This window comes from Chiloscyllium punctatum, chromosome 46 (genome assembly GCF_047496795.1).
Source record: "Chiloscyllium punctatum isolate Juve2018m chromosome 46, sChiPun1.3, whole genome shotgun sequence".
Lineage (NCBI taxonomy): Eukaryota > Metazoa > Chordata > Chondrichthyes > Orectolobiformes > Hemiscylliidae > Chiloscyllium > Chiloscyllium punctatum.
In genome coordinates, this window is record NC_092784.1 from 35,831,346 (window position 1) to 36,119,703 (window position 288,358).

Here is a 288,358-nt window from a genome sequence, read left to right on the forward strand (position 1 = left end):
GGAAAGATGTGGAAGCTTTGGAGAGGGTGCAGAGAAGATTTACCAGGATGTTGCCTGGAATGGAGAGTAGGTCGTACGAGGATAGGTTGAGAGTTCTCGGCCTTTTCTCGTTGGAACGGCGAAGAATGAGGGGTGACTTGATAGAGGTTTATAAGATGATCAGAGGAATAGATAGAGTAGACAGTCAGAAACTTTTTCCCCGGGTACAACAGAGTGTTACAAGGGGACATAAATTTAAGGTGAAGGGTGGAAGGTATAGGGGAGATGTCAGGGGTGGGTTCTTTACCCAGAGAGTGGTGGGGGCATGGAATGCGCTGCCCGTGGGAGTGGTAGAGTCAGAATCATTGGCGACCTTTAAGCGGCATTTGGATAGGTACATGGATGGGTGCTTAATCTAGGTTAGAAGTTCGGCACAACATCGTGGGCCGAAGGGCCTGTTCTGTGCTGTATTGTTCTATGTTCTATGTTCTATGTTCTATGATGGGGACAGTTTGGGTATGGATATGTCTGTCAATGTATGACACTGGGGTACAAAACTAAAAGGGACAGGTCCTTGTCACTGTCTAACAGTAGGGTACATTAATCATTTGGACAGGATAAACATTGGGGGACAGCACTTGTGTGGATAAGTCTGTCAGTTATGACATCGGGGTTCTGGACTAGTGGGGACAGGGCTGTAACTGTATAATACTCTGGTACAGTAATTGTGTGGGCAGATTTATCACTATATAACACTGGGGGTACAGTACTGGTGTGGACAGGTCTGCCATTATATGACACTGGGGTAGAGTTATGGTGGGGACAGGTCTGGCACTGTATAACCCAAGTACAGTACTAGTGTGGATAGGTCTGCTGTTGTCTAACACTGGGGTACAATACTGGTGGGGATAGGGTTGTCACTATATAACACTGGGGTACAGTACTGGTTCGGATAGGTCTGCCATTGTATAACACTGGGGTACAGTACCGGTGGGGACAGATCTGTCACTGAAAAACACAAATTGTTTTTGCCCATCCAGTATGAGTGCCTCTTCTTGGATGATGACACTTCAGTGGGGAACTGCAGATCAGGAACTATAGGAAAGAGGGGGGCTGGTTTCTTCAGTCTCTGTCTATGCTGCTCCCCTACTCCCCGTTACAACAAGGCGAACAGTGACCTAAGGCAGAGGCCAACCACATCAATTCAGCTCACTGGGCAGTCAGCAACCAATATATAATTCTGTTCTTTTATGACAATTAATTCACTTTTAATAATAAATCAGAATAAAGGTCATAGCAATTGGTTCTAACCCACTTCAGGCCAGAGGCTGAAACAAGATGAAAGAACATATTTATAATATACACTGCCATTTAATTTAACATCACTACTTTCAGTTATTCCAATTTAGCAAATGAGAACACCAATTGCAGTCTTATTGGCCTCACCCTGGAGAGTAAGCAGCAACAGGTACAGTATTTTGCATAATTAACATGGTCATTAATTAATATTCCCCTCGTTTTGCCGTCAATTTGCAGTGGACGTGGATTTCCCAGGGTCGCATGGCTGCTTTATCAAAGTTACAAGCACACAGCTCAAGCAATACTCTTTGGCCCTTTACAATGTCGGAAGAGCCAACTAGTTGACTCCTCCCTGCCTACTGCCCACCCCCAGGACCTGGAACACATTTCCTTTCAAAGCGTCTACAACAAAAGTTATCTTTACATTTGTTTCCCGGCAGCCTGCATTACAGTTTACAGCTCACTGCGTAGAAACATTTCTTCCTCCTTGCCCAACCAGTTCGTTCTTCTGTGATTTTTGATCTTTGTGGCGTCTTTGATGACCTGTCTGCCAGTGGAAACTGTTTCTCCTACATTGGATTGTGAGCTCCTAACGCTGGCTGATGTCCCAGTGCAGTTCACCAGGTGTGCTTCAGCATTGAATGGTGCCATCTTTCAGGCTGCATCTCTGGTTGCTCCTTCAGCTAAATGTCAAAGTCATGGGGAGGCAATAGCTAAGTGGTATATCGTTGGACTGTTAATCCAAAAACCCAAGTAATGTTCTGAGGACGTAGGTTTGAACTATGCCACAGGAGATGGTGAAAGTTGATTACAGAAGAGCAATCTGGAATAAAGGTTCTAATGATGACCATAAAGTTATTTTTGATTGTTGGGAAAAATCTATCTGGTTCACTAATAACCTTTCAGAAAGGAAACTGCCATCCTTTTCTGATCTGTGACTCCAGACCTGCAGCAATATGGTTGACTCTTAACTGCCTTCTGGGCAATTAGGGATGGGCGATGCTGTAAACCAATGAATGAATAAAAAAGAATCCCAGGCATGTCAGGAGCTGGGAGGTAACGAGACAAGTTTTCCCTGGTGCCCTAGGCCAATATAGATTCCCTTAACAAATGCTGAGGTTATGCTCCTAGTGGTCTCGAGTATGTTTTTGGATGCTTGCTGTGCCAAATTGCTGACTGCACTTTCTACATCACAACTGTGAGTGTCCCTCAACCGAATGTTATTTGGCCATAAACCACTTTGAAAATTCCAGAGAATATGAAAGGAGCGATATGAATGCAAGCCATTCACTGCCAAGAAAAATTAGACCCAGTCATTTCATTGTTTGTCTGATGAACCTTTTTTCTCTACAATGCAGAAAGGTCACAAGGAATGCATCCTATCAGGTGAGCCCAACCCAAAGCTGTGGGTGTGGAGGGGTTAGGAGAATTTGCCTTCCGTCTCCCTGGGGGCAATATCAGCCAGAGTGTCTGTACTTAACTACTGTTACTAAATAAAAACATTCTCTACTGGACTAAGCACCTTGGGTCAGAAATGGTTCAATTGTAATGCCTCAGCAATTGAATTGCCCATGCCTGAGACATGGAATGATGGTGGATGACTCTAACACTACACCAACAGTTCACTAGGATAAGATGTAGCAGATTTAAAACAAAGATGAGAAGAAATTACTTCTCTCAAAGGATCAAGAATCTGTGAAATCCACTACCCCAGAGGATACTAGGAAATTGAGTAAATTTAAGGAGGAGATAGTCAGGGTTTTATTCAGTAACAGATTGAAAGTTTTGGAGAGTGAGCAGGAAAGTGGAGTTGAGACTGAGATGAGATCAGCCATGGTCATATTAAGTGGTGAAGCAGGCTCGAGGGGCTGAATGGCTCATTCCTGTTCTTAATTCTTCATGCTTCATGGCGAAGAGGAAGATATATGTTGAAGGTTTGGATGGAGGCCTTCAAGATTAATGAGGCTGACGATAAGGTAAATAGTAAGAGATTAATCAGAAAGAAAGACCCAAAGGGATCTTTCTTCCAGTCAGAGCGAACATTTAGAATTTCAGAAACCAGATAATAACATAAGAGATAGTAGCATGAGGAAGGACACCACTTCCTCGTACAGATGAGGAAGGACACCACTTGGACTGGGAAAACACATCCATCCAAGGACTAGCCAAACAGAGATACACACAAGAATTCCAAGAAGTATGGCATTCCAAGCGGAACTCTTTCAACAAACACATCGAATTAGACCCCATTTGCCACAAATGGGGGAGAAAAATAAAACAGGAAATAACATCACCATAGGAGATGATGTCACTACAGAAAATGGGATCACCAACCCAAGGAAACCTAAACACATAAATAGAAAGCAGGTTATGACACCAGTGCTTCACTGGAGGCTCACTGATGATGTTACCTAGTATGGTGACAAAACTTCTGAAAAAGAACCTTCTAACTTAGCAAGTAAGCTTGCATCTCTTCAGCCCATCATTCAACAAGGTCATGTTTGACCTTTGACCTTAATTCCACTTTCTCACATTATCCCGATATGCCTTAATTACTCTAACATTTTAAAAACTGTCAATCTCAGTCTTGAACATACACAATGATGGAAAAGTAACAACTCTGTATGACCGTGAATCCCAATGATTCACAAACCTCTGAGTGAAGAACTTTGTCCTCATCTCATTCCTAAAAGAATCAGCCCCTCATTGTCCACTTACAGAATCACAGAATTGTTACAGCACAATAGGAGTCCATTTGGCCAATCCTGCCTGCACTGGGAATCTATCTGTATACCTGTTTGTAGCCCCCTGGTGTCCTTCTCACAGCTTACATTCCGATCCAGTTTTGTACAAACCTGGATATATTATCTGAATCTTCATCTACACAGCCAGTCCAGATTAAAAATAGATGAGGTCCCACCATTAACATCTAAGTCAGTGCACTCATAATCAGCTGCCAATTTAAACATCTTCACTTCCTGGAATGTGGGCACTGCTGCATCCCCAGTTGCATGCAAGAAAGTGATGGTGAGCTGCTTCTTTGAGAGACTGTGGACATGGTGTATGTGGACAGGAGAAAGTGAGGACTGTGGATGCTGGAGATCATAGTTGAGAGTGTGGTGCTGAAAAGGCACAGCCATTCAGGCAGCATCTGAGGAGCAGGAAGATCAATGTTTCGGGCATAAGCCCTTCATCAGGATTGAGGCTTGTGGGTTTGGGTTGAGAGATAAATAGGAGGGGGTAGGTTTGGGGGGAAGTAGCTGGGAAAGCGATAGGTAAATGAAGGTGAGGGAGAAGGTGATAGGTCAGAGGGAGCAGTGATGGACGGGTCTGGAGAGCGGGGGCAAGTAGGAAGCTTGGGACTGGGATAACATGGGGTGAGGGGAAATGAGGAAGTTGTTGAAATCCACATTTATCCCGTGTGGTTGCAGGGTCCCAAGGTGGAACATGAGGCATTCCTCCTCCAGGCATCAGGTGGTAATGGTTTGACTGTGGAAGAGGCCCAGGATCTGTATGTCTTTGACAGAGTGGAACAGGGAGTTGAAGTGTTCAACCACAGGGCATTGGTGTTGGTGGGTGCAGGTATCCCAGAGATGTTCTCTGAAATGATCTGCAAGAAGGCGTCCTGTCTCCCTGATGTAGAACAGACCACACCGGGTGCAACAGATGCAGTAGATGACTTGGTATAGGTGCAGGTGAATTTCTGATGGATGTAGAAGGATCCCTTGGGGAGTGGTATGGGCGCAGGTTTTGCACTTCCTGCGGTGGTAGGGAAAGGTGCCAGGAGTAAGATGTGGCTGGTGGGGGACGTGGACCTGATGAGGGAGTCACAGAGGGAATGATCATTTTGGAACGCTGATAGGGGTGGGGAGGGAAATATATCTCTGGTGTTGGGGATATACATCTCTGGAAATATATATCTGGTGTATGTGGATGTTCAGTGCTGTGAGGAGGGAGTACCAGGATTCTTACCCAGTGGCACTGAAGGAACTGAGATATATTTCCAAGTCTGGATGATGAGTGGCTTGGATGGGAACATGAAGGGGGTGCTGTTCCCATGTTTCTGCTGCCTTGCCCTTCTAGATGGAACAGGTCAAGGTCTAGGAAGTTTATGAAGAAACTTTGAAAAGTTTGACACAGTGCACCATGTAGATGGTATTCACTGTGTCTCAGTGCCAGAAGTAGTTGCTTTCTCCTAGATGGTGTCAAGCTTCTTGTATGTTTTTTGGAGCTACAATCATAGAATCACAGAATCCCTACTGTGTGGAAGCAGCCAATCAGCCTATCGAGTCCACAACCACCCTCTGAAGAGCATCCGACCCAGACCCATCCCTATAATCTTATCATCCTGTATTTCCCATGGCTAGTCCACCTAGCCTGCATATCCCAGGACATTATGAATAATTTATCATGGTAATCCTTCTTATTGTGGACAGAGTATGCCTTGGCAGGTTTATACATTGTATTGTAGCTATCCTGAAACAACTTAATAACAGCAGGAAATTCCCTTGCCCATATTTTACCTGATGCCAGAGACATTATGAGACTTGACATCAATGATGAGGACACCCAGGGGTATTCCTTTCTATGACTGAGCCACCACCACTGCTTGGGTGTGTCTTACCACTGAGCAGGAACAATGGTGTTGGAGCCTGGGATCTTGGTTGTAAAGCATGTTTTGGTGAATATGACTGTATTTTCTTGGCTACTCTCCCTCCAAATTTGGCTCAGAATTTAAACAGGTCTGGCCTACGTGTGGCTCCACAGCAATGCGGTTGACTTTTGAATGCTCCTTGAAGTGGCCTGGCAAGCTTTTCCATTCTATGACAATAAAGGGGTGGGAAACAAAAGCTGGTTTTGCCAGGTATGCTGTTGCCCCATGGAATATGAAAGAAAAAGGAAGATGATTGTGGTGAAATTTGGTTGATTTGGCAACGCGCACCCCAACCCCCCCCCCCCCCCCCCCCCCCCCCCACCCCCACATTTCATACCTGACTGTCATTAGCCTCAACATTAAGTGATTGAGTGGGGACTTGCAAACTTTCGTCTCCATGTGGGAGCAGGGGTCAAAGAGATGAAGGGGGAGACTGAATGGAAAATAAAATGCACAGGGTTCCCCTGGGTCAGAAAATGCCTCCAAAAACAGTATCCTGTGTGTAATCAGCTCCCAGAGACACTTTCCAATGTCAAACCAATTCACACCCTGAGCAATCTGTCTGCTGTGGCTTTGATCAAATCTTCTCATTTCATTTTGACAATTACTTACTAAGTGCCCTGATATTTAATAAGTCAATTAGTCCCAAATAGCTGCCCCTGAGCACTAACACAATAAGCCCCTTCCTTCAGCAGCTTGCTAACGTGTGTGTATCTCTGCACCTCCGCCTGCTCCTCATATCAAATACCAAATGATACATGACATTTCCAAACAGCACATTTATTATCTGCTTAAAAAGGCACATCCTGAATTTCAATCCACGTCTCCAGCGAGAGGCAGCTTTTTATGCACTGTCAGGCGCACTAGAACCACTCTATAAAGATGCAAATAGATGTGGTGGTGCAGGGAGCTCACTGCAATCTTCTGACATTCACACGAGTGATGAAGAGGCTTCACATGCAAGAGTCAAGTAGCAACAGCAGCCGACTGAGAGGATTTTATCTCTCTCTCTCTCTCCTTGCCTGAATGCTGCGCTGAATTAATTTGTGGCATCCCGGTCTCCTGACAGCCCCCTGCACTAATGTGTGCATTGAATGTACATAATAGGGAGCAGTTCATATGGACTCGGCTATAAGATCACAGCCTCTCTGTGTATATGTTTTTTTGAATCATAGAATCCTTACAGTGTGGAAACAGACACAGGGTCCACACTGACTCTCTGAAGGGTAACACAGCCAGACCATTTCCCCAACCTTATTACACTACATTTACCCTGACTAATGCACCTAACGTACACATCCCCGAACACTACGGGCAATTTAGTATGGCCAATCTACGTAACCTGCACAGCTTTGGATTGTGGGAGGAAACCAAAGCACTAGGAGGAAACCCACTCAGACACAGAGAGAATGTGCAAACTCCACACAGAGAGTCACCCGAGGTTGGAATTGAACCCGGATCCCTGGTGCTGAGCCACCGCCACCCTAAATATTTTAATCTAATGGATCTGATACTCATGGGATCATTTCAGATGCCTCACAGCTGGTGATATTGCGCTTTATATTTGAGGGGAAGCTTTGCTGTTTGACTCTGGTAGGCAGTGCACGCAAAGGTCTGAGAACTCAGCTACATTGTTACAACAAAGCACATCGGATATTCAGTGCACAACAACCTTGATTAAACTGAATAGTCGAACTTGACATATCTGCTTTCACTACACACTGACTAGTTATTTCCGCACACTGACCAATTATTCCACTACACAGACCAGTTATTCCTGTGTAAAGACCAGTTATTCTGATAGATTGACCAGTTAATTCTACACCACTGGCCTGTTTTTCAACACGTTGACCAATTTACTCATACAATGACCATGGAAGCAGGACCAGGCCAATCAGACCATCAAATCCTTCTTTCTTGTTCAGTTAAATCATGGTACATTGTTATCACTTTCCTGTGCTATCTCTATATTCCCTGGTGCCAGTATTTAGAAATTGTACCTTTCTGATTTCAATATGCTCAAAGACTGAACCTCCACAGTCGCAATTTGTAGAGAATTCCTAAGATTCACAGCCCTTGGAATTAGTGCACGCTTCCACAATTAAGTCCTAAATGGCCTGCATCTTATTCTGCACAGGGAGCAGTCCTTCTACTGAATGACAAGTTTCCTTGACACACTGATAGATGCTCTGTACAAACTGACCAGTTTTTTATCATGTTTAAGGGATGTGGGTGTAGCTGGCTGGCCAGCTTTTATTGCTCATTCCTAATTGGCCTTGGAAGGTGCTACTGGGCTGCCTTCTTGAACTGCTGCAGTCCATGTACTGTGAGTTGACCACAATGCGATTTGGGAGAGAATTCCTGGATTTTGATCCAGCAACAGTGAAGGAACAGTGATATATTTACAAGTCAGGTTAGTGAGGGGCACTTACAGGTGCTGGTGTTCCCATGTGTCTGCTGTCCTTGTTCTTCTAAACGAAAGTGGTCATGAGTTTGGAAGGTGCTGCCTGAAGATCTCTGGTGGATTTCTCCAGTGCATCTTGTAGATAGTACACACTGCTGCTACAGAACATCGATGATGGAGGGAGTGGATGTTTATGGAAATAGTGCCAATCAAGCTGCTTTGTTCTGGATGGTGATAGAATCATAGAGATCTACAACACAAAAAAGGCCCTTCAGCACATCATGTCCATGCTGGTAAGAAGCACATTTTGTTCTGAAGTAGGTCTATGCAAAATTGGAAAATGGGGGTGGGGGGGAGCATTGTGTGGTCCCTTTAAAAGATGGCCTTTTTTATTCAGTGCTGAGAGTTAAAATGGATGTCTGGCAGCAGCTTGAGTTTGCTATCGCACAGAGCACCCAAATTGAAACCTGTTGTAGCAAAAGGCAAGCAGCATTTTTTATCAAGACAAAAGTCTTTTTAAATTTAGATAATCAATTTGAACCAGGCCCTTAGCTACCAAAATCCTATTAAATTTAAATCTGATGGCTTTGACAACCTAGGACCAATCCTATTGTAAGAAATTGATATGTCATCAAGGGTATAAAAGATGAGGGCATTTGGAAAATTGGGAGAAATTTAAATGCCATCTGCTGAGAGATAACAGCATACCATCTAAAGTCCTAACAGAAGAATCTATGGAGAAAACATTCTTGACAGAAGAATCAGTGGAGAAGACACAGAACATTTCAGAAGACATGTAACCTGGCTATAATTTCAAGAAAATAAATTCTATTGTTTTGCTAAATATGTTGGATTTGTATTTATTGGAACAGCAAACAATTAGAATCTTGCGTTATTCAGGAATAGTTAGTACTTAGAGGGGAATTGTTCAGTCAGTTAATAGTTTGGTTAATTTATTCACTGTTAAGAGTTAGATACATAAAGTGTTACTTGTGGATTGTAGAGTGAGCGTCAGGGATTTATTTTACTTAACGACTAGACATTGCTGAAAAAACAGATTGTACACTATTTAACAGATTATAGGGCGAGCCCCTATTATAGGGCATCACCTTTGGATGATTCAGCTGTGGGTCTTGGGGGGTGGGGGGAGGGGGGGGGTCAACTTCCACACTCTATCAGATTGTGGGCTCACACAGGGGTCTGGACTTCTTGCAACATTGTTCTAATCCCATTTTCCAGCACATGTCCTATTGTGTGGTATGCCTTGTGTCAAACTTCTTAAGTGTTGTTGGAGCTGATTATCCAGGCAAGTAGACAATATTCCATAACACTTCAAACTTGTGCCTTGTAGATGGTGGACAGGCTTTGGGGAGACAGGAGATGAGTTACTTGCTGTAGGATTCCTAGCCATTTACCTGCTCTTGTAGTCACTGTGTTTATATGAGTATCCATTTTACTTTTTGGTCAATGGCAGCCCTAGGATGTTGATTTTTGGGTTTCAGTGGTAATTCCATTGGATATGAAGGGACAGGAGTTAAATTGCTTCTTTTTGAAAGTGGCCATAATCTGGAACATGGTTCATGTAAAGTTGATTGTCTCTTGTCACCCCAGACATGGATTTTGTCCAGATCTTGTTGCATTTGAACATAGAACAGTACAGCACTGTACAGGCGCTCGATGTTGTAGAGTCATAGAGATATACAGCATGGAAACAGACCCTTCGGTCCAACCCGTCCATGCCGACCACATATCCCAACCCAATCTAGTCCCACCTGCCAGCGCCTGGCCCATATCCCTCCAAACCCTTCCTAATCATATACCAATCCAAATGCCTCTTAAATGTTGCAATTGTACCAGCCTCCACCACATCCTCTGGCAGCTCATTCCATACACGTACCACCCTCTGCATGAAAACGTTGCCCCTTAGGTCTCTTTTATATCTTTCCCCTCTCACCCTAAAGCTATGCCCTCTAGTTCTGGACTCCCCGACCCCAGGGAAAAGATTTTGTCTATTTATCCTATCCATGCCCCTCATAATTTTGTAAATCTCTATAAGGTCTCAGCCTCCGACACTCCAGGGAAAACAGCCACAGCCTGTTCAGCCTCTCCCTACAGCTCAGATCCTCCAACCCTGGTAACATCCTTGTAAATCTTTTCTGAACCCTTTCAAGTTTCACAACATCTTTCTGATAGAAGGAGACCAGAATTGCATGCAATATTCCAACAGTGCTCTAACCAATGTCCTGTACAGCTGCAACATGAACTCCCAACTCCTGTATTCAATACTCTGACCAATAAAGGAAAACATACCAAACACCTTCTTCACTATCCTATCTACCTGCAACTCTAATTTCAAGGAGCTATGAACCTGCACTCCAAGGTCTCTTTGTTCAGCAACACTCCCTAGGACCTTCCCATTAAGTGTATAAGTCCTGCTAAGATTTGCTTTCACAAAATGCAGCACCTCGCATTTATCTGAATTAAACTCCATCTGCCACTTCTCAGCCCATTGGCCCATCTGGTCCAGATCCTGTTGTAATCTGAGGTAACCCTCTTCGCTTCCAACTACACCTCCAATTTTGGTGTCATCTGCAAACTTACTAACTGTACCTCTTATGCTCGCATCCAAATCATTTATGTAAATGACAAACAGTAGAGGACCCAGCACCGATCCTTGTGGCACTCCACTGGTCACAGGCCTCCAGTCTGAAAAACAACCCTCAACCACCACCAAAGGTCTTCTACCTTTGAGCCAATTCTGTATCCAAATGGCTAGTTCTCCCTGTATTCCATGAGGTCTAACCTTGCTAATCAGTCTTCCATGGGGAACCTTGTCAAACGCCTTACTGAAGTCCATATACATCACATCTACTGCTCTGCCCTCATCAATCTTCTTTGTTACTTCGTCAAAAAACTCAATCGAGTTTGTGAGACATGATTTCCTATGCACAAAGCCATGTTGACTATACCGAATCAGTCTTTGCCTTTCCAAATACATGTACATCCTGTCCGTCAGGATTCCCTCCAACAACTTGCCCACCACCGAGGTCAGGCTCACCGGTCTGTAGTTCCCTGGCTTGTGCTGCCCTTTTATCCTACTCTAAGATCAGACAAACCTACATACCCTTCAATCCTCCATGTGCTTATCCAAGAGTTGCTTAAATGCCCCTGATGTGTCTGACTCTATTACCACTGCTGGCACTGAATTCCACACACCCACCACTGTCTGTGTAAAGAACCTGTCTTTGACATCTCCCCTAAACCTTCCTCTAATTATCTTAAAATTATGCTCCCTCATGATAGACTTTTCCGCCAATGGAAAAAGTGTCTGGCTATCCACTCTATTTATGCCTATTTTCATCCTGTACACCTCTCTTAAGTCACCTCTCAACCTTCTTTGCTCCAATGAGAAAAGCCCCAGCTCTCTTAACCCTTTCTTCATTAGACAAACCCTCCAGTCCAGACAGCATCCTGGTAAATCTCCTCTCACCCTCTCTAAAGCTTCCACATCTTTCCTATAATGAGACGACCAGAACTGAATACAATATTCCAAGTGTACTTTAACCAGGGCTCCATAGAGCTGCAGCATAATCTCGCAGCTCTTAAACTCTATCCCCTGCTAATGAAAGCCAACACTCCATACACCTTCTTAACAACCCTATCAATCGAGTTGGCAATTTTGATGGATCTATGAACATGGACCCCAAGATCCCTCTTTTCTTCCACACTGCCAAGAATCCTGTCTTTAACTCTGCATTCAAATTTGACCTTCCAAAGTGAATCATTTCTAACTTCCCCAGGTTGAACTCCATTTATCACTTATCCGCCCTTAATGTGTCTGACTCTATTACCACTACTGCACACCCACCACTGTCTGTGTAAAGAACCTACCTTTGACATCTCCCCTAAATTTTCCTCTAATTATCTTAAAATTACACTCCCTCATCATAGACATTTCCACTTATCTGTATCCTGTCAGTCCCGTTGCAACCTACAACAGCCCTCCACACTATCCACAGCACCATCAACCTACATGTCATCAGCAAACTTACAAATCCACCCTTCCACTTACTCATCCAAGTCATTTATAAACATCACAAAGAGCAGAGGTCCCAGAACCGATCCCTGTGAACCCCACTGGTCACTGAGTGCCAGGCAATACTTTCCATCTACCACCACCCTCTGTTTTCTATGGGCCAGCCAATTCTGTATCCAGACAAATTTCCCTGTATCCCATGCCTCCTTACTGTCTGTATGTGCCCGACCATGGGGAGCCTTATCAAACACCTTGCTAAAATCCATGTATATCACATCCACTGCTCTACCTTCATCAATGTGTTTTGTCACATTGTCAAAGAATTCAATAAGGTTTGTGAGACATGACCTGCCTCTCATAAAGGCATGCTGACTATTTCTAATCAAACTATGGTTTTCCAAGTAATCATAAATCCTGTCTCTCAGAATCCTCTCCAATACTTTGCCCACCACTGACATAAAGACTGACTGGTCTGTAATTCCCAGGATTATCCCTATTCCCTTTCTTGAACAAGGGAATAACATTTACCACCCTCCAAACATCTGGCACTAGTCCAGTGGACAGTGAGGATGCAAAGATTATCACCAAAGGTGCAGCAACATCTTCCCTCCCTTCCTGTTGTAAAATTGGTCTGGCATAGGGGGTTTGTCTATACTTATGTTTTCAGTACATCCTCCTTCCTAACATTAACCTGTTCCAGCATATCAGCCTATTTCACGTTGTCCTCACAAACATCAAAGTCTCTGTCAGTAGTGAATACTGAAGCAAACTATTCATTAAGGACGTGCCGTACTTCCTCCAACTCCAGGCTCAAATTCACTTCACTATCCCTGATTGGCCTACCCTTGCCCTGGAACATCCTCTTGTTCCTTTCATCAGTGTAGAATACTTTAGGGTTTTCCTTAGTCCTATCCACTAAAGCTTTCTCATGTTCCCTTCTAGTTCTCCTAAGTCAGTTCCTTCCTGGCTACCTTGTAACCCTCTAAAGTCCTCTAAAGATGGGCTGCTTCAGTATCTGAGGACTTGCAAACGGGACTGAACATTGTACAATGATCAGCAAACATCTCAATTTCTGACCTTATGATGGAGGGCAGGTCATTAGTGAAGCAGTGAAGATAGTTGGGCCAAAAACTTTACCCAAAGGAACAGGGCTGTTTAATGTAGTGGTAGCATCCCTACATCTGAGCCAGAGGGTCTGGGCTGAAATTCCACCTGCTCCAGAAGTGTGTCCTAATATTTCTGAACATGATTTCAAAAAACTACCCTAAGGAATACAAAGATGTCAGGAAACTAGGATGTCTGATGTTATGACATGGCAGTAGACCCTTCTACTAGAGTCATAGAGTAATAGAGATGTACAGCATGGAAACAGACCCTTCGGTCCAATTCGTCCATGCCGACCAGATATCCCAACCCAATTAAGTCCCACCTGACAGCACCCAGCCTCTATCCCTCCAAACCCTTCCTATTCATATACCCATCCAAATGCCTTTTAAATGTTGCAAATGTACTAGCTTCCGCCACTTCCTCTGGCAGCTCATTCCATACACCTACCACCCTCTGCATGAAAAAGTTGCCCCGTAGGTCTCTTTTATATCTTTCCCCTCTCACCCAAAACCTATGGCCTCTAGTTCTGGACTCCCCTACCCCAGGGAAAAGACTTTGCCTATTTACCCTATCCATGCCCCTCATAATTTTGTAAATCTCTATAAGGTCACCCCTCAGTCTCTGACGCTCCAGGAAAAACAGCCCCAGCCTGTTCAGCCTCTCTCTATAGGTCAATTCCTCCAACCCTGGCAACATCCTTGTAAATCTCTTCTGAACCCTTTCAAGTTTCACAACATCTTTCCGATAGGAAGGAGACCAGAATTGCACGCAATATTCCAACAGTGGCCTAACCAATGTCCTGTACATGACCTCCCAACTCCTGTACTCAATACTCTGACCAATAAAGGAAAGTATACCAAATGCCTTCTTCACTATCCTAATCTTCTAATCTCTGATTTTGTTATGGCATTGACATTCCAATAGTCCACACAAAATAGTTGAGTCCTGTCATGATCGGCGAATTCCACTCGCTCTGATTCAGTTCGATGATATCTTCGTTGAACATCACATCCACTTTCTTCTGGATTTGTGTAACTGTGAAAGATTAAGCCTGTACAAGTGTTGTTTTATTGGAACAGCATTCCCTACTTCACTTAATGCACAATAGCATTAGTCTTCCCCATTCTATTCTTGCATATGTCCTCATACTGCTGCAACAAACCTTTCCACTGTATTCTTCGCTCTTGAGACAAATAGTTCGCTAAACTATACCACTCCTCAGGGCCTTCCTCATTGTTTACCATGTTTTGAGGTGCATCAATATCCATGACACCTGGATTTAATTCCTCACTCTGCAGGGCAGTAACTGACTAGGTAAAAACAAGGACTGCAGATGTAGGAAACCAGATTAGAGTGGTGCTGGAAAAGCACAGCAGGTCAGGCAGCATCCGAGGAGCTGGAAAATCGATGTTTCGGGCAAAAACCCTTCATCAGGAATAGAGGCAGGGTACCTGCAGAGTGGAGAGATAAATGAGAGAGGGGGTTGGGGTGCTCCCGCCAGGAAGTTGAGCAACTCATCAACTTCACCAACACATTCCACCCTGACCTTAAATTCACCTGGACCATCTCTGACACCTCCCTCCCCTTCCTGGACCTTTCCATCTCCATTAATGACGACTGACTTGACACTGACATTTTTTACAAACCTACCGACTCCCACAGCTACTTGGATTATACCTCTTCCCAACCTACCTCCTGCAAAAATGCCATCCAAATGCCATCGTATTCCCAATTTCTCCACCTCCGCCATTTTGGCTCCCAGGAGGACCAGTTCCACCACAGGACACACCAGATGGCCTCCTTCTTTAGAGACTGCAATTTCCCTTCCCACATGGTTAAAGATGTCCTCCAACGCATCTCATCCACATCCCGCCCCTCCACCCTCAAACCCCACCCCTCCAACAAGGACAGAACCCCCCTGGTGCTCACCTTCCACCCTACCAACCTTCACATAAACCACATCATCCAATGACATTTCCGCCACCTCCAAACAGACCCCACCACCAGGGATATATTTCCCTCCCCATCCATTTCCGCTTTACGCAAAGACTGTTCCCTCTGTGACTACCTGGTCAGGTCCACGCCCCCCAACAACCCACCCTCCCTTCCTGGTACCCTCCCCTGCCACCGCAGAAATTGCAAAACCTGCGCCCACACCTCCTCCCTCACCTCTGTCCAAGGCCCAAAAGGAGCCTTCCACATCCATCAAAGTTTTACCTGCACATCCACCAATATCATTTATTGTATCCGTTGCTCCTGATGCGGTCTCCTCTACATTGGGGAGACTGGGCGCCTCCTAGCAAAGCGCTTTAGGGAACATCTCCGGGACACCCGCACCAATCTACCACACCGCCCTGTTTATTTCAACTCTGCAGTCACCCTGCCTGTATTCCTGATGAAGGGCTTTTGCCCGAAACATTTTCCTGCTCCTCGAATGCTGCCTGACCTGCTATGCTTTACCAGCACCACTTTAATCTAGACCCAGGGCAGTAACTGACACCTGTTTCTCCAGTTCCTTCTCGCTATTATGATAAGGTTTCAACATATTCAAATGACATACCCAATGCAGTTTTTTTTCCTATTCAGCATCTTTACACGATCATTTATCTGAATCAACTTTTTCTCAATTTGATTGGGACCACTAAACTACTGGTAACAATACTAATATATCATGCCCACAGGAAAACATCTGAATTTCAGAGTGTTATCTACCACCTGCTTCATTCTTTGCTGTGCCTTCTTCAGGTGCTGTTTAACTAACCTACCTACCCGATTTAACCTCTCCCTCACCTCCGACACCTAACCCTTGTGTGAGATTTCTGACTTTGGTCCTGACAATTTCTCTTTAATCAATTTCAAGGGGCCTCTCACTTCATGTCTGAATATTAACTCAAAAGGAGTAAACTGAGATTAGATTAAAATAGATTACCTACAGTATGGAAACAGGCCTTTTGGCCCAACAAGTCCACACCGACCCTTTGAAGAGTAACCCACCCAGACCCATTCCCCTACCCTATATATACCCCTGACTAATGCACCTAACACTATGAGCAATTTAGCATGGCCAAATCACCTAATCTGTACATCTTTAGACTGTGGGAGGAAACCAGAGCACCTGGAGGAAACTCCTGCAGACACAGTGAAAATGTGCAAATTCCACACAGCCAGTCACCTGAGGCAGGAATTGAACCTGGGTACCTGGCACTGTGAGGCATCATTGCTAACCACTGAGCTATTGAGCTGCCCCAGTGGGGCATCTCCAATGGCAAACAATGGGATTACTTTATCTCAATCATTCGGGTAATCCTGACAGTACACTCTTAATATGGTCTTCAGGGTCTAATGCCACCTCCCTGGCATTTAGGATGATACACACTGGATTTAAAGTCCTGTATACCTAAGCTATCCTTAACCTCCTGAAACAACCTAGCAATAAAATTAGACCTTAGTCCGACTGAATTGCTCTGGGCAGCCCATACTACATGAAGAAAGCTACTAACTCCTCTGCCACCCTCTTTGCCTTAATGGAATTGCCTCCAGAAATCTGGTAAATCCATTACGGTTTGCAAGTACTGGTTCCCACTTTTAGTTTTATGGAGGGGACCTGCGCAATCAGTCATAACCCGCGTGAAAGGTTCTTCAAATGTGGGAATTGGCAACAAAGGTGTTGGTTTTATTACGGCCTGTGGCTGACCTACCATGGGGTGGGGGAGTCCAGAACGAGAGGGCACAGGTTTAGGGTGAGAGGGGAAATATATAAAAGAGACTGAAGAGGCAACTTTTTCACTCAGAGGGTGGTACATGTATGGAATGAGCTGCCAGAGGAAGTGGTGGAGGCTAGTAAAATTGCAACATTTAAAAGCCATCTGGATGGGTATATGAATAAGAAGGGTTTGGAAGGATATGGGCTGGGTGCTGGCAGGTAGGACCAGATTGGGTTGGGACAGCTGGTCAGCATGGATGAGTTGGACCGAAGGGTCTGTTTTCGTGCTGTACATCTCTATGATTCTATGACTTTAAATGTTTTCGTACCTTAGCCTGAGTCTCCCCGTACACATAGGTGACCTCCTACTGGTAGTTCATGTGCTACCTATAACACTTCCTGTCTGTATGCTACCGGCAACATAATCTGGTGCACTTCTGCTCCTTTCTCTTCTGCACTAACCTGCCATGGTCTCCATTTTTATTTTAGGATTCTAACTTTAAGTTAATAACTCTGAAGAATATTCGCTGACTCCTTTTCTGAGTATGCATCAACATATATATATCAACATTAATTGTGTTGTCTTTCTGTTGTAAATCCATTAGCCTTTCAGAGCTAAACACTTCTGTCTGACCCTCTGCCTGTTCAGGTTTTTCTGCACCATTACGTCAAACAGGGTGTCCGCTAACTGAACCTCAACTCCTTCATCTTTTCTCTTTTGTTTTTGCTTCATGTTGTGACTTGTGATAGTGGAATCTTGTTACTACACAGTCTGGAAAAACTCCAGGGTATTTTTCTTTTAACTCCTCAGTTACCTGGTCTCCCTTGGGATTCTCTCACCTTGGATCCTGCTAAATCGTGCCCAAAAATAAACTGTATTTCTGGAACTGACACTCTGTCAATCACTCCCTCTGTTAGTTCCCCAGTCCTGAGTTGGCCACCAACCTGATCTTACTTAGGGGAATGCTAAATTTATGTCCATCTATCCCACTAATTACCACTTTCTCGGGTAACAGGTCGGAAAGAGTACAAATACCTTCATATCTTACAACTAGTTTGATCTTGTACCTCTCAAAATTATAACTTCTTTCCCTTCTCCTCTTGCTCTTTCTGAGTAAACTTTACCCACAAAGGCAAGTTCTTTTTAGAGATCAGGTACTAACTTCATACCCAATCCCTGCATAGGCTGTACACACTCGTGCAACTCCTTGAATTTTCTTGCAGTTTCCTTTACTACTTTCATTCCCACAATCTTGGGCTTCTTTTATAACCTGTGGCAAACAATTACCAATGTTCTCTCCTCTTTGTTTTGCAGTGTAGGATCTCCCCTTCTCCCAGCTTCTATCCCTCACAGGATGAAATTCTTGCTGGAAGCTAAACTTTGGCTTATGCACCAATGTATAGTCATCTGCTATCTCTGCTGCTCTTGAACTTTCGGTTCATCCATATGAATTCTTATTATCCTCCAGCAGAATAATCTCTCTTATAGTTTCATAGGCCTTATCTATTTTTAAGGCCTTCACCCATCTCACTAGCTCGGCCTACTAGCTTAAACTGAACAAGCATTACCCACAAGCCATCAGACCGCTCCAGCTGCCTAGCCAATTTTTCAAATGAAATAAAGAAGGCTTCATCATCTGTTATGGACCAGGCCAGATCCCTCAAAACATTTCAAGAAGGTAGCCCCAACTCTAACTTCAGATGTTTTAAGCAGATGTGAAGTGGGTATTCCAGGAGAGAACCAGCTGATCAAACCACTTAGTTTTAAACAAAACAGAATTTATTTACAAGATTACTGAATGAAACACAAAGAACAGAAAACAGAATACCAAATAACCTAACCTATCTGAAAAATTAACAGACTATCCCATCTTAATGATGCCTTTCCAGATACTTGCACAATTACATTCCATTTCAGTCTGTTGTACTCCCACCAACGAATACCTCCGCTTCTCATTTGAGTCTCAACAATGCGTCTGCAATCACATTTTCTCGTCTTGCCACATGCACAATTTTCCAATTGAATGGGTGTAACAACAAGCTCCTTCTAAATAGTCTGGAATTTTTGTACTTAAAATTTCTCAATAAACTTCAATGGGTTATGATCAGTCTATATGATTGTCTCAAATATGTTAATGGCAACATAAACATAATGGCAACATAAATGCTGTAATGCCAACACCAAGCTCAAAGTCTCCTTCTCAACTGCCGAATATTTCTGCTGATGAATGTTCAACTTCCTGGAGAAATACTTGGTAGGTCTTTCTATCTTCTTGTCATCGTCTTGCAAGAGGACAGCACCGACACCCACATCACTCATATCGACAGCCGCCCTGAATGGCTTTAAGTAATTAGGTGTGGCTAATACTGGGGCAGTGGTTCACACAGCTTTCAGGCTGTCAAATGCCTTCTGATAGTCCACTGTCATCAAAACTTCTTGCCTTTCATTAGCAAATCAGTGAGTGGAGCACCCACATTGCTAAAATTTGGTATAAATTTTCAAAAACCCAGGAACTAGTCATTTTATCGATGAACATTGAACATAGTAAAGTACAGCACAGAACAGACCCTTTGGGCCCACAATATTGTGCCGAAGTTTAACGTGATTAGATTACATTAGATTCCCTACAGTGTGGAAACAGACCCTTCAGCCCAACAAGTCCACACCGACCCTCCGAAGAGTAACCCACCCAGTCCCATTTCCCTCTGACTAATGTACCTCATACTACAGGCAATTTAGCATGGCCAATTTACCTGACCAGCACATCTTTGGACTGTGGGAGGAAACCGGAGCACCCGGAGGAAACCCACGCAGACACAGGGAGAACATGCAAACTCCACACAGACAGTTGCCCGAGGCTGGAATCAAACCTGGGATCCTGGTGTTGTGAGACAGCAATGCTAACCACTGAGCCACCGTGCTGCCCCAATTGTAAAATGTAATAACTTAACCTACGCACCTCTCAGCTCACTGCTACCCATGTGCATGTCCAGCAGTCACTTAAATGTCCCCAATGACTCTGCTTCCACCATCACTACTGGCAACACTTTCCATGCATTCACAACATAAAGAACCTACCTCTGATGTCTCCCTGCCCTGGGGAAAAGTCTCCGGTTATTGACTCTAGCTTGTATCCCTCGATCAGGTCTCCTCTCTTCCTCCTTCTTGCCAGAGAGAAAAGTCAGAGTTTATTCAACCTTTCTTCATAAGATAAGCCCTCCAGTCCAGACAGCATCCTGGTAAACCTTCTTTGCACCCTCTCCAAAGCCTCTGTATCTTTCTTATATTAGGGCAACCAGAACTGAACACAATATTCCAAATGTGGCCTCACCAGGGACTTGTAGAGCTGTAGCAAAACCTCACGGCTCTTAAACTCGATCCCCCTGTTAATGAAAGCCAAAACACTATATGCTTTCTTAACATCCCCATCCACTTGGGTGGCAACTTTGAGGGATCTATGTTGTTGCACCCCCAGATCCCTCTGTTCCTCCACACTGCCAAGAATCCTGTATCTAATCCTATGTTCAGCATTCGAGTTCAACCTTCCAAAATGCATTACTTAAATGCATGCACTTATCCAGGTTGAACTCCATCTGCCATTTCTCAGCCCAGCTCTGCATCCTGTCTATGTCGCGCTGCAGCCTGCAGTAGCATTCTATATTATCAATGACACCTCCAATCTTTGTGTCATCTGCAAATTTACTAACCTCAACCTCCTCATCTAAGTCATTTATAAAAACTACAAAGAGCAGAGGCCCAAGAACAGAGTCCCTGCGGGATCCCACTCAACACTGTCCTCCAGGCAGAATATTTTCCATCTACAACCACTCTCTGCCTTCTGTTAGCCAGCCCATTCTGAATCCAGATAGCCAAATCTCCCTGTATCCCATACTTCCTGACTTTATGAATGAGCCTACCATGGAGAACCATATCAAACAACCTTCATTGACCTATCTTGACACCTCCTCAAAGAACTCAATAAGATTTGTAAGGCATGACCTGCCCCTCACAAAGCCAGACTGACTGCCTTTAATCACACTATGCTTTGCCAAATAGTCATAAATCCCATCCCTCAGAATTCTTCCCAAAACTTTGCTGACCACAGATGTAAGACTGACTGGTCTGTAATTGCTTGGGATTTCCCTATTACCCTTCTTGAAAAGAGGAACAACATTTGCCTCCTTCCAATCCTCTGGTATGACTCCTGTGGAGAGTGAGGAGGCAAATATCCTCGCCAGCGGCTTAGCAACCTCCTTTCTAGGTTCCTGGAGCAGCCCTGGATAAATCTGGTCTGGCCCTGGGAACTAATCAATCTTAATGTTTTCCAAAATTTCCAGCACATCAACTTCATCAATCTTGATCTGGTCAAGATTGTATCCCAGCTCCTCAAAGTTCTCATTCACAACAAAGTCCCTTTCCTTGGTGAAAACCAAAGCAAGAAACTCATTTAGCACTTCCCCTATCTGCTCAGATTCCACGCACAAGTTCCCTCTGCTATCCCTGATCGGCCCTACCTTCTCCCTGATCATTCTCTTATTTCTCATGTACGAGTAAAATGCCTTTGGGTTCTCCCTAATCCTTCTTGCCAAGCCTTTTTTGTGCCCCCTGCTGGCTCTCCTCAGTCCATCTCTGAGCTCCTTTCTAGCAAGTCTGTAATCCTCCAAAGCTGTGCTAGGTCCTTCCTTCCTCCACCTTAGGTCAGCTGCCTTCTTCCTTTGACGAGAAGCTCCTCCGTTCTTGTCATCCAAAGTTCCTTACTTTTACCCCTTCTTACCTGTCTCAGAGGAACAAATTTGTGCATCACTCGCAACAACTGCTTCTGAAATAGTCTCCACATGTCTGCTGTGCCCTTTCTGTGGAAAAATTGCTCCCTGTCTGTACTTCCCAACTCCTGTCTGATAGCATCATAATTTCCTTTTCTCCAATTAAATATTTTCCCTCGGTTACTGCTCCGTTCACTCTCCAAGGCTATGCTAAATGTGAGGCGGTTGTGATTACTTTCACCAAAGTGCTCTCCCACCGCGAGATCTGACACCTGTCCTGGCTCATTGCCGAGCATCAAATCCAAAATGGCCTCTCCCCTTGTTGGTCTGTCTACATAGTGAATAAGGAAACCCTCCTGAACACACCTGACAAAAATGGCTCCATCCAAACCATCTGCACTTAGAAGGTTCCAGTCGATATTGGGAAAGTTAAAATCACCCATAACAACAACTCTGCTACATCTGCATTTTTCCAGAATCTGCCCATGTATGAGTTCTTCAATCTTGCTACTGCTATTAGGTGGTCTGTAGAAAATCCCCAATGCAGTGGCTGTTTCCTTGCTGTTTCTAACTTCCACCCATACTGACTCAGTAGACAAACCTTCCTCAACAACCTCTGGCACGAGGTCCGGCTCTGAGACTCAGAAGGGAAAGGGGGAGAGGAGGAGAGCGTTAGTTATAGGAGACTCTATAGTTAGAGGGACGGACAGGCGGTTCTGTGGACATGGGCGAGACTCTCGGATGGTTTGTTGCCTCCCGAGCGCCAGGGTCCGAGACGTCTCGGACCGTGTCTTCAAAATCCTTAAGGGTGAGGGTGTGCAGCCAGAAGTTGTGGTGCACGTTGGCACCAACGACATAGGTAGGAAGAGGGGTGGGGAGTCATTCAGGAGCTCAGGGAGTTAGGCTGGAAGCTAAAAGCTAGGACGGACAGAGTCGTCATCTCTGGGTTGTTGCCGGTGCCACGTGACAGTGAGGCAAGGAATAGGGAGAGAGTGCAGTTGAACACGTGGCTGCAAGGATGGTGTAGGAGGGAGGGCTTCAGGTATTTGGACAATTGGACTGCATTCTGGGGAAGGTGGGACCTGTACAAGCAGAACAGGTTGCATCTGAACCAGAAGGTCACCAATATCCTGGGAGGTAGGTTTGCTAGCACTCTTCGGGGGGGTTTAAACTAATTTGGCAGGGGGATGGGATCCGGACTTGTAGTCCAGCAAGTAGGCTAGCTGTGTGTCAGGATGTCCAAGACTGTAGGGAGGCTGTGGAGAAGGTAGCACTGACAGGGACTACTTGCGGACACAGAGATGGGTTCAAGTGTGTATACTTCAACGCAAGGAGTATCAGAAATAAGGTGGGTGAACTTAAGGCATGGATCGGTACCTGGGACTACGATGTTGTGGCCATCACGGAAGCGTGGATAGAAGAGGGACAGGAATGGCTGTTGGAGGTTCCTGGTTACAGATGTTTCAGTAAGATTAGGGAGGGTGGTAAAAAAGGAGGGGGGGGGTTGGCATTGCTAATTAGAAATGGTATAACGGCTGCAGAAAGGCAGTTCATGGGGGATCTGCCTTTGGAGGTAGTATGGGCTGAAGTCAGAAATAGGAAAGGTGCAGTCACCTTGTTGGGTGTTTACTATAGGCCCCCAATAGCAGCAGAGTTGTGGAGAAACAGATTGCGAAACAGATTTTGGAAAGGTGCAGAGCCACAGGGTAGTAGTCATGGGCGACTTCAACTTCCCAAATATTGATTGGAAGCTCTTTAGATCAAGTAGATTGGATGGGGCGATGTTTGTGCAGTGTGTCCAGGAAGCTTTTCTAACTCAGTATGTAGATTGTCCAACCAGACGGGAAGCCATATTGGATTTGGTACTTGGTAACGAACCGGGACAAGTGATAGGCTTGTTAGTGGGTGAACATTTTGGTGATGGTGACCACAATTCTGTGACTTTCACCTTGGTTATGGAGAGAGATAGGTGCGTGCAACAGGGTAGGTTTTACAATTGGGGGAAGGGTAAATACGCTGCTGTAAGACAGGATCTGAGGAGCATAAGTTGGGAGCATAGGCTGTCAGGGAAGGATGTCGTGGAAATGTGGAACTTTTTCAAGGAACAGATACGAACTGTCCTTGATATGTATGTACCTGTCAGGCAGGAAAGAGATGATCGTGTGAGGGAACCTTGGTTGACGAGGGAGGTTGAATGTCTTGTAAAGAGGAAGAAGGAAGCTTACATAAGGTTGAGGAAAGAAGATTAAGACAGAGCATTGGAGGGATACAGGATAACCAGAAGGGAGCTGAAGAAAGGGATTAGGAGAGCTAAGAGAGGGCATGAAAAATCTTTGGCGGGTAGGATCAAGGATAACCCCAAGGCATTTTATGCGTTTGTGAGAAACATGAGAATGACGAGAACGAGGGTAGGTCCGATCAAGGACAGTAGTGGGAGACTGTTTATTGAGTTGGAAGAGATAGGAGAGGTCTTCAATGAGTACTTTTCTTCAGTATTTACAAATGAGAGGGACCGTATTGTTGAAGAGGAGAGTGAGTAACGAACTGGTAAGCTAGAAGAGATACTTGTTGGGAAGGAAGATGTGTTGGGCAATTTGAAAAACTTGAGGATAGACAAGTCCCCTGGGCCTGACAGGATATATCCTAGGTTTATGTGGGAAGCAAGAGAGGAAATTGCATAGCCGTTGGCGATGATCTTTTCGTCTTCACTATCAACGGGGGTAGTACCAGGGGACTGGAAAGTGGTGAAAGTTGTGCCCCTGTTCAAAAAATGGAATAGGGATAACCCCGGGAATTACAGGCCAGTCAGTCTTACTTCGGTGGTAGGGAAAGTAATGGAAAGGGTACTGAGGGTTTGGATTTATGAGTATCTGGAAAGACACTGCTTGATTAGGGATTTGTGAGGGGTAGGTCTTGCCTTACAAGTCTTAGTGAATTCTTTGAGGAGGTGACCAAGCATGTGGATGAGGGTAGAGCAGTGGATGTAGTGTACGTGGATTTTAGTAAGGCATTTGATAAGGTTCCCCATGGTAGGCTTTTGCAGAAAGTCAGGAGGCATGGGATAGTGGGAAACTTGGCCAGTTGGATAGAAAACTGGCTAACCGGTCGAAGTCAGAGAGTGGTGGTAGATGGTAAATATTCAGCCTGGAGCCCAGTTACAAGTGGAGTTCCGCAGGGATCAGTTCTGGGTCCTCTGCTGTTTGTAATTTTTATTAATGACTTGGATGAGGGAGTCGAAGGGTGGGTCAGTAAATTAGCAGATGATACGAAGATTGGTGGAGTTGTGGATAGTGAGGAAGGCTGTTGTCGGCTGCAAAGGGACTTAGGTATGATGCAGAGCTGGGCTGAGGAGTGGCAGATGGAGTTCAACCCTGTCAAGTGTGAGGTTGTCCATTTTGGAAGGACAAATAAGAATGTGGAATACAGGGTTAATGGTAGGGTTCTTAGTAAGGTGGAGGAGCAGAGGGATCTTGGGGTCTATGTTCATAGATCTTTGAAAGTTGCCACTCAGGTGGATAGAGCTTGTAAGAAGGCCAATGGTGTATTAGTGTTCATTAGCAGAGGGATTGAATTCAAGAGTCGTGAAGTGATGTTGCAGCTATACAGGACCTTGGTTAGGCCACATTTGGAGTACTGTGTGCAGTTCTGGTCGCCTCACTTTAGGAAAGATGTGGAAGCTTTGGAGAGGGTGCAGAGAAGATTTACCAGGATGTTGCCTGGAATGGAGAATAGGTCGTACGAGGATAGGTTGAGAGTACTAGGCCTTTTCTCATTGGAACGGCAAAGGATGATGGGTGACTTGATAGAGGTCTATAAGATGATCAGGGGAATAGATAGAGTAGATAGTCAGAGACTTTTCTCTCGGGTACAACAGAGTGTTACAAGGGGACATAAATTTAAAGTGAAGGGTGGAAGGTATAGGGGGAATGTCAGGGGTAGGTTCTTTACCCAGAGAGTGGTGGGGGCATGGAATGCGCTGCCTGTGGGAGTGGCAGAGTCAGAATCATTGGTGACCTTTAAGCGGCAATTGGATAGGTACATGGATGGGTGCTTAAGCTAGGACAAATGTTCGGCACAACATCGTGGGCCGAAGGGCCTGTTCTGTGCTGTATTGTTCTATGTTCTATGTTCTATGTTTCTGTAGCTGGTATGGGAAACTCCCCAATTACCTTTGTTTTTGCATCCCATGAGGCCATTTGTCCGTGTCCAATAACATGACCCAGGAAGGTGACTTGGGCCTTGGCAAATTCACTTTTAGCCAGGTTTATCACCAAGCCTGCCTTCCAAAGTCGATCAAACAGGTATGATAAATGTTGTGAATGTTCCTTCCATGAGTGACTAGAAATCATCAGGTCATCGGTATAAATGACACACTTATGTAATCTGGCAATGACCTTATTAGTTATTCTCTGAAATATAGCTGGCACATTTTTCATGCCAAATGGCATGACTTTAAATTGATACAGTCCATTCGCCATTATGAAAGTCGAAATTGCCTTTTCTCTTTCTGAGCTAGATATCTGCCAGCATCCTGTGAGCAAGTCCAACTTAGAAATTTAAGTTGCTTGTCCTACCTTCTCAACAGTCTTCCAACCGCAGAATTGATTATGCATCAGTTTTTGTAACAGCATTGACTTTGCGATAGTCCACACATAACCAATGGGTACCATCTGGTGTTGGCATCATTACTATGGGTGAGTTCCAGTCACTGTAACTCACTTTGATTATGTGTCTAGGAGTATGCGTTCAATCTCCTTTTGAACTTATAAGGATGTTACTTAATCAAAGCAGCATTCCTATGTCTACATCGTGTATAATTTGTTAAAAATCACACAACACCAGGTTATTCAGAGGAATCTCAATTATCTGAATATCAATTTTCCAATTATCTGATTATCTGAAGGGGATATCATGGTCCCGATAGAAACACTATGTCAAAGAGTTGTTTCAACCCTGATCGGATCTTCTGTTTACAGGTACAATGATTAAAAACGAACTCGGCTCACTGAAATGCTGCCGAGAACAGTCCTGGACAATCCAGGCACTGTCTCCAAATGACTGACCTCCTGCCCTTGCTCTCTCTCTCTCTCTCTCTCTTCTATCACACTTTCCCTGGAGTTCTACCCAGGAGTGTATCCTAAACCCACCCATCCCCAGATAATCTCTCTAATATTGTCCTGTACAGGGCACAGGGCAGAGGTGGAAACTGTCAAAATGGTGTGTGTGTGTGTGTGTGTGTGTGTGTGTTTGTGTTCGCGCTATTTGGAGACTTACTAGTGGTGTACAGTCTGGCTGTTCCGGAGGGAGGGGGTGTGCAGGTCGGACAGGGGTCAGATGGTGGGTGGGGATGGACGAGGGTGCTGGGTTGGGGCGGGGTGGGACAGACAGGGATGGGAGCAGGCGGGGAAGAGGGGTGGGAGCCGACGGGCTGGGGCAGGCAGGGAGGTGGGGTAGGAGCGGACGGGGCTGGGTGCAGGTGGGGGGAGCAGGGTGGGAGCGGACAGGGCTGGGGTGCGGGGTTTTAGGGGGGCTGGCAGGGGGTGGAGTCTTATGCACAGTGTGCTTTTGCCTAGTTTCCTGAACGGGGACCAGACTTCACAGAAAACTCCAAACCCCAGAGGAAATCAGTTAACTGAATAATCAATTATCCAAACAAAAAAGTGCCCACCCATGTCTTTCGGATAATCGAGATTCCTCCATAGTCCAACAAGTTTATTTGGAAGCACTAGCTTTCTGAGCATTGCTCCTTCATCAGGTGGTTGTGAGCAGCGCTCCAAAAGCTAGTGCTTCCAAATAAACCTGTTGGACTATAACTTGGTGTTGTGTGTTTTTTAACTTTTTTCACCCCAGTCCAACACCAGCATCTCCAAATCATGAATAATTAGGTTAGTACTTCCCAGCTTATTTTCACATATCTTCCCATGTGATAGCATTAACTCTTTCAGGTCATTTCGATTTTCCTCTGGAAGGTAACTCTATAACTTATCCCAATTTTTGACAACTTCCTCATTGTCCAATTCAGTTTGAGAAATGTCCAGTTCAGAATCCTCTGAACTTGGTTCTTCCCTCTGTGTTGTAATCAATTCTCCTCTTGCTTTCCTTCCCTGTCAAAATACCTTTTGAGCCTATTCACATGACACATGAGATTTCTTTCTGTCTGGAGTCCCTATCAAGTAGTTCATCTCACTCAATTTCCTTTGAACTTGATAAGGTCCTTGCTTTTAAAGGTTCTACTTTCACTGGAAGTAACAATAATACCTTATCCCCAATAGGAAAATTGCAAATTTTTGATTTCTTGTCTGCGTCCTATTTCACTGTATGCTGTGATACTTTTAAATGCTGTCAAGCCATCACAATTTATTTAATTGTTCCCTAAATTTTGACACATTGTCTAATTATGTGGTCCCTGAATTCTGACTTACCAATTTTTCCTTAATCAATTTTAACGGTCCTCTCACTTCATGCCCCAAAAACAAATGCAAATGGGCTGAATTTGGTTGATTCATTTGGTGCATCTCTGATCACAAAAAGCACAAACAGAATTCCCTTATCCTAAACATCTGGATAGTCTTGACTATGAGCCCTCAACATGGTCTTCAATGTCCGAAGACACCTTTATAGTCCTCCCTGCGATTCTGAATGGTACACAGTAGATTTGAATTGTTTTATTCCTAAGCTGTCCATAACTCCTTTGAATAATTTTGATGTGAAGTTTGACCTTTGATCTGACTGAATCTCTGTCGGTAGTCCATATGTAGTGAAAAATTTGAGTAATTCCTCTGCAATCCTTTTAGCTGCTCTACTGTGTAATGGAATGGCCTCTGGAAATCTAGTTGACCCATCCACATACGGATTCCCACTTTTTGTTTGAGGTAGGAGACCCACATAATCAGTTAAGACTCTTGTAAAAGGTTCCTCAAATGCAGGAATATGTACTTAAGGTGTGGGTTTTATTACTGTCTTTGGTTTTCCAATTACCTGACATGTATGACATTTCTGGCAAAATTCAACTACATCCTTGTGCAGTCTAGGCCAGTAAAAATGCTTTTTGTACTTTAACTTGGGTTATCTCACTCCTAAATAAGCCCCTGTTGGTAGCTCATGCACCACTGGCAACACCTCCTTTCCATACCCCACTGACAATATGATTTGATGAACTCCCGTCCATTTTTCATCTGCCTGAATACGTGATGGTCTCTATTTCCTCATTAAGACATCATTTTTAAGGTAATAATGCTCAAGGATGCATTTGAACTCCTTTTCTGTGTTTGCTTTTTGATACAACTGTGTTAAGTTTTCATCTTTCTGCTGTAACTCAGTCAATTTGTTTAGGCTAAAGATGTCTGCATTGTTATCAATCTGTTCCTGCTTTGTCTCAACCATCTGATCAAAAAGGATGTCTGCTAATGCCACTTCAACGTTCTAACTGTATCTTTGATCCTTCCTGTTTCAGCTGGTGACCTCGTTACGCACAGTCAGGAAAAATTCCAGAATATGTCTCCTGCAATAGTTCAGCTGTCTGAGTTTCTACTGACTTTTCAACCACAGAAGGCAGCACACCTACCCGTGAGTCAGCTATATCATTAGCAAGGACAAATTGTATTCCTTGAGCTGCGGGTTTGTCCTGTACTCCTACCACAATTTTTCCACTCTTCTCTGAATACTCTAATCTCAATTTACATAATTTAGTGCCTTTTGTCTCACCATGAATTCCTGTTACTCGTACCTTTTCTGACAATAGATCTTCAGAGGTGCATATCTCCTCATCTTTCAGCATCACAGACTGAGACGATCTTGTGTCTCTTAATATTGTAACCTCTTTACCTGCCGCTCCTGGCCTCTGCGAGTAAACTTTACATTCACAGGTTTAAGAAGATCTGGCACTTTCTCCTTAACCAACCTCTGACCAGCTTGTACATTCTGGTGTTGCATTCTAACTTCCACTGTGCTTTATGTCACCACTCCAACAAAATTCACTGGCTTATCCCGTTTTCCTTTCGCCTACTCCCTGACTGTTTTCTTACACACTGACTGTGCACCTAAACACTGATCAGTCCCGTACACACTGACTGTTCCTTACACACTGAATATTCCCTTACACACTGATCAGTTCCTTACATTTTGACTTTTCCCTCGACACATTGGCCAGTGTCCTACACATGAATTGTTCCCTTACACACTGACTACTCCCCGAGACACACTGACTAGTCCCCTACACACTCACCAGTACCCAACACACTGACCAGTTGCCTGCATACCGAGGAGTCCCTTACACACTACCATTCAACTACTCTCTGATTGTTCCCTTACACACTGACTGTTTCCCTGGACACTGACTGCTCCCCTACAGATTGACCATTCCCCTGCATACTGACTGTACCCCTACACTCCTCCTGTTCCCCTACACACTCACCAGTGCCCTACACACTGACAGTTCCTCTACACTCCAACTGTCTCCTTACACACTCACAGTCTCTTACGCATTGACTGTTCTCCTATGCACTGACTGCTGCCCCACACACCAACTGTTCCCCTACATGCTCACCAGTCTCTTAGACATTGACTGTTCTCCTACACACTGACTGTTCATCTACATGCCAGCTATTCCACCTGCACAATGACTAGTTCCCTAAACACTGGCTGTTCCCCTATACACTGAGCAGTCCACTACTCACTGACTGTTCCCCTACTCACTGACTGTTCCCCTACACACTGAATGCTCCCCAACACACTGATCAGTCCCCTGTAATCTTACTGTCCCCCTGCTCACTGGTTGTCACTAACACCCTGACAATTCCTCTACATGCTGACTGTTCCCCTGCACACTGACCAGTCCTCTACACATTGACTATTTTTTACACAAGTCTACACGCAATGACCACTCCATACACATTAACTGTTCTCCAGTCACACTGACCAGTCCCCTACACCACTACATACTTACTGTTCCCTGCACAGTGAACATTGCCTACACATTGACTATTTTCCAGGCAATGACCAGTCCTGTACAGACTGTCTGTTCCCTTACACACTGATCACACCTATACACATTGACAGTTTTTCCTACACACTGACTGTTCCCTGACACACTGGCTGTTCCCCTACATGCGGACTGTCTGTTGCCCAACACATTAACTATCCCCGACGCACTGATCAGTCCTCTACACACTGACTATTCCCAAACATGTTGACTGTTTCCCTTCACACTGAATGCTCCCCAACACACTGACCAGTCCCCTATAAACTGACTGTTCTGTCTATACACTGACGGGACCCCTGCACACCAACAGACTGTTGTCTCTACTCACTGACTCTTCCCCTAGAAACTGACTGTTTTCTACATAATAATCAGTCCACTACACAATGTCTCTTCCCCTACACACTGACCACGCCCATACACATTGTGTGTTCCCCTGACACACTGACCAGTCCCTTACACACTGACTCTTGTCTGATACACTGGCTGTTCCTACACACTGACCAGTTCCCTACATACTGACTCATCCCCTATGCAATGGCTATTCCCCTACACACTGACCAGTCACTGAAACACACTGTTCCCCTATTCACTGTCTGTTGCCCTACACACTGACCAATCCCCTAAACACTGACTATTGCCCTACACACTGACCAGTTCTCTTCATATTAACTATTCCTCTACACAGTGCCTGTCACTCTACACACTGAATGCTCCCCAACACACTGACCAGTCCCCTACAAATTGACTGTTCTGTCCACACATTAATGGGACCCCTACACACCAACTGTTCCCTTACACAGTAACTGTTCCCTCTTCACACTGACTGCTCCCCCTACACATTGACCAGTCCTCTACACACTGATCTTTCCCCTACATGCTGAGAAGATCCCTACACACTGACTCTTCCCATACACACTGAATGCTCCCCAACACACTGACCAGTCCGCTATAAACTGACTGTTCCATCTACATACTGAGTAGTCCCTTAGACACTAACACGTCACCCACACACTGACTGTTCACCTACACACTGAACAGTGGCTTCCGCACTGAACAGTCACCTACACCCTGACTGTTCTCCTCCATATTGAATGTTCCCCTCCACATTCACTACACACTGACAGTTCCCTTACACACTGATAGTTTACCTATACACTGACTGTTCCCCTAATCACTGACTATTCACCAACACATTCTCTAGTCCCGACACATTGACTGTTCCACTACTCACCGAATGCTCCCCCTTCACACTGACAAGTTCCCTGCACACTTACTGTTCCTCTACACATTGACTGCTCCCCCTACACACTGACTGCTCTCGACACACCCACTGTTGCCCTATACACTGACCAGTTACCTAGACACTGACTGTTCTCCTGCATACTGGCTGTTACTCTACACAATGACTGTTGCCCCTACACACTAATTGTTCCACTACACACTGACCAGTCCTCTACTCACTGATTATTCCCCTACATACTGACTCTTCACCTTCACATTGACCATTTTCCTATGCACTGACTGTTCCCCTACACATAGACAACTCCCCTATGCACTGACCATTCTGTTACACACTGACCACCTGCTACACATTGACTGTTCCCCCTACACACTGACAAATCCCCAATACACTGGCCATTCCCTGCACACTGACTGTTCTTCTACTCACCCAACTGTTGCCCAACACACTGACCATTTATCTGGACACTGACTGTTCCCCTGTGCATTGGCTGTTCCTCTATACAATGATGGCTGCCCCTACACACTGATTGTTCCACTAAAAACCGACGAGTCTTCTACTCACTGAATTTTCCCTTACATGATTGTTCCCTCCACACTGGCCAATCCCCATCACACTGACCAGAACTTGACACTGACTCTTCCTTTACGTACCAACGATTCCTGTATGTACTGATCAGTCAACTACTCTGTGACTATTCCTTTGCACACTGACTGGAAATCTAAACACTGACCAGTCTGGTACACACTGACTGTTCCTTACACACTGAATGTTCTCTTACACACTGACCAGTCCCTTACACATTGAGCTTTCCATTTAAACATTCATCAGTGTCCTACACACCAACTGTTCCCTTACACACAGACATTTCCCTTTCACTCTCACTGTTTCTCTACACACTGACCATTCCTCTACACACTGACCACTCTCCTACACACTCACTGTCCACATACAAACTGACCACTTCCCTAAATATTAGCTGCTTACTTACACACTGATCACTCCTCTACACACTGACTGTTCTCTACACAATGACCAGTCTCCAACACACTGACAGTTCCCCTACACACTGACCACCTCCTACATATTAACAATTCCCACTACACACTGATAAGTCCCCTACACACTCACCATTTCCCTCTTGACTGAGCTGTCCCCTACACACTGACCATTCCCCTACAGACAGAGCAGACCCCTGCGCACTGACAGTTCCCCTACACACCAACTGTTCCCTACACACTAGCTGCTCCATTGCACACTAGCCAGAGTCCTACACACTGACTGTTAACTTATACACTGACTGCACCCTTAAACACTGACTGTTGCCCTGCACACCGACCAATCCCCTGTATATTGACTGTTCCCAACACACTGACTGTTCCCTTGCACGCTGACCAGTCCACTATACACTGACTAGTCCCCTGAAAACTGACTGTTCCCATACATACTGAATGTTCCCCTCACACTGACCAATCCTTACACACTGACTAGTTCCCTGCAAACTGACTGCTCCCTTACTCACTGACTGTAACCCTGAATGCTGACCAATCTGCTAAAATCCAACTGTTCCCACTACAAACTGGATGTTCCCCTACACACTGACCAGTACCCTATACACTGACAGTTCTGTCTGTACATTGACCAGTGTCAAACATACCAGCTGTTTCCTTACAAAATTGACTGTTCCCCCGCTCACTGACCACTCCCTTACACACTGCTCCCCTACTCTTAACAGTCCCCTACACACTGGCATTTCCCTGCACACTAACAATTCCCTTATACACTGACTGCTCCCTTACACACTGACTGTTATCCCTAAACATAGAACATTCCAGCACAGTACAGGCCCTTCGGCCCTCGATGTTGCAATGACCTGTGGAACCAATCTGAAGCCCATCTAACCTACATTATTCCATTCTCGTCCATATGCCTATCCAATGACCATTTAACTGCCCTTAAATTTGGCGAGTCTACTACTGTTGCAGGCAGTGATTTCTACACCCATACTACTCTCTGAGTAAAGAAACTACTTCTGACATCTGTCCTATATCTATTGCCCCTTAATTTAAAGCTATGTCCCCTCATGCCTGCCATCACCATCTGAGGAAAAAGGCTCTCACTGTCCAACTTAGCTAATCCTCTGTTTATTTTATCTGTCTCAATTAAGTCACCTCTCGAACTTTTTCTAACGAAAACGGCTGCAAGTCCTTCAGCCCTTGCTCATAAGATCTTTCCTCCATACCAGACAATATCCTAGTATATCTCCTCTGAACCCTTTCCAAAGCTTCCATATCCTTCCTATAATGCTGTGACCAGAACTGTATGTATTACTCCATGTGTGGCCGTACTAAAGTTTTGTACAGCTGCAGCATGACCTCATAGTTCCGAAACTCAATCCCTCTACCTATAAAAACTAACACAGCGTACGCCTTCTTAACAACCCAATCAACCTGGGAGGCAACTTTCAAACATCTATGTACCTGGACACTGAGACCTCTCCGCTTATCAACACTACCAAGGATCTTACCATGAGTCCAATACTCTGCATTCCTGTTACTCCTTCCAAAGTGAATCACCTCACACTTTTCCACATTAAACTCCATTAAACACAGACCAGTCCTCTGCACACTGACCTTTGCCATACAGGCTGACCACTTCCTTAGACACTGGGAGTTCCCTTACACATTGAACAATCCCCTACACACTCACTATTCCCCTGCAATCTGTCTGCTCCCCCATCCATGCACTGATCAGTCCCTTACACACTGACTATTCACCTACACACTGACTGTTCCACAACACACTCTCCAGTCCCTTACACACTGAATGTTCTCCTACACAGCAATTGCTCCTCCTTCACACTATTCTCCTACAAACTGACTGCTCCACTACACATTGACTGTTCCCCAACAGACTCTCCAGTCCCTTACACACTGACTGTTCCACTACACTGACCAGTTCTCTACACATTTACTATTCCACGACATGCCACCTGTTCCCCCTACACATCGACTATTCTCGTACACACTGGCTGTTCATTTATACTGTTGCCTTACATAAGGATCAGTTAATTAGACACTGGTTGGTCCCCTATGCATTGACTGTTCCTTCCACACCCACTGCTGCCCTCCACACTGACCAGTTCACCTACACACTGACTGTTCCTCTACACACCTACTGCTGCCCCTACCCATCAATTGTTTTACGACATGCTGACCATGTATTATTTCCCTAGATACTGACTGTTCTCCCACACACTGGCAGTTATGTCTACACACTGACCAGTCCCATACACACTGACTGTTCCTGGCACATCAAATGTTCCCTTACACACTGATCAGTTCCCTGCATTCTGAACTTTTCCCTCGATGCATTGGCCAGTGTCCTACACATGAATTGTTCCCTTACACACTGACTGCTCCCCTACACATGGACCAGTCCCCTACACACTCACCAGTCCCTTACACACTGACCAATGCTCTACACACTGACTTGTTGCCCACATACCGAGGTGTCCCTTACACACTGACCATTCAACTACTTTCTGATTATTCCCTTATACACTAACTGTGAAACTAAACACTGACCAGTCCGGTACACACCAACTGTTCCTTACACACTGAATATTCCCTTAACACTGACTAGTCCCATACACAGTGACTTTTCCCTCTATACATTGACCAGAGTCCTTCACACCCACTGATCCCTTACACAGGTCAGGCAGCATCTGAGGGGCAGGAGAGTCGATGTTTCAGAATGATGAGGTCATGCTGCAGCTGTACAAAACTCTGGTGTGGCCGCACTTGGTGTATTACGTACAGCTCTGGTCACTGCATTATAGGAAGGATGTGGAAGCTTTGGAAAGGGTTCAGAGGAGATTTACTGGGATGTTGCCTGGTATGGAAGGAAGGTCTTACAAGGAAAGGTTGAAGGATTTGAGAAGAAGATTGAGAGGTGACTTAATTAAGACACATAAGATAATCAGAGGGTTATTGAGATCCTTTTTTGTAGGATGGTGATGGCTAGCATGAGGGGGCATAGCCTTAAATTGAGGGATGATAGATATAGGACAGATGTCAGAGGTTGTTTCTTTACTCAGAGTAATAGGGATGTGGAACGCACTGCCTGCAACAGTACTAGACTTGCCAACTTTAAGGGCATTTAGATGGTCATTGGATAGGTAAATGGACGAGAATGGAATGGTGTAGGTTAGATGGGCTTCAGTTGGCTCTATAGATCAGCACAACATTGAGGGCCGAAGGGCCTGTACTGCACTGTAATGTTCTATGTTCTATGTTCCTCTGTACACTGACCAGTCCTTTGCACACTGACCAATCTCCTGCAAACTGATTGTTCCTCTACACACTGAATGCTCCTCACACTGACCAGTCCCTTACACACTGACCAGTTTCCTGTATAATGACTGTTCCCTTCCACATTGACTGTAACCTGAAATGCTGACCAATCTGCTGAACACCAACTGTTCCCTTACACACTGAATGTTCCCCTACACACAGACTATTCCCTCTACACATTGACCAATGTCCAACACACTAGCTGTTCCCTTACACATTGACTGTTCCCCTGCTCACTGACGACTCCCTTATATACTGACCAGTCCCCTGTATACTGACTGTTCCCCTACATTTAACAGTCCCCTGTACACTGGCAGTTCCCTGCACACTGACTGTTCCCCTACACATTGACTGTTCTCCCTAAACACTGACTGTTACCGTACACACTGACCACTTCCCTGGACACTGAGAGTTCCCTTACACATTGAACAATCCCCTGCACACTGACAAAGATTGGTGGAATAGCAGAAAGCATAAGGGACTGTCAAAGAATACAGGAAGATATAGATAGACTGGAGAGTTGGGATGAAAAGTGGCAGATGGATTTCAATCCAGACAAATGTGAGGTGATGCATTTAGGCAAGATGAATTCTAGAGTGAATTATACAATGAACGGAGGAACCTTGAGAGTGCAGGTCCATCGTACCTTAAAAGTTGCTGCACAGGTGGATAGAGTGGTCAAGAAGGCATATAGTATGCTTGCCTGCATTGGACGAGGTATTGAGTATAAGAGCTGGCAAGTCATGTTAAAATTATACAAGACATTGGTTTGGCCACATTTAGGATACTGTGTACAGTTCTGGTCGCCACATTACCAAAAGGATGTGGACACTTTATAGAGGGTGCAGAGAAGGTTTACGAGGATGTTGCCTGGTATGGAAGGTGCTAGCTATGAAGAGAGGTTGAGTAGGTTAGGATTGTTTTCATTAGAAAAAAGGAGATTGAAGGGGGACCTGATTGAGGTTTACAAAACCATGAAGGGTATAGACAGGGTGGATAGAGACAAGCTTTTTCCCAGGGCGAAAGATTCAATAACGAGAGGTCGTGCTTTCAAGGTGAGGGGTGGAAAGTTTAAGGGGGATACACGTGGCAAGTGTTTCACACAGAGGGTGATGGGCGTCTGGAACGCGTTGCCAGCAGAGGTGGTAGAGACAGGCACGGTAGAATCATTTAAGATGCATCTGGACAGAAGTATGAGAAGATGGGGAGCAGAGGGATACAGATGGTTAGGAATTGGGTGACAGGCTTAGACAGTAGATTTGGATCGGCTCAGGCTTGAAGGGCCGAAGGGCCTGTTCCTGGGCTTTAAATATTTTTTGTTCTTTGTTCCCCTGCACACTGCCTGCTCCCCATGCACTGACCTGTCCCTTATACACTTACTGCTACCTTATGCCCTGACTGTTCCCTTTCACACTGACTGTACCCCTACACAGCAATTGCTCCCCCTTCACACTGACTGTTTCACACACTGCCTGTTCCCCTAATCACTGACTATTTCCAAACACACTCTCCAGTCCCTTACACACTGACTGTTACCCTACACATCGACTGTTCCTCTACACATTGACAGTTCCTCCTACACACAGTCTTTTCCTATACACACTAACTGTTCCCCCAAATGCTGACTGTTCTCCCTACACACTGAATTCTCCTGTACACACCGACTGTTCCTCTACACACCCATTGTTGCCATACACCCTGACACACTGACTGTTGCCCCTGCACACTGATTGTTCCACTACATGCTGACCAATCCTCTACTCACTGATTACTCCCCTACAAGCTGACTGTTCCCGACACACTGACCTATCCCATACACACTGAAGTTCCCCTTACACACTGACATGTCCCCTAAACAAAAACTGTTCCCTTACAAACTGACTGTTCCCTCTACACACTGACTGCAAACCTAAACACTGACCAGTCCTGTACACACTGACTGTTCCTCCTGATACGCTGATCAGTTCCCTGCACTCTGACTCTTCCCTTGACACATTGACCAGTGTCCGACACACGAATTGTTCCCTTACACACTGACTGCTCCACTATTTTTGGACTAGTCCACTACACACTGACCAGTGCTCCACACACGACTCATTGCCCATGTACCAAGGAGTCCCTTATACACTGACCATTCAACTACTCTCTGATATTTCCCTTATACACTAACTGTGAAACTAAACACTGACCAGCCTGGGATTCACTGACTGTTCGTTGCACACTGAATGTTCCCTTGCACATGACCAGTCTCCTAAACAGTGACTTTTCCCTCTACACACTGATCAATCCCCTAGATATTGACTATTCCCCTGCATACTGATTGAACCCCGACACTCCTAGAGTTCCCCTACAAATGACCAATGCCCTACACACTGACAGTTCCCCTACACACTGGCATTTTCTTTACACACTAACTGTTTCCACCTACACACTGACCATTCCCCTGCACACTGACCAGTCTCCTACAAATTCACTGTTCCCATACACACTGACTCCTTCCCTACACAATAGACAATAGACAATAGATGCAGGAGTAGGCCATTCAGCCCTTCGAGCCTGCACCGCCATTCAATATGATCATGGCTGATCATTCCCAATCAGTATCCTGTTCCAGCCTTATCTCCATACCCCTTGACTCCACTATCTTTAAGAGCTCTATCCAATTCTTTCTTAAATGAATCCAGAGACTGGGCCTCCACTGCCCTCTGGGGCAGAGCATTCCACACAGCCACCACTCTCTGGGTGAAGTAGTTTCTCCTCATCTCTGTCCTAAATGGTCTACCCTGTATTTTTAAGTTGTGTCCTCTGGTTTGGCACTCCCCCATCAGCGGAAATATGTTTCCTCCTGCCAGAGTGTCCAATCCTTTCATAATCCTATACATTTCAATCAGATCCCCTCTGAGTCTTCTAAACTCAAGGGTATACAAGCCCAGTCGCTTCAGTCTTTCAGTGTAAGGCAATCCTGCCATTCCAGGAATTGACCTCGTGAACCTACACTGCACTCCCTCAATAGCCAGAATGTCTTTCCTCAAATTTGGAGACCAGAACTGTACACAGTACTCCAGGTGTGGTCTCACCAGGGCCCTGTACAGCTGCAGAAGCACCTCTTTGCTTCTATACTCAGTTCCTCTTGTTATGAAGGCCAGCATGCTATTAGCCTTCTTCACGACCTGCTGTACGTGCATGCTTGCCTTCATTGACTGGTGGACAAGAAAACCCAGATCTCTCTGAACAGCCCCTTTACCTAATTTGATACCATTGAGGTAGTAATCTGCCTTCCTGTTCTTGCCACCAAAGTGGATAACCAGACATTTATCCACATTAAACTGCATCTGCCATGCATCTGCCCACTCACCTAACTTGTCCAGGTCACCCTGTAATCTCCTAACATCCTCATCACATTTCACCCTACCACCCAGCTAATAGCAAATTTGCTAATGTTATTGCTGATACCATCTTCTATATCATTTACATATATTGTAAAAAGCTGCGGTCCCAGCACGGATCCCTGCGGTACCCCACTGGTCACTGCCTGCCATTCCGAAATGGAGCCGTTAATCACTACCCTTTGTTTCCTATTAGCCAACCAATTCTCTATCCAATCTAGTACTTTGCCCCTAATACCGTGCGCCCTAATTTTACTCACTAACCTCTTGTGTGGGACTTTATCAAAAGCTTTCTGAAAGTCCAGGTACACTACATCCACTGGATCTCCCTCGTCCATCTTCCGAGTTACATCCTCAAAAAATTCAAAATAGTCAAGCATGATTTCCCCTTCATAAATCCATGCTGACTCTGTCCTATCCTGTTACTATTATCCAGATGTGCCGTAATTTCATCCTTTATAATAGACTCCAGCATCTTTCCCACCACTGAGGTCAGATTAACTGGTCTATAATTTCCTGCTTTCTCCCGCCCACCCTTCTTAAAAAGTGGCACAACATTAGCCGCCCTCCAATCCTCAGGAACCGACCCCGATTCTATTGAACTCTGGAAAATAATCACCAGCGCATCCCCAATTCCCGAGCCACCTCCTTCAGTACCCTGGGATGCAGGCCATCAGGTCCCGGAGACTTATCAACCTTCAGACCTAACAGTCTCTCCAACACCAAATCCTGGCAAATATAAATTCCCTTAAGTTCAGGTCCTTCAGCCACTGTTACCTCAGGGAGATTGCTTGTGTCTTCCCCAGTGAACACAGATCTGAAGTACCCATTTAATTCCTCTGCCATTTCTTTGTTCCCAGTAATATATTCCCCTGTTTCTGTCTTCAAGGGCCCAATTTTTGTCCTAACCATTTTTTTGCCTTGGACATACCTAAAAAAGCTTTTACTATCCTCCTTTATATTCTTGGCCAGTTTACCTTCGTACCTCATTTTTTCTCTGCGTATTTCCTTCTTACTAATCCTCTGTTGTTCTTTAAAAGCTTCCCAGTCCTCAGTTTTCCCACTTATCTTCGCTAAGTTATACTTTTTCTCTTTTAACTTTATATGTTTCTTTACTTCCCTCGTCAGCCAGGCCCCCCATGTCTCCTCCTGGGATCTTTCTTCCTTTTGGGAATGAACTGATCCTGCAACTTCTGCATTATACACAGAAATATCCGCCATTGTTCCTCCACGGTCTTCCCTGTTAAGGTATTGCACCATTGAACTTTGGCCAGTTGCTCCCTCATAGCTCCATATTTCCCTTTATTCAACTGAAATATTGTCACTTCCAATTGTACCCACTCCCTCTCAAATTGCAGATTGAAGCTTATTGTACTATGGTCACTACTTCCCAATGGCTCCTTCACTTCGAGGTCACTGACCAATTCTGGTTCGTTACACAATACCAGATCCAGAATCGCCTTCTCCCTGGTTGGCTCCAGCACCAGCTGCTCTAAAAATCCATCTCTGAGGCACTCCACAAAGTCTCTTTCTTGAGGCCCGATACCATCCTGATTCTCCAAGTCTACCTGCATGTTAAAATCCCCCATAACAACTGTAGTAACATCTTTGCGACAAGCCAATTTCAGCTCCTGATTCAACTTACATCCGACATCCAGACTACTGTTTGGGGGCCTGTAGATTACTCACATGAGGGTCTTTTTACCCTTAGTGTTTCGAAGCTCTATCCACACTGACTCTACATCCCCTGACTCTAGGTCCCCCCGCGCAAGGGACTGAATATCCTCCCTTACCAACAAGGCCACCCCACCCCCTCTGCCCGTCAGTCTGTCCTTACGATAGCACGTGTAGCCTTGAATATTCATTTCCCAGGCCTTGTCCCCATGAAGCCACGTCTCAGTTATCCCCACAATATCGTATCTGCCAATTTCCAAAAGAGCCTCAAGCTCATCCACCTTGTGTCTAATGCTTCGTGCATTCATATATAGAATTTTTAATTTGTTACTGCTCTCACCCTTCCCCTCAACCCTTATTTCACTCAACTTTACAGCATAATGCCGTTTCCAGTTTTCTGCCTCCTTGATACAGTTGTCTTTCTTGACTTCTCTTGTTCCAACTACCCCTTCAATTTCCTTTTTAAACATCCAGCTTGTCCCCTCCCCCCAGCTACTTAGTTTAAATGTAGCGGTGTTGCAGCAGAAAACCTGCCTGCCAGAATGCTGATCCCTGATCTATTAAGGTGCAAGCCGTCTCTCTTGTAGAATTTATGGTTACCATAAAATATACCCCAGTGATCCAAGAACTTGAAACCTTGCTTCCTGCACCAGTTCCCCAACCACACGTTCAAGTCCATTATCTCCCGGTTTCTGACCACACTAGCCCGAGGAACTGGAAGCAAACTGGAGATAACCACCTTGGACGTCCTGCTTTTTAGCCTTCTTCCTAGTTCTTCGAAGTCTCACTGTAGTATGTTCCTCCTCTTCTTCCCGACATCATTTGTGCCGACGTGTACCACCACCTCGGGCTCTTCACCCTCATCCTTGAGGATGTCCTGCACTCTGTCCGTGATGTCTTTCACACCACCCTTAAATCCCGTCTGCTGCCACAAAAACCCCGGTCAGTTCCTCTCACGATGGAGTCCCCTATTACCACGGCTCTGTGCGATGTCCGACTCTTCCGCTCTGCTTCTGCGGCAACTTTTGATTGACAAACATGGCCGCCTTGCGAACTGGCAGTGTCATCAGACTCTACTGGATCCAAAAGCTTCAACTTGTTCCTGACAGGTACTTCTCCCGGCGTCTCTTGCACCTGTCTCCTCTCTGCCTTCCTCATCGTCTGCACTCTTCTGCTCTCTTTTGGCATGATTGGTGTAATAACATCACTGAAGGTCTTGTCCAGAAAGATCTCGTTCTCTCGGATGAGCCTAAGGTCTTCGAGTTCTTTCGTCAGTGCTGCAATATGTTCGGTCAATTGCTGAATGTGCTCACACTTTCCACACATATACGAGCCAGACACACCAGAGTCGTTGACCTGCCACATCAAACACGTAGCGCACTGAACCAGCTGAGCAGTCATGCCTTCACCCTCTTCAACTGTGGCGTAATCTCTTTACTCAACATCCTTATCAAGATTCCTGAGCTGAAGCCTCACTCTTCGATCTAAACTTCCTTAGACCCTCTTCCTATGGACTCTTAATTAAGGTTAGAGGAGGAGGGAGGGAGGGAGACCCTACTTTGTAGGACCTGGGGTTTAGAACACACCCACTCAAATAACAATCACTTACCTTCCCGACCGGCTTTGCGCTCCGTCTGAACTTCCGCCCCAGCTCCCGCCGCTCTCTGCTGCGAAATTGCTACACATTGGCTGTTCCCCCACACATTGGCCATTTCCCGGCACACTGACTGTTCCCCGACACACAGACCACTCCCCTATGTACTGACCATTCCGTTACACACTGACCACCTGCTACACATTGACTGTGCCCTGGCTGCTTCCTTGCAACTCTGACCAGAGTCCTACATACTAACTGTTAACTTATGCACTGAATGTACCCGTACATACTGGCTGTTCTCCTACACCCCAACAGTTTCCCTACAAACTCACCACTCCCTTATACATTGATTGTTGTCCGACACAATGACTGTTCACCTACACTCCAACTGTTCCACTTACACAATGACCAGTTTCCTAAACAGTGACTGTTCCCCTACACATTGAATGTTCCTCTCCAAACCAACTGTTGTCCTTCACACCAATTACTCTCCTACATACTCACTAATCCCTTATACATTGACTGTTCTCCTACACACTATCTGTTCCTTTACACACCCACTGTTACCTACACACTGACCAGTTACCTAAACATTGACTGTTCCCTATGCACTTACTGTTCTTATACACACCGAATGTTGCCCTTACACAATGATTGTTCCACTACACACTGACCAATCCTCAACTCACTGATTATTCCTCTACATACTGATTGTTCCCTACACACCCACCAATCCCCGACAGTGACGTTTACTTCTACACATAGACCAGTGTCCTAACTCTTCACTTACACACTGATTGTTCCCCTACACACTGACTGTTCCCTTACACACTGGCTGTTCCCTGTACATACTGATCATTCCACAACAGGCTGACTGTTACACACGGACCTGTCCCCAACGTGCTGACTATTCCCTCTACACACTGACCATTCCCTTACACACTGGCTGTTCCCTATGCATACTGATCATTCCATGACAGGCTGACTGTTACTCCTACGCACTCACCAATCCCTGACACACTGACCAGTGCCCTATACACAGAGTCCTCCCCACACACTGACAAATTCCTTACACACTGTCAAATCAACTACTCACTGACTGTTCTCTTACACACAGACAGTAAACCTAAACACTGACCAGTCCTGTTAAACACTGACTGTTCCTTACACACTGAATATTCCCTTAAACACTGACCCCTACACACTGACTTTTGCCTCGATACATTGTCCAGCGTCCTACACACTGACTGCTCCCCTACACACTGAACAGTGCTCCACACATTGAGTCTTCCCCCATATACCTAGACACTGACAGGACCCCTATACACGGACTGTTTCCCTTCACTGTGACAATCCCCTACATACTGACCGTTCCTCTACACATAACTGTTCCCCTGCACACTGACCAGTTCCCTACACATTAACTGTTTCCCTACACACTGACAGTTCCCCTTCACTGTGACAATCCCCTACACACTGACCATTCCTCTACACATAACTGTTCCCCTACGCATTGACCAGTTCCCTCATCATTACCCAGTTACCTACACACTGACCACTTCCCCACACACTGAGCAGTTCCCTACAAACTGACCACATTGCATGCTCCCCTATACACGATTCACACTGAGCAATTTTGCCTCTGCATTTGCTGTTTTTCTACTTTCTGAACATCCTTGATTGTCTTTTGAAGCTACAGTCATCTTTCTCCACAGTCTTTCTCTCAGCCAAGAATTAGCCTTCAATTAGTCAACAAATACCTTTTAGCCACATTTAAATACCTTAACCCAGACAGCAATGCCCTTCAGCCTCCAATGAACAGCCTTCCCCCAGTCTATACACCAATCGGCACTGCTTAGGCATTACGTCCTCTCTGATTATTTGACATGCTGATCTTTCTCTGGCATTGACCTTCCTGTCATGTTGTTGGTTTGTTGTGAAGGCTGAGCTCAGGAACTGTTCCAGAAACACACAGTTGAACCCAGGTGTGAGTAAACTGTCAGATCAGAGGTGCTGGGAGCTGCAGGTAATTCAGTCAGTACATCATCTCGACAACTGAACTACACGTGAAGAGGTTTGGATAACCCTCAGTAAATTGCTATTGGCTGTTTCATCAATCAGGTCTTTATCCTCTATCTCCTCAATATATCAAAGCTGACAATACAAGTAACGCTGATTGGTGGGAGCAGGTAGTCAGTCCCACACAAACTGAACATTAGTCCAACAGCCCATGGCATCCACAGAACTACTCAGCAGGTTGGAGAGGAGTTTCCCAGCCAACTTTTTCCTTATTGGGTCTTCAAATTCCTCTGCTTAACAACAGACAGTACCTCAGCCAGTTAGATCACACCATCGCTATCATATTTATTTTGAGGTGAGATATAGAACAGATGTCAGAGTAGTTTCTTTACTCAGAGAGTAGGAGGGGCGTGAAATTCACTGCCTGCAACAGTAGTAGACTCGCCACCTTTAAGGGCATTTAAATGGTCATTGGATGGGCATATGGACAAGGATGGAATAGTGTACGTTAGATGGGCTTCAGATTGGTTTCACAGGTTGGCGTAACATCGAGGGCCGAAGGGCCTGTACTGTGCTGTAGTATTTTATGTTCTATGAAATGAGTGTCTAACCTAATATACATGTTATTAATAAAAGTGGCCACTTGCACCTTCATGAACCTATCTCAGCTGATCCACTGGTTAAGCCTTCATTACCATGAGACTCCTGGCAGGTCTCCCACCTTGTACCCTCTGTAAAACCTGAGCCATCTGTCTTAACTAATGCTATGCACCATACTGCTCTCATCTTTCCCCCATGGTTCCTAGTTCACAGAATCATATAATCCCTACAGTGCGGACAGAAGCCAATCAGCCCATTGAGGCTGTACTAGCCTTCCAAAGAGCATCCCAAACAGCCCCAACTGCAAAAATGATCCCAAGCTTCCGGTTGCCTGCTCCTTCAACACACCGCCATGTTCCCTGGCCAACATCTCTGTCTCAGGCTTGCTGCAGTGCTCCAGCAAAACTCAATGCAAGTTGGAAGAACAGCATCTCACTTTCCACTTGGGGTCCCTGCAGCCTTCTGGACTCAAAAACTTTAGGGTTTGGATTCCTTCTTCCTATGTCCTTACTCTAACCCCCACACACCAGGCCTTGACATCACATGGGCTTTTACCTCCAACAACCCATTGTCAAACACAAATTATTCCCATGAGCAACTAATTGTTCTCCCAGTCTGACCTTTACCCACTCATTTGTCTGCCCAACTATTTGTCTCCCCCTAGCCCCACCATCACCACCCTATTTATCTCTCAGCCCCTTCCCCTTCCACATTCCTGATGAAGGGCTTATGCCTGAAACATTGACTCTCTTGCTCCTCGGATGTTGTCTGACGTGTTGTGCTTTTTCCAGCACCACACTTTCCAACTCTCTCTCTGAGCTCCATCGCCATATATCGTTTACTCCTCCCCGACCTCACCTTCAGCAGATATGCCAAGCTTTTTCGAACCACAATTGGTTTTGAAGAAGGGTCACGCAACCCAAAAAGTTAACTCCATTTCTCTCCCTTCACAGAAACCGCAAGACCTGATGAGTTTTCCAGCAATTTTTGTTTTGGTTTTTAGTTTTAAACATCTCGTCCTTGTTTCCAAATCAATCCTTGGCTTCAACTCCACCATCTCTGCAATTTAAATCCATCCGCAAACCAATGAGGAGAGGAGAGGATTTTGGGAGAGGGGAAGTGTGGGCTTACAAAGCAAGATGGTATGGCAGTAATACAGAGCAGCTATTTGGAAAACGATACCAAGAGTGAAACAGGAAGGGAACAGGAGCAGGAGTATATAAACATAGCAAAACAATAATAAATTGAGTCAAAGAGGAACAAAATAGCAAAAACACAAAATTAGCCATTCTGTACTTGAAGGTGTATGACATTCAGAATCAAATAAATAGATCCACAGCATAAATACAGGTTAATGGACACAGTCATTGCAGAAACATGCTTATAAAGAGATCAAAACTAGGAGCTAAGTATTCAGTGATATGTGACCTTTCAAAAGGCCAGGCAGGAAGGAAAGAGCAGTTGTTGGTTTGGATAAATTAAGTAAGATCGGAAGAAATGACCTTGAATGTATGTGTATGGAGTTCAGAGATAAAAAGGGAGAGACGACACTGGTAAGATTTGTCCATAGGCTCCCCCTCAGTAGCTATATGCTGGCTCAGGGCAGCATGTGGCTCAGTGGTTCGCACTGCTGCTTCACAGTGCCAGGGACCCCTGGTTCAATTTCAGCCTCAGGTGACTGTCTGTGTGGAATTTGAATATTCTCCCTGTGTCTGTGTGGGTTTCCTCCTGGTGTTCCGATTTCCTCCCACAATCCAACGATGTACGTTAGGTGAATTGGCCATGCTAAATTGCCCATAATGTTCAGCGATATGTAAGTTAGGTGCATTCTGTGAGAATAAGAAAGACTCATAGTTGGTGTGTTGCCTCCCAGGTGGCAGGATTCATGATGTCTCTGATCATGTTTTTGGGATCCTTGAGGGGGAGGGGGAGCAGCCCCAAGTTGTGGACCACTTGGACACCGGTGACATAGGTAGGAAGAGAGATGGAGATTTAAGACAGAAATTCAGGAAGCTTACAGCTAGAACAAACAGAATTGTTATCTCTGGTTTGTTGCCCATGCTATGTGCTAGCAAGGCCAGGAATAGAGAGAGAGAGAGAGAGAAAGAGAGGAGTTGAACACGTGGCTACATGGATGGCGCAGGAGCGAGGATTTTGGATTACTGAATAATTGAGAACTTTCGGTAGGTAGGACCTCTACAAACAGGATGGTCTTCACCTGAACCAGAGGATACCAATATCCTGGGAGGGAATTTGCTACTGCTCTTCGGGTGGGTTTAAACTAATTCAGCTGGGGGATGGGAACTGAAATTGTAGTTCGAGTATACAGGAGGTTGAGAGTAGTGAAGTCAGAACTAAGATTTCAAGATTGTAAGAAGGCACCAGCAAGCAAATAGTTGGCTTGAAGTACATCTATTTCAACACCAGGAGCATCTGGAAGGTGGGTGAACTTGCAGCATGGATTGGTATCTGGAATTTTGATGTTGTGGCCATTTCAGAGACATGGATAGAGCAGGGACAGGAATTGTTACTGCAGGTTCAGGATTTAGATGTTTCAGTGAATACAGAGAAGATGGTAAAGGAGAGGGTGGTGTGGCACTGTTAGTCAAGGACACTATTGCGTTTGCAGAAAAGACGTTTGAGGACTCATCTACTGAGGTAGTATGGGCTAGGTTAGGGACAGGAAAGGACAAGTCACCCTTGTTGGGAGTTTTCTGTCAGCCTCCAAATAATTCCAGAGATGTCGAGGATAGGATAGCAAAAATGATTCTCAATAGGAACGAGAGTAACAGGGTAATTGTTATGGGGGACTTTAACTATCCAAATATTGACTGGGAATACTGTAGTTCAAGTACTTTAGATTAGATTAGATTCCCTACAGTGTGGAAACAGGCCATTAGGCCCAACCAGTCCACACTGACCCTCCGAAGAGTAACCCACCCAGATCCATTTTCCTCTGACTAATGCACTATGTGCAATTTAGCATGGCCAATTCACCTGACTTGCACATCTTTGGACTGTGGGAGGAAACCGGAGCACCCGAAGGAAACCTACACAGACGCAGGGAGAATGTGCAAACTTCAAACAGACAGTCGCCCAGGCAGGAATCAAACCTGGGACCCTAATGCCGTGAGGTAGCAATGCTAACCACTGAGCCACTGTGCCGCCCCAAAGGACACACAGGAGCGTCCCTGGCTGGGCTCGAACCACCAACCTTTTGGCTAACAGCTGAAAAATGGGTCAGTTTTTGTCCGATATGTGTAGGACGGTTTCCTGACACTGTATGCAGACAAGCTAACAAAGGGTGAGGCCACATTAGATTTGGTACTGGATAATGAAACTGGCCAGGTGTGAGATTTGAAGATAGGTGAGCATTTTGGTGATATTGACCACAATTCAGTTATGTTTACCTCAGAGATGAAAAAAGGGATAGGTATATACCGCAGGGCAAGAGTTTTAGCTGGGACAAAGGCAATTATGATGCAATTAGGCAAGACTTAGGATGCATAGGACAGGGAAGGAAAGTGCAGGGGATGGGCCCAACTGAAATGTGGAGCTTATTGAAGGACCGGCTACTGCCGGTCCTTGATAAGTATGCACCTGTCAGGCAGGGAGGAAGTTGTCGAGTACAGAAGCTGTGGTTTACGAAGGAAGTTGAATCTCTTGTCAAGAGGAAGAAGAAGGCTTATGTTCGGATGAGATGTGATGGCTCAGTTAGGGCACTTGAGAGTTACACGTTAGCCAGAAAAGACCTAAAGAGAGAGCTAAGATCCAGGAGGGGATATGAGAAGTTGCTGGCAGATAGGATCGAGGAAAACCCTTAGGTATATCAGGAATAAAAGAATGACAAGAGTAAGTTTAGGACCAATCAAGCGTAGTAGTTGGAAGTTAGGTGGAGTCAGAGGAGATAGGGGAAGCACTAAATGAAGATTTTTTGTCAGTATTCACACTAGAAAAAAACAATGTGGTTGAGGAGAATACTAAGGTACAGACTACTAGACTGAATGGGATTGAGGTGCATAAGGACGAGGTGTTAGCAATTCTGGAAAGTGTAAAAATAGATAGGTCCCCTGGGCTGGATGGGATTTATCCTGGGATTCTCTGGGAAGCCAGGGCAGAGATTGCTGAGCCTTTGCCTTTCATCTTTATGTCATTATTGTCAACAGGAATAGTGCCAGAAGACTAGAGGATAGTAAATGTTGTTCCCTTGTTCAAGAAGGGGAGTGGAGACAACCCTGGAAATTATAGACCTGTGAGTCTTGCTTCAGTTGTGGGCAAAGTGTTGGAAAGGGTTATAAGAGATAGGATTTATAATCATCCAGACAGGAATAAGTTGATAGGGATAGTCAACACAGTTTTGTGAAGGTGAGGTCATGCCTCACAAACCTTATTGAGTTCTTTGAGAAGGTGACTAAACACGCGGATGAGGGTAAAGCCATTGTTATGGTGTATATGGATTTCAGTAAGGCGTTTGATAAGGTTCCCATTGATAGGCTATTGCACAAAACACAGAGGCATGGGATGAGCAGTTTGGATCAGAAATTGGCTAGCTGAAAGAAGACAGAAGGGGGTGGTTGATGGGAAATATTCATCCCAGAGTTCAGTTACTCGTAGGGTACAGCAAGGATCAGTTTTAGGTCCACTGCTGTTTGTCATTTTTATAAAAAATCTGGATGAGGACATAAAAGGATGGGTTAGTAAATTTGCAGATGACCCTAAGGTTGGTAGAGTTGTGGATAGTGATGAAGAATGTTGTAGTTTACAGAGAGACATAGATAAACTGCAGAGCTGGGCTGACAGGTGACAAATGGAGTTTAATGCAAAAAAGTGTGAGGTGATTCACTTTGGAAGGAGTAACAGGAATGCAGAGTATTGGATCCATGGTAAGTGTTGATGAGCAGAGAGGTCTCGGTGTCCATGTACATAGCTGCTTCAAAGTTGCCACCCAGGTTGATCGGGTTGTTAAGAAGGCATTCGCTATGTTAGCTTTTATTGGTAGAGGGATTGAGTTTCCGAACCATGAGGTCATATGCAGCTGTACAAAATTCTGATGCAGCCACATGTGGAGTATTGCATACAGTTCTGGTCACAGCATTATGGGAAGGATATGGAAGCTTTGGAAAGAGATTTAGGAGACTTACTCAGATGTTACCTGGTATGGAGGGAATGTCTTATGAGCAAAGGCTCAGGGACTTGAGGCTCTTTTCATTAGAGAGAAGGTTGAGATGTGACTCCGTTGAGACATATAAGATAATCAGCAAGTTAGGTAGAATGGACAGTGAGAGCCTTTTTCCTCAGATGACAATGGCTACCATGAGGGGGCATAGCTTTAAATTGAGGGGTGATAGATATAGGACAGACGTCAGAGGTAGTTTCTTTACTCAGAGAGTAGTAAGGGCATGGAATGCACTGCCTGCCACAGTAGTAGATGTGCCAACATTATGGGCATTAAATGGTCATTAGACAGGCATATGGATGAGAATGGAATACTGTAGATGAGGTGGGCTTCAGATTAGTTTCACAGGCCAGTGCAAAATTGTGCTGTAATGGCCTATGTTTTATTAGTCAGGGACAAATGTACAGTATTAAGGTAGGGCAATGAGTCTGGGTGGGTTAAGCTTCAGAGGGTGTGGACTTGTCAGGCTAAATGGCTTGTTTCCACAATGTAGGAAATCTATGAAATCAGGAGATAATGAGAACATGTAATAAACGCAGTACAAGTCATCATGGGTGACTTTAATCTTCATGTTGATTAGGATAGTCAGATTGCCAGAGGAAGCCATGAGGAAGAATTCATAAAATGCACTCGAGCCAGTTTCCTAGGACACCCAGAGATCAGGCTATTTTGGATCTGGTGATGTACAATGAGGCAGACTTAATAAAAGATGTCAGAGTAAAGAATCCGCTAGGGAACAGTGGCCATAATATGGTAGAATTTAGCATTCAGTTTGAGAGGGAAGAACCTGGGACAGAACTAATAGTATTAAACTTAAATAAATATAATTACAAAGGAATGGGGTGAGCTGGCTGTAGTGGACTGGGAAAGGAGTTTTGTAGCAGAGATTGTTGAGGAGCAATCGCAGATGTTTAAGGAAATAGCAGGTATTAGTGAACACAAATGGAATACTGGTGTTTACTTCAAAGAGAATGGACTATAAGAGTAGGGAGGATTTGCTAAAACTGCACAAGGCACTAGCCAGATCACGGATGGAATATTGTGAATAGTTTTTGAGTCATTATTTAAGGAAAGACACAGGCATTGATGGCAGTCCAGAGAAGGTTCACGAGGCTGACACCAGCCATTGAGGCCTGCCTTATGAGGAGAGGTTGAATAGATTGGACCTGCACTCATTGTAAGTAAAAGAATGACAGTAACCTTCTTGAAACACGCAAGATTCTGAGAGGACTTGACAGGGTAGATCCAGAAAGGTTATTTTCCCTTGTGGGAGAGTCTCAGACCAGGGAGCATCATGTCAGAATAAAGGGTCGCACATTTAAAGCAAATGTAAGAAAGAATTCCTTCTCTCAGAAGGTAGCAAATCTGTGTGATTCTTTACCACAGAGTGTTGTCAAGGCTGGGTCATTGAGTGTATTCAAGGCTGAAATAAGCAGATTTTTAATCAGTATGGTAATCAAGGATTAAAGGAAAAAGGCAGAGAAGTGGTGTTGACGATTATCAGATCAGCCATGATTACATTGAATAACCGCTATATTCAATGGGCTGAATGGCTTGGCTCTGCTCTTTAGACTTCCACTTTTAATCTTCGAGGAACTCCCTCCCTAATGGCATAGTGGATCGACCTATAGCATATGGACTGCAGCAGTTCAGGAGGGCAGCTCACCACCACCTTCTCAGGGTTAATTAGGGATGGGCAATATATTCTAGCTCAACCAGCACTGCTCACATTCTGTGAATGCATGGCTATTTGAAAACTCTGCAGTCCTATCGTTTGACCTCCTGCACTTTCCCCATTTTAATTGTTCCATCATCAGTGTCCATGTCTTCAGTTGCCATGGGCCTAAGATTTTGAATTCCTTTGCCAAACCTCTCCAATTGCTTGCTTCTTTTAGGAACGCCTTCCATCTCTTGAATATCTCTTTCTAACTTAATGTCATACCTGTTTATAATCCTCCTGTGATATCCATCGAGATGCTATTGATTCATTTTGAGGATAAAATGTTATGGTGTGTTTGATGATCAGAAAAATCGCTACTTGCTCAGAACTGTATCTTATTCATAAATACGGACTTCAGCATTGACTACTGCACAAATGGCCACCCTGCTAACTGACTCGACTTGCTGTGACCTTCAGTAAGAGATGCCAGACTCATTTTGTTCCCTCTCACAATTCTTGTGTAGTTTTGGCTGAACATGTATTTCCAGCACAGAGGTTAAAGCACGGTGTACTTCATTCCACACTCCAGAAACTGAGAGATTAAGCACCTACAGTTGCCTGGAGTTGGCCTCCATCAGTACAATCTGTCCAGCTGCCATGAATAGATCCTTCACAGCAAGCAACAAACTACTCCTGACCATGACAGTAATCTATTTCCAATATCAAGAAATTGTTGGGATCACTGCGTGTGCAACTGCAAGTTGGACACCAGAAATGAATGAATATTAAAGGCAGGATATTGAATCATTTATTTGGGTCAATGTTTATAGGAGAAGAAGTAGTCAGTATGCCAGATATTCCAAGGAAAGTAACAATGAAATGTTAACTGGGACTTGTGAAAATTAATGTAATATTGCCGTGAAGTAACTAGACAAACCTTCAGCAGACTCAGCTACAGGTTGTATTCATTTATTCAAGAGTTCACTAGATTCAAGTCCCAGGTTCATATACCATGACTTAATTTTAATTTTGACAATTACATCACTTGTCAAAAAATATCCTGGTGTCTGTTTCTTAGTTTCTGTGGGACAGACATGAGGCATTGCTTTTTTATTCATCCAAAACCTCCCATATCTCAATGAATATGGAGTCATACATCACAGAAGTAGACGCTTCAGTGCAACCAGTCCATGCTAACCATGTTCCAAACTAAACTAGTCCCACCTGCCTGTGTTTGGGCCATATTCCTCTAAACCTTTCTTATTTATGAACTTATCCTAATGTCTCTCTGTTCTACAACACTCCCAAAGTCCTAATATTAACTGTATAAGTTCTGAGCTTAATTGTGTTTCCAAAATGACTCACATTTATCCAAACTAAATTTCATCTGTTGCTTCTCAGCCTATTGACCCAGTGATCATGATCTCTTTGTCCACTACACCACCAATTTTGGTTTCAACCTTACTAACCATGCCTCCTATATTCTCATCCATATCATTTCTAATTGTGGTCTGATCCACCTTCTGGTCCTTACTAAATACTCCCTGTGTTCTCTAGCCTAGCTGTCTGCTCTTAAAGAATGTCTCCGTACATTTGCTGTTCTTCAGCTCTGCTCCTATTTTATTCAAACTAAAAACATTTCTATCTGAAACTATTTAACTCTTTTAGCCTCCTTTTTGGTCCTTGGCCTAGCCCAAGGTAGCTGAATGAATATTCAGCTTTTCCCCTTCACCTTTTCCCCTTCACCTTTTCCCCTTCCATCCTGTCAGCCATAGAGACTGGCTGGTTATCAAGCTCAGGCTTGGAAAGATACAGGCAGTCCCCAGGATATGAATGGGTTCCATTCTTGAGTCTGTTCACAAGTTAATGTGCATGCAAGTTGGTAAACAATGCAGGACAATCTACAACAGCCATTCATAAGTACAGGAAATGCTTATATGTCAGGCCTTTAAAATTATACTCTGTATGGGATCTTCTTCATAAGTAAAGACTTTGCAAGTTAGACGTTCGTAACTCAAATCAGTCCTGCAAAATGGGCCCCTGCTTTGTGTCTAAATCCTGCTTTCCCGAAATCCCATAGTCTCTGCTATTTGCTTCTGGATTAGTGGTGCTCGAAGAGCACAGCAGTTCAGGCAGCATCCAAGGAGCTTCGAAATCAACGTTTCAGGCATAAGGCCTTCATCAGGAATTGCTGTATGTTCTTATTTGTTAAGTAGATTACTTTAGAAGGGATATTATTAAACTAGAAAGAGTGCAGAAAAGATTTATTTGGATGCTACCTGGGCTGGAAGGTTTGAGTTATAAGGAGAGGTTGGAAAGGCTGGGGTTTTCTTCCCTGGAGCATAGGAGATTGAAGGGTAACCTTAAACAGATTTATAAAATCATAAGGGGTGTAGATAAGGTAGATAGCCAACAACTGTTTCCCATGCTAATAAAGTCTAAAACAGGGACAGAGGTTTAAGGTGAGAGGGGAGAGATACAAAAGGGGCAATTCTTTCATGCAGAGAGTAGTGGGTGTCTGGAACAGGCTGCCAGAAGTAATGGTGGAAACTAATACAATTTTGTCATTTAAGAAACATTTGGAGAGGTATATGGATGGGATAGGTTTAGAGGAATATGGAGCAAATGCAGGCAAATGGGACTGCATTAATTTTGAAAACTGGGCAGCACAAACATGTTAGGCCAAAGGGTCTGTTTCTATGTTGTAAACCTCCATGACTCTGAACCTATATAACCAACACCAACTGGCTGATACCATAGGAATTGGACCCGATATTTGGGTGTACCTGTACATTCAATCCCTAATGCCAAAGATTTTTCACTAAGTGGTGTTATCTATTTGTTTAATATTATCGGCCAATGCCATCGTAGCATAAAGTCCCAACTCCTGTACACAATGCTTTGACCAAGTGTGCCAAATGCCTTCTTTCCCACCTTGTCTAACTGTGGTATCACTTTCAATGAACTATGCAGTCGCACCACTAATATTCGACAACACTTCTCAGCGCCCAACCATTAACGGTGGAAATCCTGCCCTGGTTTGTCTTACCAAAAAACCTTGCATTTATCTGAATTAAACTCCATCTGCCATTCCTCAATCCATTGATCCAGTTGGACAAGATCCCATTGTACTCTTCAATAACCTCCTTCACTGTCCACTACACCATCAATTTTGATGCCATCCACAAACAGAAGCCTTCTGGTTCCCTCAAATCCCTGTCACTGGGTCTGCTTGAGATGGCAGTGAATGGAAATTCAATTAATGACTTTCAAAAGGGAAAGAAATCTTATAGAACTATGGAGAAGTAGTAGTGCATGGAACTTGCAAGAGAGTTCAGTATATTCTGAATCTGCCTTCTAGACTAATTGATAGAGATTGATGCTATGATTAGTTCACAACCCCACAATTATTATAATTATATGACTACAAGTATGATAGAATATGAATTGGAAGGACCTGACTCTTCTTCCATCTAGAAACTCTTATATTCCTTGGACAGCTAAATGTAGTGAGAGCAGAAAAAAAAACTCTCCCTCAGCGCAACAGAATAATTAATACTTTAATACCTATGTCAGCACAATCAGCTTCCTTTGGAATGCTTACTCTATTTGAGAATCACTTTGGCTCAACACTGACACTTTCAGCCTATGGTTTTGATGGTTGCTCTTCAGCCCTCAGCAAGGATGTTAACACCCAATCCGGGCTTCTATTTCAGCACTGAGAGAGTACTGCACTGCTACAGGCACTTTCTCTTACATGCAAAACTAAACCAAGACTATGCCTTTATCTTCCAAAGACTGACAAGTTGATTATCTACCTCACTGCTGCTTGTTCAAAATTTCTGCATACAATATGAATAGGAAGTACTGAAGAAACACAGTAGGTCTGGCAACATCTATAGAAAGAGGAACAGAGTTAACCTCCTGAGTCCAGTATGACACTCCTTCCAACTTCTTTGTTTCCAAAGCAGTCATACTGTTGATGTCAAGTATGTTAACAAAGAAGTGCTAGTGTCTACAATTAGTGATGGGGTGTCTTAACACATGGCAAATTTCCAGTTAATCAAAAGTAGACAATATGGATTTGTAATCTGTCGGACATTCTGGACAAATTTGAAATCGTTGAAGAGGTGGTTAATTTACTGGGCAGGGGGACATCTATGTCAATGCTCCCCCAGATACTTTTTCTGCTTCCTCTGAGGTCTGTGCAGGGCAAAGTCTTCTGAAAGAGGAAGCCAAACTGTCAGAATGTCAATTGGCACACACAAAATCGCTGACCCATGTGGGTAAGAGGAAGCATTGGTCTCTGGATGCTTTTATATGGACTTCTGGAAGGCATTTGATAGAATTGTTCAGAACAGGCTGTAAGCTGAAGGTGTACGTTGTAGAATTATACAGGAAAATCTCTGATCTGCTTAGGAAGTTGATTGAATGGTGGAAGGCAGAGAGTTGGGATAATTAGCAGGAGCTTACTGCTGGTATTGCACAGGGTTTGTGTTGGGGCTTCAGCTGGTTTTGTATCTGTTAAAGACTTAGATGACAGGCCAAAGAGCAACATATCCAATGTATATGAAAACATGGAGTTCTAAGGAAATGTCAAGAGGTTAAGTAAACAGCAGAAGTGTGGGAATTGAAAAGCAATAAAGGCATATGGACTGAAGAAAAGTTGATTGGAGTAATTGCTAATTGTGTGCAATGGTGGAAATAAACAAAGACAAAAGGGTTCATTTACAAAATATCATTAAAATGTCATGGACAGATACAGAATAGAATCAAAAAGGCTAATAAAATGTTGAGTTTGATATCTAGAGTACTAGAATAAAGACACAATGTCAGAAATAAGAGCAGGAGTAGACCATTCAGCCCCTCGAATTTGCTCTGCTCGTCTTGGTTGGTCCTCTGCCTCAACTCAATGTTCCTACCCAATCCCCGTGCCCTGAGAGAGACTAGGTGATCACAGCCTTAAATAGAGTCATAGAGTTCTACAGCATAGAGACAGGTCCTTTGGCTCAAACTGGTCCATGCTGACTAAAATACCCACCTACACTAACACCATTTCCTTGCACTTGGCCCACATTCTTCTAAGCCTTTCCTATCCATGTATTTGTCCAAAAGCCTTCAATGTTGTTTATGCACCTGCCCAACGAATTCCTCTGGCAGCTCATTCCATATGCATACCACCCTCTGTGTAAAAAGGTTGTCCCTCAGATTCCCTTTTAATCTTTCCTCTTTGACCTGAAATTGATACCCTCTCATCCACAATCCCTCAACCCTGGGAAAAAAACTGAGTGCATTCACCCTATCCATGCTTCTCATGATCTTACAGTTCCAGGCTGGTACCTGTGCCTTTGTGACCACCTAAGAATTCACCTACAGCCTGTCTTCACTCCACGTGTTTCATCCAACTCTGCCCCGCATTCTGCCAATACGCAGATTCGGACTCCACCTTCACTTCTGGCTCCACCAACTCTGCAATCAAGACGAGGACTCCATTTCCCAGGGTTACCCTGGACCCGACTGCCGATCTGCAGCCAGCCAGCACACCAGTTCTCCTTCTTCACCTATCCACCCCCACCATGCACCTTACCCCTCCACTTCTCCTTCTCCGCCTTATCCCCCCCCCCAGCATTCCTCCCCACTCCACTCCCCAATTCACCCCCCTTCCCAATCTCCTTTCTCTCCCACGCTTAATCATTCCCACCACACCCAACCCTCACCCACCCCACCACTGAGCCTTGCCACATATGCACCACCTCGCTGGCCCCCTCAAGCTTGAGCTCTCTAAGGCCATATGGTCCGTCCTCATGTAAAGGGCTCACATCGTGCCCCCCCCCGTCCCCACCTCAACAAATTCTGGAGTCACTACAACGTGGAGCTCTTCTTCTGCCACCTCCACCTCTGTGTTTTCTTCTTCAACAAAAACTCCCAACCATACTTGGACCCCTTCTCCCATCTCCAAACTTCCTTTTCCACATAGACACCACCCCCCACCCTGCCATCCTCCTACCCTCCCTAGGCCTCTTCATTGCTAAGCGCTGTCGTGACATCAGCCGCCTCAATTTCTCCACTCTACCACCCACTCCAACCTCACCCCTTCTAAACATGCAGCATTCCACTCTCTCCACGTTTCACCATCAAACCTGCTGACAAAGACTGCAGAGTGGACCTCAATGTTGCAAAGGTCGAATGCTAGCTCTCTGACACCACATCCTACCTCCCCTGGACCATGACCCCACCATGGCCCATCAGACCAAAATCACTCTCACTTTCTGTGACCTCATTGCCTCTACCACCTCCAACCTCACAGTCCCCCAGCCCTGCACTGCCCGGTTCTACCTGCTCCCCAAGATCCACAAGCCCAACCAACCCATTGTCTCCACTTTCTCCTGTCCACTGAACACATTTCTTCCTATTTCGACTCCATCCTCTCCCCCTTGGTCCAGACACTTCACACCTATATACGTGACACTAACCACACCTGCCACCTCTTCAGTAAACTCCTGTTGCCCGGCCCACAGCACTTTGTTTTTACCATAGATGTGTAGTCCTGATACACATCCATACAACACAAGGATAGCATTCAGGCCCTCAGTTTCTTCCTCTCTGATAGACCCATCCAATCCTCCTCCACTAATGCCCACCACTGCCTCACAGAGCTAGTCCTCACCTTTAACTCTACCTATTTCCAGAGGGTGGCCATGAGCACTCAGGCCCCTGCCTCTTTGTTGGCTACGTCAAACAGACCCTCTTCAGTATCTGCACAGGCATTATGCCCCAACCCTTCCGCTATTATATCGATGGGCAAATTGGCATCAGTGCTGCATCCTGCACCTAGGATGAACTGGCGCAGTTCATCGCCTTCACCCACAACTTCTACCCCACCCTTAAGTTCACTTGGTCTATCTCAAAAACCTCCCTCCCCTCTCTTGACCTCTTTGTTTCCATCTCCAGTGACAGTCTACAGATGGAGTTTACTATAAATCCACAGACTTCCATAACTACCTGGACTATACCTCCTCCCACCCACTATCCTGCAAGACCTCTATCCCATTTTGCCAATTCCTCCACCTCCAATGTATATGCTTGGATGAGGAGACATTCCACTCCCAAGCAGCCCAAATGTCCACCTATTTGAACAACGTGCGTTACCCTCTCTAATATTCCAGGTAGCCCCACCACAATACCTCGATTCCCTGCTCCACTTCTCTAAACCCTCCTCCCCCATCCAAACATAATAAAGACAGGATCCCTGTTGTCCTCACATACCACCCCACCAGTCTGCGCATCCAATGTGTTATCCTTAAACACTTCCGCCAGCTCCAATTAGACCCCACCACCAAGAACATCTTACCCTCCACACCCCTCTCTGCCTTCCGCAAGGACCATTTCAATTGCCAATCCTTGGCTTGCACCACCCCCCCCACCAACCCCACCACCCAGCCCCCACTCCCACCCCCCCCCCCCACCCCCAAACCCCCTGGTACCTTCCCCTGCAACTTTAAAAGATGCAAAACCTGCCAGCACACCAACCCCCTCACCAGAGCCCCAAACAATCCTTCCAGGTGAGGCAGAGTTCACCTGCCTCTTCCCCAACCGAGTTTACTCTATCCAGTGCTCTCGATGTGGTCTTCTGTACATTGGTGAGACCAAACATAAACTCTGGGTATGTTTCGCCGAGTATCTCAGCTGGACCTGCATCTCCCAGTCACCAACTTTGTTAATTCCCTCTTTCAGGCATGAACATACTTGGCCTCCTCCATTGCCACAGCAAATCAGACTGCAAATTGGAGGAACAACACCTCATGTTCCGCCCTGGACAGCCTAATGCCCAGAGGACTCAACATTGAGTTCTCCAATTTCAAATAGCCTCCCTTCCCATTCCCTGATTCCCTTCCCAGCCACACACCCCCCTCCATTCCTCTGACCAAACTTTCCTTCCAGGTACCAAACAGATTCATTCCTCCCATCGACCAACCAGATCGTACCCTCTACCTATGCTCAGTGATCCCAACTTGGCACTCTGCCCATGTCCCCACCCAAAACTTTCCCCCACACCACCCCTTTATCTGCAGCTTCCTCCCACACTCACCCCCAGTCTTGAAGAATGGTTACACCCAAAACATTAACTTCTCCACTTCCTGATGCTGCCTGGCTTGCTGTGTTCTTCCAGCCTCCTGGTTGTCTCTCATGATTTTATTCACTTATATAAGGTCCACCTTGAATGTCCTACGCTCTAAAGAAAAAAGTCCTAACTTGTCCAGCCTCTCCCTATAACTCAGACCCTTGAGTCCTGGCAACATCCTTGTAAATTTCTTTTGCACTCTTTCCAGTTTAATAACATCCTTCCTTCCAAAGCAAGGTGACCAGAACTGAACAAAATACTCTAAGTGTAGCCTCACCAACATCCTGTACAACTGTAACATAAATTCTTAACTTCTATACTTAATGCTCTCACTGATAAAGGCCAGTGTGCCAAAAGCCTTCTTCACTGCCCTGTCTACCTGCGACTCCACTTTCAGGAAACTATGAACTCCAAGGTCTTTCTGTTCCACTACACTCCTTAAGGCCCTACCATTCACCATGAAACTCCTACCTTGTTTTGACATTCAAAAAGGCAAAACCTCACACTTATCTATAGTAAAATTTATTTGTCACTTCTTGGTCCATTTCCCCACCTGATCGAGGTCCTGCTGCAATTTCTGATAACCTTCTTCACAGTCCACAATTCCACCTATTTTAGTGTCATCTGCAAACTTACTAATCATGCTTTGTACATTGTCATCCAAATCATTGATATAGATGACAAACAACAATGGGCCCAGCACTCCACTAGTCACAGGCCTCCAGTCCGACAGGCATCCTTCCACTACCTTTTGCTTCCTACCATCAAGCCAATTGTGTATTCCCCTGGATTCCATGTGATGCATTCACTGCCTTCATCAACCTTCCTGGTCACAAATGGGGCAGCACAGTGGCTCAGTGATGGGGCGGCACAGTGGCTCAGTGGTTAGCACTGCTGCCTTACAGCACTAGGGTCCCAGGTTCAATTCCAGCCTCGGGCAACGGTCTGTGTGGAGTTTGCACATTCTCTCCGTGTTTGCATGGGCTTGCTCTGGTTTCCTCCCACAGTCCAAAGATGTACAGCTTAGGTAAATTGGCCATGTTAAATTGCCCATAATGTTAGGTGCATTAGTCAGAGGGGAAATGGATCTGGGTGGGTTACTCTTCGGAGGGTCGATGTGGACTGGTTGGGCCGAAGGGCCTGTTTCTACACTGTAAGAAATCTAAATCTAATCCAAATTTGTGAGCATGATCTCCCATGCACAAAGCTGTGCTTGACTGTTTCTAATGTATGCTGTGACCTGTAGAGATACAGAGAGAAGCTCAGAGGTTCAAAGCATTCCGAGTGAAGGAATTTCTCCTCATCTCAGTCTTAAACATTCAGTTCCTTCCCCTAAAACTTTGCAACTAAACACTTGTCTTTCTCCTTCATTACTTCATGGGGTGTGTCTATGTTACCCCCTTCCAAAAAAAAGACAACAGTCTGACCCACAGCTTATCAGAGCCTGGCATATAGCTTTCTGGCACACCCCTACTGGAGTTAAAACAGAAAAGTGGCCAATGTCCTGAAGGTCCTGAGCAAAGGCACAGTGCATCTATTGCAGTGTGAAAACTGGCCTGTTGCCTGTTTTGCAGTCAAAGGGAGACACCATTTCAGTCACCAAAATGAATATGTGACGACAGTGTGCAATTATTCGGTGTTTGATTAGACCAGTCTGTTTACTATTGATGCGCACTGTGCTTGATTGGCTAGGCTTGGGTGTAGACTCGTAAATGTAAGAAAAGGTGTCAGAAAACTTGGAAATTTGGAGTGGACACCGTCAAGCTCTGTGACAGAAATCTGTTACAGGCATAACAATTTAGTATATTCCTGACATATAAAATACTGACCAATTCAAGATTTTGGCCTCAACTAAGGGCGGAGTGTTGACAAGAAAACTGGCCATCCTCTTTGAGTGTGAAATGTTTAACACTGGCTGAATAAGGAAGCTGAGCTTTGTTTTAACATTGACCTGCCGACTGAGCAAGGTTAAAGACAGACACCAAAGTGATTTTATACCTTAGGGGATCTTAAAAGAGGAACAGTTTCTCCTTGGTTTTAATTTAACCCAAATTCACCAAGGGAAATGGATGACACTGATTAGAATCTCTTTACTGAGCAGATTGTCACATGGGACGAGAGAAAATTTATAGCACAGAAACTTACACCACTTGGCTTATCATTTTCGGCTTCGAGAAGTTAAATGCATTTGCTGCCGAAACCCGACACCAATTAGAATACTGGGATGGGAACAGGTTGGTCGTCAGGGTGGTAGACGTGACAAAACAGGAAAACACAAAAGGTAAAAACAAAAATAGCATGAAAAGGAATCGAGTTGCAGCTTGAAAGGCTTGTTAAAGGTCAGGAGACAAACATCTGAACCTGAACAAACCGTCGAAATATGTGGCAAAGGAACCAGCAGTGGACAGAATTCTAAGCAATTCGATGCAATTACTGGACTTCTGCAACCAGGATAATGTATATCCCTGCAGCTAATGTAAAATACCTCATGGGACCTCGAAGGACAGCAGCTTTCAAACCGATTGCATAAGTCACCCATCTCAGGGGGCACTGTTCTTGGACAAGCCTCATTTTTCACATCCTGTGGCCCATTCCTGCATCCACGAGTCAGTCAATCTCAGAGTGGATGAATAATGCTTTGCAGATACCGATTCCGAGGGGGAGTTACAGTTGCGTTTGGAAGAGAGCCTTGGCCAATCAGCACATAGGCTTCAACCCTGTGAGTAGGTCGACTCGATGTCGGGCCCATTTACGGATCTCTGGGCTACAGGCTCATTCCCTCAGCAAGAGGCCCATTCAACAGGGAAAGCCCTTGTGCTGTTCCTGCATATGAATACAATGAAAGCCCTTGTGCTGCTCCCTCATGTGAACACCATTTATAAAGAAATTATTGGAGTTGGGTGAAAAGCAGGTTAACAACAGCATTTGCTGAGCAATATTTGTATTCATTCGATTCCATTCAAATTAATTTAACTGAACATGAACTTTACATCTCTAGCTGGCTAAATTAAAACTGTCAAACTATCCACCGGATACTATGGTGTCACTATCAAGAAGATACTGCCTGTGACCATTCTGTAATCGCTCAATATTGGCATTGGGCTTCCTGAAATCTCTCTTCCCATCAACAAGGTTTCATCGAAATTTACAGCATGGAAGGAGACCACTTGGCTCATTATGCCTGCACCGTTGAAAAGTTACCATAGAGCCTTATCCCCTCTGTCCAGCTTTTGATCTGCAGATCTACAGGACACAGCACTTCATCTCCAGCTACTGTCTACATGGCCAGAGGATTTCTGCCTCTACCACCCTTTCAAGCAGTGAGCTCCAGATTCCCACCACTGTTTATTCTAAGGGGAATAGTGGTGATAACACAAAACAGTTGATTCCTCAATGAGGGTTGGAAGTGAATGAAGTTGGGCATCAGACCAGATGGGAGCCCCAAACTTCGGAGGTATTCCGGATTCGGATGGGTACATGAGTAGGGAAGGTCTAGAAGGAGCTGGGCCAAATGCTGGCAAATGGGACTATGTTAGTTTGACATATCTGGTCAGCATAAATTAGTTGGACCGAAAGGTCTGTTTCCATGCTATGCAAGTCTACGACTCTGTGACTCTATTTGACGCTGGGAATTAAAGAGAAACATTAGCTGGTGGTCTATCTTGTGAAGATGTTTCCAGTTCCCTGACTATAGAACATAGAAGAATACAGCACAGTACAGGCCCTTTGGCCTTCGATGTTGCACCGATCCAAGCCCACCTAACCTACACTAGCCCACTATCCTCCATATGCCTCTCCAATGCCCATTTAAATGCCCATAAAGAGGGAGAGTCCATCACTGCTACTGGCAGGGCATTCCATGAACTCACGACTCGCTGAGTAAAGAATCTACCCCTAACATCTGTCCTATACCAACCTCCCCTTAATTTAAAGCTATGCCCCCTCGTAATAGCTGACTCCATACGTGGAAAAAGGTTCTCATGGTCAACCCTATCTAAACCCCTAATCATCTTGTACACCTCTATCAAGTCACCCCTAAACCTTCTTTTCTCCAATGAAAACAGCCCCAAGTGCCTCAACCTTTCCTCATACGATCTTCCTACCATACCAGGCAACATCCTTCCTATAGTATGGTGACCAAAACTGCACACAATACTCCAGATGCGGCCGCACCAGAGTCTTATACAACTGCAACATGACCTCAGGACTCCGGAACTCAATTCCTCTACTAATAAAAGCCAGTACGCCATATGCCTTCTTCACCGCACTATTTACCTGGGTGGCAACTTTCAGAGATCTGTGTACATGGACACCAAGATCCTTCTGCTCATCCATACTACCAAGTATCCGACCATTAGCCCAGTACCCCATCTTTTTGTTACTCATACCAAAGTGAATCACCTCACACTTAGCTACATTGAACTCCATTTGCCACCTTTCTGCCCAGCTTATCTGCAGCTTATCTATATCCCGCTGTAACTTGACACATCCTTCCTCACTGTCAACAACTCCACCGACTTTCGTATCATTCGCAAACTTGCTCACCCAACCTTCTAGCCCCTCCTCCAGGTCATTTATAAAAAAGGAACAGAAATGGTCCCAAAACAGATCCTTGTGGAATACCGCGAGTAACTGCACTCCAAGATAAACCTTTACCATCAACTACTACCCTCTGTCTTCTTCCATCCAGCCAATTCCTAATCCAAACTTCCAACTCACCCTCAATGCCATACCTCCGTATTTTTTGCAGTAGCGTGGGGAGCCTTATCAAACACCTTACCAAAATCCATATACACCACATCTACCGCTTTACCCTCATCCACCTCCTTAGTCACCTTCTCAAAGAATTCAATAAGGTTTGTGAGGCACGACCTGCCCTTCACAAAACCATGCTGACTATCCTTGATCACATTATTCCTATCCAGATGTTCATAAATCCTATCCCTTACAATTCTCTCTAAGACTATGCCCACAACAGAAGTGAGACTCACCGGCCTATAGTTACTAGGGTTATCCCTAAGGGAACCACATTTGCTATCCTCCAGTCTTCTGGCACTATTCCTGTAGACAATGAGGACATAAAAATCAAGGCCAATGGCTCTGCAATCTCCTCCCTTGCTTCCCAGAGAATCCTAGGATAAATGCCATCAGGCCCAGGGGACTTATCTATTTTCACCCTTTCCAGAATTTCCAACACCTCTTCCCTACATATCTCAAAGCCGTCCATTCTAATTAATTGTGACTCAGTATTCACATCGGCAACAATGTCCTGTTCCTGAGTGAATACTGACGAAAAGTATTCATTCAGAGTATCCCCAATCTCTTCAGCCTCCACACGCAACTTCCCACTACTATCCTTGACTGGACCTATTCCTACCTTAGTCATTCTTTTATTCCTGACAGAAAGCCTTTGGGTTTTCCCTAATCCTACCAACTAAGGACTTTCATGTCCCCTCCTTGCTGCTCTAAGCTCTCTCTTCAGATCCTTCCTGCTACCTTATAACTCTCAATCACCCCAATTGAACCTTCACACCTCATCTTTACATAGGCCGCCCTCTTCCATTTAACAAGGGATTCCAATTCCTTATTAAACCACGGCTCCCTCACACGACCCTTTCCTCCCTGCCTGACAGGTACATACTTATCAAGGACACTCAATAGTTGCTCCTTGAACAAGCTCCACATATCAATTGCGCCCTTGCCTTGAAGCCTACTTTTCCAAGCCACACATCCTAAGTCATGCCTCAACGCATCATAATTTCCCTGCCCCCAGCTATAACTCTTGCCCTGCAATGCACACTTATCCCTCTCCATCACTAGAATAAAAGTCACCGAATTGTGGTCACTTCCCCAAAGTGCTCACCTACCTCCAATTCTAACATCTACCCTGGTTCGTTACCCAGAACCAAATCCAGTATGGCCTCACCTCTTGTTGGCCTGTCTACATATTGTGTCAGGAAACCCTCCTGCACACATTGGACAAACACAGACCCATCTAACGAACTCGAGCTATAGCTTTCCCAGTCAATATCAGGAAAGTTAAAGTCCCCCATAACAACCACCCTATTACTTTCACTCTTCTCCTGAATCATCCTCGCAATCCTTTCTTCTACATCTCTCGGACTATTAGGAGGCCTGTAGAAAACTCCTAACAGGGTGACCTCACCTTTCCTATTCCTAACCTCAGCCCAAACTACCTCAGATGGCGAGTCTTCATCCATCGTCCTTTCCACCGCTGTAATACTATCTTTGACAAGCAATGCCACACCTAACCTCAGCCCAAACTACCTCTTTTACCCCCACCTCTGACCCTACTAAAACATTTAAACCCTGGAACCTGCAACAGCCAATCCTGTCCCTGTTCTACCCATGTCTTCGTAATAGCCACAACATCGAAGTTCCAGGTACCAACCCAGTATACCTCAGTATCACCCCAAAATTTGCAAGATATTGGTTATTGCCTTATGTCTCACAGCTAATGTTTACCATTCCTTGAAGGGACATGCTCCTGCTATTATCACAGCATCATGGCATGGGATCTGACCGTATAAAGATCTCAGGCTTCATCCTACTGAGTCCACTCACAGCATGACAGGCTGAGGAAATGCCCTAACATTTAGAAACAAATTGCTCAGTTCTGGTCCAGACATAAAGAGTCTGTGTGATTGGACTATAGGGAGATACCAGGACTGCTTCATAGAGAGACATCAGGATTGTTGTATAGGGAGACACCAGGATTGTTCTATAGGAAGATATTAGAATTGTACTATGGGGAGATACCAGAATTATTCTATAGGGAGATGCCAGGATTGTTCTATAGGATGATACTAGGGTTGTACTATAGGGAGATACTAGGATTATTCTACCAAGGTCTTTCTATCAGGAGATATGGTGAATGTTCTGCCGGGAGATACCAAGAATGTTCTATAAGAAGATACCAGCGCTGTTGTATAGGGAGATACTAGGATTATTCTACAGGAAGATACCAGGGACGTTTTGTTAGGAGTTACCAGAGTTGTTCTATAGAAAGATACCAGAATGTTCTATAGGGAGATAACAAGATTGTTCTACACGGAGATACTAGGATTGTACTGAAGGGAGGTGCTAGGATTGTTCTACAGGGAGATACCAGGAGGGATAATAATAGTCAATTGATCCTTCATTGCTATATTACCAAGTTATGTTCTTATTTATTAGGAGCTGATATAGGTGTCAGACTTTGCTGAAGATACAGAAGCCTATGACTGCCTATGATAGCAGTTCATGAGTGAAACTGAGTTTCACAGATAGCTCCCATTTGTTAACCCACACATGCAAAAAGAAAGTGGAGAGAACATAGACAGATCTTAAAAGATTCTTAATTGGGATGTGGATTTCACTGGTTGGGCCAGCATTTACTGCATGTCCCTAGTTGCCCTTAAGAAGATGGTGATGAGCTGCCTTCTCGAACTGCTGCAGTCCATGTGCAATTGCTAGACACACAATGCCTGTAGGGAAGGAATTCCAGGGTTTTGACCCAGTGACAGTGAAAGAACAGCAATATATTTCCAAGTCAAGATGATGTGTGGCTTGGAGGAGAACTTGCAGGAGGTGCTCCCATGTACCTGCTGACCTTGTCCTTCTAGATGGAAATGTTTGGAAGGTTCTGTCTAAGGATTTTGGATGAATTTCTGCAATACATTTGGCAATGCAGCTACTAAGCATTGGTGGTGGAGGAAGTGGATGCTTCTTTCTTATAATTAGAATTAAAATTCCTACAGTGGGGAAACAGGCCCGTCGGCCCAACAAGCCCACACCAACCCTCAGAAGAGTGACCACCCGGACCCATTCCCCTACCCTATATTTGCCCCCCGACTAATGCACGTAGCCCACACATTCCTGAACACTATGGGCAATTTAGCAAGGCCAATTCACCTAAACTGCACATCTTTGGATTATGGGAAGAAACTGGAGCACCCTGAGGAAACCCACACAGACACAGGGAGAATGTGCAAACTCCCACAGACAGTCAACCGAGGCTGGAGTCGAACCGGATGCCTGGTGCTATGAGGCAGCAGTGCTAACCACTGAGCCGCTGTGTCGCTGGAGGATTTAGTGCCAGTCAAGCAGCTGCTTTGTCTTGGATAGTGACAAGCTTCTTGAGTGTGGTTGGAGCTGTACCCATTGAGGTAAGTGGCAAGTATTCCATCACACTCCTGACTTGTGCCTTGTAGATGGTGGACATCTTTAGGGAGTCAAGACTCTTTTCTAGCTTCTGACCTGCATTTACAGCTACTGTGTTTATGTGGTGAATCCAGTTTAGTTTCTGAACAATGTAGACAGTAACACCCAGGATGTAGACAGACAGATATTGCCATTATAGGGTCCCAGTAACTTTCTTAATTTGAATGGCAGAATGATTTCACTTTACTGAGCAATGCATGGGGGATTTAACTGAATCGTCAAACAAAGAGGTAGCACATTTGATTGGCAGTTCAAATGGCCACTCCTTGACTCAGGTTTGAATAGAGGCCAAATCTTTGATTTGCAGTCCTACTGAAAGGGACTAAATTTGACCCAGTGGTAATCAGAGAGTTGGGAAACTCCATGTTTCCAGTCATTTTGATAGTGAGGGATTCAGCTACATAAATGCCATTGAATGTCAAGGGATGATGTTTAGATTATCTGTTATTGGTGATAGTCATAACTTGGCATTTGTGTGAGCAAAGAACAAAAAACAAAGAAAATTACAGCACAGTCCTCCAAGCCTTCACCGATTCAAATCCTCTATCTAAACTTGTCACCTATTTTCTAAGGATCTGTATCTCTGCTCCCATCTGTCTAGATATATTTTAAATGACGCTATCATGCCCACCTCTCCCACCTCTGCTAGCAACATGTTCCAAGCACCCACCACCCACTGCATAAAAAACTTTCCATGCATATCTCCCTTAAACTTTTCGTGTCTCACTTTGAACTTGTGACCCCTTAGTAATTGAGTCCTTCACTCTGGGAAAAAGCTTGCTATCCACCCTGTGTATATCTCTCATGATTTTGTAGACCTCAGTCAGGTCCCCCCCCCTCAATGTTTGTCTTTCTAATGAAAATAATTCTAATCTACTTAACCTCTCTTCATAGCTAGCACTCTCCATACCAGTCAACATCCTGGTGACCTCCTCTGCCCCCTCTCCAAAGCATCCAGATCCTTTTGGTAATGTGGTGACCAGAACTGTACGCAGTACAGAAGAACCTCAATTATCCAGCATTCGATGATCCGAATATCAGATTATCCTGCAAGATGGCAAACTCCCAATGTTTGGCTAAACTATATTATGTGGCATTCGATTATCTGGAATTCGATTAACCGAACAAAGTACTCCCCGCCCGTGTTCTTCGGATAATCGGGGTTCCTCTGTATTCCAAATGTGGCCGAATCAAAGTGTTATACAACTGTAACATGACCTGTCAACTCTTGTACTCAATACCTCATCCGATGAAGGAAAGCATGCCGTATGCCTTCTTGACCACTCTATTGACCTGTGTTGACACCTTCAGGGTACAATGGACCTGCACACTCAGATCACTCTGTACATCAATTTTCCCGAGGACCTTTTCATATACTGTATAGATCGCTCTTGAATTTGATCTTCCAAAATGCATCACCTTGCATTTGCCCCGTTTAAACTCCATCTGCCATTTCTCTACCCAAATCTCCAATCTATCTATATTCTTCTGTATTCTCTGACAGTCCCCTTCACTCTCTGCTATTCCACTAATCTTAGTGACACGAATGTTACTTGCCACTTGCCAGCCTAAGCCTGGATATTGTCCAGATCTTGTTGCATTTGAACATGAATTGCTTCAATGTCTGAAGAAATGCAAATGGTGCTGAATGTTGAGCAATCATTGGTGAATATCCTCATGTTTGTTGGAGGGAAGATGGTTGGGTCTCGCACACTACCCTAAAGCACTCCTGCAGAGAAGTCCTGGAGCTGAAAGGACTGACCTCCAATAGCCATGATCATCTTCCACTGTACCAAGTATGACTCAAATGAAGGGAAGCAAGCTTCATCACAGCTTTCTAAAGGAAAGTGGGTAAATATTTATCAAATACCTGTTTAAAGGGTGTCAGGAAAGGATGGCAAATTTTTCACATACGCTGAGAGAAGTTTCAGAATGGGTACAGGGATAATGGGGCATGTGATTTGTTATGTGCTGTAAAACATGTTTTTTTGGTGTTACTGGGCATTTGAAATCTGATATTTCACGAGCGAGTCAGATTCCATGACTTGTGGTATTATTTTGATGTTGTTCTTGCCGCTGGTGTGTGCACATCAATTAAAATCACTCCCAAACAGGCCGATTTATGACTGACTGAGTCCCCTGATATTTACTGACAGCATGCAGCCCAATAATTGGGAGAACTATAAACAGAACTCTCAGGAATAAACACAGACAGCCTTTAGTTTCCTGTTTAAATCTCACATCCCAGCTGTTGAACAATTTACATGTCATTACATTTAGTATTAGATAAATGGGACCAAATCTGCTCTTAAAGGCTTCAGCTTATCACTGATTCCCCTTTCTCAGTAAATGCCATACTCACTTTCCAGAAACCGTTCCTCATTCCTGTAAACTGTTTTTCAAACAGGCTCAGGGTCCATGGATGTGAGGTGAAAATCCATCTGTCAATCAATATTACTGCTGGATTTAGCATCTTACTTAAGTTCTCAGCATACTGGAAAGTGAAGCTTCAAAGGATCTGGCCCTGAGCTCTAAGCCCTAGGCCACAAATGTTCTCAGGTTTCAACAGGCCAATCCCCAGACCTCAAGCGCCTGGCTCCAACTTTAAGGTTAGATACCTAACCTCCAAGGCTCATGTTTTAGACTATGGGCTTAAATTCCAGGCCCAATATCCAGGAATCAAGATTCAGGCTGTAGGCTCAAAGTTCAAACCTCAATCTACAGGGTTGAAGTTTCAGGTTGTAGGCCCAACCTACAGGCCTCAATCTCCAGGGTTCAAGTTTCAGATTATAAACTTAAATTCCAGGCCTCAATCTCCAGACTTCAAACTCCAGGTTAGCACTGCTGCCTCAGGTACCCGAATTCAATTCCAGCCTCGGGCAATTATCTGTGTGGAGTTTGGACATTCTCCCCATGTCTGTGTGGGTTTCCTCTGGGTGCTTTGGTTTCCTCCCACAGACCAAAGACATGCAGGTCAGGTGAATTGGCCATTCTAAACTGCCCATAGTATTCAGGGAGGTGTCAGTTAGGTGCATTAGTCAGGGGTAAATATAGAGTAATGGGGTAGTGGAATGGGTCTGGGTGGGATGCTCTTTGGAGGGTCAGTGTGACTTGTTGGGCCTAATAGCCTGTTTCCACACTGCAGGGATTCTGTGATGGTGATGAAGCTTTCCAGGGCCTATATTGCACTAATCAGGCCACAAATTCCAGATTTCTGGCCCCAGCTTCTAGTCTCCTCGCCACAAAGCTCAGGTCCCAGACCACCCAGAGGGAAAGAGAAACTATAATAATTGGAAAATATTCAGCCTGGAGTTCGGTTACTAGTGGTATGCCAAAAGATCTGTTTTGGGATCACTGCTGTTTGTCATTTTTATAAATGACTTAGACGCAGGCATAGGTGGATGGGTTAGTAAGTTTGCAGATGACACTAAAGTCGGTGGAGTAGTGGACAGTGTGGAAGAATATTACAGGTTGGAGGGGGACTTGGTTAAAATACAGAATTGGGCTGAGAGGTGGCAAATGGAGTTCAATGCAGTGAGGTGATTCACTTTGGAAAGAATAACAGGAAGGCAGAGCACAGGGTCAATGAAAACATTATTGGTAGTGTAAATGTGCAGAGGGATATTGGAGTCCATGTACATAGATCCCTAAGAGTTGCCACTCGGGTTGATAGTGCTATTAAGAAGGTGTATGGTGTGTTAGGTTTCATTGGTAGAGGGATTGAGTTCCAGAGCCATAATGTCATGCTGCAACTATACAAAACACTAGTGTGGCCACACTTAGAATATTGTAATTAGATTCTGTACAGTGTAGAAACAGGCCCTTCGGCCCAAGAAGTCCACACCGACCCTCTGAAGAGCAATCCACCCAGACCCATTCCCCCTGAATGATGCACCTAACACTATGGACAAATGATGCATTTTGAGTGGGAGCAGCGGCTGAGTAAAAATGAACCCAGAAGACTACAGCTAAGGTAAGACAGTTTGTTTTAAAATTACTTACCTGTAGCGGGCAGCGGTGTTTTTTTGTTCCTCTCTTCACAGAAAGAGCGGGAGCAGCAGGGGAAGTGACGTCTACCAGAGGGGCAGCCGGGAAGGAAAGCAGTGAGTATAAATACTCACCCTTCGACACCAACGGCCATTTGAGTGGGAGCAGCGGCTGAGTAAAAATGAATAATACTATAACTAACAAACAAAATGAACACAATTTTTAAACTCTAATTTTATTTCATAGTCTTGCTTCCAGGGAGTATAAGAGATAAATTGTCAGTTGCTGCAAACTCCAGGCTAATGCTGAAGAGTTGGCAACCGTAGAATCTCTACCCCAGAAATTCTGGTTTTGCAGAAAGATGGTGGCATCATGGTAATTTTATCCAGAAGCCTAGGCATGTGACCTGAGGAAATGGGTCCAAATTGCATCATGGCAGCTGGTAGCAATTTAATTCAACCAACAGAAGTATGGAAGGTCAATACACTCTCAGTAATGATGGTCATAACAACTAAAATCAATTGTCATAAATACCTACCTGTCCTTTCGAGAAGGAAATCTACCATCCTTACCTGATATGGCCCAAATGGGCTTGACTCTAATTCTGTGAAGTGTGAGGTGATGCACTTTAATAGAAAGAACATTGCAAGACAGTGTAAAATAGGAATCCCAATTCTAAATATAGCGCAGTAGCAAAGCGATCCAGTTGTATATGTGCATGGATCATTGAAGGACTCGGGGAGAGGGCAGTTAATAAAGCACACAGTATCCTCAGTTTTATGAACAGAGGTATAGAGTACAAGAGCAAGGAGGTGATATTGAATTTGTACAAGACACTTGTTAGACCTCAGCTGGAGTATTGTGTATAGCCATGGGGCCCACATTATAGGAAGGATGCGAACACATTGGAGAGAGTGCAGGAGTGATTTATAAGCAGGGTTCCAGGAATGAGAGACTTCAGTTATGAGGAAAGATTGAAGAAGTTGTGTGCAGTGATTGGGACCAGGTAGATCTCGCTGCATATGAGTTTCTTGACTGGGGTTGTTATTCTGGCCAATCAGGAAAGCCTTGGCTGACCAATATAACCAGGAGAACCTTTGAGGTTTTCAAAAAGAGGTGGAGGGAGTGGAGTGCTTTATTTCCCCCTCCACCTCTATTTTGATTTAGTCCCTGCCTTCCCCTTCCACTTTTTGATCACGCAGCATTGCCCTTTGATGAGCAGGGCACTGCTTCTCACTGGCAACTTTTGGGTGTTTCTTTTCTTCCTGGTGGTGGAATATGAATAACATTTACTGCACTCCTTTTTTCACTGTATCCGACATCTGCGCACACACGACATGGGTGCTGGGAAAAACAAGCACTGCCACTGTTAGGCAGTAGTGTGGGGGGTTTAAAATACATATATAACCAGGAGACTAGAATCTCCTTACTTGAGGACTGACTCTGAGCTGCCTGGTCACAACCAATGTGAACTGCTATTGGTTTCTATTTTTGGGGGAAAATCTGATTCCTGAACTGGCTGATCTACACAGCCAGTTTGTTAACTGGTATTCCTTTTTTACTGAGGACAGATTTCTGAATTGGCTGATCCCCATGGTCAATGTGTTTCAGGTTTAACTCAGTTCTCATTAGGGAACTGTTGTTTTACTAGCTGGTTTCAGCCTGTGTATTACTGTTTTCTTTTACTTTGAGAAAAGGACAATGCTGATTTTGTGGCAGGGCTTTTTCTTTCCCTTTTGCATGTGATTTCACTTCTTTTGGGGGTAGTCCCTGTGAGATAATGCACCTTTCCAGATGAAATGTTCCTCTATGGGTGGATGAGACCACTGTAAAGATTGTGCTGGGAGGTGAGCATTTGCTGCATGTTGAAGTGGACTCTGCCTATTGGAGTAGACCATCCCCTGTAAGTTACCTGCACCTTGTATTATAAACTGTATTCTGTGAATGGGCCGAGTCCTCTGTGGATAGACCAGGCCTCTATGGAGACTGAACATCTGTGTGTGCTTTGGGGTATGCATTTGCTGCTTTGAGGAGTGGACTGCACATTGGAGTAGACTCTGTCTTCGGTTGTGGACTGTGTTTCTGACAATCAACTCTGCATACCGGAATGGACTCTGTTTCTAGGAATTGACTCTGCATTCTGAAAATGGTCCGATTTCTTTTCCAATTACTTTTGGATGGAGATGTGTGGAAGGCTATGTTCTGATTGACAGTACAGGCGTTTAATACTTGGACAAATCAGCCGGGGTGCACAGCTGTTTACTTTGGATGGATTTGTTGGACTATGTTGGTATAAATACCTCATGAACTGTTAACAGGAGTTCGGCATTTATACCTGTAAAATGCCAGTACCGTCTTTCATGTTAACAGCTATTAATTACATTTGGTTGGGTCTGGAAATCATATGAATGAGACCACACCTGGAGTATTGTGTACAGTTCTGGTCTCCAAATTTGAGGAAAGACATTCTGGCTATTGAGGGAGTGCAGCGTAGGTTCACGAGGTCAATTCCTGGAATGGCAGGACTACCTTACTCTGAAAGACTGGAGCGACTGGGCTCGTATACCCTTGAGTTTAGAAGACTGAGAGGGGATCTGATTGAGAAATATAAGATGATGAAAGGATTGGACACTCTGGAGGCAGGAAACATGTTTCCGCTGATGGGTGAGTGCCGAAACAGAGGACACAGCTTAAAAATACGGGGTAGACCATTTAGGACAGAGATAAGGAGAAACTTCTTCACCCAGAGAGTGGTGGCTGTGTGGAATGCTCTGCCCCAGAAGGCAGTGGAGGCCCAGTCTCTGGATTCATTTAAGAAAGAGTTGGATAGAGCTCTCGAGGATAGTGGAATCAAGGGTTAATGGAGATAAGGCAGGAACAGGATACTGATTTAGGATGATCAGCCATGATCATATTGAATGGTGGTCCAGGCTCGAAGGGCAGAATGGCCTACTCCTGCACCTATTGTCTATTGTCTATTGAAAAGAAATGTTTATGATAATGGACTCTGTGTATCAGAAAGGACTCTGTTTGTTGGTAATTGACTCTGTCTTTTTGCTTGTTGGGTTGATCACCAGCACTGTTTTGTGTGTCCCTGGGTCTGGCAGACCTTACTGTGAGCTGGAGGTTCATAGTCATCCCAAACGCAGTCACCCCAAGAGCCAGAGGATGGGTAGGTCTTCCTGTGCATCGGTAGGTGGATAGCTGCCCCGAAAGCCAGAAGGTGGGTAGGCTACTCCGCGCCAGTCTCCCCGAGAGTCAGAAGGTGGGTAGACCGTTCTGAGTGCAGTCCTGAGAAAGAGTAATTGAGACGGGCTGTCCTAGAGTTGGTCGGAAGGTTTGTCAGAGCAGCCAAGAGACAGGAGAACCCTTGAGGATTTCAGGGAGAGGTGGGTTCTGCGGGGCGTGGAATGTTTTATTTCCCCCTCCGATTCTATTTTGATTTGACCCCTGCCCTCCCCTTCACTTTTTCAATCACTTAGGCATTGCCCTTTGATGAGCTGGCACTGGCCACAAGGGTTTTTCTTTTCTTCCTGGTGATGGAATATGAATAAGGTTTTATGCACTCATTTTTTTTCCCACTTAGTCCTACAGCTGCACACACACGACATGTGTGCTGTGAAAAATACCGCCACTATGAGGCGGTAGTGTGGGGATTATATATATATAACTGGGAGATTAGAATCTCCTCAGTTGAGGACTGACTCTGAGCTGGCTGGTCACAATATAGGTGATGGCACACTGGCCTCTGTGTAATTATTTTAATAGTGATGGGTGAAAACAGGATGTGCCTGAAAAGCATTCGCTTGCAACAGTCATCTTGGAGTTGGGATAAGCATTTCTGATAAAATACCTTTATTTGGAAAGCTTGACTCATTTGATCCCACTGTTGAAGACTGGGCCCAGTATGTGGAAAGAATGCAATACTTTTTCCAAGCAAATGACATTGGGGCAGATGAAAAGCAACAGGTAATCCTTCTAACTGTATGTGGAATGGCAGCATTTTCGATTATAAGGGCTTAACTTCCACAGAGGCACCAGACACTAAAACCTACCAAGAGTTGACAGAGTTGCTTAAGAAATATTATGATCCCAAACCTCCTCTAATCCTGACGACTGGCAGAGGTAAGTGATTTTGGGCTAGCTCTGAATGAGATGTGAGAAACAGTTGGTATGTTCATCTATGTTTATCTATCATAGTCACAGGATAAGGGCATTGATGGCGAGACCAGCATTTATTGCCTATCCCTAATTGCCCAGAAGGCAGTTAAGAATCAACCACATTGATGTGCGTCTTGGCCAGACCAGGTAAGGATGACAGTTTCCTAAAGGACATTGGTAAACCAATGGATTCATTGTCATCACTAGACCCTTAATCCCAGATATTTGTTGAATTCAAATTCCAACATCTGCCACGGCAGGATTTGTACACAGGTCCCCAGAACATCATCTGGGTCTCTGGATTATACCAGTCCAGCGATAATACCACTAGGTCATTTCCACCCCAATGTGGGATTAATGATGTAACCATGCAGATGGGCCTAATGGAACTTTAAACAGGCACTGCAGCTGGCCTTGTCATTAGAAAATGCAGCAAGTGGAGCATGAGAACTACAGGGCATCCCAGTGGAAGTGAACACCCTCACCTGTTCAACTGAGCTTGGTAAATATCACTTGTAGCCAATCGCGGAGCCTCATGCAGGGCATATCCTGAGTCTGAGGAACCGGACCTGGGGTACCCATATTACAAGAGAAGCTCCAAGTGAAAGATCAGGCCTACATCCTGGACTGAGAGGAGATTTGATTTGGATGGAAAAGATGGAGAGAAACAGTTCCCGCTCATAACATAAGCAAGGACAAGGCGACACAGATTTAAGGTGATGCAAATGATAGAAGGGTCATTTTCTTCACACACTGAGCAGATGGCGTATAGAATGCACTGTCTGGAAACGTGTTGGAGACACTCTCAATTCCAGCATTCAAGGGAGCATTGATGATGATTTGGACAGAAATAGTGTAAAGGGAAATGGAGAAAAGGCTCTTGGTATTAGAACAGGTGGGGGCACGATGCGCTGGATGTCCTCCTACTGAATGGTAACAATTATAAGATTCTGTGAACTGCTCTCAAGCAAGCTACTCCATTTCAGGACAATTAGGGAGGGGCAATAAATATTGCCCACCCTCCCCACAGCTGTGATTAGAGAATAAAAATGAAGGAAAAGCTGTGTTGGGATAGAGAGGGGAAGGGTCTGGAAGCTTAATGTGAAAACAAAAAAAAGAGTGGGGAAAATTAACAAATACCATCTGTGTAATATATAACGATACAGATCCAATCCTTGAAAATAAATCACTGATCACAGAGTTTATTGTACTTAGATTTGGGACCCACATACTCTGCAAGAGAACCATTTGGATTTCTTTTATGGGATTCCAATTTGAGTGAAGAAAGCTCAGACAGAATGCTGAGAGCACAGGATGGGGGTTAAACCTGACAACAAAATCAAACTGTCAAATCGCAAATTGTCAAACTCTCTGACACACACACACACACACACACGCACACTCTCTCTCTCTCTCTCTCTCTCTGTCCCCCCCACCCACCCACCCCCCACCTCTCTCTCTCTCTCTCTCTCTGTCTCTCTCTCTTTCACACACACTCTCTCAGCTAACTGAGTAGTTTAGGAACCTTGCTGTCTACACTTACATCTCCGGAATGTCAAGGCTCCAAATCGAGGCCCAGACAGGCTACGGAATTTGCCAGAAAAAAAAGACCTTGTCTGCTTCCATTCCCCTCTGAGACAAATTCCCCTCCCCCTCACCCCAGCCCCTTCCCTCTCAGACACAAACCATAATAGAACTGGAATTAAAAGGTCAGCCTGTCAGCCTTGGGAGACCAGGTGACTTCTACCAACTTTGTGATCTTTCACCCTGTTGAAAACAATCTGCCCTTTCTGTGACTTTCTGTCTTTTTTTTGACATTCCCCCTTAGAACAAGGAGAAATGAAAACTGAATCATTTGTTTTCCAGCTCAGACTTGCCAAACGAGTTGTTCCTCTTCTCTGTAAAGTTATACAGCAAAGGTAAGTATCGCAGAATTGTAATAGTGGAGTGGAATGGCCATTGAGCCCATTGCTAGCTCTCTAAGCATTTTACTTAGTGCCTACCCCCTGTCTTTCTCCCATAATTCTGCACATTTCTATTTAAAGAACCATCCAAATACCTCAACTAAACCTTCCTCCACTACATTTCCAAGCAGTGCATTCCACACCCTAACGACTCGCTCAGTGTAAAGTATTTTTTCTCATCTTGCAAAATATTTTAAATCTGTGCCTCTGGATCTCAATCCTTTTGCAAGTGGGAACAGTTTCTCTCTATCTGTTCTTTACAGACCCCTTCATGATTTTGAAAACTTCTCTCCAAGGAAAACAGTCCCAGCTCCTCCAATCTATTCGCATAATTTAAGTTTCTCAATCTTGGAGCCATCCTCATAAACCTCTTCTGCACTCTCTCCATTGTGTTCACATCTTTCCTCTACATGATGCCAGTGTTGGACTGTGTGGGACAAAAATCACATGACACCAGGTCATGGTCCAACAGGTTTCTTTGAAAACACAAGCTTTCGAATCTTCACTCCTTCTTCAGGTACTAGAGAGAGAGGGAGACCGTAGACACAGAATTTATGAGTAAAAGATCAAAGGGTCATACAACTGATGCAAACAAATTGAACACACCTAAGCTGGCTGTTAAGTGTTTAATCAATCAGTCAATGTGGCATTTTATAAATTCCTACTTTGGAATAAAACCAGTCTGACTCCAGGTTAAGACACGGACTCTAAACAAGGCCTCACACCTAAAATGCATTGTCTAACCTAAGGTGTTACCTCTTTTGTACTGATAAAATCTTAAGCTATCTCGAGGAGGTAACTTGAAAGAAATTTTGGGACTTTGGATGTTACTCAATCGGAGCCTATACCTCCATTCTAACTGATTAAAATTTAACAGCCATATTAGGTGTGTTCAATTCATTCGCATCAGGTATATGACCCTTCGATCTTTTACTTATAAATTCTGTGTCTAAGGTCTCTCTCTCTCACTAGCATCTGAAGCCGGAGTGACACTCCAAAAGTTTGTGTTTTCAAATAAACCTGTTGGACTATATCTCTGTTGTTGTGTGATTTTTGACCATCCTCTATATGATACTGTAAAGCTAATATCTTTTTTCCCTGTATTTTTGATTTGAAATTTAAAAAGAACGCCTTAAATCCAAGGGTTGTTGAGAGTTTTCTGAACTTTTTAAAAGCAAGTAACCTGACCCTCATTGTAAGTACTGTTTATACAGCTGCTTGTTCAAGCAGCTCCAAAAACTGTGTTTGCAGATGAGTTCGAGCCAAATGGAGCTTTGGCTGGCAACCCGTAACTGATTGGTCTATGGAACAGTGGCCAGTACTCAATATCAGTGGCCTTCTGGTTGCCAACTACAATGTGATTGGTTCCCAAGTAACTGAACATGTTGGGGTGTGAATGTTAGGGAGAAACCATTGGATCTCCACAGAAGCTGTCTCTGTTCTCTGCAGTAAACCCCATCCCCAATGTTAGCCTGAGAAAAGCTTCCCCTCAGCAGTTGCTGGTAAGCAATGGCTCTTAACCATTGAGCTAGAGATTTCACAACTGAGAACCCGGCACTTTCAAACTTCTGCAAGCAAGTGAAAGAATCTGGGGAAGGAGAATTGAGAAGCAAAGCTTCTGATCAGTGAAAGGATCTGTTAGTAATTCTTGTGAACATTATTATATTCAGGGACTATTAGACTGCCTTCCTTGTCTTTCCCTCTCCCCATAACACCCAGTTTTACTTTCCTGTCTATATTTGTCTGAATGATTTGATTAGATTTGATTTATTATTGTCACATGTCTCTAGGTACAGTGGAAGTTTTGTTTTGCGTGCAGTACAGGCAGATCATACTATATAAAGTGCATTTGAGTAATAGAAGAGAGTGAGAAACACAATGTTACAGCTCCAGAAAAGGTGCACAAAGATCGAGAGCAACAGTAAATTTAAAATTTGAGAGGTCCATTCAGAAGCCTGATAACAGCAGGGAAGAAGATGTTCTTGAACCTATTAGTACATGTGCTAAGCTTTTGTATCTTCTGCCAGAGGCAAAAGTTTGGAAGGTTAAAACCAGAGTGGGAAAGGTCTTTTCTGTTGGCTGCCTTCCTGACGCAGCAAGAAGTATGGATGAAGTCAATGTATAGATGATTGGCTTGCATCATGGACTTGTCTGTGTTCACGACTCTCTGTAATTTCTTGCAGTCTAAGGCAGAACAGTTGCCATACCATGCTGTAAAGCATCCGGGGCCTGCTGGGAAGGTCAACTGAAAGTTATGTAAACTTACCTTGTGAGTAGGTAGAGCGAATGCTGAGCAAGAGCAGACGCAGAACTGCTGAGTAAGTGAAGTAATATATTTGGGTAGTTGCTTTACCCAAAACACTAGTTAGAGTCATAGAGTCGTAGAGATGTATAGCATGGAAACAGACCCTTCGGTCCAACTCGTCCATGCTGACCAGATATCCCAACCCAGTCGAGTCCCACCTGCCAGCACCCAGCCCATATCCCTCCAAAACCTTCCTATTCATATAACCATCCAAATGCCTTTTAAATATTGCAATTGTACCAGCCTCCACCACTTCCTCTCGCAGCTCATTCCATACACGTACCACCCTCTGCGTGAAAAAGTTGCTTCCTAGGTCTCTCAACCTAAACCTATGCCCTCTAGTTCTGGACTCCCCAACCCCAGGGAAAAGACTTTGTCTATTTATCCTATCCATGCCCCTCATAACTTAGTAAACCTCTATAAGGTCACCCCTCAGCCTCCGATGCTCCAGGCAATACAGCCCCACCCAGTTCAGCCTTTCTCCATTGCTCAAATCCTCCAACCCTGGCAACATCCTTGTAAATCTTTTCTGAACCCTTTCAAGTTTCACAACATCCGTCCAATAGGAAGGAGACCAGAATTGCACGCAATATTCTAACAGTGGCCTAACCAATGTCCTGTACAGCCACAACATGACCTCCTAATTCCTGTACTCAATACTCTGACCACTAAAGGAAAGCATACCAAACGCCTTCTTCACTATCCTATCTACCTGCAACTCCACTTTCAAGGAGCTATGAACCTGCCTCCAAGGTCTCTTTGTTCAGCAACACTCCCTAGGACCTTACCATTAAGTGTATAAGTCCTGCTAAGATTTGCTTTCACAAAATGCAGCACCTCGCATTTTAGATTAGATTAGATTACTTACAGTGTGGAAACAGGCCCTTCGGCCCAACAAGTCCACACCGCCCTGCCGAAGCGCAACCCACCCATACCCCTACATCTACCCCTTACCTAACACTATGGGCAATTTTAGTATGGCCAATTCACCTGACCTGCACATCTTTGGACTGTGGGAGGAAACCGGAGCACCTGGAGGAAACCCACGCAGACACGGGGAGAATGTGCAAACTCCACACAGAGAGTCGCCTGAGGCGGGAATTGAACCCGGGTCTCTGGCGCTGTGAGGCAGCAGTGCTAACCACTGTGCCACCGTGCCGCCCATATCTGAATTAAACTCCATCTGCCACTTCTCAACCCATTGGCCCATCTGGTCCAGATCCTGTTGTAATCTGAGGTAACCCTCTTCGCTGTCCACCACACCTCTAATTTTGGTGTCATCTGCAAACTTACTAACTGTATCTCTTATGCTCAGATCCAAATCATTTATGTAAATGACAAAAAGTAGTAGACCCAGCACCGATCCTTGTGGCACTCCACTGGTCACAGGCCTCTAGTCTGAAAAACAAAACAACCCTCCACCACCACCTTCTGTCTTCTACCTTTCAGCCAGTTCTGTATCCAAATGGCTTGTTTCCCCTCTACCTTGTCTTACTTAGGTAGTGTTTCACAGCCAACCTCCCCATTTAAACAAAACAAAGGTTTTTTTTTAGATTACTTACAGTGTGGAAACAGGCCCTTTGGCCCTTTGACCAGCCAAAGCGCAATCCACCCAGACCCATTCCCCTACACCTAACACTACAGGCAATTTAGAATGGCCAATTCACCTAATCTGCACATTTTTGGATTGTGGGAGGAAACTGGAGCACCCGGAGGAAACCCACGCAGACAAGGGGGGAATGTGCAAACTGCACACAGATAGTTGTCCATGGTGGGAATTGAACTAGTGCTGTGAGGCAACAGTGCTAGCCACTGTGCCACCATGCCGCCCACGGTTTTGTATGCCGGATTGGTAAGGTAACTAGTTTTTTTTTACTTTTTATTTTTCAATAGTCTCTTTAAGAATTTAGAATAGTGGGAATGGAGGTTAGGGCATTTGAATGTTCCTCCTGCAGAATGTGGGAGGTAAGGGTCACCACGAGTGTCCCTGCTGATTGCATCTGCGGGAAGTGCACCCAAATCCAGCTCCTCGAAAACGTGTTAGGAAACTGCAGCTGGAGCTGGATGAACTTCAGATCATTTGGGAGGCTGAGGGGATTATTGAGAGGAGTTATAAGGAGGTAGTCACACATCAGTTACAAGAAGAAAACAGATGGGTTACAATGAAAGGATGGAAAGGGAACTGGTAGACAGTGCGGGATCCCCGGTGGCTGTTCCCTTCAATAATAAGCATACCGTTTTGGATACTTTTGGAGGGGACTACTTACCAGGGGTAAGCCATGGGGTACAGATCCCTGGCACAGAGTCTGTCCCTGTTGTTCAGAAGGGAGGGGGCAGAGGAGCAGAGCATTAATCTTTGAGGACTACAGTTAGGGGGACAGAGAGAAGGTTTTGTGGGAACAAGAGAGACTCAGAGACTCAGGTTGGTGTGTTGCCTCCCAGATGCCAGGGTTCGTGACATCTCTGATCGTTTTCATGGTCCACACAGGCACTAATCACATAGGTGATTAGAGATCTTAGAGATGGGGATTTATGGCAGAAAGTAGAGTTTTAAGGTCATAGGATTATACCAGCAGGCAGGAAGGTAGTTTGAAGTGTGTCTACTTCAATGCCAGGAGCACCTGGGATAAGGTGGGTGAACTTGCAGCCTGGGTCCTGGGACTGCATTGTTGTGGCCATTTTGGAGACATGGATAGAACAGGGACAGAAATGGTTGTTGCAGGTTCTGGGCTTTAGATGTAAGACCAGGGACGATGGTAAAAGAGGTGGAGGTGTGGCATTGTTTGTCAAGGACAGTATAATGGTGTCAGAAAGGACATTTGAGGACTCCTCTACTGAGGTAATACGGGCTGAGGTTAGAAACAGGAAAGAAGAGGTCACCCTGTTGAGAGTTTTCTATAGGCCTCTGAAAAGTTCCAGAGATGTAGAGGAAAGGATAGCAAAGATGATTCTGGATAGGAGTGAGAGTAACAGGGTAGTTGTTCTTTCGAAACATTGACTGAAAATGCAAGAGTTTGAGTACTTTAGATAGGTCAGTTCTTTTTCCAAAGTGTGCAGGAGGGTTTCCTGACATAATATGTAGACAGGGCAACAAGAGGAAAGGCCACATTGGTTTTAGTACTGGGTAAGGAACTAGGTGTTAGACTTGGAGGTAGATGAGCACTTTGGTGATAGTGATCACAAATTGGTTATGTTTACTTCAACGAGGGAAAGGAATAGGTATATATCACAGGGCAAGAGTTATTGCTGGGGAAAAGGCAATTATGATGCAATTAGGCAAGATTTAGGACGCATAGGCTGGGGAAGGAAACTGCAGAAGATGGACACGATTGAAATATGGAGCTCATTCAGGGACAGCTACTGCGTGTCTTTGATAAGTATGTACCTGTCAGGCAGGGAGGAAGTGGTCGAATGAGGGAGCCGTGGTTTACTAAAGAAGTTGAATCTCTTGTCAAGAGGAAGAAAAAGGCTTATGTAAGGATGAGACGTGAAGGCTCAGTTAGGGCACTTGAGATTTACAAGTTAGCCAGGAAAGACCTAAAGAGAGGGCTAGGAAGAGCCAGGAGGGGACATGAGAAGTAATTGGCAGATAGGATCAAGGAAATCCCTAAAATTTTCGATAGGCATATCAGGAATAAAGGAATGACTAGAGTAAGATTAGGACCCAAATCAAAGACAGTAGTGTGAAGTTGTGCATGGAGTCCGAAGAGATAGGAGAAGTGCAAAATGAATATTTTTCATCAGTATTCACCCTGGAAAAAGACAATGTTGTCAAGGAGAATACTGAGCTATAGGCTACTAGACCAGATAGGATTGTGGTTCACAAGTGGAGGTGTTAGCAATTCTGGAACATGTGAAAATAGTTAAGTCCTCTGGGCCAATTAGGATTAATCCTAGGATTCTCTGGGAAGCCAGGGAGGAGATTGCAGAGCCTTTGGCTTTGATCTTTCTGTTATCATTGTCTACAGGAATAGTGCCAAAAGACTGGAGGATAGCAAATGTTGTCCCCTTGTTCAAGAAGCAGAGTAGAGACAACCCTGTTAATTATTGACCAGTGAGCCTTACTTCAGTTGTGGGTAAAGTGTTAGAAAAGGTTATAAGAGATAGGATTTATAATCATCTGGAAAGGATCTGGAAACTTTATTGAGTTCTTTGAGAAGGTGACTAACAAGTGGATGAGGGTAAAGTGGATGAAGAAGCTTTGGAAAGGATGCAGAGGAGATTTACTATGATGTTGCCTGGTATGGAAAGAAAATCTTATGAGGAAAGCCTGAAGGACTTGAGGCTGTTTTCTTTAGAGAGAAGAAGGTTAAAAGGTGATTTAATAGAGACATACAAGATAATCAGAGGGTTAGATAGAGTGAACAGTGAGAGCTTTCTTCCTCGAATAGTGATGGCTAGCTCGAGGGGACACATCTTTAAATTGAGATGTGATAGACAGAGGACAGATGTCAGCAGTAGTTTTTTCACTCAGAGAGTGGTAAGGGTGTAGAATGCCCTGCCTCCAACAGTAGTAGATTCACCAACTATAAGGGCATTTAAATGGTCTTTGGATAAACACTTGGATGAAAATGGAATATTGTGGATTAGATGGGCTTCAGAACAGTTTCACAGGTCAGCACAACATTTAGGGCTGAAGGGCCTGTACTGCACTGTAATCTTCTATGTTCTATGTAATGATTTCTATGGTGCATCTATTAAAAATTGGTAAAAGTCTCTACAGACATGCTAAATTTCTTTAGCCTTCTGTGGAAGTAGAGATGTTGTTGTGTTTTCTTGACCATCGCATCAATGTGTGTGCAGGGGGAGTTCATAAAGAGGTTTTAATTAGTTGCTAAATACCAATGATACAGCTACCAATGCTAGCTGTATTTAAAAAATAGTGTTTCTTGCTAAGTATAGAAACTTGATCCATGCTTTTTACTGTCCAGGGTCTAAATTGGGGAATTCTGTGAACATTTTAAAATATCTTTAATATTTGTAATGACTCAATGAATGGTGGAACTTGGTTTCCAGAGCATTACCCTCTTAGGGCGTAACAACAGTCCAGCTGCGATCTAACAGGTGTACTGTATAAGTTCATCCTAACCTCCCTCCCTTTTGTACACTATACCCCTATTAATGAAGACTGGAACATGCTTTGATCGAACTGAACAATCTGGGAGAAATAGGCTACAGGGTTAGAACCTTTTATACCTGACCTGTCACTGCCAAAAGTTCAATGATTGGTTCAAATACTGGAGCATCATCTCTGATGGAGCACTGTAAAGCAGGAACTGTGTTCCCATCTTAGCTATGCTTCTGCCTTTTTTGTTAAGATTCAACCAATCAAAGTGCAGGCAGATCTTGGTGTCAGGGTGTCAATCTCTCCCTGATCTTATTGCTTCATCCCCCTCCCCCACACACTCCTCCCACCCCATGCCCCTCACCAAAAGCTCATTAGCCCGTGGCCTGAGTTTCAGACTTCTCTCAGTCGGCTCTCTCTATGTCTCTCTCTCTCTCTCTTTCTATCTCAATCTCCATCTCAATCCCATGTTGTGCGAGAGTTCCCTTCAGGGCGTAGTTAGCCTGCGATGAGCTTCTCTCTCCTATCATCAACCCCGAGTAATCAATAGGATTGTGTGTCTCTGTGGAGCATAAGCTACTATCCAGAGAGATAATTCAATAGAGACAGGACAATTACAACATTTATTGTGGCTTTTTTTTCTAACTTAGTAAAGGTTAGGGTCAGTAGGTGGTTTAGAAGCTGTCCTTTCATTTTCAGATGTTTTGAAAAATGGGAGTGAAGGCTCCTCTCAAACGATGTCAAATTAAGGACGTATTGGGAGATTTTTCACAAAATCAGCCAGTGGTATGGAACAGGAGGAGGTCATTCAGTCCAGTATACCCAAACCAGCTCATTAAATAAGCATCATTGCCTCATGCTGATTGGCCTGGCGAGATTGAATGCAGCCCATTGCTCATCCTTTGCTCCAGAAGGACGGAGAGGGGTAAGATCATTGCTGTTGTATCTTCACCACACTCAAAGTAAGCCACAGGTCTCAAAGTCACTGAGTAGGGTCTCATTCTTAGAAAGCAGGAACAGCAGTCAGCCATGTGAGCCTGCTCTGCCATTCAATGAGATCATGGTTGGCCATCCACTCACTGCTCTGTTCCCACTTTCTCCCTTTGATCCTTGATCTCTTTAGCTTGAAGGATTATATCTAACTGTTTCTTGAAAAATGTAATACTTTGTCCTCAACCTGCCTTTCTGTGGTATGGAATTTCAGAGGCTCACCACAGTCTGGATGAAGAAATTGCACATCTCTGTATTTGTCCCTCCCACCATTTTTAAATCCCATCTCAGCTCAGTATTCACAGAAGCAAGAAAATTCTACTCTTTCTGTTATATACTCTTTTCCACCTTCTTCTGTTGGGCATAGAATCATAGAGCTGTACAACACAGAAACAGACCCTTTGGTCCAACCAGCCCATGCCGACCAGATACATTTGGTTCTGCTACAACACTTGTTTCTTCAACATTGGCTTTAATGGGATTGAAGGATTTAGACTGTTTTTTTGTAGAACGCAAACTTTCCTTACTGTGTTGGCTATAATGTGATTCCAGCCCAATTAGCTTAAATGGCATGGCTATTACACAGTTTTCTCATAAAGCAAGATAGCATGAGAACGGAATTATCGCATTATATCAGAGCCGACCATATCCTAAATTAATCTAATCTTGTTTTGCAGCATTTGGCCAATATCCCACTAAACCCTTCTTATTCATTTACCCATCCAGATGCTTTTTAAATGTTGTAAATGTACCAGCCTCCACCACTTCTTCTGGCAGCTCATTGTATACATGCACCACCCTCTGCATGAAAAGGTTGCCGCTTAGATTCTTTTTAAATCTTTCCCCCTCATTTTAAACCTATGCCCTCTAGTTTTGGACCCCCCCTCCCCTGGGAAAAAGGCCTTGGCTATTCACCCAATCCCATGCCCCTCATGATTTTATGAACCTCTATAAGATTACTATTCAGCCTCCGACACACCAGGGAAAATAGACCCAAGCCTATTCAGCCTCTCTCTATAGCTCAAACCGTCCAACCTTTGCAAAGTCCTTGTAAATTTTTTCTGCACCCATTCAAGTTTAACAATGTATTTCCTGTAGCAGGGAAACCAGAATTTAAAACAGAAGATATAAAAGTTTGAATTCACGTACACACAAGTTCAAGAACAGCTTCTTCCCTGCTGTTATCAGACTTGCTAGCCACTGGAGAGGTCCTAGAGGATTGGCAAGTAGCTAATGTTGTTCCTCTGTTTTAGAAGCGAAATAGGGATAATACAAGACACTATGGATGGGTGAGTCTTACATTGGTGGTTGGGAAGCTATTAAAGAGAATTCTTAGGGAAAAGATGTACACACAATTGAAAAAGCATGGCTTAATTAGAGACAGTCAGTATGGCTTTGTACGGGGCAAGTCATGTTATACTAATTTGATTGAATTTTTCGAGGAGGTGACGAAGGTGATTGTTGAGAGTAGAGCAGTGAATGTTGTCTACATGGATTTTAGTAAAGCTTTTGAAAGGTCCCTCATGATAGGCTCATCTAGAAGATTAAGATGCATAGGTTCCATGGTGACTTAGCTGTGTGAATTCACAATTAGTCTGCTCATAGAAGGCAGAGGGTAGTGGTGAAAGTGTGTATTTCAGACTGGAAGTCCATGACTAGTGGGGTTTCACAGGGATCCATACTGGGACCTCTGCTGTCTGTGATGTATATAAATGATTTAGATGAAAGTACCGTTGGGTGGGTTAGTAAGTTACAGATAATACAAAGATTGGTGGAGTTGGTGTAAAAGGTTGTCAGTTGCAAATGTGAGTGGAAAAGTTATACAGGTAATGGTAGGAGTCTGAACAGCACTGATGTACAGAGGGATATTTGTGTTCAAGTCCATATCTCCCTGAAAGTGGCCATGCAAATAGATAGGGTGGTAAAGAAGGCATATGGCATGCTTGCCTTTATAAATCAGGGAATTGAGAACAAGAGTCAGGATGTCCGGTTGCAACTTTGTAAGACTTTGGTTGGACCACACTTAGGGTATTGCATTCATTTCTGGTCGCCACATTACAGGAAGGATGTGGAGGCTTTGGAAAGGCTGCAGAAGAGGTTTACCAGAATGCTGCCTGGATTTATAGGGTATGAGCTATAAGGAGAGGCTGGAAAAACTCAGGTTGTTTCCTCTTGAGTAGTGGAGGCTGAAGGGAGACTTGATAAAAGTTTTTAAAATTATGAGATGTATAGGTAGGTTTGGAAGTCAAAATCTTTTTTCCCAGAGTTGAAATGTCTAATACTAGGGGCACACATTTAAGGTGAGAGGGGCAAAGTTCAAAGGAGACATGAGGAGCAAGTTTTTTTACACAGAGAGTAGTAGGAGTCTGGAAGGTACTGCCAGGTGTGGTGTTGGAGGCACTTACAATAGGGCATATCAGGGATTTTTAGGTAAGCACATGAATATGTAAGGGATGGAGGGAAATCGACCAAGCGCAGGCAGAAGGGATTAGTTTCAGTTGTCTGTATATTCAGCACAAAATCATGGGCCGATTGACTCATTCCTGTTCTATGTTCTGTGTTCCATGTTTTAAATGGACATCTCAAATGTTAATTCTAATCTCTCTCTCTCTGTCTCTCCCTCCCTCTACACCTTCTCTGTGCCTCTAATACTATATTCTGTAACACTCTGTAGTGCCTCCCTGATGTACAATCTGCCTGTATAGTGCACAAAACAACTATATCTCGGTACATGTGACAATAATAAATCAAACTCAAATGTAGTTTATCCCATTTCTCTGATATCAGTCGCGATACAGTTGACAGCTGTTGCTCACTTCCACTTCAGGGGTTTGTCAGTTCAAAGGTCAATCCAGAAGGCACGACATCAGTCAGGTAGTACTGGGGGAGGGCTGCACTGTTGAAGGAGCCATCATTCAGATGAGATTTTAAATCTGATTTGAAGGGCCGAGTTCAGAGAGGAACTCAGAAAGTTCTACTTAGTGTCAAGAAGAAATAGAGCTATTCTTCCTCCTCTAGCTCTGAGAGACATTGGCTGTTTCACTAAAACCTGCTGTGCTATCACCTTTCCTCTTTACAACAATACATTTGAAAGAACCTGTTGGAATTTTGGATATCCTGAGGGCATATGAAAGAAGAAAGTCTTTTGTCCATTTGTGTGACGGAGGCGAGAGAGATGTTGCCTTGGATTTGCCTCAAATGAACATCATTAAAAGCAGCGAGCAGACAGCTCCCAGATTTCAATTATTCCCCAGTGATTCATGTTGGGCACAGTACGTGGTAGACAGAATTATTATTCTGTCTAACATTATTCCAAGGTCGAGCTGCAGCAGACAGTGGATCCTGCCTTTCAAGAGTGACACTGCAGTTCTGTTGGAACAACTACAGGTGAAGTGAGCATCGTTACAGTGTTCAAAACAAAATTGGTGAAAAAGCTCAGCAGACGTGGCAGTATCTGTGGAGAGAAAGCAGAGTTAATGTTTCAGGCCCAGTGACCTTTCATCAGAATTGAAGGTAGCTAGGAAAATGTTGGTTTCTATGCAGAAGATAGGATGGAGAAGGTGGTAAGGAATAAACAATACGTGGAGATACAACCCAAAGAGAGAGAACTGCTGAACAGATAAAGGAACGGGTGAAGGTCAGCCTGGGAGAATGAATGGCTACTAATGGGCTAACAATGTGCCATTTGTAATAGCAGACCATGTGATATCAAGGTTATGTGGGGGTTGGGGTAAAGACATGGAAGAAGGTGCCTCAGGCCCTAAAATTATTGAATTTAATATTGAGACCAAAAAGCTGTCGAGTTCCCAAGCAGAAAATGAGATATTGTTCTTCCAGGTTGCGCTGTGTTTTGCTGGAGCAATGCAGCAAGCCTGAGTCAGAGATATTGGCTAAGGAACAGGGAGGTGTGTTGAAGTGATAGGCAGTTGAAAGCTCAGGGTCTTTTCTGTGAATAGAACATAGGTGTTTTGCAAAGCGGTTGCCCAGTCTGAGTATCGTCTCCCCTAAGTAGAGGAAACCACATTGTTGGCAGCGAATTCAGTCAACTAGATTGGGTGAAGTGCAGGTTAAGTGCTGCTTCACCAGGAAGGTGTGTTTGGGCCTTGGGATACTGAGGAGGGAGGAGGTAAATGGGCAGATGTTACACTTTCTGCGGTTGCAGGGGAAGGTGCCATGGGACTATGAGGGGTTGTTGGGAGTGAAGGTGTGGACCAGAGTGTCCCAGAGGGAATGGCCCCTGCGGAAGGCTGATAGGGGAGGGGAGGAGAATATGAAGGGAATACAGGTCAACACTCAAGTGTATTGGAGGGGATTGAGTACAAGCAAAGCTGCCCACAGAAGGCTCCAGAATGCTCACAAAAATCCAATCAAGGGGCAACCAAAGATAAAAGGCCTCCCAGAAGCGGGAGAAATAGAATCTACAAGAAGCGGCTCCTCCTCCAATCATAGACCCTGTCCCTCCCATGAAGCATGCGCCACTAATCACAGACCCTGGTTCTCCCATGCCACCTTCTCAACGAATCATAGTTCCCACCTCTCCCACCCTGCCTGCTTCACCAATTCTAGATCCTGGTTCTCCCCCACCATCTGTTCCACCAATCACCAATCCTGTCTGTCCCACACTGTCTGCTCCTTCAATCTCAGGTTCCCATTCTGTCTTCTCCTCCAGATACAGACTCTATGATTGGAGAAGCAGCAGAGGGCAGAAGGGAAGAATTATTTTTGGTTGAAGTTAATGATTCTGAAGGGGTTAATATCAATGTGACATTGGCTCCACCCATTATGCTGAGGTCACAATCAGCCTGTGGATGAAGTTGAGTTCTACTATAGCTATCGGAGGAAGCAGATGTATCTGTACCAGCTCCTGAATGTCCACTCATTATACTAGTGATGTACTAGTTGGCCAAATGTAGTTGTACTTACTGCTATCGTTTAATAAGCCTTCCTGTTCTCCAAGGACAGTACATCTTCCATCGATACTCTATTGCTTTTTGTCATCCCCCTCTCATCACCAGAGAGGCCCAAAATAAAGCAGATACAGAGGAGGAATGGTGGCAGTGAACCACCTCAGACAACGCTTTTGTAAAGGTGGCAAATGCCACAGGGTACCAGGAGTGCTCCTCTGGAACAATACATCAAGGCTGATTGGATGAGCTGGAATAGTTACACAGCTGTCCATGGGAGTGGAGTAGCAGCTAATCAGCGAGATGACTGGCCTCTGGGTTGTAACCATGTGTCAGCCTTTGGGGTGGGTGGGGGGCAGGTGGAGAGGAGAGGGACAGAGGGCAGAGTCAGGATGTGGGGCAGGGGTCAGAGCTAAAGTGTTGGCTAGACCAGGACTGGAGGATGATCTGGTCTGGTCCCAGAGCCATTTAATGCATTAATGATGGCAAAGATTGCTCCCATAGCATTTCTGCGTCATGTCACTTTCTCCATCACTGGCCATATTTGCTGGGGTTTTTAACCATTCATATTACTCAACATATCAAGAGCTTTCTGTAAAGAGGAGGCAACAAATGTGGTGTGGATCTTAAATATAATTTTAAAATAAAGGCTCACAATATGATGTGGTCCATTACAGCATGGTGGTAATGTCCCTACCTCTGAGACAGGAGGCCTGGGTTCAGATTTCACCCATCCCAGGGATGTGCACGGGCTGATTAGAAAATATCTACATTTGATTTTTACAAGGTTTTCAGAAAGCTATCAACAAATTATATTTTCTAGTTATGGAAGTAATAGTTTTCTTTTATTCATTGGTGGGACGTGGGCATCGCTGGCTGGCCAGCATTGACAGCACATCCCTATTTGCCCTTGAGAAGGTGGTGGTGAGCTGCCTTCTTGAATCACTTGCTGTGGGTTGACCCACAATGCCAGCAGGGAGGGAATTCCAGGACTTTGACCCAACGACTATGAAGGAACAGTGGTATATTTCCAAGTCAGGGTGGTGAGTGGCTTGGAGGGGAGCTTGCATGTGGTGGCCTTGTCCTTCTAGATGGAAGTGCTCGTGGGTTTGGAAGGTGCTGTCTAAGGATCTTTGGTGATTTTCTGCAGTGCACCTTGTAGATACTACACACTGCTGCTACTGAGTGCTAGTGGTGGAGGGATTGAATATTTGTAGATGTGGTGCCAATCAAACAGGTTGCTTTGTCCTGGATGGTATCAAACTTCTTGAGTGTTGTTGGAGCTGCACCCTTCCAAGCAAGTGGGGAGTGTTCCATCACATTCCTGACTTGTGCTTTGTAGATGGTGGATAGACTTTGGTGTGTCAGGAGGTGAGTTACTTGCCGCAGTATCCCTAGTCTCTGACCTACTCTTCTAGCCACTGTGTTTATGTGGTGTGTCCAGTTGAGTTTTCGGTCAATGGTAACCCCTAGGATGTTGACAGTGGGGGATTCAGTGATGGTAATATTGTTGAATGTCAAGGGGAGGTGGTTGGAGTGTCTCCTATTGGTGATGGTCATTATCTGGCATTTGTGTGGCATGAATCTTACATGCCACCTGTCCAAATATTGTCCAGATCAAGTCACGAATGGTGCTGAACACTGTGCAGTCATTGGCAAACATCCCTACTTCTGACCTTAATGATAGAGGGATGGCCATTGATGAAGCAACTGAAGATTGTTGCACCTAGGACACTACCCTGAGGAACTCCTGCAGAGATGTTCTAGAGCTGAGATGATGGACCCTCCACAACCACAACCATCTTTCTTTGTGCCAGGTATGACTCTCACCAGCGTAGTGTTTGCCCCCTGATACCCATTGATTCCAGTTTTACCAGGGCTCATTGATGCCACACTCAGTCATATGCGGCCTTGATGTCAAGGACTGTCACTCTCACCTCACCTCTGGAATTGAGATCTTTTTTCCATGTTGGAAGAACCAAGGCTGTAATGAGATCAGGAGCTGAGAGTGACCATGGCGAAACCCAAACTGGGTGTCACTGAGCGGATTGTTGCTGAGCAGGTGATGCTTGATAGCACTGTTGCTGTCCCCTTCCATTACTTTACTGATGATAAAGAGTAGATTGATTGGGCGGTAACTGGCTGGGTTGGATTTGTCCTGCTTTTTATGTTCAGGATATATCTGGGCAATTTTCCACATTGCCGGGTAGATGCCAGTGTTGTAACTGTACTGGAAGAGCTTGGCTAGGGGAGCGGAAAGTTCTGGAGCACACGTCTTCAGTACTATTGCCAGAATGTTATCAGGGTCCATTGCCTTTGCAGTATTCAGTGCCTCCATATACTTGATATCACATAAAGTGAATCAAATTGGCTGGAGACTGGTATCTGTAATACTAGGGACCACTGGAGGAGCCCGAGATGGATCATCCACTTGGCACTTCTGACTGACAACTGTTGCGAATGTATCAGCCTTATCTTTTGCACTGATGTGCCCGGCCCCTCCATCATTGAGGATGGGGATATTTGTGGAGTCTCCTCCTCCAGTAAGGTGTTTAATTATCCACCACCATTCACGACTGGATGTGCATAGACTGCAAGATGAGACCTGATCTGTTGGCTTACTCTGTCTATCACTTGCTCTTTATGCCTTTTGACACGCGAGTAGTCCTGTTTGGTAGCTGGACCAGGTTGACAACTCATTTTTAGGTATACCTGGCGCTGCTCCTGGCATGTCCTCTGCACTCTCCATTGAACCAGGGTTGAACCTCTGACGTGATGGTAATGGTTGAGTGGGGGATATGCCAGGCCATGAGGTTGCAGATTGTGCTGGAGTACAGTTCTGCTGCTGTTGATGGCCCACAGTGTCTCATGGATGCCCAGTTTGAGTTGCTAGGTTGGTTCAAAGTCTGTCCCGTTTATCACTAGCACGTGATAGTGCCACACAACACGATGGAGGGTATTCTCAATGTGAAAGAGGGACATTGTCTCCATAAGGACAGTGCAGTGGTCACTTTTACCTATTCTGTCATGGACAGATTCTTCTGCAGCTGGCAGATTAGCTAGGATGAAGTCAAGTATGATGTTTTCCTGTTGTTGGTTCCTTCACCACCTGTCACAGACCCAGTCTAGCAGTTATATCTTTTAGGACCTGACCAACTCAAATAGTAGTGCTGCCGCTGAGCCACTCTTGGTGGTGGACATTGAAATCCCCCACCCAGAGTACAATTTGCACCCTTGCCACTCTCAATGCTTTCCTCCAAGTATGGTTCATCATGGAGGAGTACTGATTCATCAGCCGAAGGAGGACGGTATGTGGTAGCCCATGTTTAACCGGAAGCCATGAGACTACATGAGGTCCAGAGTCAATGTCAAGGATTCCCAGGGAGCCTCCCTTCCGACTGTGTGTGCCATCTCTGCTGGGTCTGTCCAGGGATGGTATGGTGGTGGTAGGGTGTTATCTGTAAGGTATAATTCCATGTGAATGACTATGTCAGGCTGTCGTTTGACTAGTCTGTGAGACAGCTTTCCCAATTTCGGCACTAGCTCACAAATGTTGATAAGGAGGACTTTGCAGGTCAACAGGGCTGTTTGTGTTTTCGCCATTTTTTTATGGTTCCAAGGTCAATGTCAGGTGGTCCATCTGGTTTCACTTTTTTGTTGTGACTTTCTAGTGATTGATACAACTGAATGGCCATTTCAGAGGACAACTGAGAGTCAACACAGATCTGTGGCTCTGGAGTTATATGTAGGCCATACCAGGTAAGGATGACAGATTTCCTTCCCTAAAGGGATATTAGCAAATAAGATGGGTTTTTCTGACAATTGACAATGGTTTCATGGTCATTAGTCGACTCTTAATTCCAGACTTTTTTTATTGAATTCAAATTCCATCATCTGCTATGGTGGGATTCGAATCCAGGTCCCAAGGACATTATTCTGAGTTTCTAGTTTAATAGTCGAGGGATAATACCACTAGGCTATTGTCTTGCCTGATTCCTGCAAAATCATTCATTAATATTGTATCTTTTTTGCATAAGCTTAACGTTTGATTGTTGAATGTCTAAAATAAATGGAGGCTTGTTTATGTCAAATTAATGAAAAGAATCTTATTACAGATTCCAAGTTTGAACAATATGGAATATATCCATGCATACTTTGGTATTTGTGCTTTCAGCCCATCTAAAGAACTCCCGCCCCCACACATCAACACCAAAAGAAGATGTTTTGCAATGATATTTCCTTAGAGAGAAGGTTGAGAGGTGATTTAACTGAGACCTATGAGATAATCAGAGGGTTAGATAGAGTGGATAGTGAGAGCCTTTTCCCTTGGATGGTGATGGCTAGCATGAGGGGATATAGCTTTCAATTAAGGGATGATAGATTTAGTGTGGATGTTAGAGGTAGTTTCTTTACTCAGAGTAGTATGGGTGTGGAATGGCCTGCCTGCAACAGTAGTAGACTCATCAACTTTAAGAACACTTAATTGGTCATTGGATACATACATGAATGATAACGGAATAATGTCAGTTAGATGGGCTTCAGATTGGTTTCCCAGGTTGGTGCAACATCGAGGGCTGAAGGGCCTGTACTGCACTGTAATGTTCTCTGTTCTCTGATATGATGGCATCACCCAATAAGGGAGCTGGTGAAAATGGAAGGGATGCCCCTGAAATCCAAAAAGTAGCATCCAAAAAGCAAAAATCCCCCTTTGAGAAAATCTGCAAGTCTTCTAATAAATGACCCTGATACAAAAATGATATTCTGACAGTGTTAATAGGATTCCTTTCCATTCCAGTGTGCAAGAAGCTCTACAAGGGAATACTCTCCTAGATGGGGGTGTCATTAGTTGCGCCAGCATTTGTTGCCTGGTCCTAGTTGCCCTTGAGAAGGTGGTGGTCAAATTCCTTCTTGAACCAGCTCACATATGCTGTCATGTGGAGGTGCGAGTGTTCGTCTGGGATGGACAAAGTCAGAAATCACACCACGCCAGGTTATAGTCCAACAGGTTTATTTGAAACGGCAAGCTTTTGGAGCACTTTATCAGGTGAAGGGTGTAAGTAGATCCACAATGCCCTTTGGGAGGGAATTCCAAGTCAAGAGCAGATAAAACTGAAAAAGGAAGGGAAGCATATGGACAAAAATGATCATGATATAATTTGGCATAAGATCATAATTAAGAAGGAATGGACCCTGTCAGGGATTGGAGAAAAACTGACTCTGAGAGACTAAGAATCGAATTGGAAGAAGCAAATTGAACAACATTATTGGTCAGCAATGATGGTTAACTGCTTTTGGTAACATTTAAAGCGATATTCATCAGAAATCAGGGAAAAGTAATGTGTTCTGCTTTAAAATAGTTAGAATCAATTAAATGCTAATGATGTCATGGCAATAATGGAAAAAATTGTGGGTGAGGGAAAGGACTTGCATACGGACAGCAGGGGGAAACATGTCAAGGGAAAATAAATATGAAGACATTAAGAAAATAGACAAAGATAAAATGTAGAATTAAATTAGCAAGAAACATAAAACAAAACAATAAAACATTCCACAGATGTATAAAGAATCTATTGTCACAAATGAATTTTAAAATAAAATAAAAATAAATCAATCAACATATAATGACTATCTTAAAAATACATTAAACAGCGCAACAGAGATAGCTGTAAGAATCACATGACTGAATTTAGCAGTAACCTTCCAGAAGCTTCTCAGAAGCTAACAGTCAGCACATCATTTGTCTCAAAGAAAGAACCCTACGATATAGAATTGCAAGTTACTCTAATCATGTTCGCTGATGTGTTGCTGTCTTTCCACCTAACCCCTGAAATTGACCACAAGCAGTTATTTGCCTGCATTGCAAATCTTTGCCTTGATGTTAACTTAGGCCCTTCCTCAAAGAAACTGGTCGCATGGCTGTGAGTATTGAACCCAATTGCCTTTTAGCCATATAATTTTGAAACAACAACCCATTCAGGGATCAGCACGACTCTGTACAATATCCATTGACAATACCAAAACCCCCTAACTCTGGGCTACAAAGGAAAACTGTAAAAAGACTATAACAATTTACTTTCTCCAAGTAATCAACTATTGTTCACCAAAACAATGAAGCAAAAAGTACATTTTACCAAAACGAGAACAAGAGACCTTGTAACTGCTGTAACTGCTGATTAGCTAATCAACTACCTATAAAGGAATTCCAGACTGCTAATTCCAGTTTTGGACCTTTGGACTCCATCTAAAGAGCAATGATACTAATGAATTGATATTTCTCTGTTGTTGCGGACTTATATCATTGTGAATTGAATAGTCTCTTTGTCATTTCAAATTTAATCTCTCCCTTTACATGTTTGTGTTATGAGCATGTTTATGGAATTTCATTGTATCTTAGAGTGTGTGAAACAAGCCCTACCCCGGTTTAAATTTTGTGTTGCTGTGCTCCTTACAAAGTCAGAGTTCACAAACAGAAGGGGTGCATAAATACTGTTTAAAGAAAGGAAAATTAAAATCCCAATCTTCTTATGGACAATTGGTGAAAATAAGCAAGGAGATCATGACAGGCAATGATAGCAGATTGCCAAAAAAAAAATAATTATTGTACGTTGATATAGAGTCATAGAGTCATAGAGCTGTACGGCATGGAAACAGACCCTTCGGTCCAACCCGTCTATGCCGACCAGATATCCCAACCCAAACTAGTCCCACCTGCCAGCACCCGGCCCATATCCCTCCAAACCCTTCCTATTCATATACCCATCTAAATGCCTCTTAAATGTTGCAATTGTACCAGCCTCCACCACTTCCTCTGACAGCTCATTCCATACACGTACCACCCTCTGTGTGAAAAAGTTGCTCTGAGGTCTCTTTTATATCTTTCCCCTCTCACCCTAAACCTATGCCCTCTAGTTCTGGACTGCCCAACCCCAGGGAAAAGACTTTGTTTTTTAATCCTATCTCTGCCCCTCATAATCTTGTAAACCTCTATAAGGTCACCCCTCAGCCTCCGACGCTCCAGGGAAAACAGTCCCAGTCTGTTCAGCCTCTCCCTGTAGCTCAGATCCTCCAACCTTGGCAACATCCTTGTCAATCTTTTCTGAACTCTTTCATGTTTCACGACATCTTTCCAATAGGAAGGAGACCAGAATTGCACACAATATTCCTACAGTGGCCTAACCAATGTCCTGGACAGCAGTAACATGACCTCCCAACTCCTGTACTCAATACTCTGACCAATAAAGGAAAGCATACCAAACACCTTTTTCACCATCCTATCTATCTGGATACAGCTATGAACCTGCACTCCAAGTTCTCTTTGTTCAGCAACACTCCCTAGGACCTTACTATTCAGTGTATAAGTCCTGCTAAGATTTGCTTTCCCAAAATGCAGTGCCTCGCATTTATCTGAATTAAATTCCATCTGCCACTTCTCAGCCCATTGGCCCATCTGGTCCAGATCCTGTTATAATCTGAGGTAACCCTCTTCGCTGTCCACTACACCTCCAATTTTGGTGTCATCTGCAAACTTACTAACTGTGCCTCTTATGCTCGCATCCAAATCATTTATGTAAATGACAAAAAGTAGAGGACCTAGCAGGGAAATTAATAAAGTGGTTGTGACTTCAGAAGATGAGATTAGAAATGATAGGACCATGTTTAAATTAAAGAGGAGAATTATTAACTAAACGAATCAAGCTGTAAGTGATTGAATCCCTAGTGCAGATGTACAGTGTAGAAGAGCCTGGGGAAGGGATTGCAGAGCTGTATTTCCAAGTATTTAATGGTTCACTGGTAAAAGCTGCATTGTAATGGGAGTTATAGATTTGCCAGTTTAATAGTAATGGGAATAATGGTGCAACTATTCTGACTGGCAGTGGAAACCCTAATCCCAACCCTGACTACAACAGAAAATACCCACATATCATTAGGTTACTTTTACGCTGGAAATTTCTGGACAGAGTCCTCCTGTTAGAACCAATCCAGGAATCCTCGATCCCAGTAGCAAATAAGATCATTGTAGGGGCTGAAACCCACTGTAAGTCCTCTTGAAGCCTGCAGGAAAAACTTACCCAAGGAGTGAGAGACTGCTGCCTTTTCTGATGTTCCCTCCCAAGTGGGAATGGGAAAGGTCAGCCTCAGCTCAGACACTAGTGAGCATGCTCCAATAGGCCCTGGATGCAGTCTTCCTTCTGAGACAGACGTAGTGGGCCAAACCACGATGCAGAAGTTCACACACAAACCTGTAAGCCTGTGCTTTACCACAGTACGCAGGGTCAGAGTGTCACAAACTTCAAGCTCAGTTAAAACCAAGGGCCTGTTTCACTCTTTGGATTCATAACATTCATACCACACAAATGCCAGGCAATGACCATCTCCAATAAGAATTTGGATAAATGTGAAGTACTGTATTTTGATAAGACAAACAAGGGCAAGATTTATGCAGTTAATTGTAGGGTTCTGGGTAGTATTAACAAACAGAGACACCTGGGGGTTCAAGTATATAGTTCATTAAAATTTATGTCATGTGCAGACAGGGTGGTAAAAAAGATATTTAGCATGCTTGGGATGTCATGTTGAGGTTGCACAGAACGTCGGTGAGGCATCTTCTGGACTATTGTGTCCAGTTCTGATCTCCCCGTTATAGGAAGAATATTATTAAGCTGGAGAGGTTCAGAAAAGATTGCTAGGATGGTGCTGGGAGTGAGCTGTGGGTTTCAGTTACAAGGAGGGGCTGGATAGTCTTAACCTTTATCCCTGGATCATAAGAGGTTGAGGGGTCACCTTTATGGAGGTTTATAAAATCATGAGGGGCATAGTTAAGGTGAATCGCAAAGGTTTTTTCCCCAGGGTAGGGGAGTCCAAAACTAGAGCATATAACCTTAAACAGAGAGGGAAGAGATTTAAAAGGGAGCTGAGGGCCTACGTTTTCACACAGAGTGTGGTTTGCATATGGAATGAACTGCCAGAGGAAGGGGTAGATGTAAGTACAGTTACAATATTTAGAAGACATCTCGACAGGTACATACTTATCCCTCAACCACTATCACTTAATAGTGGGATGAAGCTGCTCTTTTACCAAAGTTATGTTGTCCTTGGTTTTTTTTCAGGAGTTCGTAAACACACAGGTTATGAAATGTCTGGGCTTGGATGGGGTTTTAGGGTCAATATGATTATAGCTAACAGGCATTGCCTCAGGAAAAAGGCTTTCAAGTTAAAAAAAATCACTTGTACAATGAAAGGGAGTGGTTGGTTCTCCAGCTCAGCTTTTCTCTGGCTTCATTTGGTTTTGGTTTGGTCTGGCTATTCACTGAAAGCAGTCAGGCAGTTTTAAAAGCTGGGGAATGCAAAGAGGCAGGTCCAGGTTGACCCTCCTCTCTTTCTGACTTCTCTCCTGTAAGACCCTGTGGTTGGTTTTACCATTTGTGCCAAGGAGTGTTTATGGGTATTGTTGGAAGTATCTGGAACAGCATCATTAAGTTGGGATGATCTGCTGGATTTTTGGATAGAACATAGAACGGTGGCTCAGTGGTTAGCACTGCTGCCTCACCGCACCAGGGACCTGGGTTCAATTCCCGCCTCGGGCAACTGTCTGTGTGGAGTTTGCACGTTCTCCCTGTGTCTGCGTGGATTTCCTCTGGGTGCTCAAGTTTCCTCCCACAGTCTAACAATGTGCAGGTTAGGTGAATTGGCCATGCTAAATTGCCTGTTGTGTTAAGTGCATTAGTCAGAGGGCAATGAGTCTGGGTGGGTTGCTCTTCAGAGGGTTGGTGCGGACTTGTTGGGCCGAAGGGCCTGTTTCCACACTGCAGGGAATCTAATCTAATCAACATGGAACATAGAACATAACAGCACAGTGCAGACCTTTTGGCCCTCGATGTTGTGCCAACCTGTGGAACCAATCTGAAGCCGATCTAACCTACAGTATTCCATTCTTGTCCATATGTTTATCCAATGACCATTTTGCATTCCACACACCTACTCTTCTCTGAGTATAGAAACTACCTCTGACATCTGACCTATATCTATCACCCCTCAATTTAAATGTCCTCTCATGCTAGCCATTACCATCTGAGGAAAAACCTATGTAACCCCCTGATTATCTTATACATCTCAACTAAGTCATTTCTCAACATTCTTCTCTCTAACAGAAACAGCCTCAAGTCCCTCAGCCTTTTGTCTTAAGACCTTCCCTCCATATCAGGCAACATTCTAGTAAATCTCTTCTGAACCCATTCCAAAGCTTCCACATCCTTGCTATAATGTGGTGTCCAGAACCATACCCAAAACTCCAAATGTGACTACACCAGAGTTTTGTACAGCTGCAGCATGATCTCATGGTTCCAAAACTCAACCCCTCAACCAATAAAAGCTAACACACCATATGCCTTCTTAACAGCCCTATCAACCTGAATGGCACCTTTCCAGGATTAATGTACCTGGACTCCGAGATCTCTCTGCTCATCTGCGCTACCAAGAATCTTACCATTTGCCCAGTATTCTACATTCCTGTTACTCCTTCCAAAGGAAATCACCTCACACCTTTCCACATTAAACTCCATTTCCCACCTCTCAGCCCAGCTCTGCAGCTTATCTGTGTCTCTCTGTAACCTACAACATCCTTCGCCACTATCCACAATTCTACCAACCTTGGTAGAATTGCAAATATACTAACCCATCTTTCTATGCCCTCATCCAGGTCATTTATCAAAATGACAAACAACAGTGGACCCAAAACAAATCCTTGCGGTAACTAGTAACTGAACTCAAGGATGAATACTTCCTATCCACCACCTGTCTTCTTTCAGCTAGCCAATGTCTGATCCAAACCATTAAATTACCTGCAATCCCTTGCCTCCATATTTTGTGCAATAGCCCACTGTGGGGAACCTTATCAAACGCCTTACTGAAATCCATATCCACTAAATCAACTGCTTTACCCTCTTCCACCTGTTTGTCACCTTCTCAAAGAACTCAATAAGGTTTGTGAGGCATGACCTAACCTTCACAAAACTATGTTGACTATCCCTAATCAGCTTATTCCTTTCTAGATGATTATAACCCAATCTCTTATAAACCCTTTCCAACACTTTACCCACAACCGAAGTAAAGTAATTTCCAGGGTTGGCTCTACTCCACTTCTTGAACAAGAAGTGTTTTTTTTCCTGTCCAGGAGCAGCGAGAGACAGAGCGGAGGTGACGTTGGGGACCAGGAGGTTGCCGGGAAGGTAAGAACTTAGTATATATTTGAGCAGCAGCTAAATCTGAGATACAATGTGGGATATCTTCCTCCCACACCACCCTCCTCTAACTAGAAGAAAAAGACTCTGTAAGCTAAGGATATTTTTTCTTCTCTTTTATATACTTAAGTGCATTGTTTGGTATTGGTTGAGTAAAGGCTAAGCCTTAAAATGGCAGGGGACCTCAGGCCTGTGGCATGTGCCTCTTGCTTGATGTGGGAGCTCAGGGATGTGGTTGACGTCCCTGACTCTTACACTTGCAAGAAGTGTGTCCAGCTGCAGCTCCTGTTTGACTGCATGATGGCTCTGAAGCTGTGGATGAACTCACTGTGGAGATGCTGAAGAGGTCGTGGATAACATGTTTAGTGAATTGGTCACACTGCAGGTTAGAATTGCTAAGTGAGACAGTGAATGGGTGACCAAAAGGCGGTGAAAGAGCAGAAAGGCAGTGTAAGTGTCCCCTGTGGGGATACCGTTTTGGATACTGTTGGGGGAGATGCCTCATCAGGGGAGGGCAGCAGTTGCTTGGATCATGTCACCATGGCAGGCACTGCTATTCAGAAGGGTGGGAAAAAGACTCATAGGGCCATAGTCAAAGGGGATTCTATTGTAAGGGCAATAGATAGGCGGTTCTATGTCCGCAAACGAGACTCCCGGATGGTATGTTGCCTCACAGGTGCTCGAGTCAGGGAGGTCGCCAATCAGCTGCAGAGCATTCTGAAAGGGGAGGGTGTTATTGTGGTGCAATAATATAAGTAAAAATACGAGATGATGTCCTGCAAAGAGAAGACAGGAAGCTAGGAGAGAAGTTAAAAAGGAGGACCTTAAAGGTAATGATCTTGGGATTGCTATCAGTGGCACTAGCCAGGGTAGAATAGGCAGGATCAACACGTAGCTTGAGGGCTGGTGTAGGAGGGAGGGGTTCAAACTTTTGGGACATTGGGACTGGTTCTGGGGAAGTTGGGGCTATTACAAATTGGATGGTGTACACCTGAACCAGACTGGAACTAATGTCCTTGGGGGAGTTTTTGCTACTGTTGTTGGGGGAGGGTTTAAATTAATGTGGCATGGGGCTTGGAACCAGATGAGAAGACTAATAGACAGTGAGGTAGAAACTAGAGACTTGTAAGGATCATTAAGTTAGCATTACCTAGGCAGAGAGTAGGTAGAGAGCAGATGAACGCAAAGGAACTAGTGGTCTGAAGTGCAAATGCTTTAATGTAAGGAGTATCGTGGGTAAGGTAGATGAACTTAGGACTTGGGTTGGTGCCTGGGAGTATGACTTTATTGCAATCACAGAGACTTGTTTGAAGGAAGGACATGATTGGCAACTAAATGCTCTGGGATATAGATGCTTCTGACAAGACAGGGAGAGAAGTAAAAGGGGGGGAGGAGTTGCATTGACAGGGATAATATTGTAGCTGTGCTAAAGGAGGACACGATGGAGGGCTTGAGCAGTGAGGCATTATGGGAGAGCTGAGAAATAAGAAGGGTGCAGTTACATTGTTGGGGCTGTACTACAGGCCTCCCAACAGTGAGTGTGAGGTAGAAGAACAAATATGTAAACAGTTTATGAAAAGATGTAGAGGCACCAGGGTGGTGGTGATGGAAGATTTTAATTTTCCCAACATTGACTGGGATACACTCAGTGTCAGAGATCTGGATGGGGTAGAATTTGTAAGAAGCATCCAGGAGAGTTTTCTAGAGAAGTATGTCAATAGTCTGATGAGGGAAGGGGCCATATTGGACTTGGTACTAGGGAATGAGCTAGGATACGTGGTCGAAGTTGCAATGGGGGATTTCTTTGGGAATAGTAACTATAATTCTGTAAGTTTTAGAATACTCGTAGACAAAGATGAGAGTGGTCCTAAGGGAAGAGTACTAAACTGGGCCAAGGCCAATTCTACCAAAATTTGGTAGGAGCTGGGAAATATGGATTGGGGGCAACTATTTGAAGGGAAGTCCACATTTGAGATGTAGGAGGTTTTCAAAGACAGGTTGAAGATAGTGCAGGATAGACATGTCCCTTTGAAAACAAGGGATAGGAAAGGCAAGATTCGTGAACCGTGCATGACAGGACAAATCGTGCAACTAGCCAAGAGGAAAAAGGTCCTCTTAAGGTCCAGGCCATGAAAAACAGAAAGAGCCTTGGAGGAATTTCGGGAGAGTAGGACAAACATTAAACGAGGAATCAAGTAGGCGAAAAGGGGTCATGAAATAAACTTAGCAAGTAGAATTAAGGAGAATCCCAAGGCCTTTTATTCATATATAAGAAGCAAGAGGGTAACTAGAGAAAGGATTGGCCCACTAAAGGATATGGAAGGATGGTTGTGTGTCAAACCTGAGAAAATGGGTGAGATTCTCAATGATTACTTTGCATCAGTGTTCACTAAGGAGAGGGACATGATGAATGTTGAGATTAGAGATAGAAGTTTGTTTACTCTGAATCACATTGACATAAGGAGGGAGGATCTGTTGAGTAGGATATTAAGGTGAACAAATCCCCAGGACCGGATGGGATCTATCCCAGGTTGCTGAGGGAGGCGAGAGAGGAAATAGATGGGGCCCTGACAGATATCTTTGTAGCATCCTTAAACACAGGTGAAGTGCTGGAGGACAGGAGAGCTGCTAATGTTGTCCCCCTGTCCAAGTAGGGATACTCCAGGTAACTACGGACCAGTGAGCCTGACATCAATAGATTAGATTCCCACAGTCTGGAAACAAGCCCTTCAGCCCAACAAGTCCACACTGACCCTCCGAAGATTAACCCACTCAGACCCATTTCCCTCTAACTAATGCACCTAACACTATGGGTAATTTAGCATGGGCAATTTAGCATGGCCAATTTAGCATGGCCAATTCACCTGACTGGTACATCTTTGGACTGTGGGAGGAAACTGGAGCACCCGGAGGAAACCCACACAAACTCCACACAGACAGGTGCCCGAGGGTAGAATCAAACCTGAGCTCCTGGTGCTGTGAGGCAGCAGTACTAACCACTGACCCACCGTGCCTCCCAGTGGTGGGAAAGTTGCTGGGGAAAGTACTGAGGGATAGAAACTATTTACATTTGAAAAAGAATGGGCTTATCAGTGATAGGCAACATGGTTTTGTGCAGGGGAAATCATGCCTTACCAACTTAATAGAGTTCTTTGAGGAAGTGGCCAAGTTGATAGATGAAGGAAGGACTATTGATGTCATATACAGGACATTTGTGAGGCATTTGATAAGGTTCCCCATGGTAAACTAATGAAGAAAGTGAAATCACAAGGTGTGCAGGGTGTTCTAGCGAGGTGCACAAGGAACTGGTTGTGCAACAGGAGGGAGTTTCTCAAAATGTACAAACGTGACCAGTGGTGTTCCACAGGGATCAGTGCTGGGGCCACTGTTGTTTGTGATATACATAAATGATCTGGAAGAGGGCACTGTTGGTATGATCAGCAAGTTTGCAGATGAAACAAAGATTGGTGGAGTAGCAGAAAGCATAAGGGACTGTCAAAGAATACAGGAGCATATACATAGACTGGAGAGTTGGGTGGAGGACTGGCAGATGGAGTTCAATCCAGACAAATGTGAGTAAATGCATTTTGGGAAGTCTAATTCTAGAGCGAGCTATACTGTAAACAGAAGAGCCTTGGGAAAAGTTGATGAGCAAAGAGATCTTGAAGCTCAGGTCCATTGTACCCTGAAGGTGGCTGCACAGTTGGATAGCATGGTCAAGAAGGCATATGGTATGCTTGCCTTCATCAGACGGGGTATTGAGTATAAGAGCTGGCATGTTAAAATTGTACAAAACTTTGGTTTGGCCACATTTAGAATACTGTGTACAGTTCTGGTCACCACATTACCAAAAGTATTGGACGCTTTGGGGAGAGTGCAGAGAAGGTTTACAAGGATGTTGTCTGGTATGGAAGGTGCTAGCTATGAAGCGAGGTTGAGTAGGTTAGAAGTGTTTTCACTAGTAAAAAGGAGATTGAGGGGGGACCTGATTGAGGTCTACAAAAACATGAAGGGTATAGACAGGGTGGATAGAGATAAGTGTTTTTCCCAAGGTGAAGGATTCAATAACAAGAGGTCACAGTTTCAAGGTGAGAGGAGAAAAGTTTAAGGGGTATACACGCAGAAAATACTTTACACAGAGGGTGGTAGGTGCCTGGAACATGTTGTCAGCAGAGGTGGTAGAGGCATGCATGGTAGATTCATTTAACGTGCATTCTGCATGAATAGGTGGGGAGCAGAGGGATACAGATCCTTCGAAATTAGTCTTCTAGCATTATTCCTGTAGACAATGACAACATCAAGATGAAAGCCAAAGGCTTGGCACTCTCTTCCCTGGCTTCCCAGACACTCCTAGGATAAATCCCATCCGGCCCAGGGGACTTACCTATTTTTACACTTTCCAGTACGGGTGACATGGTGGCTCACAGCGCCAGAGACCCAGGTTCAATTCCAACCTCGGGTGACTGTCTGTGTAGAGTTTGTACATTCTTCCTGTGTCTGCGTAGGTTTCCTCCAGGTGTTCCAGTTTCCTCCCATAATCCAAAGATGTGCAGGATAGTTGAATTAGACATGCTAAATTGTCCATAGTGTTCAGGGATATGTAGGTTAGTTGCATTAGTCAGGGGTAAATATAGGATAATAGGGTAGAAGAATGCATTTGGGTGGGTTACTCTTCGGCCTTGTTGGGCTGAAGGGCCTATTTCTACAATGTAAGGATTCTATGAATTTGTTACACCTCCTCCTTATGATGAGGAAACAGGCCCTTCGGCCCAACAAGTCCGCACCAACCCTCCGAAGAGCAACCCATCCAGACCCATTCCTTTATTTTACCCCTTCACCTAACACTGTGGGCAATTTAGCATGGCCAATTCACCTAACCTGCACATTGTTGGACTGTGGGAGGAAACCGGAGCACCCGGAGGAAATCCACGCAGACACAGGGAGAATGTGCAAACTCCACACAGACAGTTGCCTGAGGTGGGAATTGAACCTGGGTTTCTGGCACTGTGAGGCAGCAGAACCACTGTGCCACAGTGCCACCCAATTCCATCTAGTTTTGTGGCCTGCATCTCAGTATTCTCCTCAACCACATTGTCTTTTTCTTATGTGAATACTGATAAAAAGTATTTATTCAGCGCTTCCCCCATCTCCTCACATTCCATGTGCAATTTCCCCCTACTATGCTCGATTGACCCTAATTTTACTCTAGTCATTCTTTTATTCCTGATATTCCTATAGAAAGCCTGAGTGTTTTCCTTGATTCTATCTGCTAATGACTTCTCATATCCTCTCTTGGCTCTTCATAGCTCTCTCTTTAGGCCTTTCCGAGCTAGTTGTAACTCCCAAGTGCCCTAACTGAGCCATCACATCTCATCAGAACGTAGTCCTTCTTCTTCCTCTTGACAAGAGATTCAACTTCCTTCATAAACCATGGCTCCCGCGCTCGACAACTTCCTCCCTGCCTGACAGGTACATACTTATCAAGGACATGGAGTAGCTGGTCCCTGAATAAACTCCACATTTCAATTGTGCCTATTCCCTGCAGTTTCTTTCCCCATCTTATGCGTCCTAAGTTTTGCCTAATCACATCAAAATTGCTTTCCCCCCAGCTAAAACTCTTGCTCTGCAGTATATACCTATCCCTTTCCATCACTAAAGTAAACGTAAGAGAATTGTGGTCACTATCACAAAAGTGCTCACCCACCTCTAAATCTAACACCTGGTCAGATTCATTACCCAGAACCAAATCCAGTGTGGCCTTGCCCCTTGTTCGCCTGCCTGCATACTGTGTCAGGAAACTCTCCTGCACATTTGGACAAAAACTGACCCATCCAAAGTACTCAAACTATACTATTTCCAGTCAATATTTGGAAATTTAAAGTTTGCCATAACAACTACCCTGTCACTCTCGCTCCTATCAAGGATCATCTTTGCTATCCTACCCTCTACATCTCTGGAACTATTTGGAGGCCTGTAGAAAACTCCCAACAGGGTGACCTCTCCTTTCCTTTTCTAACCTCATACTACCTCAGTAGATGAATCCTCAAATGTCCTTTCTGCAGTCGTAATACTGTCCTTGACTAACAGGGCCACACCTCCCCCTCTTTTACCATCTTCTCTGTTCTTACTGAAACATCTAAATCCTGGAACCTGCAATGACATTCCTGTCCCTGCTCTACCCATGTCTCTGAAATGGGTAGGTTAAGTTATTTGGTATCCTGTTCTCTTTTGTTTGTCTTTCGTTTGGTAATCTTGTAAATAAACACTGTTTTGTTTAAAACTACATGATTTGACTAACTGCATACCTCCTGGAATACTTGTGTTACACTTGCTTCAAACAACTAGCAGAGTTAAGATCTGGGCTACTTTCTTGAAGTGTTTTGAGGGGGTCTGGCCTGGTCCATAACATGAGCCAGTTATTTTTTCATGTTTTGTGGGATCCTGATGTATGCCTACTAGCTGCTGTGTTTAGTTCTTTACAAAAGTAGCTATGTTTCAAAGGGACTTTATCGGTTGTGACATGTTTGTAGCATTAAAATGTTGTAACATGTTTTGTGACTGAGGTTGTGGAAGGCACTAGATAAATGCAGGTCCCTGTATATCCCAACTCAATCATCTCACTCAGAGGGAGATTTGCCTGATTGGCGAGTGGAATCAGTGGAGTGGGGTCTGGGGTTTAGGGTGAGTGCTGCTATGCTGAAGGTGATGTCAAGTCTGCTAAAAATTCCTGTCCAGGGATGTGCAAACACCCTCTACATAGCACTGACTGAAGACCAAGCGAGGGTAGTGCAGGTGGGCACCTTCATGCAGAATGTGGGTTAAACTAGAAAGGATTAAGGCCATTTCCATTGCAAGCATCTCCCCAATAGTTAGGAATCTTCAATCAGATTCCTGCAGAGTCCAGAGTGAATAAGTGAGTGAGTGAGTGAGAGAATGAGTGAGAGAGTGACTGCGTGACTGAGAGAGTGAGTGAGAGTGAGAGAGTGAGGAGTGACTGAGTGAGAGAGTGAGTGACTGTGAGTGAGTGAGTGAGTGAGAGTGATTCAGTGACTGAGTAAGAGAGTGAGTGAGTGTGAGGGAGTCAGTGAGTGAGTGACTATGTAAGTGAAATAGTGAGTTATTGAGTGAGTGAGTGTGAGTATGTGTCTGTATGTGTGCGCATGCATGTGTGTGTGTGTGTGTGTCTGTATGTGTGCGCATGTGTGCGTGTAGATATGACAAGGCCACAGAGCCCTGTGCAGCTCCTGCAAACGATCAATACTCATCTAAATGGAAATGAAGAGAGGATCTCCTGAGAAATGTGAAACAGCCAAGAGTGTGGAGGAGGCAGTAGGGGGTGGGGAAATGTTGGGGGGTCACAGTTTAAAGAAAACATGTTCCACAGCTGCTTTAACAGTGATGACCTACAGCAAGGCAGAGACTGAGGGAGAGAATGAGAAAGAGTGGGGTAAGGGGGGAGTGGAGAGGGGATCAGGAGGATCAAATTGTTGGAGAGTACATGAATGAGAGAGGGAAGGAGAGAGAAAGATTGAGGGGGGATAGAGAGGGAGACAGATAGAGAATAACAGAGAGGGAGAAAAATTGAGAGGGAGGGAGATTGAGATACTGGGAATGACAGATTGTGGGAGAGAGATTGAGAGTGAGAAAAAGGGAGAGACTGAGAGTGAGAGAGAGAGAGAGAGAGAGTGAGAGTGAGAATAAGAGAGAAGGAGACAGACTGAGAGCAAGAGAGAGGGAGAGGCCTTGCGAGGGAGAGAGAAGGGAAGAGAGAAAGAATGAGAGAGAATTGGGATGTCATGTTGAGGTTATACAGGACATTGGTGAGGCCTCTTCTGGGTACAGTGTACTGTTCTGGTCACCGTGTTATGGGGAGGATATTATTAAACTGAAGAAAGTTTAGAAAATATACACCAGAACGTTGCCAGGAATGGATATCAAAATGGACTGAAAAGGCTGGGACTTTTTTCACTGGAGCATGGGAGGTTTGAGAGGTAACCTTATGGAGGTTTATAAAATCATGAAGGGTATAGATAAGATGAATGAATTTTTATCAGGTGGGGGAGTTCAAAATTAGGGGCCATATTTTTAAGGTGAGAGGAGAAAGATTTCAAAAAGACATGAGGGGCAACTTTTTTACACCGAGAGTGGTTCATGTGTGGAATGGACTGCCAGAATAAAATACAGTTACAACGTTTAAAAGACATTTAGATAAGTGCACAAATTAAAAGTTTGGAAGGATAAAGCAGGTGGGACTAGTTTGGGAACTGGTTGGTATGGACTAGTTGGGCCAAAGTGTCTGTTTCCGTGCTGTATGACTCCATGGCTGCATGAGAGAGACAGGGAGAGAGCACAGGTGAGACAGTATGAATGAGACTGAGGGGTAGAGAGAGATTGAATGTGGGAGAGGGAGATGGAGAGTGAGGATTTGAGTGGTGCTGGAAAAGCAAAGCAGGTCAGGTAGCATCTGAGGAGCAGGAAAATTGATGTTTCAGGCAAAAGTCCTACATCAGGAGATTGGCTGAGTGACTGAGAGCACAGGTGAGAGTGAGAGAGGGAGAGAAAGCAAGGGGGAAAGAGATCCCTCTGTTCCTCCACACTGCCAAGAATCCTGTCTTTAATCCTAAATTCAGCATTCAAGTTTGACCTTCCAAAATGCATCAGTTTGCATTTATCCAGGTCGAACCCAGGTTTATGGGTGGCACACGCGCCAGAGACCTGGGTTCAATTCCCACCTTGGGTGACTGTGTGGAGTTTGCACATTCTCCCCGTATCTGCGTGGGTTTCCTCCGGGTGCTCTGGTTTCCTCCCACAGTCCAAAACGATGTACAGGTCAGGTGAATTGGCCATGCTAAATTGCCCGTAGTGTTAGGTGTAGGGGAATGGGTCTGGGTGGGTTGCTCTTCGGAGGGTCAGTGTGGACTTGTTGGGCCGAAGGGCCTGTTTCCACATTGTAAGTAATCTAAAAGTAAGCTAATCTAAAAAAAACTTCATCTGCCATTTCTCAGCCCTGCTCTGCATCCCATCTATGTCGTGCTGCAGCCTGCAATAGCCCTTGATACTATCAACAGCACCTCCAACTTTTGTGTCATTGGCAAATTTACTAACCCACGTATTGAGCTGTACTCTGAGAATTGGACTAAACAATGTGTTCAGGTGAGAGTTTCTGTTGCTCAACACTCCATTAGGACCAAGCACAGTGATTTCTGATTTATGCGCACCAATATGTCTGATCACGTCTGTTCTCTTGCCTTACCCTCCTGACAGCAAGCCGTTGGGAAATTTAAATTAATTCAATTAAAGCCTGTCTCTTTAATTAAAAGTCACACTTCGAACTTTGCTTTAGGTTTTGGGTATAAATGACTCATTGTCTAATTGAATGGCCAAACATTCACAAGGGGCTGAATGGCCCTTGCGTACAGCAACAACAGATCTCGTTCCATTTTGTAAAAAGATCGCCTTTGCCTACTTCAGTGAAGGAGGGGAATAAAACAAGAAAGTATTAACCTGATGGATGGGATGGCCTCCTCCTCTATCCACATTGACTGTCTGCCTCAAGTGTGCCCTCAAGCATCTCCTTGTGGTTAGTATATAAATATTGCTAGTAGCATCTGGGAACTTGGGACCTACAAGATGGAGCACAAGGCTAATGCAAACTATGAACAGATATTGTCTAGAGACTATACACAGAAGCACTAAGCTTCGCCAGTGTCTTTTTCCGTCAAGATTCAGTCCCATGTGCTCTGACATAGCTTCTTGTATACATGTTCAGTAGTTATTCTGAGACTGGAGCACAGTTAACATTTTATGTTACATCTCTGTTTTGATCACTGCCTACTATTTACATGACTCACATACACTCATTGAACACCTACAATGTGGAAGCAGGCCATTTGGCCCATTGACTCCATGCAAACTTCTAAAGAACTCACTCCATCCCTGTAACCCTGCATTTCTCATGGCTAACCCACTGAGCCTGCACATCCATGAATACTTTGGGCAATTTTAGCATGGCCAATCCACCTAACCTTTGGCCTTTGAAAGGACATCACAGCACTTGGAGGAAACCCACGCAGACACGGTGAAATGTGCAAACTACACATGGACTGCTCACAAGAGGTAGAGTTTAACCTGAGTCCCTGGCGCTGTGAAGCAGCAACTGACTACTGAGCCTGTAAATATTCTATGACACCTTCCCCAAGTCTTTATCACTTCCTACCATTTATACTATTTTCACTACTACTACAGCTCTCCCCAGGTCTCTGCTGCTAACTATTATTTGCAACATTTGCACATCATACAAGACCTCACCCCCTACCTTAAGTCCCTGTTTTTGTGAAGGTATTCTTTGGGAGGATTTCCCAAATCTTCCTTTACATGTTTAGAGCTAGTTTTGAGGTTGTCGTTGAGGATCAAATTGTTCCAATTTCATTCTCTGAGATCTTCATTCCCGGTTTCCACTGATCTTGGTTGTGTTCTTGTGATGTTTTCCTGGAAATCAGGAAATGCAACCCCTCCAGCTAATCGGCTTTCAGCCCCATGTCATCTGACATTATCATGTGTTAGCCCCGTACATCCACACTCACGAGCTTTGTGAGAACAATGGGACAGTTAGTTGGTAACCAGCAGAGCTTTTTGACCAGGATGGAGAGCACCCAGTCTGGTCAGATGCTCGAGTGGAAAGTCCCAGTGGTGGGAAGACCAAGATATAGAGATACCCAGGAATAAGGAAACAGGGACAGAGGGAACTGGGGACAGAGTGATTTGGGATTTACATTAATCCAGGCAAAGAGAATTCCATCACAATCCTGATTTGTGCCTTTTAGATGGTGGGCAGGCAAGTAGGAGCTGAGTTACTTGTTTCAGCTCTTCTAACCTCTGACCTTCTGTTGTCATCATTGTGTTCATCTGGCAACTCCTTTCAGTTTCTGGTCAATGCTAACATCTAGGATATTGATATTTGGGTATTCAGTGATGGTAATATCATTGAATTTCAAGGGCATCTCATTGGAGATGGTAAATGACTGGCACATGTGTTATATGAACTATACTTGCCATTTGTCAGCCCAAACCTGGATAAAGCCCAGACCATGGACTGCTTCAGTATCTGAGGAGTTACAAGTAGTGTTGAATATTGCGCAACATCTCAATTTCTGACCTTATGATGGAGGGAAGGTCAATGATGAAGTAGCTGAAGATGGTTGGGCATAGGACACTGCCTTGAGGAACTCCTGCAGAGATGTCCTGGATCTGCAATGACTGACCTCCAACAACCACAAACATCTTGCTATGTGCCAGGTTTGACTCCAATCAGCAAAGACTTTTACCCTGACTCCACTGACTTCAGTTTTGTTAGGCCTCCTTGGTGCCACACTTCATCAAATGTGGTATGAATGTCAAGGGCAGTGACTCTTACCACACATGTGGAATTCAGCTTTTTTGTCTATATTGCACTGAGGCTGTAATGAGCCAACAGCTACCATTTTCCAGTAGGAAAACACAGTTTAAAAGTCTTTGTCTATTTATCCGATCCATGCCCCTCATGATTTTATAAATCTCTAAAAGGTCACCCCTCTGCCTCTGACGCTCCAGGAAAAAGAGCCCTAGCCTATTCAACCTCTCCCTATTGCTCAAATCCTCCAACCCTGGAAACATCCTTCTAAATCTTTTCTGAACCCTTTCAAGTTTCAAAACATCTTTCCGACAGGAAAGAGACCAGAATTGCACGCAATATTCCAACAGTAGCCTAACCAATGACCTGTACAGCTGCAACATGACCTCCCAACTCCTGTACTCAATACTCTGACCAATAAAGGAAAGCATACGAAACACCTTCTTCATTATCCTATTTACCTGCAACTCTACTTCCAAGAAGCTATGAACCTATACTCCAAGGTCTCTTTGTTCAGCAACACTCCCTTGGACCTTACCATTAAGTGTATAAGTCCTGCTAAGGTTTGCTTTCCCAAAATGCAGCACCTTGCATTTATCTAAATTAAACACAATCTGCCACTCCTCAGTCCATTGGCACATCTGATCAAGATCTCATTGTAATCTGAGGTAACCTTCTTCACTGTCCACTACTCCTCCAATTTTGGTGTCTTAAGCTCACATCCAAATAATTTATGTAAATGACACAAAGTAATGGATCCTTGTGACACTCCACTGGTCACAGGCCTCCAATCTGAAAAACAACCCTCCACCACCACCCTTTATCTTCTATCTGTGAGCCAGTTCTTTATCCAAATGGCTAGTTCTCCCTGTATTCCATGAGATCTAACCTTGCTAACCAGTCTTGCATGGGGAATATTGTCAAATGCCTTACTGAAGTCCACATGGATCAAGTCCACCATTCCGACCTCATCGATCCTCTTTGTTACTTCTTCAAAAAAGTTTTGGACACAGCAGTTCAAGAAGGCACATTCCATGGCTAGCCAACAACATTCACACCTAAGGAATGAATTTTAAATAAAAAGACGTCAATACAAAAGACCTCCCCTGATGCTACATATATCCGTTGGGATAGACCCTGAGTCAGAAATGAGGCCCAAAATGACCTGGTCGGGTAAGTTGGTGCAGCCTTGTCTGAATCCCTGTTGTCCTTTGCAAGCAAAGCATTTCTGACAATACTGCACTAAAGGGTCAACATGAATGTTGTTATTTCCATTCATAGGATGTGAGTGTCACTGGCAAGGCCAACATTTGTTGCTCTGTTCCCATTGGCCCTTGAGATGTGTGGCTTGTAAGGAGCCATCACATTTCTGTGTAGAGTACATGTAACCCCAGACCAACCAGACTGGATAAAAGTGGCAGATTTCCTTCACAACAGGATATTATTGATCCAGACGGGCGTATTAACAGTAATACATTTATATTCACCATGACTGATGCTAACTCCAGATGTATTGGAAGATTAGAACCCAGTCTCCAGAACATTACACTGGTTGTTTGGATTACTAACCCAGTGTTGTTCCCACTCAGACATAACCTCCACATTCACACCTGTTAGAGATGACAGTTATCCCACAGGATCATCGGTGACAGCCAAGGTTAAAGCCTGATTTTTCTGATTGGATCAGCCAACATTATCTTCCAAATATTTGCTTCCTTTTCCCTCTGAGGGAGTAACTTATCATTCAATGGTATATAGAAACCATCTAACATTTTCATTTCTTGAAGCCAATAAGTTGCCCACTTCTTTTGAACGGTGCATTTTAGTTCATGACTGCTGGTTTAGTTGTGCAGTTTGGTTTATGCCACGGTGTTCAGTGTGGGAGTCCAGAAACTGAGGACACTGAAGCCGGTTTACCAATGCTGGTTGTTATTGGGTAAGGAGACCAGGAAATTACAATGCATGAAATTAATGAGATGGGATAATGTGGGGGGGTGGGGGCAGGGGTTGGGGGGAGGGTTTGGGTGTTGCAAACAGGTTGGAGAGGGATGAGCAAGTGTTTGGGTTGATGGGGGAGGAAGTAGCATAAATGGTAATGGGTGATTGAAATGAAGATTTTGGGGAGAGGTAGTTGAGTGGGGAGGGGACGAAAGAGGGAAGGAGGAGGGGTGACAAAGCAGACAAGAGGAGAGCTGGAAAGTGAAAGAGAAGGTGGAATTCAAGGAAAAGCAGGGAAAGAATGGGAAAGTAGGCTTGGCCAAACAGGGGCAGCAGTGGGGACAGGTGGGATGAGTGAGCAAAGGAGCTCCATGTAGTCCAGTAGACCCTGTGAGATATCATTTTAGGATGTGGTACAAAAGTCAACTCATCAAAAACTGGGTTTCTCTGATGAAAGACAGCGTTTGGACATGGCCTTGCTGCATGTTACATCCTGGGGAAAAAAAAGCACTGAGTGATATTAAGTTCTTCATTGTCGCATTTCTTCCTTCGACAGCCGAGAGTAATGGGGGGCCCCAGCTCCTGAGGGACTCCAGAATCTAGAGAGAAGATAACTTTAAGTCCTGGGCCCTGTCACAGAATTAACATCACTCAAATAGGGAACAAAGTGGCTTTTATACCTGGCATCTCCTGCAGATCAATAGAGCTTGCATGCTGAGCCAGGTTTATGGTAAAATTAAATCCTGTCAGAACTGATCAGCTCATCGAGGGAAGGGACAATTGTTCAACCATCAGTGAGTCAAGGGAACAGCCAGGAATACGATGTGGGGAATGTCAGACAGGGTCAGGTTGACTGATCAGGAGCATGGCCAGTGAAGGATGAACGCAGACTGGAGGTGCCAACGAGGTGTTTTGGGCAGACAGCACAGACCATCGCGATGAATTGGGCACGACAGCTGTCCGACTGGGTCTAAAGGACCATGTCAGATTGATTACAGAAGAGTGTGTCAAGCCAACTCTGTAAAAGACACCGCATTAGGATGTGTCAGACAGTGTCAGGCAGAAAGGGAGCATTGCAAAGACATTGAGAGATGGATTGTCAAAGACAGCCTGTGTCACAGTGTGTTGAGGAGGTCTTTTTAAACAGATTGTGTGAGCTGGGTTGCGAATAATTATCTGTATTGGATTTTCCAAGGCTGAAGCTCACCTTGACAAAGATTACTACATCATCTAACCCAACAGACCAGAACCCTCCTTTGACTATATCAGTCTTGTTTTAGGGATGGATGTAAAGAGGCAAATTTGGTTCTCCCTGTTTGGGTCTGGTGACAAAATCTGTGGAACCTCAGAGTTCTGTCAGCACAAATTTCTTCCCGATGAGTAGAGCATTTCGACCTCTTCCACAACGGGACAGCAATGGTTGTTATATTGCATTCCAGTCACTGTGACACAATACGTCAGTATACATTTAAAACACATAGTATGTCTGTGTACCTTTAAGAGACATGCTAATGACATCATTACCTGACAGTACAAAGTTTTCAGGCTCCATTTTAACTAGGATCACTTGCAGCACACTGCTGGGAGTGTGCCACTGTTTGTATACTGTACAATAGCCCAATACTAAAATAGGATAGATTGCTATATTGCCTAATACTACTACCAAATGATGCTAAATACTAGCCCAGACACATCAGTTGCTTGCATTTATTTTATTCTCTTGTGGTACATGGCATCACTGGCTGGATCAGCATTTAGTGCCCATCCCTAGTTGCCATTGAGAACGTGGTGGTGAGCTGTGGGGGTAGGGATTTTTTTGGAATTTCCTACCCCAGACAGCTATTCAGTCTCAATCATTGAGTCTGCTCAGGATGGAAATTCATCATTTTTTAGATGTTACGGATATCAAAGGGTAACAGGGCCATTGTAGGAAAATGATGTTGAAGTAGATGATCTGCCATAATCTACTTGAATGGTGTAGTAGGGATGAGGGGCTGAATGGGTTCCTCTTGTTATCTGCTATCTGCAGACTGGTAAAAACAATGACTGCAGATGCTGGAAACCAGATTCTGGATTAGTGGTGCTGGAAGAGCACAACAGTTCAGGCAGCATCCAAGGAGCAGTGAAATTGACCTCACCCTAAATCCAAACTTCCAGCTCAGCACTGTCCCCTTGACTTGTCCGGACTTGTCCTACCTGCCTATCTCCTTTTCCACCTATCCACTTCAACCTCTCCTCCCTGACCCATCACCTTCATCCCCTTCCCCAATCACCTATTGTACTTTATGCTACTTTCTCCTCACCCCCACCCTCCTCTAGCTTATCTCTCCACGCTTCAGGCTCACTGCCTTTATTCCTGATGAAGGGCTTTTGCCCGAAACGTCGATTTCGCTGCTTCTTGGATGCTGCCTGAACTGCTGTGCTCTTCCAGCACCACTAATCCAGAATCTGCAGATTCTGGCACATGCAAAGCACACTGTGACTGAAGGAGTGGGTAGATGCTCCATTTTTGAGGTCTGTGTGCTCCTTCCAACACCAATTGTCTTTTGTGATCCAATTAAAGCTCTTTTTGCCAAAGGTTTAATGAATCCTAATGCCTAGCCACATGTCAGGGCTTTAGTTATGATGGAGAGGTGGAGCTGGCATTGACTCCAATAGCGAAGGCCAGAAGAAGATCTGAGAGAGGAATAAATGACAAGAAATAGAAACAAGACTAGGTCAACCAACTCCACAATCAAACAGGATTCGGCCTGTCCCTTTCCATCTTATCTCTTGTGAACTATAAGAATAAGAGAAATCAAATATTACTACTAAATATGCTGGTTCAGGATTTTGGAACATTTCAAGATCAGTTAAAGACAGTGGGAGTTGGTCAATGAGAGGCAGACTTATCCTGAAAAAACTTACAGATGAGAGACCAAGACAAAGAAAAATATCATCATACATCAAAAGAGGTAGGGAAAGGCGTAGATTTCCATTTCCTGGGTGTGGCCAGTATTTATTGCCCATCTCTAGTTGCCCTTGAGAAAGGAGCAAGTGGGGACTGCAAATGCTGGAGATCAGAGTTGAAGAGTGTGGTGCTGGATTAAGATGGGAAGGGACAGCCCTAATTTTGTTTGATTGTGGAGTTGATTGGCCTAGTCTTGTTCCTGATGCTCGAAACGTCAACTCTCCTGCTCCATGGATGCTGCCTGACTGGCTGTGCTTTACCAACATCCTGCTCTTCGACATGAGAAAGGAGCAGTGAGCTATCGTCGTAGGTTTACCCACAGTTAGGGAGGGACTTCCAGGAGTTTCACCTTCAAGGAAAGGCCTAATCACTAGAATATTAATCCGGAGACTCAGATAATGTGTGAGGGGTCTGGTTTTGAATCCCATCAAGGCAGATGGTGAAATTTGCATCCAATAAAAAAAACTGCAAGTTAAAACGTCTAAAGATGTCTATGAATTCATTGTTAGAAAAACTCATCTGGTTCACTAATGTCCTTTAAGGAAAGAAACTGCCACATGGTCTATATATGACTCCAGACCCACAGCAATGTGGTTAACTCTTAAATACCCTCTGGGCAAAAATTTAACAATACTTGTTTGATCCAGTGACACGGAAGGAACAGCAATATATTTCCAAGTCAGGACAGGTGTTTGCATATATCCCTCTAGGTGTTTAGGCCCGTAGAACTGGAAGCTGCTTTTGATGGGCCTCTGGTGAACTTTGATGCTGCATTTGTAGTTGGTCCATACACCTACTGAGTATCAGTGGTGGAGGGAGTGGATACTGAAAGATGGTGGACAGGGTGCTAATTAAGCAGCAATTACAAACACTGAGACAAAGGAGGACAGTAAAGACCCTTTGATCAATGTCTTTCCCTCAGTTGTGGTCCCTACAGTCGCACCCACATGCAGCCATCAGTCCTTTTATGTTGCCATATTTAGTCAGACCTGAATTTCCAAGATATCTCTAAATTTCTATCCCTCTCTTCCTTATCCCTTCCCCTGCACCTCAAACCTTAAGATTATGTTTGTTAACCTCTCCCAGGAGATCACATATTGTTGCTCAATTACTCTGGCACTAGATTCCTGGCAATACCTGTTTTTTTTTTGTAAAGTGCTGAGAGAGGCAAAAAGAGACAAAGACAGACAGTTAGAAAGAGCTTGAGGAAGATTTTAAAAAGGCAGCCATCCAGAGAGGGTGATACAGGCAGTGAGACTGTATGAAGGCACAGACTGAGATACACACACACACACACACAGGCTCATACACTCACTCACTCAGGTATAGAGATATACAGACACAGAGTAAGAGAGAGAGAGATGCACGCAATAGGACCCACTAAGAAAAAGAGATGCTCTAACAAGCAATGGCCACAGAATTGACATGTTGTTTAGATTTTATGACAAATTGAAGAGGGCAAAAACGTTTAGGACATCCTTTGACTAAACAGATTCCTTGCCCAGGGTCGTCTGGTAAAATCCGTAAGACATGGAGACACTGCAGCGCCTAAACTGGCGTTTTTTTCTCACATTTAATTTTACTGCACATGACAGAAAACACTGGCTTTAATGATCCTGTCAGCTGTGACCCGGAGATGAGTAGAGTTTAATTATAGCAGCCACGCAGCACTGACAGTGTGTCACTGATGATGGCTCCTGTGAATTAGCAATGGAAAAGGACAAAGAGGAGGTGACAGATATCGAACTTCTCATGAAAATTCCCGTCACTAATACACTGCTCTCACTAACGGACAATCCACTTCACACAGTCAGAATATTGAGAGGGGCAAGGGTAGCCCTCGTAATACAAATTGTGAAATAGCTTCCCTGAAAAGTGAGTGTTCACACGAAGAGGCAGATTTAATTCTGAAATATATATACTTTTTAAAATCAGCTGTCCACACCCCCCCCCCCGACAACTGTTCCTATGATAGATTCCTATAGCTATAATGCCTACTCCCTATGTAAATGTGTCACTCTGTACTTGTTCAGAGGAAATTGGCCAGCACCATCACTGTTGAAGAATGTCTTTGCAGGGTGACAAGTTTACATTGATTAAAAAAAATCTATCAAGAATCACAGAGAACTTATAGCTCTGTAACAGGCCATTTGGTCCAACCTGAGTTTGTGTTGATGCTTATTCTGCATATAAAGCAGACCTTCCTGTACTTAACCATACCTGTTCTCCCTCCCACACCTATCTGTCTTCCCTTTAAATGTATCTATATTCTTCACCTCAGTCTTTCCAATGACGTCCCGTTGGACTAATGAAGGTTATCCAGAATTTCTTCTTTGAGTTATTAGTGACTATATTAGATTGATGGACATTTTGGTCCACTCTTGATCATCTATGAAACAATGGAAGGGTTGCTGAGAGTGCGATCAGTGGTATATCCTCCAAGTAATTATACAGCCAGAGGTTTGCTGACTGTACAGTATTTAGTTCATTCACCAATTATTAGGTATTGAAATAGTTCACGTCCACTTACAGAAAGACCTAAGCAGCTATTGAAGGTCTGAAGGTGGCAAGTAACATGCACTAGACATATTAACAGGCATGGCCACTCCAACAGCACTATACAGTGGCTACAAGAACAGGTCAGAGGCTGGGAAATCTGCAGTGAGTAACACACCTTCTAACTCCCAAATGCTGCTCACCATCTACAAGGCACAATTCAGGAGTGTGATTGGATACACCCCATTTACCTGGATGGACGCAGCTAAACAACACTCAAAAAGCTTGATACTGTCCAGGGCAAATCAATCTGTTTGATTGGCACCATATCCATAAACATTCAGTCCCTCCACCATCTCTTGGCTCTTCGCCAGCTGACCTAACACTCACTCACCTTGAACATGGATGCTCACAGTCATCTTACCTTTTCTTCAGCACTCTCCCTCCGTCCGAGTTAGAAGCCTCAGTTAAGTCAAGGGAGATAGCTATCAGTGAGGAGACCCCAGTACAGTGCATCAATAGCAGGCTCTGATACTAATCCAGAGGATCGGTACCGTCAGACTGCCACTCAGGGTGGTCACGGTCAAGATCCTCTCTCCATAACGGGTGAGAAGCTACCATCTGGCTTGGCTCTTCTTGCCGATTGTTGGCTGTTTTCTTCTGGGATGATAGTAGGGAGGGATTGAATGGGATGGATGTGGATGGCACATCTTGTGCAGGTGAGGGAAAGGTGCTGGGATGTCCTGGGTGAGTGAGTAGGCAGTGCAGAGGTTTAGGAGGATGTGGTGTTCAGGTGGGTGAGAGAGAGTGAGGGAATACTTTCCACTTAATAATGAAAGGGGAGGCAATGATTCTTGAGATGGATGCATTGGCAATATAATGAGCACAAGGGAGCATTTATCCCGAAGGGATGGAAAAGGTCATTGGCCTTCTGCCTGCATTGTTGGGTTTCCTTTCAAGTGGCTGAGACTGCAATGAGCTGGGGTCGTGGAGGCGCCGCACATGCCCACATCCCCAGTCCCCACTCCCACTCCCCTCCCCTCCCATTACCCCTCCACCACATCTCTTCACCCATATCCTCTCACACAATCCAACTCCTTCACTTCACCTCCCCCACTCCCATTCCCCCTGCCTATTCCCCTTGTCCATTCTCCCTTCCCCCATTCCTTTTCCACCATTTCTCCTCCCCACTCCCCCCTCCCACTTCCTGACACCTCCACATCCCCACTCCTCATGCTCCCTCCCCACTCATACTCACTCCCTCCTAGCCCCCTTCCCAAATAACCTTCCCCACTCCTCCCCACATTCCCTTCTCCATACTCCCCCATTTGCCCTCTCCCACTCCTATTCCCTCTGCCTATTCTCCTTCCTACACCCCTCCTCCCCACACCCCACTCCTCAAGTCCCCACTCCCACTCTCCCATTCCCACTCTCACTAACCGTTCCCCCTCCCCCACTCCCAATCCCCCTTCCCCACACTCCCTCCCTATGACTTCCTGCATTCCCATTCCCCATCTCTATTCCTGCCCACTCTTCCTCCCTATTCCTACACCCCCAATCCCACTCCCCCACTCCCTCAACCCACTCCTCCTTCCCTCACCCCCTCCCCACTCCAATTCCCACTCTTCCGCACCCTCTCCTGCACTCCCATCCCCCTTCTCTATTCTTCCTCCCAACTCAGCCCCCACACTCCCAATCCCCTCAACTGACATTCCCCCCTCCCTCAACCCTGGTCTTGCTTCCCATACCCCCTCCCCACAGTCCCACTTCCCCAAACCCATTTCCCCTCCCATATCTGCTCTCCACACCACCTCACATTCCCACCTCACACACACTCCTCCTCCCCCATTTCTACTCCCCCACTCCCATTCCCCCAACCCACATACACTCCCCACACCCCCTCCCCAACTCCTACTCCACCACACACCCAGCTCCCATTCTCCACACCCCTCACCCATTCCTACTCCTCCACATCCCCTCCCCATTCACCATACACCACCCCACTCCCCTAATCCCCATTCCCCACTCTCCCTTCCCCACATCCCCTCTCTCAAATTTCTCCATCCCAACCTTCTCCCCCACACCCTCTCCATAAATCCGCCCCCCCCCACAGCCCCTCTCTACTCCTCTTTCCACCCCCACTCCCCAAAAATCCCCTCCGCTCACCCACACCCCATTCCCCTGTGTCTCCCTTGCGTGGGTTTGCTGTCAGTGGATACCTACTTTATCCTCCCTCTTCACTGCTCCCTTTGCTCTTTGCTTTGTTGCTCTGGAAACCTGACCAATCCATTCCAGTTGCTACTTCTTCAACAGCATCAAAGCCATTGCTTTTGCAGCCCCTTCAGTTACAAAGGAGGGTCATATTGAACTCAAACCACCAACTCTGTTTTTCTCTCCCCAGGTACTGACAGACCTGATGAGTGTCTCCAGCACTTTCTGTTCACCATCCTTACTGTCCGTTGTGGCTCTTTATCAACTTGTGCACCTCATGTACATCCAAATCTCTCAGATCTTCCATATTTACATGGCTTATACTTTCCACTGTTACGACATGGGATAAACTCTCCGACTTAATTTAAAACCAACAACACAGAAAAGATTTATTCTGTGCAGTAATCTGTGAAAATTTGAGATGCCAAGAATTATTTGAAGTAAAAATTAACAACTTTATTTCTTCAAGTATAACAGAGAATAATTGACTAACAACTATTTACAACTCCATCCTCTAACCTACCGTTTACATTGCCCTTCCATAATACTAGTCCAATAACACCTCCAATAAAGATTTACCAAAACAAAACTTCTGATCTCAAAACCAGATAGCTTTCAGTTCTTCTATTTGGATCTTCCTGTGCCTTCTTCTTCTTAGGGATTCTGCTTTACAGGTTACTGATCGATAAAGGTATTCTTAGGAGAGCTATTTTTACCAACTGGTAGCTGGGCAGTTCTCCTCTCAACTGTTCAATGTTTGCTGGTCTTATACTCCCAAAGCATTGGATTGGCTTTTAAGATTGTCAATATACTCAATTCCAATTTAATTGCATGTTGGCATTTTGTGGGGTATAATTTAAACTGATTGGCCTAATTCAAACCTGTTTTGTCATTTCCAGGCAACCAGCTAATTTAGCTTTTGACCAAGTTACTTTATTGAGACCACTTGGTGCTGTCAGGTAGCTCTACCAGCTTTTAAATCTCTAAAGGTCCAGTACTTATGATGATGTGGGTGTACTGTACCCTCATCAGTGTGAATACTGACAAAAAATATTCATTAAGCACATCTCTTGTCTCCTCGGACACCGTGCACAACTTTCCACTACTATCCTTGATTGGTGCTCATCTTTTCCAGTCATTCTTTTACTCCTGATATAGGTATAGAAAGCTTTAGGGTTTTTCTTAATTCTATCTGCCAACTACTTCTCATGTCCCCTCCTGGCTCTTCTTAGCTCTCTCTTTAGGCTAACTTGTAACTCTCAAGCGCCCTAACTGAGCCTTCATATCTCATCCTTCTTCTTTCTCTTGACAATACATCAATGACTTTATTAAACTACTGCTTCCTCGCTCGACCACTTCTTCCCTGCCTGATACATTTCAATTGTGCCCATCCCCTGCAGTTTCCTTCCCCATCCTATACATCCTAAACCATGCAGCATAATTGCCTTTCCTCCAGCTATAACTCTTGCGCTGTAGTATATACCTATCCCTTTCCATCGCTAAAATAAACGTAACCAAATTGTGGTCACTGTCACCAAAGTGCTCACCTACCTCCAAATCTAACAGTACCAAATCCAATGTGGCCTCACCCCTTGTCTACATACTGTGTCAGGAAACCATCCTGCACACACTGGACAGACACTGACCCATCTAAAGTACTCAAATTATAGTATTTCCAGTCAACATTTGGAAAGTTAAAGGTCCCCATAACAACTACTCTGCTGCACTTGCTCCTATCCAGTATTATATTTGCTATCCATTCCTCTACATTTCTGGAACTATTCAGAAGCCTCTCAACAAGATGACCTCTCCTTTCCTGTTTCTAGCCTCAATCTATACTACCTCAGTAGATGAGTCCTCAAACGTCCTTTCTGCCACCATAATACTGTCCTTGACTAACAATGCCACACCTCCCTCCTTTTACAAAGTTCTCTGTTTTTACTGAAACATCTAAATCCTAAAACCTGCAACAACCATTCCTGATGCTGGTCTATCCATGTCTTCGAAATGGCCACAACATCAAATTCCCAGGTACCAACAGATGCTGCAAGTTCACCCATCTTATTCTGGATGCTCTTGGCATTGAAGTACATTCCAAACCACTTTCCTGCTTGCCTGTGAACTCTTGTGACCTTGAAACCTCCTTTCTGACCTGACTACTCTCAACCTCCTAGACACTGGAACTACAATTTAGGTTCCCATGTCCCTGCTGAATTAGTTTAAAACCTCCCGAAGAGGATTAGCAAATTCACCCCCCCCAGGATATTGAAACCCCTCTGGTTCGGGTGTAGATCATCCTCTTTATAGCAGTCCCACCTATCCCAGAAGGAGTCCCAATTATCCAGGTATCTGAAACCTCCCTCCTGCACCATCCTTGTAGCTACATGTTCAACTGTGGCTCTTTTCCCTATTCCTTGCCTCGTTAGCACGTGGCTCTGGCAACAAACCAGAGATAATAATTCTGTTTGTTCTATCACTCAGCTTCCATCTGAGCTCCTTGAATTTCTGCCTTAAATCCTCATCCCTTTTTCTACCTATGTCATTGGTGCCTGTGTGGACCATGACATGGGTCTGCTCCCACTCCCCCTCAAGGATCCCGAAACACAATCTGAGATATCACTGTGCAACATGCCACCATGAGTCTCTCTCATTCCCAAGAATCTCCTATATCTGTCCCCCTAACTATGGAGTCTCCAGTTACTAATGCTCTGCTCATCTCCCCCCTTGCCTTCTGAGCAACAGGAACAAAGTTTAAAATTGCACGATCAGCCATGGTTGTACTGAATGGTGGTGTAGGCTCAAAGGGTGAAATGGCCTACTCCTGCTCCTACTTCGATGTTTCTATGACAATGGTGACTCAAAACAGAAGACAACACACTTGTCTATTATTATATGACAACAATAAATACAATTAGCATACTCATCAGGCTTAATGATAGGACTCTTGGAAGCTGCACACACTGCATCTGTTCCTTATGAAGGTTAATGTAGAATTTCACTGTCTCTAACCACAGACTGAATGATACTGCCAGGATGGGTGGAACTGAATGTAACTTCAACATTAACCCTCCTAGAACCATTACCTTCTATTGTTCAACCTACTGACAAAGTGTATCTTGACCTTTGACCTTGGCAACCCCTGTCCAACTCTAGCATCTTCACATTATAACAAGGCTGACCTCATTCATTCTTCCTTTTGGTGACTGATACTTTTCTGCCAAATAGATGTGCCTTTGAGAAGGATTTGTTCTGTCATGTTTGTTTGGAAAGTAAGTGTTACAAACTTGCAGCCAGGCTCTCTGCTCTGAGCCCAGTTTGCTTCAGTTCTTCTTTAACGTTGAAGCAATAGAAGCAGCATGAAGGGGTGGGCTCAGGCTCAGGCCCCCACAGAACTAGGAATTTAGTTTAACTTTCAGTACCTGTTGGGGTTTGGAAGCTGTTATACATCTCTACCTGCTACTGCAAAATGCTTGAATTTCTCTCTCTCTCTGTCTCTGTTTTTCTCTCTCTCTGAGTTTTCTCTTGATGTTCTTTCCTTCTGGACTGGAGAAACAATGTATGTGAGACAATCTGTTTTACAAAATTTGCCTCTGCCAAGGGTGTGTTTATGCGATGTTCCTATCTTGAAACAGCTAATCCATGGTAGTTAACATATATACTATATGGGCAGCACGGTGGCACAGTGATTAGCACTGTTACCTCACAGCGCCAGAGACCCGGGTTCAATTCCTGCCTCAGTGGACTGACTGTGTGGAGTTTGCACACCCTCCCTGTGTCTGCGTGGGTTTCCTTCGGGTGTTCCGGTTTCCTCCCACATTCCAAAAATGTGCAGGTTAGGTGAATTGACCATGCTAAATTGCCGGTAGTGTTAGGTAAATGGGTGAAATGTAGGGGAATGGGTCTGGGTGGGTTGCACTTCGGCGGGTCGGTGTGGACTTGTTGGGCCGAAGGGCCTGTTTCCACACTGTAAATAATCTAATCTTTAAAAAAAACTACCTTGTTAAGTATTTCATTAGTTACAGTTAAGCTTTTTTTTCCTTATTATTTTGTCTGTATTTAACTATAGTGTAAGAATAAAATTTGTTTACTTCAAGCCTGGTAGTTTGACCAACTGAACTGAATCTGGTACCTGACATTTTCCACTTGCCTTTAAAAATTGGAAATAGTTTCCAATGAATAGTAGGCTAGTTTCTTAATATATTTTTAGGGGGTTTGTTCTGGTCCACTGCACTACTTTCAATTATTCCAACTGAAGCTGGCCCATTGCTTCATTTGCATTCCATACTTCTAGCCTCTGCCACGACACACAAAATGATGTCCCAACCATAATCTTTACCCCTTCATTCTGATCCTTTCACCTGCACTCAAACTGATCAGCCATATATTGTGCTTTTGGTGAAGGAACTTTCATAATTTGTCTTCCATGTCTTCTGTCCTTTGAGATAGCCATGTTCTCATCAGCCCTACCACACACCTCAATGTCATTTGCACTATGGCATTCCCTCATTCATTTGCAAGGATCGTCTATCAACAAATAAACCTCTTGATGTGTTGGAGGCCAGCTTCTGTTCGATTTGGAGTCACTGTTTCACATTCATAATAGTCTTTTATCCTCTTGGTGTAGGAGATGCAATGACCCATGAAGGTTTTTCTAAGAGAGAACTTGGCTATTTGTAGCGATAGCTTCATGGATGACAGGCACTCACACTCAGTAATGAAGATCAAGATCAGACAGCATCCAGCCTGCGTCTTTTATCCCTGATTGACCTGCACTGTATTAGTCGAGTTTTGTTCTGTCTACCTGGTTCTCATTTGCACCCCGTACCAGCCCAGCCTGATTCTCTGTGCTTTTCCCGCCAGACCAGTGGCATACTTACATTGTGAGCCATAAAGCATTGTAACCTCAGCTACTGATCGGCAATTAAACCAATAAATAAGAGTGCCAAAGAGCAGAGTAATCTAGTAATGAATTTAATGAATAATCCAGGCTGTTAACACATATTATTAGAGCCTACTTGAACCAGCTCTGTTCTGAAATTGAAAAAAGTGTCACAAATCTGCCATATCCACATTCCTGCTACATCTGGGAGTGCTTTGATTTACAGAACTGTTCTATATTCATTACCCCACAACAATCAATCTTTGCTCTTCCTACAATTTTCACCTCATATTTCTTGAGATGTCTAACCGTGGTTTTCACTGTCAGTCCGGGGGTATTGTGTGGGGAGTATTGAAGTCGATCTCAACCCAAACCTTCACCCAAAGTCTGCCTCACATTTCATTGAACTGCATTGTACCAGAAAAACATTCAGAAAATGAACTCCCTACTATCTGTCCTTCAATAATCTCCGCTCCATGGACATGGGAGCCTAGATACCTTGCTCCCATGGCAACCACAGTTGACTTTTCTTCCTCTGGAAGGCTGGGAAATGAAGACATTCTTGTTCTTCACTATCTTTCCATCAGGTCAGAATCCACCTTGGAACTCCGGTTTGGTTACACCTCATAGATTCAGAATTCCATGGGGCCCATTCTGGGGCCATGCACTCCAGTGGATCCCATGGCACTTATGACCATGGGTTTACCACTATTGTGTGCTATCTTTAACTTGTCTTATCATGAGCTGGCCACTCACATTCTCAAATCTTTAAAGGTGATAGGACAATGTGGAAAAGGCTGTTAAAGAAAACATGACTATACAAATTGGCTCAGAGTACAGAAGCAGCTATGCCAGGTCTTTATATGGCTTAACAGAGTTGTGCTGTCAAGGCTTTTCATCATGCACCATCAAGACTAATGCAAGAATGCCTAATATCAACCACTTGCAACAATTTAAATTACAGAAGACACCAGTTCCTCTCGTTGTTTTCTCTACTGCAATACCAATCAACACCCTGAATGAATAAGAGACCGAGTAGTCTTCTTTGAGCTGACTGATTCTATCATCTCAATTTCTCACCATCAAGAGATTTCTTTTCACTACCTATTATATAGTTAGGCAATATTCAGGCTTTAATCTAAACTGCTCCATCTGTGCGCTGGATTTTCATCTTGTTGCATCCTTTAGAAAATGGTCTGAGAGACACGCTATTGAGACAAGTCCAGTAACCAATGTCCAATCGTTATTTTAAATGAAATACAATTGCTGGACAAAATACAATTCCCAGGATAAAATTTCTCCATTTCATTTCTCTGCTGAGGGCAGGTCTAACTCCCAGCGCCATGATCCCCTTCAAGGGTGGGACAGCGAGAGTAGTCCTGCATCTGTGCCAACTAGAACATAGGCAGCACAGTGACACCGTGATCAGCACGTCTGTCCCATAGCACCAGGGACCCAGGTTCGATCCACCTTTGGATGACTGTCTGTGTGGAGTTTGCATGATTTCCCTGTGTCTGTGTGGTTTTCCTCCAACTGTTATGATTTCCTCCCCTGGTCCAGAGACATGCAGGTTAGGTGGATTGGCCATGCTTAAAAGATTGACCCATAGGTGTTCAGGCTATGTGGGTTAACTATGGTAAATGTGGGGTTATGGGGATAGAGTAGGATGATATTCCGATGTTGGTGCAGACTTGATGTGCTGAATGGCCTTTATGTGCACTGCAGAGATTGTATGATATCAGGGTCTGAACCCAGGATTGTTTGCACCAATTTGAATCCCCTGCGCATTCAGTCAAATGAGTCCAATAAGGAAGAAGGTGGTGGAGAAATATTCAATTGAATCTTTCCAAAGGGCATTGGATAATTATTTAAAGAAAAAGACAAAATTGTGGTAAAAAGGTGAAGGATTTGGTGAGTTGCTCTGAAACAGATGACCCTTCTGTGCTGTGACCATTTTATTATTTGACAATGAGAAATCTCACTGGAATGTGACAGCTTCTTCCATCATTTCAAACCGATCCAACATTATCCAATTGATCCCAATTTATTGCGGTCAGACAAGTCACCCTGACTTGTTCAGTTCCTGGGTGAGGAGGGATGTACTGACTCCCCATTCACTGTCCACCACACAATCCCTCAATTGAATTGTAAAAGATCCTCTTCCCTTATGAATGCCTATTACCCAGACCAAATAACTTTATGCTTTAAAAGGAGCCAAGTTAGGCTTTCTTCAGTTGAAGGAAACGCGATTTTACATAAGAAGAAATAACAACACCTCCTCCACTGTCATCCTCAACACCGGTGCCCTGCAAGACTGCATACTGAGCCCCTACTATACACCATATAAACTCACTATTGTGTGGCCAAATTCTGCCTCAACTCTACTTACACGTTTGCTGACAACATTACCATTGTAGGTCAAATATCAAACAATGGCAAGGTTTGGAGATGCCGGTGTTGGACTGGGGTGTACAAAGTTAAAAATCACACAACACCAGGTTATAGCCCAACAGGTTTAATTGGAAGCAGTGGGCTTTCGGAGCATCTCTCCTTCATCAGGTGATAGTGGAGGGCTCAATCCTAACACACAGAATTTATAGCAAAAATTTACAGTGTGATGTAACTGAAATTATACATTGAAAAATTGATTATCTGTCATCTGTTTGAATACTATGATAGTTTCACTTATATCATGTGTAAATCACAATACCTTTTTTTAATAAGTTGAATTCTCAGGTTAGCTGTTAACAATGGTGGTAGCTAGACAATATGTTGAAGGTGTTAGCCCCCTGTGTTCTCTGTCTATGACCTGATGTTTAGATTGATTCTAATCTAAAAAGTGAGATAACAGAGTTTTACATAAATTCATGCAGTTTTTGAGCTCAGAGTTCTACATGAATGCAGGCAGTTTTTGAGCAAAGTATAATGTAACTCTGCAAGTACAAATTCACCCACAAAATATATGTGTGCATGTGGGTCTTTGTCTGTGTGTGTGTGTCTGTCTCAGTTGGGGGTTGCGAGTGTGAGAAAATGTATGTGTGTGTGTAGTGAGTGTAGAGTGTCTTAAGTCTGTGAGGGGGTGCATGTGTGAGTGTGGAAGTGTGTGTGTGTCTGTAAGGGTGCGTGTGGGTATCTGTGTATATGTGTGTCCATGTATAGAAGTGTATATAGGAGTGCCTGTGTGTATAGGAGTGCCTGTGTGTGTGTGTGTGTGTATAGTGCAATGGTGGTCACCTGTAATGTGGCATGAACCCAAGGTCCCGGTTGAGGCCCTCCCGAGGGGTACCGAACTTAGCTATCAGCCTCTGCTCGGCCACTTTTCGCTGCTGCCTGTCCCGAAGTCCGCCTTGGAGGATGGTCACCCAAAGGTCCGAGGTTGAATGTCCTGGACCACTGAAGTGTTCCCCAACTGGGAGGGAACCCTCCTGTCTGTTGATTGTTGTGAGGTGTCCATTCATCCGTTGTCGTAGCCTTTGCTCGGTTTCCCCAATGTACCATGCCTCGAGACATCCTTGTCTGCAATGTATAAGATAGACAATGTTGGCTGAGTCACATGACTACCTGTCATGTACAAGGTGGGAGGTGTCCCCACCCGTAATGGTGGTATCTATGTCCACACTCTGACACGTCTTGCAGCGCCTACCGTAACAGGGTTGTATGGAGTTGTCCTGAGAGCCGGCAGCTGCTACGAACAATGATCTTGCCTTTAAACAACTGCCAAACCTCAAACAGATCATTGTTCAACGCACACACACAGGCACTCAGGTCACACCTGACTGCATCAATGGTGCTGGGTTGGAGCTGATCGAGAGCATTAAGTTCCTGGGAGTGACAGTCACCAACAACATGTCCTGGTCCACCCATGTCGACGTGATGCTCAAGAAAGCACAATAATGCCTCTCCTTCTTCAAGAGGCTAAGAAAATTTGACATGCCCGCAGTGACTCTTATCAATTTTTATAGGTGCACCATAGAAAGCATCCTGACTGGATGCATCACAGCTTGGTATGGCTAGTGCTCTTCCCATGACTGCAAGAAACTACAGAGAGTTGTGATCAAAGTCCAGTCCATCACGCAAACCAGCTTTCCATCTATTGATTCCATCTGTACACCCACTGCTTCAGGAACACAACCAACATAATCAGAAACTCCTCCCACTCTAGTTATATTCTCTTCCACCTTTTTCCATTGGACAGAAGATATATAAGTATGAATGACTGTATGAACAGATTCAAGAACAGCTTTTTCCCCTCTGTTATCTGATTGTTGAACAAACCTCTCAAATGTTAATGTTGATCGCTCTCTCTCTGTATCTTCTCTGTAGTTGTAACACTGTATTCTGCACTCCATTCTGCTACACTGATGCACTTTGTATGGTGCGGTCTGCCTGTATAGCATGCAAAACAACACTTTACACTGTACTTCAGGACATGTGACAACTTTGAAGCAATCAATCAAATCAATAACGCGATACAGGTACACATATATTATAAATGAGAAGTGAGACCAAGAAAAGGTAAAAGTGAAGAAAGATATACAGATCATCTTCGAGTTCAATGAAGAGCAGACATCAGACATTGGGAGAAAGTGAGGACTGCAAATGTTGGAGATCAGAGCTGAAAAATGTGTTGCTGGAAAAGCGCAGCAGGTCAGGCAGCATCCAAGAAGCAGGAGAATTGACATTTCAGGCATAAGCCCTTCTTCAAGAATGAGGAAGGTGTGCCAAGCAGGCTAAGATAAAAGGTGGGGAGGAGAGACTTGGGGGAGGGGCATTGGGAATGCGATAGGTGGAAGGAGGTTAAGGTGAGGGTGATAGGCCGGAGAGGGGGTGGGGGCGGAGAGGTCGGGAAGAATATTGCAGGTCAAGAAGGCGGTGCTGAGTCTGAGAGTTGGGACTGAGATAAGGTGGGGGAAGGGGAAATGAGGAAGCTGGAGAAATCTGCATTCATCCCTTGTGGTTGGAGGGTTCCTAGGCGGAAGAACATTTTGGTGATGGCGACCACAATTCTGTCACTTTCACCTTGGTTATGGAGAGGGATAGGTGCACACAACAAGGAAGTTTTTACAATTGGGGGAAGGGAAATTACGATGCTGTAAGACAGGATTTGAGGAGCATACGTTGGGAGCATAGGCTGTCAGGGAAGGATGTGGTGGAAATGTGGGACTTTTTCAAGGAGCAGATACGACGTGTCCTTGATATGTATGTACCGATCAGGCAGGAAAGAAATGGTCGTGTGAGGGAGCCTTGGTTGACGAGGGAGGTTGAATGTCTAGTAAAGAGGAAGAAGGAGGCTTACATAAGGTTGAGGAAACAAGGTTCAGACAGAGCAGTGGAGGGATACAGGATAGCCAGAAGGGACCTGAAGAAAGGGATTAGGAGAGCTAAGAGAGGGCATGAAAAATCCCTGGCGGATAGGATCAAGGATAACCCCAAGGCATTCTATGCGTATGTGAGAAACCTGAGAATGACGAGAACGAGGGTAGGTCCGATCAAGGACAGTGGTGGGAGACTGTGTATTGAGTCGGAAGAGATAGGAGAGGTCTTGAACAAGTACTTCTCTTCAGTATTTACGAACGAGAGGGACTGTATTGTTGAAGAGGAGAGTGTGAAACGGACTGATAAGCTAGAAGAGATATCTGTTAGGAAGGAAGATGTGTTGGACATTTTGAACAACTTGAGGATAGACAAGTCCCCCGGGCCTGACGGGATATATCCTAGGATTATGTGGGAAGCAAGAGAGGAAATTGCAGTACCGTTGGCAATGATCTTCTCGTCTTCACTGGCAACGGGGGTGGTACCAGGGGACTGGAGAGTAGCGAATGTTGTGCCCCTGTTCAAAAAAGGGAATAGGGATAACCCCGGGAATTACAGGCCAGTTAGTCTTACTTCTGTGGTAGGCAAAGTAATGGAAAGGGTACTGAGGGATAGGATTTACGAGTATCTGGAACGGCACTGCTTGATTAGGGACAGCCAGCACGGATTTGTGAAGGGTAGGTCTTGCCTTACAAGTCTTATTGAATTCTTCGAGGAGGTGACCAAGCATGTGGATGAGGGTAGAGCAGTGGATGTAGTGTACATGGATTTTAGTAAGGCATTTGATAAGGTTCCCCATGGTAGGCTTATGCGGAAAGTCAGGAGGCATGGGATAGAGGGAAATTTGGCCAATTGGATAGAAAACTGGCTAACCGGTCGAAGTCAGAGAGTGGTGGTAGATGGTAAATATTCAGCATGGAGTCCAGTTACAAGTGGAGTTCCGCAGGGATCAGTTCTGGGCCCTCTGCTGTTTGTAATTTTTATTAATGACTTAGATGAGGGAGTCGAAGGGTGGGTCAGTAAATTTGCAGATGATACAAAGATAGGTGGAGTTGTGGACAGTGAGGAGGGCTGTTGTCGGCTGCAGAGGGACTTAGATATGATGCAGAGCTGGGCTGAGGAGTGGCAGATGGAGTTCAACCCTGCCAAGTGTGAAGTTGTCCATTTTGGAAGAACAAATAAGAATGCGGAATACAGGGTTAATGGTAGGGTTCTTGGTCAGGTGGAGGAACAGAGGGATCTTGGGGTCTATGTACATAGATCTTTGAAGGTTGCCACTCAGGTGGATAGAGTTTGTAAGAAGGCCTATGGAGTATTATCGTTCATTAGCAGAGGGATTGAATTCAAGAGTCGTGAGGTGATGTTGCAGCTGTACAGGACTTTGGTTAGGCCACATTTGGAGTACTGTGTGCAGTTCTGGTCGCCTCACTTTAGGAAAGATGTGGAAGCTTTGGAGAGGGTGCAGAGAAGATTTACCAGGATGTTGCCTGGAATGGAGAGTAGGTCATACGAGGATAGGTTGAGAGTTCTCGGCCTTTTCTCGTTGGAACGGCGAAGGATGAGGGGTGACTTGATAGAGGTTTATAAGATGATCAGAGGAATAGATAGAGTAGACAGTCAGAAACTTTTTCCACGGGTACAACAGAGTGTTACAAGGGGACATAAATTTAAGGTGAAGGGTGGAAGGTATAGGGGAGATGTCAGGGGTGGGTTCTTCACCCAGAGAGTGGTGGGGGCATGGAATGCGCTGCCCGTGGGAGTGGTAGAGTCAGATTCATTGGCGACCTTTAAGCGGCATTTGGATAGGTACATGGATGGGTGCTTAATCTAGGATAGAAGTTCGGCACAACATCGTGGGCCGAAGGGCCTGTTCTGTGCTGTATTGTTCTATGTTCTATGTTCTAAGATGAAGCGCTCTTCCTCCAGGCGTCATGTTGCCATGATCTGGCAATGGTCTTTCCAGAACGCTGATAGGGGGGGGGAAGGGAGCCTACTTGTGGAACGTTTCAGAGAACACCTCTGGGACACCCGCACCAACCAACCCAACCGCCCCGTGGCTGAACACTTTAACTCCCCCTCCCACTCCACCAAGGACATGCAGGTCCTTGGCCTCCTCTATCGCCAGACCATGGCAACATGATGCCTGCAAGAAGGTTCAAGAGGCAGCTCACCACCATTTTCTCAATGGCAACTAGGGACGGGCAATAAATGCTGGCCAGCCAGCAATGCCCAGGTCCCAGAAAATGAATAAATGAAAAAGAAAGCATGGTCTTCAACTCGTCTCCAGCATTGGGCTGGGCTCAGACTTGCTTCTATTCTTTCTCCATAAACTTTCCAAGTTTAAAATGTAAATTTTTTTGGCGGGGTGGGGTGGCAAGAGGATGAAAAATTTCAGAAAAGAGATGGAAAAAAGGAAAAAGGGCTAGCAAAGCAGAGCAGATCTGACTGGAGCACCCTGCTCCACTGCGACCTTGTAGGATTTGAAATAGTTCTCTTTGAAGCTTCCTTGACACTTGTCAGGTGTGATATTCAATAGCACCCTCTCCCCTCCAAAGATGAGCAAATTCTACAAAGGCTGATGGACAGTTGCTGAATTACATTTTTCAGAAATGATATTCCCAATCTTTTTTTGGTTCTATGTCCTTTTAAAAAAAGTATGTTGGAATTAAAAGTTCAGTATGTCCAACCCAGGCTTGACAATCTGAATGGGCACAAACCAGTTTTAGAGGAACCTCGTCTTATTATTTAACCAGAGCCCCTGATCTATGACATTGGCCACAGATCATAAGAACATAAGACCAGGAGCAGGATTAGGACATCTGACCCTTCGAGCCTGCTCCGCCATTCAATACGATCATGGCTGATCTTTTTGTGGCCTCAGCTCCACTTAGCTGTCCTCTCACCATGACCCTTAATTCCTTTATTGTTCAAAAATTTATCTACCGTAGCCTTAAAAATCATACAAGGTACCGGTCTGGAATTTTCATTACCAAAAAACAGGACACATTATAGTCCAGATTGTCCATTGGAAAAATTATTCTTACAGCAGCAAAGAATGGCTTTTCTCTTGACAGCCAGAAAACAACAGATTTGTCATCATCCCTGCGGGGGGGTTAGAGCTGAGGGTCCCCATGTATCAGTTGTGGGGAAAGGTTCAGAAGAGGATTGTTCTATAGAAACCTCAGAGAGAGCAGGAATTAAACACACCCTGGTGGTGGTACAAAGCATCACAAACTTATCATCAACCAACTGAGGTAACTGAGCCATAGTCAACTGGGAAATGTAATCTTCTGATGGCATTGACCAGGACTCTGGGAACTTCCAAAAGAGTATGCAACTCAGAGTTAACCAAACACCTGACATCCTTCAATCACTCATTCACACCCTCACTCCCTCATATTAACTCTCATACTGAAACCACCCTCAACTCAACCTCCTGCCCAATGCTCCCAGCTTCTACCCCCAAATCCATCCCAAACTCTAATGACCCCACTGAAACAATGGATTTCACTTGATGCCTTCCATCTGGCCCCAGCCCAGAACTGCCCAAACTAATTTGACCTAAAGTATCCCCCAAACCCAACCTGACTCCCTTTCCAGTCTGATCTGACTACTTACTGCCCTGGCATCACCCCCTTGCTGACCCATCTGACCAACCAGCTCCATACTCTTCCATCCACCAGTCCTAACCGTACATCCCCACATCTAACAAATCACGCCCATCCCAACCTTATACCATCTCACCTTCCTGCTAGTGTGGCCCATCACCCATGTGCCACTCTAACTGTTTCACGTCCATTTAGTGCCTCTCCCATCCCATCTCCTCCCACCTTACCTTCACTCAATCACTGTCAAAGTGGCTTTAGGACCTTTAGGTGGTTTTAGTTAGGGAACATAGCAGTTACTGCTGTAAAAAAGGCATGTCTCTGATTGAGTGAATTCCAGTGACAGTGGTGTCAGGACAGGTTAGTATCAAAAATCTGTTTCTAAACATCACCACAAGGTAAATGGGCAACATTTAATTGAACTACCATCATTTGAATCTGTCTGGATGGCAAGTAGAAAATTTGAGCCTATATATCCACAGCAAACTTGACTATCAATGACAAATGTGTGACTACAAGTATTGGGATTAAAGTCTACAGAGTAATGTCACAGATATTCATGCACATTTAACAGGGATGGGTGGGATTTATCCATCCACCTTTTTTATGGCACTTTTTAATGGTTTAAGGGCTTTGAATGTTACGTTGACACATTAAGTGTTCCTCTGCCAATACTGTGAACAATTATTTCTAGGTTAATGAGTTCACTTACAAAACGTTACTCAATGCAGATAGAAGAGGACAATTATCCTTATAAATGTGTTCCTTGCAATGCTATCATGCCTCCATAAATTATGGGTGATGAATATTTTAAAAGTTGATAGTGTGACCCGTAGAGTATTACTTACTGAGACAGGTCAGGTGGAAACATGGGCTTCCCAGAACCACAGTTAGCACAAGCTTAGAGCCTGAAGTCACCCCTGGCAGAGCCTGTAAAGAAGTGCATTTCTGTGGTGCCTCTCTCAGTCTCAGGTGTCCCAGGACAGGTAAGAAATGCAGCAAGTTTGTGCACTCCCACGAGCAGTGAGGACATTGACAAGATCCACGGTTGGATAGTGCATGACGAGGATAGATATGGGCCTGGATGTGGGACTGAGAAGTAGGGAGGATGCAGGGGTGTAGAAGATGTCTTTAATCTCCTCTCAACTTGAACTAATTCTATTATGAAAAGACAATCACTACAAGAGCTGACTTGAATACTGTGGGCCAGGGTTGTGGAGGGAATGGTGATAGTAAGGATGCAGCCCTCCCTCAGTACAACATGGAGATGCCAGTGTGAATTGTCCATATGGGCCTCTGAAGTGAGACTTTCCTCCATTCTAGCAGCGAGTCAGGCTCACCTGTGCATGTGCCCAACTTGGCAGTGCTTTCAGTACCAGGGGGTGGGGTGGGGGGGCTAGACATATACCCTCCATCAGGTTCTGGATTAGTGGTGCTGGAAGAGCACAGCAGTTCAAGCAGCATCCAAGTAGCTTCGAAATTGACGTTTCGGGCAAAAGCCCTTCATCAGGAATAAAGGCAGTGAGCCTGAAGCGTGGAGAGATAAGCTAGAGGAGGGTGGGGATGGGGAGAAAGTAGCATAGAGTACAATGGGTGAGTGGGAGAGGGGATGAAGGTGATAGGTCAGTGAGGAGAGGGTGGAGTGGATAGGTGGTCCAGAGTCCGTATGGGATGAGTTGGTTACGGAGGCAGGCACTGAGGAAGCGAATGTGGCTGTGGTAGCGAGTTTGTTTCACGACATGGTTGAAGAGCTCCAGGGCAGAAGAAATGACCTGGGAATGGTAGTGGGAGAGGGACTCCCTGAGATTCTTGTAGAGAGAGGAGAAAAACTTCTTCAAGGCAGGCAACCTTGCAAGAGGATTTGCAGTAGGGTTAAAATCAACGAGGTAAAAACAATGACTGCAGATGCTGGAAACCAGGTGCCAATCTCCTTCTGATGGGAAATATTATAGGTAATTCTCTGATCAGGAGGCAGGAACAAAATGCAATCCTGTACCAGTTGGCACACTTCACTAGAGTTGCCCTTCTTTCCATCGTGGTGGAGAGGTCAGGTGTCTGACTTGAACAGCTATTTGTAACATGGAGGTGGAAGTAGGTTTCCCAGGCAATGAGATGAAAGAATGGTTTTGGTGCCTTGAAGTCTCAGCTACATGTTTTGGGGGTGAGATGGTTTATTCCAGGCCAATTCAAGTTTGGAGTTCATCCAGACCCAGCCCTCTCTCTCCACCTCTACACACTACCTGACCATCTTCCATCCCACATATCTGCTCCACCCTTCCCACTGACCAATCACAGCCGAACCCCTACCTGCATCCTACTATCGCCATCCCACCCAGCCTTTCCCCTAGCCCCATGTCTCTCCCTCTATTTATTTTGCAACCCTCTTCCCCTCCGCCAGTCCTGATGAAAGGTTCCGACCTGAAACGTTAACTCCCCTTCTCCCCTGATGCTGCTTGACTTTTTTTCCAGCTCTGCTCTTTATCCACTTTGACTCTCCAGCATATGCAGTTCTCACTATCTCTAGATGTTCATATGATGCAACTTTAGCTAGAAGAACTCCTCTCTACTTTATTCATGGGATATGGGCATTGCTGGCTGGGCCAGGATTTATTGTCCATCCTTAATTTGCCAGAGAGTGGTCCAGAGTCAACACTTTTTTGTGTGTCTTGAGTCAAATAGTCCAAACCAGATAAGGATGGCAGATTTTCTTCTCTTACAGGCTCTTTCGCACAACCTATTCCCTACAGGGGAGGTGGTTCCCTAGTGCTTTATTGCTAGATTATTAATCCAGAGACCGAGATAATGTTCTGGGGGCCTGGGTTCAAATCCCACCATGTTAAATGGCGGAAAGTGAATTTAATAAAAATCTGGAATTAATAGTCTGTTGATGACTATGAATCCATTGTCATCTTTCAGAAAAGCTCATCTGGTTCACTAATGTCCTTTAGGGAAAGAAACTGTTATCCTTACCTGGTCTGGCCCACACGTGACTCCTGACCCACAACAATATGGTTGACTCTTAAATGCCCCCTGGGGAATTAGGACAATAAATGCTGGCCTGGCCAGCAACACCCACATCTCATGAATGAATGAAAAAAAATTCAGGCAGTGACCTAAAACTCAAAGAGAAAAGAAGTAAACATTTGGTTGGAAGATTACTTATCCCAAGATTAACTCTCTAAACTGCACAGGATGAGGGGGATAATGCACCATCTGCAATCAGGAACCTTCCTTCTCACAGTTGCCAAAGAGTTGCACTCTGTTCTTTTTAACATTTATCACAAACTCCTCATAGAGGAAAGAAGCGCCTGAGTTTTATGAAGCTATTCTATCCCTCTCGATAAAAATATGTTCCATTGAGATGGCTGGAGTCTACGTGCCATCCAAGGTTAAATAAGGATGTTACAAACGTGGAACAAAAGTATACAATGCTGCACATTTTGTTTGTAAGATGGGAGAAGTTTTAAAACCTATCAAAGGATAACTAAAAAAAATCAATTCAGACTGGAATAAAAATCAGATGGGGAGAAAGTAAGCCTAATGAAGAACTAATTGAATGCTTTCAGGACACTTTCACAGGCCAGACCATATTGCACCAACCAAACAGGGTATACCAGAACTAGTTTTGACAAGTGAGGTAGAATCTTATACTGAAAATTGGGTAATAACAGCAACCATAAAATAAGAAAATGTTACATTGAATGTCCAGGCCAGACTAGGCCCCCTCAAAATATATTAAGAAGGTAGCTTAGACCACAACTTTTTCTTATTTCAAAGGTAAATGCTGTGTTCCAGATGCAATTCAATTGATCAAACTACTCAATGTTAAGCAAAAGACAATTTATTCAAACACTATCATTAAAATACAACAAACAAAAGAGGAATTTGGAATAACTTAACTCTACTGGAAAACTTAATAGATTATTTTACTACTAGAGTCATAGAGTCATAGAGATGTACAGCGTGGAAACAGACCCCTTGATCCAATTCGTCCATGCCGACCAGAAATATAAAATTAATCAAGGAGAAAGTGAGGACTGCAGATGCTAGAGGGTCAGAGTTGAAAAAGGTGGTGCTGGAAAAGCACAGCAGATCAGGCAGCAACCAAGGAGCAGGAGGGTCAATGTTTCTGGCATAAGCCCTTCATCAGGATATTAATCTGTTCCCATTTGGCAGGACTTGACCCATATCCCTCAACCCTTCCTATTCATATACCTATCCAGATGCCTTTTAAATGTTGCAATTATACCAGCTTCGAACACTTCCTCTGGCAGCTCATTCCATACATGCACTACCCTTTGCGTGAAAACGTTGCCCCTTAGGTCCGATGTAAATCATTTCTCTCTCACCCTACACCTATGCCCTCTAGTTCCAGATTCCCCCAACACAGGGAAGAGACCTCGTCTATTTAGCCTATCCATGCCCCTCATGATTTTGTAATATCTATATAAAATCATGAGGGGCATGGATAAGGTAAATAGACAAGATGTAAATAGTAATGACCAATATAGTATCATCCCATAGCAAAAAGGCAAACTCAGATTGTCTCCCAGGTGGCTCAGTGGTCAACATTGCTGTCTCACAGGAACCCTCCAGCGACTGCCTGTGTTGAGTTTACACTTTCTCCCTGTGTCTGCAGGGGTTTCCTAAGGGTGCTCTGGTTTCCTCCCACAGCCCAAACTGTGCAGATTAGGTGGATTGGCCATGCTAAGTTGTCCCATAGTGTGCAGGGATGTGTAGGTTAGATGGGTTAGCACCAGGAAATGTGGGGTTAGGGAAATAGGGTTAGGTCTAGGTGGGATGCTGTTCAGAGGGGATGTGTGGACTTGATAGGCTGGATGGCCTGTGTCCACACTGTAGGGGTTCTATGTTCTAATCCTATCAGCTGAAAAGAGCTACATGCAGCAACCCCCCAGAGAGACAGAGTGTAGCAACCAAGAGAGATTCACTGCCTTCCAACCTTGCTGAGAACCCAACAACAGCTACCAAAAGCTAACTAAAAACCCTGGAGCAGTGAGAGCTTGACCACACCTAGTCAGGCTGCTTCTATGGTTCCAATTTTTTTTTTAAAACACAAGGTCTCACAAATTGTTAATCTTCTCATTGACTGCTTGGCACCTATTTTCCCAATTTCTCTCTAAAAGAAACCAAGACAAAAAATACCTCTTAAAGTCACAGTACCAGCACAATACTTTAAGGCAAAAAAGTATGGGGTCCAAGACTACAATTTTGAATTTAAACAAGGGCAATAAAGATGCCGTGAATGTGATGCAAGTAAAAATGAACTGACAATTTAATTAAAGGGATAGGTTATTACAGATGTGGTGGCAAACATTTAACATGGCATTCCAGGAAGTACAGAGTAAATTAATTCTAACAAATAAGAATTCTAAAAAAACGGGCCCACCATCCATTGTTAACTAAAGGTGTCAAAAGTAGTACATGCAAAAGAAAGACATAATTGTGCAAAGATAGGTGGCAAGTCAGAAAATTGGACAGAACATTTAAAAAAGCAAATTATTAAAATATTAATAAGGAGAAAAGAGTACAAGAGAAACTTAGCTAGAAATATAAAAGCAGACAGGAAATGTTTCTTCAGGTATCTTAAAAATATTGTTAACAAAGTAAACGTTGGTCCAATAGAAAATTAGTCTAAGAAATTAGCAATGGAGGACAAAGACATGGCAGGCAAACAGTTATTTTGTATTGATCTTCACTGGAGAAAATACAAGAAGAAATCCAGAAATAGTTTCAGTGAGGCATTGAAAGGTTGGCAGGAACTGAAGAAAATGACAATTACCAGGAAAATGGTACTTAGCAAATTGTTGGAAGTCAGGTCGGACAGCTCCCCATGTCCTGATGAACTTCATCCTAGGGTCTCAAAAGAAGCAGCTAGCGAGATAGTTGATTTGTTGCCTTTAATCTTCTAAATCTCTTCAGATTTGGGAAAAGTTCCCTTTAGAGTGGAAAATAGCTAATGTAGTGTCTTTATTCGAAAAGGTAGAGAGGCAGAAAATGGAATCTAAAGACCTATCAGCTTAAAATTTGTCACAGCGAAAATGTTAGAAGCTATTATTAAAGATGTTAAGTTCAAGATAATCAGGAAGATCCAACATGGCTTTGACAGAGGAAATCATCTTTAATTAATATATTGGAGTTCTTTGAAGAAGTAAACTGTGCAGTAGATAAAGGGGGACCAGTGGATGGTTTGTATAAGGACTTCTAGAAGGCATTTGCTTAGGTGATTCATTAAACATTTTGGGGGGAGAATTACAGTTCCTGGTGTAGAGGATAAGATATTGGCATGGAGTGAAGATCAGCTAGGCAACCGAAAGGAGAGGGAAAGAATAATTGGGTCTTTTTCAGGCTGGCAGGATGTCACAAGTGGTGCACCACAGGGGTCAGTGAGGGAGTCTCAACTCTTCACAATTTATGTAAATGATTTGGATGAAGGAACTGAAGGTATAGTAGCTAAATTTGCTGATGACACAAAGGTAGCTCAGAAAGAGCACTGTGAAGAAGAAATAAAGAGCCCACAAAAGAGTAAGTGAGTGGAAAATGTAGTGGCAAATGGAGCACAATGTGGGAAAGTGTAAAGTTGTTCATTTTGGCAGAATGAATTTTTAAAATGAGCATATTATCTCAATGGTAAGAGATTGCAGCGACCTGGGATGCACAGAGATCTGTGTCTCCTAGTGCATTAATTACAGAAAGTTAGTTTGCAGATACCGCAAGTGATCAGGAAAGCTAAAAGTATGTTATGCTTCATTGCAAGTGGAATTGAATGCAAGAGTAGGGGATTATGCTTTAGGAGATTATGCTTCATGGCATTGGTAAGACTGTACCTGGTGCAATGTGTAAACACTGGCCACTGTATTTTTGGAATGATGTTAATGCATTAGAAGCAGTTCAGAGAAGGTCAACTCGACTAATACCTGGAATGAGTTGAGTGCCTTATGAAAAAAGGCTAAATAGGCTAAGCTTGTATCCTGTGGAGTTTATAAGATTCAGAGGTGACTTAACTGAATCATTTAAGATCGTGATGGGTCTTGACCAGGTGGATGAAGAAATAATATTTCCTCAAGCAGGTTGCTTTGTATTGGATGGTATTGAGCTTCTTGAGCATTGTTGGAGCTGCATTCATTAAGGCAAATGGGGAATATTCCATCAGATTAGACTAGATGGGATTCAGATTCATAAGGAGGAGGTGTTAGGAATTCTGGAAAGTGTGAAAATAGGGCCAGGTGGGATTTATCCTAGGATTCTCTGGGAAGCCAGGGACGAGATTACAGAACCTTTGGTTTTGATCTTTATGTCATCATTGTCTACAAGAATGGTATCAGAGAACTGGAGAATAGAAAATGTTGTCCCCTTCTTCAAGAAGGGGAGTAGAGACAATACTGGTAATTAGATTAGATTCCCTACAATGTGGAAACAGGTCCTTGGGCCCAACAAGCCCACACCAATCCTCTGACGAGTAATCCACCTAGACTCATTTACTTACATTTACCTCTGACGAATGCACCTAACACTATGGGCAATTTAACATGGCCAATTAACCTGACCTGCACATTTTTTGGAATGTGGGAGGAAACCGGAGCACCCAGAGGAAACCCACGCAGACATGGGGAGAATGTACAAACTCCACACAGACAGTGGCCCAAGGCCAGAATTGAACCCAGGTCACTGGCACTGTGATGCAGCAGTGCTAATCACTGAGCCACAGTGTATCCCATAAATTATAGACCAGTTGGTAAGTGTTGGAAAGAATTATAAGAGATAGGATTTATAATCATCTAGAAAAGAATAATTTGATTAGGGATAGTCAACATAGTTTGTGAAGGGTAGGTCGTACCTCACAGGCCTGATTGAGATCTTTGAGGAGGTGAACAAACAGGTGGATGAGGGTAAAGCAGTTATGTGGTTTATATGGATTTCAGTAAGGCATTTGATAAGGTTCCCCACGGCAGGCTATTGCACAAAATATGAGGTATGGGATTGAGGGTGATTTAGCAGTTTAGATCAGAAATTGGCTAGTTGTAAGAAGACGGAGGATGGTAGTTAATGGGAAATGTTCATCCTGGAGTTCAGTCACTAGTGGTGTACCGCAAGGATCTGTTTTGGGTCCACTGCTGTTTGTCATTTTTACAAATGACCTGAATGAGGGCAACGAAGGATGGGTTAGTAAATTTGCAGATGACAATAAGGTCGGTGGAGTTATGGACAGTCTGAAAGGATGTTGCAGGTTACAGAGAGACATAGATAAACTGCAGAGTTGGGCTGAGAGGTGACAAATGGAGATAAATGTAGAAAAGTGTGAGGCGATTCACTTTGGAAGGAGTAACAGGTATGCTACTGGGCTAATGGTAAGATTCTTGTTAGTGTGGATGAGCAGAGAGATCTCGGTGTCCATGTACATAGATCCCTGAAAGTTGCCACTCAGGTTGTTAAGAAGGCATGCCATGTGTTAGCTTTTATGATAGAGGGATTGAGTTTTGGAGCTATGAGGTCATGTTGCAGTTCTGGTCACCGCGTTATAGGAAGATTTGGAAAGGGCACAGAGGAGATTTACCAGGCTGTTGCCTAGTATAAAGAGAAGGGCTTAAGAAGAAAGGCTGAGGGACTTGGGGCTGTTTTTGTGAGAGAGAAGAAGGTTGAGAGGTGACTTAATAGGGACATACAAGATGATTAGAGGATTAGGTAGGGTGGACAATGAGAGCCTTTTTCATTGGATGGTGTTGACTAGCATGAGGAGACATAGCTTTAAACTGAGGGATAATAAATATAGGACGTACAAAGTTAAAAATTACACAACGCTGGGTTATAGTCCAACAGGTTTAATTGGAAACACACTAGCTTTCGGAGCACCGCTCCTTCATCAGGTGGTTGTGGCACTCCGAAAGCTAGTATGCTTCCAATGAAACCTGTTGGTGTGATTTTTAACTTTGTACACCCCAGTCCAACACCGGCATCTCCAAATCATAGATATAGGACAGATGTCAGAGGTAGTTTCTTTACTCAGAGAATAGTAAGGATGTGTAATGCCTTGCCTGCAACTGTAATAGACTTGCCAACTTTAAGGGCATTTAAATGGTCATTGGATAAATATATGAATAATAATGGAATAGTATGGTTAGATGGGCTTCAGATTGGTTTCACACGTCAGCACAACATTGATGGCCAAAGGATCTGTACTGTGCAGTAATGTTCTATGTTCTATGTTCTATCAGACTCCTGACTTGTGCGTTGTATATAGTGGACAGTAGATGAGAACCAATCATAGTCAGTCTTTTTGGCAGTTGACAGGCAGTCTTTTGTCGTGGGTAACTGGTCACTAGTCCATGCAGCAATCAATGTCTTGCCATTACCCAGTTTCATCGACACACAAAGCCCCTCAGCTCCAGCTGAGCAGCAATCACTTCAATTAGTGCTGGATCAAGTAGCTGTTTAAACAATACTTGCCTTGACTATCAGTTACTTGCATTTCAAAACGTGTAAAAATCTTTTAAAACACTGGTTTTAAAACAGTTCTTTCTCACTTCATCCACAATTTTTAAAAATACAAAGGTCACTGATGTAGAAGCTGAAAATGGATGACCTAGAACAGTACCACTGAGGAATTCCGACAGAAATAAACTGGAGCTAGGATGACTGACCTCCAAACACAGCAACCATCTTCCTTTGTGCCAGGTATTGTATCAAATTAGCCCCATTTGCTAACACACCTCATCCTATCTCAGTTAAGAAACCTTCAACACTTCACGTGAATTTACTGCAGAAAATTTATACATAGGAAAATCCCAAAGTGGCACTGGAATGAACGGCTAGTTACTTGCCTTTTAGTGGGTTACCTGACACAGTAATACCATTAGGACATCAAGAGAACTCCTTGCTGTTCTCTGAAGATCATTGGTCTCAACCTTGCCTCAGTTTATCATTCAAAAGGCAACAGCTTGGACAATACTCTGAACTATGGTCAAGGTAATTTGCACACCACTCACGATTATCAGCCATGATTGAATTGTCAAATTGATTGGTCGAATGGGCTAATTCTGCTCCTATGTCTTATGGGCTTATGGTCTATTTACTCTATGTGGAAACAAGAGCACTGACTGACAGTGATTCTTCTACATTTCAGGACAGCAAATTATAAATTCAGCCATGTGGTATCTATAAACCGATGTCTGATACAGCATATTGTGATCGTGGAAAGTTATACTGCCAGATGCATTCACAACTAGGTCTAATCCAGTTTATAAATACAAATTGTATGATCCCACAGAGAAGGGCAATTGGTGTGGCATGGTGGCTCAGTAGTTAACACTGCTACCTCACAACACCAGAGACCCAGGCTCGATTCCACCCTTGGGGATAAGTTAAGGGGTGTGGGTCTAGATAGGATGCTCTTTGGAGGGTCTTAATGAGCCAAATGGCCTGCTTCCACATGATAAGCATTGTCCCTTTGTACGTTCCCACAGGACACAGAAGAATAGATATCCAATTAAATTGAAAACCATTCCTATACACAGAAAGCCAGAGAGATGTAGAATATTGTCCAATGTGTGATGATTGGTGAAATGTTCAATGGTTTGACTGATCCGTGTTTGATTATGTTGTTCTGTTCACTGATATATTTTCAGTGTGCTTGATTGATTCTGCCTAGGTGGAATCTCTGAGTGCTGAAGTAAACAGAAGTTTCCAAAAAGACATCAGAACCCAGAGCTCTGAACATGGTTAAAAACATGTTGTAATTGCCACAATATTTAAAAACCCCATAAATATGCCTGTAATCATATAACCATATCATCCTCAGTGTGATAAAACTGATGTGATCTCAGAAGATAAATAGATACAAAACAAAAAGGCAGTGATTACACAATCGGTGTGGTGTTGGGTGTTTCCAGTTCAGTAGCTGTGGTTTGGGTGAAAAGACCATTTTTTTAAGATGAGGGAGCAAGGAATGCTGCTGCCCCCTCCCAACTTTGCATTCAGGTGAGCTTCTTTTCTTTTAGACGTTAATTTATTGGTTGTAGCTAAGAAAGCAGTTATAGAGTCATAGAGATGTACAGCATCTCAGTCCAACTCATCTGTGCTGACCAGATATCCTAAATTAATCTAGTCCCATTTGGCAGCATTTGGCTCATGTCCCTCTAAACCCTTCCTATTCATATACCCATCTGGATGTCTTTTAAATGTTGTAATTGTAACCAGCTTCCACCACTTCCTCTGGCAGTTCATTCCATACACGCGCCATCCTCTGTGTGAAAAAGTTGCTCCTTCAGTCCCTTTTACATCTGTCCCCTCTCGCCTTAAACCTATGCCCTCTAGTTTTGAACTCACTCACCCCAGGGAAAATACCTGGTCTATTTACCCCTCATGCCCCTCATCATTTTATAAACCTCTATCAGGTCACCCCTGAGCCTCCAATGCTCCAGGGAAAATAGCCACAGCCTATTCAGCCTTTCGCTGTAACTCAAAACATCCTTTACCTCAAAATCCTTATAAACCTTTCTTGCACCTTTTCAAGTTTAACGACATCTTTCCTATAGCAAGGAGATCAGGATCGAACACATTATTCTAAAAGTGGCCTAACTAATGTCCTGTACAGCTGCAAGATGATATCCCAAAACCTATACTCAATGCAATGACCAGTAAAAGCAATCATATCAAACACTTTCTTCACTATCCTGTCTACCTACGAGGTTTCTGTGTAATCCAAGATGGAGGATGGGAAAAATTTCTGGCTGTAACAGCTGTTCCTTTATTGAGGTATTTTAAGTGTTGGACATGATTTCCTTGAAATCCAGGAGCAGCAATTAATGTTTTATATTCTGTTGCGTTGTTTTGGAACTTTGGCAAAAACAAAGTAAAAACAACAGCAGTTTTCAAAGGGAGAAGAACAGCCAGAGGAAGCACATGGTGAGGTCAGTGCAGGACAGATAGAGAAAGAAACTGACATAGCAGTGAACCTGCACTGTTACTGCCTTTGTTGTTTGAATTCATGTATTGCTGGACATCGGAGTGCGCCTGAAAAATTAACAAACAGTGAAATTCACAACTGATCTTGGAGGAACTGTTTAGACGAAGTTCACCATACAGAAGTTGATAAGTGTATTGTTTTTAAGTGGGACCTACAGAAAGTCTGCAGTAGTGAGTAGAGTGGGTTCTTTCTTAAGTGTATGTTTTTTGAGATATGTCTCTTGATTAAATTTAAAATATATGCTATAACTATTAATTTAACCTGGGACAGTATTTTGTAGAGGAATAAGACAGTGTTATTCTCTGGGCCTGTAGATTGTGAAGGAGCAAAAATGGCCTTTAGTAGAGTGATATGCACTTCTTGTCATTGTGGTAGTTTAAAGAGAGTTTAAGGGATACTGTGGATTATCTCTGCAATAAATGCTGTTGGTTGTGACTCTTATCAGATCAAATGGATTGGTTGGAGAGACGGTGAGAAGCAATGAGGAATTTGCAACAGCAACAGTATGTGATGGATGGCAGTTATAGGAAGGGGAGAAAGTCTCAGATACAGTCACATAGATGGGTTAATGCCAGGAAAGGTAAGAGAGGTAGGCAGCTACTGCAGGAGCCTTCTGTGGCTATACCCATTTCAAACAAGTATGCTGTTTTGGAAAATATAGGGGGTGATGGATTCTCAGGGGAACGTAGCACGAACAGCCAAGTTTCTGGTATTGAGACTGGCTCTAATGCAATGAGGGGTACCTCGGGTTCCAAGAGATAAATTGTGTTAGGGGACTGTCTAGTCAGAGGTACAGACATTTCTGTGGCCAGCAGTGAAAAATCAGAATGGTGTGTTGCTTCCCTTGTGCCACAATCAAGGATGTCTCAGAGAGGGTGCAGAATGTTCTCAAGGGGGAGAGAGGCCAGCAAGAGGTCATTGTCTACATTGGAACCAACGACATAGGAAGGGAAAAGGTTGAGATCCTGAAGGGAGATTATAGAGAGTTAGGCAGGAATTTAAAAATGAGGTCGTCGAGAGTAGTAATATCTGAATTACTCCCGATGGTGTGAGCTAATGAGGGCAGGAATAGGAGGATAGAGCAGATGAATGCATGGCTGAGGAGCTGGTGTATGGGGGAAGGATTCACATGTTTGGATCACTGGAATCTCTTTTGGGGTAAAGTGACCTGTAGAAGAAGGATGGTTTGCACCTAAATTGGAAAGGGACTAATATACTGGCAGGGAGATCTGCTAGAGCTGCTCAGGGGAATTTAAGCGAGTGAGGGGGGGGGGGGGGGGGGGGGGGGGGGGGGGGCGGCGGGTGTAGATGGAGATAATGAGGAAAGAGATCAATCTCACACTGGTACAGTTGAAAACAGAACCGAGTCAAACAGTCAGGATAGGCAGGGACAAGGTAGGTCTGATAAATTAAACTGCATTTATTTCAAAGCAAGGGACCTAACAGGGATGAACTCAGGACATGGTTAGAAGCATGGAACTGGGATATCATAAAAATTACAGAAACATGGCTGAACTGGTCGCTTAATGTTCCAGGATACAAATGCTATAGGAAGGATAGAAAGGGAGGCAAGAGAGGAGGGGGAGTGGTGTTTTTGATAAGGGATAGCATTACAGCTGTGCTGAGGGAGGATATTCCTGGAAATACATCCAGGGAAGTTATTTGGGTGGAGCTGAGAAATAAGAGAGGGATGATCACTTTATTGGGATTGTATTATAGATCCCCTAATAGTCAGAGGGAAATTGAGAAACAAACTTGTAAGCAGATCTCAGCTATCTGAAAGAATTATAGGGTGGTTATGGTAGGGGATTTTAACTTTCCAAACATAGACTGGGACTGCCATAGTGTTAAGGCTTTAGATGGAGAGGAATTTGTCAAGTAATAACAAGAAAATTTTCTGATTCAGTATGTGGATGTACCGACTAGAGAAGGTGCAAAGCTTGACCTACTCTTGGGAAATAAGGTAGGACCGAGGTGTCAGTGGGGGAGCACTTTGGGGCCAGTGACCATAATTCTATTAGATTTAAGATAGTGATTGAAAAGGATAGACCAGATGTAAAAATTGAAGTTCTAAATTGGAGAAAGGCCAATTTTGACGGTATTAGGTAAGAAATTTCAAAAGCTGATTGGGGGGCAGATGTTCGCAGGTAAAGGGACGGCTGGAAAATGGGGAGCCTTCAGAAATGAGATAACAAGAATCTAGAGAAAGTATATTCCTGTCTGGGTGAAAGGAAAGGCTGGTAGGTATAGGGAATGCTGGATGACTAAAGAAATTGAGAGTTTGGTTAAGAAAAAGAAGGAAGCATATGTCAGCTATAGACAGGATAGATCCAGTGAATCCTTAGGAGAGTATAAAAGCAATAGGAGTATACTTAAGAGCGAAATCAGGAGGGCAAAAATGGGACATGAAATAGCTTTGGCAAATACAGTTAAGGAGAATCCAAAGGGTTTATACAAACACATTAAGGACAAAAGAATAACTAGGGAGAGAATAGGGCCCCTCAAAGATCAGTAAGGCAGCCTTTGTGTGGAGCTGCAGAAAATGAGGGAGATACTAAACGAGTATTTTGCATCAGTATTTACTGTGGAAAAGGATATGGAAGATATAGATAGTAGCGAAATAGATGGTGACACCTTGCAAAATGTCCATATTATAGAGGAGGAAGTGCTGGATGTCTTGAGGTGTCATAAAGGTGGATAAATCCCCAGGACCTGATCAGGTGCACCCTAGAACGCTGTGGGAAGCTAGAGAAGTGATTGCTGGGCTTCTTACTGAGATATTTGTATCATCAATAGTCACAGGTGAGGTGCCGGAAGACTGGAGGTTGGCTAACATGGTGCCACTCTTTAAGAAGGGTAGTAAGGACAAGTCAGGGAACTATAGACCAGTGAACCTGATGTCGGTGGTGGGAAATTTGTTGGAGGGAGTCCTGAGGGACAGGACGTACATGTATTTGGAAAGGCAAGGGCTGATTATGGATAGTCAACATGGCTTTGTGCATGGGAAATCATGTCTCACAAACTTGATTGAGTTTTTTGAAGAAGTAACAAAGAGGATTGATGAGGGCAGAATGGTAGATGTGATCTATATGGGCTTCTGTAAGGCGTTCATCAAGGTTCCCCATGGGAGACTGATTAGCAAGGTTAGATCTCATGGAATACTAGCCATTTGGATACAGAACTACTGGTGGAGGGTTGTTTTTCAGACTGGAGGCCTGTGACCAGTAGAATACCACAAGAATCAGTGCTGGGTCCACCACTTCTTGTCATTTACATAAATGATTTGGATGCAAGCACAAGAGGTATAGTTAGTAACTTTGCAGATGACACTAAAATTGGAGGTGTAGTGGACAGCGAAGAGGGTTACCTCAGATTACAACAGGATCTTGACCAGATGGGCCAATGGGCTGAGAAGTCGCAGATGGAGACTAATTCAAATAAATGTGAGATGCTGCATTTTGGGAAAGCAAATCTTAGCAGGACTTATACACTTAATGGGAAGGTCCTAGGGAGTGTTGCTGAACAAAGTGACCTTGGAGTGCAGGTTCATAGCTCCTTGAAAGTGGAGTAGCAGGTGGATAGGATCATGAAGAAGGCATTTGGTATGCTTTCCTTTATTGGTCAGAGTACTGAGTACAGGAGTTGGGAGGTCGTGTTGCATCTGTACAGGACATTGGTTAGGTCACTGTTGGAATATTGCGTGCAATTCTGGTTTCCTTCCTATCGGAAGGATGATGTAAAACTTGAAAGAGTTCAGAAAAGATTTGCAAGCATGTTGCCAGGGTTGGAGGATTTGAGCTATAGGGAGAGGCTGAACAGACTGGGGCTGATTTCCCTGGAGCGACGGAGGCTGAGGGGTGACCTTTTAGAGGTTTACAAAATTATGATGGGCATGGATAGGATAAATAGGCAAAGTCTTTTCCCTGGGGTGGGGAAGTCCAGAATTAGAGGGCAAAGGTTTAGGGTGAGAGGGAAAGATATAAAAGGGACCTGAGGGGCAACCTTTTCACGCAGAGGGTGATACGTGTGTGGAATGAGCTGCCAGAGGAAGTGGTGGAGGCTGGTACAATTGCAACATTTAAAAGGCATTTGGATGGGTATATGAATAGGAAGGGTTTGGAGGGATATGGGCCGGGTGCTGGCAGGTGGGACTAGATTGGGTCGGGATATCTGGTTGGCATGGATGGGTTGGACCAAAGGGTCTGTTTCCATGCTGTACAGCTCTATGACTCTATGACTGCACCTTCAAGGAACTATGACTGCTGGGTCCTGGCCCATTGACCGCAGGTGTTCTGGTTTGGCACGGAGATAATATCACCTGAAGGGTAAGTGCATGACTAGCTCATGAGCATACATAATCTGTGATGACAGGCAGACCTGAGTGAAGGACTGGGTTTGAAGCTTGTTAAGTTATTGATTTTTAATCAATTCTCATATTTCCCTGCAAGCTCTACACCCGTCAAGGGACCTTCATAAACTAAAATTGCCTTTCAAAGTTGCTGAAAGCCAACAAACGTTGCCAGAATTATGTTGTGCTTAGCAAAGTTCTTAGTTGTGGACATCTGACATAATTTCTGAACTTTATTCTGTTGTTTTTGAGATGTGAGCAAGGCCAGAATTTATTGCCCTGGAGAAGGTGGTACTGAGCTGCCTTCTTGACCTGCTGAAATCCATGTGGTGCAGGGACATCTACAATGCTGTTGAAGAGGGATTTTAACCCAGTGATAATGAAGGAACGGCAATATATTGCCAAGTCAGGGTAATGTGTGCGAATGCACTGATGAGTAGTCAAGTCAGAAAGGAAAGACTTGCATTCCTCAAGCACCTTGCCCAACCTTAGGATGTTCTAAAGTATGTTTCCAGCCAATCTAGCACCTCATACTTAGGGGTGTGGGAAACGCTGATCTTTGGTTGTCAAGGTTAAAATAAAGCAGCATCTGAATCCAGATGACTTGTTTTTCACCTTATTATGGTTCCTGAGATTTTGCTGTGTGAAAACCCACTACTGCATTTTTCTATGTAGAACGGTTGACAAATTTCAATTTTGTATCTATGAAGAACTTTGAGATTGATCTGACAAACATTAAGAGAATATATAAACACAAGTCTTCCTCTCTTAGTACACCCACTCCTTGCATCTCCACCATATCCACCAACCCCAATTACAAATCGACTCCTTTTACTTTTATCCACTTTACAATATCTCTCAAGCCCAACTTCTCAACCTGAGCTTTCCCTCCATATCTGTCAACACTATTTCCCCAACGTATTACCTTCCTTTATACCACCTTCTTCCCCCAATTCCCCAACTCCACTTCTCACCCTTAACTAAATTTCTCCCCATTTTACCAATTGCAGCTTCACCCCATATTCCTTATTTCCACTTTCTCTTCAAAGTCTCCAATCCAATTTCTTGTCCTCAACTCAACTTTCTCATGTAGTCATAGTGTCACATAATCATAGTTTCATACAGCACAGAAACAGGCTCTTCAGTCTAACAGGTCTGCGCTGACCAGACATCCCAATCTGAACTAGTCCCATTTGGCCATATATAGGCATGTGGCCTATATATCGGTAAACCCTTCCTATTCATGTGCCCAGATGCATTTTAAATATTGTAATTGTACTTAGCTCCACCACGTCATCTAACAGCTCACTCTATACATACACCACCCTCTGCATGAAAAAGTTATCCCTCAGGTCCTTTTTAAATTTTCCTCTCTCACATTAAATCTATCCCCTCTAGTTTTGGACTCCATTATCCTGGGAAAAAGACCTTGGCTCTTAACTTCTCCATACCCTTCATGATTTTATAAATCTTCATTAGGTCACCCTGTTTGTCCAAGTCAGAGAAGCATGTGACTTAGAGTGGAGCACAGAAGTGATAGGATGCTCCTGCAATATAAGGGCCCCATGTCATTTTACTGATAAAGGGAGTGGTATTGAAGACACCATGGAATTATTCTGCAAAGTGTCCTGACAATTGTACACACTGTTGTATCTTGTGATTCCCAGAAGTTTGAAATAATCCCACTTTTAAACTCAGACACTTTATCCAATTTATTTCCCAGGTCACATCATGTGCTGTGCATTGATACAATGCCACTCAGTAGTGGGTGATGTGGGACCCTCTATCCTGACACATTCCTGTGAAAATATAGTTCCCAGATCATATTGGAATAATATAACAACATGATTAGTAAAACTAGTGACTGGGACAAACTGGTCTGATTTGACTTGAAGTCTTCAAAATGGAGGGCCAATAACAGTCCGTATGTTCTTTCAAGTTTACTGTTTTTTAAAAAATTATTTGTTTTCTGTGGGACAATGAATCTAATGACAGAATTCAGATTTGAGTTTCTTGACTCGCCAACACAATGCGACATTCAGCCACACATTCAGAAAGGACAAATCCTCTTTTCTTTCTGAGAACTAGCAGCACGATTCTGACCCTGCAGATCAAAGGTCAGAAGCATCATCAGCAGATGTCAATGAGTTGTGAGCGAGTATTTTCCTTTAATTATTATTTCTAGAAATGTTGTAACCTGATTTAGAATCTTACTCCCCTGTGATTAATTATCTGTCGTCCATTTGGAGCCCTCTGTCTGTCACCTTGAGGCCAGAGCGGAGAGTCAGCCTTGCTCTGTAGCTGCCTCTCTGTAGGCTGTTCAGAGGCACTGAGCTTGTTTGTGTATCCACAGGCCTGGAATAATGTTCATTCAGCGAGTGAGCAATTACCTTTCATGGCCTTGGCCCAGGTTGGTGCACAGGTTGGTGGAATATCAGCCTTGATGGAGAAGGGCTGTCTGAACGGACGTCATGGTCAAGCAGCTCAGAAACAGTCTGCCACAGTTAATGTCGCGTAAACTGAGGTCAGGGTCAGTATGAACATCGCTGCACATTCCTTGCTCCATTCTTGAAAGGGAAGAGATATTTGCATTTATATAGCACCTTTCACAGCCACAGGATGTCACAAAATGTTTTACAGCTAAGGAGGAGTAGCCACTGTTGCAATGCACAGCCAATTTTTGCGCAGCAAGATCCCACAAATGTCTCAATGACACATTAATCTCCCTCCTCAATAGCATTGTGGGTGTACCTACAGTGATTGGTTCAACAAGGTAGCTCCCTTGGAAAATATGTGCTGGCCCAGCCAGTGATACCCTGAATACCCTGTGTCATTGATCAGAATGCACGTACTTTCCCAGGTGGATGGAGTTAACTCATCTTGCTCACCTGAAAAACAGCACCTGCGACAGTGCAGCATTCCCTCAGGGCTGTACCAGGAGTATCCATCTAGATCGGTCAGTTGATTCACTTTAAGTGGGGCTTGACCCCCATGAGGGCCCAGCCTTAAGCTTTTCAGGGAGATGGTAACCAGGAAGCTTTCTTAAAAGATATACCGAAGCACACGTGCCCAGGCTGGATGGAGGGCTTGCCTGTTTAATGGGGAATATAAATCTAAACACTCTCCTCGCATCAAGAACTCTACACAATAGAATATGCTCTGCTGCCTGTGAATTCCAGCCTTGGACTAACCAAAATATAGCCAACCACTAGTCACTGATTACCCCTGTAACCTTCCGCAGAAATTAAAAATTAACCTCTAGCATACAGCCCTGAGCAAATGAGCCTGAAGGCCTTTTTTTAAAAAGTGCTATTTTAAAAATTTTCCTTAAAGACTTTACTTCATTTTCTACATTGGCTACACCTCAAAAGGCCACTTCATCAGCTGTCAGCACTTTGAGACGTCTCATGGTTATAAAAAGCACTATGTGAATGCAATTCTTTCTTTGCACTTTTTATTAAAAATTGTTGGTGCTGCATAGATGAGGTCAATGGACATGGAAAGGGCATATGATCAAATCTTGGGAATTTTACCCAGCTGGAGTTGGGAAGCCTTGTGGCTAGGATTACATGATATTGGGACATTCCCTCTAACTAGTTTCATCTCATGTTGTTTCACATAAGGAGTGAAGATGATAGCACGGCAGGGTGGGGTGTTGGGAGGCCTTGGGAAATCTCTGAGACCTGCTCCAGAAAAACATTCCGATCGATAAATTATTGCCCTGGCAGAGAAAGACTGGCCTGCATTTTGTTTTTCCTTCTTTTTCTGAAGAATCAAGCATTGAGAATAACATTTTATGGTTTCTGAAAAGAAAGGTGGGGGAGGGGAATGGGTTACGATCCAGTGCCCTGACGTCAGTGGTGAGGAGCTTGACAGCTCTTTGAAGGGGGCCTGCTATTCTCAGGTCAGTCCAGGGCCTCCCAGACTCTAAACGCGAGGTAGAGAGGGGGAACCAGGGTGAACGTTAGCTTAAATGACAAATGGAAACTGCCTGACAGAGGAGCTAATAAATCTTACCTGAGGCCTCCTGGAAAGGGGCCACTGGTGATTAACCCTGATGGGTCTGTAGTACATTACTGAAAGGTTAGTATTTCCATCTTCACTCACAATATTAACTCCTTCGGCACCACAGAACTGTTGACTGGTTGTCCCACAACTCAAGGTGGGAAATAACAAGTCTTGTGATTGGATAATGCCTAACTTACTGCACCTCTGAAGCTTGAGGAAACACAGCAGTGTTATGCACAGCAAGATCCCCCGAATAGCAATCAGCCTTTATCCTCAGACGGTGATGGCTAGCATGAGGGGAGATAGCTCTAAATTGAGGGGTGATAGATATAGGTCAGAGGTAGTTTCTTTACTCAGAGAGTAGTAGGGGCATAGAACGGCCTGCCTGCAACAGGAGTAGACTCACCAACATTTAAATGAAAATTGAATAGCGTAGGTTAGATGGGCTTCAGATTGGTTTCACAGGTCGGTGCAACATTGAGGGCCAAAGGGCCTGTACTACGCTGTAATGTTCTATATTCATGTCGAAAGTGTGTTGTTGGAAAAGCACAGCAGGTCAGGTCCTGCCGAAAACATCGATTCTCCTGTTCCTCAGATGCTGCCTGACCTGCTGTGCTTTTCCAGCACCATACTCTCGACTCTGATCTCCGGTGTCTACAGTCCTCACTTTCTCCCTGTTCTATGTTTTATGTTGTATAATGACTGATAGATCCATTTCTGTAGAAAACTTTGCTGGACTTCTTCAAATAGCCCCATGGACTGGGATTGTTTTTTTCTGGAACTTGAAACATGATTTGACTGAAAGTTTCAAGATATTAAAGGGAATAAATAGGATAGATAGAGACAAGCTGTATCAATTTGTTGGGAAGTCTCAGTTGCTCCTACTGGCAGAGTACACTTGTGTCTCTGCCTAAAGTTGAAACTAACTTTTGGAAATGGATAGATCGATGATTCACCGAAAATCTGAGATTGATAGAGTTTTGACTAAATCATTAAGGGAAATGGGGCAACAATGGAATCAGTTTGGCTACTGATTCATGTTGAATGATGGAATAGGTTTGAAGGGCTGAGTCGACTGCTCATGGTCCTGAAAGCACAGGACAAAACAATAAATAGAAGAACAAGCATTCTCCAACTTGTCACAGCTCCTTATGAATGAATAAAATGGTTTTCTCTTTTAGACTCATACACGTTTACAGCACAAAAGAATGTCATTCAGCCCATCATGTCCAGGTCATTCAACGAAGATCTGACTGCACTAATCCCATTTTCCTGCTCTTGGTCCATATCTCTGGAGGCTATGGCAACACAAGTAAAAAGTATAAAAACTGCTGCTTCAATGTTAAGAGAATTTCAGACTCAAACATTCTTTCAGGCAGTAAACGTCAGACACCTACTCACTTCTGGATGAAAAAATTTCTCTTCAACTTCCCTCTTCGCCTTTGATCTCTTAAATTAAACCTATGCTCCTGGTTATTGACCCCACTACTCATAAAACCATAAGAAATAGGAACAGGAGAAGGTGGTTCAGCCCCTCAAGCCTGCTCCATCTTTCAGTAGGATCATGGCTGATCTGACAATCCTCAAGTCCACTTTCCTGCCCTTTCCCATAACTCTTGATTCCCTGGCTGATCAAAAATCTATCTACCTCAGCCTTAAATATACACAAGGACTCTGCCCCCACAGCTCTCTGTGGCAAAGAGTTCCAAAGACTCTCAATTGTCTGAGAGAAGAAATTCCCCCAGGGCAGAGAAATAGCACACGGATTTCAACCAAGACAAATGTGAGGTGATGTATTTTGGAAGATCCAATTCAAGAATGAACTATATGATAAATAGAAAAGTCCTGGGGAAAATTGATGTCCAGAAAGATCTGGGTGTTCAGGCCCATTGTACCCTGAAGGTGGCAATGCAAGTCAATACAGTGGTCAAGAACGTATATTGCATGCTTTCCTTCATCAGATGGGGTATTGAGTAGAAGAGTTGGCAGGTCATGTTACAGTTATATAGGACTTTGGTTCAGCCACATTTTGAATACTGCGTACAGTTCTGGTCGCCACATTACCAAAAGGATGTGGATGCTTTGGAGACTGTGCAGAGGAGGTTCGCCAGGATGTTGCCTGGTATGGAGGGTGCTAGCTATGAAGATAGGTTGAGTAGATTAGGATTATTTTCATTAGAAAGACGGAGGTTGAGGGGGGTCATGATTAAGATCTACAAAATGATGAGAGATATAGACAGGGTGGATATCAAGAAGCTTTTTGCCAGAATGGGAGATTCAATTACTAGTGGTCACAAGTTCCAGGCGAGAGGGGAAAAGTTTATGGGAGATATGCATGGCAAGTTCTTTATGCAGAGGGTGGTGGGTCCCTGGAATGTTTTGTCAGCGGAGGTGGCATGATAACGTCATTTAAGATGTATCTAGACAGATACATGAATGGGCTTGGATCAGAGGGATACAGATCCTTAGCAAGTAGGCGACAGGTTTAAATAAAGGATCTGGATTTGGACAGGCTAGGAGGGCCAAAGGCCTGTTCCTGTGCTGTAATTTTCTTTGTTCTTTGTTCTTTGATACAAGCCATCAGGGCCAGAGGAATTGTCTGCCTTTAGACCAATTAGTTTGTCTAATGCTATTTCTTTATTAATTATTAATACCTGTCCTATCTAAGTTCATCATAATCATATCCACCCTATCAGCTTCCCTCTTGACCTTCACAGCTCTGAGGAAAACAAGCCCAGCCTATCCAATCTTTTCCCAAAGCTCAGACCCTCCAGATCACACAACATGCTGATAAACCTCCTCTGCATTGTCTGTAATGCAATCACATCCTTCCTATAATATGGTGGCCAGATCTGCAAACTGTTGTAGCCTAACCAGCGTGTTATACAGTTTCATCATCTGTCCTACCCTGCTCTGCTACTTTAGGGATCATTATTTTCTCCTTGAATGCCTCCCATTATTCTGACACAGATTTATCTGCAAGTAACTGCTCCCAGGCACCTTGGGCCAAATCATACCTTATCCTTGTAAAATTAACCATTCCCCTACTTCTTCGTCCTTACCTGAGCAGATGTGGTTGATTTCCACAGAGGAATCTTCACTTGTCACCATTTGGCAAGGCAGAGAAATTATTCACAAATGAGCTGCACTCAGGGGAATTCCCTGTTGGGACAGTCCCCACTTGGACCCTGATTTTCAGGAACATATGGTCGTTTGAGAAGAGTACCCCAAAAATCCCAAAAAAGAGATTCCACTTTCCTGGATTTTTGAATGTTGTTGTTCTACCCCTCGAGCCTTCGTCATTTGTGCCCCCTTTGAATATGTGATCTTCAGAGGTGAAGTTCTGCAGCATATTCAACCATGGAGTCATCATAACTCATCCTAACCTATTTTATCGTCCTTATATCCACAGAAGTATGTTATTTTGCAAAACTTCAAAGGGTAGTGATTGGCACCAGTGAGATCATATCCCTCTCCAGCCCAATTGCTAGCACTTGAATCAGGACTGTGTCTGCAGTACAGATGTCACAAAGTGGATCAAACATCATGTTATTCTGGTGGAAATTGTCTCTGTGATGTTACAGAACAGAACGTAACTTTGCAGGATAACAGTTCAGATTAAACATTGTGTCAGAGTACAATGTCTCAGTAAATCGTGTTGGATAACAGCACAGAGTGGCTTTACAGGATAGCACATAGTGTAACAATTCAATATAACAGTATAGAGTAGAAGAACACAATACAGGTTTACAGCAAATTGTAACAATTAATTTACAGCACAGCTTTATTGTAAAGAGTAAAATCCTATCACACCATAGAATTGGTCTCTCATTGGACATTTAAAAATCACACAAAACCAGGTTATAGTCCAACAGGTTTATTTGAAAGTACAACCTTTGGAGCGCTGCTCCTTCATCAGGTCGCTAACAAAGGAACCTGCTCTGAAAGCTTGTATTGGACTATACTCTGGTATTAATGTGATTTTTAACTTTGTCCACCCCAGTCCGACACTGCCACATTAGACAGAAGACTGTCTAACCTGAGAGTCACCACACCTCAGGCAAGGGGAGAGGTTGAGAAGGAGAGCCCTTCATGCTAACCACTGCTGCTGGAACAATTGAACCCAGGCTATTGGGGTCACTCTATATTAGATTAGATTACTTACAGTGTGGAAACAGGCCCTTAGACCCAACAAGTCCACACCGACCCGCTGAAGTGCAACCCACCAAGACCCATTCCCCTACATTTATTCCTTCACCTAACACTACAGGCAATTTAGCATAGCCTGTTTGCCTAACCTGCACATTTTTGGACTGTGGGAGGAAACCAGAGCACCCAGAGGAAACCCATGCAGACACTGGGAGAATGCGCAAACTCCACACAATCAGTCGCCTGAGGCGGGATTTGAACCCGGGTCTCTGGCGCTGTGAGGCAGCAGTGCTAACCACTGTGCCACCGTGCTGCCCACATTACAAAACAGCTGTCCAGCCAACTGAGCTAACCAACCCAGCTGTAACAATTTTGGTCCCCTTATTTGAGGAAGGATGTAGTTGCATTGGAGGCAATTCAGAGAAGCTTCAGAATTGAAAGGTTTGTGTAATAAATACTCTTTGGAGTTTAGAGAGGAGATCGAATTGAGGTGTATAAGTTGCCAAAGAGCATGTCTCTTCTTGTGGGACAGCTCAGAATGTGAGATCATACTTTTCAGCTACAGGGGAGCTGAAAACTACCCTTTGATTTAAAACAGGGAAATTACTTCTCAAAAGGTTGTGCATCTGTGCAATTCATGACTCCAGAGTATGGTACATGCTGTGACTTGGAGTAAATTTATTGAGGAGACAGACAGATTGTTAATTAATAACAATTTGAGTGGGCAGGAAAGTGGAGTTGAGTCCGAGTGAGATCAGCCATGATTGTATTGAATGGTGGAGCATGTTTAAGGAGTAAATAGCACAGTCTGGCTCCTAGGTCTTGTGTTCTTGTGTTACAGCACAGTGCAAAAACCAGTGCTATTTAACTGCAGCAGTTCTAACAGTTCAAGCAAAAAAATTCAACAGGTAGAACATAGAGCATTAAGTGCAGTACAGGCCCTTTGGCCCCTGATGTTGCATCGCCCTGCGAAACCACTCTGAAGCCCATCTAACCTACACTATTCCATTCTAGTCCATATGCCTATCCAATGACCATTTAAATGCCTGTAAATTTAGCGAGTCTACAACTATTACATGCAGTGTGTTTCACATCCCTACTACTCTCTGAGTAAAGAAAATACTTCTGACATCTGTCCTATATGTCTCCTCTCAGTTTGAAGCTATGCCCTCTCATGCTTGCTGTCACCATCCAAAGAAAAAGGCTCTCACTGTCTACCCGATCTAACCCTCTGATTATCTTACATGTCTGAATTAAATTACCTTTCAACCTTCTTCTCTCTGACAAAAACAGCCTCAAGTCCCTCAACCTTTATTCATAAGAACTTCCCTCTATATCAGGCAACATCCTAGTAAATCTCCTCTGCACCCTTTCCAAAGCTTCCACATCCTTCCTATAATGCAGTGACCAGAACTGCATGCAATACTCCAAGTGCGGCCGCACCAGAGTTTTGTACAGCTGCAGTATGACCTCATGGTTCTGAAACTCAATCCCTCTATCAATAAAAGCTAACACACTGTATGCCTTCTTAACAGCCGTATCAATCTGGGTGGCAACTTTCAGGGATCTACGTATATGGTCACCAAGGTCTCTCTGCTCATCTAAACTACCAAGAATCTTACCATTCGCCCAGTACTCTGCATTCCTCCTACTCCTTCCAAAGTGAATCACCTCACAGTTTTCTGCATTAAACTCTATTTGCCATCTCTCCACCCAGCTCTACAGCTTGTCTATGTCCCTCTATAACCTATAACATCCTTCTGCACTATCCACAACTGTACCCACCTTATCGTTATCTGCAAATTTACTAACCCATCCTTCATTGCCCTCATCCAGGTCATTTATAAAAATGGCAAACAGTACTGGACCCAAAACAGATCCTTGCAGTACACCACTAATAACTGAACTCCAGGATGAACACTTCCCATCAACCACCATCTTTTTTCAGCGAGCCAATTTCTGATCCAAACCGCTAAATCACCCTCAATCCCATGCCTCTGTATTTTGTGCAGTAGCCTATCATGGGGAACCTTATCAAATTCCTTACTGAAATCCATATACACCACATCAATCACTTTACCCTCATCCACCTGTTTGGTTACCTTCTCAAAGCACTCAGTAAGGTTTGTGAGGCTCAACCTGCCCTTCACAAAACCGTATTGACTATCCCTAATAAACTTATTCCTTTCAGGATGATTATAAATCCTATCTCTGATAACCTTTTCCAACACTTGACCCACAACCGAAGGAAGGCTCACGGGTCTATAATTTCCAGGGTTGTCTCTACTCCCCTTCTTGAACAAGGGAACAACATTTGCTATCCTCCAGTCTTCTGGTACTATTCCTATAGATAATGACAACATAAAGATCAAAGCCAAAGGCTCAGCAATCTCCTCCCTGGCTTCCCAGAGAATCCTAGGGTAAATCCCATCTGGCCCAGGGGATTTATCTATTTTCACACTTTCCAGAATTTCTAACATTTCCTCCTTGTGAACCTTAATCCCATCTAGTCTAGTAGCCTGTTTCACAGTATTCTCCTCAACAACATTATCTTTTTCCAGCGTGAATACTGACAAAAAATATTCATTTGACACTTCCTCATCTCCTCTGACTTCACACATAACATTCCACTACTGTCCTTGACTGGCCCTAATCTTACTCTAGTCATTCTTTTACCCCTAATATACACCTATAGAAAACTTTAGGGTTTTCCCTGATCCTATCCGCCAGCAATTTTTCATGTCCCCTCCTTGCTCGTCTTAGCTCTCTCTTTAGGTCTTTCTTGGCTATCATGTAACTCTCAATTGCCCTAACTGAGCCTTCATATCTCATCCTAACATAAGCCTTCTTCTTCCTCTTGACAAGAGATTCAACTACCTTAGTCAACCACGGCTCCCGCGCTTGACAATTTCCTCCCTGCCTGCCAGATACATACTTATCAAGGATGCACAGTAGCTGTTCCATGAATAAGTTCCACATTTCTATGGTGCCATCCCCTGTAGTTTCCATCCCCATCCTACGCAGCCTAAATCTTGTCTAATCACATTGTAATTGCCTTTCCCCCAGCTGCAGTTCTTGCCATTCGATGTATACCTCTCCCTTTCCATCGCTAAAGTAAACATACTAAATTGTGGTCACTATCACAAAAGTGCTCACCTACCTCCAAATCTAACACCTGGCTGGGTTTATTATCCAGAACCAAATCCTCACCCCTTGTTCGCCTGTCCACATACTATATCAGAAAACCATAGACAAACCACACAATGGACAAAAACTGACCTATCTATAGTATTCCCAGTCAATATTTGGAAAGTTGAAAAATGTTTATTACAGCTCCTAATCTCCACATATATTACAATTACAGCCTGAAGTCAGGCTGAAACTAAGCTATTTGTTTACAGATAATAGAACAATCCCATCAGCATGTCATGCTTCAGATGGTCCCCAGTTATGATGAAATTGAAATCTTTATACCTTCAGTCATATTTTATGATTATAGTGAGGATACCATGAGTCTCTATCTTAAAGGTGTACTGCGCACAAACTGTGAAACATAACATAAGATATGCTGGCTCCTGGCCCTCAGCAGAGTACTAGGTTCAAGCAACAGGAACCACTGGTTTTCACTGTTCTAAGGATTGGAAGTTATCAGCTTAGTAAAGTGACTGAAAGATTCAGAGAGCCTTAGGGGCCACAGCCTTACAAATCAATACCAGAATCAGGCTGTCAATGTGTAATATATTTACCATACCAGCTGTTTGCAAAGAAGACCAGTGAGGAGATCTCCAATGGCCTGACCAATATTTAACCCACAGCCTGCAACACTCAAAACGGTTTATGTGAAGATTTATCTCATTGCTGCTTGTGCATCATTTGGTGTTTGCCTATGGTTTAGCAGCCACAACACACCTACAAATATGCATCATTGGACCTGAAGCATACTGGGGCATCCTCAGAATGCGCGAAGCATCAATTTGGGCTTGCCTGTTCCTTGTTTCCTTGTGAAACTTTTGCAACCCAGGTATCTAGTTTGGTCACTTAACTCATCACATACTAATTGAGTGATAATTCCCCTCTGTCAGAATTATAACAGGCACTAAAACAAGCTGAATGACTGAGCGAGTTGGAAATGAAATTCTGTCAGTGCTATTTATTGCGCTATTGGGTCCTAATGTCATGTGACATAAGGCCAAGGCTGTAATTGGGTCATGATGCTGGTGTTGTCAAATTGTAGCTGTGTGTCAACAATTTTTCACTGGTCACATGATCCTGCAGCCATCTCTTGATTGGATGTTGATTGCATCAGGTGGTACAATTAAGCAATAATTTCTGCTTAGCAATTGAGCAAGAAGGAAATAATTATCTTGTGCACTTATTAAATGTCAACGTGGTTTATTTTTCCATAAATCACTACTCTGAGGAAGCTAACCTTGCTGTACTTCGATGTGATTGAATTTGTATTGATTGTATTGTGCTGGAGAGATTATTCCACCCATTATTGTCACTGGGTGACGGATGTCCATACCACAAAAATGTTACGATGTTGATTTCTACCAGTCCACTTAGTAAGAGGGGAAGGGGTGACTTGCATTTATATAGCACCTTTCAACAATTTTACATTGGCTGTGAAGTGTTTTGGGACAATGAACTACTCTTGCCAAGTCAACACTGGGATTGTGGAGGTAACACAGTTGTCAATGTGTGCAGAGCAAGCACCAACATATGGCAATATGATCTGTTTCCATGGTGATTGTTGGGCAATCAATTTGGACAAAGAGACTGCAGAGAACTCTCCTTTTCTTCTGAGAATAGTTACCAAAGAATCTTTGACCTTGACCTGTAAAGGTTTACTATTTTGTCTAAAGGGCTGGAGAGGGTTCAGAAGAGACTTATCAGGATGTTGCCAGGAATGGAGGTTTTAGTAGATAGGCTGGGCTATTTTCCCTGGAGCATAGGAGTTGAGAGGTGACCTTATAGAAGTTTATAAAGTCATGAGGGGTTAATTGTTTTTTTTCCCCTAGCATGGGTGATTTCAAGACTAGGGGGCACATTTTCAAGGTGAAAGGGAAGAAGTATAAAAAAGACAGATGGGCATTTTTTTTACACAGAGGGTAGTTTGTGTGTGGAATGAATTTCCTGCGAAAGTGGTGGAGGTGGGCTCAATTCCAATATTTAAAAGTTGTTTGGATAAGCACTCAAATGGGCAAGGTTTGGAAGGACAAGGAGCAGGCTGGTGAGACTAGTTTAGCTTAGGATGATGTTCAGCATGGACTAGTTGGAACAAAGGGTCTGTTTCTGTGCTGTATGACTCTATGATTCTATAACTAACTGCTGTGTTTTCTGTTATGTAAGGTATTTGTTCTGAAAGAGTTAATATTGAAGTTTAATTAAGCTCCACCCTTTCTGATGACATCACACCATCTTTGTGTGGCAATGTAAGCAGGCTTGCAAGAGATCCTGGTGGGGGCAGAAATGAGTACCTGGAGGCTGATAGTCTCAAGCAATTATGACTATCTAGTCAATGTCACTTGGGACTATCAGTACAACTAGTTATGTGAGACAAGTGTTTCGTCTTGTTAAGATTCATCGGTATTCTCTCCTGTCTCACTGATAATTGAACAGCCCTCTGGCTCAGCACAGGAATAAGGATTTATGAACAGGCCAGCGTGTCCTTGCAGAGGGGCCTCCTTGTATCCACCGGCACACACCATGCCTTCAGTGTCTAGTGGGGCCCATGAGAGCTGAGCTGCATCACCACCCATTCCACCCACCACAACAACCCCCCCCCCCCCCATGCAAAATGATATCAGATACTTCCCTTTGAAATCCAAACTTTTGTTACAATGGTCCTTAAGAGCTGTCAACACCAGTTGTTGGTTTAATGCTTGTTTGATTAATTTAAAGGAGTGGAGGTCTCTTAACAGCAGACGAACTCAACCACAGCCCCTATAGCCCATTCCAACATGACTATGCATTAAGCATGCTGTAAAGATCTTTGGGTTATCCTGGAGATGTGAAAGGTGCATGATGCATCTTACTTCTCTTCTTCCTTTCCTTCTTTCCATTTTTCTTTCATTGTACCAATTTTCACAGTCCGTGTTAATTGCGCATGGGCATTTGTTATCACTTCTTTGGAATCAATCTAACTGGAAGGAGTCTCCTGTGGGGGCCATTGGCACCAAGTCTGCACATTGTTGCAACTTTTATACCTGCAGCAGGAGCTGTGCAATCAGTCACTACACTGTGTGAAAAGCTATCCCTGTAATTCTGACAAAGTTAGAGTTGAAGGTAGAGAGAAACTGAGGATATTCAAAACCAATAGTATTTACCACATTATACATCAGGAGTGCTCGAGGCTTTTACGTCCCGCATTTCAGGCAGAGTGGTACACATTGCTACGACAATAATGTCAGCTCAGTATTTCCATGCAAGCCTTATGGTTATTCTATTGGGCACCACTCAAACATGAGTCAAAAGTGTCTTCAGGGTCAGTTGTTGTTCAGGTCAATGTGGGGCCAAACCCAATCTGGCCATTCACCAAAACTCAATCGGGAACTCTGCACAATGACAAACAGAGGGGTCTGATTGGCATGGTGAAAACACAACAGTCTTCAACCAGAAAGATGTGGATGCTGAAATGCAACTGAAATTTCCACGGCTGAGGTCATTAGAATATGGTCGGGCCAGTTATGAAGAGACAATAAGCACAGATGGGGTAATTGGGCAGAGGTGAAGATCATCTAATTGAATGGGCAGATTAAGCTCAAGGTGCTGAAGAGTCTTGTCCTGATGTTCCTCTAATTCCTGCCCTATATCAGAACTGAACACGAGGGCCTGGTTCTGTGCATGCTGAGGAGCAAGTCTAGTTTGTGACTCCACCATTAGCAGGATCAACTTGTCTCAAAAAACGATGTCAACCCTCTTTCTTGTGGTTTAGATTCTGTTCGGTTGAAGGTGCAGTGATTTGTAAGTGAGAGATTAGTGACCTTACCAGCTTGCATGTGCCATATGGCAACAGAAACCTGCTATAAACTGGAAAATTGTCTGTTAATTTGGGGCTGAGCATAATCATTCTTTATTAGAATTTTTAGCGAAATTTCAGTTGCTTGTTACTTGCCTTCTGTTATTGTCCTTTTCCCTGTTTTATTTATGCTTCTGCTTTTAGTGGATTGAAAGATGAGACCCCATCTGGATGTTGGTACATGTTCATTTGCTCCTATTAAATGTCTGTCTGTAGTGCTCCCGTGCAGTGAGAGCATGCTGCCCAATAAGAAACTCTCACAAATTTCAATGATTCCATTGGATAAGGGGGTTTGCAAATCCTGACCAAATCCAAGGCTGGGACCCAAATGCGGTAAACAGACAGTTGATCTTTGTGCTGCTGGAATGAAAATTGGCAGAAGTTAACCACCTAATTCTAATCTTCGTTATTAATGAGAAACTAATTGCACACATAATAGAGAAAGAGTCGAAAAGGGTGGTGCTGGAAAACCACAGCAGGTCAGGCAGCATCCGAAGAGAAGGGTGAGGTGAAGAAGAACGAGGTTCATGTGGAATATAAATGTTACTGGTCCTGTGTCTGGACTGTGTTAATATTTTATTTCTTCTCTTACGAACCTCCTCTTCAATTCTGACTTGATTCCTGGCATCAACCTGGGACTGAAACATGCAAATGCTCTTCACCACTCAACGACTGAAAACAGTGCAGGTTGGAAAAGGGGGGACTCTAATGTGGATCAACAGAAAACCTCCATCAAACAGCCATATAGCCCACTCTGTTCTAATGGAAAATGCCACAAACACTCAGTGAAACATAGCAACATGACTGTTATACTTTGCACCTTCAGTTCTGAAGGAGTCATACCTGACTCATACAGTCATGGAGTCATAGAAATTTACAGCACAGTAACAGACCTTTCAGTCCAACGCATGCATGCCGACCAGATATCCTATCCTAATCTAACCTAACCTAATCCTAACCATTTGCTCGCACTTAGCCCATATCCCTCTAAAGCCTTCCTATTCACGTACCCATCCAGATTGCCTTTTAAATGCTTTAAGTTGTACCAGCCTCCAACACTTCCTCTGGTAAGTCATTGACCAGACCATACAGACCATGCTCTGCGTGAGAAAGATGCCCTTTAGATCCCTTTTAAATCTTTTTCCTCTCACCTTAAGCCTATGCCATCTAGATTTGGACTCCCCTGCCCCATGGAAAAGAACTTGTCTATTTCCCCAATCCAAGCCCCTCATGATTTTATAAATCTCGATAAGGTCACCCCTCAGTCTTACCAGCCTCATTGTGAACTGCTTCTCCCTCTAGCTCAAACCTTCCAGTGCTGGCAACATCCTTGTAAATCTTTTTTGAATCCTTTCAAATTTCACAACGTCCTTTCTATAGCAGGGAGACTAGAACTGCATGCAGTATTCCAATAGTGGCCTAATCCAATGTCCTGGACAGCCACAACATGACATCCCAACTCTGATACTCAATGCTCTGACCAACAAGGGCAAGCATACTAAATGCCTTCACTGTCTTATCTATCTGTGACTCCACTTTTAAGGAACTATGAATTTGCACTCCAAGGTCTCTTTGTTCAGCAACACTCCCATCAAGTGTATAAGTCCTGCCCTGATTTGCCTTACCAAATGCAGCACCTCACATTTATCTAAATTAAACTCGATCTGCCACTCATTGCCCCATTAGGCCATCTGATCAAAATCCCGTTTTACTCTGAGGTAATCTTCTTCACTGTCCACTACACTTCCAATTTTAGTGTCATCTGAAAACTTAATAACCATAATTCTTATGTTCATGAAATAATTGCACAGAGGCCGGTGTCCCGAAGCCTTTATTAATTTATGCACAGTTCACTAGCTGTGGCCAGCTACCTTTGTGTCAGTCCTCAACTGAGGAATTCTAAATCTCCTGATTATATTGATCAGCCAAAACTTTCCTGATTGGCCCAGGTTAACAAACCCAATCAAGAACTTCATAGTGAATGAAGTCCACCTGGTCCAAATTACTATCCAAATCATTATTATAAATGACAAAAAGCAATGGACCCAGCACCGATCTCCGTGGGCGCTAGTCACAGGCCTCCAGTCTGAAAAGCAACCCTCCACTACTACCTTCTGCCTTCAATTTTCAAGCCAGTTCTGTATCAAAGTGGCTAATTCTCCCTGTATTCCATGTGATCTAACCTTGGTAACCAGTCTATTTTGCGGAACCTTGTCAAATGCCTTACTGAAGTCCATATAGATCATGTCTACCACTCTGCCCTCATCAATCTTCCTCATTACCTCTTGTTAACCTTGTTTTTCTCTCTCCACAGATGTTGCCAGACCTGCTGAATTTCTCCAGCTTTCTGTGTGTTTGTTTCAAATATCGAACATTAACTGTATTTTGTTTTTTACACACAGCATTTTGACTGAAAGTCTTGCAAGCCTTAGCTCTCCTTAAGTCTTGAGTACTTTCAAGCAATGTTTAATAATGACAATGCCTGTTTAAACATTCCCCATCCCCCACCTCCAGAAGAAATGGGAAATTAGATCATTACACCAGAGCAATTTTGAACTTACGCAAGGCTAATAAGTGGATTAGTTTAAACTTCATGAATTCTGATCGTTATGAGCAGGAATCTCAGTCAGATTGACTGTATCACACAAGCCTGTCAACCAGGATGGTCTGCTTTGACCTATTTTGCATTGATGTCTGTCAGGTTAATGACATCTTTTCACAGAGAGGAAAAACACCCGAAACAGCTGAACAGAGCCTGTGGCTCTTTCTGTCAGCCTATGAGTCACCGCCCAAGACATGGATATCCCAACTAATGGAGAATATCCTTGGAATCACTCAGGTCCACACCACAAGGAGGAATTGTCAGAGATTCTGGATTATAAAAGGGACATGGAAGTCAGTGGGGAAGGTGCCAAAGGAAAAGATTCTCCCAAATTGAGAGATTCTATCCTGCAACCAGGAGAATGAAGGGGTGAACTGACTTTTCTTTATCAAAGAGAAACAGAAATTGCTGGAGAAACTCAGCAGATCATTCAGCATCTGTGGAGACATAGCAGAGTTAACGTTTGGAATCCAGTGACCATTCTTCAGAACTGATAGTAGCTTGAAAAAGGTGGTATTTATTCTGTTTTCTTCAGCAATTCCGATTTCGTTTTCAGATTTCCAGCATCCATAGTTCTTTGTTTTATTTGACTGTTCTTTATATTCTCTTATGGGGTGAGGCCATCACTGGCAAGGCCGGCATTTGTTACCCATCCCTAATTGCCCCATGGACTGAATGTCTTCCTCGGTCCATTTCAAGTGAACCACATTGTAGGGGTCTGGAGTTATATGTAGGCCAGACCAGGTAAAGATGGCAGATTTTCTTCCTGAAAGAACATAGTGGTCTGTCACTAAGATGAGCTTTCAATTCTGGTGTGATTAATTGAATTAACTTTCCACCAACATGGCATTTAACTCAAGACCGTCAGAGCATTAGCCTGATGCCTATTAGGTGGCTAATCAGTAACGTCACCATTATATCCCCATTACTTTCAATGGAGGTCTGTAAGATTTATGAGAGAGTTTGAAATTCAGGCTGGTAGTAAACCCAGAGAAGATGTTTCCAATTGTTATGGGGTGTGGGACAGGGAGACCAGAATCAGATGGAGATCAGAACTGAGGGAGACCAGAACCAGGGGAGACTAGAACTAAAGATCATGGATATGGTCACATGAATGTGAAGGCAGAATGGGGTAGGGGCAACAGGAGAGGGGGAGCAGGATACAGGTGGGGCAAGAGGGGAGAGGGAAAGTAGAGGGGTGCATATATGAGGCGACTATTGAGAGGGAGGAAGTGGGTGAGCTGGAGAAAGATCCCAAAGGAGAGAATGAGGGTGCAAGTTATTGTGAGGACGAGCATGAGGAGTGAGGGAGGGAGGCAGGGGAACAAGAACCTTGTTCTGTGCTCAGCCTCCGAGTTACTGACTGGCCCTGTAGCCTGGCTCACTGAGACGCTTTGAACTGATGGCACAGGGTTCCTGCTTTATTTAATACAGCACTTGCCATTTTCGGTGAACTCTCTCCCATCTCATTGCCACAGCAAGTGATTGAAGCAGAAAGCATTTGCACCCTTAACAACAAGTACAACAGTAAACCAGCCCGGGTACTTCAAAGGACCCATACCACCTCAAGTTCAATACTGAGCCTTCAGCGCACATCTTAGGGCAGCTGAACAAAAGATTGGTAAAAGTACTTTAAGCATTGTTTCAGAGGAGGGGAAGGAATGGTGGCTTGGGGCAGGGGTGTGGGGGAGGGGGGATATGGTGGCTCAGTGGTTAGCACTGCTACCTCACAGCGCCAGGGACCCAGGTTCAATTCCAACCTTGGGCAACTACCTGTGTGGAGTTTGCACGTTCTCCCCGTGTCTGTGTGGGTTTTCTCCGAGTGCTCCTGTTTCCTTCTACAGTCCAAAGATGTGCAGGTCAGGTGAATTGGCCATGCTAAATTGGCCCATAGTGTTCAGGGATGTGTAGGTTAGGTGCATTAGTCAGGGTAAATGTAGAGTGATACGTTGGGGGAATGGGTTTGGGTGGTTACTCTTCGGAGGGTCGGTGTGGACTTGTTGGGCCGAAGGGTCTGTTTCCACACTGTAGAGATTCTAAGATTCCATGATTCTATGACACCGGGATTATAGAGCTAAAGGCACAATGACAGATATTGGGGATGTGCAACAGTCCAGAATTGGCACTGTCCCAAAAGCTTGTCAGGCCAAATGATCACAGAGGACCATGAAAACAAAGATGAGAACTTTTAAAGGACCAGGTGGGAGTAAGTGAGTTCAGCGGTGATAGGTCAATGGGATTTGGTGCAATTGTGCCTTTGTATGCCACATCTTTTGCTGCCACTCTAAGGAAGATAGACAATGCCTCAGTTTGATGTCTCCTTTGAAAAGATGACAGCCACCACCCCCCACCACAACCCTGATGAGGCAGCACTTCGACAGTATAGGGCTGTGTGTGTCACTCGACCTTTTGGAGCTTGGATCTTTTGCCAACAAGGTGAAAGAGAATCACAGTGCAATGCCCAGTCAGGCAATGCTGATATCATCTATGTGCCCTTTCTTTCATTTGCCAACAATCCCTATCCCCAATTGTCCTTGAACTGAGTGGCTTGCTAAGAGGGCCTAGCTGAGGGAAATGTTAATAATGGTGCCTAGACCCACTTTCAAGTGGGTTTAAGCTCAGGCAGCACGACGTCTCTCTGTCTTTCAATGGTATCAACCCTTACTCTCAAATAAGCACATGGCAAGACAATGCTCCAGTGCTTGAGCTGAGTTGAGTTCAGAGGAAGCTGGGTCCATGCTGGAAAGTGTTAAAGGGACATGGTTGGTTGGGGTATGGAAGGGGCAGAATAGGAAGAGTTAATGATATCAATGTAGACTAGCCAGTCCGAATGGTCTTTTCTGTGTTCTAGAGTCTTGAATATGTTTCTTTTTCCACACCTTCCTGGCATTGGTTTGAGTAGGAAGGAGGTGATTGTAACAAGCAATGTTACATGTCGTCTTACCTTCCCTTGATTCAATTTAGCAAACAGAATGAGAAAAGTTACAACCTGAGGTTTCACACTAGCCTGATTCAATACATTCACATCTAATAATCAGCAACATGATAAACATTGCCCTGCACTGCTGGGGAGAGGATTTGCTCATGAATTGTTTCATGAGCTGCTGACAGCCTCTGCCCTTTGATTTGCAAATTGATGTGGAGATGCACTCAATTTGGGGCTGAGTGATGGGACTGGAGGTGGGGAAGAATCCAGAGGAACCATCCTGCTGGCCTGGGGCTACAGTTTAATAGGGAGAGGATGAAGGCAGGGAGAACTGCTCTGATACAACACTCGACTGGTGACATGGAATGTGAAGGAGACGCCGCATCTCTCTGACAGACACAAAGGAACTGTCAATGAGAGAAGAGGGAGACAGCTCTGACAATTTCCCTCCACTGCAAACTGAACTGGGGAGGTTCTGTTCGCAGTCCCAACACTGACAGCAATGGGTATTGTTCTTCAAAACTGCCTCATGTAGGAGATGTCAGTTATTAACCCCTTGTGGGTTTGGATGCCCTGGAATTTTGCCTCAACCTGTGGTGCCCTGTTTTATTAAGGAAGACGCTCGTGCCAAACACAGTTAGTACACTCTTGGTCTTGCACATTCAACACACCCATATAGCAGAGGAGAGGCCAAGCCTTTTGTAATTTAAGTATGTCACAACTGATTAATTGCACCTCATCATGGATCAAAGGGCCTGTTTCCTCGCTGCACAGCTCTCTGATTCTATGACTCGATTTCTCAGCAGTGTTGGTTGACTGGCAATAATTGGCCAGGATTCCACAGACATCTTGCATTCCCGCCTTCATATATTGCCACATCTTTTGCTGCCATTCTAAGGAAGATAGACAAGGCCTCAGTTTGATGTCTCCTTTGAAAAGATGACAGCCACCACCCCCCACCACAACCCTGATGAGGCAGCACTTCAACAGTACAGGGCTGTGTGTGTCACTTGATACACAGTGCCTAGACCCACTTTCAAGTGGGCTTAAGCTCAGACAGCAATCTCTCTCTCTCTTTCAATGGTATCAACTCATACTCTCAAATAAGCACATGGCAAGACAATGTTCCAGTGCCTGAGCTCAGAGTCCAGGAGTGCTTGGGGCCATTGGTCAGGCTAGGATGCAACCTGAGTGTTTAATCAGCCTTGGCTGTGCTCTATCCTGAGAGTGACCAATGCTCAGACTACACACACAACCCCAAACCAACCCCAGGAAAATTGAAGCACGGGGTGACCAATCTGAGAAAAGCCATGCTTCCTAACAAAAGTGGAATAAGTGAGGAACTGCTGCTCCAATCATAGTTTTTTTTTAGATTAGATTCTTTTTTAGATTAGATTACTTACAGTGTGGAAACAGGCCCTTCGGCCCAACAAGTGCACACCGCCCCACTGAAGCACAACCCACCCATACCCCTACATTTACCCCTTACCTAACACTACGGGCAATTTAGCATGGCCAATTCACCTGACCTGCACATTTTTGGACTGTGGGAGGACACCTGAGCACCCAGAGGAAACCCACACAGACGCAGGGAGAATGTGCAAACTCCACACAGTCGGTCACCTGAGGTGGGAATTGAACCCGGGTCTCTGGCGCTGTGAGGCAGCAGTGCTAACCACTGTGCCACCATGCCACCCATTGCTCATTGCTGATAGGTTCACTATTTAATCTATCAGCTTTACCCAATGGAAAGAAGTAGCCTCTGATTACAGGAGTCACAAGCAGTTAGGAAGCCTGAAGCTGGTGTTAAGAGAGGGCCACCTTTTAACAAGACTAGGTGTTCTACCTCAGGTAGGTCTGTTCATAAAAGGGGTAATGGTGACTTACGTCAAGGATAGGGTAGGGAAGGGAAGAAGGAGGGATCAAAGATTTGGGAAGTTGAGTAAAATTGCATGATAGGTCTGGAGGAAAACGGATATGTAAGAGGGTTTTGAGAGAGAAGGATGCTATGGAGGGGATCAGCGGGAAAGAGAGGGAGGTTACAAAGAAAATAACTCTAAAACATTGACAAAAGGAACATTCAGCTAACTGGGAGCCAGGAACACTTTAAATGACTCAGTTATTAATTACTTGGAAATGAAAGTTGAATTTCTAGGTTCAGGAAGCATATGTTCAAAAGCTACTATCTGGGGAAAAAGCACTTGATGCTGTTGTAATGAACCTGGTGTCAAGTGTTAAAGTTACATTTTAGGTTGACATCTGAAATGCAATAAATTGCCTGGTTAAAACCTTCCAGATTTGTGCAAATCCAACAGACACACATTATCTGTGACCTCACTGGTCTATGGAAGGTGTCTATAGGATGATGGCTTTTTGTGTGTGTCAGTAATTTTGGGAAAAAAGAATTTGTTACTAACTTATGAGTGATGCTTGGTGCAAATTTAATTGTCAAATTATCTAAGGATTTGATATTTCTTCATGTACTGTGGTGTAGGAATGACGGTTGCTGAGGAAATTGCTGAATTCTTCAGCATGAGTCAAAAAAACCCATACATCAGCACAAATACAGAAAGCAATGTTGCCATATGATTGCAACATCTAATAAATGTGTTTGTGATGTTAATGAAAAGGAGCCCTTGAGAACCAAAACATTGCTTTGTCAAGTATATATTGTGCCCTGTTTCTAGCAAATGCAGTGTTGTTATCTTGTATTACTTGTTCCACAAGTTGTTGGACATTTGTAAGTGTGGTAGTTGCAATTAAAATGAGGAAAAAGCTGCAAAATTTTTTTTTTCTATTTCCAAAGCCCCTGGAGGTAAAGGGTACACTATTGCAGCTAAATGGGTTGGTGCTAATTTACTGGAAGGTTTTTGCCATTATTAAACTTGAAAACGAAACAAGGGGTCATATGAGTGGCACGGTGGCACAGTGGTCAGCACTGCTGCCTCACAGTGCTAGAGATACGGGTTCAATTCCCACCATGGGCAACTGTCTGTGTGGAGTTTGCACATTCTCCCCATGTCTGCGTGGATTTCCTCCAGGTGCTCCCACAGTCCAAAAGATGTGCGGGTTAGGTGAATTGGCCATGCTAAATTGCCTGTAGTGTTAGGTATAGGGGAATGGGTCAGTGTGGACTTGTTGGCCCGAAGGGCCTGTTTCCACACTGTAAGTAATCTAATCTAATTGTGACAACAGAATACATTACTCAGCAATATGTCCATGTGAGAAGTAGGTTAGTTCAAGAAATTCTTGTTTGTACATGAGACTATATTTACAATCACAAACAAAAACATAAATTTCTGGAAAAATTCAGCAGGTCTGGCAGCATGTGTGGAAGAAATTATAGCTAAGACTGTTCTGGAGAATGGTTGCTGAACCTGAAATGTTAATGCTGATTTCTCTCCACCAATGCTGCCAGATTTGGTGAGGTTTTCCAACATCTTTTGGTTTTGTTTATTATAATTACAATGCATATTTTGAGGTTCATTATTGTTGTCCAGATATAGAGCTAGGTTAAAAAAGCAGGGTTGATTTTATAATATGAACAACCAAATTGTGTGTAATTATCTGACAAAGCACTGGTTGTAAAGTGCATTGTACTGAAACGTGAGGTTTCTATGTGCCTTATAAATAAACAGAGAAGGTGGAATCTGATAAGGGCCTGAACAGCATGGGATATGGCTGAATTGCACAAGATGACCAGCAAAGTCCACTTTGATGTTGAGGCCAACTTGCTGTATATTTTATGCATCTGCAGCAGGGGGAGTTTCTCATTAGGCAGCAGCAAATTGCCATTTAAAAGGATTTTTTGTTTGTTAAATGCCACAATTTGCCTCATTAATATTCAGCTCCCTACCTTACAAACTTGGCAAACAAGGCTAGATGCCAGGAATTCTCAGGGTGAAAGTGGGTACCGCAGATGCTGGAGATTAAAGTCAAGATTAGAGTAGTGCTAGAAAAGCACAGGAGATTAGGCAGCATCCGAGGAGCAGAAAAATCGATGTTTCAGGCAAAAGCCATTTTATCAGGAATACATCATATTCCTGGTGAAGGGCTTTTGCCTGAAATATCAATTTTCCTGCTCCTTGGATGCTGCCTGACCTGCTGTGCTTTTCCAGCACTACTCTAGTCTTGCCAGGAATTCTGAACATGGAAATCAGGGCAGGTACCTGGCATCAAACAGCATCTCAGGGCATCTGTAGACACCAGCTGCCACCATCACCCCTTGTCTGTGGACATTGGCATCTGACACCTCACAATCCTTAGTTTACCTGTATGGACCACTTGCAGGAGACTTAGGAAGCATAGGCCTGTATTGCAGGTGCATGAGCAACTAGCATTGAAGGGTTGCTACAAAGACACTTATCCTTTGCAGAGACACATATGCAGCTCACCAGTTGGACCAAACTGTATCTCAGGGTTGTTTACTTGCTGTCTTAGTGCTCATCCACCTGCTCTGTGTCCATGTCATGTCTTGCTTTGCCATTCCTGTGAGCATGATGATGTTTCAATCATAGCCAAAGGCTTTTTGTACTGCTGTGTTGACAAGTTATTTTATGCAGACAGGCTGCTTACCAACACAGACCTGTCCAGGCTGGGCACAGCGCACTGAGACATCAATTATAGCATGTACGAAGTGCCTGTGTGGCAATCACCCTACAGATGTCCATGTTGGAAAGTGGCTGGAGGTTAGTTCCTGATCTGGACAAGGGGGTGCTGCTGACAGAGGACCTTTTCAGAGGGCAGTTATATGTCAACCACTTTATTACTTGAGACACTTATGGGCCAAACTGGGTAAGGGTATACAGATTTCCCTTCTGAAAGGGCATGCATTATGAACCAGATAGGCTTGATGTTCACCATACCGAGATTAGTTTTATGGTGAACAATTATTAATTTAATCTAAATTCTAGATGAGATTTTAACCAAGTCCACACAGCATTACCCTGGAGATCTGGATTACTGATCCAGTGACATTACTACTACACCACTGTCTCCATTTGTTTCGACTGCTCCTGTGCAGTGATGTGTATCTGCAAACTTAATTAATTGAATGGGGAATTTTGTTTGTCAAAGCTCAGGCAGTGCCCATTGTGTAAGGATCAGCAGCCTGTCGATCCTTTGCAAAACACCTCAAAGTGATTCCTGCACCATGAGTGCCTTTGAAGTTCAGCAGATGCTGTCATTTGCCAGTACAGTAACTTGGGTTCAAACACGTCTGCTGTACAAAGAAAAAGAAGTGAATTCTTAGTAAGTGACAGGTGGAAAAGAACAAGAAGGAATAAATAACATTCATAACTAATTAAATATCTGAATAAATTAGGTTCTCTTTCTTGATAAGGAAATTCAAGGTGGTCAGGAATAACAGGACATCAATATTTGGAAATACTGTCAGAACTCAATGTTAGTTCAATAGAATGTGATTGTAAGGAAGACTGACAGGCAGATTATCAATAAATATTTATTCAAAACTTGAGATTGTCGGACAGACAGTAGGTTTCAAGTGTAGAGGGAAATTATTGAATAATATTTAAGGTTCTTAATTATCAGTGGATGCTGGAGATAAAAATGTAAAATATTTGTGAAATGTGAAGATGGGAATAAAATTTAGAAAATAAAATAAAAGGCAGTCTTTTCAATTAGTTGTTTTCATCTTGCTATGTGAAGGTCATATAGCAAGATTGCCTTCACGTTAGGGGTGGCATGGTGGCTCAGTGGTTAGCACTGCTGCCTCACAGCACCTGGGTTCAATTCCCACCTGTTTGTGTGGAGTTTGCACATTCTCCCCGTGTCTGCGTGGATTTCCTCCCACAGTCCAAAGATGTGCAGGTCTGGTGAATTGGTCATGCTAAATTGCCCACGGTGTTAGGTGCATTAGTTAGGGGAATGGGGCTGGGTGGGTTTCTCTTCGGAGGGGCGGTGTGGACTTGTTGGGCCAAAGGGTCTGTTTCCACACTATGGAGAATCTAATCTTCATTGGCACCATATTAGTGTTGGATTATAAAGGCCCAATATTTAGAAAAACATAATCTGATCAATCAAAGTTGGAACGGCTTCATCAAGGGGTGATCATACCTAACAAATGTACCTGGAAGTCTTTTTTGAGGAGGTTACACAGGATAGGTAAAGTGAAAGCAATGGATTTAATATGCATATGGATTTCCAGAAGGTGTTTGATAAGACACCATACATAGATTCATAGAGATATGCAGCATGGAAACAGACCTTTTAGTCCAACTCATCCATGCTGACCAGATATTCTAAATTAATCTAGTTCCATTTGGCCCATATCCCCCTCAACTCTTCCTATTCATATACCCATCGAAATGTCTTTAATGATTAGATTAGATTCCCTACAGTGTGGAAACAGGCCCTTCAGCCCAACAACTCTACACTGACCCTCCGAAGAGCAACCCACCCAGACCTATTCCCCTACATTCATCCCTGACTAATACACCTAACACGACGGGCAATTTAGCAGAGCCAACTCACCTAACTTGTTGTAACTGTACCAGCCTCCATCACTTCCTTTGGCAGCTCATTCCATGCATGCACCACAATTTGTGTTAAAAAGTTATTCCTTAGATCCCTTTTAAATCTTTCCCCTTTCATCTTAAACTTATGTGCACCAATTTAGGATTCCACCACCCTGGGGAAAAGACCTTGTCTATCTACTCTATCCATGCCCCTCATGATTTTATAAACCTCTAAGGTTTAGAGGCTCAGCCTCTGACGCTCCAGGGAAAATAGGCCCAGTCTATTCAGCTGCTCCCTATTGTTCAAACCCTCCAACCCTGGCAACACCCTTTATAAATCTTTTCTGAACCCTTTCAAGTTTCACAACATCCTTCCAATAGCACGGAGACCAGAACTGCAGGCAGTATTTCAATATTGGTGTATCCAATGTCCTGTACAGCCACAATATGACCTCCCAACACATATACTCAATGCACTGACCAATAAAAGTGAGCATACCAAATACCACCTTCACTATTCTATTTAGCAATGACTGTACTTTCAAGGAATTATGAAACTGCACCCCAATGTCTCTTTGTTCTGTAATATTATGTGATTTAATAAGTGCCAATGATGTTGAGAGTACTATATTAGCATAGTTAAAGGATTGTGTAGAGGCCCTCACTATTTCACTTTTATTTTTCTCATGTTCTTTGGAACTGAGTTGAGGTTGAACTTGGAATAGCAACTTGTTTTAAAGGAGAAGCGACTGATGTTTGCTGTTGGGAACTGGCCTTGAAAATAATGCAACTTAATCAATGTTCTAAGGAGACTGTAGACAAATCAGCACCAAGCTGTTGCTATGTTCTGATGTGGCAGATGGTTAGATGTGGAATTGGTCAACTGAGAGGTTCAGTGCATACCAGCCAATCACAGAAAAAAGTTGATTGGAAAGAAAGAAAAATGTTCTAACAACATTTTTCACAGGAGAGTAATTTTTGGGAGCTTTGAAGGTTGCTTCGTGTTTTGCTTTCTCTAGTTTTCTATCCAACTATCAAATTGTTGAATATTCTGAGAAAAACATTCCAGTCTTGTAAGGAATAAATAAATATATCTGGGAATCTGCTGAAGCTATTTGTATTAACTGGAGACTTTGGAATTCAAGCAAAATATACAGTTTTGTGTTCCTGTGAACTAGCCATTGTCCAGGAATTTCAGTAAGGCCTGTTATTCGTCTGAAATAGCTTTTTGAGCTGACAAAATACAATTATTTTATTTTTAATTTATCTCTTAACTCTCTGTTGGTCTGTCTGTGTGAGAGTTGGGGTTATGATCAACAATCTTGAACTTCAGGTCAAATTATTAGCTAATGTTATTTATTAGCTTTTTTGTGTTCTGCTAAAGTTACATTATTAATAATAAATTATCAACTTTGTTCAAGTTATAAACTTGTCTTCTAAGATTTGGTATTCTTAAATTCTGGTTAGGAACAATATAATAATTTGACGGGTCATTGAATGTTTTATTTGCACTAAGTTGAGAATTCAATAAAAATGAGGTTGATTTGATTTGGCTTGCTATCCCTGTGTCATAACAGTTGGTTAACTAATAGAAGACAGAGTTGGGATAGAGGGAGCATTTTCAGGATGGCAACCAGGAACTTATGGAATTTCACAGGGGTCAGTACTGAGGCCAGAATTATTTGCAACATAAATCAGTGACTCAGATGAGGAAAGTGAATGCATGATCACCAAGTTTGTAGATAACACAGAAATTGATGGGAAGGCAGATAATGAAGATGACAGTCTCTAGATTGGTGTAGACAGGTTAAGCAAGTTGGCAAAAATGTGGTAGATGGAATATAACATGGGGAAAAGTGAGGCTATGAACTTTGGTAGCAAGAGTAGAGGAGCTGAATAGTATTTAAATGGAAAAAGACTGCAGAAAGCTGCTTAGCAGAAGAATTTGGAAGTTTCTTGTGAATAAATTACAAAAAGCATATAGGTTTTGCAGGCAATAGGGAAGGCAAGTGGAATGTTGGCCTTTATTTCAAAGGAAATGGAATATAACAATAAGGTCTTGTTAAACCAATACAAGGCATTATTTCGATCACACCTGGAATATTATGAACAGTTTTGATCCCCTTCTCCAAGGAATGATATATTGATATCAGAGGCAGACCAGAACAGGTTCACTAGTTTTATCCTGTGTATGGAGGGACTGCCTTACAAAGGGCGGCACGGTGGCTCAGTGGTTAGCACTGCTGCCTCACAGCACCAGGGTCCTAGGTTCGATTCCAATCTCAGGTGACTCTGTGGAGTTTGCACATTCTCCTCGTGTCTGCCTGGGTTTCCTCCCATAGTCCAAAGATGTGCAGGTCAGGTGAATTGGCCATGCTAAAATTGCGCGTTGTATTAGGTGCATTGGGGGTGGGGCGGAATGAGTGCCTGACCCTGAGTAGGAGTGATTTAGAGATGCCGGTGTTGGACTGGGGTGTACAAAGTTTAAAATTCACACAATATTAAGTTATAGTCCAACAAGTTTAATTGGAAGCACTAGCTTTCAGAGTGCTGCTCCTTCATCAGATGGCTGTAAGACACAGAATTTATAGCAAAAGTTTACACAGTGTGATGTGATTGAAATTATACATACAAGATTGTTTGTTGAGTCTTTCATCTGTTCAAATACCATGATAGTTTCACTTCTTTCATGTATAAATCACACAACTTTTTTTTAAAAGTTAGGTTCTCAGGTTAACTAACAATTGGTGTAGCCAAATAACGTTGAAGGTGTTAGTCCCCTGAGTTCTGTGTCTGTGCCATAATGTTTAGACTGATTCTAATCGAAAAAGTGAGTTAAGAGTCTTACATGAATTCATGGAGTTTTTGAGCAAAGTACAATATAATTGTAACCCTCCCCTCCAGCCCTCACTCTGTCAAGAACATGCACCCTGGGGTCTCCTCCACCACCAAATTCTAGCCAACCAACAACTGGAGGAAGAACACCTCATCCTCTGCCTTGGGACCCTCCAAACACACAGGATCAATGTTGATTTCACCAGTTTTCTGATCTCCCCTCCCCCCACCTTATCCCAGATTCAACCATCCAAATCGGCATTATCCTCTTCAACTGTCCTACTTGTCCACCTTCCTTCCTACCTATCAGCTCTAACAACTCTCCCGCTCCTCAGATGCTGTCTGACTGGCTGTGATTTTCCAGCAGCACACCTATTCACTTAACCTATCTACATATTTTTGCAGCCGTCTTCTGTCCTCTTTACAACTTACTTTCTGACCTAGTAACTTAGCGGCTGCAATGGTGGTGGCATTGCAGTGTTGGAGTCCAGCTCTGCTGGCATTGGTGTGCCTGGCTCAAGACTCATGGTCAAGATTAGTGGTGCTAGAAAAGCACAGCAGGTATGGTAGCATCTAAGAAGCAGGAAAATCAATGTTTCAGGCAGGAGCCCTTCATCAGATTGGAAGATAGTGAACTATACTCCTTTATTCCAAAAGGAAGGAAGATTGAAAACATGAAACCACAGACCAGTTAATATCTATCATTATTGTACAGATGCTGCCAGAACCGCTGAGCTTTTCCAGCAATTTCTGTTTTTGTTTCAGAACTCAAGTTTGGGATTAGTCTGCACAATAAAGGACAAGTAAAATTTCACAGAAATGTGGAATTGGGGATCAGAGAATATTGGCTGGAATGAACCTCTCTCCAAATTTGAATACTTTATTTCCATATTTATTTTCAGTGTCCTGTCTGTTCTGGAGTTATGAGGTTGATAAATATTGGTAAAAAGAAATATGACTGATGTAACTACCTACATGAGTGGATTCCTGATGAAGGGCTTCTGCCCGAAATGTCGATTTTCCTGCTCGTCGGATGCTGCCTGACCTGCTGTGCTTTTCCAGCAGCACTCAAATCTTGACTCTGACCTCCAGCATCTGCAGTCCTCACTTTCACCTGGCTCAAGACTCATGGCAGCTACAGTAGCAAGAGTGATCTGAACATTTTCTTTTCCTTTTTATTTGTTTCTTTAATTTCAGCTCTTGCTTGTAATTCTAACTATTGTATTCGAAAATGGTGACTCTGTATCCTTTTCACTGCATTCCTGTATATTTGTACTCTGATATACATGACAATAAAATCTAATCAATCATTTTCCTAATGATTGACATTAACTGGTCTGTGGTCTCTTGTTTTTTGTCTCCCTTCCTTTTGGAATAAAGGAATGTAGTTCATTATCTTCCAATCTGATGGAACCTTCTCCAAATTGAGGCAATTATTGAAAATTGAAACAAATGCATCAATTATCTCAGTAGCCACTTCTTTCAAGACCCTAGGATGAAGCCTACTGTGACATATGCCATTGTCAGCCCATCAGTTGACTAAATACAGATTCCCTGATGATTACGATCTTCCTGAGTTCCTCCTTCCCTCCCTGCCTTCCTGATTTATTGCTGTTACTTGTTTTCCCTACCATGAAGACTGATACAAATACCTGTTCCCGATAGGCTGCAGAGCCACAGATTGATATGCAGGTCCTGCACAACTCAACAACGTTAAATCACTGCACATGTGCAGCCACAAAAATATTTGAAGGGGCCACACCTGCAAAGGTTACCTGCACATGCCGTAAAAAAGAGCAGAAATGTTGCTCATGAAGGCTGAGCCCTCGTGCACAACGGGTAATAATTGATAAGCTCCCTATTATGTAGCCTGCCAGATATCTGTCCATGTGTTTCTAGTTAAAATCAGCCCCAAGAAATCTCTGCAGCTGATGTCTTTGTAATTTTGATGCTTTTTTATTCAACTTTTTATTTGATATCTTTGAAACTTGGCTGAAAGCTAATTTTTGGCACCTTACAGTTGACAATTACTGTGAGAGTGCTGTGTTCAGATAGAGCTGAGAAGGAAACTAATGAGGTGACACAAGTAGAAATGATTCGGAGAAAATCTTTTCATCTACTCATGTAGGTGGTTACATCAGTCATTTCTTTTTACCAATATTTATCAACCTCATAACTCCAGAACAGACAGGACACTGATATAAAGTATTCAAATTTAGAGAGAGGTTCATTCCAGCCAATATTCTCTGATCCCCAATTCCACATTTCTGTGAAATTTTACTTGTCCTCTATTATGCAGATTAATCCCAAACTCTCCAGAATTCTGAAACAAAAACAGTAATCGCTGGAAAAGCTCAGCGTGTTGGTAGCATCTGTATTCGGAAATACATGACAATAAAATCTAATCTAACCTAATCTGATCAATCATTTTCCTAATGATAGACATTTGCTGGTCTGTGGTTTCATGTTTTCTGTCTTCCTTCCTTTTGGAATAAAGGAATGTAGTTCACTATCTTCCAATCTGATGGGACCTTCCCCAAATTGAGGCAGTTATCACTTTTTATATAATTCCTGAGACCCATCAATCCTCAGTCATCTCTCAGTCATTTCTCCACATTCTCCAGCTCTACTTCTATCTTGCCTCCCTAACTGTTTCTTCTTCAACCATCTAAAGGGCCTTGCAGTGATTTTCTTTCTTTTCCTCTCACTTCTCACCCATTTTCCTATCTATCCCCCCTTGTCCTTTACAGCTTTCTCCATACTGCCTCTCTCCCTGCCCCTAACTATCTCCATTCTGCCCTTCTCCCTCCGCCTCCCTCTCAATCTTGTTTCTGCCCCCTCTCCCTCCCTATCCTGCCACATCTCCCACCTCCATCTCTCTCCATCCTGCCCCTACTCCCTCTCCCTAACCATCTCTGTTCTGTACCTGCACCCTCCCCCTCCCCCTCCCCATCCCCACCCCTCTCTGCCCTGCCCCCTCCACTCCCCTATTCTTTTTCCTCCACCATTCCCCTCGGTTCTAGCCCTTCTCCCTATCACCTCCTTCTCCAATCTACCCCATATCTCTCCTGTGTTCTGCCCCTTTTCTCTCTCCCCATTCATGATCGTGTTTTCATATCCACACCTCAGCAGTATTACTTTGTTGTCTTTCCTGTTATTTGCATCATGGGAATGCCTTGATCGGTCCCAACCTCACCCACTCCCACACTAACTGATCCATTCCCATCTCACCTACCACCCTTACTGCCATCCTCATTGCCTTTCCTACATTACAGGAAGGAAGGTGAACTTGGATTTATATAGCATCTTTCACAACCTCAAGACATTCCAAAATTCTTTACAGCCAATGAAATACCTTTTTGAAGTGCAGTCAACTGTTATCATGGCAGCTAATTTATGCATAGTAAGCACCAGAGCTTAAAAATGTGTTGCTGGAAAAGTACAGCAGGTTGCTGGAACCATTCCTGAAGAAGGGTTTATGCCCGAAATGTCGATTCTCCTGCTCCTTTGATGCTGCCTGACCTGCTGCGCTTTTCCAGCAACACATTTTTAAGCTCTGATCTCCAGCATCTGCAACCCTCACTTTCTCATAGTAAGCACCAGGAAACAGCAATTTCGAAATGACTAAATTTGAGTGATTTGAGCTGAGGGAAACGCCTTGACCTAGAAACCAGGAGCAGTCTCCTGCTTCTTCCTCTGATAATGGGACCTTTTATATCCAGAGGGAATACAGGACTTCATGTCACATCCCATCTTCCCACAATGCAGTATTTGCCCAGTAATATCCTGAATATAAACCTAAAACTTGCTAAGTGGAGCTCGTTTTTCAGCCTGCGTGGATCTCCCTGCACCTCCTGCACAATTTTTCTGAGTTATGTAGGAATACTAAAATATTGATATATTATCATTTTAATTTGGCAATATATCAGAATGAAATCTCCGACGCGCTGTGCCCTAATTATAGCAGCTTGCTGTCTCCAATCTTGTCTGTCTCAGCAGATTTTAAACTGCCCGGATCCATTATTCTCCTTGTTTATAAAAACAGAACTCTTTGCTTTGTACCACTAGAGACTCTACCTCACAGTCTGTCCTCAGAAGAGATTAGGCTATCTTTCATTCCTGTAGATAACAAATACGGTAGCAAATTAGAAAAGTGTTGTAAATTCTTCATCAGGTGGTGTCGGCTAAGCACTGAGAGGCATACAGTTTACTGTCACCCGAGAGCAGGGAGATTTGAACTCAGGGGTAACTCAGGGGTCATGACAGCAGGGAATTGTGGGGAGTAAGCTTGCCAAAAATAATAGTATTCAACAAAACAACATGTAGAAAGAGGTCAAGTTAATTTTGTACTTAAAGCACAGAATGTACAGCAAGACCTGAATCCGCAATAAAGTCAACTCCTTACATCAGTGCAGGTGGAGGTTAGTTTTGTGAGTTACATTCAGATTCACACCTAATTGGGAGTCAGGGTGGGAATAGTGCATGGGTGACCAAGAAGTAAGTGTCGTCAGTGACTTTTTAAACTCTGCCACCTTGCTATCACTTTATCTCGGTGTTTCCAGGTCAAAGGATTTTGAGACTGGGATATAAAGACCTCTCCCTGTGCAGTCGGGTAATGCAAAGGCTGTTTCACTGGCATCCTCCCAACTGTGCTGCTGGGGCCAGAATGACCCAAATGACTATTGGAAGACCCACAGTCTTCCCTTGTGATGGGAGCAAGCAACTGCCAGGTGAGGTAAAGAGAACACCGACAAAGTTCACCATGAGGTCAGCATCAGGAATCCAGTGTCGCACTCCAAGATCCACTTCAATCACCTCAACATGGCAGGCAAGGTGAGAGTGATAAACACTGTCCTACACCCTGGTGTGTTCTTCATCCTAATGCCCTCACTCTGCCTTCTCAAGCTTATTCTACCATATCACTCCAACTTACCTTGGAGGTGTTCTACCCCTACCTGTCTTCACATTTACTCACGTTCCCATCTAGCCATCTGTACAACAATCACCAGGCAAGGGTGTTTCCTCCCAGTCGGGGAATACTTCGGCGGTCCAGGACATTCGGCCTCAAACCTTCATGTGACCATCCTCTAAGTCTGACTTCAGGACAAGCAACAACGCAAAACGGCCAAGCAGAGGCTGTTAGTCAAGTTTGGTACCCATGGGGATGGCCTCAACCAGGACTTTTGGGTTCATGTCACACTACAGGTGACCCCGCAGCACTATACACTCTCAAACTCACACACACACACCTACATACACACACACACCCTCTCTTGTACACAAGCTCTCCCTCATACGCACACATATACACCCCGCACTGACACTTTACCAAGTTTACATACACACACTCACACATGCACTCATACATGCACACATTCATACACACACTCACTCTGTCTCTCCTGCACACATAAGTTTATGGGGTGAATCTGTATTTGCAAAATTGTTTTATTTTGCTCAAAAAATGCATAACCTACAGTCAATCCATCTAAGATTCTGTAAATCTCACTTTATCTGACTCCACACTGGGACACAGTCAGACTTTAACCTCACCCCTTAAATGCATTGTCTGAGCTGAGATGATACATTTCGTTAGAAAACCTGAAATTGTTCTTGAGCATGTGACTTAAAAGGATTTCTGAGATTTACATATTAATGAACTAAAACTAGCAAAGCCATTCTAAAAGATGAAAGATTTAATCTAAGTTTGTTTAATATATTTTAGCCGCATGACACTATAACCTTTTGCTATAAATTCTGTGTCTTATGATCCTGCTCTACAACCACCTGATGAGGAAGCAGCGCTTCTAAAGCTAGTGCTTCCAAATAAAACTGTTGGACTATAACCTGGTGTTGTTGTGTGATTTTTTATTTTGTCTATCCCAGTCCAACACCGGCTCCTCAAAATCATTAATATTTAGCACCCTACTGAACTGTGGACAAGCATCCTCCAGCTCATTGCTACTGTGGAAGATCCTAACCTTACTGTTAAGCAAAACTATGTAGAGTGCAACACCCCTTGGCCATTCTTGGGATCCTGGGAGCTGCATCATGATCTGATCTGGCAAGGCACCTGCAGCTCACCTTTACAATGCTGATGGACTTCTTCAATGTCATGTCTGATGTCATAAAGTCCTCAGTGCCAATGAAGTTGGGCCTAATCAATTGGGTAATTGAGAGAGGCCATTGGCCATGTTTGAAATGGGTATCTCTTGTTTCTGAACCATCAAACACATTCTGTTTGGAGGGCAAAGATGTGTAGGATGGAAAGCCACCATGGGCTGGGACAATCATGCTAACTTCTGGCAAATCATGTACCCATTTGCTCAAGGTTATTTTCTGGTTACACATCAACTGCATATTAACCCTAGCAGTTCCAGGTTTGTTCTAATTGTCATACGCGTGCAGACCAAATCCATGATCCCTTCCATCAAGAGGAACAAGGGCAGCAGATACATAGGAACACCACCACCACCTCCAAGTTTCCCTCCAGGCCACTCATCATCCTTACTTGTAAATAGGGTGGCATGGTGGCTCAGTGGTAAGCACTGTTGCTTCACAGCGCCAGGGACTCCAGTTCGATTCCAGCCTTGGGTGACTGTCTGTGTGGAGTTTGCACATTTTCCTCATGTCTGCATAGGTATCCTCCAGTTTTCTCCCACAATGCATAGATGTGCAAGTTAGGTGAATTGGTCATGCTCAGTTGCCCATAGTGTTCATAGGTTTGGTGCATTAGTCACAAGAAATGTTGGGTTATAGGGTAGGGTAATGGGTCTAGGTGGGATACTCATTGGTCAGTATGGACTTGTGGCCTGTTTCCACATTGTAGGGATGATATGGTATTCTATCATATATCACTATTCCTTCAGTGTTGCTGGGTCAAAATCCTGGGACTCCCTCCCTACCCATATGGTGAGAGACCTGTTACACACTATCTTTCCTATAAATATTGCAGAATATTTCAGAAAGGGTTGTGCTGTGTGATGAGGAATGGGCACGGTCTTTCTGATTGGCTGCATTGTATGATCTCCATTGTTTAGACTCTCCAATGACGTGTTACAAGGACCTGGCTTATTTGCAAATTATTATGTATAATGTTATGACCCAATTGAATCATCTAAAACAAGTCAGCCACAATAAAGGTTGGGTATTAGAGTAGTAAGTAATGTGTGCTTCTCTATACATAAAAAGCAGAGAGATGCCAAAGTGAATATGAGGCTGTGAAAATAATAATCGGGAACCAGCAAATGGCAGAGGAGTTGGATCAATACTTTGCACAAAGTCTTCATGGTAGAAGACATTAACGGCATCCCAAAAATACTAAATATTCAAGGGACAAAAGAAGGAGAGGAATTAAGTACAACAATAATCACTGGAGAAAATAATTTAGCAAAACTAATGGAGATAAAGACCACAAGTACCCCTGATGTGATGGGACGCATCATAAGCTATTAAGGGAAGTAGCTATCGAGATAATGATTACACAGGAATCTGCCAGGAATCTTTAGATTCTGGAAATGTGCCAAATGATTGGAAAACTGCCAATATGACACCTTTATTCAAAAAGAAGAGGAGACAAAATACAGGAAACATAGGAGATATGATTAATAAATTTGCACATGACATCAAAATTAGAGGCGTAGTGGAATGCAAAGGTTACCTCAGAGTACAACAGGATCTTGATCAGATGGGTCAATGGGTTGAGGAGTGGCAGATGGAGTTTAATTTAGTAAAATGCGAGATGCTGCATTTTGGAAAGGCAAATCAAGGAAGGACTTAAATATTTAATGGTAAGGTTATAGAGAGTATTGCTGAATAATGAGATTTTGGAGTGCAGGTTCATAGTTCCTTAAAAGTGGACTTTGGTAGAGAGGATAGTGAGGAAGCTGTTTGGTAAGCTTGCCTTTATTGGTCAGTGCATTGAGTATAGGGGTTAGGAGGTCATGTTGCAGTTGTACTGGACATTGGTTAGGCCACTTTTGGAATACTGTGTGCAATTCTGGTCTTCCTGCTGTAGGAAGGATATTTTGAAATTTCAAAGAATTCAGAAAAGATTTACAAGGATGTTGCCAGAGTTGGAAGGTTTGAGCTAGAGGGAGAGGCTTAATAGGTCTGGGCTATTCTCCCTGGAACATCAGAGGATGAGGGATGATCTTATAGAGATTTACAAAATCTTGAGGGGCATGGATAGGGTAAATAGATAATATCTATTATCTATGGGCAGCATGGTGGCACAATGGTTAGCACTGCTGCCTCATAGCGCCAGAGACCTGGGTTCAATTCCCACCTCAGGTGTGACTGTGTGGAGTTTGCACATTCTCCCTGTGCCTGTGCAGGTTTTCTCTGGGTGCTCTGGTTTCCTCCCACATTCCAAAAATGTGGAGGTTAGGTGAATTGGCCATGCTAAATTGCCCGTAGTGTTAGGTGAAGGGGTAAATGTAGGGGAATGGGTCTGGGTGGGTTGTGCTTTGGCTGGTCGATGTGGACTTGTTGAGCCGAAGGGCCTGTTTCCACACTGTAAATAATCTAATCTAATCTTTTCCCTGGGATGAGGAAAACTAGAGGGCATAGGTTTAAGGTGAAAGGGACCTAAGGGGCAACCTTTTCATGCAAAGGGCGGTGCATGTATGAAATGAGCTGCCAGAGGAAGCAGTGGAGGCTGGTACAATTATAATATTTAAAAGGCATCCAGATGGGTATACGAATAGGAAGGGTTTAGAGGGCTATGGTACAAATGCTGGCAAATGGGACTAAATTTATCTATGATTTGGACTGGGGTGGACAAAGTTAAAAATCTCACAACACCAGGTTATAGTCCAACAGGTTTATTTGGAAACACTAACTTTTGGAGGGCTGCTCCTTCATCAGGTGATTGTGGAGAATAAGACTGTAAGACACAGAATTTATAGCAAAAGTTTACAGTGTGAGGCAACTGAAATTATATATTGAAAAAGACCTGGATTTTTTGTTAAGTCTCTCCTCTTTTAGAATGACCACATAGGTTTCAGTTCTTTCATATGTAAATCGCAAAACTTTTTTTAAAAGTTACATTCTCTACTGAACTTTAACAGTTGGTGTCATGTCGGCACAGATAATGTATTGAAGGTGTTTGTTCCCTGTGAGGTTCACCCTCACATCCCCTCACAGACTTAAACCCCTTTACACTCACACTCACACACAAACACACACCCTCTCACAACACTCATAACACCTCCCTACTCCCCATGCTCCCCCCCAAGCACACACCCACATGTACACATACACATTTAAGTTTGTGGGGTGAATTTGTACTTGCAGAATTACATTTTACTTTGTTCAAAAACTGCATGAATCCATGTAAGATTCTGTAAATCCGTTTTTTATATTAGAATCAGTCTGACCACTGTGGCACAGACAGCCTCAAAGGGAACTAACACCTTCAATACATTATCTGGGCTGACATGACACCAATTGTTAAAGTTCACTTGACAGTGTAACTTTTAAAAAAAAGTTTTGCAATTTGTGTATGAAAGCACTGAAACCAACATGGCCACTCTAAAAGATGAGAAACTTAACAAACTATCCAGATCTTTTTCAATATATAATTTCAGTTGCATCACACTGTAAACTTTTGCTGTAAATTCTGTGTCTTACAATCTTATTCTCCACAATCATCTGATGTAGGAGCAGTGCTCTGAAAGCTAGTGCTTTCAAATAAACCTGTTGGACTATAACCTGGTTTTGTGCGATTTTTAAATTTATCTAGGATATCTGGTCAGCATGGACAAGTTGGACCAAAGGGTCTGTTTCCATGTACATCTCCATAACTCTATGACTCTAGACTATTGGGCAGTTATTTAAATAATTGTTATTGAGAAAACATGAGTGTCTTTTATAAAGGACATAACAGAGCATCTATTAATACTTAATATATAAAGCAGAGTCAAATCATGAAGTGAAATCATGTCTGACAAATCTATGAGCATTCTTTGAAGAGATAGCAGGATAGATAAACAGGAAGGAACAGATATAATACATTGGGAGTTCCAGAAGACATTTTGTAAGGTACCTCATGTTGGGCTACTTAAAAATATAAGATCCCATTAGTATGACTAGATGTTTGACTGACCAGTAGAAGAGTTGGGATAAGGGAGACATTTTCAGGATGGTGCCCTGTAACTCGTCGTGTGCCACAAGGATCATTGCTTGGGCTACAATTATTGACAAAATATAAGAATGACTTGCATGAGCAAAGTGATGGTGGGTGACATGGTAGCCCAGTGGTTAGCACAACTGCCTCACAGCGCCAAGGATCTACCCTTGGCCGACTGCCTATGTGGAGTTTGCGCGGGTTTCCTCTGGATTATCTGGTTTGCTTCCCCAGTCCAAAAAGATGCAAGTTAGGTGGATTGGTTATGCTAAATTGCCCTTCAGGATCCAGGGATGTACAGGCTAGGTAGATTAGCCATGGGAAATAAGCACGTTCTGGGATACGGTGAAGTCTGAGTCTGGGGTGGGTTGCTGTTCGGAGGGTCAGTGCAAACTTGATGGGCCAAATGGTTTCTTCCTGCACTGTAGGAAATTCTATAATTCTATACTTTGGCCAAGTCTGTGGATGAGAACTTGTGAGGAAAACACAAAGAGTCTGCAGCGGGAGTCCTGATTAAATCACAAAAAGCTAACCTATATGTGTAAAAGGGAAGGCAAATGGAATGTTGGCCTTTCTTTCGAAGGAAGTGTAATAGACCAGAAGATCAGTCTTGGTAAAAATGTACAAGGCGTTAGTTAGACCGCAACTGGAATAGTGAGAACAGTTTTGGTCCCCTTATCTAAACAAAGATACATAAAGTTCAGAGAAGGTTCCTGCAATTGTTTCCTGGTTTGGAGATAGTTTCTTATAAGGTCTGTACTCATCGGGGATTAGAAGAAAGAGGCCTGACCTCATTGAAACACACAAGATTCTCAGAAGACTTAATAGGGTAGATGTGAAGAGGTTCTTTCCCTTTCTGGCAGAGTCTAGGATGACAGGGTGTAATCTCTGAGTAAGGGATCATGAAATTAGGACAGAGATATGGAGGAACTTCTTTTCTCAGAGGTTAGTAAACCCATGGAATTCTTTATCAAGAGGGCTGTCAAAGGCGTGGTCATTAAGTATATTCAAGACTGAGTTAGACAGATTTTTGATCTGTAAGTGACTATGGCTGGAAAGTGGAGTTAAGGATTATCAGATCAACCACAATCTCATTTAATGGTGGAGTGGACTCAATGGGCCAAATGACCAACTTCTGTTCTGACGTCTTCTGGCCTTAAGCTAATGTTCACAGAACATAGAACAGTAACAGCACAGAACAGGCCTTTCAGCCCACGATGTTGTTCCGAGCATTTATCTTAATCCAAGATCAACCTAACCTTCACACCCTTCAAATTACTGCCGTCCATGTGCTTGTCCAGCAGCCACTTAAATGTCCCTAATGTCTCTGACACTACAACCACCGCTGGCAGTGCATTCCACACACCCACCACTCTCTGTGTAGAGAACTTACCTCTGTCATCTCTTTTAAACCTTCCTCCAATCACCTTAAAGTTATGGCCCCTCATGACAGCCATTTCTGCCTTGGGGAGAAGTGTCTGGCTATCTACTCTATCTATGCCTCTCATTACCTTGTACACCTCGATCAAGTTACCTCTTTTCCTTCTGCTCTCCAGCATCAAAAGCTCTAGTTCACTCAACCTCTCTTCATAAGACAAGCCTTCCAATCCAGGCAGCATCCTGGTAAATCTCCTCTGCACCTTCTCAAAAGCTTCCTGTAATGAGGCAACCACAACTGGACACAATATTCCAAGTGTGGTCTAACCAGGGTTTTATCCAGCTGCAGCAAAACCTCCAGCTCTTAAACTCATTCCCCCTATTAATGAAAGTCAAATGGTTAGGTAAACCTTGAACTCAGTTGCATGTTGACTATGCATGTCCTTTCACAGGTTCAATGGTCTTAGTCATGTAGATGTCCACTCAAACTGGTTGGATGTACATAGGGTCCATTCATCAAACACTGGGACAACTACAGAAAAACAGCATGCATCTTTTTCAACACAGAGTCTCAGCAGGAAATTTGGTTATTTCTTAAATTAGAATGAGATTCAATATACAAGGTCAGAAGAAACAGTCTACAGCCTCACTATGCAACACATGCAACAACAGGGATAGCACCAGAAGAGTTGTTAATGGGTTAGAAGACTCCACACCAGGTTAAGTCTGATCTCCTCGGTCCTGAATAAGCATGTAGACATATGAAAGTTGCAAATTTGCAAAATGTGGAGGAGCGAAGTGGGCCCTTCCTTTCTGGAAAATTCAGTAATGCTGTCAGAACCCATGGAATCACCCTCTCTGTCAAACGTTGTTGAGTCCTCTGAATCAGAGATGGACATGATGGATGCAACCACCTTGATGTCTTTGCTGCTGGAAGAAGAGGCATTCCTGGCACAAGAGGAGAATTCCTATGCTTTACAGGGCACCTATATTGGATGCCGAGTTCAGGTAAAGAAGCAGGAGACAAGATGGCATTCAAAACCCAATCCACTCAAGTACAGGCCATTGAAGGGAGAGAGAAACACAAAGGTGGGAGATGGCAGTGTTTGGGAGGGGACAGTGTTTGGGAGCAATGTGAGGGGATGTCTGTGTGTGGCACAAAGGGCAGTGTGAGGAAGGGGGATGAATATGGAAAGGGTAAGCATGTGAGAGATTCAGCATCAGAGAGGAGTAATATGAGGAGGGATCAATGCGTGAGAAGAGTCATTGTTGATAGAGAGGAAGTGTATGGGAGGGGTCAGATTGTAGCTACGGAAGTGTCAGAGGGAAAATGTGTGGAAGATGGAACATTTAGGGAGACATAACATTCAGGAGGCATGCAATATGTGGATAGGAGACCATTGTGAGAGGGGAACATTGTTGGTGGTGGGACACTGTGCAAAGTAAGACCGATAGACTAAATGGTCCCCTCCTCACAGTGAATATTTTTTGTTCACCCCCATCTAAGGTTCTTATACAACGGGAAAATAAGAGGGAAAACTGGAGACGCAGTCCAGTTCAGACTGACCTCATCCCCGGAGGGTAAAATTTCAGCAAGTCCAGCTCCTGAGGCCCAGTGTTGACTGGACACAGGACAGGAGAGAAGACAAAGAGAGTTTTGGTGTCAGAACAGAGAAGAATGTCTGAGTGCTGGACATTAAGTAAATGTTCCAGGCAGTGCCGCAGAGTGTTCACAACAATTTCTCCAGAACTGCTGACGTGGAAACTTTGAGAAAATGAGCAATATCAGATGATTAATAATATTAGGGTTTTACAGCAGCATTTTTAATGCAGTTTCTCTTTCTGCTGGCTTCAGTATGAACATTAACTCATTCCTTCCTCACAGTGCATCAAGAAAAGGAGAGGCAGGGATGAGAAATGGAGTGGAGGGAATGTTCAGATAGTGACAGGATGCAGAGGAGATTTCTTTCTTTATTCTTTCTTGGGACATGCGTGTCACTGTTATGGCCAGCGTTTGTTGCCCTATCCCTAATTATCATAGAACAGAATCTCTACAATGCAGAAAGAGGCCATTCAGCTCATCAAGTCCACACTGACCCTCTGAACAGCATCCCACCCAGAGCAAGCCCCGGACCCAATCCCCATAACCCCACATTTGCCATGGTTAATCCACATAGCCTGCATATGCTACAGGTAATTTAGCATGACTCTTCCACCTAACCTGCACATCTTCGGACTTTTATCTTTAAACAATCCATAAATTATCCTCAAATACAGTGGCTTTCGGGGCCAGTTAAGAGTAACTCTCATTGATGAGTGTCTGAAGTCACATGTAGGCCAGAACAGGTAAGGATGGCAGATTTCCTTCCCCAAAGGACATTAAAGAACTATATTTTCATGGTCATCATCTCAAGCCGGGCTATATATTCCAGATTTACTAATTGAAATGAAATTCTACTACAGTCATACTGGAATTTGAACCTATTTCTCCAATGCTTTTGCTTGGATCACAAGACTAGTGACTTTGCTACAGTGCTAGCTTCCCCCAGCAAAATGGCTCCATGGATGAGGGATTCTAGCAGTGGATTTGGGGAGATTCTCCACAGAGTGAAGGAGATTGGTAGCAGGTTTAGGTAAGGTGGATAAGGAAAAGCTGTTCCCATTGGCTGACGGTAAGAATTTGGAAATTCAGATTAAAGACTTTTGGCAGAAGATGCCAAGGAGAAGTTTGAGGAAGATCCTTTCTCAACAGAAAGTTGTATTGGCCTGGAAGCTGATTACTCAGAAGGTACTGGAGATGAAGATAGTTAGCAGTTTCAACAGGAAATTGAATAACCACTTGAGGTAAGTAAACCTGCAGGACTACCGGGATTGAATAGGGAAGTGGATCATGGAGACCATCGTGGACTCATGGACCAAATTACCTCCTTATTCTATGATGGAATCAATCATAGAATCCCTACAGTGTGACAGCAGGCCACTCAGCCTATCAAATCCACACAGACCCTCTGATGAGCATCCCACCCTACAACACTGCATTTCCCATGGCTAATCCACCTAGCCTGCAAATCCCTGGATACTATGGTCATTTTAGCGTGGCCAATCCACCTCACTTGCACATCTTTGGACTGTGGGAGGAAACTGGAGCACCTGGAGGAAATCCACACAGACACGGGGAGAATGTGCAAACTCCACACAGTCGCTCAGGAGTGGAATTGAGCCCGGGTCATTGGCACTGTGAGGCACTGAGCCACTCATCCACCCTAGGCGTGGATGAAATGAAAGCAAGAGGAGGGATCTGGGAAATGGAATGAAGGAAATAAGATATTATTGACACCAACAGCATGGTAGTGAATTAAATTTCATCATACACCCCAGAACCTTACCAGAAGATGAGGAAGCAATTCTCCAAGTATGTAGCCAACATTCTTTCTTCAAACCATTCCACCAAAACCACACTAATGGTCTTTCATCTTATTGTTGTTCAACGGACAATCCTGGTGTAGAACAACTGATATTTTCCCCAATTACTGCCCAGCATCCCAAGAATAGTTATCAGAGGAATCTCCAAATAATATAGTGCCAGAATAATTAAAGTGTTTTAATCTCTGAGGAGGCAGACAGAGTGATCCAGTGCCCAGCAGGTAACCAACATCTCTATCACAACTCACAGAAAAACCAGGAGCAGCACAAAGCCAAGTCAGATCCACATTAGTGAACAAAAAACTGGATGTAGAAATCCAAAACAACAAGAGATCAATGGAGAAACGTAGCAGTTCTGGTAGCATCTGTAGAGGGAAGAATCATTGGACCCAAAATGTTAACTCTGCTTTCTCTCCACAGATGCTGCCAGACCTGCTGAGTTTCTGAACATTCCTGATGAAGGGCTTATGCCCGAAATGTCGATTCTCCTGCTCCTTGGATGCTGCCTGACCTGCTGTGCTTTTCCAGCGCCACACTTTTCGACTCTGTTGAATTTCTCAGACAATTTCTATTTTTGTCTACAGAGCAGTGACTGCTCATCTGGCGATCACCGTGCTTTGTGATGATTGTAATAAACTATATCTGTAAAAATACAACACCATGCCCCCGTTATTGCTGTTGTGTGTTATTGGAAGAGTTCTTTGCTGCTAAACTGAGGAACTGATTTGTAAGGGCAAAAACACGTAGAGCAGGACATAACCAAGTATAGAGAACCCAAGAGATCAACCAATGTAAATCAGACAGAAAACTTGAAGAGTAAAATTCTCAAGATGAAAAGAGGAAAGAGAATGATGATTGCCGAGGTTCCTGTGGGCTTGAGGTCCTGGCAAAGAATGTACTAGAGTAGGATTGGTAAATACAGAGGAATGTAGGGGAGTCGTGTACATAGATTTGAGTATATTGAGGGAGGAGTTAGCAATGTATGTAGGACCTTATCCTTCATGAATAGAGGTATTGAGAACAAAAGCAGAGATAGTATACTTTATAAAGTTGTAAAGAGCTTGATAAGTGAAATAAATCTCCAGTTAGGTCACAACTACAGCTTTGTGTCCAGTTCTGATCATGCACTTTAGGAACAAATTGTGCTCTTTGAGGTGGTGCAAAGGGAATTGATCAAGTTGTCCAAAAGGGTCTTTAACTCTGAGGTTAGTTTGAATAAACTGGATTGTCCTTGAAAGAATGAAGGTTGAGGGGAGATTTGATTGAGGTGCAAAAGATGATGCTAGGTTTAGATAACCTAGACCAAAGAAACGTGTTCCCATTAGCTGATGCCACAAGGTCCTAGGGAACACAAATTTGAGATTCTGGACAAGAAATGTAGACGGGGTTGGGGGGAGGCAGGAGGGTATGAGGAAGAATTTATTTTATGCAGCAAGTGATAATGATCTGGAAAACTTTGCCTGTGAGGGAAGTGGAAATAAAAATGAGTAATGGATTCAAAAGGATATTGAATGAGCACACAAGAGGAATAAGCTTGAGAGCTATAAGGGTATAGGGACAGGGAAACTTGTTGGTTTAGTGGATAGAATGCTGACATGAACTCAATGGACAGAACAGCCTCCTCCTGTGCCATAATAACTCTGTGACCCCATGAAATTGAATAATGAGTCTTGATTTCAACACAGTAAGGATGTGGGGAAGGCAATGATCTGTTAAATGGGATGTTTTATAGTTTGGGAGGATTGAGTGCAGAATTTTGCATCAGATAACAATGTATACTATCTACAATATGCACTGCAGTAATGCAACAAGCTCCTTTAACAGCATCTTTCAAAGCCATGACACACCATCATGCAGAAGGACAAGAGCAGCAGACAATTGGGGCTAGCACTCGATGCAGGCTGGATGGGCCAAAGGGTCTTTTAGGCACTGTATGACCACCACCAGCAAGTTCCCCTCCAAGCCACACACCATCCTGATTTGGAAATATATTCCTATTCTTTCAGTGACACTGGATCAAACTCTGGAAACTCTTTTCCTTGCAACAGTGTGGAATTATTGACAGCATATGGATTGTGACGCTTTCTCACAGGGTACGGATGACAATTAATGTCGGGTCAGCCAGTGATGTCAACATCCCGTGGACAAATTAATAAGCAAACCAAGAGAATGATGGCAACAATAGGAAGGCAGGTGGGGGGGGCCACTGATATTCTGCGCTCTAATTCATAATCCTAAAGTCACTTACATAACTTGTAACTTGAACAGGGATTGGAAGAAGTTTCTCAGTTTTGTTCCCACAATAAATGTTAAACCTCACTTCCAGAGGAATTTCAAAAGTGCTGCAGTAATTTTGTTGTCATGTGGGCCATCTGTATGCCATCAAATTACCTGCACTTTTAGAGTTTTCAATTAATTCCCTCTATCCCAGACAGAATTGGCTCGTTGCCAGTTGAGCTGACTATAATACAAGATGCAACAAACAGAGTCTGTAGTGAGACAAGGGTGTTGCAGCCAGTTTAACTGTTGTAGCCCACCTTGACTACAGGTTTGGCAAGTGCAGCTGTGACCAGAGGCAATAGCAGCTCCCTGAGATGGAGCTTTAAAAGTTGGAATTTCTGGCTTCCAGACATGAAAAGCCTGTTTGTTCTCCCACGGGAGGAAGTTAAATTCTGGGAGTAGAAGAACACAGCGCGCTCAGGGAGTTGCCATGGTGATTGCATGGGCCCTTCGCAATCTCAGACAGCTGAAGCATGCGAGTCTGTCACAATCTATACCACAAAGACGTTATTTCAGAACTTCAAAGGCTGCTTTTTCACATCAGAATCTCTTTGATGCAGCTTACCATCAAGAAAACTTCAGAAAGCCTTGCTATCAGGGTGGATGGTCATGGTAACTGTACCTGGTGAAAAGCCCAGTGAATTTCAGTGCAGTAATCATTGTCTCCTATGTTCATACGCCCCCAGTCTGCAATCTCTGCTTTCTCCTGAAATTATTCCAAGGAACTAGTGGAACTTGCAGGAAATACCAAGTGGAAGCTTCTTAATCAATGAGTGTACTGACCCCTTCACCAAACCCACCACTTCTGACAGCTCCTGCTACAGGTGACACATGCGCACACTACAATGAAAACAGATAAGTATATTACAAACATGCATGATTATATTGTGGTCATACAGATGGATCAGTAATCCAGGGGCCTTTGCTAGAAATCTGTACAATATGAATTCAAATCCTGCCATGGTGACTGAAAATTTTGGATTCAATTGTATTTGTCATAATTCAGTTGGGAAGAATCCAATAATCGAGCCCCACTATTCCAAAAAATGTCAGATTTGTGACCAACCAACTAAGCCACAATTGACTGCCCGCTCAGGACAAATGTAATTCATACCAAGTCTCATCATTAACAGGAAATAACTAATTATTGAAAACAAACCTATACTTTAACAAATGACAAAAAAAATTGAATACTAATTTACCACTGTGCAACTTAAACTATTCTCTGACTACCTATCCCATACACATTTTCATTCATGAATAAGACATACAAAATGGATGGCTGGACACTAACATATTAGGTGGAAAAATATAGATTGGGAAAAAAAACTTCTGTAGAACAAAAGTCCTTAAAATAGGTGGAAAATTATTTCTCACATTTCTTTTGATTTAAGCAATGACAACACAATGTCATCTATAGAGCAATGGTGAATCTTCAATTTGATTGGGTAGACTAGGATTCTTTCTTATTCTTTCTTTTGTGTTTCTAGGTTTTTTTTCTTTCCACTCAATCAGAGAGAAGGGGAAAAGAGATTTTTCCTGTTTGCATATTCCTAGATGCATTGCACTCATGGGTCTGCATCAAACAATCCATTGGTCATCAATGGGAAGCTCTTTTCCAACATAAAGACTCCCGGTGGTGATGCATCTCATAACATATCCATCTCATTGCTCCAAAAAGTAGCAAAGGGCAGAATCTTAAAGGAGTCTGAGCAGTGTAGGCAATGGTGAAATCAGGCAACAAAGCATCTGGCAAAGTTCATTTCAAGGTCAAGATTTCACATTGTTTCTTAAGTGTGGTACCGTCAGTTGGACCCAATGTAGGTAATTTACATCAGAAGATCTGTGGATTTGGGTCATATTGGAAATAGAATTATGAACATATTGCAACAGGAACTCAAACAGCCTTAAACTTGAACTTCATCTTCCAATTCAAATATAGGTTCGATTCCCACGTCGGGCCACTGTCTGTGCGGAGTTTACACATTCTCCCTGTGTCTGCGTGGGTTTCCTTCAGGTGCTCCAGTTTCCTCCCACAATCCAAAGATCTGCAGATCAGGTGAATTAGCCATGCTAAATTGCCACTAGTGTTAGGTGCATTTGTCAGGGGTAAATGTAGGGGAATAGGTTTGACTGGGTTACTCTTCAGAGAGTCAGTATTGACTTGCTGGGTCAAATAGCAAGTTTCTGCACTGTAGGGAGTCTAATCTAACTTGAGGAAAAAGTTGAGTCAGATGAACTATCCAGTGAAGATGCCAGATAGAAAAAAAGGCATTGGGTACATCATGTGAACATGTTGAATCCATATTATATTAGAAAGAAAGAACTGGAGAAACAGGTGTTAGTTGCTGCTCCGCAGAGTGAGAAATCAAATCCAGATGATGTAGAATCTGATGTGCCTCAAAATAGATTGAAAAATGAAGAAGTTGTTGAGGACTGGAATAGGTTAGTAAACTATCTGTCTCAGGAGCATAGAATGCAGTTGAAAGATTTGTTACTGCAGTATAAGGACATTTGATAGAATCAAATGGGGAGAATCAATGCTGTTGTACATGAGGTAGACATAGAGAATACTTCATCCCTCTTGGCGTAATTCTTTCAAAGCTAAATAGGTCCCAAAGGAGGTGGAGGCCATGCTCAACGAGGATACCATCGGAGCAAGTGGAGTTCCCAAACTGGACGGAACTCAATGATTCTGCATGGATTATCGGAAGGTAAATGCTGTTACAAAATTGGAATCATATCCAATTCCTAGATTGGAGGACTGTATAGAGAAAGTCAGACAAGCCAGTTACATCACCAAATTGGATTTACTGCATGTTACTGGCAAGTATCTTTATCAGAAACAGCGAAAGAAATGGGCTGTATCAATTTAAAGTGGAGTGGAGTGAAGAACACCCCTGTCACATTCCAAAGACTCAGAAACAGAGTTTTGGCTGGGTTAACAAATTGTGCAGTCAAATTGGACGATGTAGTGATCTTTAGTAAGTCCTGGAAAGATCACAAGGTACAGTCAGCAGAGCTGTTTGAATGACTACGATAAGCAAAACTGGTAATAAATTTAAACAAAACTGAACTTGGGACATAACATCGGTCATGGAAGGTTGACTCAATGGAATGCAAAGATGAAGGCCATTGAGGAATTTCCGTGACAAACCTCAAAGAAAGAGGTACTTCGATTCTTCAGACTCAGCGGATTCTAATGGAAGTTTGTTCCAAACGTCAGCAGTGTAGTGGCACCATTAACCAATTTGCTGAAGAAGAACACAAAGTTTCGGTGGACAGAACCATGCCAGGAGATATTTGACCATTTGAAAGCAATATTAACCACCAAACCAGTTTTAGCTACACCAAACTTTTCAAAACCTTTTAAAGTTGCGATCAATGCTAGTGACATAGGATTTGGAACTGTACTGGTACAGGAAGATGAGGATGGGATTGAACTACCAGTTGGTTATTTTTTGAAGAAACCCAAAGTCCACCAGAGGAAATATTCCACACTCGAAAAGAATGTAATCGTAGATGCATTATCATGAGTTTAACTGATAAAGTATACATATGATACATCTATCTAATGTTATGTATGTATATGGGAAGATGTTAAGGTGAACTTAGATTAAAACTGTTGTATGTTATGGTAATGTGTTTAAAGAATAGAAAAAAGTGAAGCCATCTTTTCATTATGATGGTTCAGTTTTTTCTTAAGGGGGAAGGTGTTATGAAGATGTTGTAGTATCATACCTTTATGAGAGTGGAAAAGCTAGCAAGGACTTTGAGAAGTACACAGAGTATTGGAAAATTTAAAATGTAACATTTAGTCAAACAGCTAGATTAGCTGTGTTGCTTGCATACAAAACAAATTTGAATTCAGCCAATCAGTTTACATTATGCCCCAAGATACCAAACTCCAACCAAGTTTGAATTTAGTATTTTGACAATATTAAAACCAATGAAATGATCCAATGCTGTGGGGTATAAATAGCAGACATTTTGGAACAGTTAGCTAGAGTGACAAAGAGCAGCTGTGAGAACTGCCAAGCACCAATAACTAGAGAGAGACTGTTTTCAGAAATATCTGCTCTCTTAAAGGTACCTTTATCTATCAACAACCTGTGAAACAAAATCCCTAAGAAGAAAAGAAGACAGAGGAAAATACAGAGGACACTTGACAAACTGATTGGTTTTGAAATGTGATTTTATTTGGTAAATTGTAATCGGGACTTTTTCTATTGGACCAGTATTGTAGAAAGGAAACTAAAAGTTAGGTTAGAGAAAGGAGTTGTAAATAGTAGTCAGTTTATTATTCTCAGTTAGACTTTTAAAAAACAAAGGTGTTAATTTTTACTTTAAATTCACATTTGGCATAGTTCTTTGCCTCTCAAATTTTAAAAGAATACAGCACGTGTTAAATCATTTTTGTGTTGCTGGTCTAAATTAATAGGAGGGATTTACCCCATGTCATAGCACTGTCTCCCCTGATTTTAGCACAGTTCCTTTTCTAATCCATATGTGCAGGGTTTTCACACAAAGTCAGTCAGTTAAAAGGTACTGAGAAGTGTAAGTACCATCAGGTAAGTACCTTTTCAGTGCCACTTGTTGGTTAAGAGAACCAGCGTGTTTTACACAGGTTCAACAACTAAACTGGAGAAACCCTTCTGCCTCACATACCCCCAATCTCCAATGGCACCAACTTCAAACACCAACCCAAATCTAACCCCTATCCCAATATTCATGGATTGTTCTCTGTATGCAAATATATTTCAACTCACCAACCCTCCTCTGATTTGGTTTCAATTCTCCTGCAATCTCTCTCCTATCCTGTGATTACGCCCAACCTTTCTAATCACATTCTGCAAACATCAATCCATGCCAACATACTCCACACAAGCCTACAAAAGGCAACAAAACGTATCTACTTCTGGGGTATGTTTTTTTTATTCATCGGGTGGGCAGCCGACCCCATTAATCATGCTGACCTCTGCTTAAGAGAGAACTACAATATTTGGGGAAACATACCCTTACAACTTCCTGAATATAATCCCCTGCCTCTGCTCCAGAACTACACTCATGTTATAATGGAGACAATATTCCATCTGGGCTTGAATTTATAAACCTTTCGCAGAATATCTATCACTTTTGTTACCTCAGTTATACAGCTGGAGATTCTACGTGGGCATCAGTCTGGGCAAGAGTTGAAAAATGTCGTGCTGGAAAAACACAGCAGGCCAGGCAGTATTCGAGGAGCAGGAGCATCGATGTTTCGGGCATAAGCCCTTCTTCAGGAATCAGTCTGGGCAAAGCAGGCTAACAGAAAGAGTATCACGTGGTTAAATTTACTCATGGGAAATCTCCAACAGTGGACACCTCACCTTGCACCCCTTCTGACATTAAAACCTCAAAATGACAAGTTGCAAAAAAATGAATGCCAAAAGTTCTCTGGGTCTTGGTGGCCTGTATAGAGTCATCAACTCCTGAAGATTTCATTAAATTTTCCCTCCACCGTGAACAGAATTGATCTCCTAATTTATCCTTAGAGAAGCCATCATTGCATTAGAAGCAATTCCAAAAGGTTCACTCAAATGATTGATGGGAGCAAGAGGCAATTATAAGGAATTTACAGGTTGGACCTGTGTCAGTTGAAGTTTAGAAGGATGAGAGGTAATCTTCTGGAAATGTGAATACCTTGGGGGTCTCGACAAAATGGATGCTAAAAGGTTGTTTCCCTTTCTGGGGGAGATGAGGAGCATCATCCAAAAGTAAAGCGGTCCTATTTAAGATGAAGATGAGGAGATTAAATTTTTCTCAGTGGGTTTGTTAATGCTTTAAGAGAATGTTGTTGGCAGTTAGTATTATAAGCACACTGTGATTATGTGCTTTGACCAGTTGGTCCCTGCGGGAATTCTGAACTATCTTGTTTCTCTGGGTAGTAGGTGCCTACACTTGCACTCTTTGAGGCTGTTATGTTTTTATCGGGTGCTGCTATTTAATCCCTAGCATTCTGAGTTTATCCTTATCCTAGAGAAAGGCTGTCTTGCTTTCTATCACTTTTAATTTGCATTTGTGTATGCATTTTCCTGAATACAGCTCCCAAATACAGTGTTTTACCTCTGCTCTATTACAGGCATCTCCCTGGACTTTCATGTGATCCTCTTTATGCCACTCTGCTGATGTCAGGGTAAAATCATTAGTTATATCATCTCCATTTGCATAGTCATGCCCCATGATTCCTCTGAGTCTGAGAAACTTTCTTCCCCAGAGAGTAGTGGACTCAGGATCACTGAATATTTTTAAGGCAGAGTTACATTGTTCTTTGCCGAACAAAGGAATCGAAGGTTGTCAGGGCTCAAGCATAAACATGAAGGTAAGATTTCAATCAAGTCAGCCATGACCTTTTTGAATGGCAGACCAGACTCAGGGTGTGAGGCCTGAGTGGCCTATTAATTCATACACTCTTATGTGCCCTTTCCCACATCAATCAAAAAGCAAACACCTTCTCACACAACTGGATGATTCTTGATTGTTGATCAAACAATTTTCCCAAAATATATGAATAATAAACAGTGTTCAAAGAAAATAAATATATCTATATTTTGTAATGTTCCAACGCTTTCTCTCCAGGGTTATGTTCTGAATATCCTGGAGATTTCAGAGCAACCCTGGAGGAACTGGTATCCCTAAGTCCAGGACACCTTAATAAAGACCAACATTTCAGGCAGTTGTGTTTGAACTTGCAGACTGCTAATCCCAGGGAACAATCCATGCCACAGTAAATCATGGCATCTTAGTTCTCTGAATTGCAATAATAAAAATGGGGTGGCATGATGGCTCAGTGGTTAGCACTGCTGCCGCACAACACCAGGGACCTGGGTTTGATTCCAGCCTTGGGTGACTGTTTGTGTAGAGTTTGCACGTTCTCCCTGTGCCTGCATGGGCTTGCTGCGGTTTCCTCCCACAGTCCAAAGATGTGTGGGTTAGGTGAATTGGCCATGCCAAATTGCCCATAGTGTTAGGTGCATTAGTCAGGGGTATATATGGGCAAGGGTCTAGGTGGGTTACTCTTCAGAGGGTTGGTATGGACTTGTTTCCATATTGTAGGTCATCTAATCTAAAAAAAATTGAGAACTTATTTCTTTCATGGGATGTGGCAGGACCACAAATTATGAATTGATCTTGAACTGAGTGGCTTGCCAGGCCACTTAGAGGGTTATTAAGCATATTGCTGTAGGTCTGGAGTCACAATTAGGCCAGATCAGGAATGATGCTAGATTTCCTTTAACAGACGGTGTTCATCTTCCCCTCACTCCTCCTGTCTGCATTTCACAGGGATCGTTCCCTCATCGATCACTTACATCACCCCTGCTTCCCATGTAACTGCAGAAGGTGCAACACCTGCCCCTTTCCCTCTTCCCTGCTCACCATCCAAAGGCCTAAACAGTCTTTCCAAGTAAAGCAGCATTTCATCTGTGCCTCCTCCCATCTTGTGTATTGTATTTGCTGCACCCAATGTGGTTTACTGGATTGGAGAAACCAAATGCACACTTGGTGACAGCATTGCGGAACACCTCCAGTCTGTGCACAAATATGAATCCGACCTTCCTGTTGCCGGTCATTTTAACACTGTGTCCTGCTCGCATATCCACGTGTCTATCCTTGGCATGCTGCAGTGTTTCAATTAATCACAGCACAAAGTGGAGGAACAACATCTCATCTTTAGACTGGGTAACTTAAAGCCTTCTGGACTTAATATTGAGTTCAACACCTTTACATAGCGCACCAACTCCCACTCCTTCCCTTCTTTTAGCTTTCCTAGTTACATTCTCTATCACCATGTACTCTCTCCCCTCCTCCCACTCCAATGGGACTGTCTGTTCTTTCAAGTCTGGACATTACACACACCATTGTTCTCACTTTCTAATTACTTAACCTGAACTATTAACATCTTTTCTCTCCACTCTACACCCCACCATTCCCACACATCCTCCCCAACCATTTCATAAATGCTGCCCCTCTACCATCCACACTTCTCGTCAGCTCTGATGAAGAGTCATCCAGACTCAAAATGTTAGCTTGCTCTCTCTCCACAGATGCTGCCTGACCTGCTGCAATAGCCAGCATTTGTTGTTTTCAGTGACTTGGGGATGGACTTCTGAGACAATTGAAAATAATCATCATATTCCAAATTTATTAAATTTATCTGCTCATGATGGGAATTGAATCCATCTCTCTAGAGCTACAACCCAAAGTGTCTGGATAACTAGTCCAGTATATTACCACTACATTACCATCCCTCATTTTTCTATCTGTGTAAAACACAGTGGTAGTACTGATTTTTACTTCATACATTAGGAAACTAAAAAGTCAGAGTTTCCAATATGGGCTGCTAAACTGAAACACTGGTTCACCTACATTTAAGTAGCTGGTGCTAGTTTGGTAAAGGAATTGAATCCAGTGTTAGGAATGGCTAACTGGATGCTTACAAGACCCAAAACATCTCCCCTTTTCTAGTCCTCCCCAATTAACAGCTGTAGTTCTGCATGTAAGAACCCGTACCTCGGTGCCTGAGCCATCCCAGAATCTGCCACAAACAGCTAGCCAGCACAAATCAGTTCTGCATGTACTTTGGAATTTTATGGGCTTTGTCTCATGTTGTATTCGGTAAGACATGCCTTCCCAACTCTACCAGAATTGTCAGGGGCAAGAAGGCTTTTTTTTAGACTAGATTAGATTAGATTAGAAGGCTTCTGGTTGGACTTCCTACCTTGCTGCTAATTCAATCCCTTAATTGGATATTCAATGACTTTTAAGGGGTCTTACCCTGTTATCAGTATATAAATCAGGATGGGCAGGTGGCATGCCAGCAGATATACATGTATAGAGCACTGATTGGGTTTTCGTTTGGGGAGGGTGTATCTCATTCAGAAGCATTCATTTCCTGATCAAAGATTGTGATATTGGGATGAGGGGATGTTGCTGAGATCGAGTCCATTCCTTTTGCTGCTGACCCCCTCATATCCCTCGCCCTGTAATGTCCACCTTGTGAAAGCTCCCCCACACCATTATTTAGCCATAGCTTGGGGCACTCCTCTATCCTGGACCTCCAGTTGGTGTCATTCTAGAAGCAGCCAGTTAACTAGCAGATCTCTGTAGGCACTATACTTGGTGGAGAGAGGGTCCTTGATCTTTTGAAAAGCTCATTGATCCCTACTAATCTTCCAGACAAGACCATGTGGGACCCTCACTGGAATTCCAGATAGCGAGCAAGACCCCAACTTCTGCATAAAGCCCAGACTGCTCCATGAAAATTGTGTTTAACCAGCACTTCAGCTGTTAAAGCTACACATTTCTTGTTCGACACATTGAGGCAATTCAAATTATGATAATCAGCAAAGATTGCGTGCTAATTCCAGACATTGAAACAGGCTTGTCTTGTTAACATTACATCTACTTACTAGTATCTGTTTTCACAGTCATCAATTTAACACTTCGAATAGCTCATTGGGTTGGGCTCTGTACTGTTTCACATCCCTGGGGCCAGTTTCACTTTCAAATTTTGAGTGTTTCAATCAGCAGTTCTGAAGCTTTTTTTTGCTTGAAGAGCACCTTCAAATGGAGCAGAGATCATGGAAACCTTCCGATAAATTAAAAACTCTCTAGGCTCAGTTCCATAGCGCTTTCTATTCCAGCTGCTTTTAGCTACTCCTGCAGGAGACCTGCTAATCCCAACATGCAACACTTGACCTTTCATAACCACCAAATTTCCCAAAGCAATTTGCAATCAATAATATATACTTTGAAATCTTGGAATCGCGGAAGCTACTTTATGCACATCAAATTCCCACAAACTACAATAGGATCCTGAGAAGGAAACTGTTTTTCTTCTGTTGGTTTCAAATTGATTGATTATTCTGGAAAGTTCACAATGAATGTTTCCCATGGAAGGTCGGCTTCTGATCTAAATTTCATCCTGACAGCATATTTCAGAACTCAAAAAGATCATCCAGCAGTATGCATGAGTATGTAAGAGAGACAAAGTGTAAGTGTATGTGAGTGTGTAATAAAGACTTTGAGTGAGTGTGGAAATTTGCGTGAATGTGTGTGGAAGAGTTTTGTGTGAGAGAGTTGGATTGTGTATGAGTTTGACAGTACACATGTATTTGTGCATTGAGAGTTTGCGTGTTGAGTTGGATTGTGTTCATCCATGAGAGTTTGCGTATTTATCTGTGAGAGTTTATGTGCACGTGAGAGTTTGTGTGTGAGAAAGTTTTTAGGTGAAAGTGTGAATTTTAGCGTCTCTATGAGAGTTTCAGTGCATGTATGTATGGGTTTGAGAGTGTGGGAGAGTTTATGTGTGAGAGTTTAAGTGTGTGAATGAGTTCATGTGCCGATAGTTTGAGTGCATGAGACAGTGTGTGTGAGTTTCAGGACACATGTGTACTGCTTTGGTCAGAGTCTAAGAGTTGTGCATGATGCTGAACACTACAACTAATTAGTAGATATCCCCAGTTTAGTCCTCATAATGGAGAAATGCTTAATGCTGAAGCAGCTGAAGTTGGTTGGGCCTAGGATACTACACTGAGGAACCTGTACAGAGATGTCTTAAATGATTGACCTTCAACAGCCATAATCATCTTCTTTTGTGCTAGTTTTACCTTCAAACTGTAGAGAGCTTCTTGTCCAGGGATGAACTACATTTTTGTTTGTTGTATGCAATTTGTGCCATAGGAGCTAGCACTCAGTAACATTCTAACATTCATGGGACAGTTACATTTGGGTATTACAAAGTATTAGTTGCGTTCAAAAGTACTAGCAATTAGGAAAGGACTTGTTCCAAAATTTGCAACAGGCTCCAGGGTCACAATTAGTTGGAGACAGAATCAAGAGAGAGAAACAGAAGCAAGGTCGATGTTAACTGTGGTGGAGACTTAGGATCACTTGTTTTGTGCAGTTAGAACTCAGCAATGAATTCTATGAATCAGCAGTTGCATAATTAATATTATAATTAGGGACACAATGAAAAGTCAAGAGCAGTTAGATACTTTCATTCAAACAGAACTCAGGAAGAAAGTTTGAAGTCTGTAGGTTATCTAAGTGTTGGAGTTAGGGCTCAGCATTAGTCCTGGGAACTATGCGTGTGCAGAGCACGCCAAATACTACTAATAGTTTAGTGCAGTTGTCACTAAGGATGAAGGAAATCCACAAACAACATTTGCTTTATGCAACTGAATCAGATTAGAGCTGAAGAAACAAATCCAGATCAGTACTAGTTTGGTGAAGTTGGCTGTCTGTGATAAAGCTGGAGTTGTGCCTGTGAGCAAGTTCTAATGTGCATTTTTCAGAATCCAATGGGGCATAAAGCCAGGAAAGGAGGGGAAAATACCAGCAAGTGTGAGACGGTCCACAATGGAGCAATCTCTGAGGGGGTTTCGAGGCCAAATCGAGAAAAGCATTGGAAGCGATTGACAGGTTTTAGTGAGAGTTGGTGACCCACATTGTCAATAATGTGTGGGGGGAGCTGCTGAGAAATCCATAGAAATTATGTTGATTACTTTTGCTGCTTGATGTGTTCTGTGGAAGCCAAACGCCAACTCGAGGACACCTCTTCCTACTGCCCCCTCGACCATGACCCCACCCCCCCATCACCAAACCATCATCTCCCAGACCATACAGAACCTCATCACCTTAGGAGATCTCCCACCCACAGCTTCCAACCTCATAGTCCGGGAACCCCGCACTGCCCGGTTCTACCTCCTTCCCAAGGTCCACAAGCCTGACCACCCTGGCCGACCCATTGTCTCAGCATGCTCCTGCCCCACTGAACTCATCTCTACCTACCTCAACACTGTCCTATCCCCCCTAGTCCAGAAACTCCCCACATACGTTCGAGACACCACCCACGCCCTCCACCTCCTCCAAGACTTCTGTTTCCCCGGCCCCCAACACCTCATCTTCACCATGGATATCCAATCCCTCTACACCTCCATCCGCCATGACCAGGGCCTCCAAGCCCTCCGTTTTTTCCTCTCCAGACGTCCCCAACAGTACCCTTCCACTGACACTCTCATTCATTTGGCCGAACTGGTCCTCACCCTTAACCATTTCTCCTTTGAATCCTCCCACTTCCTCCAGACCAAAGGCGTAGCCATGGGCATACATATGAGCCCTGGCCATGCCTGTCTCTTTGTTGGCTATGTAGAACAGTTGATCTTCCGTAATTACACCGGCACCACTCCCCACCTCTTCCTCCGCTACATTGATGACTGCATTGACGCCACCTCATGCTCCCGCGAGGAGGTTGAGCAATTCATCAACTTCACCAACACATTCCACCCTGACCTTAAATTTACCTGGACCATCTCTGACACCTCACTCCCCTTCCTGGACCTCTCCATCTCCATTAGTGACGACCGACTTGACACTGACATTTTTTACAAACCCACAGACTCCCACAGCTACCTGGATTACACCTCTTCCCACCCTATCTCTTGCAAAAATGCCATCCCGTATTCCCAATTTCTCCGCCTCCTCCGTATCTGCTCCCAGGAGGACCAGTTCCACCATAGGACACACCAGATGGCCTCCTTCTTTAGAGACCGCAATTTCCCTTCCCACGTGGTTAAAGATACCCTCCAACGCATCTCGTCCACATCCCGCACCTCTGCCCTCAGACCCCACCCCTCCAACCGTAACAAGGACAGAACGCCCCTGGTGCTCACCTTCCACCCTACAAACCATCGCATAAACCAAATCATCCGCCGACATTTCCGCCACCTCCAAAAAGACCCCACCACCAAGGATATATTTCCCTCCCCATCCCTTTCCACTTTCCGCAAAGACCGTTCCCTCCATGACTACCTGGTCAGGTCCACACCCCCCCACGACCCACCCTCCCATTCTGGCACTTTCCCCTGCCACCGCAGGAACTGTAAAACCTGTGCCCACACCTCCTCCCTCACCTTTATCCAAGGCCCTGAAGGAGCCTTCCACATCCATCAAAGTCTTACCTGCACATCCACTAATATCATTTATTGTATCCGTTGCTCCCGATATGGTCTCCTCTACATTGGGGAGACTGGGCATCTCCTAGCAGACCGCTTTAGGGAACATCTCGGAGACACCCGCACCAATCAACCAAACCGCCCCGTGGCCCAACATTTCAACTCCCCCTCCCACTCTGCCGAGGACATGGAGGTCCTGGGCCTCCTTCACCGCCGCTCCCTCACCACCAGATGCCTGGAGGAAGAACGCCTCATCTTCTGCCTCGGAACACTTCAACCCCAGGGCATCAATGTGGACTTCAACAGCTTCCTCATTTCCCCTTCCCCCACCTCATCCTCGTTTCAAACTTCCAGTTCAGCACTGTCTCCTTGACTTGTCCGGACTTGTCCGACCTGCCTAGCTCCTTTTCCACCTATCCACTCCACCCTCCCCTCCCTGACCTATCACCTTCATCTCCTCCCCCACTCACCCATTGTACTCTATGCTACTCTCTCCCCATCCCCACCCTCCTCTAGCTTATCTCTCCATGCTTCAGGCTCACTGCCTTTATTCCTGATGAAGGGCTTTTGCCCGAAACGTCGATTTCGCTGCTCGTTGCTTGCTGCCTGAACTGCTGTGCTCTTCCAGCACCACTAATCCAGTGTTCTGTGGGGTGTTCAACTATAGTTTATCATTTTTTCATATTGCCTTGTGTTAATTTTGAAATGTTGGAACATCATATATATACCTTGGCAAAGTGTAAACTTTTTCTGTCAAACTTTTTCTTTGTATGTTTGTTGAGTAAGTTTAAATCAGAATAAACTCAATATTCTTTATTGACTAAAGAAACCTGGCCAAATTGCTTCAAATACTAAACCAGATAAACTCTACAGTTTAAATCTAAATAAGTGATTAAAATTAAATGAATTGATGCACCCTTACAATGCCAGTCATAACATCCCATTCTGAGGAAAGGTCATTCAACCCAAAACGTTAACTCTGATTTCTCTCCACAGATGTTGCCAGACTTTCTGAGCTTTCCCAGCAATGTCTGTTATGCTTCCGATTTACAGGATCCACAGTTCTTTCAGCTTTTATATAACATCCCACTTACGTCCCATTGAACATGACAGGACATAATGTTTTCACTCATTTGGTAGCCTCTTGGTCTGTTAAAAGCATTTCTTAAAATCTAATGGAAGGGTTAAAATGAAACGTGGTGCATAAACAGAATATGGCTCAAGGAAGAATTAATTAGCTTTTTTGGTGAAGATCTGAATTCAGGTCCTGGATTTTGTTTTAAAGGATCAAAAACATTGGACAATAGGATGGATTTACTTTTTTTGTAGAATGTGAAGACTGTTTAAAGTAGATTTTTTTTAATGTTGTGGATTGTCTCAGCTGCTATGGTACAATTTGTCACAGCTGTCAAAATGTGAGCAGTTTTTTCAGAGCAGGATATTGGATCTTTACTATTGAGTTGAAGTTTGCTAGGGGCCCTTGATGTCACTTTTGGTGTCTTGGTTTCAAGGGCAGTCACTCTCACCTTAGTTCTGTAGTTCAGCTGTTTTGTCTATCTTGGGCAAAGCTTGTAATGAGCTCTGAGACCACGCAGTCCTGGTGGAGCCCAAACTGGTGAGTAGGTTATTGCTGCATCTGGTGAGATCTGACAGTCTCGCCCCCAGGATTTTTGAAAGAGAAATGCCTTAATTGAATCTTACAGCTGGAAAGGTAAAAAATAGTTTTATTTTAAAAACATCATCTCTCAGCCACCATTCAAACCCAATGCTGTGATTATTTCCTCATAGCAGTGCTCAATCCTGTTCAGTCAACATCTACACATCTGTTCTTTCAAAGGTTACAGGGGGAGTGTAGGTGTGTGGAGAGCAGTTCCTTCTCTGATCAATGTCTCCCCTTTTCACGAGGCCCAGGAAGGAGCACATAACTCAGGGATCAGCTAGTACAGCATGGATCAGGGACCAAATACGGATTATTTTTGATGTGCTTTGGGCTGCCTCGAACTGGCTAAACCAACACAACGTAAACATTGATTTGCTGTTAAATAAGATATGAAAAGCATGTTAAGATCCTTTACAGAAGACGCTGTATCGAGAGCTGGATGCATTTCCTCGTTAAAAAAAATACCATTATGCAGTAATGATGACCTTAAAACAAAATCTGCCTTTGCTGCAGGCAACTCAAGGCTCAGAGTTGATCCACTTCTAATTGCTTTTTGATGACACTTAGACATGAACTTACAATCCGTTGTATATTTCTGCCAGATGAATTATACAGGACATTAGTGGAACTGGAGACAAATCTGCTGTTTTGAAAGACAAGCAATTGTGGTAATTGGGTCTGCATTTTGAAAGAAGGTGTTAATAAAGGAGCTGTTAGGAGATATTGCTGTGGTTTAGTCGCTCGAAAAAGAACAACATTGTGCACAGATGAAACCTTCTTCAAGCCCTGTTTTGTGCCAGGTCATCCGGGGGTGATGTCCGGAAGCAATTCACATGTAGGCTCATGAAAATCAGGAAGGCTTTCAGCACTATCCAACCCCCCTATAAAAGAAACTAATTAAAAATGTCAAAATCAATAGGTAGATTTTTATTGTAAAAGGATATTAAGTAATCAGGTATAAATTGATTATGATATGATTGTGCTGTATTTGATACAATTAAATTGCAGAAGTAGTTTGAAGGACTAGATGGATTTCTTTCATCCCTGTGAATCTGGGCTCAAAAGGTTTATTCCACACCAAACTGTGAAGAACGCCTCCGATGTTTCTTGTTACGCCTTGATACAGTGATAATGAAACCAATCGACCACAGCACAGTGACACCTAAGACTTTGAGCTGAAGTTCCAGACTCTGTTAAGGTTTGGACGCGATGGGGTACATGATCTGAAAATATTGGTCCTGGCCAGCATGCTACTTCCGAGATCCCATTCGTAGCATTCTTGAGGGAAGGCAGGTTTGGGGCCAGCAGGGCAGCCCGCCCTCTCATGCTGAGACAGGACAGTCAAGAAGGAGAAGTTCCATTTGGCCTCTGGTTCCCAACACAATAGATGGCAGGTGAGGCAAGGTGGGGCAATGTTCCGGGAAGGCGTCACATCCACCTACCTGGTTTGGGGTGCAGCCAATACTCACCTTGTAGAGGGGCTCCCACCCCGCTCACCTGCCTGCATTGTTGCCGCCCAACTTCTACCTCAATTTATCAAAATGTTGGTGAGAGGGCATCTCCATGTTGAGATGCCCCAGCAGTTACTAACCTTTTATATAACAGCCATCTACCCTCCTCCAATTGGTCCTCCAGCATCAAGAACCTGCCTGTCACCCTCAATTGGATGGGAAACCGTCTCCATGACAGTTAAGCAGGTGCCTCATTCAAACTCCCATAGAGGACTGTTTCCCCTCACCTTCCTGAAAACAGTCTCAACTGGTTTCTGCACTGAAGCAAGAATTTAACTGTCAGTTCCCTTGGTGGAACTTGCCGGCAGTTTCATATTTCAAAATTGAGAACATAAAAGAAATATCAAGGATTTGTTACCGTTTACAGTAAGGTGGTAGACATTCAACACCTCATCCCTCCTGCACCATTCTTTGTTTGTGTGTCTGGGTCAGTGAGAAACAACTTTTAGAATTTTCCAATGTTTGTAATTGGCCAGTGGGTTAGGATGAAAACAATGAACTAATCACCTGTTCTTCCATTGCTAAGGGATCCGATGCTTATTCAACTTATCATTTAAATGTGCAAGAAAGGCAAGGTGGGAGAAGAGATTACACCTGGTCCACCTCATAATGACCAAAACATTATGACCAGACACACCCAACTGTCAGCAGCCACAAGATTTCCAAGGAGAGGCAGAGAAAAGAAAATCCAAGTTACCATCAAAAACTCCCAAAGTATGACCTGCTGAAGATTTTGGGTACGTCCGACAGGAGCATTTTAAGTACCAGTTGGATTACTCAAGACTGTAAAAAAGGACTGGACACAAAAGCCAAGCAAATGAATTAACTTGGGTCATGGTTGATCTGGATTTCAACACCTATTATCCACCTCTGATCCAAATCATTTGATTCCTTTACTGGACAACAGCCTAGCAGTCTCAGTCCAAAATGTTCCAATTGTCCAGCATCTTCCACAACCAATCTGGGGAGAGAATTTCAAATTTCCACTACCCTTTATGTAAGAAATGCTTCCTAAGTTCACTCAGTGAGTTCCTTAGTTGACTCCTATTAAACTGCCAACTCTAATTTTATTTTTGGTCTCCCTCCCATGGGATATCAGTGTTGCTCATAAAGGCAGCATTTGCCACCCATCATTAATTCGCCCCTGAGGTAAGTGGCTGTCTGGAATATTTATATCGGGGAGGTGATGGCCTAGTGGTATTATCACTAGACTATTAATGCAGAAACTCATAATATTCTGAGCAGATGGTAGAATTTGAATTCAATAAAAAAAATGTAGAATTAAGACTCTACTGATGACGTAGAAGCTATTGTCGATTGTCAGTAAACTTGTCTGGTTCACTAAGGTCCTTCAGGGAAGGAAATCTGTCATCCTCATCTAGTCTGCATGTGACTCCAAGACCATAGCAATGCGATTGACTCAATTGCCCTCTGAAATGGTCTAGTAAGCCATTCAGTTGTACCAATTGCTACAAAGTCTTAAAGAATCTAGGATTCTCAATGATACAAATTATTCCCCATGCCCCTGTTCCTTTGAAATGCTTTGGTAGAGGGAATTAAAAAATGGAATAAATAAGTTGTTGAGATGTGAGATTTCATTGCAGCTCAATAAACTAAAGAATACACCTAAATAGAGTCCTCATATTTCTGCAGCCTTGTGGAGTCCACATTCCACATTGAAGTGGGAGGTTGCAGAAGGTTGCTCCTCAATTTCTGGCAGCATTTCAGACCCAGACTTCTGAATTGTTGGTCTCCAAGCACACAGGGTGGGTAGGCAAATTGGAGGATCTCCTTGTTGGACTATTCTTGGTATGGCCAAGGTCTGGGCAGTGAGCAAGTTGTGGTGGTCAATCAGCTTGACTGGCTGCCTTTCTGCCGTGGTTATGTCTGTGTCTGGGTCCCTGAGAAGGATTGCACTGGTGTACTTGAGGCTTCATTTCAGTGCATGTTTAAGGAGTGGATCCTGAGGTAATTTGTTAAATTGATGAATTGCCTTAACTCAAAAGAATACGTATCCTTGCAGGATGTTCTACATCTCTCATGCCTTGTGAAATAGTTCTGTAGTCTTCATCCTTGTTTACCTTCACGTAGAGAATGAGGAGAATTTAAAATATTCCTAACTTTCACATTTTGAAATTCTTTACAGAGTACTCAACCGATCAGAAAGGAGAAGGGTATTGCCATCAGAACTTACTTCAATGGGCCTCTCTGAACTCTAAGAAGGTCATAAAAACAAAGGAGCTTATCTTTTACATTCTGTTTGCTCATACTTGATAGTTTTATAGTGTGTTTATTACAAGGCAATATATCAAATTCCTCTTCAGCATCCGTGCTGCATTAATGATGAGCAGCTATTGCAGTCAACTGGGCTGGAGTGTGTAGATAGGTCTAGTCTGTGTGATACACAACTCCAGCAATGTCCCAGGGTGTGTCTATCCCTCAATGAACATTTAGTTTTTGTTCTGTCTTGCTTGTCTTCTTCTTTCCTGACTATGATTTCATGGTCCTTGCCCTGCTATCTCACATCTGAATGTCACTTCCCATTGGTGATAAGTCAGGCAATGAGTGAGGGGGGTATATTGAAGCCTTCTCCGAGTTAACGTTTCCTAGTCCAGGATGCTCTTATCCTACAAATTCCTCAGTGAGGACCTGTAAGAGAAGCTGATCTGACATAGACAACCCTTTTCTGAGTCATCAACACCTGTTGACTTAAAGAGTCATGTCTGGCACAGGAAGATGCCATTTGGCCCACCTACTCTATCTCAGCTCTTTATTGAAAAGTCCTGGCACTACTACTCTCCTGCCCTGTAGCCCTGCAAGCTCCCATCCAATTTCTTTTTACCAGAATTGATTTATTCATCCATTTCCACTGCCATCTGGGAAGTAAGTTCCCATTACCTTAAAGAGTAAGACTGAAACATCAGAAAGACCATTTTTCAGTGAAGGACTAATGTCTCCAAGAAATGACTGTTAGGGACCTTTACAGTGGAATATTTTTTCAATCTAAAGGGATCAAAGAGTATGGGGAGGAAGAGGGAACAGCTTATTAAGTTGAATGCTTCTATTTTCTATGTTTAAGGCACTTTTCCCTCCAATTGAGAAAAGACTAGGCCTTCTGCTGATTCTCCAAAGACTGCCATCACCTTTCTATTGTCCCTCAATCCACAGCAGTAGCACTAAAAGGGACATTGATGAACTTAGAGTCATAGAGTCATAGAGATGTACAGCACAGAAACAGACCCTTCGGTTCAACTCATCCATGCTGACCAGATATCCCAATCCAATCTAGTCCCACCTGCCAGCACCCGGCCCATATCCCTCCAAACCCTTCCTATTCATATACCCATCCAGATGCCTTTTAAATGTTGCAATTGTACCAGTCTCCACCACTTCCTCTGGCAGTTCATTCCATACACGTACCACGCTCTGCGTGAAAAGGTTGCCTCTTAGGTCTCTTTTATATCCTTCCCCTCTCATCCTAAACCCATGCCCTCTAGTTCTGGGCTCCCCCACCACAGGGAAAAGACTTTGTCTATTTATCCTATCCATGCCCCTCATAATTTTGTAAACCTCTATAAGGTCACCCCTCAGCCTCCGATGCTCCAGGGAAAACAGCTGCAGTCTATTCAACCTCTCCCATAGCTCAAATCCTCCAACCTTGGCAACATCCTTGTAAGTCTTTTCTGAACCCTTTCAAGTTTCACAACATCATTCTGATAGAAGGGAGACCAGAATTGTAAGCAATATTCCAACAGTGGCCAAACCAATGTCCTGTACAGCCGCAACATGACCTCCCAACTCTTGTACTCAATACTCTGACCAATAAAGGAAGTAAATCAAATGTCTTGTTCATGATCCTATCCACCTGCGACTCCACTTACAAAGAGCTATGAACCTGCACTCCAAGTCTCTTTGTTCAGCAACACTCCCTAGGACCTTAGCATTAGGTGTATAAGTCCTGCTAAGATTTGCTTTCCCAAAATGCAGCACCTCCCATTTATCTAAATTAAACTCCATCTGCCACTTCTCAGCCCACTGGCCCATCTGATCAAGATCCTGTTGTAATCTGAGATAACCTTCTTTGCTGTCCACTACACCTCCAATTTTGGTGTCATCTGCAAATTTACTAACTATACTTCTTACGCTCACATGCATATCATTTATATAAATGATGAAAAGTCGTGGACCCAGCACTGATCCTTGTGATACTCCACTGGTCACAGGACTCAAATCTGAAAAAAAACCCTTTGTCTTCTATCTTTGAGCCAGTTGTGTACCAGAATGATGAGTTCTTCCTATATTCCATGAGATCTAACCTTGCTCACCCCTAGTCTTCCCATGAGGAACCTTGTCAAACAGCTTACGAAGTCTAAATAGATCTTACCTACCGCTCTGCCCTCATCAATCCTCTTTGTTACTTCTTCAAAAAACTTAATCCCCAAGTTTGCGAGACATGATTTCCCATGCATGAAGCCATGTTGACTGTCCCTAATCAGTCTTTGCCTTTCCAAATACATGTACATCCTGTCCCTCAGGATTCCCTCCAACAACTTGCCCACCATCAACGTCAGGCTCACTGGTCTATAGTTCCCTAATTTGTCCTTACCACCTTTCTTAAGCAGTAGCACCACATTAGTCAACCTCCAGTCTTCCAGCACCTCACCTGTGACTATCAATGATACAAATATCTCAGTAAGACGCCCAGCAAACACTTCCCTAGCTTCCCACAGAGTTCTAGGGTACACCTAATCAGGTCCTGGGGATTTATCCATGTTTCAGCATTTCAAGATATCCAGTACTTCCTCCTCTGTAATATGGACATTTTTCAAGATGTCACCATCTATTTCCCTGCATTCTTTCTCTTCCTTGTCTTTTTCCACAGTAAATACCAATGCAAAATACTCATATCTTGTATCTCCCCCATCTCCTGTGGCTCCACACAAAGGCCGCCTTGCTGAACTTTGAAGGGCCCTATTCTCTCCCTAGTTACCCTTTTGTCCTTAATGTATTTGTAAAAACCCTTTGAATTCTCCTTAACTCTATTTGCCAAAGCTATCTCATGTCCCCTTTTTGCCCTCCTGATTTCTCTTTTAAGAGCCTTTATACTCTTCTAAGGATTCATTCGATCTATCCTGTCTATACCTGACATATGCTTCCTTCTTTTTCTTAACCAAACCCTCAATTTCTTTAGTCATCCAGCATTCCCTATACCTACCAGTCTTTCCTTTCACCCTGACAGGAATATACATTCTCTGAACTCTTGCTATCTCATTTCTGAAGGCTTCCCATTTTCCAGCCATCCCTTTATCTGTGAACATCTGCCCCCAATCAGCTTTTGAAAGTTGTTGCCTTATACTGTCAAAATTGGCCTTCCTCTAATTTTGGATCTGGTCTACTTTTAGATCTGGTCTATCCTTTACCATCAATATTTTAAAACTAATAGAATTTTGGCCGCTGGCCCCAAAGTGCTCCCTCACTGGCACCTTAATCACCTACCCTGCTTTATTTCCCAAGAGTAGGTCAGGTTTTCCACCTTCTCTAGTAGGTGCATTCACATACTGAATCAGAAAATTTTCTTGTACACACGTAACAAATTCCTCTCCATCTAAACCCTTCACACTGTGGTAGTCCCAGTCCATGTTTGGAAAGTTAAAATCCCCTACCATAACTACCCTATTATTCTTATAGATAACTGAGATCTCCTTACAAATTTGTTTTGCAATTTCCCTCTGACTACTGGGGGGTCTATAATACAATCCCAATAAGGTGATCATTCCTTTCTTATTTTTCAGTTCTACCCAAATAACTTCCCTGGATGTACTCCCAGGAATATCCTCCCTCAGTACAGCTGTCCCTCATCAAAACACCCCTCCCCCTCCTCTCTTATCTCCCTTTCTATCCTTCCTGTAGTATTTGTATCCTGGAACATTAAGCTGCCAATCCTGTCCATCCCTGAGCCATGTTTCTGTAATTGCTATGATATCCCTGTCCCATGTTCCTAACCTTGTCCTGAGTTCATCTGCCTTTCCTGCTAGGCACCTTGCATTGAAATAAATGCAGTTTAATTTAATAGTCCTACCTTGTCACTGTCTGCCGTGACTGTTTGACTCGCTTCTGTTGTCAATTGTACCAGTCTCAGATTGATCTCTGTCCTCGCTATCTCCCTGGGTCCCACCCGTGCCGCCTCCCCCACACCTTACTAGTTTAAATCCTCCTGAGCAGCTCTAACAAATGTCCCTACCAATATATTTGTCCCCTTCCAATTTAGGTGCAATACGTCCTTCTTGTACAGGTCACTTCTACCCTAAAACAGCTTCCAATGATCCAAAAATGTGAATCCTTGTCCCACACACCAGCTCCTCAGCCATGCATTCATCTGCTCTGTCCTCCTATTCCTGCCCTCACTAGCTCGTAGCACTGGGAGTAATCCAGATATTACTATTCTTGAGGACCTCCTTTTTAAATTCCTGCCTAACTCTCTGTAATCACCCTTCAGAGTCTCAACCTTTTCCCTTCCTATGTCATTGGTTCCAATGTGTATAATGACTTCCTGCTGGCCCCTCACCCCCTTAAGAACATTCTGCACCCTCTCTGAGACATCTTTGATCCTGGCACCAGGGAAGCAACACACCATTCTGATCTTTTGCTGCTGGCCACAGAAGCATCTGTCTGTATGTCAGACTAGAAAGTCCTCTAAGACAATCGATCATTTGGATGTACCTCTCATTACATTAGAGCCAGTCTCAATACCAGAAACTTAACTACTTGTGCTATGTTCCCCTGAGAATCCATCACCCCCTACATTTTCCAAAACAGCACACTTGTTTGAAATGGGGATGGCCACAGAAGACTCCTGCACTCCTGCCTATTTCTCTTACCTTTCCTGGAGTTAACCCATCTATGTGACTGAATCTGAGACTTGCCCTCCTTCCTGTAATTACCATCTATCATGCCCCCTTGCTCTTGTAAATTCCTCATTGCTTCTAACTGCCTCTCCAACCGATCCAATCGATCTGATAGAATTCACAACCAATGGCATTTATTGCAGATATAACCCTCAGTAACCCGTAAACTCTCCCTAAACTCCCACATTTGACAAGAAGAGCATATCGCTCTACTAAGGGCCATTTTTACTTCTTTCAATCTACAGACCCAGAAAATAGCACTGTCTTATTCCTCTACAAAACACTGCTCCAGGTTAAATTAATACTCATAACTTATATTTTAAGTTTAATGAAGAGACATAGCTCAAAAAAACATATAATAAAGAAAGAACCCACTCTACTCACTACTGCAGACTTATTTTAAGACCACGCTTAAAACACCCACTTCTCTGTTTCTGTGCTGTGACCTCTCCAAACAGGTTCCTCCAAGATTAGTTGTGAATTTCACTGTTTTTTAATTTTCCCAGATGCATTCCAATGTCTAGCGATACATGAATTCAACAGCAAAGGCAGTTAACTGCTTACTCTGTCAGTTAGCAATGTGGGTTTCTTTCTCTCTCGCTCTCTCCTGCACTGACCTCACCATGTTCTTCCTTTGTCTGTTCTCCCTTTTAAAAGTGCTGTTGTTTCGACTTTTTTTCCCCCAAAGTTCCAAAACCATGCAACAGCACATAAAACAGTAATTGCTGCTCCTGGAATTCGAGGAAATCACCTCCAACACCTAAAATATCTCAAAAAATGAGCAGCTGTTACAGCCAGAAGTTTTTTCTGTCCTCCATCTTGGATTACCCAGAATCTCTCTCAGCCCTAGTTGCCTAACCATCATTTATACACAGTTGGCAGGTCTAGGAGTAGGCTGCCTATCAACCCTCTGCTGTAGTGGAAGGGAGGTTGAAGTGTCTGGAGTACTTCCCCAGCAATTGGAGCAAATTCTTCAAATCTGCAGCCAATCTACTTCACCCATGTTCTTATGTCCTAAGTAACGCACAGGGATGGAGCTCTGTTAATCATTTACCAGTCATGGCGTGGAACAACCTAGATACATCTGTTGGTCTTTTTCCTCCTTGACCACTTTTGGATATTCATATATTCAGGAGACAGGTTTCTGAGATCATCTACAATGACATTAGGTGAAATGTTAATAAAAATAATGCAGTCTGGAATTGAAAGCTAGCGTTCACGACTATGATCATGAAACCATCATTGGTAGGTGTAAAAAAATCACATCTTATTCACTAAGGCTCTTTAAGGATAGAAATCTGCTCTCCTTACCCAGTCTGACCTATCTGTGACTCCATACTCACAGCGGTGTAGTAAAACCTTATCTCCCTCTGAAATGGCCAGGCAAGTCACTGAGTTCTAGGGCATTTAGGGATGGGCAATAAATGGTGGCCTGTCTAGAGATGGCCAATGATTTTTTTCTTAAAAACAATAATTTCCTGATGTGGAGAATCTAACATTATGTCTAGGAAAGTGACGAACCCCTCCAACTTGGTAAAATTCTGGAATTTGACAAGGGCAGATCGAAGTGGAGCATGCGGGAATGATTGTTGATTTGGGTTTGTGAGACTTGAGAATTCATTGGAATTCAACTTAATTCAGCCAGCTACTGAATTCTTATCCACAGTCATCTATTATGTCCTATTTTTAAGAAAATACACATATTGCAATTAAAAGTTCAAAATGTCTGTAGCTGACCCATAGCTATGATCTTTCATCATGACAACTGGAATATTTGAGTTGTTTGCTTGAGGAAAGGGGCCAGAGAGACATTTGCTTCAGGGATCACAGAGGAACTAGCGATCTGAAGATTATTTTTACAATAATTGTTCAAAGTAATTAAAAAAAAATATATTTATACTTTACATACAGACAAATCAAATAAATTAGTAACAATAACTAGACATCACAGAGTTTTCTTCTTACGGGTCTGGTTTTGCTTAACTGGGATCTAATATTCAACAGTAAATTTATGGCATGGAGAGAGAAGAGAGGATATTCAGCTTTCAAACACTTTAAAGTTTAATGTCAAAACTAAGACTACCAAATAAGCCATTGTGGGCAATTAAATTCTCAATCAGCCCCCTTTTTTATCCTCCTGACAGCTGATCTGAGCACATACTTCAGTTCTAACATGAAATCTTGTGCAAGATGTGGCTAAACCTCAGTCACCTTGGAGGCTCTTTCTGACCCAATGCATCAAAAGAAAACCATTCCCAGCTCCCAATGCGCATCCTATGGTTCTTTGGTTTTAAAAAATAGGGGTCCGGAAAGGGATCTTGTGAGGGTCATGGTAGGACAGGTGTCTGTTTTGTTGATGCGATTGGATCCTTAGGACCCCAAAAGGGCATTTATGGCTTGCATGTAGTTTTGGTGTGAAGTATCAAAATATTGATACAATGGTTAATGCGCACAAATGTAAATGTAACCTGCAGCAAACATATAAACAGCAGTGAACGATTAAGTCAGTCAGTGTGCAGCTTGGGGTTTCATGCTCCATCCAACACCTTCTGATAGCCTTATCTTGCTATGCATGATATTAAACACCATATATTGGCTTTGACCAATTTGCTGACAGGTTAACTGCAGGTTAATTTCTTCTGGCTGGTCCTCCAATTCTGCAAGGTTTTTGGTGATTTCCCTGCTAATTCTAGTTTTTAAAATGCCATTTTGCGGTGTGGCAGATACTCAAGTATGCTTTACTGATTTCAGGCCTCTGCACATGCCAGCTTCTCCCAGTCAGAGCTGAAACAACAGGCCTTCTTCATGGAATCAAATATAAATAGGAGAATGGGCTGAGAACTTACAAAGCATGACTAGCTGTTACAAGAGGGACTACAGTAGGATCAAGGATGGGAAGGGGAGAAAAGTTGTTTCAGGAGGTGATATCTGTTGACGGTGTTCTGGGATCAATTCTCCCACCTCAGCCTCTGTGCAGTCCAATGTTTGAGACATCTGTGTTTCACTGACAATCCCCTCACCAAACTCTGTGAGCTGCTGCAGTAACAGCTCTAAACTTGGTAAGGAAAGGATCATATTACCAGTGCCTATTAAGTTGACCATAGCCATGAACCTTAGTGCATTGCTCTCCTTCTAAGTTAGTGCTGGAAATATTGCTATATATTATTACATAAGAGAGATAACATTTATTCAAAAAGAGATAATTTAATTCCCATCTGTCAGCAAAAATCAGGTGGAGTTGAGTATTACGTTTTCTTGCAAGAGTAAGTGAAGTGTTATGGATTTGAGTGATGTGCCTGTTGTGGCCAAATAGCCGACAGCATATGCAAACGTGAGATATGGATCTGAAACTTGCCACAGTGCTAAGTGCTTTGTATTGAGCAATGTTGAAGATGCTAGCTCAGTGAGTAACCTATGGTATTTGAAGTCACTGCCCTCGAGCACTCATGTGAGATTACTTAACATTTCGCAGGAACTGGAGGACCTGTTGCCCTTGCAGATACATGATATTACTCCTCATTTCCACCTCTCTCCCAAGCCCAGTGTCCAAAATCATTGTATGCTGTCTCCCAGAATCACTAATCCCAATTAATTTAGTATCCCAAAAGCCATAATGCAACTTCTCTTTAAGTGATGCAGATTAACTTTAGATTACATTACAGGCCCTTCGGCCCAACAAGTCCACATCGACCCGCCGAAACGCAACCCACCCATACCCCTTACCTAACACTACAGGCAATTTAGCATGGCCAATTCACCTGACCTGCACATCTTTGGATTGTGGGAAGAAACTGCAGCACCCGGAGGAAACCCACGCAGACACAGGGAGAACGTGCAAACTCCACACAGTCAGTCGTCTGAGGCGGGAATTGAACCTGGGTCTCCGGCGCTGTGAGGCAGCAGTGCTAACCACTGTGCCACCGTGCCACCATCCACTCAAAGCTCCCTCACTTCAGCTTCAGCATAAATACCACCTTTCTTGGCTACTAACAGTTCTGAAGAAGAGTTAGCAGACTTTAAATAACCCCAAGCTTCCAGTTGCTTCAAAACAACACCATGTTCCCATGCCAACATTTCTAACACAAGCCTGCTGCAGTGTGCAGCACAAGCTCAAAGAACAACATTTCATTTTCCACTTGGGGACCCTGCAGCCTCTAGGATTCAACGAGTTCAAGAACTTTAAAGCCTGATTCTATCTTTCCATGTTTTTCATCCACCCCCACACCCGGTTCTGTTGTGAAATGGGTTGTTTTTAGCATAGTCACCCATTCCCATGTATTCTTGGCCCATTTTCACCTTATATGGGTTGCATTCAACACAACTCATCCATTTTCTCGCTGTTAGCTCTTGTTATCACTTATTCAGCTTTTTTTCTGTTGTGGCCTGCTGTCCATAATCTCCTTATTTACCTACCCCTTTCATATTTTTCTCTCTCACTGTGCTCTGTTTCCACCTATCCGCTCAAAGCTCCCCCACGTCAGCTTCAGCCACCTTTCTTGGCTACCAACAGTTCTGAAGAAGAGTTAGCAGACTTTAAACGTTAACTCTGCTTTCTTCCCACAGATGCTGCCATTCCTGCTGGCTTTCTCAAGCAGTTTCTGCTTTTGTTTCAGATCCCAAGCATTTGCAGTTCTTTATTTTATTTTAACTTTAAATAATTCCCATTAATAATCATATTGATCCCCCTACTGATGTGCACAGGCAATAATTCCAATTTCATTTAGTGGTAATTGCATTTGGCAATTATTATAAAGAGCAAGCAGCACTAGTAAGCTACAGTAAGCTGAGCAATTACAGGATGATCAGGCATCATAGCTTAAAAATGCGTTGCTGGAAAAGCGCAGCAGGTCAGGCAGCATCAAAGGAGAAGGAGAATTGACGTTTCGGGCATAAGCCCTTCTTCAGGCATCAGGGGAAGGTGACAGGCATCATAACCACTACTTGGTCCTATGCTAATTAACAGAATTTGAATCTTAAATGGAAATATTATAGCATTGTCCCATCACAGAACTTAAACCTTTATTGGAAAGAAACAAGACAGCATTGCTGTAATAGAGTTTAAATTACTTAAGAGGCTTTAAACAAGGGAATTACAACACAATAGAGATATTGAAAAACTAAAAGCTAGCAGATTACAAAGAGTATTGCATGGCTGAAGATTTAAAATAGCTTTAAAGTAAGAAAAATAAATAAATAAACAAATTCAGAAGAAACGGCAAGAGAAATAATACTATCTCAAAGATTTAATGTCAGAGAGGTGACAACAGGACTGAGGACTGGACATTGTGGAGTAAACATCTCTTAAGATGCCGAATTGCTTCAAAATTAAATAATAAATTTATAGTGAACAAGTAACTATACTTTGCAATGCCAAAATATAAAAGAAGGCACAGATACTTCTGAAGAAATTCTAATTTCTACTAATTACTTCAGTCTGCGAACAAACACAATAATTTAAAGGTCAAGATTTATCAGAAGCATTCAGCATCCAGGGCAACTTGTGGATAATGCCATTAATGGTCTCCTCAATGGGAGTGGGCGGGGGCATTGGCAGGAGGTGTAGTCAAGGTAGCTGTGGGAGTCAGTGGCTGTGTAATCGGTCACTGGACGTGGAAACGGAGAGATCCAGGAAGGGGAAAGAGGTGCTAGAGATGAACCAGGTGATTTTGAGATTAGGGTGGAAGGTATTGGTGTGGTGAATGAACTGTTCAAGCTCCTCATGGGAGCCAGTGTAGCTGTGGAAGAGAGATTGCGCCATATATCCTTTGAGAAGGCAGGCATAGCTGAGACCCATGTGGGTATCCATGGCTACTCCTCTGGTTTGTAGGAAGTAGGAGGATAGAAAGGAGAGGTTGTTGAGGGTGAGGATCCATTCTGCCAATCAAATGAGGGTGTCGGTGGAGGGGACTGGGTGGGTCAGTGGAATAAGCCTTCCTTATGGGGGATGCAGGTGTAGAGGGACTGAATGTCCGTGGTGAAGATAAGATGTTGAGGCTGGGGAATCGGAAGTCATGAAGGAGGTAGAGAGCTTGGGTGGTTACTAAAACGTATGTGGAGAGTTCCTGGACCAATGGCAACTAGTTGGAGTCAAGATAAGCGGAGATAATTCAGTGAGGCAGGAGCAGGTGGAGACAATCAGTCAACTGGGCAGTTGGGTTTGTGGATGTTTAGCAAGAGATAGAACCGAGCGGTTGGGGGACTATGAGGTTGGAGACAGAAAGTGGGAGATCACCTGAAGTAATGAGATCATGGATGGTCTTGAGATGATGATTCGGTGATGAAAGGTGGGGTTATGGCCAAGGGGACGGTAGGAGTAGGGATCGGTGAGTTGGCATCTGGCTTCAGTGATGTAGAAGTTGGTACGCCAAACTACCACCGTGCCTCATTTGGTCCACACTCCCAACTAGCCCCCTCTCCACTCCTGTCACCTTTCCCTGATGCCGTAAGAGGTGCAAAACCTGTACCCACACATCCACCCTCTCCTCTATCCAAGCCACCTAAGGATTATTTCAAACCTGGCAGAGATTGGTTGGTTCAATGATGACCTTGGGGTTGGAGCAGAAGGAATTTCGAGTATGAGAGGTTGAAGTAGGTGAGAGGGGTGGACAGATTGAGGCGGTCAATCTCACAATGGCAGTTAGAGATGAAGAGGTTGAGGGAGGGGAAGAGATCAACACAGGGTGTGTAAGAGGATGGAGTAGGTTGGATGCAGGAGTAGGGGTCCTCAGACTCTTGGTGGGGGTCACAATTGAAAAGGTAGGCATAGAAGGAGAGGAAATGGAAAAAGAGTTCAATATTACCATGCATATGGAATTCACTGACATGGGGGGGTGGACTGCAATAAAGGTAAGATCTTTGCTGAGGACTGATCATTCACTCCTAGTGAGGGAGAATTGTGAGGGAATGGTAAAAACCCAGAAGGGAGCTGGGGCCTGGTGTGGAGATGGAGATGGTGTTGGGACTTTTTCTTGAATGGGATTGGGATGGGTCATGTGAGCAATAGTGATGTCGACAGTCACATAACCAGCACCTTGCCTGGAGATGGTGTGGTCGACAGCACTCGTGGGGGTGGAAATTACTTCATTGGTGTTGGCGGAAGTAGCATTGTAGGTGGCATCTGCAGGGGCAGAAATGACATTGGTGACGTACACAGAAGAGGTGGGATCAGAGGCACAGGCCACAAGGGCAGTTTGCAGTTCGGCAGCCACAGACTACCTCCATCACCTACTCAAGACTACCCATAACATGGAGAGGAACACCTCATCTTCTGCCTTGGGAGCCGACAACCACACGACATGAAAATTGAATTCACCAGTTTCGAAATCTCCCCTCCCCCACTCCATCCCAGATCCAACCCTCCAACTCAGATCCACCCTCTTGACCTGACCTACCTTTCCTTCCTACCTATCCACTCCATTCTACCCACTGACATATCACTATCACCTCCTAACTTCACCGCTTATCCCCCACCTCTCCCCTACCCCAACCCCCTTTCCCTCCATTTATCTCTCAACATGCTTTCCCCTCCCCAGTCCTGAAGAAGGGTCCTGCCCAACTCTCTTGCTCCTCAGATGCTGCCTGACCTGCCGTGCCTTTTTCAGCGTCGCACTTCATCAGTTCTGTATAAAGGTTAACTACCCGGAAAGCAGCTATATAATGTGCTGATCCTGAAAGGATAAATGTTGGAGATTGCATTAGACACCATCCAGTCTCATAATATCACATGGCCTTACTGGAGGATCAGAGATTCTGATGGATCAGGCATGTGATCCCTGTTTCCTGGAAATCTTATTTATTAAGCAATAACTAGTCAGTGTAATATATACATATTGCTATCAAGAAACAGCTTCCTTCTGTTATTAAGACAAGTGCCTCTTTATGAGACCCATTAATGGAACATCCTTTACTACTAATTGAATAGGCTGTTGGACCAAGTATAGAAAGAAGTTCCCAGTGGTTGGTTTTGCAAACATGGATAAATCTTTCATTCAGAATACATTGAAAATAAGAAAATGAGACACAATTTCAAACTAGCAAAAGGTACATGCAGTAAGTTCTTCAACACAGAAGGTGGTCAAAAACAACTTTGAGATCAAAAGTCACAGAAATGTTCCTGAACAGAAGAATGACAGTCAGCCCATTTGTTCAGCACTGGCACTCTAAGCATTTTGACTTAATTCTAAACCACTGCTTTTTTATACCTGTAATCCTACATGCTGTTTCTATTTCATTATCTAATGCCACCTTGAATGCTTCAGTTGAACCTGCCTCACGACACTGTGAAGTGTGTTCATGCAGTGCATTTCAAACCCAGATCACTCGTTGTATGGAAAAGGTTTTTCTCAACTTGCATTTACTTCTTCATCAATACACTTGAAATCTGTGCCTTCTGGTTCTCAATCTCTTTATGAGTGGAATCAATTTCTCCCCATCTATCAAATCTCCCCTCAGCCATTTTCTCTCCAAGGAAAACAGTCCCAACATCTCTAATTTATCCTTAAAAGTGAAATTTTTCAACCTGGAATGTCATCTGCACTCTCTCCAATATGTTAACATCCTTCCTAAAGTGTGACAACCAGAAGTCTGTGCACTAGTTAGGCTGGTTTTGGAATTAATGTTGGAATTAGAGTTTTTGAAAAGATTTGTACTCGGGCTGCTGATGAAGTCATAGATTCATTCACCGAGCTGGTGTGTGTTTCTGCAGATGTTTCATTGCCTCACTAAGTGACATCATCAGTACATCTTTGATAAGGTATTGGTGGTCTGTCTCATCTGGTATTTATGTGTCTCTGTTTTTTGGTACTTTCAGTTCAAAGTGTATCAGAATGGTTCAGTTTCTGACCATATGAATGCACGAACATCAACTTGCCACTGCCAGACACAACCAGTACTCTCTCATTTCTAACCACACAGACAACAAAGGACACAAATTCAACTGGGACAATGTAACTGCCCTAGCACTGGCAAAACAGAGACATGCAAGAAAGTTCCTTGAACCCTAGCACTCCAACTGGAACTCAATCAGTAAACACACTGAACCCTATATACAAGCCACTCAGATACAGAACGGGGAGTACCAAAAGACAGAGACACATAAACACCAGTCGGGACAGATCACCAACTCTGTATCGAAGGTGCACTGATGGCGCCATCTAGTAAGGCGACAAAACGCCTGCAGAGAAACATACCAACTCGGTGAACGAATCTGCAACCTCAATATTGGAATTAGTAAAGTAACAATTAATTATGACATTGGGCGATATTAGGATTTCTCTGAATGGGTGAACCACCTTTGCAGAAAGCTCTTCTTTCTGAATAGTCATCAGGAGGAACCTATGGATCTGATTTTTGATCAATCTCAGTCAATGTTTATAACTCAGTGCTCATTCTCTTCTAATTCATCACAATAAATATAAAATGATGTAGATGAGGTAATAAGTTTAACTGAAGCAATCTTTCATCTCATCTGTACTCATCAACTCCATTCCAGTCATTGTGGAACACAGCAACTCTGGACCCCAGTCAGAAGGAGTAAATTAGAATTTGTTGTCCTCAGAAAAAGCATCAGTAAAGAGCTCATACATGTAGAGACACTGTTACTGGGAATAAGATTAGTGTGAAAGGATTGGTAAAACGGGTAAACAGCTGCAAGAAAAGCAGGGACAGTACATGCATTCTTCACCCACTATTCATTCTATACTCTTGAAGAAATTAGGATTAACTAGAATTGTGATTGTTATGTCTCCTCCATTTTACATATCAAATAGGAGCAGGGGGAAGCCATTAAGTCCTTTGAGCCTGCTCCACCATTCGATATGAGCATGGCTGATCCTTTATCTTAATGTCATATTCCCACGTTATCTCTATAATCCTTGATAGCGTACATATCTAAAGGTTTATCAGTCTCTTTATTGAATATTCTCAGTGATGTTGTGGTGAATTCCACAGGTTGACCACCCTCTGAGGGAAGAAATGTTTCCTCATATAAGTCCTAAATGGTCTATGCTGTATCCTGAAACTGTAACTCTTGTTTCTAGATTCCCAACCAGGGCACACATCTTCCCTGAATCTTGTCTGTTAGAATTATACACATTTAATTTTGATCACCTTTCATTCTTCTCAATTGTAGTGAATACAGGCCCAGAACCAATCTTTCCTCATAGGACAGTCCTGTCATTCCTGGCATCAGCTTAGTGAAAGTCCTCTGCACTCCCTGTGTCCCTCTATGGCAAGGATATCCTCTCTTAGATAGCGAGACCAAAAATGCACACAATACTCCAGGTGGAATCTTACCAAAACTCTGCATAACTGCAGTAAGACATCCCTACTTCTGACCTGTAACCCAATTATAATGAAGATATATGTTCCTGTATTTCTATACCACTTGGCTACCTAATTGTTAACTGTACTTAACTGTTTACGTTTATTGACTGACATGAAAGACACTGAGATCCCTTCGTACTTTCACAGTTTCCAATATATTACAATTTAACTAATATGCTTCCTTTCTGTTTTTCACACTGAAGTGTATAAACTCATATTTATCCATGTTATTCAATGCAGTTGCCCGCAATCTCAACTTGCCCAGATCATCCTGAAGCCTCCTTGCATAATCCTCACAACTCTCAATCTCACTTAGTTTTGTGTCATCAGTAAATCTAGAAACATTGCATTCGGTTCCATCATCCAAGTCATTTATATGTATGATGTAAATAGCTAGGACACAAGTACTAATCCTTTCTCGATGTGCAACTCAGTTTAGAATAGCCTGTGCCTTATTTGGATTTTCTAAATACCTGTATTAGACTAAACGACCAGCATGTATACACATCAGGAAATCATCCTCCCCAGTGTTATTGCTTGTTTTGTTTATCTAATTATATGTCGATTAAAGTCATCCATGATTACAGTCATACCTTTACTACATGTGTCTCTAATCTCCTGCTTAATGCCTTCCCTTACATCTCCATTAATGTTTGAGCATCTGTAGACAACACCTACTGGCTTTTCTGCTTCTTGGTGTTTCTAATTTTCCTCCATATAGATTCTACATAATGGTTTTCTGAGCTCATATCCATCCTCACAAAACATTGATTTCCTCCTTTACTATCAATGTTAGTCTACTTCTTTCCTCATTTACTGGATTAGTGGTGCTGGAAGAGCACAGCAGTTCAGGCAGCATCCAACGAGCAGCGAAATCGACGTTTCGGGCAAAAGCCCTACCTTCTTTCCTCATTTGTCTGTCTTTCCTAAATATTGAATACCGTTGGATATTCAGCTCTCATACTTGGTCACCCTGCAGCAATGACTCCGTAATTACAACTATATCATAACTATGTATCTAACTGCAATTAATTCATCTCTTATTGTGAATGTTCCGCACATTAAGACATAGTGCCTTTTGACAATTTCCAATTTTATTAGTCATACAGCATTGAAACACACCCTTCAGTCCAATCAGCCCATGCCAAGCATAAGCCCAAACTAAATGAATCTCACCTGCCTGCTGGCCCATATCCCTCCAAATCTTTTTTATTCACGTTAAGCATTGTAACTGTATCTGCATTCACCACTTCCTCAGGAAGTTCATTTCACAAGTGAACCAGCCTCTGTGCAAAATAATTACCCCTATGTCATTTTTAAACCTTTCTCCACTCACCTTAAAAAATGCCCCCAGTCTTGAAATCCCCCACTATAGGGAAAATATACCTACAACTAACCTTATCTATAATCCCTATGATTTTATAAATCATTATAAGGTCACCTCTCAACCTCCTGTCCAAGCCCATCTTTCATTTCTGTCCTAATTTCCTCCCCTGTCTCCTTGCTCAGGTCCCCTCCCTACCACCATTCTAGTTTAAACCTTCCCGAAAACTACTAGCAAACATGCCCTTGAAGGTATTATTCCCAGTCCTGACCAAATGCAACTCATTTTTTTTACTGGTCTCACTTTTTAACTTATATCTAACTCCCCTTAATTCAGCTTGGAGGACGTCATCCCATTTTTTACCTATGTTGGTGGTACTATTATGCACCCTAACCATTGGCTGTTCACCTTCCCTCTTCAGAACGCCTGCAGTTTCTCTGAGACATCATTGACCCTGGCAACAGGGAGTCAACATACCATGCTGGTGTCTCCTGTGACTGTCGAAATATTTACTACCCTCACTATTGAATCCCCTATCACTATAGCCCTGTCACTTTTCTTCCTCACCTTTTGTGCTGCAGATCCACGAGTGCTGTCATGGACCTGGCTTTTGCTGCTATCCTGAGAGAAGCTCTCACCTCTCACAACACCATTCAAAACAATATACCAGTTAGAGAGGGAGAAAGCCACAGTTGTGCCCTGCACTACCTGTCTTCCTCTATTCTGCCTGTGGTCACTCGTGCCCTTTCTGCTTGTTCAGTCTCTACCTGCAGTGTGACCATTTTCAAGACACCGCTAACAATGAAGAACGCAGTGCCAGTGACTCTTGCTGTACAACCATTGTATCCAATATCCTTTAAGTGCACCAGATAAGCATGAACCTGGAGAATGAACGCTCTTCAAAGAAATTAGTGTGCCGGGTTATGAAGCATCACATTCAAACCATATAAAAGACTTACTACTATAGTTATCACCCAAAGGATTAAAAGAACACTGGCAGCATGGACACAAATTGCCTGAGGGACAGAAAGCAAAGGAGTAGTAAATGGTTATTTTCCAGACTATAGGAAGGTATTCTCCTTCCCAGGGGTCTGAATTTTGATGACTTGTGTTTCATATGCGCTAATAAGCTGAACTTGTGTGTTGTAAGGCATTATTCATAAAGATGAAGATAGCACAAAATTCAGAAATGTAGAAAAGTTTTGTCATTAATGTCAGGAGGACATCAGTTGGTGAAATGGGGAGAAAGTGAAGTGGCTATTTTGTTGGAAAGCACAAGAAGCAGTGAAATGGTACAGTTTTAAAGGTAGTGCAAGAACCAAGATACCTGGGAGAATGCATTCACAAATTGGAGGATGAAGAAAGAAAGCTGTTAAAAAGTGCATATGAGCTATATTAATAGAGGCACTAAATGCAAAAAACATATGCTAATAATTTTGTAAATCACTAGTCAGACCTCAATTGGAGTATTGTGTTAAATTCTAGGCACTGTGCTATAGGAGAATGTCAAGGCCTTGGAGAGAGTGCGAGATTTACTGGAATGGCATCATAAGTGAGAGACACCTTAGAATACGACCAATTGAAGAAGAGCTGTGGTTGAGGCATTCCAAGGTATAAGAAGAATGAATAAAAAGAGACCATTTCTGGTGGCTGAAGGATCAGTAATTGGGGGAGCAGATTAAAGGTCATTGCCAAATGAAATGAAGGCAACATGAGGAAAAATAAATTTATGTTGCTAGTGGTTTTGATCTAGAGTGATATGTTGGAAATGGGGAGGCAGCATGCAGAAGAAAATTAGATGAATACATGAAGAAAAAGCAGGGAAACTGAGTAAATTGCTTTTTCAAAGATCTGGAAGGTGTGATGGGCCAAACAATGTCTTTTGTTGCTGTAAGATTCTAGGATTCTAAGACTGCTATCTCAATACTTCTGAAGCCACCCAAGCTTGGACATTTCTGCAGCCTCCCAAATACATTGGAACTAACATCCAGAAGATCAAGGACAGCACATGTATGGGAACACCACCATCAGCAAGTTCCCATCAAAGACACTTATCAAAGACTTGGAAATATATCAATGTCACTGGGTCAAAATCCTGGAACTCATTCTGAGTACGGTTTACTTACATCAAATGGACTTCAAGGAAACAGCTCACCAGCACCTTCTTAAGGCAACTACAGCTGATCAATAAATGTTGGCTCAGCCACTGATGACCCCATCCCATGAATGAACAAGGAAAAACCTGTAAATGCTGAGTGAATTTTAGGAAATCTCCTGGCAGCTGGCAAAGCTCCATATTATCCATTGGTGAGTATATTCAAGGGTAAGGTCAGAACCTTTTGGAATTAATGGATACGATTGTCAGATGGGAAGGCTGGGTGAAGATCAAAAAGCAGCATGAATGGTCGAACAGGCTTGAGGGACTGAATGGAGGAATGAATTTCCTTTTTACCTAAAAAGTCATTTGAGTGTTGGGTGTATAATTGCACACCATATGGAACAACGTATCCTTGTCAACTGACACACAGGGAACACCAGCATCCTGGATTAGGGGCAAAGAAAGAAACATTTTTGCTGAATTAGGGTATTTTATAACCAGCTCCATCTTTGAAACAGTTGTTTCCAAGTACATACTCTAACCACTGCCATGTGGCATATCTGAAGAAGTTTAAGTTGCAACCGATGTTGTTTCTGCTGCATCAGAAGCTGCTGCAACTAATTATTGCCTGTGCTATTTAATGCACATCACACAGCTCAATGTAGATGTGGAAAAAATATTTCCACAATCAGGTCATTGATATGAGACAGTCTCTAATTATTCCAAGAAAATATTCAGAAAAACTTTCTTTACACAAAATCATTTAGAACATGGAATTGGCTATCACAAGCAATAGTTAAAGCATAAAACATAGACACATTTAGTAGGAAGCTAGTAAGAAGGTGAAAAGAATTATACTGATGGAGTGAAATGAAGTGGGGTTGGAGGAAGCTCTTGTGGAGAGTAAACACACCATTGGGCCAGATGGCTGGTTATTGTGTTCGAATTCTATTTTTCTATTGATGGGATGTAGGTATCAGTGTCAAGGTCAGCATTTGTTGCCCATCACAAATTGGTCCCGAATGCATTGCCTCTTTTGGCCACCCCAGATGGCAATCAAGGCTCAACCACATCACTGTGGTTCTGGAGTCACATGCAGCCGAGACGAGGTAAGGACGGTGGATTCCCTTCCCCGAAGGATATGAATGAACTTTTCTTTTAAACACCTATCAACAGTGGTTATATGGTTGCCATCGGATGAGTATTTAATTCCAGATTTTATTGAATTCAAATTTCACCATCTGTATGGCAGGATTCGAACACTTGTCTCCAGAAAATTAGCCTAGGACATTTCCAATATGCTAGCCCTGCTGGTATTGCTGAGCTGCCACCATGAACTGCCGTAATACACGTGATGTCAGTACATCCACAGTGCTGTTAGGAAGGAATGTCTAAAATTCTGACCCAGTGATGGAACAGCAATATTGTTCCAAGTCAGAGTGGTGCGTAGCTTGAAGGTGAGCTTGCAGGTGGTGACATTCTCCTGCATCTGTTGCCTTTGACTTACCAGGTGGTTCAGGTGATGAGTTTGATGCCAATGGGGCCTTGGTATATTGTCATAAATATCTTAGAATACAGTGAGCTCTGGCAGTGTGTGTATCTTCCCTTGGTTAATTTGCTTATCTGTGCAATACTTCATGTACACCTTTGTTTATCTACAGTTTTAAAGGGGAAAAAATAAGTCCTGGATTAAAAGTACATATTGAAAAGTACATATGTGCAGTCCATCATGTTCATTGCTTGTGTAAATGACTGTATGGTCCATTTTTTCTAAAACTTGTTTCTTTTCTCAAGGATACTGTGTCCTCGTTTTTTTTCTCAGAGGCATAATAAAATGTTCCTGGTTCTGATTAGACTGGTTTGGTACAGAGATTAAAGGGTATTGAGAGGCCTTTTTGTTTATATGTAAACAGATGAGGCTTCAGGCCAAAGTGGTCATGTTCTAGAAGTAATCTGTATAATGAAAGGGGAGTGGTCAGCTCTCTAGCTGAGCAGTTCAGTCCAGAACCAGTTGGGCTGTGTGGAAACTCTCTCTCTCTCTTTCTGCCCTTCTAACTTCAACCTGTGAGCATCGGTTCCTTTTTTTTTACTGTGGTTTAAGGGGGTTTGCTTGGTGGGACTGTTTTGTATATTCAGAACAGCATAATTAAGTCTGGTTTGGATAGACTGAGTTCTGTAGGGGTTCCTTAATCTGTTCTTGTTTGTGAATAAATTTTTGTCTGTTTTAAAACGTGGTAGTCAACCTCGCTAATGTACTCTGGGTAATTTTCAGTGTTCACTTACTGAAACAAATTGTAAAGTTATGGTCTGGGCTGCCTGCTTAAGAACATTTTGAGTGGTCTGGCCTAGTCCGTAACAGACTGGGAGCTCTTTACAGGATTTTAAATAGCGAGTGGTAGGTTCTAGTGTCTTTATTTCGGGTATTGGTTTGGTTGAGTAGACAAAGCTTGGGATAGTAATGGCTCTTTCAGTCACCAAAAGTGTTCTGGACGTAGATGCAGTGACTTTGGAAGTTTTGCAAAAGGTGAATAAGAACAAGCTGCAGGAATTAGCAGACAAGCTGGAATTGGACGTGCCTGTTTCTGTGAGGAAATGAGAGATAATTACAGCAGTAGCTCAGCATTTAAACTTGCCGGGGAAACCATCAGAATCTACAGAGATGGCAAGAATTCAATTGCAAATGAAGCAGCTTGAGTTAGAGCCGAGAGATAAGGTAAGGGCAGCAGAAATGAGTTATGATTAAAAGCAGAGGAGAGAAAAAAAGTCACTGTTTGAACGTAAAAAACTCACACTTAAAAAGGAAAGTCAGCTTAAAAGGGTGAAGGTAGGCTTAGTGAGGAAGAGAGTGAGGAGGAGCGAGCCCCGGTAGTCAGAAGCCCAGTGAGAAACTGTTTAAGTATGTTCAAGCATTGCCTAAATTTGATGAGAAGGATGTGGAAACCTTTTTCATCTCATTTGAAAAGGTAGCTAAACAAATGCAGTGGCCAATGGCAAAGTGAGTTTTGTTGATCTGAATCAAACTTATAGGTAGGGCTAGTGACGTATTCACATCCCTATCAGAGGAGGGATCTGGGGAGTATGAGGAGGTGAAAAGGCCATTTTAAGTGTATATGAGCTTGTACCAGAAGCCTATAGACAATGTTTCAGGAATCTAAGGAGGGACCCTGGTCAAACCTATATTGAGTTTGAAAGGATCAAACTGAGTAATTTCGATAGATGGATAAGAACTTTAAAAATCAAGCATACATATGATGCCCTTAGAGAGGTAATTATTTTGGAGGAATTCAAAAATTCACAGCCTGAAGTAGTGCAAACTCATGTGGAAGAGCAGAGAGATTAAATGGCAGGGTTAGCAGCAGAAGTGGCTGGTGATTATGAGCTGGTCCATAAAACACGGTTCGGCTTCCAGAATCAATTTCAGTTCAAGAGGGATAGAACCTGGGGCAAAGAGAAATCCTCATATGTAAAGGGAAAGGTAGATCTCAGTGAAGATCATAAGGATAATTTACCACAGAGTAAAAAAGAAACCATTGAGGGAGGCAAAGAAGGTAAAAAGCTCTGGTGTTTTCATTGAAATCACACTGTTGGTGGATTAGGAGAAAGCCAGATGTAGGAAAATCAGACAAGCCTGGGAGTTTTGTTGGACTAGTAACAAAAAGCACAAGGGAAGTTAGACAACTGCCTCAGAATGTACAAGATGATCAGAGGTTGATTAAGGAGGAAGTGTCACACCTGCTTAAAAAAAATACATACCCCAGGAGTAATAGGTAAGAAGGTTACAATAAGACACAGGATCCCTTCTGTCTGTGATGCTGAAGGATGAGGAGATATGTACTCCTGAAGGTCTATTGCCAGAAAAGGTACTGGTAAGAGCAATTCATGGTGAGACAAAAAAGTGTTCAATTATATGAAGTGAGACTACAGAGTCCAGAGAAGAGTGGAGAATTTGTGATAGGAGTACTGGACAAACTCTCAGCTCCAGGAATACAATTTGTCCTTGCAAATGATATAGCTGATTCACCGGTAGGCGCGCTGCCTACTCTAGTTGAAAAGCCAGTCAAGGCGCAGGCACCTGGAGAAATGAAGGATGATTATACAGGAATTTTCCCAGCTTGTGTGATCACAAGATCACAGAGGCACAAGTTGAAGCAGGAGAGTTCAAGAGACACAAACTTTGGAAAACAGAGGAGAACCACCTATACAACGTATTCAAGAAGAACGGATACTCAAAATATTGAGTTACCTTCCACAAGGAAATCAAAACGACCTGAAAGAGTTATTACTACATGGGGAGATGTTCATATATAAACTGGGAAGTACTAACCTAATTGTGCATGATGTAGATAAAGGAGATGGTGTTCCAATTAAGCAACATCCTTATTGGCATAATCCTCTAAAGTTGTCACAGGTTCAGAAGGAGATAGAGCGCATGTTCCAAGATAGTGCGCAGATTCCTCAAGAACAAACCACGACAAGCAGACCAAACACAGCCAGAAACCCAAACCACCTTACCATACATCAAAGAAGTTTCAGAAATGACAGCCAGACTACTAAGACCCCTCGGAATCCTAGTAGCACACAAACCCACCAACACTCTCAAACAAAAACTAAGAAACTTAAAAGATCCAGTACAACCCATGGACAAAACCAAAGTCATCTACAAAATTCCATGCAAAGACTGCCACAAACACTACATAGGACAAACAGGAGGAAAGTTAGCCACCAGGATACACGAACACAAGCTAGCCACAAAAAGACACGACCCTCTTTCCCTCGTAGCCCTACACACGGATGAAAAAAACCACCATTTCGACTGGGACAACACATCTATCCTGGGACAGGCTAAGCAAAGACACGCCAGAGAATTCCTAGAGGCCTGGCACTCCAACCATGATGCCATAAACAAACACATAGATCTAGATGCCATCTATCAACCCCTCAGAAAACGAACAGGAAATGACATCACCACAAACCCCAGGAACCCCATTCAGGAGAAAGATATAAGTAGAAAGCAGGAGACAACAGCTTCGCTTCACTTGGAGATCGCCACTGATGATGTTACCTAGCCATGTAATGAAACGTTTGGATATCAAACCTACAGCTCAGCGAGCAAACCTACACCCTAAACCTCAACCTGAGTGGCAAACCTTCACAAACCTTGCAAAAATTATTGAGTTACCTTCCAAGGAAATCAAAACGACCTGAAAGAGTTACTACTGCATGGGGAGATGTTCATATATAAACTGGGAAGTACTAACCTAATTGTGCATGATGTAGATAAAGGAGATGGTGTTCCAATTAAGCAATATCCTTATTGGCATAATCCTCTAAAGTTGTCACAGGTTCAGAAGGAGATAGAGCGCACGTTCCATGATAGTATATTTGAAGTCAGTTACAGTGACTGGAGCTCACCCATAGTCATGGTGCCAAAGCCAGATGGTACACAACAATTATATGTGGACTATCACAAAGTCAACGCCGTTACAAAGGCTGATGCATATCCAATTTCTTGGTTGCAGGAGTGTGTCGAAACAGTGGGACAAGTAACTTACGTATCGAAGTTGGACTTGCTCAGAGGCTACTGGAATGTATCTCTGTCAGAGAGAACAAAGGCAATGTTGGCTTTCATAATGCCAAATGGACTTTATCAGTTCCAAATCATGCCGTTTGGTATGAAAAACGCTCCAGCCACATTTCAGAGACTGACTAATAAGGTCATTGCCGGATTGCCCAACTGTATGGTGTATATTGATGACCTGGTGATTTTTAGTCACTCATGGAAGGAACACTTACAGCATATATCAGACTTGTTTGATCAACTTTGGAAGGCAGGCTTGGTGATAAACCTGGAAAAAATGAAATTGACAAAGCCCAAGTCACCTTCCTGGGTCATGTTATTAGACATGGACAAATAGAGTCATAGAGTCATATCGATGTACAGCATGGAAACAGACCCTTCGGAACAACCCGTCCATGCCGACCAGGTATCCCAACCCAATCTAGTCCCACCTGCCAGCACCTGGCCTGTACCCTTCCAAACCTTTCCTATTCATATACCCATCCAAATGCCTCTTAAATGTTGCAATTGTACCAGCCTCCAACACATCCTCTGGCAGCTCATTCCATACATGTACCACTCTCTGCGTGAAAAACTTGCCCCTTAGGTCTCTTTTCCCCTCTCACCTTAAATCTATGCCCTCCAGTTCTGGACTCCCCTACCCCAGGGAAAAGACTTTGTCTATTTATCCTATCCATGCCCCTCATAATTTTGGAAACCTCTATAAGGTTACCCCTCAGCCTCTGACGCTCCAGGAAAACAGCCCCAGTCTGTTCAGCGTCTCCTTGTAGCTCAGATCCTCTAACCCTGGCAACATCCTTGTAAATCTTTTCTGAACCCTTTCAAGTTTCACATCATCCTTCCAATAGGAAGGAGACCAGAATTGCACGCAATATTCCAACAGTGGCCTAACCAATGTCCTGTACAGCCGCAACATGACCTCCCAACTCCTGTACTCAATACTCTGACCAATAAAGGAAAGCATACCAAACGCCTTCTTCACTATCCTATCTACCTGCAACTCCACTTTCAAGGAGCTATGAACCTGCACTCCAAGGTCACTTTCGTCAGCAACACTCCCTAGGACCTTACCATTAAGTGTATAAGTCCTGCTAAGATTTGCTTTCACAAAATGTAGCACCTCTCATTTATCTGAATTAAACTCCATCTGCCACTTCTCAGCCCGTTGGCCCATCTGGTCAAGATCCTGTTGTAATCTGAGGTAACCCTCTTCGGTGTCCACTACACCTCCAATTTGGGTGTCATCTGCAAACTTACTAACTGTACCTCTTATGCTCGCATCCAAATCATTTATGTAAATGACAAACAATAGAGGGCCCAGCACCGAGCCCTGTGGCACTCCACTGGTCACAGGCCTCTAGTCTGAAGAACAACCCTCCACCACCACCCTTTGTCATCTACCTTTGAACCAGTTCTCTATCCAAATGGCTAGTTCTCCCTGTATTCCATGAGATCTAACCTTGCTAATCAGTCTCCCATGGGGAACCTTGTCGAACGCCTTACCGAAGTCCATATCGATCACATCTACTGCTCTGCCTTCATCAATCTTCTTTGTTACTTCTTCAAAAAACTCAATCAGGTTTGTGAGACATGATTTCCCATGCAAAAAGCCATGTTGACTATCTCTAATCAGTCCTTGCCTTTCCAAATACATGTACATCCTGTCCCTCAGGATTCCCTCCAACAACTTGCCCACCACTGAGGTCAGGCTCACTGGTCTATAGTTCACTGGCTTGTCTTTACCACCCTTCTTAAACAGTGGCACCACGTTAGCCAACCACCAGTCTTCCGGCACCTCACCTGTGACTATCGATGATACAAATATCTCAGCAAGAGGCCCAGCAATCACTTCTCTAGCTTCCCACAGAGTTCTCGGGTACACCTGATCAGGTCCTGGGGATTTATCCACCTTTAACCATTTCAAGACATCCAGCACTTCCTCCTCTGTAATCTGGACATTTTGCAAGATGTTACCATCTATTTCCCTACAGTCTATATCTTCCATATCCTTTTCCACAGTAAATACTGATGCAAAATATTCATTTAGTATCTCCCCCATTTTCTCTGGCTCCACACAACGGCCGCTTTGCTGATCTTTGTGGGGCCCTATTCTCTCCCTAGTTACCCTTTTGTTTTTAATATATTTGTAAAAACCCTTTGGCAAATAAAATTAAGGAGAATCCAAAGCTATCTCATGTCCCCGTTTTGCCCTCCTGATTTCCCTCTTAAGTATATTCCTACTGCCTTTATACTCTTCTCAGGATCACTCAATCTATCCTTTCTATACCTGACATATGCTTCCTTCTTTTTCTTCACCAAACCCTCAATTTCTTTAGTCATCCAGTATTCACTATACCTATCAGCCTTTCCTTTCATCCTGACAGGAATATACTTTCTCTGAATTCTTGTTATCTCATTTCTGATGGCTTCCCATTTTCCAGCCGTCCCTTTACCTGCGAACATCTGCCTCCAATCAGCTTTTGAATGTTCTTGCCTAATACCGTCAAAATTGGCCTTTCTCCAATTTAGAACTTCAACTTTTAGATCTGGTCTATCTTTTTCCATCACTATTTTAAAACAAATAGAATTATGGTCGCTGGCCCCAAAGTGCTCCCCGACTGACACCTCATTCACCTGCCCTGCCTTATTTCCCAAGAGTAGGTCAAGTATTGCACCTTCTCTCGTAGGTACATCCACATACGGAATCAGAAAATTGTCTTGTAAACACTTAACAAATTCCTCTCCATCTAAACCTTTAACACTATGGCAGTCCCAGTCGACGTTTGGAAAGTTAAAATCCCCTACCATAACTACCCTATTATTTTTTCAGATAACTGAGATCTCCGTACACATTCGTTTCTCAATTTCCCTCTGACTACTGGGGGGATCTATAATACAATCCCAATAAGGTTATCATCCCTTTCTTATTTCTTATTTCCACACAAATAACTTCCTTGATGTATTTCCGGGAATATCCTCTCTCAGCACAGCTGTAATACCATCCCTTATCAAAAATGCCACTCCCCCTCCTCTCTTGCCTCCCTTTCTATCCTTGCTGTAACATTTGTATCCTGGAACCTTAAGCTGCCAGTCCTGCCCATCCCTGAGCCATGTTTCCGTAATTGCTATGATATCCCAGTCCCATGTTGCTAACCATGCCCTGAGTTCATCTGCCTTCCCTGTTAAGCCCCTTGCATTGAAATAAATGCAGTTTAATTTATTAGTCCTGCCCTGACTATTTGACTCACTTCTGTTCTCAGCTGCACCAGTCTCAGATTGATCTCTTTCCTTACTATCTCCCTGGGTCCCACCCCCCACCTTACTAGTTTAAATCCTCCCGAGCAGTTCGCGCAAATTTCTCTGCCAGTATATTAGTCCCCTTCCAATTTAGGTGCAATCCGTCCTTCGTGTACAGGTCACTTCTCCCCAAAAGAGATTCCAATGATCCAAAAATGTGAATCCTTCTCCCATACACCAGCTCCTCAGCCATGCATTCATCTGCTCCATCCTCCTATTCCTGCCCTCACCAGCTCGTAGCACTGGGAGTAATCCAGATATTACTACCCTTGAGGATCTCCTTTTTAAATTTCTGCCTAACTCTCTGTAATCTCCCTTCAGAGTCTCAACCTTTTCCCTTCCAATGTCATTGGTTCCAATGTGGACAATGACCTCCTGCTGGCCCCTCTCCCCCATGAGAACATTCTGCACCCTCTCTGAGACATCCGTGATCCTGGCACCATGGAAACAACACACCATTCTGCTTTTTCTCTGCTGGCCACAGAAACGTTTGTCTGTACCTCTGACTACAGAATCCCCTAACACAATTGATCGCTTGGAAGCTGACGTACCCCTCGTTGCATTAGAGCCAGTCTCAATACCACAAACTTAGCTGTTCGTGCTACGTTCCCTTGAGAATCCATCACCCCCCTACATTTTCCAAAACAGCATACCTGTTTGAAATGGATATGTCCACAAAAGACTCCAGCACTGGCTGCTTACCTCTCTTACCCTTCCTGGAGTTAACCCATCTATGTGACTGTATCTGAGACTTTCTCCCCTTTCTATAACTGCTATCCATCACATATTGTTGCAAATTCCTCATCGCTTCTATCTGTCTCTCCAACCGATCTACTCGATTTGATAAGATTCGCATCCAACAGCATTCATGGCAGATATGATCCGCAGTATCCCTTAAACTCTCTTTAAACTCTCACATCTGACAAGAAGTACATATCACTGCAAAGGCCATTTTTGCTCCTTCACAATCTACAGACCCAGAAAATAACACCGTCTTATTCCTCTACAAACACTGTCCCAGGTTAAATTAATAGCTATGGTTTATATTTTAAGTTTAATCAAGAGACTTATCTCCAAAAACATATAATCAAGAAAGAATCCACTATATTCACTACTGCAGCCTTTCTCTTGGACAGACTTAAAACAATAATTAACTTATCTGATTCTGTGCTGTGAACTTCGCCCAACAGTTCCTCCAAGATTAGTTGTGAATTTCACTGTTTGTTAATTTTCCCAGATGCACTCCGATGTCCAACGATACACAAATTCAAACAGCAAAGGCGGTAACTGTGCAGGTTCTCTCTCTCTCTCTCTCTCTCTCTCTCCTGCACTGTCCTTACCATGTGCTTCCTTTGTCTGCTCTTCTCCCTTTTAAACCACTGTTGTTTTGACTTTTTTTCCCCAAAGTTCCAAAACAATGCAACAGCATATAAAACAGGAACTACTGCTCCTGGAATTTGAGGAAATCCAATACCTAAAATACCTCAAAAAAAGGAACAGCTCTTACAGCCAGAAAATTTTCCCGTCCTCCATCTTGGATTACCCAGAATGGCCCCATGTGATGCGAAAATTAAAGTAATTGGGGAATTTCCCACAGCTTCGATGAGAAAAGCAGTACTACAGTTCCTGGGATTGAGTGGATTTTACCAAAAGTTTGTACCGAAATTTAGCAGTGTGGCTGCTCCACTCACCAAACTGTTAAAAAAGAGCAAGACCTTTCAGTGGACAGTGGACTGTCAAAAGGCATTTGACAGCCTATAAACTGTGCTAACCACTGCCCCAGTATTAGCCACTTGATTATACAAAGCCTTCCAAGGTGGCGAGCGAAGCCAGTTATGTGGGTGTTGATGCGGTACTCCTACAGGAGGATCACAAGGGGATAAGGTATTTTTCCAGAAAGTTGAACGTTCATCAACAGAAATATTCAATGATAGAGAAAGAAACTGTAAACTTGGTGTTGGCATTACAACATTTCAGTTTCTATATTACCAGCAGTGTATCTGAGACAGTCATATACACTGATCATAACCCATTGACATTTGTGGAAAAATTTAAGGTCAAAAATTCCAGACTGTTTAGATGGAGCTTGTTGTTGCAGCCATTCAGTTTGACAATTGTGCATGTGGCAAGTCATGAAAACATGATTACCGATGCGTTATCGAGACTTGAATGAGATATGGAGGTGTTCGGTGGTGGGTGTGCCACGGCCTGAATTTGCTTGTGGTTGTGCATGTTTGCATGTGTCTAGTTAGTATAGCCTAACTTCAACCTGTAAGCATCTGTTCCTTTCTTTTACTGTGTTTTAAGGGGGTTTGCTTAGTGGGACTGTTGTGTATATTCAGAGCAGCATAATTAAGTCCAGTTTGGATTGACGGAGTTCTGTAGGGTTTTAAAAATTTTTTCTTTGTGTTACATTGTGTAATTTTGTGAATAAATCTTTGTCTGTTTTAAAACGTGGTAGTCAACCTCACTAACTTACTCCAGATAATTTTCACTATACACCTACCAAAACAAATTGCAAAGTTATGGCCTGGGCTGCTTACTTAAGAATGTTTGAGTGGTCTGGCCTAGTCCATAACAACTGATTGTGATGTCCTCAAGGAATTCATTCCCTCCAAATGACACAACTTTACATCCTTTGTAACAATCTGTTTGCATTAATATTACTGTAGCAAAAGATCCCAAAGTACATCACGGGAGTATTATGGAACACTGATTCAAAGGAGATATTAGAAGAGTTGATCAAAAGCTTAGTCAGAAGAAGCTTTTAAGAAACAGTGTCATACAGTGTGGAAACAGACCCTTGATTCCAGCTTGTCCACACCAAGCAAACCTCCCAATCCGATCTAATCCTATTTGCCAGCATTTGGCCCACATCCTTATCAGGGGAATTGAGTTAAGAGCACAAGGTTATGCTGCAGCTCTATAAAGTCCTGGTGAGACCACACTTGTAATATTGTGTCAGTTCTGGTTGCCTCATTCTAGGAAGGATGTGGAAGCTTCAGAGGATGCAAAGGAGATTTACCAGGATGCTGCCTGGACTGTAGTGCATGTCTTATGAAGAAAGGTTGAAGGAGCAAGTGCTTTTCTAATTGGAGCAAAGAAGGATGAGAGATGACTTGATAGAGGTGTACAAGGTGAGGAAAGGCATAGAGTGGATAGTCAAAGACATTTTCGCAGGGCGGAAATGGCTATCATGAGGGGGCATAATTTTAAGGTAGTTAGATTTAGGGGAGATGGCAGAGGTAGGTTCTTTACACAGAGGTTGGTGAGTGCGTGGAATGCACTGCCAGCAAGTGGTAGTAGAGACATTTAAGCAACGCTTGGATAGGTACATGGATGATAGTAAAATGTAGGGTATGTAGGTTAGTTTGATCTTAGAGGAGGTTAAAAGGTTGGCAAAACATTGAAGGCTGAAGGGCCTGTACTGTGTTGTACTGTTCTATGTTCTATCCCTCTAAACCCTTCCAAATGCCTTTTATATGTTGTAAATGTACCCACCTCCACCACATCTTTTGGCAGGTTGGTCCATACTCGCACATCTTAAGGACAGGATAGACGTGGAAAGCCAGAAATGTTTAGGGATAGAATTCCAGAGGTTAGGCTTGGGTGAAGACACAAATGTTTTTTGATATGGTTGCTTAGACATGGTTGACCCAGCATTGAGTTTGAGCCCGATTTGGGACCCAGTAGCTGCATCACCGAGATCGGTCCAGCGCGGACTCATTTTTGGCAACAATGTCAGTGGAGGCAAGATGATGCTGAAAAATGGTGATACAGCTCTGGCGGTGGTGACACAGCTCCAGGACATGGCTGAGTCCAGGTATCTGATGGCAGAGGCAGCAGCGTTCTAGCTGTGGTGGCGTATGGGAAGTCGGGGTACCTGAATGGATACACAGACAGAGGTACGGTCGTTATGGCTCTGTTTTTCTGATGGCAAGGGCTCATGGCTGAAGTGGGGGGTAGGGTGGTTAATCCTGACTTTTCCTTTTCTTCTGGCCATTTCTTTTATTTCTGCTTCTGTTTTTAATCCTGTCTTTTGTGTACTATGATGGTACCTGAGAACTAGGACTTTGTACACTTTTCACTGTACTCCTGTATCCCTGTATTCATGTCTGTGTGTGACAATAAAAATGTAAATCTAACTCTAAAAATACCAATGCTGGGGCAAAAAAAGCACAGTATTCACAAAGGGAGTTTCCAGAGGGATTTACAGAGATACTGAGCAGGAAGCAGTTGGATCTATAACGTCCGGTTAACTACACTCATTATTTCACAGTGACAATAACACACTGCAGATTATTGAATTCAAACCACACAGACCAGACAAAACACTATAAAGCTGCCTGGTTGATGTGTTGAAAAGGCTAATCGACCAGAAGCCTGCCCAAGCAGATTGACTCATTTGTAAATGTAGATATAATTGTACAGTAGCAGCTGATGTTTAATATCCATTAATCAAATGGCATTTAAAAATTACAGGATTCAATTTCTTCAAAAACAAAATAATTAAGCTGCTGAAATAGTTTGGCAAAATACTGAATTGGGAATTCATTCTGCAATTAAAATGTTTGCTAATTAATACACAGTTTCAGGCACCTTTTAAAAATGTCAGTAACACTTTGCTAAGTTGCTTGTCAGTTTTTTAAGAAGACAGGCTGTTGCTGTGACAACCGCTGAGGTAGAATGTAAAAATGTGCCTTTTACATGCAAACCGTGTCATTAATTGCACCCATCAGAAAAATTCTTGGAAACTAAATCTGGAATTTTTATTTTTTACTTTACAGTATAAAATCAGCATATCTGGAATTTCTGAAATAGCAGCAATTTGGTTATTGACTGCTCAGAGGAACACATGTACACTAAAGCATGAACACATAGATACACACACAAAAACATACGTTAAGCACACACAAATGCACACATTCACAGAGATACTCAATTGCAGATACACATAAACCTAATACATACAGATACATTTCAAAACACACATAGTTACAATGAAACATGCACAAATACAGATAAATACAGACACAAAAAGAAACACAATAATATATACAATGATGGTAATAATTCTAGTATCTATCCATTTTGGGAAAAGCTGGAGTGCACCCAATTTGTACATCACTTCTGGACTGAACATTATTCTGGCTGTAGAAGCAACTTCTTGAGAGGCAGTTCCCTTCCATACTTGGTGCAGTCGCCGGAGGTCAACTTATTTTTTTTTCTTCAAATGGGCCCTTTTCTCCCTCAATTTTAATCCATGTCGATTCTGTCAGTGGTCGTCAGGCACTCTGGTCAAGAGGAAGGATGTCTCACCAGAACCAGGGAAAGAAATCATGCACATTGGTGCTTCACCTGTTTCAGGGCCTTGTTACCACTCCCTCAATCATTGAACATCTTTCAGAATTGGGAAACATGCTCACAGTTTCATACAGTTTTAGCAGATTGGCCCACTCTGTCTCTATTTAGAGAGTTCTTTAAAACTCAGGTTTCAGAATAATGCACTCTAAACAAGTACTTTGTTGGACACTGAGAGTTTATAGAGTCATAGAGCTGTATAGCATGGAAACAGATCCTTCAGTCCAACTCATCCATGCTGACCAGATATCCTAAATTAATCTAGTCTCATTTGCCAGCATTTGGCCCATATCCCTCTAAATCCATCCTATTCATATAACCGCCTTTTAAATGTTGTAATTGTACCACCCTCCATCACTTCCTCTGGCAACTCATTCCATACAGGCACCACCCTCTGCGTGAAAAAGTTGCTCCTTCAGTCTCTTTTAAACCTTTCCCTTCTCATCTTAAATCTATGCCTCCTAATTTTGGACTTCCCCACTCCGGGGAATGCTCCTTGACTGTTCACCCTATCTGTGCTCCTCATGATTCTATAAGGTCACTCTTCAGCCTCCAATGCTCCAAGGAAAGTAGCTCCAGTCTCAGAATCCCTACAGTATATAAACAGGCCCTTTGGCCCAACAAGTCCACACCCAGCCTCCAAATAGTATCCCACCCAAACCCGTTTCCCCTACCCTGTTACTCTACATTTACCCCTGACTAACACACCTAACCTACATATCCCTGAACACTATGGACAATTTAGCATGGCCAATTTACCTAACCTAGGTAAAAACAAGGACTGCAAATGCTGGGAACCAGAGTCTAGGTTAGAGTGGTGCCAGAAGAGCACAGCAGATCAAGGAAAATCTGAGGAGCAGGAAAATCAAGATTTCGGGCAAAAGCCCTTCATCAGGAATAGAGGCAGGGTGCCTGCAGAGTGGAGAGATAAATGTGAGGGGGGTGGGGGTGAGGAGAAAATAGCATAGAGTACAGTAGGTGAATGGGGGTGGGGATGGAGGTGATAGGTTAGAGAGCAGGGTGGGGGAAGGTAGCAAAGAGGACAATGGGTAAATGGGGGTGGGGATGAAGGTGATAGGTCAGAGAGGAGGGTGAAGTGGATAGGTGGAAAGGAAGATAGGCAGGTAGGACAGGTCATGGGGACGGTGCTGAGCTGAAATCTTGGAACTGGGGTGAGGTGGGGGAAGGGGAAATGAGGAAACTGGTGAAGTCCACATTGATGCCCTGGGGTTGAAGTGTTCCGAGGCAGAAGATGAGGCGTCCTTCCTCCAGGTGTTGGGTGGTGAGGGAGTGGCGGTGGACGAGGCCCAGGACCTGCATGTCCTCAGCAGAGTGGGAGGGGGAGTTGAAATGTTGGGTTCACCTAAACTGCACATCGCTGGATTGTGGAAGGAAACCCGCACAAACACGGGGAGAATATGCACAGACAGTTGCCTGAGGCAGGAATTGAACCCAGGTCCCTGGTGCTGACAGACAGCAGTGCTAACCACTGAGCCACCGTACTACCCTATTCAGCCTCTCCTTATAGCTCAAGCCCTCCAACTCTGGCAACATCCTTACACACAATTAATATTAATATTGTTCTTTTCTATTCACTCATAGGATGTATGCACTGCTGGCTGCCCAACATTTATTGCCCGTTCCTACTATAGCCCTCAAGTAATATAGCATGGAAACAGATCTGTTGACTCAACTTGTCCATGCCGACCAGGTTTCCTAAACTTAAATAGTCCCATTTGCCTGGACTTGGCCTATATCCCTCTAAACTTTTCCTATTCGTGTACCTGTCCAAATGTCCTTTAAATATTGTAATTGTACTCACCTCTACCACTTTGTCTGGTGACTTGTTCCAAATATGCACTGCCCTCTGTGTGAAAATGTTGGTCCTCAGGTCTCTATTACCTAATCTTTCCCCTCTCACCTTAACCCTATGCCCTCTAGTTTTGGACTCCCATACCCTCGGGAAAAGACTTTGGTTATTCACCCTATCCTCCTGATTTTATAAATTTCTATAAGGTCAGCCCTCAGCCTCCCGCACTCCAAGGAAAAAAGTCCCAGCCTAACCAGCCTCTCCTTATAACTCAAATGCTCCAGTGTCAGTAATATCTTTGTAAGTCTTTTTTGCACTCTTTCCAGTTTAATGCCATCCTTCCTGTAGCAGGGCAATCAGAACTGTACATAGTACTCCAAATGTGGCCTTACCAATGTCTTGTATAGCTGTAACATGATGTCCTAATTCCTACTCTCAGTGCTCTGACTGAAGAAGTCAAACATGTCAAACGTGCCCTCACCATCCTGCGATGCCACTTTCAAGGAGCTGTATACTTGCACCCCTAGGTTTCTCTATTCGAAAACATTCACAAGGGCCCCAATGTTAACTGTGTAAATCCTGCTCTGGTGTATCTTACCAAATTCAACACCTCACATTTATCTAGATTAAACTCCATCTGCCATTTTTCCTGCTCAGTTGATCAAGATCTCATAGTATTCTTGGATAACCTTCTTCTTGGATAACTGTCCACCATACCACCAATTTTAGTGTCATTCAAAAAAAAGAACATTTTTTTATTCATTGACGGAATGAGGGTGTTACTGGCCATTAATTACCCATTCCCAATTGCCCAGAGATTGGTTAAGAGTCAACCACTTTGCTGAGGGTTTGAAGTCACATGTAGGCCAGACCAGGTAAGGATGGAAGTTTCCTTCCTTAAATGAAAATATTGACCAGTTAAGCTTTTCTGATAATTGACAATGGATTCTTGGTCATCATTAGACTGTCAGTTCCAGTTTTTTTAATATTGAATTCAAATTCCATCATCTGCCATGGCGGGATTCAAACATGGGTCCCCAGAGCATTACCTAGGCCGCTGGATTAACTGTCCAGCCGTATTATCACAAGGCCATCACCTCCCTGCATCACTTAACCTCATTTTTACTAATCTGCTGGCTACAAGTACATCTGCTCATCACAGTATTAGTAAGAGCAACCACCGCAATCTCATTGTGGAGACAAAGTTCTATCTTCACTTTGAGAATGCCCTCCATCATATTGTCTGGCACTATCACCGGGCTACATGAAACAGACTACAAACAGATCTAGCAGCTGAAGACTCGGCATCCATGAGGCGCTGTGGGCCGTCAACATCTGCAGAATTGTACTCCAGCACTATCTGTAAATTCACGGCCTGGCATATCCCCCACTCAACCATTACTATCAAGTCATGGGATCAACCCTGGTTCAATGGAGAGTGCAGGAGGACATGCCAGGAGCAACAACAGACATATCTAAAAATGAGGTGTCAACCTGGTGAAGCTATCAAACAGGACTACCAGTTCTGATGAAGGGTTATGTCTGAAATGTCGATTCTCTTGCTTGTCAGATACTGTCTGACCTGCTGTGCGTTTTCAAGTGCCACACTTTATCGACTCTGACCATCCCGCATCTGCAGTCCTCACTATCTCTCAGTTTCTGCAAACCATACTGTGAAGCCTCTTCCAAGGATGCCCACCTTGAAAAAGCTTTCCTCTTGCCTCTTCAAAGATCTCAGCGAGTCACTCTCCAACTGCAACTCCTCCGCCCTGAAGGTCTTCACCATTCCTGATGAAGGGTTATACCCGAAACGTCAACTCCCTTGCTCCTCAGATGCTGCCTGACTTGCTGTGGCTTTTCGAGTGCCACACTTTATCAACTAGAACTACTTGAGTGCCAAACAACAACAAAACAGCAAGTGATAGACAGAGTTAAGTGATCCCACAATCAATGGATCAGATCTAAACTCTGCAGTCCTGACACATCCAGTCATGAATGGTGGTGGACAATAAAACAATTCACTTGAGAAGAAGGTTCCACAAATATCTCTAGCCTCAAATGATGGAAGAGCCAACGCACAAATATAAAAGATAAGGCTGAAGTGCCAAGTGGATGATCCATCTTGGCCTCCTCCAGTGCTCCTCAGCATTTCAGACTACCAGTCTTCAGCCAATTTAATTCACTTTGCATGATATCAAGAAATGGTTAAAGGCACTGGATACTGCAAAGGTTATGGGTCCTCATAGCACTGAAGGCTTATGCTCCAGAACCCGCCATTCTGATAGCCAAGCTCTTCCAATGGGTGGCACGGTGGTACGGTAGTTAGCAGTGCTGCCTCACAGCGCCAGAGACGTGGGTTCAATTCCCGCCTTGGGCAATTGTCTGTGTGGAGTTTGCACATTCTCCCGGTGTCTGCATGGGTTTCCTCCGGGTGCTCCGCTTCCTCCCACAGTCCAAAAATATGCAGGTTAGGTGAACTGGCCATGCTAAATTGCCAGTAGTGTTAGGCGAAGGGGTAACTGTAGGGGAATGGGTTTCGGTGGGTCGGTGTGGACTTGTTGGGCCGAAGGGCCTGTTTCCACACTGTAACTAATCTAACCTAATCTAATCATCAAAGTTACAACACTGCTGAGATATGTCCTGTACACAAAAAGCAGGACAAATTGAACCCAGCCATTTACTGCCCCATCAGTCTACTCTCAATCATCAGTAAAGTGATCAAAAGTGTCATCAACAGTGCTATCATGCAAAACCTGCTGAGCAATAACCTTCTTAGTGACGCCCAGGTTGGGTTCCATCATGGTCACTTAGCTCCTGATCGAATTACAGCCTTGGTTCGGTGAGGTAAGAGTGATAGCACTGGACATCAAGGCCACGTTTGATCAAGTGTGACATCAAGGAGTCCTAGGAAAATTGGAATCAATGGGTGCTGGGGACAAAGTCTCCACTGGTTAGAATCATAGCTGGCACATAGGAAGATGATCAGAGTTGTCAGAGGCTAGTCATCCTAGCTCCAGAACATCTCTGCAGGAGTTCCTCAGGGTAGTGTCATAGGCCCAACCAACTTCAGCTGCTACATCAATGACCTTCCCTCCATTATAAGGTCAGATATTTGCTGAGGATTGCACAATGTTCAGCACAATTCATAACTCCTCAGATACTGAAGCAGACCATGTTCAAATGCAATAAGATCTGAACAATATGCAAGCTTGGACTGACAAGTATGTTATGGACCAGACTAAACCCCTTTAAAATATAGTAAGAAGATAGCCTAGACTCTAACTTTTCCTTATTCTAAAGGCAAATACCAGCTGTTGCGTTCCAGATGCAATTTGATTTGTCAAGCTACCCGTCTTGAAGCAAAGCACACTTTATTTGTAAAGTATATTTAGAAGACAACAAAAGAAAGAAGAAATTGGAATAACTTAAATCCGTTAGAAAACTTAACAGAATAATAGATCATTTAACTACTAAACAGCAACTGTTTCAATACAATAACATCCCATAAACATTCTCTTGGCAAAGGCAAATTCAGTAAAATAGATGATCTCACATGCAATTCTAGTGGCTTTCAGCTGTAACAGTCAGAGGAAAAACAGTTTCACATCCAGCTTCAATGCCTCAACAGCAACTGCTGCTGAAAGCTAAAACTAAAATTCCGAATTCTGTGGGACTTGAGCTCACCCATTCAGGCTGTTTCTATTTTTCTAACCTTAAAAAAAACCAAGGCCTCACAAGCTGTTTACTTTATCAGTCCTAGAGCAGGCTGCTCATTACCTCTGCTTCAAACTTTTTCATAAAAAAAAAGGATAAAATACAACTCTCAAAGCCATAGTATTATCACAAGTGACAAGTAACATTCGTGCCACACAAATGCCAGGTAATGATAATTTCCAATAAGACAAAATCTAATCACTGCTTATTGACATTCAATAGTCTTACCATCACTGAATCACCTATCAACATACTTGGTGTTACCATTGACTAGAAACTCAACGCTATTCATCACATAAACACAGTGGCTACAGGAGCAGATCAGAGGCTAGAAATATTGTGGCGAGTAACTCATTCCTGATTCCCAAAGGCGTGTCCATCACCTACAAGGCACGAGTCAGGAATGTGATGGAATATTCCCCACTTGCCTGGATGGATGCAGCTCCAACAACACACAAGAAACTTGATACCATTCAGGCCAAATCAGCCTGGCACCACATCCACGGTGTTCAGTGTGTTTGCTCACACTGCTCAGTAGCAGCAGTGTGTACTGTCTACAAGATGCACTGCAGAAATTCACCAAAGATCCTTCGACAACACTCCTCTCCAAAATCCATGATCACTACCATCTAGAAGGACTACAGCAGCTGATACATGGGAACACCACAACCTGCAAGTCCTCTCCAAGCCACTTACCATCCTGACTTGAATATTGCCATGCCTTCACTGTCGCTGGGTCAAAATCCTGGAATTCCTTCCCTAATGGCATTCTGGGTCAGACCACAGTATGTGAACTGCAGTGAATCAAGAAAACCGCTCAACGCCCCCTTCTCGAGAGCAACTAGAATCATAGAACCCCTACAATGTGGAAGCAAGCCAATCCGCCCATCAATTACACAGCGGCCCTGTGAAGAGCTTCCCACCCAGGCCCACCACCCTACCATCCTAACCCTGGAACCTTGCATTTCCCATAGCAAATCCACCTAGCGTACACATCTTTGGACACTATGATCAATTTAACATAGCCAATCCACCTAATCTTTGGATTGTGGGAGTAAACAAGAACACCCTGGAGGAAACCATCCAAACATGGGGAGAATGTGTAAACTCCAAACTTCCCACAGCCTGAGGGTGAAATCAAAGCCAGGTCCCTGGTACAGTGAGGCAGCAGTGCTAATCACCGAGTCATTGGGCCACCCTCGGGACTCGGGACAGATGATAAAAATGTTAGTCAGCCAGCAATGTCCATGTCCCACAAGTGAATAGATTAGGTTAGGGAGAAAATTCCAGGATTTTGTAACCAATTCCACTTCTTTAAAATTGGTCCTATTTATTTTCCAAACAATAGCATTGCAAAGGCGGCACGGTGGCACAGTGGTTAGCACTGCTGCCTCACAGCGCCAGAGACCCGGGTTCAATTCCCGCCTCAGGCGACTCTCTGTGTGGAGTTTGCACATTCTCCCCGTGTCTGCGTGGGTTTCCTCCGGGTGCTCCGGTTTCCTCCCACACTCCAAAGATGTGCAGGTCAGGTGAATTGGCCATGCTAAATTGCCTGTAGTGTTAGGTAAGGGGTAGATGTAGGGGTATGGGTGGGTTGCGCTTCGGCGGGGCGGTGTCGACTTGTTGGGCCGAAGGGCCTGTTTCCACACTGTAAGTAATCTAAAAAAAAGCGTGGGCTTTGTTAACAGAAAAATTGCGCTTTACAATGAATTATAAATATTTCCTCATCTTAAATTGAAATTAAACCACATTTTTTATCACACTGATTCTACCACACTGATTATCAAGATGGCAGTGGATTACCATAGCTGTGTGCTGCCTCTTCAGCCTGGGGTTTATCCGAAGCCGTCTACTTTCTTTCTTCTTGATTCTGCTCTTTTTATTTTATTTTCTTCTTTATCTAGTATGTTTTTCTTTTCTTTGGGACCTTTTGCAGTAGGTTAATTGGTGCATCGGCACAGTAGCAAGAGCACTCAGAATGGAGGCCATCTCCCAGCAGGCAAAGACAGCACTGATGGACATGGGTTCTCCCGGTGATTAGAGGCAGCAGCAGCAAGTATCTCCTCCCAGCATTCAGGGCTGGCGGCAGCAGTGATTGGAGGCAGTGGCAACAGAGGACGTTTCGAGATGGTAGCGCCTGCAAGACGACATTAGGACTCTTGGCAAGGGGCTGGCAGCAGACTCCTGGTTGCATTAGGCCCATAGCGGGAACTCCTGGCGTCATCAAGGCGAGACTCCTGGTTATCAGAAAGTGGCAGCTGAGTCAGGGACTCCTACTTGAGGGGCAAGTGTGGATTCAACATGGGACCCAGCATAAGCATTGGCATCGGCAATGTGGACCCAATGGAGAAGAGATGATGCCTAAAGAGTGGTGACTCCAATGTTGGTGGGTACAGCGCAGGCAGCAGTGAGGCAGTGGTGGAGAGTGATGACATAGGTGCCATTGGTGAGTTGGCTCAAGACTCATCACAGAGATGGCGGAACAAAGATAGACTCTCTTTCAGTTATTTTTTTTAAATTTCTATTCCTAAACTATTCAAAATGGTGATTGTTGAAACGTTTTACTGCATTTGACTGCATTATTCACTGTAAAATACAAGGGACAATATATCATTCAATTTAATTATAAATGCCCAGCATGGATCATATAATAGAGCTAAAAATCTTAACTATAAACAGAAAGTGCTGTAAAAACACAGCAGACCAGGCAGCATCTGCGAAGAGACAAAGAGTCAATGTTTCAGGCTCACAATTTTCCCTCGTTTTGATGAAGAGTGACTGACCTATGTTCTTTTCTGCAAAGATAGCACTAGACATGCCGAGCATTTCCAACACTTCCTGCCTGTATTGGAGAAAAATAATTCCATTTGGCAGTCCTCCAAAAAATGATCAGATTTCTTGTGAGATTGTTATTCTCCTTCAGTAAGAAACCCAGCAGTAGCTGCTTGAAGGCCTAGTTTGGCACAAAATTAAACAAGAATTTCCAAATGTCAAGATATGAAGAAAATGTAAACAACTTGCTAAGAAACAAAAACAATGTCAAAGAAAACAAATGGAAAATGTAAAAATTATTAATGAATAAAAGTGACGATTAAAAAGTTCCAAGCAGCAGGGATAACTAATCAAGTATTTTATTCCTCTTTCATTTAAGAAGCAGAACTACAGAGGCACTAGGTGCAAATTCTGATTATCAAGAAAGGGGAAAGAATTGAACCCAAACAAATGAGTTGTGTTTAACAAACAACAAGATTGTGTTTGCCTCTAATGGTACATAATCTGAGCTGCCGTTGGTGGAACTGGAGGTGGGAAGTATTTTACCCTGGGTTTTCCATTTCTCCCAACCCAGTGTATATGTTTTTGGGAAGGGTGGAGCAGAATATGTTTATGTTTGTATGTATCTGTAATGAGTGTCTGTTTGTATGCGTGTCTTGCTCACTCAAACACACTTTCACACTCACCCACCCAGTCACTCTTTTTGGCACTCACACTCAGCCACATATGCCGTTTCGCCCACTCATTCATTCATGCATTCACTCTCTCACACATAAACTTTCAGTCACTCATTGTTACTCTCACTCATTTACCCTCACGCACTGATACAGATTTTCTCTCTCATTCTCACTCATACTTCACTCTCACTGTCATTCGTTCACATATTCTTCCTCATACTCACTCACACACACATTTTCAGTCATTCTTTCACCCCAACTACTCATTCACATATTCACTCTCACTCACACACATTCACACACACACCCATTCATATTCACTTCCATTCATTCACTCACACACACTCACACTTTCAGCTTCACTCACACAAAACAAACACATTCATTCACATGTTCACCTGCATACTCTCACACATTCACTCTCATTTATTCACTCATTCACATATTCACTCTCACACTCATTCATAAATTCACTGTTTCACACACACACACTCATGCACATTCACTTCTGTTCACTCACACATTCTCTCACTTACACTCACAAACTCACTCAAATTTATTCTTTCATGCTCCCTTACACTCACTCACTGACACACACTCACGTACTCACAGATTCACTCTCATACTCACATTTTCACTCATTCACACTGATTCATTCCCACACTCTCTCGTACTCACACTTTCACTCACTCATTCATTCAATCAATCACACATTCTTTCTCACCCATACACATATTCACTTTGACTCACTCACACGTTCTCATGCATTTTCCCACACTCATATTCAATTATGCATGCACTTTCGCTCACTCACTCACTCACCCACCCACTCTCACATTCACTGTCAGGCTAACACACTCACTCCTTCACATGCTCTCACACTCACACATTCAGCTTCATTCACTCACTCATTCACACATTCTCATATTCACTCACACATTTACTTACAAACTCACATGCACTTACACACAGTCACTCATTCACTTTTACTCACTCAGTCACACACTTTCACAGTCTTTCTGATATCGATACATTCACTTTTACTCTCATTCATGCATTCACTTTCACACTCACATACATAATCATATACTCTTCACTTTCACACTATACCGTTCACAGGGAGGAAATTAATTGGGAATGGTCACACACCACCAATATGCAATTTAATTTTGGTTTGCTGTTTTGAAAATGCATGTAAATGACCAGTACAAATTAAAAAGGTGCAACATTAGTTGGATAATTGAACTGGAAATATAGTTGCAAAGATCATTCTATGTATAATACACATACATGCCAATGAGTTGCAATGTTAGCAGTCAAAACAGAAAAATAATAAATTAAGAGCATGAGAAACATGGAAGACTAATTGTCTATCGATAATGGTACACTACTTATGTGTAACTGGTTGTCCATGAATAAAACAAAAATTGCAGAAACTATTGTAATAAATCAAAGGAAATTACATGGGATAGATATAAGCAACTTAAAAAACTTGCACAAGATTTACCCATATTTTCCACCAAGCTCAGATAAAATCATTCCAATTGTGTGCATGGAGACTTTTAGTGAAACAATGCTCTAAGTGAAGTTTTCTCTCCCAGCTTTGTTTGCTATCCTGGCACACTTCACTACTCAAATTGGTTGACATTCCAGTGCCCTGATTGGTTCTTCAGCCTGAAAGCTCTGATTGGCACCTTGGGCATGCCAAAGATTCATTCATTCACTGTGCCCTTCATAATCAAAAGGTTGTGAAATTTCAAATCCTTGCCAACCAATGTTTGTCTGCCTAATGTTAAAAAGTTCATTTTTACAGCAGTAATACTTCTAATACAATATCAATATTTATCACGTACGTCCTGAAATTCTGCGCAAATGTATAATGTGAACCAGGATTTAGAAAAAAAGAGTTTTAAATATCCTCTTTAAAATCATCTTCCTGTTATAACAATTATATCTTGCTGCCATGTGTGTATCTTACCCTCAACTCATCAGTTTTATTCACTGTACTCCCTGTCAATTGTCTGTGATGTGCCTTTTTAAGTCTGTTTCCTTTGTCTTTCAGAGTCACTTATTAAATTTCAGTCTCCTATTCCCTGTACTGAATTTGTCCTCAGGTTTCTATCTCTCTGCCAATCTACTTCAAACTCTCCCCAAAATCACTCAAGTTGTCGTATTTCTGCAGGTAATGCAGAATTTACCAAAACAATCTTGGTTGCAAACAGGTTTGCTGCTTTGGATATTGTTGAGGGCATTGGCTGCTCAGATGAATGTAGTCACGGACAAATCAGTGGCATCATGGGAAGGTCAGCTGCACTAGAAAAGAAAAAAAGTGGCAAGCAGTATTAATAATTCTTTACTTAGAGGAATGGACAGATGTTTCTGCAGCCAGAAAGGTGTTTCCAGGTTAGTAATTTGCCTCCCAGGTGCAAGGGTCAAGATTGGCTGCACAGCATTATTTACGAGGAAGGATGAATAGTGATTAGAGGTTGTGATCCATGTCAGTACAATTACTTAAGGTTGAGGTCTTGAAAACAGATGTCAAGGAGCTAGGAAGGGTCTTGAAAAGCAGGACCTCCAAAGCATAAACAACATGATCTCAAGATTAGTCAAAGTCTCATGTCCCATTCAGCATGGAAGCAGAAAAGTTGAGCGATTGAACACATGGCTGGAAAACTGGTATACAAGGGAGGGTATCAGATTTCTCAGGCATTGGGACTAGTTCTAGGGGCAACTGGACCTGTGCAAAATAAATGGGTTGCAACTTCACAAGATGGGACCAGTATCCTCATTGGCAGATTTGTTTGGGCTACTGGGGAAAGTCCATACTTGATTGTCAGGGAGTTGGGAACCTCACAGGGAGTTCATATTCAAGGGAACTAAAACTAATTAAAGGAAGTAGAAGAGTGGTACGAGTTTTTATCAATATGCAAAAGAAAAACGATAACTAAGGGAAAATATGAGTTGAACATTGAGGCGCTGGATGCTGCCGGATGCTGCTGTGCTTTTCCAGTGCCACACTATTCGACTTTGATACTTCAGCACCTACAGTTCTCACTTTCTCTCATGGAAAAATATGAGCACATTACATAAGGAAAGGAGAAATTACAGTGGAAAACAGGGGAGTTATGGAGAAACTAAACACTTACTTTGCATCTGTCCTTACAGAAAATTATATGGAAAACTCACCAGAAATACTCGGCAACCAAGAGATTTGTGTAGTTGGAGAAGTAAAATAAATTAGTATGAAGAGGTTGAACTTGAAAAGCTTGCACTGGATTACAGTTGATAAACCTCCTGGACCAAACGAATTTCATGCAGTGTGTCGAAGGAAGGAGCAACAGAGATAGTGGTTATCATTATTCATTCGTGGTTATCTTTTGAAATTCTATGGACTATGGAAAGGCTTCTGCTGATGGGAAGTTAGAATATGTAATACTGCTATTTAAGGAGGAAGAAAGAGAATGGAGAACTACAGACCTGTTAGCCTGAGGTCAGAGTCATAGAGGGCTACAACACAGAAAAAAATGTCCTTCAGGCCATCAAGTCTATGCTGGTCAAAAACAACTTCCTAAATATTCTAATTCAATTTTCCAGCATTTGGTCCATTACTTTCTATGCCTTGGCATCATAAATGTACATCCTAATATTTTTTTAAATGTTACACCTTTACAGGCAGTGAGTTACAGATTTCCATCGCCCTCTGGGTGAAAAGAAATTCCTCACATTATCTATTAAGGGAAAAATATTAGAATCTATTATGAACAACATGATAACTGAATATTTAGAAAAGAATGGCAAATGTGAACACAGTCAACATAGATGTACATATTATTTTTGACAAACTTGTAGTTTGAGGATGTTAGATGTAACATGGAGAAAGGCAAACCAGTGGATATGGTGCATTTGGATTTTCAGTTGGCTTTTCATCAGGTTCCACACAGGAGCTTAGTAGATAAAGTTATATAGATTGGGGAAGCATGGGAATGGGGTGATAATGGCATGGATTGAGACTTGATTAATAGAAAGAAAATATAGAGTAGGAACAAATAGATCACTTTCAAAATAGCAGGCTGTTACTAGTGGAGTACTGCAAATCAGAACTAGGTCTATAAATGCTCACAATCTGAAGATCAATTGTAATATTTTAAAATTTGCTGACCAAATCTACCAGAATGGAAGTGTATGTTATGAAGAGAATCAAGGGGGCTTCAAGAAGCTTCGATAGGCTATGTGAATGGGCTAGAATGTGGCAGATGGAATAAAATGAAAGTAAACATGGAGTTACTAACTTTGGTAGAAAAAGCAGAAAGGCTTTTTCTGAAGTGGTGAGAAGTAGGGAAGTGCAGGCATCCAAAGAGATCATTCTTCTCCGTAAGACACCAAAAATCACAATTAGATGCAGTAAGCAATTGGAAAGGTGAATAGTATTTTGATCTTACTTTCAAGGGATTTGAAGTACAGAAATAAAGATGTCATGTCCATTTGTTCGTAAACTCATTAAAGTCACTAAGAAGGGAGATAATGTCTGAGCCAGGATCCTGTGTGGGCCTGAGGAATAGCATTGAATGCAAGCCCATCTTGCTTCCCATACAAATCAGAAATAGAAGTAGTCCACTTAGCCCTTCAAGCCTGCTACAATCATTCAATGATCATTCAATATGATCATGGTTGATTATCCAACTCAGTGCCCTGTTCCCTTTTCTCCCTATATCCTTTAAGTCCTTTAGTCCTAAGAATTATATCTTCCTTCTTCTTGAAAACATTCAAATATTTTGGCCTCAACCAATTTCTGTGGCAGAGAGTTCCACAAGCTCAACACTCTCTGGGTAAAGACATTTCCCCTCATCTCAGACCTAAAGACCTATTCCCTATCCTTCGACTGTGACCCTGGGTCTGGACTCCGTGGTAATGGAGAACGTCCTTTCTTTGTCTAATCCTGTTTGAATTTTATATGTTTAGGAATATAGGAACATAGGAACTAGAAGTGGGAATAAGAATGTGGAGTTGAGACCAGGATAAGATCAGTCTTGATCATGCTCAATAGTGGAGCAAGCGCAAAGGTCTCCCTGCAACTAGGGAGGAGGTATTAAGTAAACTGATGGGATTAAAGGCAGATAAGTCCCCAGGGTTGACATCTCAGTTTTGAACCTATCTCCTCTCACTCTTGTTCGAGACTATCCCACAACGGGGATTATCTATTCAATGTCCTCCTTATCAATCTCCTTTTGCATTCTATATACCTCAGTCAGATGCCCCTCATTCCTCTGAACTCCAGCGAGTACATGTCCAAGATATTCAACCCGTCCTCGTGCAAACATCCCTGGAATCAACTAGTGAACCTCCTATGAATAGCTTCCAGTGCCATGACATCCTTCCTTAAGTAAAGAAACCACAACTGGACACAATATTCCAGGTGTGGTCTCACTAACACCTTATATAATTGTAACAACATGCCCAAACCTTTATAATCCAGTCCTTTTGCAAGAAATATCAGAATTCCATTTGCCTGTCTTATTATATGCTGCACCTGCATTACCTCTTTGTGCTTTTCATGCACAAGGACACCCAAATCTCTCTGCACTGGTGCACTTTGAATCTGCTTCCCATTTAAATAGAAACTGACCCTTTTGTTTTTCAGGCCAAAATGGACAACCCCACAGTTATCCACATTAAATTATATCTACCAGATTCTGACCCATTCTCCTTACCTATCAATATCCATCTGTCAACTCTTCATCACAGCCAGCTTTCCCACCCCTATTTTAGTGTCATCCACAAGTTTTGTTATGTGACCCTCTGTCCCTGCTTGCAAATCATTTATATAGATTGTAAATCATTAAGGTCTGAGAACTGAACCCTGTGGCACCCTGTTAATAGTTACAGTTCATCATCCAGAGAAAACCAATTCATCTTGACCCTCTGCTTGCTGTCAGTCAACCAATCCTCTTTCCAAGCCAATACTGTACCCTTAATGCCCTTGGATCTAACCTTCTGGATCAGTCTTTTATGCGGCACCTTGTCAACTGACTTCTGGAAATCTAGATAGATAGATCAAATCCACCAAATCCCCATTATCCACCTTGCTGATTACATCCTCAAAGAACTCCTGCAAGTTTGAAGATAATGAGGACTGCTGATGTTGGTAAGTCAGAGTCAATAAAGCATGGAGCTGGAAAAAAGTACTGCAGGTCAAGCAGCATCAGAGAGCAGGAGAGTTGACATTTTGGGCAGGATCCTGATGGGAAGTGTCTTGCCTGAGAGGTTGACTCTTCTGCTCCTCGTTGCTGCTTGACCTGCTGTGCTTTTTCAAGCTCCACATTTATCAACTGAAGCAAGTATGTCAAGCAACAACTTGGCCTTCATGAAACCATGCTGACAGTGGTGAATTGAGCTCTGATTTTCCAAATGTTTTTCCAAGTTGTCCCTTCCTCTGAGATTGACTCCAGCAACTTCCTCATTACAGAGGTCAACTGGTCTATAGTTTCCCACATTTTGCCTATCTCCTTTTTGAATATGGGTGTCACATTAGCATGTTTCCAATCCATTGGTACCTTTCCACAATCCAGTGAATTTTGAAAAATCTTTCTCTGTTGCCTCCTCCTTTAATACCCATGGTACAGGCCATCAAGCCCTGGGGACTTATCTGCCTTTAATCCCATCAGTTTACTTAATACCTCCTCCCTAGTTGTAGTAATTTCACAAGGTTCTTCTTTAGTAACTGCAGTTTTTGGGAAAAAGTTATTATCTTCTATAGTGAAAAGAGACAAAATATTGGTTTAGTACCTGTGTCATTTCTAACATTCCCATTACTCCCTTGCCATTTTCATTCTGTAAAGGTCCAACATTTATTTTCACTATTCTCTTCCTTTTTATATACTTATAGAAGCTTTTCGTATCAGTGCTTATGTTTTCTGCTAGTTTGTATGAGATTCCTTCCTCATTCTTCAAAACTCCAGTGAAAATAGTAGCTTTGATCCTAATCAGCTAGAGGACTTGCTTGCAGACATCCTTGGATCACTGATGTGAGTTACATGTTAGTTTGTGACGCACACAAAGCAAATCTGTGTAAATTCAGACCCACAACACAGATAGCTACATGCACTGACAGTAACACACACACACACACACACACACACACACACAATCATCTTGAGGTGTTATGGTCTTGTCATCTGTCAAGAGGATATTAACAAGTTTTCTAATTCAGAAAAGTGTTAAGTGAAACACTATGGAAGGAAGAATAAGGAAAGATGACAAAATAGATGTCACAATTATGAATGGGATAGAGGACCAAAGAGATCCAGAGATACGTACATAAGCCAATAAAAGGTTACCAATGGCATTCAGAATCCTGGACTTTACAAATAGAAGCACAGCATACAAACACAAGAACTCTTTGCTTTGGGCACAACTGGAATATTATGGTGTTCAAAATCATGAGGAGTCTGTAGCAAGGTTGCTTTTGGGACCCTGTCTCTTTAATTGACACCTCTAGGACCTTCAGCCAATCAGAATGCTATCAGCTCAGCAGGCTCAGGAATGCAACCAGGAATGGTGGGGCCAATTGGGATTGCATCTGGAAGAATAGGGTGCTAGGAAAGTGGGTCACGGGACACTAGGAACATCAGGCAGGTCCCAGAATCACAGAGGGTCATGGAGTCCTGCAGCACAGAGACAGGCCTTTTGGCCCAAACTGGTCCATGTCAACCAAAATATAGAATTCCACAGATTCACTGCCCCCGAGTGAAGAAATTATTGTAAATATGTAAATATGTAATTCCCCTATTCTAGGATAATGCCCTCTGGTTCTAGAATATTCCGCAAGGGAAAACAACTTTTCCGCATCTACCCTGTCAAGTACCTTACTATCTTGAATCTTGTAAACTCCAAAGATTACAGGCCCAACCTATTCAATCTATCCTCATAAAAGTCTCTCCTTTTCTAGAATCAACCAGTGAACTTTCACTGGTCTGTTTCCAGTGTCAGTTTATTTTTCCTTAGCTAAGGGGATCAAATCTGTAGTCTGACTAGTGTCTTAGTTTTAACAATTTTTAACCCCCTATCTTTTTACTCCATTTTCTTCAAAATAAAGGCCAACATTCAATTTCCCTTCCCTAATATCTGCCAAACTTGTATGCTAACTTTTTATGATTTATCGACATGGACTCCTAAAGCCCTGTGTTGTAGATTTTTGCAGTCTCTCCATTTAAATAACATCCAACTCCTCAACTGTATTCTCCCCTTCTGGTAAAATGGTAAAGGAAGATGATTGTCAATTTACCCAAAATTTCTGGCCATTTAAAAATACCCTTGCCTCAGAGCCCATGCCCAGAGGCCTGGTAGATTCAGCCCACACACAACACATTCACAAACATACTCTCACCAAACACACACACACACACACACACACACACACACAGTACTGTCACATGCACCACACTCTCATTCATGTTCATATAAAACTCTTGGACTCACACATTCACTCTTACATACATTCTAACAGACATCACATAATTCCATTTACCTCATATACACTCTCAGACTGTCATTCATGCCCTTACATGCTCACTCACAAACTCTTATACACTGTTAGACTCTCACACGTACTCTCACATAATCTCCACACACACAAAGGTTTCTCCTTCACATACATGCACATTCTTTCAAAATCCTACAATCACACTGATTGTTACATGCAATCTCATATACATACTCAAACAAGCACTCTCAAACAGACCATCTTGCATACACACACAAACACATATAAAAGCGTTGCACGCACGCAATCTCACAGAAAGTCTCTCGCAAACAATATGCACCTTCTCTCCCTCTCATACATAAGCAGGTATGCTGAATTCCTGTTTGATCTGTACTCAGAATGCTCCGTAGCATATTCAAACTATGACTGAAGAAAAAAATGTTTGTTGTTTCTTTTTCAACTCTGGTAGAGGTAGACCACAATTTCTACACACTTTCTCTTCCCCCAATCTCCCAATCACAGTTCCCTCTTCTCACAGATGGGACGACTCAGACTGGGACTTGGATTTCTGCCATTCTTCAGAACTTTGGTGATGTGTGTGCCTGATTGTCCAGTATGGCAGGCTCTTCCACAATGAGCAGCCATCACTAGGGAGCTTAGGTCACAGTGTCTGGAGATGTCCAATTGTGTACAGCATCACAGCTGTCACTAGCCATGCAGATTCAAGTACTTTGGGATGGCTGAGTGTTACTTGATGGTTTATTTCCATATATCCCAACAGCCAGCAAAAAATGATGCCTGAATTGCTCTCCTCGTCTAGTGAGGTCAGTAAAAGTATGAGTTAGGTAACAACTGCACTCTGAATCCTTAAACTCTTGGTTGCTCCTTCTGTGATCACTTCCTCTCCACTTCCTCTCCTCTTCACAACACTGTCTGCATGGGTCACAAAGCAATCAGACATAGCTGTGATACCACACCTAGCTGAATAGCTTTGGAATGAAAAAGCATTCCCTGTGTAAGTGTTGGTGGGGAGTTGAGCATGAAGAAAAAAGCTGCATTGCAGAATCAGTTTAGGTAAGAGTACAGTGAGAAAAAGGGAGGGGGAGTGGAGACAAATAAGGTCCAAATTAACACAACGTGGATCAACAATCAAATGGCTCCCATGTGCAAAGCTCAGGACTTCAAATGTGCAAATTAATCTTTCTTGGTTCATTATTTTTCTAAATGTCTGTTTTCCTGAGCACAGCATGCCTGAAAAAGCAATATTCAGAAGTGCCCCTCAGCTCCTGTCTCTTCTTACACTCTAAGCTCGCTGGAGGTCAAATTCACTGACAGACTGATTGACGGCCTGTCCCCTTTGACCCTAACGCAGGGATCAAGTTCAGGTTGCAAGGAGTGGGCCTTTGAGGGAATAGTGGGGGGTTGGGTGAGGGGTTGGAAGGGGTTGAATTCCTGTGGAGTGGAAATCACAGAACAAACCAGCTCCCATGGGACTGGTAAAAACAGCAAAGGAAAGCTGAGTACAGCTGTGGGCCTTCCAGTGTACAACAGCAGGAAAGAAAGGTGAGTTTTCAGCAAAAGTCAGTCAGAGTGGTGACTAATGCTGAGTAATGGATTTTAATATGTAATGGAATTCTGATACTTGATCAACAGAAACTGACATCAAAACAGAAAATAAAACAAGTTGTGTTGTTATTCACCAAGTCACAAGCTGGAGTATGATGAAGGTTTAGAAACTTGTCTGATAGCATTTTGAGTGCGAGCAGCAGCGGAGATAAGATGAACCCGGAAGACTGCAGCTAAGGTAAGGAGGTTTTTAAAAAATTACTTACCAGGAGCAGACAGCGGTGTTTTCCCTTTCACAGAAGGAGTGGGAGCAACGGAGGGAGTGATGAGGACCAGAGGGGCAGCTGGGAAGGAAAGCAGTGACCATATATATCAGTAAGGCAGCTAAACCCGAGACTCTACTACTGTAGAGTCTCCCACCCGCCCTCCTCCTCTAACCTAGTTAAATAAGGTAACGTTCATTCTAAACTTCCTCTATTGGATAGAAGTTTGTTATTAATTTTATAGCAACTTGAACTAAGCTTTCTACTTTAGTACTGAGTGGGTGTTCAGATAAGTCGGATATGGATGCTAGGGCAGTTGCTTGCTCCTCCTGCAGAATGTGGCAGGTGGGAGACATGGCACACTTCTCCGCTGGCTATGTCTGTGGGAAGTGCACCCAACTCCAGCTCCTTGAAAACCGTGTTAGGGAATTGGAGCTGGAGCTGGATAAACTACGGATCATTCGGGAGGCTGAAGGGGTAATTGAGAGGAGTTACCGGGAGTTGGTCACTCCTAAGGCTCAGGACAAAGATAAATGGATTACAGTTAGGGGAGGAAAGGGGACAGTCAGACAGTGCAGAGATCCCCTGTGAACATCCCCCTCAGCAATAAGTATACAGTTCTGGATACTGCTGGGGGGGATGACCTACCAGAGAAAAGCCATAGCAGTCAGTTCTCTGGCACTCAGCCTGACACTGTGGCAAAGAAGAGAAGTGGACAGAATAGAAAAGTACTCGTGGTAGGGGACTCAATAGTTAGGGGAATCGACAGGAGATTTTGTGGTCAGGATCGGGATTCCCGGAAGGTACGTTGCCTCCCTGGTGCCAGGGTCCGGGACGTCTCCGATCGGGAGTATAAGGTTCTAAAAGGGAGGGCGAACAGCCAGAAATCGTGTTACATATTGGCGCTAATGATATAGCCAGGAAAAGGATCAAAGATATAAAAAGTGATTTCAAGGAGTTACGATGGAAGCTGCAAAGCAGGACAAACAGAGTAGATTAGATTAGATTAGATTAGATTAGATTACTTACAGTGTGGAAACAGGCCCTTCGGCCCAACAAGTCCACACCGCCCCGCCGAAGCGTAACCCACCCATATCCCTACATCTACATTTACCCCTTACCTAACACTATGGGCAATTTAGCATGGCCAATTCACCTGGCCTGCACATCTTTGGACTGTGGGAGGAAACCGGAGCACCGGAGGAAACCCACGCAGACACGGGGAGAATGTGCAAACTCCACAGTCAGTCGCCTGAGGCGGGAATTGAACCCGGGTCTCAGGCGCTGAGAGGCAGCAGTGCTAACCACTGTGCCACCGTGCCGCCCACCGTGTTCTCTAGTTTACTACCGGTGCCACGAGATAGCGAGGCGAGGAATATTGATTGGAACCTCCTTCGAGCAGAAGATTTGAATGGAGCTGTTTTTGTAAGGTGTGTTCAGGAGGGTTTCCTAACTCAGTACGTTGACAGGCCAAGGGGAGAGGCCATTCTAGACTTGGTGCTCGGCAATGAGCCAGGGCAGGTATCAGATCTTGTGGTGGGAGAGCATTTTGGTGATAGTGACCGCAACTGCCTCACATTCTACATAGCTATGGAGAAGGAGAGGATTAGGCAAAATGGGAGGATATTTAATTGGGGAAGAGGAAACTATGATGCAATTAGACATGAGTTAGGAAGCATGGATTGGGAGCAATTGTTCCATGGTAAAGGCACTATAGACATGTGTAGACCTTTTAAGGAACAGTTGTTGCAAGTGATGAATAAATATGTCCCTCTGAGACAGGCAAGAAGTGGTAAGATAAAGGAACCTTGGATGACGAGAGTGGTGGAGCTTCTCGTCAAAAGGAAAAAGGTAGCTTACGTAAGGTGGAAGAAGCTCAGCTCTACAGGATTACAGGCAGGCAAGGAAGGAGATAAAAATGGTCTGAGGAGAGCCAGGAGGGGGCACGAGAAAAGCTTAGCAGAACGGATTAGGGAGAACACAAAGGTATTTTACACTTATGTGAGGAATAAGAGAATGGTCAAAGAAACAGTAGGCCTGATCAGGGATAGCATAGGGAATTTGTGTGTGGAGTCTGAGGAGGTAGAGGAGGTAGGGGAGTTTTTTGCTTCTGTCTTTACGAAAGAAACAAACTTTGTAGTGAACAAAACCTTTGAAGAGCAGGTGTGCATGCTGAAATGGATAGAGATAGAGGAAGCTGATGTACTGAAAATTTTGTCAAATATTAAGATTGACAAGTCACCAGGCCTGGACCAGATTTGTCCTCGGCTGCTTTGGGAAATGAGAAATGCAATTGCTTCGCCACTTGTGAAGATCTTTGCATCCTCGCTCTCCACTGGAGTTGTACCTGAGGACTGGAGAGAGGCAAATGTAATTCCTCTCTTCAAGAAAGGAAATAGGGAAATCCCCGGCAATTATAGACCAGTAAGTCTCACGTCTGTCGTCTGCAAGGTGTTGGAAAGGATTCTGAGGGATAGGATTTATGACCATCTGGAAGAGCATGGCTTGATTAAATGCAGTCAACATGGCTTTGTGAGGGGCAGGTCATGCCTCACAAACCTTATCGAGTTCTTTGAGGATGTGACTAGAAAGTTGATGAGGGTCGAGCTGTGGATGTGGTGTGTATATGGACTTTAGCAAGGCATTTGATAAGGTTCCCCATGGTAGGCTCATTCAGAAGGTCAGGAGCAATGGGATTCAGGGGAACATAGCTGTCTGGATACAGAATTGGCTGGCCAACAGAAGACAGCGAGTGGTAATAGAAGGAAAATATTCTGCCTGGAAGTCTGTGGTGAGTGGTGTTCCACAGGGCTCTGTCCTTGGGCCTCTATTGTTCGTAATTTTTATTAATGACTTGGATGAGGGGATTGAAGGATGGGTCAGCAAGTTTACAGATGACACAAAGGTTGGAGGTGTCGTTGACAGTATAGACAGCTGTTGTAGGCTGCAGCGTGACATTGACAGGATGCAGAGATGGGTTGAGAGGTGGCAGATGGAGTTCAACCTGGATAAATGTGAGGCGATGCATTTTGGAAGGTTGAATTTGAAAGCTGAGTACAGGATTAAGGATAGGATTCTTGGTAGTGTGGAGGAACAGACAGATCTTGGGGTGTAGGTACATAGATCCCTTAAAATGGCCACCCAAGTGGACAGGGTTGTTGAGAAAGCATATGGTGTTTTGGCTTTCATTAACAGGGGTATTGAGTTTAAGAGTCGTGAGATCTTGTTGCACCTCTATAAAAGTTTGGTTAGACCGCATTTGGAATACTGCATCCAGTTCTGGTCGTCTATTATAAGAAAGATGCAGATGCTTTGGAGCGGGTTCAGAGGAGGTTTACCAGGACGCTGCTTGGACTGGAGGGCTTACCTTATAAGGAGGTTGACTGAGCTCGGACTTTTTTCATTGGAGAAAAGGAGGAGAAGAGGGGACATAATTGAGGTATACAAGGTAATGAGAGGCATAGATAGAGTCGATAGCCAGAGACTATTTCCCAGTGCAGAAATGACTAAGACGAGGGGTCATAGTTTTAAGCTAGTTGGAGGAAAGTATAGAGGGGATGTCAGAGGTGGGTTCTTTACACAGAGAGTTGTCAGAAGATGGAATGTGTTGCCAGCAGCAGTTGTGGAGGCAGGGTCATTGGGGACATTTAAGAGACTGCTGGACATGCATATGGTCACAGAAATTTGAGGGTGCATACATGAGGATCAGTGGTTGACACAACATCGTGGGCTGAAGGGCCTGTTCTGTGCTGTACTGTTCTATGTTCTATATTCTTGGTTCATTTGAAATCATTCTTTACTTTCTATTTTTTATTTCATTTTCACCTCACCTCACATCACCCTCTTATATTAATTATCTTTCTCCTTCTCCTTTTTTCATTCCTTCTCCCTTCTTTTCTCTTCTAATATCTCCTCCCTTATCTCTCCATCTCTTCCCCAAATATCTATTCCTCCCTTTATCCTTCAGTCCCTTCCTCTGTTTCTGAGACCCTCCCACCATTTCCCTGTCTCTCCTCCATCTCTCTGTCCCTATCTAGACTTCTCAGTCTCTTCCTTTATCCCTCTGTCCCTAGCTATATGTCTCCTTTCCTCCCCTCAGTCTCCCTTCACCTTTTAATCCCTCTATCTCTTTCCCTCTTTTTATTTCAATCCCTCCCTTCCCAATGTTTTCAACCTCCTCCTCTTTCACTGCTCCTCCCAGCCTGTGAGTACAGATTTATCCCCCAAGTTCCACAGGAAGCTAATGACACTCCTGACACCCAAGTGGCCATCCTTCGGGTTCCGGATTGGCTAACTGTGGTCAGATTATTTCAGAGAGGAGAAAGAGTAGCAAGCAGGGCAGGTCCTGGTTGTAAGCAGTGACCACTGCTGGACAATGTACTATGTGGATATCGCGTCGGGAAAGGGTTGATTTTGGCAGAAAATTCAACATACCACAGGCCTGCATAGTTGAGTGAGGAATCTGAAGGCTTGTATGTAGCCCAATGAGTGACTAAATAAGGTGGGGTGGAAGGTGTGCAAAAAATACCAACTTCTAAATTTATTTATGGCAGATACAATGTGTAAAACATGGAGGGGAGGTAATGATCACAAAAAAAACCTGTCTTATTCAAAACGTGAGATACCATGACACAGAATAGGATAACATTGGCACAGTACCAGAACAAATGACCAGAATCACAAGTTTGAATGGCACAAACCAGGAAATTTAAATTCAATTATTTAACTAAAATGGTCATATCAGGAATACTGACCATGAAACTATCAGATTGTCAAAATAACTAAGCTAATCTAATTGCAAATATGTAACCGCTGTCAACAGTTGTAAAAACCCATCTTATTCACTAATGTTCTTCAGGGAGGGAAATCTGCCATCCTTACTTGGTCTGCCCTATATGTGACTTCAAACGCATAGCATTATGGTTGACACTTAAATGTCCCCTGGGCAATTAGGAATGGGCATTAAATGCTGGCCTAGGCAGTGACACCCACACACCATGAACAAATATAAGTAAGTAACAATCTGGTTCATCAATTCCCTTTAGGGAAGGAGATCTGCTGACATTACCTGGTTTGGCACACATGTGACTTCAGACCTACAACAATGTGGTTGGCACCTATCTGTCCTTTGGAATGGTCTAGCAAGCCAGTCAATAGTTTCAAGAAACTAGATCATTACCATATTCTCTGGACATTTTGGGATGTGCAATAAGTGACAGCAATAACCATATTCCATCAACAAATTTTAAAAGAAATGCCTGAATATAAAATACAATTGGGTACAGGTACTGAACTGATAGATGCTAATAGATTTTATTTACAAGGGAATAGTGAGGAAACTGGCCTGCGTGCTTTAGAATAGAGAAGACTAAGAAATGGCCAGGCAGTGACCTTCAAGATTATGAAAGGTCTGCTTGTGTCAATACCGAGATAACATTTCCACTCACAGGTGAGACCACAGTTCAAGGCCATTACGATGAGATAGTTTCCAAGAAACCTAACAAGGCATTCAGGAGAAACCTAGATAGTAGTCAGAATGGAGAACTGTACCACAGAAGGGAGTTGAAGAAAACAGCATTGATATGTTAAAAGGAGAAGCTCGGTAAGCAGATTAGGGAGTGAGGAATAGTAGGATACGCTGATTATATGAGATGAAGTGGGTTACGAGATGTCTCCTATGCAAAATGAATGCTGTTGTGCTTATTGACCTTTTTCTATGATGCAAACACTTCATAATGTATAAATCTGTCATTATCTGTCAACAAATTGTCCATAACTTTACAATTCCAATCTGATTAAATTTCTTAATTTAAGAGAATGATCTATCACCCTTTCACCACAGAATGCATCCGACAGTAATATCATTCCACTTTGTGGTTAAATACCTGCTCTGGTCAACCCTCTATCTTCTCAGATCAATTAACCGTCTGATTCTTATTCTAAGAAAAGTAATGTTCCAGCACCAAAAATTACACATAACAAAAAAGTTAGGGGGCAACAGAATACAGTGGTTCCCACAATGTCCAATTATTGTTTTACACAAAATTTAAAAACTTGTGGCGTTGGGGTGAGCGATATCATATGACATTCCTCATGTTAAATCAGATGATATGTTGCCTTATAACAGTGGAGTTGTGACCAACAGATTGTGATGGCGACAAATACCAGCAACTATCAAAATGTGCATGATGCTAGCAGATTACCAATGAGACTTCTCATGATGATTCAGAGAGTACCTTAGAGTGTGGCATTGTCTGTGTGATATTATTAAAATTGTGACAGAAGAAAGTGTGACGCTTATAGAAAGTATGCAGTACACACAAAACTCCTGTCAGAATTCATGGATCATTTTGAGCAGCACTTGGACACACATAGGAGCATATAGTCAGAGCCACAAATAGGCATTTCCATGCTGCAAAACGGACTCCAGAATGTGTTGCCTCCATGGTGCCAAGGTCAAGGATATCTCTGAGCTGGTGTGGGACATTCTCAGAAGGGAGGGTGAGCAGCAGAGGTCATAGTACACATTGGTACTAATGACACAGGCAGGGAGAATGGCGAGGTCCTGCAAAGGGTTCATGGAGTTACGTAGGAAGTTGAAAATCAGGCCCTCTTGGGTTCTTATCTCAGTGTTAGTGAGGCTAGGAATAGAAAAATAGTACAGTGAAATACATGACTAAAGAAAGAGCTGGTATAGGAGGGAGGATATATTGATCATTGGAATGTCTTTCAGGGCAGGTAAGACCTGTACAAGAAGGATGTGTTGCACCTAAACAGGAGGAGTACCAATATTCTGGCAGGGAGGTTTGCTAGTGTCATTTGGGAAAATCTTAAATTAATGTGCAGGGAGGTGGAAACCAGCACAATAAGTCAGCAAATAGAATGACTAAGGAGGAGTTAGAGTCTGAGGCCAGTAAGGCTAAAAGAAAGAACAGTATGGTGCTGGAAAAGAACTTCAAGTCAGGCAGCATCTAGGGAGCAGGAGAATCAATGTTTTGGGCATAAGCCCTTCAACAGAATTTTCCACTTTTTCAGCACCACACTTTTCAACTCTGATCTCCAGCATCTGCAGTCCTCACTTTCTTCTCTGAGAGAAGGACAAGACTGGCAGATTAATGTTCAATGATGTAAATCTCAGGTGAGATTCAGAGATATGTAAAAGTGGTGAGGAAAGTTGCATCAGCAATGAGGCAGCTACACTAAAGGAGGCCACCCTGCAGGACTCATTCAGCGAGGCCATATGGGTATAGCTCAGGAATATGAAGAAGCAATCACTTTGAGGGGGTTGCACAATAGACCTCACAACAGCCACAGGAGACAAAGAAATATATTTGTGGACAGACAATGGAAAAATATAAAATAAGTACAGTTGTTATCGTGCGTGATTTTAACTTCCCTTATATTGATCGTGATTCCCTTAGTGCCAGTGGCTTGGATGAAGGCGGGGAGGGAGAATCCAATTTATTAGGTTCATCCAGGAGGATGTGAATTATCCAACTAGGGAAGGGCCATACTAAACATGGTATTGGAGAATGAACTCGACCAGGTAATCAAAGTTTGCATGGGAGAACATATCTTGATCAGTGACCATAATTTCTTAAAATTAAAAATTACACAACATCAAATTATAGTTAATAGGTTTATTTGGGCTCAAAGTGGATATCCAAGAAGTTTGCACATATCGACACAGACATCAAATTTCCAAAAACCAAATAAACCTGTTGGACTATAACTTGGTGTTTTGTTACTTTTACCTTTGTCTACCCCAGTCCAACATTCCACATCATGACTTCTTACGTTTTAAGTTACTAATGGATAAGGATAAGAGTAGTCCTCAGGTGAAAGTTGAGAGAAGACTAACTACGACAATATTAGTCAGGAACTGGGGAATGTAGATTGGGGGGCGCAGCTGTTTGAGGGTAAGTCCATAACTGTCATGTGGGAATCCTTTAAAGGCTAGTTGATTAGATTTCAAAACTGAGCATGTTTCTGTGAAAATGAAGGATAAGGATGGCAAGATTCAGGAACCTTGGATGACAAGAGAAATTGTGAGCTTAGTCAAAAAGAAAAAAGAAGGTACATGTATGTATTAGGAAACTGAAGACAGACAGATCCCTCAAAAGAATATAAAGAAATCAGGAAAGGACTTAAACAAAGTTAGCAGGGTTAAAAGGTGCCATGAAATGTCCTTAGCAAACGTACCTAAGGAAAATCCCTAAGCTTTTTGTAAATACATAAGAAGCAAGAGGGTAAGGCCACGCAAGGAAAAAGGAGGAAATTTATGTGTGGGACCAGGGTAAGTGGGAGCGATCCCTAACAAATACTTTGCATTGGTCTTCACAAAAGAGAAGTGCATGGCACATGGTGAGTCAAGTGAGGGCAATGTTAATATTCTAGGGCATATTGATATAAAAAAGGAGGTGGTTTTGGTGTAGTCATTAAAATAAGGTTAGTCTGGTGATCTCATAAAATATGAGTTCCCAGACTGAAGCTGTTAACCTGGTTCATTCAGGGACATCTGGGGAAATAAATAGCGACATCTTGAAAAATGGTGAGGAGGTGCTGAACGTCTCAAAACACAAAGATTGATAAATCTGCAGGACCTGATCAAGTATACCCAAGAACTTTGCTTTAAGCTAGGGAAGAGATTGCTGGGCCCCTTGCTGAGATACTTGTATCATCGATAGTCACTGGCAAGGTGCCAGGAGACTGGAGGATGGCTAATGTGGTGCCACTATTTAAGAAAGGCGGTAAGGAAAAGGCAACTGGTGAGCCTGACATTGGTGATGGGCAAGACGTTGGAGGGAATCCTGAGGGACAGGATTTACATGTATTTGAAAAGGCAAGGACTGATTAGCGATAGTTAACATAGCTTTGTGCTTGGGAAACTGTGTCTCAAAAACCTTATTGAGTTTTTTGAAGAAGTAACAAAGAGGATTGATGAGGGCTGGTGGAATTCAGTAAGACGTGCAACAAAGTTCCTTCTGGTAGTCTGGTTAGCAAGGTCAAATCATACAGAATAGCTGAAGAATCAGCTATTTGGATACAGAACTGACTTGCAGGTAGAAGACAGAGGGTGGTGGTGGAGGGTTGCTTTTCAGACTGAAGACCTGTGATGCGCAGTGTGCCACAAGATTTGGTACTGAGTCCACTGCTTTTCATCATTTATACAAATGATGCGATGTGAACATAGTTAGTAAGTTTGGAGATGACACCAAAATTTGAGGTGTATTAACAGCGAGGAAGGTTACCTCAGAGTACAATGCGATCTTGATCAGATGGGCCATTGGGCCGAGGGGTGGCAGGTGAAGCTTACTTTGGATAAATGTGAGGTGAGGTGCTGCACTTTGGAAAGGCAAATCTGGGCAGGTCCTTAGTGGTGTTGCTAAACAAAGAGTTCTGGGACTGCAGGTTCATAGTTCCTTGAAAGTGGAGTCACAGGTAGACAGCATAGTGAAGGTAGCATTTGGTATGCTTGCCTTCAGTGCATTGAGTAGGAGTTGGGAGGTCATGTTGCTGCTCTACAGGACATTGGTTAGGCAACTTGTGAAATACTGCATGCAATTCTGGTCTCACTGGCATGGGAAGGATGTTGTGAAACTTGAAAGGGTTTACAAATTGAGAATGTTGCCACGGTTGGAGGGTTTGACCTACAGGGTGGTACTGAATCGGCCAGGATTATTTTCCCTGGAGCATCAGAGGCTGAGGGGTGACTTACAGAGATTTATAAAATCAGGAGGGGCATGGATAGGGTAAATGGACAAGGTCTTTTTTTCCCAGGGTGGAGTCCATAACTAGAGGACATAGGTTTAAGATGAGAAGGTAAATATTTAGAACATAGAACAATATAGCGTAGAACAGGCCCTTCGGCCCTCGATGTTGTGCCGACCTGTGAACTATTCTCAGCTCGTCCCCCTACACTATCTCAAAATCATCCATGTGCTTATCTAAGGATTGTTTAAATCTCCCTAATGTGGCTGAGTACCTAATGTACCTGCTACATTAGCAGGTAGGGCTCTTACCACTCTCTGCAGTAAAGAACCTGCCTCTGACATCTGTCTTAAATTTATCACCCCTCAATTTGTAGTTATGCCCTCTCGTACAAGCTGGCATCATCATCCTAGGAAAAAGTCTTTCACTGTCTACCATATTAGATTACTTACAGTGTGGAAACAGGCCCTTCGGCCCGACAAGTGCACACCGACCTGGCAAAGTGCAACCCACTCATTCCCCTACAGTTACCCCTTTTACCTAACACTACAGGCAATTTAGCATGGCCAATTCACCTGACCTGCACATCTTTGGACTGTGGGGGGAAACCGGAGCACCCGGAGGAAACCCATACAGACACAGGGAGAATGTGCAAACTCCACACAGTCAGTTGCCTGAGTTGGGAATTGAACCCGGGTCTCTGGCGCTGTGAGGCAGCAGTGCTAACTGCTGTGCCACCGTGCCGCCCGTATCTAATCCTCTGATCATCTTGTATGTCTCTATCAAATCCCCCCTTAGCCTTCTTCTTTCCAATGAGAACAGACCCAGGTCTCTCAGCCTTTCCTGCCCTCCAGGCAACAACCTGGTAGATCACCTCTGCACCTTTTCCAATGCTTCCACATCCTTCCTGTAATGGGGCAACCAGAACTGTACACAATATTCCAAGTGCGGCCGCACCAGCGATTTGTATAATTGCAGCATGATATTGCGGTTCTGGAACTCAATCCCTCTACCAATGAAACTTAACACACTGTATGCCTTCTTCACAGCACTATCCACCTGGGTGGCAACTTTCATGGATCTATGCACATGGACTCCAAGATCCCTCTGCACATCCACACTACCAAGAATCTTTCCATTGACCCAGTACTCTGCCTTCCTGTTATTCTTCCCAAAGAATAACACCAGGGCAGCATGGTTGCTCAGTGGTTAGCACTGCAGCCTCACAGCACCAGGATCCTAGGTTCGATTCCAGCCCTAGGCGACTGTCTGTGTGGAGTTTGCACATTCTCCCCGTGTCTGCGTGGGTTTCTTCTGGGTGCTCCGGTTTCCTCCCAAAATCCAAAGACGTGCAGGTTAGGTGAGTTGGCCATGCTAAATTGCCCGTAGTGTTAGGTGCATTGGGCAGAGGGAGATGGGTCTGGGTGGATTACTCTTCGGAGGGTCGGGGTGGACTGGTTGGGCCGAAGGGCCTGTTTCCACACTGTAGGGAATCTTAAAAAAAAGTCTCGTACAAGTGTCAAACTTGTGAAAGCTTAAACGTATTGGGGCGGCATGGTGGCACAGTGGTTTGCCTCACAGTGCCAGAAACCCGGGTTCAATTCCCGCCTCACGCAACTGTCTGTGTGGAGTTTGCACATTCTCCCAGTGTCTGCGTGGGTTTCTTCTGGGTGCTCCGGTTTCCTCCCAAAATCCAAAGACGTGCAGGTTAGGTGAATTGGCCATGCTAAATTGCCCATAGTGTTAGGTAGGGGAATGGGTCTCGAAAGGTTGCTCTTCGGAAGCTCGGTGTGGACCTGTTGGGCTGAGGGGCCTGTTGCCATACTGTCAGTAATCTAATCTCTCAAAAGTAATCTAATCTCAAGTGCATCACCTCACATTTAGCTGCATTGAATTCCATTTGTCACCTCTCAGCCCAATTCTGCAGTTATCCAAGTCCCCCTGCAACATGTAACATTCTTCCACCGATTTTAGTGTCATCTGCAAATTTACTAATCCATCCAACTATGCCTGCGTCTAAGTCATTTATAAAAATGACAAACAGCAGTGGTCACAACACAGATCCTTGTGACATGCCACTAGTAACTGTACTCTAGACTGAATATTTTCCATCAACCACCATTCGCTGCCTTCTTTCAGAAAGCCAGTTTCTAATCCAAACTGCTAAATCACCCTCAATTCCATGCCTCTGCAATTTCTTCATCAGCCAACCATCTGGAACCTTATCAAAGGCTTTACTGAAGTCCATGTATACCACGTCAACTGCCCTACCCTCATCTATATGCTTGGTCACCTTCTCAAAAAACTCAATGAGGTTTGTGGGACACGACCTGCCCTTGACGAAACCATGTTGACTATCTGAAATCAAATTTTTGCTTGCTAGATGATTATAAATTTTATCTCTTATAATCCTTTCCAAAACCTTTCCTACAACAGAAGTAAGGCTCACTGGTCGAGAATTACCTGGGTCATCTCTGCTGTCCTTCTTGAACAATGGCACAACATTTGCAACGTTCCAGTCCTCAGGTACTAAACCTGTAGACAATGACGACTCAAATATCAAAGACAAAGGCTCTGATATCTCCTCCCTAGCTTCCCAGAGAATCCTCGGATAAATCCCATCCGGCCCAGTCTACTTTCACTCCTAGAATTGATAACACCTGTGCGTAACTAACCTTGATCCTTTCTAGTCTAATATCTTGTACCTCATCCTCCTCCTCCACAATATTCTCCTTTTCCTGAGTGAACACCAATAAGAATTGTTCATTTAGCACCTCTCTGATCGCTACAGGGTCCATATTCAACTTTCCACATCTGTCTTTGACTGGCCATATTCCAAGGAGAAAGTGAAGACTGCAGATGCTGGAGACCAGAGTTGAAAAATGTGGTGCTGGAAAAACACAGCAGGCCAGGCAGCATCCGAGGAGCAGGAGAATCGACGTTTCGGGCATAAGCCCTTCTTCAGGAATGAGGCTGGTGTGCCAAGCGGGCTGAGATAAAAGGTAAGGGGGAGGGAATTTGGGGGAGGGGCGCTGGGAATATGATAGGTGGAAGGAGGTGAGGGTGAGGGTGATAGGCCGGAGAGGGGGTGGGGGCGGAGAGGTTGGGAAGAAGATTGCAGGTCAAGAGGGCGGTGCTGAATCCGGGGGTTGGGACTGAGATAAGGTGGGTGGAGGGGAAATGAGGAAGCTGGAGAAATCTACATTCATCCCATGCGGTTGGAGGGTTCCTAGGCGGAAGATGAGGCGCTCTTCCTCCAGGCGTCGTGTGGTCAGGGTCTGGCGATGGAGGAGGCCCAGGACCTGCATGTCCTTGGTAGAGTGGGAGGGGGAGTTAAAGTGTTCTGCCACAGGGCAGTTGGGTTGGTTGGTGCGGGTGTCCCAGAGGAGACCACATCGGGTGCAGCGGATACAGTAAATGATGTGTGTGGAGGTGCAGGTGAATTTGCGACGGCTATGGAAGGATCCATTGGGACCTTGGAGGGAGGTGTGGCCGCAAGTTTTGCCCTATTCCTACCCTAAATCGTCCTTTTATTCCTCACATACCTATAGAAAGCTTTAGGATTCTCCTTTATTCTATTTGCTAAAGACTGCTAGTGTCCTCTCTTTGCTCTTCTTAACTCTCTTTTAAAATCTTTCCTGGCTGATCTGTAACGCTCCATCGCCTCATCTGTACCATCTTGCCTCATCAACACATAAGCCTCCTTCTTGTTCTTAACAAGAGATGCAATTTCTGTAGTAAACCACGGTTCCCTTACCTTATCACTTCCTCCCTGCCTGACAGGGACATACCTATCAAGGACACTCAATATCTGTTCCTTAAACCAGCTCCACATTTCCATTGTCTGCATCCCCTGCATTTTGCTACCCAATTCTATGCATCCTAATTTTTGCCTAATCGCATTATAATTGCCCTTGCCCCATCGATAACTCTCGACCTGTGGCACGTACCTATCCCTTTCCATCGCTAAACTAAACGTAACTAAGTTAATGTCACTCTCTTCAAAGTGCTCACCTACAACTAAATCAAACACCTGACCTGGTTCATTACCAAGCACCAGATCCAGTGTGGCCTGACCTCTTGTCGACCCTTCGACATACTGTGTCAGGGCTCCTGTGCACTGCAACTGCACCTCCGGTTCCCATCCCCTTGCTGAGCTAGCTTAAACCCACCCAAATAACACCAGCAAATTTCCCACCCAGGATATTAGTACCCCTCTGGTTCAAGAGGGGTGCTAGTACCACCTTCCCAGAATGAGCCCCAATTATCCAAGAACCTGAAACCCTCCCTCCTGCACCATCCTTGCAGCCACGTGTTTAGCTGATATCTCTCCCTATTCCTTGCCTCGCTATTGCGTGGCACGGGTAACAATCCAGAGATAACTCTGTTTGTTCTAGCTCTCAGCTTCCACCCTAGCTCCCTAAAATCCTGCCTTACATCCCTCTTTCTACCTATGTTGTTGGTACCATCATTGACAACGACTTGAGGCTGGTCACCCTCTCCCTTCAGGACCCCAAAAGATACGATGCGAGACATCACGGTCCTAAAGGTCCCTAAAAGGGACTTAATGGGCAACTTTTCAGAGGGTGGTGCGCGTATGGAATGAGCTGCTGAAGGAAGTGGTGGAGGCTGGTACAATTACAACATTTAAAAGGCATATGGATGGGTATATGAATATGAGTAGACTGACATGGGCCAAATGCTGGCAAATGAATCTAGATTAATTTAGGATATCTGATCAGCATGGATGAGTTGGACCGATACCCATCGGTCCAACTCATCCATGCTGATCAGATATCCTAAATTAATCTAGATTCATTTGCCAGCATTTGGCCCATGTCAGTCTACTCATATTCATATACCCATCCATATGTTTCCATGCTGTATATCTCTATGGTTCTATGACGCTATCAGAGTCCACAACCATCCTGAATAAATGCAAGAGTAAATCCCTTTATACTAGTGCTGACATCAGTACCACCACCACCAGCAGTGGGCCCACCAATATCAAAGTCGGCTTGCTCTGGTGCTATCTCTAGCCACTGGGACAGGATTTGGTTATGTTTGGAAAAATATAGACATATTAGTGAGAGGCAATGTGGCTTTGTGTGGCATAGGTCGTGTCTCGCGAATTTGATTGAGTTTTTTGAGGAACTGGCAAAGATGATTGAAGTGGGCAGGGTGGTGGTGTTATGAATATGGACATTAGCAAGGCCTTTAACAAGGTACCTCAGGGCAGGCCATTACATGGGATCTGCGGTGAGCTGCTAAGATGGATTCAGAACTGCCTTGGTCATATAATGATGTGGAGACGTTGGTGTTGGACTTGGGTGGACAAAGTCAAAACTCACACAACACCAGGTTATAATCCAACAGGATTATTTGAAAGTACAAGTTTCCAGAGTGCTGCTCCTTCATCAGGTAGCTAGTAGGTTAGGACCATAAGATATAGAATTTATGAAGAAAGTTGAGGACTGCAGTTACTGGAGATCAGAGTCGAGAGTGTATTGCTGAAAAAACACAGCAGGTCACGCAGCATTCGCGGAGCAGTAGAATCAACATTTCAGGCATAAGCCCTTCATCAGGAATGAGGCTTGTGAGATAAATGGGACGGGTGTGGGGTTGTGGGCAAGATAGCTGAAAAAGCGATAGATGGATGAAGGTGAGGGAGAAGGTGATACATCAGAGGGAGAAGTGATGGACAGGTCCGGAGGGTGGTGCTAAATTGGAGGCTTGAGACTGGGATAAATGTGGGGGGAGGAGAAATGAGGAAGCTGCTGAGATCCACATTTATCCAGTGTGGTTGCAGGGTCCCAAGGGGCATTCTTCTTCCAGGCGTCAGGTAGTAACGGTTTGGCAGTGGAGGAGGCCCAGAACCTGCATGTCCTTGACGGAACGGGAGGGGGAGTTGAAGTGTTCAGCCATGGGGTGATGGGGTTGGTGGGTGCAGGTGTCCCAGAGATGTTCTCTGAAATGACCCTCAAGGAGACGTCCTGTCTCCCTGATGTAGAGGAGACCACAGCAGGTGCAATGGATGCAATAGATTACATTGGTAGAAGTACAGGTAAATGTCTGAGGGATCCCTTGGGGCCTTGGATGGAGATGAGGGGAGTGGTGTGGGTGCAAGTTTTGCACTTTCTGTGGTAGCAGGGAAAGGTGCCAGGAATGGGGTGTGGGCTGGAGGGAGGTGTGGACCTGACAAGGATTCGCAGAGGGAATGGTCTTTTCGGAACACTGATAGGGGTGGGGAGGGAAATATATCTTTGGTGGTGGGGTCCGTTTGGAGGTGGCGGAAGTGGAGGAGGATGATGCGATGTATGTGGAGGTTGGTGGGGTGGAAGGTAAGAACCGGGGGGTTCTGTCCTTGTTGCGTTGGAAGAGGTGGGGT

At 43.5% G+C, this 288,358-nt stretch overlaps 3 long non-coding RNA genes across 4 annotated transcripts in view; 2 read left to right on the top strand and 1 right to left on the bottom strand.

Annotated features, from left to right (window-relative positions):
* The first annotated feature begins 78,952 nt into the window (after positions 1–78,952).
* On the top strand, positions 78,953–185,945 carry LOC140467949 (uncharacterized). Its single transcript, XR_011955546.1, has 4 exons — positions 78,953–79,045; positions 96,026–96,113; positions 103,525–103,579; positions 185,620–185,945. It is a non-coding gene; the product is annotated as an uncharacterized lncRNA (long non-coding RNA).
* Positions 185,946–261,593: 75,648 nt separating this feature from the next.
* Positions 261,594–288,358, bottom strand: part of LOC140467948 (uncharacterized) — a 40,125-nt gene continuing 13,360 nt past the window's right edge. Inside the window, exons 2-3 of the long non-coding RNA XR_011955545.1 lie at positions 272,263–272,340; positions 261,594–264,264 (exon numbers count right to left, since the gene is read on the bottom strand). This is a non-coding gene — a long non-coding RNA (uncharacterized lncRNA). The remainder of the gene's footprint in view (positions 264,265–272,262; positions 272,341–288,358) is intronic.
* Positions 271,890–288,358, top strand: part of LOC140467947 (uncharacterized) — a 25,264-nt gene continuing 8,795 nt past the window's right edge. For both annotated transcript variants that reach the window (XR_011955543.1, XR_011955544.1), the window contains exons 1-3: positions 271,890–271,993; positions 272,084–272,234; positions 284,762–284,972. This is a non-coding gene — a long non-coding RNA (uncharacterized lncRNA). The remainder of the gene's footprint in view (positions 271,994–272,083; positions 272,235–284,761; positions 284,973–288,358) is intronic.